Here is a 288,358-nt window from a genome sequence, read left to right on the forward strand (position 1 = left end):
AGAGCAAGTGTTACCCAAGGCAATCCTGCAGGTGGAGTGTGTGTGTATGTGGGTCCAGTCGCAGCCACTGTTTTCACTGAGGCTGCAGTTTCAATTCTGTGACTCTAAGAATATATGCACCCAAGAATGTAACTTGCTTTTAGTCACCTGGATCCCTCAACAGGCTGGGGTAGTGGTTCTCAATCTTGGCTGCATAGTGGAATCACCTGGAGGTCTTTAAGACACAGACAGGTGCTTCGGTCCTACTCCCAGAGGTTCAGCTTAATGGGTCTAGGGTTTGGCTAGGCCTTGTGAGTTCAAAAAAAACTCCTCAGGTGATTCTAATGTGCAACAATGACCCTCTTCATATATCAGGGCTGAGCATCATCACCCAGCAGGCCATTGGGAGGTTTGTTCTTACTCCTAACTCAGATGAATCAGGTGTTTTTGCCAATGGGCTTCAGCCCCGGGCAAGTTCACTATGGATTCAGTGTGACCAAAGAAATGACAGTAGAATGTTCTTGGGGTGAAAGGGTTATACCCAACTTTATTTCCATGGAGGTAGGTCAGTCACTAGAATCTTGTTCACTCAGAATGAGTCTGCATGCAGCAAGCCAGTCTCTGCCTCTGGGCCTCTGCCTGCACAGCCATCCCAATCTCTGTCTTTGGCACTGCCACCACTCCAGCCTCTGCTCTGCTCTCCTGCAGCCTTGCAGCCGTGCCATGATGTCACCCAGAGCACTGAGCAGGGCTCTTGATAGAGAGTCAATAATGACATATTGCCCTCACGTGTGTAGTGAGCTAGTCAACCAGGGTCAGGGGAGAATCCTGGCCACAGGAACCTTCATTTTATCCACAGAGGGTACTCAGTCTAGGGAGCTCACTCCACAAGAGTCTTACGTATGCCTCCAAGAGTGCTGACTTCTGCTCTCAAAGGACAAGACCTCACATCTGCAGAGAATGAGCAGAGGGGATGCCCATCACTCCAGGTAGTTAATACTTGGATGATTACTTTTTCTAATTTAAAGGCAGTAGTTCTGGATTTTGGGGGTGGGGGAGAGGTGGTGTTAATTTGCTAGGATTCCTGGAACCAAGTACCACAAATTCAGTGGCTTAAACAACAGAAATGTATTGTCTCACACTTCTAGTGGCGAGAGCCAAGAGACTGAGGTGCTGGCAAGGCCAAGCTCCTCCTGAAGGCACAAAGGTTCTCCTCCAGGCCCTCTCCTACCTTCCTGGAGGCCCCTGGCTGGTGGCAGCACAGCTCCAGACTCACATGGCATTCTCCCTGTGAGTGTGTAAGCAAATTTCTTTGCATAAGGACCCTTGATACTGGATTAAGGCCCACCCTAATAACTGCATTTTAACTTGACTACCTTTGCAAAGAGGTTACTCCCAAATAAAGTCACATTCTGAGGTACTGGGAGTTAGGATTTCAACATAGGAATTTTGGGAGGAGACCATTCAACCCATAACCTGACAGGAGTCACAGTTCCTAAGTAGATGACGCTGTTTATCTTCCTCAGATGGACCACAAAACCCCACAGTGGGATGTGGTCAAAGTGGCTGGCATCCAGCCTAGTCTCCAGTGGGGAGGCATCACCTGGTCAGCAAAGGAAATCCACATGACGAGGCTAATTCACAGGCTATTTCTTGTTGATAAATCAGTACCTTGTTTGAATGTTATAAGCAAAGAGATTTTTTAAAAATCATCTTTAGGTTAGGCAAAGTGAGAACTTTTAAAAGGAGTTAACAAGTGCCTCCCTCATAGGAAAAAGATCCCAGCAAAGCCCTAAATAGCTGTGGGTTAGGAATGCTTTAAAGGATCCTTCCATTTGAAAGATAGTTGGACTAGAGGGACTCACCGGTTTATATCATCTTGTGCTTTTTGTATTTTTTGTTTTGTGTTTCCTGCAAAGAGGTTGGTTATTCAGAGGCTCACCTTCTGCTTTTGGGGCACAGCCCTGAACCAGGCACTGTGCGCAAAGTAAGACTGCTTGGGACCTGGCTCTATGTGCAGCGAGAATGTGAAAGCCTAAAGATGCTGCAGCTCTGTTGGAATCCATTCCTATTTTTACTGCACAAATGTCTTCAATGGAGAGAAAACAGGTCCAGAATCTTTGACAATAGCAAGATTCTGATGGCAAACTTGGGTGCCCTGCAGGATGGCTCACGCCATGACACTGCTGGGGAATATTTAACCTGGTATCCATAACGGCAGTGGAGGCCTCACAGTTTACTCTGCCGTCAAACCTTGCCCTCCCCAGAGAAGGAAAAGGGAAATATCACTTCTGTGACAACTCTAGCTTTCCAGCAAGAAAAATAAAAAATCCCACATAAATATCAAATGCACTGAATCTGACCACACAAACGGAGTGGACACAGTAAATACAAATCTATTTCTCTTAGTTTCCAGAATAATTAATTATTGGAAGCAATCATCCATCTTTCTAGCCCCTGTAGCATTATAAACTTTCCCTGGATTGTATACAGAGTTCTAAAGCCAAAATTCTGCTAGAAAATGTAAGGGGAAATAAAAAATATAATCAAATCAGATATACATTTTTCCATATGTACATAAAATTGCTAACATTTTTTTCTTATAAAGTATATGCTCACGGTAGAGAATTTTAAAAATGCAGGAAAATATAATGAGCAAGTATCATTAATAATGTCATCTAGTATTTTCTTCAGGTTCTACAGTATTTATATATAAAATAGTGTTGGTATCATACTGTATACAGATTTTTGTTTTAATTTCCACTTAATGTATGGTGATACTTTCTCTGGGTCATTAAATATTATTAAGCATTTTCTGTCATGTTAGATACCATATTTTATTTAGACATTCCCCTGGTTTGAGGCATATAGGTGTCTATTTTTATTTTAAATAATGCTTCAGAAAACCTTTTCAGTAAAAGACTTTTTGCCTAAAATGGTGATAATTTGTGAGGATAAATTCACAGTAGTGGAATGACACAGTCAAAAAGTTTAAACCTTTTTAGTGTTCTCAATATTCCAAGACTACTTTCCAGAAAGTTTATAATGATTTATAGATGCCCTGAGACTATCAGTGGCATGTACCTTCACTAAATAAAGCATTACTGTTTTAGAAACGCTGTTTTTAAAAATCATATCTTAAGTGATCAACCAATAATTGTAGGAATGTGTCATACCACAGATGGGGAGGTTTATTTCCAATTTCTTTGAAACTGGCAGAAAAGGCAATACTGGGATAGATTATTGAGAGAGTCTGAATTGTCTACAGCCTTAAAGATTCACTTCACTGAAAAGATTATTAGAGTTATCTGTCCTGGACAGTTTAGACATTCAACTTTCCTCAGTGTGGGGGTACAAATCATTTGATTTCTTCCAACTATTTTCTTTTTAGGAATAGATTTTACAATAATTTTGATTGAATTAAAGACTTTCTCAGAAAGGCCATTCTGTTTTCATTTGTTAAGGCATTTCATCTTTAACTCAATTTTAAGGATGCTATGGGATGAGCCAGGAACAAAGAAATTTGATCCTCAATACCATATTCCATCGATTGTGTAAGGCACACATTTTTCATATTTAAATGTCCTTGAAATTGGGGTGCGTAACAGACACTGTCAGCGCTCTCAGATTCTGGTACCACTCTCACGAACCTCAGCTCTGTGTGCTTTCACTGCCAACATCTGGCACCTGTATCTTTTTTTGGAGGGCTGCAGGAAAGAACCCACTTTGCCTACACAGAGCTGTAAGTACCTGGAAGTTTACATCTCCCTCCCAGGCCTCCCACACCGAGCCAATGACTGATGGTCCAGGGGTATAAGCACTGCCAGTCCCCTGTGCCATGACCTGGACAGCTGAGGACAGACATACATCATCTCCGGGGCTCCCCTGTGGGACTGAGCCAAAGTGCCCTCCCCGGCCTGCCCCCCACGGGCTTCACGTGACATCACACCCTACCCTTGTGTGGGTTTTTTCCACTTCCCTTTGTGTTGGTCCTATTTCTCTATTTCCCTACTGTTTTTTCCCTAATTCACATGAGTGCTCATCAGGGGAACGGAACATACTACAAGACGCGTCTCACCAGCAGTGATGTTCTGCGGCAGCTCCGGGCCAGGTGACCATGACAGCTGTCTGTGTGTGCCTGCATGAACTTGGGTGTTTTTCCCATGGCATGAATGGACTGTTATTCCTTTACTTTCCACTGAATAAAGCATTTATGGACTATTTGAAGATGGAATATGCATCCTGATTGTTGTCTAAAAATCTTCTGTTAAATCCTGTCGAAAAGATAAAAAAACTGCCAGCCTGAAAACTGCAGGACAGATGACAAACACTTGGGGAGAAAACTCCCAGAGACCGAGGTGGAGCCCTCCTTGAAGAAGGGCCTTCTCATTTTGATGGCAGAGAGGACGCTAGTGTGAAAAATGTGGTAATTCTGATTCAAAAAAGAGATTCAGAAGAGTTCCATTCTGAATCTACGTAAGTTTTGGAAATATCACAATTTATTTGCATTTCACTTTATATATACATACAATAAGAATCTATGTTCAAACAGTTCTTAGATTTACATAAGACAAAAGTTCAAAGTACTATGTAACATTTTAAATGATTTTTTTCATTTTTTATGATACATAAAATAATGGTGAGTCTTATAATTGATGGGGTCTTAAATTTGGTGAAATACTAATCTGAAACTCAAAGAAACAGAAGAAATATAATCAATGAACAGCCTTAGCAACATTGAGGAAATTAAGAAAAACTTCATAGACATCTCACCTATGATTTGTAGGAGTTCCACTGGTGAGTGGTCTTACCCTTGAAGTTTTGTAGACTTCAGTCTACTAAAACTTTATTATTCCTCCAGAGTGTGCACACCACACACACACACATATATACACACACACACACACACACACACACACATGTACATATATAGTGTGTGTGTGTGTGTGTGTGCACACGCATCCTATTTCCTTAAGATTTTCCTTGTATTGAGCACTTACCATTCAGAGAAGAATCAATGCATTTAATTTGGTTCCAGATTGTCTATTTTATTTTTTGTGGTGATCACAAAATGACATATAACCTATGTGATCATCACACGAATATTAAAAGCTGGTATTAGATTAAGTGCATGGATCACATTAGATAAATGCACAGTATATACTCAGTATATAGAAATACGGTTTGCCTACAAATATCTTTCCATATTCCATTTCAGGGAAATACCTGAAATGTCTATATGCCAGGGCAACTTTATTATCCACCCAATTTGTTTTGTCTTGCTGTTTTTCCTTCCCATATTTTGCTGATGAAAGATAAATTTGTCTATTGTGAAACAGCAACAGTTCAAGCAATTCCGGTGGGTTTCATTATCGATGGGATAATTTCTGCACTTTCAGAGAACTGTGGCAAAACACAGCTCCCTTGTGCCCATCAATTCTTCAGCAACATGATTCATTAACCTAGAGGAGCCAAAGTTTGGTTGCCTTGAAATGCAGTAACTTTGTATTTTGCTTTTAGGCTTTATCTACCCTTCCGTACCAATATCATTCTGTTGTCTTTTTTCACAACCTTGGGCAAATCAACAATGTTCGAGCAGTGCTTTACAATCCTTCCACTGTAATCATACTGTGAGTTTTATGGTCAGATTTACTCAGGATACACCTCCTTCTTCAGCAAATCCATTATATTGTTCCAATGTTAGTAGAACTGGTTAGTGTAGACATGCTTAGTTAAACTCCTATCTCATTTTCTTTTTTCATTTTGTCTTTCTCTGCCAGAAACAAGAAACAGCTAAAAGAGTTTTTGCAAACAATGATTCACTTTTAAAATTTGTTCGGTAAACATCCAGTGACTATTACTGTGCCATGTCTTGTGTGAGGGATAAAAATAATATGTGGATTCTGACTTAAATGGCTCAAATCTAGTAGGAGAGACACACATCTCCCTTTCCCATCCAAATTAATTGCAAATATACTATGATAGAGGCTTTATTAAAAGGTTTGCTGTGTTAGAATAGGGTAGGATTTTAGAGTGTCACTCCTCCCAACTAACCTTACCCTCTGGGGTTCTAGACAAAGGCACCCCAATGCAAACAACTACGAAACTACCTGAGCCACCTTTCTATTTTCCCATTTGCCTCCCAACCTGATTCACTCACCTGGCTGATGTTGAATGGTACAGCCACAGTGAAAGACTAGTTGGTTTTTACCAGAGTTCTGGTTTTTGTTACTGCATGGGGAGAGAAAGCACAAAGAGAGAGGGTAGGGCCATATCTCAAGCCTGAAAGATTCAGTAACTCACATTAGATAAAAGTAAATTAGTAAATAAATGTAGTAACACAATGCATGTCTGGACAAACAGGTCAGCAACTCCTCTTGGTGTAGAAGTTCTTGCTCTACCGCTCCTGAATGGGCAGAAGAGCTGGCCACGTATGGGAGAACGCAGAGGGGGCAGCTGCAGAGGGCCACTGCTGGGTGTGGGGAAGGCAGCATGTGCCAAGGTCTTCACAGAAGAGGTAAACTGAGAGTGCTATCTCGAAGGGTATGGGAAGGAATCCAATGAGGGAATGAGGCAGAAGGTGCCCAGTCACAGAGCAGTCTATTTGAATGGCTGTGCAGACTGGAGAGAAAGAGGAAGGGGTCTGATAATGGCGTGTGCTACGGACCAACTGATGAGCAGCAAGGGGGGCAACAGACTCAAATTTGTTTCAGAAAGAGAATTCTGATAGTCTAGGTATGTAGACTGATGGGTAAAGGTATGGGAGAGAGGTGGGAAGGTACCACTACATTGCAATTATCCAGGTAATAAAGGAGCTCCTTCCATAAGGAAGAAACATCAGGGGTAGGGATTACGTGATCTTCACCAACACTAATCTCAGTCAGTTTGCAGTTCTCTCTATCCTCTGGAATCACTGCTAACCTATGGGAGGCTTACCTGGTGCCCAGGCACTCTGGGTTTGGATGGTCTGATGTCATTGTCCAAACTGGGTCCACTAAGAGGCCATGTGGATTGAATGGAAACTCCTTACATAGGTCCAGTGCGTCTTCCTGTCACTCCTGTGATCCTTTTAGGTTCACAGAAATCAATGTGACCGCCCGACCTGGGCCACACTTGTCTGGAGAGAGCCCACTGAAGCTGTCCGAGGCGTCATCTGTCCAGGCACACAATGCGATCACTTCCACCCTAGCGCATTGTGAAGAATGGGTCTCCCCTGTTCTCCAAACTAACAGATATAATTGGGGTTTTGCTGCTTCTGGGAAAGTGGCCCAGGATGTGGGGCCCGGGCACTTCCCTTGAGTCCCACCAACACTTCTGTTTTTATTTCCCTCCCACACCAGGGGAATTATTTCCTAGATAGACAGCAGGAAAGCCTTGCTCTTCTGCATCATACATGTTCTCCGATCTCTGATCTGCACCATGAATCTTTTCTAGTTTCCTAAGGAGCCAGACTTTTGAAACTCAAGAAAAGCATGTGTTCCAGTGCTTTCTGATGTCACATCCCTTTCTCAAAACACTACAGATCAAAAGTCCTTGAAATTCAAATATGGGATTAAGAAGGAGAAGAAAGACTAAATGGAAAAACACTTTGGTTAATTTCAGTTGAATGCCTTTGCATAAAAAATAAATCATGTGGCAGCTAGGATCATGTCTGCTCTGCACTGTGACCTTAGTACTTAGCGAAGTGTCTGGGAGCTAGTAGCACTGGGTTAAGTATTTAAGTAAATAAATGAATACAAGGGCATGAGAATTAAACTGGGGCCTAAATCTTAGTTATGTGCAGCACACTACATATTCAATTTAACAAGTATGTATTGAACACCTACCATGTGACAGGCACTACGCCAGATCCTCCTCAGTGGCGAACAAGCAGATAAACCCCACCCTCACAGAGCTTACTCCCAATATTAAGGCAGACAATAAACAGATAATTAAAAACTGACAAATAATGTAAAAGGAGTGAACAAGGTAAAGTGATAGAGAATAATTAGGTGATGGAGGAATGGGAATGGGGGTGTCAGAGCTATTAATCTGATCATACTTTCCCTCAGACCACCCCTGCCCCTGAGAGTAAAACCAAACTTAAAAAACAAATTAGCAAAAGTAGTATTGATTCAATGTAAAAAGTCATATGAAGAAAGCAAACAATTCCATTTAATATTTACATAATCATCATGCAGGCACAATGACATTACATGTGGACAGCTGTGGTTAAAACATCTTAGTTTTCTTCTAATGTTAGGCATATTTTATTTAAACTTCTTTCCACCTTCTCAAACTTTACAGGTGATAGTGTGTATAAGTTGTTTGGGTAGTTCAGTTCTTTTTGTTCTATGTATTGTAAAACTCAAGTTTGCTGACCCTTGAAAAAGTTGCATTTCGCTTAGCAGGGAAAATAAAAATGCCCATTTCCCTCTAGAAAAAAGATAATATTTTCTAATTTTGCAAACAGTTTACGAAAGTATCATTTGACTCTATTTTCACAGCTGCTTAGCATTTGTTATGAGAGGCCCTTCATACAATATGTTCCTTGGCTTTCATTTTTAGTCAAAGGGTGCCACTGATAGTATTTTGGAGTTATTGAAATTTAATAAGTAAAAAAGGGTCTCTCCTCAGGGGTTCTTACTAAACAACCCCTTAACCTCTTTCTCCTTTAAGAAAAAAATTAAGGTTTTTGAAAAAAAAGAAAGGAGAAAGGTTTTAGATTATGAGCTTCTTGATTTGGGAATCAGAATTATTCACCATGGCAACTTGAAGACCTTGCATCTTGTCTGGCATTTAGCAGGTAGTCAGGGAATGGTTTCTGAGTTAACCGATCTGGGAAGAATCAGGGTATTACTATCATTCTTAGACAGGAAAACTGAGGCTTAAAGAACTTGCAGGTGCATTTGTACATGCTGTGCTTTGCCTTTATCAAGGGTTCTCACCCAGGACACATCATTGAAAAGTTGGTCCTCACCACCATTATATATAAAGTAGGAGAGGTCAGTATTTTCAAGTAAAAAGATGAGAGTAATGATGTATTCAACATATGGCAAGTCAGTCTTTGCAGTCTTTGCTGCTAAGGGACAACTAAAACCTAATGATGAAGAAACTCAGGACCTTTGACGATGATGGAAAGAGGATTAGTCTTCTAAGAACAAAAACAGAAAAGAGTTATTGGCAATCTATGAACTAAAAAAAAATCCTGTAATATGTATGAAAAAAAGCTCCCATACAGTATTGATGGTAGTGTAAAATGGTCCTGTTTTTGAGAATTTATGAATATCTACCCAAATTAAAATGTACGAACCCTTGACTTGGGTATTTTTACTTACAAATGTATTCCCACTGTAGACATATTGGCAGAAGAGTGCACAGACACGAAGAAAAAGATTTAATGGACACACAGAATGTTCACTGCAACATTGTTAGTAAGAGAAGCCAACTTAAAACAGCCTACATGTTCATCAATAGATTGCTGGCTACAGAAATTAGTAGTTATCAGGATAGTGACATATTATGCAGACATTTGAAATATGACATTAATCTATGTATTGACATGAAAAAAATGACCACAATACTTAAGTCAAAAGAAAGCTGCTTAACATATGACTTGCTTTAAGGAAAAATACTCATCAAAGTATAGTGGTGGCTGCCTCTGGAAAGTCAGATCGGCTATTTTCTTTTTTACTTCACTCAGTTCTATATGACATTTTTAAATTGAAGCAGGTTATTTTTAAAATTCAGAAATCAAAGAGAAGCCGTTCAGTTCTGGCCACCTGAGAAGCTTTTTGCTTTTTAACCAACGGCAAGCAACATCCAGGAAATGGTCAGCTACTTCTTCTCTACATCACCACAGTGCCTAGCACCATGCTTGGCATGTTGTTGGTGCTCAGTAAATATTCTGAGAATAAATGAGTAAGGATGACTACACCTGGTCACTCTTTATAACCCTGAAATCTGAGTCAGTGGATCAACAGAAGACTTAATAGTGATCATATCAATAGGATTGATTTTACATTAAAGAAAGACTAGTTATATAAGTGTCAACTCATCAAAAATTTATCTTATGGTTCTGTTTGCATTGGATAAGGATTCTTAATGAGTCCCCACCATATGTTTCTTAGAGCCCCCCTTGGGGCATTTATCTGTTGGGTTAGAGGTCACAGAAGAATAAAGAGGAAGGACCTCAGACAGCACTCACACGGTCCAGCCAACTGGGACGCTGAACCTTCAGCAACGTTCCCATGGAGTTCAGATTGAGGGCTCAGTCTTCCTGAACACTTCATGGGACAGTGCTCCCTTGTCCTGAGGCATTCGTTCCTGATGAGATCAACTACCAGCAAGTTCCTTATCGCCCTGAACTGGGATCTGCCTCTTTGTAAAACTGACCCACAGACCCCTGTTCTGCCCACCATGTCACACGCAACCGATCTAAGCAGCTCTCTGCACAGGGGTTTCAGACAATGGACTTCACGACCCCACCTTCCACACATGGGTGCTGTGAGACCCAGCCACTAGCATGTGAACTCTTAGGATCTTAGTTTACTCATCCATAAAATGGTGACAATTGATGATCCTTCCACCATATTATAAGGAGCTCCAGGTTAGCACAAGCTGTGCTGGGGGCTGCTTTAATGGGCTCCAGGCCTCAATATTGTTTCAAGCAGGGCAGCAATATTTAAAAATATCTGTTACATATATTGGGATTCTGCATGAGAATTCAATTGAAAAATGAATCTTTTTCATCAACAGATGTTTGAAAATCACTAAATCAGGTGATCCTCAAGATTCTGAGTTCCTTTTTCCTATTTGTATTTCAGGAGTGGGGAGGGAGGGCAAGAGGGAAGGGAGGGAGGTGGAGGAGGAGGGGTGGTTAGAGCCGTGGTGGTGGGGAGGAGAAGAGGGCAGAGTGACAGTGACTTTTCAGTGTTGTCAGGCATGGTTTGGGACTAGGGCATTCTGATTAATCAGCGATTCTTTCTAAGTATACTACCTAACAATATAGTAATATTTGATTGGAATAAATCCCTTTTTATTATTCAGTTGGTAACTAATGTCCAGGACATTTAAAAAGACTTCCTTCCCAGTCCACCCCCAGTTCCCAGTCCCAGGTTTAAATAGTTAAACTAAGAGAAAATCTTTAGCTCTCCAAGTCAATGGCTCCTTCCTTCCAGAAACTATCAAGCAGCATTCTTACAACAAAATACAGTCAAAAGTATCATAAGTTTGGAGGGGACATCAGTGACAATGAAGTCAGTCTTGAACTCACAGCAGGAGAATTCAAGGATGTTTCTTTTGATAGAAAATAAGGTTCCACATGTCCCTCTTCATCACCTCCCCTCAAATGCTCCCTCTGTCAAGAGCAATCTAAGTAGGGTATATGCGTGATAGCCAGCCCCATGACTTCAGAAAAATGTGAGCTGTTGAAAAAGAGGCCTGTTAAAAAAACATCACCCAGTCCTGCCTGTCCTTAGTGAGTGTTTGGGGGTGAAGAACTGGGGAGAGCCTACAGCGGAACGGTAGGGTTATGCGGGGACCATGTTTGACCGGAGAGCGCACCTCCTGAAGGGCTGTGGACCCAGGAGTGCATAGCTGCAGAACTCAGCCTCAGCAGCAGATCTGCGGCCCTGTGTGTGGGGCTGGATCTCCCTCTGCAGGGACAGCAACGTGCGGGGGAAAGGGGCCTGGACATAGAAGCAGAAGACTTAGGTGTGAGTCTCAGCTCCAGGACAAGATGCTTTATTTCTCTTTAGTGCTATTTCCCTAACTGAAAAGTAAGAATAAAAATACCTGCTGGCTCTGCCTCACAGGCATGTTGCATGGTTTAAGTAAAAACAGTGTCTGAAAAGCATTTTGTGTATCAGAAAGCCCCATAAGGATGTAAGCTATATGCAGTAGTCTGAGATGGTTTACTAAATGTGATTCTTAAAAAACCCAAAAAAACTTGCTCAAGTCCTTTTCTAAGTTTAAAATATAAAACACTGAATTCTCAAATAAATGAAGTATTTCACTATGTCCACATAATTTTCCAAAGTCTTAATTATAAAAACTATTGTATCTGATACATAGTTATTTGATATAAAGAACTATATAGTAAAATTACAAGGATCTAATTATATGTGAAAAATTATACATATTATAAAATCTAATTATATATGATTTAAAAATATGACTAGATTATTCTTAAAGTACTACTACAGTGGCAACTGATCTTGTAAATGTGTACAGTTATATCAAAAAGTTTTACAAAATAGCCTAAATAAAGAGTCTCCGTTTCACAATTTCAGTAAGTAGTGTGTGTGTTTTACTCTCATTTTAGACTGCTTAGTTTCAGACCATCCATGCAGACTGAGATCACAGAAGACCACAGAGTTCAGCTTCCAACAGAAAACCATTAGCTCTTCTGGTCGGGAAGTTCTCTGGAGTAATCCTCTTCATTCTCCTCCGAGCAAGACAGGTTCAGTGCACTCATCACAGGATGGATCCAGGATGTGGTCTGTGTTACATGACTTGAGAAGAACAAGGAATTCAATTATAATCTGAAAGGTTGTCCTAACCGTCCATGCAAGTACTGATCCTAGTGACAATGCTTCCACCCTAGTGTGGTCCCTGTGAGAAGCAGCAGTTGGAACTGGATCCAATAGTTCAAAAACATCTTAGATATGCCTTAAGGTTCAACAAAACCTTTTTCTTTCTTTTTTGGCGAAAAGGAATGTAGGGGAACATGTCATCTTTGACTCCCACTTTACCTTAACCTGACATTTCAGCCAGTCAGCAAGTCCTGTGATTGTCTTGCTGTAATGTCTCTGGAATGTTTTCCTTTCTCTCTTTTTCCAATGCTATAAGCTGGGTCACTGGAAGAGTGCACGTCTCTGCCTCTGTTCTAGTTGTTTGCTAATTCATTCTTCACTCCAGCCAACAGGGCTTTCTAATGGCAACTCACACACTGTTGCTCACCTGCTGAAAACTCAGTGCCAACCAATGCCTTCTGGATCAAATACATACCATAGTACAAAACATCTTGTTTTTTACCTGCCTCAACAATACTTTCTCCTCTGCTACAGTCTTCTCTCTCCCATCTTATCTAGCTAACTGATAAAAATTCTAAACAACCAAATCTCCCTCAAGATTCCTCCAATCTGTGCCATTGGTCTTATCTCTTATTACACTATATATTATAAATGCTTGTCTACTTTTAGGCCTTCTTACTGCATATGAAGCACCCTGAGGGCAGGGACTATGCTTTTAACCTCTGAATTCATGGTGCCCAATGTGTTTTCAGAACAAATGATTAGGCATTTGAGGGAAGAACACAGCAGAGATAAGCAAGTATATACAAAAGGATGTTTGGGGAGCGATGAAGCAACACAGCGAAGACTGAATGCCCCTGTCTGGTGGATGGTGTTCCTCAGACCTAGTGCACAACTTCAGCTGCATGAATCTCCTGAATCAACCACTATCTGCCCAGCTCTTGAGTGCGGCACAGACAGCTTCTGGAATTTGGTTGATTTGTTTCTTCTCCTTGGTCACTCTTTCTAGCCCTGTTTACCCCATGGCTCTTCTCCATTCTAGGTCAATCTCCACTACCCCACCCACCCACGCTCAGCCTCGAAGCAGCACCAAGTCTTGGATCAAGTCTGTCTGAGGACTGGCACTCAGGAGAATCAAATAAGATTGTGGATATCAAAGTATCTCTTGTAGTACAGAATAACACTTCCAAAATGTGTTACAAAGGTTTTTAATAAATGTTATATGAAGAAGAGAACTCTATGGTCAAATAAATTTGAGATACACTACATAAAACGTAGTTAGGTAGACTTCTTTACTGTAGTATTTCCGAGACTTAAATATACTATTGGGTCTTATGACTCTCCAAGAGATGTAGTATTACTCAAACTAACACGTCCCTGTTAACAGACATGGGGCTAGGGTTCCACAGAACACAATTTGGGAACTATTACAGAAATGCACTTCTGTTATTGGTTGTTGATGACAATAACTGAAAATGTTGGACTTAATACAAATGGTCAGTTTCATTGTCATTTCTGGATTTGGTTTATTTTCAATCTCATACTCCAAATTCTATCCACATTCCACAATACGGATTGATCAAGTCCTCAGTTTAAATATTTAAAATACCTATTTTCATGGAAGAACACGGTTTCACAATGGGGTGCAAGAGTTCAACAGTCAAGGTGAAGGAGGCACGACCCAGACATCTTCATGATTATAAAACCTCAGAGTGTGTGGTTAAGTGCTACAAAGGATCATTATTCTCTTGATGGTAATCCACATTACTATTATCTCTTTAAAATGGTTTAATGGAATTTCTTATTATGGAGGCTAAACTTACTAAACCATTTGACTCTACACAGGTTAACTTCATTTTCAGGTCTTTATAAAGCTGGAGCCTGCCTAAATTGAAAGTGGTTTTAAAGAAATACTAATGCGTGTAGCGGAAGAGGGCCAGGATGCCACTGCAAGGTGAAATGAGGACGCGTCATCCTGTGCAAAGTACCTGTTAAAATCAAAAGGCAGATGCTTGAAGAGACGGTTATGCTAATTTAAAAATCTCAGTATATTTAATGTTCATCAGCACATTTATAATATGTTAGCCCAAAAAGTGTCTTTAACTTAAACTAGTATAAATTGCCCCTTCCCTATAATGTCCCCTAACTGGGGAGGTGGGAAAGAAGAAAGACAAGAAAAATCACCTTAGAAATAAGTTTGGATGCACACTTTCCTATTTGACTTTTTAAAAAACAATGTTCTCATGCTTGAAATATTATAAATGCCCATTTATGGACATTCCATTATGTTGATAATTTAAAATAAGCAAAGCAAAATGTCCAAGAAAAAAATGTAGTTATAGACCCTGAACAATGAATATTAGAAAGTTCCACCAGAAAGTCATCCTTGCCAGTAACCTTCATTAATTACTTTTAAATCAACAAATCAACATCTGATCTTTCTCCTTAATCCAAAGTAATACCATAAAATATTAATTGAGTAATCTTATGATCACAATATACTTCTCTGTGCATGTTTATAAAACACACACCTGAGCACCAAACATGCAATTATAACAGCTACTTGCTAGAAAAAAATAAGCAACAGAGGGATAGTGTCCTATGCCTCGAGTACACATTTCACACCTGGGCCTTTTGTAAAAACATCCAGAACCAATGCTTCTAAAACTCACGCAATGCATGTAGAGCAGATATTCAAAAAATGATCAGGACTGGTTTTTCTTTTTTGATAATTAGAATTTTCTGATTATTGCAAGAAAAAGTTGGAATTCTTCCTATGATGCTGGAATGGGGCCATTTGTGTGTATACCACTCAATTTTATGTCCTAGTGAGCATTGTAACTAAGAGCTTTGACATAATCGGTAGGATGAGATAATCCCACATTTACTGGCTTGGAGAACATTCTAGTATTAGGAATATTTCCTCTCTGATTTGTGTGTTTGGTAATTCAACTGAGAAGGGAGAATAAATCAGCCTTGTTGACTCTGTTTAATTAATAAAGACCCCATGGTTCATAAAGTGAGATGCTGCTACTTAGTATGAAAAATTTAGAAGTCTGGAAAATAAATGAGGCTGACTATGCAATATGAAAATCTTCCATCTGAACATACAGTATCTCCGGCAAATGTTCCTGCAGAGAGTGGGTCTGACCTGATTTGGAGAGCAATCAACAGCAGTTCAGATATATTTGAAAAGCTAAAAAGCATAATACCACTTGCTTCTGAATGATTACCAAACTGTTGTTAGAAAACAGCAATATTCGACCTGGAAGGATGACAGTGTTTTATTTTTTCTTTTATAATAATAGTAAATTGAAAGACATATTTTAGAGCTTATTAAGAAAAAAAAAATAAGAGAACATGTTTTATTTTATTGGCAAAGAATCCAAGTGAATTATTTAAATCCTATTATAATCACCCTCCTTATGTTTCTTACCTTTTAATGCAAAATGCTTTCTTTCAAAGTAAAATTTAGGGCAGCTTGAAGAGAAGTGGTTTAAACACAAAAGGTATGCTAGTTTAGTAGAAATTCATTCTTACAACAGTCTATGATGATGAAAGAGGTTCTTCTGTTAGTCTTCCATTGTAAATGGCACTATTTATATATCATTGTGAATACACAAGACTGCATGTATTATTTTATTATGTTTAAGATAAAGCTGCAGAATAATGAACCAACATAATTAACTTCCAATGTCTTTTTTTGGTGGGGGGATAATCTTTATGTGCATGATACTCATATGAACCAGAGAATAAAGACAAATAAGTAAATGTATGTTAATTCAATCTGTTTCTGGCACCAGTAATTTTGAAATACTGGAAAATTTTACAATTGGCCATAAACTGCAAGTAGTAATGACATAAAACATTTATACTTAGAAAATAATCTCGACTGAAAACAAAAGGTAAGAACAGAAAGTGAATTGTGTCAATAAAATTACAACAAAGCTACCACATCCCGTGGAGGCAGCAGGTAATCTCTTCAGACAATCTTTTCAGTCATCAATGAGATGAGAACAGATTAGTAATATAAAGTAACTATTGCAAAACATGTTTAAGAGAAAATTACAAGGAGTTTGTTCCCACTGATATATAGAGTTCCCTCTTACATAACTTTGGAACTATACCCTTAAAAAAATTTTTCTCATTAATGAATTTTATTAACTATCACTTCAAGCATTTTATAATTAGGCATTTGGAAATCCAGTGAGGCTCTGATCACATATTAGCAGGATCCCACCCAAATCTTTGTAGTCTTCAAGACGAATTCTATTTTTATTATATATTGATGGCACTTTCTGTAAAAACTGCATCAGGTATCTTTAGAAATTAAAAAATTCTAATTAATTAAAAAATCTTTAGGTCTCAGATATTTCATTATATATATTACAAGAATCTAAAGCCACAGTAATATATTACTTGTGCATTATATTGGAAAAAATTGTTGTCACTAAACTTGTAAAAAGATGAACACTGAAAAATAATTCCTGAGAAAAAGAACAATATGAATTATATTTAAAAAATAATATATGTAAGTTTAGATTGCTGTCAGTTATTGTACAGAATTGTGTAAAACATCCTAGATCCAAAGCTGATATATTTTTAAAGGAAGTAAATGGTTTTACATTCATAGATTACAGCCTTGGATAACTCTTAAAAGTTGATGATGTTTTGGTCATGACAGAATAAAAAAATACAGAAGACCTCAAAGAACATTCACTACTGACACTAGTACCTATATACTTAACTATTAGATCCTAATAAAAAAATTATATAGAATTTTACAGTTGGTGTATTAGTGTATTCTCATATACTCCTTGGGTGTGCCCACCAAAATCTGTGTTCTGCATTCTATACTGTCACCAGGAGGCAGCTGCCCAGGCAGAGACTACGTTTCCCAGCTACCCTAACATCCTTATGTGAGCATGTGACTAGTTCCCACCAATGGAAGGTGAGAAAACTGATATTTAGCTCTTGTGGGCCAAGAGTTTTAAGAAAGCTGGAGTGCCTTCTCTCCTCTTACTCTTCACCCACTAACCGAATCAGAGGATTCTGAGGCAGAACCATGAGCTAGAAGGAGCTGTGGTACCAAAATCACCACCCAAAGAAAAGCAAAGCTACCCATCAGCCAGGAATCTGCATTGACTGGTATGTGAGCGTTAAGCCACTGAAAGGTGGCAATTGGTCATAGCAGCTAGTGTCCCTCTAAATCATCATCAAGCAGGAAGAATGTATTTTAAGATGAAGCTACTAGTACTTTCTCAGTAAATACATGTATAACTTTTATAAACCAAAGAGTTTATCTTTCTACAATAAAGAAAACAGGCAATAAATATATATTTCATTACTTTTAAATACATCAATAATCAAAATCCCAGAATATTAATAGAAACTAAATTTAACTAGAAAAAAAGTTGCAAGACCATTGCCAAATTAAATTCCCATTTATGAGTAGAAGTACATGAAATACAGAACTACTTTAATTTTAATGTTCTTATTAAAGTAGTAAGAATTATAACACAAGTCATAAGGCTTTCACTTAATGTATCCAATAAGTTTAATAAACATCTGACTAGATGCATTTTCTTGATTACCAAATTTGAAATCTTAAAAAAACTAAAATTATTTGAAACACAAAATTTTGACTAATTATATACTATGCCAATATTATTTTTCTTCCAAAGTTAAACTGACTACACTAAAAATATAAAAACAGGAATATACAAAATACATTAGAGAAGAACATCCTAAAATCACAAAGCTGGAAGGGACTTTGAGAGGGTCCTTTTGAGACTCTAGTCTAAAGTCTTGAGGTTGTTTTATCAGTATTACTGACTCCATAGTATTTGCTTGTAAGTGCTAAAGTCACTTGAGAGTGAGCGCTATAAAGCAGAATACATTCTTCTTGCTTGGAGGTTCTAGGATGGATTAAAGACCACCCATAAAGGGTTCTTCAGCTTTACAAGATGAAATAATTAAAGATGGGTTAAATGATCAATTCAATGTTCCCAGAATATACGTCTAAAGCATTTTTGAAACACTTGCCACAAAATTCTTATTTTTACTAAGTATGAATAAAAAATACTGTGTGAAACCTGCTTCCCCAGCAGTCTTAGATTTTTCACACTGTGTGGCAATCAATTCTTAGCATATCTATCTTTGCTCACTAGGCTGTTAGCTTCTAGGGGGCAGGGAAGTGTCCTACTCATCTTTACAGCCTCAGTGTCAGCATCACAGAAAGCAGGGGTCAATAAAGTTTGATGCACAGATCCAGTAAACATTCCACTGATAAAATACCATTGTTGTATCACAGAGTAAAAAATGCTCAAAAGTGGTAGATCAGCCTCTTTATAACTGAGGATCAGATAAAACATTCTTCAGATGTGATAATGCAGTGGATTTGCCCTAAATGATTCAGAAATATGTGTATCAAAATTCAACTTTACCGGGAAAAAAATAGGTTTTTTAAATAGCCTTAAAAAGTCACCAGATAACCGGGACACCTAGTCCTCTTACACAATATTCTCATATCCAAGTAACTTGAAAAAGCCTATTCATGCACTTGGCGGTAGCTAATGACTCAATTACTGTGATACTTAAAACAATTTTGACTAGAGTTTATTTGCTAAATATCTAGACTTAAATGTAAACGTAAGTTATAATTATTTACATCAAACAAATACTATTGTTAGCTAGACCAACCTTGGGTTAACTATTAGAGTATAAAATGCTGCCAAAGACAAATAAACATGATGTGAGTGGTTTGGCTAAGAGTTCGCCCTTCCATCATTCCCTCATCTTTACAGAGGTGATTTTATCATACTAGAATTTTCAGCCTCTAAAATGATTCAAAATGCAGACAAAGTCATGTTTCTAGGCATCTGATGCCTAACAAAAGGATGGGGATTTTTATAGCAGAATCTGGTTAATACTGAGGCTAAGTAACAAAACCCAGGGACGATCCAAGAAAACAGAGCTGTCCATATCCAAGGTCATTCATTCATTTAATATGGATGTTCAGGTATATGGCAGCTGGAGACTTTACATCAGATAAGCATTTTGTAATTTAAAATGCTCTTTGACACCGATTTCATAATTTGCTTTTCATACAAATCTCATGTGTCTTACTTTTCTCTACAATCCTTACAATTGAGGAAACTAAGCTAAAACAGTTCAAGTAACCAGTCCAAGGTCACACTGTAGCAGTGCTAGGGAATAGATGCAGACCAGGGTCACTATTCTTTCATACAGACTATGCAGACCTGGTTGTGAAATTCCAAACTGCCCATCTACTAACAGGGTTACCTGTGTGACTTGGGGAAAGTTACTTACACTCTGAGCCTCAGTTTCCTACTCTAGAAAACATACATAATACCTGCTTCAACAGTGTTAAGAGATAACATATCTAAGTCCCCTAGTTCTATGCCTAATACATTCTAGGTCCATCATAACCATTACCCTCTCCCCTCCACCTCTAATTTCCTATGTTACTTTTCTATTGGCACAGTAACAAATTACCACAAATGTATTGGCTTAAAGCAACACAAATTTACTGGCTTACAGTTCTGTAGCACATGGGTCTCACTGGGCTAAAATCAAGGTGTTGGCAAGGCTACACTCCTTTCTGGAGGCTCTAGATAGAGTCCATTTCTGTGCTTTTCCAGTTTTTGAAGGCCACCTACATTCTGTTACTTGTGGTCTCCATCCTGAAAGTCAGCAACGCAGTATATCTCTGACCGTACTTCATTGTCATATCTCTTTCCCTCCTTCCACCTCTTCCTTCCATTGCTAAGGACTTGTGATTAGATTGGACTCACCCAGATAATCTCCCTATTTTAACATGAGCTGGTCAGCAATCAGCAACCTTAATTCCACCTAAACTGGCAACATTTATGCCCCTTTGTAATCTAAGATATTCCAAGATTCTGGAGATTAGCACATGGACATCGCTGGGAACCACTGCTCCGCTTAGTACACTCCTCTTCCCCGCAGGTGCTTCTTCCATTTAACGTATAGGGCCTAGGGAAAAGGCATTGCTTTGATTAGTTCTTAGAATATACCTAAAACTTGGTAAATTTATAGGAAGAAAGACTATATGCTACATTGAAATGGAAATTACTGGATAAAGAAAAACAAGGTGCTAGAGATCTTATGGAAAGTAATTTAAGGGAGAAGCAACTGATATGGACTGAATGGTGCTCCCTCCCCCACCAATACATACGTTGAAGCCCTGACCCCCAAATGTTGCCAGATGTGGAGACAGGGCCTTTGGGTGGGGTAATGAGGGTTAGATGAGATCTTGGAGGGCAGTTTCTTGGTCCTTCTAAGAAGAGGAAGAGACATCAGAGATCCCTCTCTCCATGTACACATGGAGCAGAGGCCATGTGAGGACACAGTGGGAAGGTGCATGTCTACACCCCAGGGAGAGGGGCCTCACCAGAAACCAATCCTGACAGCACCTTCATTTTGGACTTCTGGCCTCTGGAACTGCAAGAAAGTAAATTACCATTGTTTAGGCCACCCAGTCAGTGGTATTTTGTTATGGCAGCCTGAGTAGATTAATACAGAATCAAATTTTAAAGGCTAAGTGTTTGACAAAAATTTTAGTATTAATAAATTTAAATAAAGCATCTGGAGGAAGAGAGAATTCCACACCTGGCAAAAAAGTATAACCCCAAAAAGACGACTGATTTCCAAATTACCTGATGCAATCTAGAGGATTTAATTATATTATCCCAATTAAGTGCTAAAAAACATGCTTCATGCCTCAGTAATACTTGTCACTGGTTAAGTAGGGCAAAAAAGAGTTTCATGTTGGCTGTTTAGCTCTGGATGTTTTATTCATTTCAGTGGGTTTTGCCATTCTGAATAACCTAAGCCAGCTGGCTGGCCTTTGCTTTAAATGACAGTTGCTCATACAGCACTTCATATGTTACACCCCTTCGTAGATATTTATAGACAATCCACAGCAAGTCGTCTCAGGCTCCTGAGCAAAGCAACCTCACGGCTCCTGTCACAGGGCTGTTGGCTGGCCAAAGAGTGGCATAAATGTAGGTTTTAGCTACCGGTTTCTATTTGCAGCTGTGCAAATGTTATCGTTTAAAACTCCTCCACTGGCAAATAGCGATACTATAAATTAAGGGAAGGGATGGGGAACTAACATCTGTTATGTACTCACCATGTGCCAGTATTTTGCCAGGGACTTTACACCCCTTACTTTAGTCAATTCTTAATCCTGGGATATTAAACTACTATCCTTGTTTTTGAATGAGAAATGGGGGTATAGACAATTGGAATAATGCCAATTATACCAATGTTACAACTAAAAGTAGTAAACATTTGAATCCAGGTCTATCTGATATGAGAGCCCTTATTTTTTCTCACCAATTGCTCCCCCAAATTGCTAATGACAGTATTCACTCATTTGACAAATATTTAATTATCCCGGAACATACAGGGCCCTGTACTAGCTGCCGGACTTTCTAAACCAGTCATCACATAGATGGTTACATTCAAACTAGTGGTTTCAATATCTTGCAGTATATTCATAGATAAGAGGTGATAGGGAACAAAATATTTAAAATGTCTGTATTTCCTCCTTCAAGTGGTCTTTTGATTTCTTCATTATAATCTTAATAAGAATGAAACAGTCAGGATTCTCATACATGCAAAGCCGAGTGAGAGGCCTACGTGCGTTTTCCTTACCTGGGCTGAAGTCAGGTGCACAGAAACTGCCCTGAACCCTCACTGAGTGACCCTTACACTTAGAGCAGTCTGTCAGTGGGTATTTCTTAAATTATCCAAAATGAATCAAAGCAGCCAAATTAATGAGTTCTTTAGAGGGAGGGCTCCTGACCGTGTCCACTAAAATGGATAATCTGCCAAGGATTTAGGAAAAGTCAAATGCAGTGGCTCTTTATTTCCACTCTAGAAACCCTCCCATCCTCTTCACTCTCTGCCTCTCCAATATTCCTATTTTTAATTACAGCAGAATTACCCCAAATGGGCTCTACTCACAAAATAAAGTTAGGGGGGGTAAGCAAACATAAACTTCAATTTTCTCTTTTGTGTTTTCTATGTTTCATTTATTTTATGAATGACATGACACAATGTAACTTAAGACTTTAACTAATATAGTAGGCTAACAATGGTAAGTTTTATTCACATAGATTATTATCTACATTCTTTCCCATGTTGGAAAACCTAATAGACTGTCTTACCCTAAGTTCAGCAATCATTTAGGGTCATTAATGGACTCTGACTGGAGAGAAAAGAGAGAAACCATGCCTACTGGAAATCAGTTATCCCTTAGAATCATAAAGGCAAAGCTCTTAAATACTGAGTATCTCGTATGAACTTTGGGGGGGGGGTTATCAATGTTATTCCAACCTACTATTTGCACTATTAATGTTCATCCTGGCATACTTCCTGTGTTAGCAATATGCTTTGGAAGAAGATCGCAAAGACGTGGTACATGTCCTACACTCCTTGGTCCCCCAGTACCCAGAGCAGATGTCTCTAATGGATCAAGGCACACATAAGTGAGATAGAATATTGCTTTGGAATTCTTTGCTAAAGAGCACTTGAGACAGTGAGTTGAAATCTATTTACCGTCCCTGTTCTAGATGGAAATTTGGTTTATTCAGAAACTATGCACTTCTTAGGTTCTACAGATAGGTATTTGTAATGTTGTAAGCATATTGTTTCCTATGCAATGGAGAACAGGTTTTACAACATGAGAAGTGCTAGCTCACACTTTAGGATCTGATATAAAGGCACATCAACGCAAACAGATACATGGAGAATTATAAGCCAAGTTTAAGTAACTTTTAAAAACATGACTATACCTACTTGAAAAATAAACAGTACAATGTTGGAAGCAAGTATCAAATATTGAGATTTTTGTATTATTATATATACATATGTACAGATTACATGTACCTATGCTTTGTATACATTACATTCTGGAACAGCACTGTGGTAGGCACCCTCTAAGGCAGCTCCCATGACCCCACCTTCTGGCATTCACACTCTTGTGTGGTTGCCTCCTACACGGTACCAGGGTTGGTCTGGCCCACCGACAGCATGTGGTAGATGTGAGGGCATGTCACTCACTTCTGAGGCAGGTCATAAATGGCGCTGCAGCTTTGTCTTGCTCTCACCCTCCCTCTTGTCCCTTGCTTTGGGGGAAGCCAGCCGCCGTGTTGTGGGCAGCCCTGCGGGTCCACATTGGGGGGAGACACTGAAGCCTCCTGCCAATAGCCATGTTGAGCTTGGAACAAATCTTCCAGCCCTGCTAAGCCACCCTCAGTTCCCAGCTTTGGCTAATAGCTTCACTTATGGTTTCCATGAGAAACCCAGAGAGAGAGCAGAATGATCCTGCAAAACCATACCTGGATCCTGTACCCTCTGAAACTGGGTGAGAAACTAAATGTTTATTGTTTTAAGCTACAAAAATTGGGAGAAATTTATTTAGCAATAGAGATTTAATACAACCATGATCATCAGTAACACTGAATCTCAATCCTTCAACAGAAAAATAAACAAATATGATGAAAGCAATGTAGCAGTAATGCTAATTTGTAGTATTTAAATTCATTTTTACTATCAAACATAACTCTCAGAATAACTTTCTTGAATTATATAGCATATATATAAAGTATAAGAACTTTTAAAGTGGAATCTTACCAAAAGATTACTATAAATCTGTAATAGGGTACAATTTCAAAGGGAAGATAAGAAGTCAGGTGGAAAAATGGTCAAGTTAATCTGATAATTTATTTAGAGCACCATCAAGAAAACTGACATTTTGTCATTAAATTTAAGAATGCTGCAACCCTCTCTAAGGAGAAAATCAGTTTTCCTTGAATGCACTGAGATAGATATGTAGGCATATAGAGAGTGAGTGAGGAAGTGAGGAAGCCCTGTCTATATGCACATATGTATGCACATACTGGTATACACACATACATATGTACGGACATATACATTGTTACTTCTGTGAAATGGCTTTGGCCAGTAGAACACAGTGGTTTCTTATCCGTCCACTACATCTCTGAGTACTGCTAAGGATTTTAGTCAACACTTCCATTAAGTTTGTTTATACCATGTAAAATGCTTTCTTCTCTGCATTAGAACTTCAGTGATGACCATGAAGTATTAATAGGTATGCAGTGAGCATGTGGATGGACAAGAATATTCAATGGACTATATTCGTCAGGGCATTCTTGGGACAGCACTGACAGTTATTCCTTTGCCTGAGGCTTAGCTTCCATCAGATGTAACAATTCAATTTCTGGGAAGACAGTGACACATGTCAATTTCAGGGAAGATATTATATGTATACAGATCATCATCTCCTCCAGTGTTCTGGGAGGGTGGTTTCAACCACTGCTCTTAAGGAAAGGTGAGAGAGGCGATGATTTGAGTTCACTACTTCTTATTTCTTGCCTCCAAAGTACATTAACCTGGTAGATGAGCCACTTGTACCTAAAAAGCTAAGGCTATTCAGGCTCAGAATTTTGAGGATGGAAATCAGAGTTTTAGGAAAGTTTTCCTAAATAGGTTTAGGAAAGACATAAGATGCTTGCTTATGCAGACATTGCTTATCTGGCAACATTACCTATTTGAAGGCAGCTCAGAGCCAGGAAGTAGGCTCCAACAAAAAGTTAGAGTGAGGGAGGGCTAACCTTTACTGAAAGAGTCTACTTTGGGTTAGGTGCTATGTGAGGCTTTTTATTTACATAAGCTCATTCATTCTGGATAAGAACCCTCTGAAGTGTTAATATTCTTTTCATTCTGTAAATGTGGAAATAAAGTCCAGAGAAGTTAAGTAAACATGCCCAAGCTCATTCCGCTATTCTGCAGGACACTAGCATTTGAACACAAGTTTCTCCGAGCCCAAAGCCCAGGCTCTTCTTTCCCCTATACCAGATGGTTTTCTTGTCATCGAATCCACCTTATGTACCTCTTTTCCATACAGTTTCTCCAACTCTAATGGTGAGACAATGAAACCCACCACTGTCCTTTGGGGAACACATCTATCTTATCACCTCTCTTCTGCTTTTCTTATGAGTCAAGATGAAGGTCAGGGAAGAGAATTGGTGGGTTTCTCAAACACCCTCCAAGGGATATCTTCCTGCACTGGAGTGAATGGTAGTATCTCTTTCTATTCCTTCCTCAGGGACTGAGTTAGATCTCAGGGCATAAGAGGGCTTGTTCACTCTCCCTTTCTTCTCCTTGGATGCTATTTTCCCTTGTGGTAGGACCCTGGCACACGGCTACTGTTCTAGTCTGCAAGGGACGGTGGCTCAAGCCAGCTGGATACCAGGCAATGGGACACACTCACTACTTGGCTGGCCATCTCTGGCTCCCTCCTCTTCCTTGGTAGTTGGTGACTGTGCCCTTCATATTCTTTTCTTTTACAGCACTTGCCAGGCCCTGATGCTCAGCTTTGGGTCAGGATGTATTGACAGATGGCTAAGGCTAAGCTTTGGTAAAAAAATTCCCCACAGTGTCCAGACTCATTTATTGACAGTTTTCAAAGGCCTTTGAATTCAGAACCCCAGTTAATGAATGCTAGTTTGCCTTCCTTCAATCGCATTTCATTTGGAGAGTTTCTAGAAGATGGGCATGGGTGGAGGCAGGATGCAGCTCACCACTGTTATGACGCCATCCTCGTAACACATGCCTGTGAGGCTGTGGAGCACCAGCTAGAGCTCAGTAAGTGCTCATTTCCCTCCCCTCGTATCTTTTTCCTTATTCATTACAAAGTTAATATAAGAAAGAAAGCCAATGTAAATCTGAATGTGGTTTTTCATTTCCCTGCCAGACCTCTAGTATAGTGATTCAAATTTTTCAGGAACTAAACAGAGTTAGCCCAGCATATCAGAGTGCAGCTTCCCTTCCAGAAGAGCTATGATTCTGGAGGTGAATAGTATGTTGCTAAATGTAACCTCTGCATGGAATTTCTGAGTCTGCTTTCCAAAAGCCCATTTCTCCTCTGTTATAAAGTACATCTTGGTTTTATTAACTGTTTTTTGCTAGAGGCCACAATAAAAAAATATAACATGAAAACACTTTACCAAGTTTATCCCTAGTTTTTCCTTAATTCTTTTCAAATATGAAGCTTTTGAATTCTCAATATTTTTAATAGTCATATGATTTTTCACTACTTTTTCACCATTATGGTTTCTCCATATTGTAAATTAATGATGAGTATTTATTGGGTATCTATTGTCTTCCAAGTTCTATGCTAGGTGCTTTATGTTCAATGCCTCTATAAAGTAGGCAGTATTTCCCTACTGCAAGAGCAAGAGCAAGACAGGAAACTGTAAAGTCATAGAGGCTGGGAGTCCAACTCTGGATATTTCTTTGGAAAATACTTGTACATTTGAGAGGACAGCAATGATGTATCTTCCCTCTTCCTTCCCAAATACATACCAAGAATAATTTGCTAAGAAGGGCATACAACAGAGTCTTGTGGGAGCTTAAGAGCTTACTGTGATTCCCCTTTGTATTCTCATTACTCTCTCTGACCTGCTTTGTCTATTAGGCCTATCAGACTGCTTTGTCCAGGGTAAAGCTAACCAGTCCAGCAGCTAGAAAATGTATTCCTGTTGAAGTTTTGCACAGATAGGTCTTTATCAGTAACAGTCTAGTGCAGGAGAAAGAATCCTGGAGTGAATCGAAGAAGGAATCAAATCAAAAGAAGATCTGATTCTGTTCTGGCTTGGTAATTTACTAGCTGTGGATTTTTTGACAGTTGCTCTAGGCTCCAATTTTATTTATCTATCAAACAGGGAAAATAAGGTACACATGCCTCAAAGGGGGTTCTGAGAATCCACTGAGATAAGGTTTGTTCATATGCTGCCTCATTTGTCTTTTGAGTTATTTATTGTCTTTCTCTCCTTCCTATTGCATGACTTTCATGGAATCAGAGAACTAGTCTGTATCTCCAAGGCATGCAGCCTTGCCTGGTACACTGCAAATGCTTAAAAAGTATTTGCAGAATGAATGAACTATGTATATTGTAAAGTATTTTAAAATGCTCTTATTAGTATTATTAAGAAGTTTTAAGACAAAGTAGATTTTTTTCTCTACTTTGTCATTAAGTTTTCATAATTATTAACACTAAGCCAGGAGTGAATTTAGGCATCTAATATTTAAGTACAAATGATGATCCTGTTTCAATTTTTTTGATATTTACTTGAAATAATTACAGGATTTTTTTTCTCTGAAAGATATCTGGTATTAGCATTCAAATCCTATGAAATGAAATGGTGAGACTTCATTTCTTGTTACTAATTTTTGTAACCTTCAAGAGGGTTTCTTGGTTTTGCTGATTATTCTGCAACTTCCAGGTTCTCTCCAGATGTGAAGAAAATTGCTTACTTGGTAGAGATGCTCGCACTTACTTGATGAAGTACTTGATTCCATCTGCTGTGTAAGCTTCCTCCCACCCGTAAGGTAGACCTAGAGTGAAAGGAAACCAAAAATACATTTAATAAGATGATAAAGATAACTTTATTTCCTGGATACAAACCTCCCACATCTTCACAATTATTTGAGTACATTTCTTGAACAAAATAAATTTTCTAGAAAGGAGGACTTAAGCCAATTCAGATGAGCTTTCATACTCAGCACCTTTAGAACACAATAAACAAGTCTGGGACAGTTAACAATCTGCTTTAGTTGCATTAACTGTATTCTGACTCGTCATTTACATGTGGTGAGCATTTTTGTCAGCAGGATTCAAGCAAAAATTTTTTTGTGCAGGCAGTGGTGGTTTTTGCCTAGAGGCAGAAGGATGGACAAGATGGTCCCTGCCTGTCTATTCTGGCTCGAATTTTCTTTAATTGGCTCCCTTTACATCCTACCACACAGCTCCACAGGGAATCGGTACATGAAAGACAGATCAGCAAGGGTTTGAAAGTAGCTTTTGGACAAGTTAAAATGCCTTATGAATTTGAAAGTTTATTAGCGAAACGATTTACAACAGATCGGTTTTTTTATTTTGTTAATTAAGAATTTTGTGCACTAAACATAAGTGGCTGAACAATTTGCTAAACTTAGCTTCCACATCTGTAATTAGATTGAGAATAGTCAGTTAGCTATGAGATGCAGACTGAAGTAAGCAAGCAATTATTCGTCCAAACAAAACAAGTTTGATTTCTGTAAATGAGTACTTTTTTGTCCTCATGATACCAAGACAACAGGCCCACATTGAGGCAGCCACATTCTCTTAGATTTTACTTACGGGTGGTACCTCTTTAGAACACAGTGGTTTCTATCTCTCCACACATCTCTGAGTACTGCTAAGGATTTCAATCCACCTTTTGGATCAGTACTTTGATCCTAATTTATCATGGATATAAGATGGATATAAGATACACTGATGGGTATCAGATGCATTACACACTAAAGAACAGACTCCATGGCTCAGGTAGCCTACTTCTTTGGAAAGTAACTGAACTATTACAACAAACCATTGACTTCCATACCCACAAGTTTCAACATGAGGCAGAGCAAAAATGCAGGAACAGTAACTATTTGAATGAAATAATACCTTACTCTATCACCATTAGCCTCTTTGAGAATATTCTCTGAGAACAGCTCTAAGGATGCTGTTTTTATGACTCAGAAAAACAAAACAAGCTTGATTTTATATTTATTTCCAGACTTTTAACACAAGTTGTATAAAATAAGACCTTGGCCAAAAATTCTGTAACTATTTCCTTTGTAAATTAACACTAGCCATGTAGGAGTTTCCTTTCTCTTAATGAATAAATGCACCTATTATTAGTAGAAAATAAGCACTTCTGGGACCTCAGCATAAGCAAATGACTGCTTCTTAAAAGCCCCTGAAGTGACGTTATATCCATCTCCTCTGGTGTCCAGCACACGCCCAGTCAGACAGGCCATGATAAAATGCTGCTGCTGCACCAGTTCAAGCAGAGTTATTTTCTTTCTTTACACTTTCTGTGTCTATTACACATCACTTTATTCATCACTGACAAGTCCCTTACCTGCAGAGAAGAATCTGATGACTACATAAGAACCTTGCTTTCATGCCAAAAATGCTTAGAAATACCATTTCTGATCAATAAGGCAAAGACAGCTAAAAACTAAGTAGAAGTCATTCCAATGTGACAAAGGTTTTGGCCTACATGACTTGTTTGTCAATCCAACAGTTATATTCATGCTTCTAATTTTTTAAGTCACAGATTTCTTTTATGGGAAAAAGTATACTTTAAAGATGTATACTTTAAAAAAATATACATTTTAGTATCTTTTAATCTACAGGATCATTTGAAAATTGAGACTGACATTGGGATACCCATACTCTCTATGCCAATAGAAAAGGATTTCTGACCTGATTATTTTTCTTACAATTATTAAACAAGGACTGTAACTACATAACAGACTTAATAAAGGTACTAGTTCATACTCATTTAAGTAAAAATGGTTGTTCAGTGACTGTAGCCATAAAGATATTCTTGTATATTAAATAATATGTATAAGCTTATTTTAGGATAAATTCTCTGTTCTGAGAAAATAAGAATTTCTTTTTAGAAGACTGACAGTTTCTTATTTTTCATGCAGTTAATAGAATCTGTAAAAAAACAGACTTGGAGGCTAAATTGATAGTAACTATCTCTCAGTGATACTTCAGTAACAGAAAACACAATCAATGTCCAATCATAAACTGAAAAACAAAATATATATTTAAACCAAATAGCTTACTTTATACTAAAAGAGTACTTTTGATTTCCACAAGTTTATATGATTACAATGGACTGAGATTCCCATGAGTAAAGGATTTCATTTCTTCACAATGAGTAACTTGGGTATCATTACAACATTATCTAAATATTTTTCAATAACCATTACTGTTTCAAAGCATTGAAAATTTCTCTACATTCCCCATTTCTTGATATTTGCAAATATATAATGTTTCTATTTTTCCATTTCTCTTCATATTTATTTTAAAACTTTACAGCTTGAATTGCTTCTGATTGGGAGTGGTTTGTCTATGAACCTTCACAGAACATTTTCTTCCTTAGGGCTCATCTGGTTCTAATCAGCCACTTCACGGTGATGACTCCAGACCTTCAGAAGTATCTCGCCAAAGCAACAGTATTATACACAGTCAACTTATGATACTGGCTGTCACCTAAAATTCAACATAGCCCAAACTGAACTCATCACATTTCCATACAAAATAGTTCCCTTCCCATTTCCCAGTCTATTTAAATACGAAGATTCTCTTCGTCATTTTGGCCCCTTCTTTAAACGTCTCTGATCATTTATTATATGTTCAGCATTTTTCTTGGTGCTGGATATGCAATGATAAACAAATAAACATGAACCTTGATCTTATGGAGCCTTTATAAAATAATCATAAATAAAGACATCATTCAAAATAGGAATATATTCTATGAAGTAAAGTGTTGAATGCACTATGAAAGAGTAACTTGTAGTGCAAAGGCCAAACTCCCTAATACATAAACAGCTACAAATTAGTAAGAAAATGGCCAATGACAGGAGTCTGTGGAACATTCAGATCACAGGAAATAAAATGCACTTAAGCATATGGAAGTATCCTTAACTTCATGCTTAATAAGAGAAATACAAATTAAACTATTATGAGATGTCATGCTCATGTTAGCAAAAATTAAAAAGTAGTTTACTGTGTTTAGGATGTAAAGAGGCGGTCATTCTCATACAGAGGGAAGTACAGACTGATAACATTTATGGAGAGAAACTTGTCAATATTTATCTAAAAATTTAAATGCTAATAATGACAGCTGACTTTTATTGAGTGGATATATGTTAGGCACTGTTCTAAGCACTATACATGCACCACCTATCTTATGCTTCATAATTCTACCTCTTAAGAGAGGTACTGTCATTATCCTCATATTACAAATGAGGGAGTGGAGGCACTTGCCCAAGGTCATATGGCTGGCAGGTGTTAGAGCCCAGACTCTTAGCCGCTACGCTGAACTGTCTCCATGTACAATTTCATCCAGCAATTCTTCCAGGAATTTTCCTGCAGGTATGCTTTATGTATTAGATGATTAATCGTAAAAGCAACATATTGGAAATAATCTAAATAACCACCACTTGGGATTGAGTGAAGATGATATATCCAGATAGTGGGATGTTGTTGAGCTATGAAAAAGAGTAAGGTCATTTATGTACCAGTTTGGATTAAGGGGCTGTAAGATACAAGAGGGATCCCTGGAAGAGCTGGAGTTGTCCAGGTCCACACGGGGGGGGGAAGAGCACTGTAGGCTGAGTGAACAGCATGTACAAAGGCTCTGAGATGGGAAAGAGCTGGGCACATTTGAGGACCTGAGAGATTACTGTTCCCAGAGCATGGTGAATGAAGGAGGGGGAGAGTGATTTAGGATTTGGCTGTAGAGACAGGCAAATATGACTATGCAGGGTTTTGCAGGCCATGTTTAAATTGTTTGAAAGTTTCTTAAAAAGGAAGCAGAAGATCTGCTTCTGTTTAAGATGAAGAAAACTTCAAGAGAATGTTGCTCCCACCATATGTGGGGAAAAGCTGCACAACCTAAAAAAAAATTTTTTTTTTTAGTTCTTCAGAGACTAAGTTCCTCACCTGAGCTGACCCTCTGGAGAACTGAATTCCAAAGGGTGACAAGCCCCTCGCCTCGAGGGAAGATGGGGCTCATGTCTTTCTCTCTTGGCAGTGTACAGGAAGAGGAGGTGTTGCCATCGAAGTGGGCAAGAAGAAAACAAGTAAAATTTCAACAAATCTGTAAAGCCTGATTATGTGCTGGCATGACGGTTTAGATCCTTGGGAGCCTTAGATACAAGGAGTCTGCTCTCTCCAAACAGCTCCTTCCTCACAAGAATGACCGCGGGTGGGCAGGAGACCTGAGACAGCCTCTGGCTAGTGCAAGCTCATGCAGGATCTGCAAAGTTTCAAGGGTAGCACAGGCGTACCATCCATGCTCTGGGCCCTGCCTGAGTACAAGCTGGTGATCGGAGAGACAGGCATAAAACCTGCAGACGCCCTGGGGCCCTCCTTTGATGTGAAGTAAGAGCCAGCTTCTGCTGGGGGAGAAGCAAGGACCTCTGGAGGAGCTGGAGAGGACTCTCAGTGCCATGAAGAAAAAGCCATTTGTTCCTGGGAAAGGGCGAGAAATTACTACACCACCAGTCCCTGCCCTGACTTCAGGAAAATAATGTTTGTCCTGGCGGGTTTGCAGTATGAAAATCTGATGTGGTTGCCCTGCTCTGACACTAAGTCGCTGGATTCTCAAATCCAGAATCCTGCACTGATACAAAGCAGAGTTTGACTTCCACAAGCAGAGGCAGGAAGCTCACTTGAGCACTGAGTAGGAGGTAGGGTTGCCACCGAGGAGGGTCAGGAAAGCTGAGAAAGTCCCACCCTGAGATGCAGCCACAGGGCCTGACTAAACCAGAGACCAAAGTAGGAAAACCAAGAGCCTCTTACCCACCTGCACTTCCTACATCCACCACTAACCTTGCATGGAGTAAAAAGTGACAGCCGCTTACTTCTGGGGGAAGACGAGAGCAGACATCATTGATGCAGGTATTCAGAGCCTGCTGCCAGCTGAGTCTGGAGCAGAAATACTGAGGAAAAGCCCCTAGCACTCCAGACCTCACAAGAGAACAGCAGATGACTGGAGGAATTTCAAGTCGGTGGTTAACTCAGCATAACTCTAGAAACAAAATGCAAATCCAGCTTGCCTACAAACGAGAGTGAATAACCCCCTCACACACTGACAGAGAAGGGACAGGCCCATTTCTGGGTTTAAATAATATTTATCTCAATGCCTATAGTTTTGTACATTCAATGTCTGGCATTCAATCAAAATTATGAGACACCTAGAAAAGAGATAAAAAAAAAAAGATACATTGTCAAAAGATAAAAACACCAACAGAACCAGATCCAGAGATAGAAAAAATATTGGACTTTAAAATAATTATGATTATACATTAAACAATCTAGTCAATTATGGGTGCAACTGCAGCAATGCTCATTACTTGTGTTTATCATGCAGAAGGTGGGCGAGTGGGCTTGGCAGGGCCTGGAGTCTTGTTAAATGATGTGATGAAAGGACAGTCACGTGAACTGAGGGGATATGCAAGGATGATTAGAACAACAGATACCAGACTTTATGCTGAATGAGAAGACAAGTAAAAGCAACAGTTGAGGCTGAGGGTAGAGAAAATAGACAGGTGATCTAATTGAGGACAATAGACCATAGTGAGCAGGGAGGAAGTAGTAGGGAGTTTGAACCACTATCTGTTGATGCCCAGGTGCATGGGGAGTGGAAAAAAATGGTAAGGTAGAAAAAAGATAGGCACTGAATAAAGGGAAATGAAAAGTAAAGGTGTTGAGTTCATATGGACCATAGAAGGAGTTGGGATGGGGAGAAATCTGGACAATGAAAATTCTAAGAATAAAACAAAGACAATACCATCACTCTCAGCTCAAACAGAGCCAAATTTATTTTAAAAACACTAGTGTAATTGTTATGAAAACTCAAAATACATTGGATTCACTAAAGAATATGACATTATATGGCGGAATTTGCAAGTTGGAAAGTCTGAATCTATGTGACATTCTCAATTACAAGTTGAATAACCATGGGAAAGTAATAACCTCATGGAGTCTCAACTTTCTCTTCTATACCTTAATGATAATAGCAGTAATCTTGCCTAGTTTATAGGGTTATCATGAGATCTCATTAGATAATATAAACTATATAATAATATATAGAAGGGGACCATTATTATTCATAGTAATGAAAATAACACCTCATTCTTCATAGCTATGCTTCTAGAGTAATTTGGATGCTTAACATAGGAAAAGTATTTAAATTACCTACAGGGGACATCGCCATTAAGGTGTAGATATACTTTTTACTGTCCTCTCCTCAATACAGAAATTATACGGTTGCTATATCACTCACGCTAACATTCAGCAAAAGAACAACAGAAACCATTGGCACATTATGACCCTCACTGAGTAGTGTGATGGTAAATGTTTAACAACCAGCTTTTGGAGGAGGAAGCCCTAGTTTGCAGCATTTGCTGATTTCTTTGGTGTAAATACTCCTATCATGACCGATTTCAAGCTACTAATGTAATGTCATTGACTATAGAGTTGGGAAGAAATGTGCAGTAGTTTAACATGATATGATATTCTCAGATTCAACAGGTATAAATAACCTCAAAAACAAAAATAATAGTAAAATACAGGAAAACCATTAGGAAATGGTAAGTGTTGAATATTTATTTTTATTTTAATATAACTTAATTTTTGGTTTAAAGATTTTAATTTTTAATAATAATTATGTTGGACAATCTGCTCACAAAATTCTTGCAAGCCAGTATGGGCTAGCTCCAATATAACCACTGTAGAACCCATTTCTTAACTCCTTGTACCTAATAGAAAGTTCCCCAAAATCAAAGGCTCAAAATACTGTTTTATCCAAAAGGTGATTCCATGAAACTGCTATCAGCCTTTTGTAATATGGAAAATCACTGCCTTAAGAATAAAGCATAAACTTATCAAATGTGTACATGGAGCTTCTATGTACCTGATATTCCTCTGGGTATTTCACAAATATTACCACATTGTATCCTTGCAATAGCCATTTGTGATAGGTGCTATTAACCTCATTTTACAGAGGAAACTGAGGGATAAAGAAGTTTAAGTAAGTGGCGCATTGTCACACTGCTAACAAAGGGAGGTCACAATCTGACCCAAGCAATCTGGCACTACTGCCTATGCCTTTAACCATTGCCACGCTGCTTCCAGATAACTAACTCCCACGTACATTGCCAAGAATCAGTATTTTTAAATGGTCAAACAATACTTTCGCCTAACTTTTTGAAGAACGCCAAAAAGAAAACAAAACTCCCACATCTCAAGCTCTGCATTATTTCCCAGAGAAATGCTCTTTTGAAAGGAACTGAAAATAATCTTTTAGGCTCACAAAGCAGTCTATTTTAGAGACATTTTATGTTAGATTTATGATTATACAAGTTAATTTGTAGGTCTGAACTGCGGTGCCAATTTTAAAAGAACTACAGCTAATTTTCCTATGAAAAAGGAATCTATTATACTGAGAGAAGGTTGTAACCTATAAATAGCCAAATAGTGCAGTATTTTAAATATAAAATCATTCCTAGTTTCTTAAAAGAATTATAGATTTCCTGAACTGCGCTTTAAACACTCCTAAAAATTAGATTTGTATAAATGCTGTATTAACAGACATAATTTTAGACCTGCGACTCGATTTTTTTTACATGGTTACATACGTCATCATTTGAACAAGAATACAAAAATGCAAGTGACATTTATAATGTATGACTATTTACATGTTTTTATATTTGTATTTCTCAAATTCAGAAGTTAAATGTTAACTAGATATGTAATTTCTCATTAGAAGTCACTCACTGAGCAAGTTAAAAGCTGTAATATTGGAACAATACAGTAAAAATTTAGAGGTTTTTGGTGGTTCACAGTCCTCTTTTTCTTGTCACTATTTTTGGGCAAATGAAACTAGACTAATACACACTTCAGAGGAGGGAAAAAGCTCACTTTCTACATTCCTCTTCCCAATGGATGCAAAATTCACTATTTTCACAGTTGGAATTCTTTTACTCCTTGTGATAATCATGGGGTCATTTCCTTGAACTCTGATGTCCACACATTCGAAAAGCCAGCTGAAATATTCCTTCGTCCACTACCGTCATCTCATGACCCAGCTTGAAGATGAGAATGTAGAATTTCACTGGCAGTTGTCTCTGGGCACTTATACAATGCTGGGGAAATGATCTGGTTTGAGTTCGTTTTGCTTAAAACCAGTAACATACAAAAGACCTCATTCTGTGCACCAATATTAGTACTAAATTCCCATTAAAATACTACTAATAAATTCAGCATAAAACTTGCTGAAATTTTCCTCACAACAATGTGAGATCTCTGCATAATCGGTATACAGAGATTGTGTGTGTGTGTATGTGTGTGTGTATAGGGTTCCTAATTCTTGTGTGCAAAGATAAATAAGATTTCTTTAAAGTACTGCTATTACTACAATAATAAATATATTAAGGGGTCAGTGGCTACTGAATATGAACTAATGGGAAAAAAAGTGAATTATAAGGAAAAAAAGTGAATCACACCTTCTCTTTTCTACTTCATTCAGGAAAGCTGAAAACTTCAGAGGTGCTAAAGTTGCTGTCAAGCAAGCTTGACTTCTACTGGTTAAGAGCTGGGTAGTCCAAAATGGACATTACTATTTTCCTATAACCAACAGGTTATCTGAGTGTAAGAGGTAGACAGACTTGATCTAAGAAACAGGAACAGCAGCTCATTAACTAGGTCAAAATGTTGAGAAATATATCTCTTAAGATGATTTCATGAATATCTCTACAGAATGTTATTGGCTTTCTCAACCATATTAATAAAAGTATCCCATACCAGAATACCAGAATTCTAAAAATTAAGTATTCTGTAAGCAAGCTTTCAAGCAAACATACCATTCATGGTTGCATTCGTTTTCTATGCTTGCGTGACATACTACCACAAACTCAGCAGCTTAAGACAACATCCATTTATTAGCTCACAGTCTGTAGGTTGGAAGTCGCATGGGAAGACTGGGTTCTCTACTCAGGGCATCAGGGCTGAAATCAAGGCGTCAGCTGGGATGAGTTTTCATTTTGAGGTTCTGGGGAAAAATTTCCAAATTCACTTTCATTCTTGGCAAAATTCAGTGCCTTGCAGCTGTGGGACTGAAGTCCCAGTTTTCTTGTTGAAGTTTAGTCAGGGGCTGCTCTCAGCACTTAGAAGTAGCTGGCATTCCTTGCTATGTGACCCCCTCCATTTTCAAGTTGGCAAGAATCTTTTTCATGTTTCCATCTTCAAGCTAACTAGTAGAATCTTTTTTATGTTTCTAATCTGATTTTTCTAGACTCAGATTTAAAGGGTTCATGTGATTAAGTCAGGCCTACCAGGATAACTCCTGGTCTTAAGGTCAACTAATTAAATGTACAAAATCTCTTCACAGCGCACCTAAATTAGTTTTTGGTTGAACAACTGGTAGAAAGTGTGTGTATGTCAGTGGCCAGGAATTTGGGGGGGCTGTCTCAGAATTCTGCTTACCACCATGCTCTTATTATTTATTTCATATAATGTCTAAATCAGAAGTGGGACACTTTTTTCCCCCAGGAAGAGAAATGTCACTGACAAAACGGTATCCAAGTTCACATATAGATAAAAAGAACATCATAACTGATTTCAGTTTTCTCCCAAAGGAGATGTATAAAATATCAAAGTAATCTACATTTAAATCAGTCACAAGATTATAAACTTTCCCCCCAATAAATCCACAAACCTAAAAACTGTTTTGTCTTACATTCTGTGGTCAGGGAGAGAAAGCAATAAATGAAGAGAAAGGTAAAGAAAAAGGGAAGGAAGCAAGCAAGGGAATGCAAGGAAGGAAACCAAGAGTCTAGATGGTAGGAAAAGATGATAAAATGAGATTTAAAAAATGCATACTGCTCCTAACAAAACTGGCTATGAAATCTTACAGTTGTGTATATAGTTGTAGACCATTACAAAAAAAAAAAAAAAGAGGAGGAGCGAGAAACATAAAAGGAAGGGATTATGGTAAATTAAATTCAGGCACGGTAAAGTTGATCAGGTGAAGTGGGTTTGGAAATGGCAGGCTTGAACTTCCAGATCCTCTCTCAGTCTGACTTGGAATCTCATCAAGCTACCTGTGGCATAGCTTGTCAAAATCTCCCTCACGTTCTTCAGCATGGTAATCTCTGAACATTAGCAGCAGTGCCTCTGGCTCCTTACCTGGCTAGGCCCTGGATCTGCAGAAACCTCACTCAACACTTCCTCTACTCACATTTGTTGAGTGCTTACTCTCAAAGGCCTGGTAGAATCTGGAGTGCCTCACACACACACACTGGGTGCTCAAGAAATATTTGTTGACTGACTGCAAAAATCTGCCTCCCATGAAGGCTGAAGGCTGATAGTTCAGTAAATCCTGCACATGTGTGAAATGCTATTGTTGTTATAAGGTCTTTGTACTCACCAGGGGAACTTTCTCACAAATGTTTGCACAACTGTTATTTGTGGATTTTGACAACAGGGTAGTGGAGGACCATCAGATAAACAATTTCAGAAATGCTGTCACAGACCGATGAAATAAAATTAAGATCACTGATGTTTCCCACCCTGAAGATAAATAATGCAATCTAAACATCCCTAGCTCCTAATCATGTAGCCTTTTGCTGTTAGCATCCCTGTCTTTAAATTAAAAAAAAAAATTGTGCTTACCTGGAAATCTGTTTAGGATCCCACATTATTTTCAAGACAAATTTGAGCAAATCATAAAGACAAAGCTTCTTTTGGATATTTGCCTTTAAGATTTGTTTAAATTTTTATTAAATTCATTTTAAAAATATTTAAAGCAGAGCAGTAAAAACACCCCAGCAGAGTCATGGAAAATTTTTCAAATAATAATGCAATGGGATAAACTCAATATTGATTATATTAAATACTTAAACAAAATAAAAGTGATTTGAATTTTTCTTTTTCTCCTCTGCAAAGAATATTTTCACAATATAGTTGATAACCACTTAAAACAAAATAATAAAAAATTTTCATAGCATGGCATTCAAGACTCTTTCAAAAAACATATCCACAGAAAGACACTACTTGAATGCTTGAATGTTCATATTAGCTTTCATATGGCCCCAACATAAAAGCAATTCAAATGTCCATCAATTGGTGACTGGATAAATAAACTGTGGAATACCAATCCCCACTATGGGTACAACTGACACACACAGAACCATGGATGAATCTTAAAAGCACTAAACTAAGTGGGAGATGATACATACTTAATGTTTAATACTAAATTTTAGGAAAAGCAAAACTATAGAAAAAAAAAGATTAGTGGCTGCCTGGGACCAGGGGTGATGGAGAGGACTGATTACACAGGGACACATGACAAAGTCCTGGAGTAATGGAAATGTTCCAGAACATGACTATGGTGCTGTTGCACAACTGTATACATTTGTTAAAACTCAATGAATTGTACACTTATATTTTATTGTATGTAAAATGTATCTCTTAATTTAAAAGAGCAAAGTCTTTCAAAGCAGCAGTATGAACAACTCCATAAAAAAAAAAAGACACTTTGAAATTTGGCTCTAATCTTTCAGAATGAAGAATATTTCATCTTCATGTCCAATTAATCCCACTTATAGTCTAGCCCTTGAGCTATTTCTTAGAACATACTATTGACTTCTTTCCTCCTATGCTTCTTTGATAATGTTCTATCTGGAATGTTCATCACTTTGGAATATGGTCATTTAATAACCACTTTCAAATTAATTTTGAAGATCATATTCATGTACCAGAGTCTCTTTGTCCAGCTGTAGGCAGGTATATAACTTAGAGATTTTTTTCAGCTGGGAAGCCTATCCAAATATTTTTCCTTTGATATCAAGTAAAATTTACATACATTGAGATTCATAAATCTTAAATGTGCATGCACCAAATTTTGACAAATGCTTATACCTGTCAAAACCCTATCAAGATACAGAACATTCCCAATTCCTCAGGAAAGATCCCTTTCTGGTTGAGACCTATCACCATTCCCCCAGAGGCTACCACTGTTCAATTTTTAAAAATATAATTTTTACTTTTAGAGTCTCCTTTAGTTTTAAAACTGAATTCTATTTCTCTGCTTAGATATATCTTTTCATTCATTGAGTATTTTCCTTTACTTCATTGTGCATAGTTACAAAAATACCTTAAAGTCTTTGTTCCAACATCTAGGTGTTTTGGGAGTTGGCCTCTACTTATTGCTTTTTCTCTTGAGAATGGTCACATTTTCCTGTCTCTTTTTATACTGAGTAAATTTGGTTTATATTCTGGAAATTTTGAATGTTACACTGTAGAAAATTATGGATTCTGTTATACTCTGAAGAGGTGTTATTTTTGTTTTAGCAGTAAATTTACTTGGCTGGACCCAAGCTATAAGCTCTATCTCTTGGGCAGTGGCTCAAATCTCAGTTCATGTTTGCCCCTCATTTGGCTGTGCTGTTGAAATCTTCCCTGTGCTTATGTAGTTCAGTGAGCCAGAGACTTGAGTCATGGTTATACATGGAATTTGGGGGTCCATGTATCTGCTGTCTCCTCTCTAGCCTTCCCATCCCTCACTTTCCCATAGTGGTTGCCCCAAACATCATTTTCTAGTTCCACAGACCATAAAGACTATAGGCTATTGTCCCATGGTTCCTGCTAGGGCTTGGAGTAGGGTGATGCAAACAAGGTTTCCAGGGTGCAAAATTTAAGGAGGTGCTGACAATATGGCTTGTGCAAGTGCTGATTCGGCACTCAAGAAGGAGAATCTCCTTCAGAGCGCAGCACCTAGGCTGCTTCACTTGCTTCACCCTAGTCTCAGCCCTGGGTCCTGTCCTCAGACTAAAAGTGGAACAAGAAATTTATCCTATGTTGGTTTCTTCTTCCAAGTTTTGACTAATCTCTGGAATCTCTGTGATATAATTTACTTTCCAGAGGCTTCTGGTAGTTGTTTATTGTATTTCCAGGGTTCATAACTGGGTTCTGCAGGGTGGTTAGTCTGCCAGAAGTTTATTCAGCCATAGTGGAAGTGGGACTCTCAGAATCATAGGTTTTTTGAGTGGACAGAGGTGTTAGGAATCCTCTATTAAATGGTCTGATGTTACAGATTGGAGATTAACACCAAAATAGGTCAAAAAGTTTTGTCGATATTATTCAGCCATAAGAAAAAAACAAATCCTACCATTTGCAACAACATGGATGGAGCTAGAGGGTATTATGCCCAGAGAAATAAGCCAGGCAGAGAAAGACAAATACCAAATGATTTCACTCATATGTGGAGTATAAGAACAAAGAAAAACTGAAGGAACAAAACAGCAGCAGAATCACAGAACCCAAGAATGGACTAACAGTTACCAAAGGGAAAGGGACTGGGAAGAATGGGAGGGAAGGAAGGGACAAGGATGGGGAAAAAGAAAGGGGGTATTATGATTAGTATGTATAATGTGGGGGGGGGGGTGCATGGGGAGGGCTGTGCAACACAGAGAAGGCAAGTAGTGATTCTACAACATCTTACTATGCTGATGGACAGTGACTGTAATGGTGTTTGTTGGGGGGACTTGATTAAGGGGGGAGCCTAGTAAACATAATGTTCTTCATGTAATTGTAGATGAATGATAACAAAAAAAAAAGCTTTGTCATAGAATCAATTATAGGGAAAGACAGTAATATAACTTCTAATTTACTGATTATCCACTATGCCATTCTGTAATAACAAAGGAAAGAGCTTCTGTGCAGAATATAAATGTACTCAGATATCTCTTTCAAATGTAGGTATAGATTAACTCACAATTATTAATTACTGCCTGATTAACAGTTTGCTATTGTTATGGAATAAATGTTTGTGTCCCCACAAAATTCATATGCTGAAGTCGAGGTTCCAGTGAGGCTGTATTTGGAGATGGGGGCATCTAAGAAAGCAACAGAGGTTAAATGAGGCTATAAGGGCAGGGCTCTGATCTGACAGAACTACTTCTAAGAGTAGACACCACAGAGAACCTCTTTCCCCTTCTTCCCACCCAATGGGTGCACAAAGAAGAGTTCATGCGAGCACACAGAGAGACGGTGGCTGATAACATGCCAAGAGAAGAGGCCTCAAAATGAAACCTATCTTGCTGGTACTGAATTTTTGGACTTCCCAGGCTCCAGAACTGAGAAATAAAATGCGTTGTTTAAATCACCCAATATGTGATATTTTGCTATGTTTGCCCAAGCTAACTAATATAACTATAAAAACAGATTCAAATTTTGCACACTGGTATTTCAGATTACTTGACAGAATTACTTCAGCTTGACTACAGAAATTCATACTCTTCTTTAAATTTCATACTCTTCTTGAACTCAGAAAAATAAAATCTGCCATTCAGTATAATAAAAATAAAGTTGTTTTGAGCTACATCCAGCACTTTGAGTAAATCTGTTGTAAGGCTGGAGGGCAAACTGTGTTTCTAAAACAATTTCACTCTTTTATTTTTTCTATCTATTATTATTTAAAGCTTACATATATAAAAATATTAGTAAAATCAAAGTCTAGTCTGCAAATGTCTTCAAGAGCCATATCTTTCAAAATAGCATGTAAACAGGTGCCATGTAAAAGTAAGTCCTGAACCCACACACCTTATTTGCAGACTCAGCTTCCTGATCCACCATGGACCTCATCTACTCTTCTTTCAATTTCCACACTTCCTAACCTAACCTCACAGCCTGCCCAGTCATTTGAATCTCCATCTTACCCCTCAGATTCCCCATATAAAACTATTACTTAAATCTCTTCTCATGGTATTATGGGACCTCACGTACCTTTTAACCTAAACACCTTTAATAATATATGTCCACAGTGCCTGGGCCCAGGTTCTTCTTATTGTATCTTTAGGTTGACCCACAACAGCGAGTAGTAATTAATCATTATAAAATAAAAGGTGTTTAGTTAATACAAATAAGGAAGCACCAAGTACAGTTAGGAACATACTATCTACTACAATTTCAAGTCATATTTCTCTTTTTATGCTGTTGTTTGATCTCTTTCTCTCTCTCCTATGTTTACTGCTGTTGTAATCAATTGGTTTGTTCTATTTACAATAGGTCGCCATATTTCATTTCTATACTCCAACTCTCTTTTATCCTTTCTCTCCATCTGGGAGCACTTAATAAAGATCATCTGTATCATAAGAGGCTACTAAATATGAGAATTATCTCTCATCTGACCAGTGATGATAATTTCTGGTAATTCAGGATAAAAACACATGCAATTACAGTCCATTTCTGTTTCTACAGTGATTCTTGAACATGAGTTTGAACTGCATGGATTTTTATACCCAGATTTTTTTCAATAAATTAATTGGAAATATTTTTGGGAGATTGTGACAATTCCAAAAAACATTTTCTTTTCTTTAGCTTACTTTAGTGTAAGGATACAACACAGAATACATATAACATAGAGAACATGTATTAATCGACTGTTTTATGTTATCAGTAAGGCTTCCAGTCAACAGTTGGCTATAGTTAAGTTTTTGGGTAGTCAGAAGTTACATGTAGATTTTTTTTTATTATGTTAGCAGTTGGTACTTCTAACCTGTGCCTTGTTCAAGGGTCCACTGTACATGCTGACTTGATCTGACTGATGTAGACAACGTTCCAAGTAAGTTAGGTGCCAACTCTCCCCTTGACCTTATACTGTCATATTCCACTTTAGTAAGGCCCCTAATGATTTCTTTTCCTCTTCATTGGATTATTTTAATAAATTACTGAACAAAAAGAAAAGCTTCTATGGATCCTGACAAAATAAGTACTTTGGAAGGAGGTTATCAAACTACTCTGTGGGAATTGGGGGTTTTCCAGATAAGTTGGGACTTGAGTTTTGGTAAACTTTTTTCCTTCAAGTTGTACGCCTGTCTTAGTTAATAATAACAAAAAAGAAGAGGGGTAACAAAGAAATACAAGGAATATAAACTCACATAAATTTGAATAAAACAAAGGAGGAATTAGTGAAATCTCTGAGATATTCCAATTAAAAAAATTTAGTTTCTTACTTGCAAGTACACCTTGATTTGTGATAATGATCTTTAAGGAAATTTAAGGATGATATTTAATGGTTGAAAAAAATGCTTGTAACTAAAAACTTCGTTAAATAAGTGCTTCAAAAATGCTTAGAAGTTTCTTCTTTTTTTAAAGCAATCCCTTTCTAATTTTAATATTTTAATTTGCTTAGGAAATCACACATAACTAAATCAAAGTACAAGTAGCTGCATGGAGTAAAATCTATCTTCATTTCTAAATACAGCCATTCCTAAAATAAATAAATAAATAAATAAATACAATGTTCCAACTATTCTCAACTTTTTGCTTTTCTCAGTATAGTCCATGTCTCTTCACTCATCGGTGGTGCACTTGGTGAGGATTAACTCTGCCTAGAGTTAGTAACTCTTCTCTGCCTTGTAAACTTATCCAGAACCAGCCTAAATGCTGTCTCCTGTGTGCATCTCCCCTGATTTCCTTGGCAGAATTTATCTTTCCCTTCCCTTCGGTACTTCTGGGGTTTGTACCAGTTTCTATCATGGCACTTACCACTCATGTAAAACATGAGTTCCTTGAGGGCAATACCATGTTTTATTTATCTTTGTATTGCTTTCTGGTACACAGTATAGTCTTTGATGTACCATAAATATTCAACAATGGTTTCTTAAGAATTCACATCCCAAGAACACTTACATTCAGATTTTTTTAAGAAAAGCAATATTGCCTGGAGAGACTTAGAAAAAATGTGGCATATTAGTTAGAGATGCTTTCAGGTGAAAGTGACAGACTACCCATTAGCTGGGCAAACAAACATGAGTTTACTTCTAAGAGTTTACTTTAAGGGGTAAGTAGATTTTTAAGTTTACTTTTAAGGCTCAGCAATAACTTCAAAGTCCCAGGTTCGTTCTGTCTTTCTACTCTAGCATCCTTCCTGTATAGGCCGTTCATTCTCACAGTTTTTACCCTGGGACTGCAGGAAGGCCTCTAAAGTTCTAGGCATCATATCCACACTGAAGGCAGGAATAAAGGAAAAAGATGTATGCCAGCTCCATCTGTCCTTATCTGTTAATTAAAAGGTTCCCCAGAAGTTCCTAAGCAGACTTTCCTTTGTATCTCATTGGCCAGAACTGGGTTTGTAGTTACCCCTGGATGCAGGAGGTTGTGAAAGCAATTGTCTGCCATTACAGTTTCTAATGTGACAGACCTGGTAGGGCAAACACTGAGTTTGCAATAGATGACAAAAAGATAAACCAAATGACAGAAAACAGGAGAGTGGATTAAAGTTAATTAAGAATATTAAGGTACCAGGTTTTTCAGAACGAGTGTGCTTGAGGCCTTGGGGACCCTAGGGTATCAGCACAATTGAGTATACAGTTGGTATTACCAAGATATTTTCTCACAACTGTGGTTGCTTATAATGGCATAAATAATGAGATATTTGTTTCAATCTTGCATCTCATAATCCTTTCAGTGGTTTCAAATTATCACAGTTTTCCTTTACCTCACATTCACCCCAACTTCCTTTTAGTTCCATGCTACCATTCAAATTTTCTCAAAGTCAAATCTTAACTGTTTCATTCTCTATAAGCACTTTGCTGATTTTAAAGCAATTTCCCTCATTATTATTCTCAGCTATTGGCACTTTGTACCATTCATAAAATACTTAGTATCTTAACTTCACATTATGATAATTCGCACAAATATTTTATCCCTCTCCTCTCATAGAATAGCTTCTTGAGGGTACTGAGTCTTCCACCAACATACCTGGTTTCAAAAATAAGATTTTCTGAATTGAATATTTAATTCATTTCCTTTCATTGCTTACTCAGACTCTTAGTGTGTGAAGGAAGGAAATGGAGGGAAGACTAACATGTATAAAAAGAGGACCACTGCTAGCCTATGGTGATATATAAAAACAAGATAGTAAGTTTCCATTCTGGGTTGAAAATGGTCCTCCCTCTGTGTGTAAAGGCTAGAAAATAGTGCCTCCTCTGGGCTGATACAACTCGAAGTGCATAGAGCTTGCAAGGCTAGTGGTCCTTCTGTAAAAATTATAAAAAGGCCCTCCTTCCTCTAGAAAATGTGGTCCTATACCAGAACATCCACTTGGTTGTATTTCAGGCCCCAAGACCTTTGCTTACTGCACAAAATGCTCACTGCTCTGCAGCAGCCATATACATTTCAGTAGTTTCATTTTCAGCCAAAATATCAACAAGTCTTCTGTGATTTTTTTCTAGGCCCTTTAGTGATGGGAAACACAGGACTTCACATTTTTTGGATGAGTCTATTTGTCCAAGGTTCTTGTTCATAACTGAGCTAAAATTTGTCTCCCTGTTGTTTCTATCTAATGGTTAATGACTTAAGTTCTGATGCTATATATAATAATCATGTCTCAAAGCATTGTACTGACATTGAAGCTGCCTCCTAAGCAACATACAAGTAGTAGAATGGCATGTAGCTATTTATAAGTAGGGACCACAAATACTGTATTTGGTTATCAGATTGGTGTGTACATGCAAAAATCAGAATTTAAAATTCAATCAAACCTACTTTATGAATCTAATGTATAAACTCAGGGAATTTTAAATTTCATTTCTATGATCCCCTTAGATCGCTGTCTTCTATTATACTCTATTTTATGACCTCTTCACTTTAATCTCTTGCCATCTACACTACTGACAACCTATTAAATATAGATTTTAATTTGAAAATATTACTGCTGATAAAAAAATCAAATGCTTGCAGCAAAGTTTAGAGAACAGTAAGAACTGATATTTAAATGTAGCAGTACTAAAAATTATTCTTTCTCACTTCCTCTAAAATTTGGAAAAGTCTGAAATTAATTGAAAAGATAATCTGAGAAATCAGGGGAATAAACTCTTAATTTATAATATTTCTCTCTTATAAACTATGCCTTAATAACCTTAACTGTGGTTATGTATTAAGAAAAAAGTGAGATTATAATGATGGTTTGATTTGATGAGTGATCAAAAACATTCTTAAAAGTTCAGTATGATTAAAGAAATACAAAGGCTAGGTACAGAAACACAATGCATATATTTAGAAAATTCAAAATATTCAAAGACTCATTTTCCTTGTTTGAGGAATTGGTACTAAATTTCAAAACCATGAAAGGAATAAAATGATAGTGTAAGATTCCATTTCTTCAATGATAATTAATACATTTTGGTAATGAACATAGGCTGATTTAAAGTTCATTTCTGATCGCTTGAGATCTGGTAGAACTGGATACAAAGATATTTGGCTACAGAAGATAAGCCATCAGTTAAGGTATCACATATATATGGATATATTTTTATTTTACATACTTACATTTGTATATTTTATCTTAAACTAAAACATATATATTCATTTGCCAATCTTTATTAGGTCAAAGTCTTTTCTTTGTTGATTAGTCCTCTGATTAGGGTTCTGTTCTGTGCTTTTTGCAGAAACCACACTCAAAATGCATAAGCTATCATTCCCAGTTTCAGTTTCTTTAAAGTGAATTGAGAATTAAGAACAGTTATGAAATAATCTAAGAGCCAAATTCTTCTAGACTTTCATAATTTCCCCTCAACTTTTTACAGTTGACTCCCTTACATCTAATCAATAGCGTTATTACTTTATCAAATCTCTCTAAAGCATTCAGCTTAGTTTCTGTAAAAACAAGTTTTTCTTCCCACATTCATATTTCATTGAATTACAAATTATACCATAAACTTATAATAGCAAGTACAACTGGCATTAAATGTTTTGGAAACAAACACAAGCAACTCTGACACACATTTAAACCAACAGCAGTTTAAGTTGACGGCAGTTCTGGAGAGAGGCCTGTGAGAGGAGCAGACATGATCTGTGCACACTGGTATGTCTTACAGAAAGACTGGAGTGAGCTGATTAACCTGTTTAAGCCAGTTTCTGCTTTTTGGAGGAAGTGGTTTAAAAAGAAAGAAAAAATATACATACTATTAATAACTATGGAGTATTTTATAGTTTATTGAGAATTATTTTAAAATTTTTTACTGTCTTCCAGGACAATTACTTAACTATTCAAAAGCATATGCTTTTAAAACCAGTCAGTTTTCCCAGTTTTCCACAATACTGCACTTGCCTTATTTTCCTCCTATCTTTCTGACCACTCCTTTTTAGTCTCATTTCTTCCTTCTCTATAGACGTAAATGTTCCTATGATTCAGTCTTGGATCCCCTTCTTTTCTCTACTTATATCCTTATCCCAGGTGATCTCATGATATTCAGAGCTTTAAACACTATATGTGCTGATGACTCTCAAATTTGGCCAGCCCAGCCCTTTCTCCTGACTCCAGACAGTATAAGCAACTTCCTAGTAACATCTCCACTTGGCTATTTCACAGGCAAATAATATTTTTATTTCTCAAAAGCTGACACTCCTCCCAGTTTTCCCCACCTCACTAAATGTATCTATTCTGGCCTCCTTTCATTACTTGGAGTTGGCAGCTATTTGCCTCAGCCTAGAATGCTCTTTCGTTAGCCCATTACATGGCTGGCTCCTAGTCATCTTTGAAGTCTGAACTCACAGCTCACTATGCACACAGACCTTGTCCTCCCTCCATTTCTATCAGAGCCACATGTGTACTACATCCACGTAGCATTTTCTCAGTTTGAAATTATATATTTATTATTTTTTCTGTTTATTATTTGTTTTCCCCAAGTAAACCATAAGCTCTATGAGAGTAGGTACCATGTTTTATCCATCCCTGTCTATGTGAAAAAATGCCTGACATATAACTGGTCTTCGAAAATGTTTCCTGAAATAACAAATAACACTTTACTCTTGTTCTTTAGAACACTTACACAATTTGTGAGAACATAATTAAACTTACAAAATGTTCAATTACTCCCCACCAAGTGTATGGGAAGGCCATGTCTGTTTTTATTCTCCAGCTCAATACACATAGTCTGACACTTAGTAGGTAATCCATCAATATTTGTTGAAGAAAGGAAGAGAAGAAAGGAAGGAACAGAAGATATAATAATATAGGAGACACAGTAATACTCAGACTATGGTAACAATTCAAACACAAGCTAAGAACATTTAATCGTCAGTTGTATTGCCCACATAATGTGAACATCTGTATCTTTGAGAACAGTCAGATGAGTTCGTTATTTCATTCACAAATATTTAATGTTATTTAGATACAGCTAAAATTATCATATTTTTTTCTATTAGTGCAGTCAATTTGGATAGACCTAAGTTTCTTTAAGATACATAGTTCTTAAGTGCTCCTGGACTATGTGGTCAAGGCCAGAGTGTTGAGAAGCCTTGACTGCATGATGCATGTTCAGTGAAGTAACATGGAATTAGTCCAATTTCCTATGTAATGTTATAACATAATGATCACTTAAGATATTTGGTCATCATCAAAATCTGGATGGGCTACAAAGGGAAGATTTCACAACTAGTCTTTTTTATATTAAGGGCTGAGCCAAGAGGAAAGGATTTGGGACAGCTGTAATCTGATGTATCACTTGATATATGAGGGAACTGAATAGCTCTTTTCCAGAGCATAAATAGTCATTAAAAAAAAAAGGGACTGAGATTATAACAGCAGATTGTAATAACAGCAAAGATGCCTTAAAGAGAGTAGATAAAAAATTGTTTAGTACATTACCAAATTAAAGAGTCATGGTTTCTGCTTACCAAGAGCTCTGAGATTACATCAAACATAGAAATAAAAGCTTTCTTTATGTCTACAAAGAATATATTATTAAGGAAAAAAATAACCTAAGAGTGAATTTTTAAATATTCACCTCCTGAGAAATTTCCCTCTAGAAATATTCTTAATTACACTTGCATTATAATAGCATTGTGTACTTGTTTTTCATTTAATAAAAAGTTTTGATTAAAAATGTTGCCCAGTGTCTCTAGGTAGCTGACTCATATTTTATTATTAGGTAAGTGTGCAGAGAGGGAATATACTGGTTTTGTCCAGGAAATACTAGAGAGATTTGAAATCTAGGTCACATAACAGAGCACTGCTACAGCACAAAGGCCCAGTGTTTTGTTTTGGGGTTTTTTTTTTTGCCTTCCACCCAAGAAAACCATGTTTAAACAAAAGTTAACAATTAACTGCCCTGTAATTACATTTGGTTAACTTATGTGATACTTACCTATAACCATAATTCTTTCTTTCGACCTCTCCACAGTCTTAACATGTTACCTTCATACTCAAGGAAGTTTATATTCAATGTGTACTAAGAGTAACCACTAGACAGAAAGACAGATAGTAAAATTTGTGCTTCTGTAGAATCTTCTATCTGGACACCTCAAAACTGTTTTAAATACCAATGAAGTCTCTGCAGTACCATCAGGCAGTGGAGTTAGGGTAGGCAAACTTGGCCTGTGAGACGGCCAGCAACTACCAAACAGAAAGGAAAGTGTCCTGCTGTCCTGGCGTTCCAGCAGATATGCTGGCCTTCATGGCTTTCTGATTGTAATACTATGGTAAACACATATCTGTGTGCTAGATTTAGGCACTAATGGCCTTTGGAAATAACATAAACACCACAAAATATTTTGACTATAAAACATTTAAGCTATATCCTCAAATGCAAATATATCCTACAGCAATATTTGGAGTACATTTATCAAGTCTTTGGTAAATGGCAGAATCTCCCTTGAGTATTTAAGAAAATATGTTTATAAATGTGTATGTTTGTGGGTAAAACTGCAACATTTCCAGAATCTCTTGCCTGCCCTTAGTGCATCTCCATATCAACAGGTGTTTCCAAGGGGTGGAGAGAAGTGGCCCATCTCCATATTGGTAGGTAACTACACGGGGGAGTGAGGGCATATCTTGACTGGAGAGGTTGGGTGGGGCCAACCTCTCTTTTGCAGCCAGGTCTCGAGAGACAGGGGCAAGCAGAAGTGAATGACTGCTTGTGAGCAATAAATGGGTTTCTCCCACTTTATTTCTCTCTTTGGCTGATTTCAGTTTCAAAGGTATTTTGCCCTGGTATTTGCCCCCTTCCTCCTCCTTAGTTAAAATGTTCCATTAAGCTTTTTAGTTTTTGAGACACAAAGTAGCTCAGACATTTAGTTTAAATATAAATAACCAAACAAGGCACTATTTCCTGCAGTTTACCTTTACACCTGTATTGGATACCAAAACTAAGGTAGGGGACCCAAACTGCACTAAACTAAACTATCTGTAACAATTCAGAAAAGAATTGAAGAAGTCGTGCGCTGTCATTTCCCACCATAGTTAAATGCAGCACATGAATCATTTCTGATTTGTCAAATTTAGTTCAGATTTGACTCCTGAATTGTAAATTTAATAGTCTTAGGTGCTAGAAGATGACATCTCTAGATCCTAATAACATTCTCTTTATTTAGGTCTGCTTCTCTTTAAAATTGCTTTAGAACTCTGAAATTCAGATTCACTCCTGGCAGAACTCTGTTGAGGAGTTACTATTGTAAACTGTGATTAGGCTAGAGATTCAAATATTCTACTAAATAGCATATTTTTAAAATAACTGTGTCATTGCATTTCATTAAAGAGAAAACAAACAAACAATGGTTTCTACTCCTAAGAATAAAAAAGAGAGTGTTGTTAAAAATTCAGAAAGCACATCAACAAAATTTGCTCTTCTATTTGAGAAGAAATATGTAAGTAGTGACTCAAAGAAAATTTGAGATGATGAGGTGGAGCACCATAAGCAGCCATCCAAATGTGACCTTCCTTTTCATCAACTCCTAACAGATGAAAACACACAGAGAGCTATGAAACTGATAGCCCTATTGGATTAAGAACATTCAAGCTTTTTGTTTTTTAAATCTCTAAGAAATCATATTACATATTGATAAATTTTTTCTTATCTTCAGATTAGAAAAAGAGCTGGATGATTTAAGAACTATGTTCAATATAATATATTTGTATTTTTAAAAAGGGCCAATGTGTTTCCTAAGGAAGTCTTTGAAGGTTGATTTACTGCAAGATACTTAGAAAAACCTGCAGCAGTCTGTTTCCTTAAGTTAATGTCAACTCACCATCTTCTCAAGCAATAATACAATAGCAAAAACCCTCCAACCTAAAGCATATATAACAATGCATTTCACAGAACCTAGTCAACACCTTTTCAATAAAGACAGATCCCCCTGTGGATAACAACCCAAGTTACAGTAGTAGGACAGAGCAAAGATGTGTTCAATAAAGGCTAAGGTTGACAAAAACCTTACTCACAAACGAAGGATATTATAGATACTTCAACTATTTTTTTCTGAGCCCCAAATCAGAAAGGGTAATTGAAACGGTGCCAAAACACTCAAAATCATGGTTGGCTCTGGGAAATACAACTCTAGTTGTCATACCCAAAGGACCCATTGCGTTTGATGGGGAAGACTCAGGGCTTTGTTTTGTTTTCAATGAGGAGGCCATGAGAAAGGTGTCGTATCTTTTATGGCCATGTTTTGCCTTGATGCTATTTGACCAATTATTTTAACCAAGTGGCTAACAAGGCCATTTTTCCTAATCTCCCCTTTCTTTAAGGATACTTAAATTCTAATCATTTCCTGAGGTAAACAAAAGAAGAAACTGCTTTCCCTTGGGTTCTCTATTACTTATATAGTTCACATTTTGCCTAGTCTCAGAAACATTTCTGTCACAGTAGTCTGCACACAGCACACACAGTAATGTGGTGCCCTACGGGACATATTACTGTTAACAGCCCATCCAGCCATTTGATTATTACTGTATTGTTAATGGCTTTTTAGGATAATAACTCTGATACAATCAAATGCTTTAATTAGTTTACTATCCTTCTTTATTTCAGAACACAGCCAGGCCACATTTGACTTAAAAGGGAAGGCACAGTGCAATGCAACTTTCAGGCCCTGACAGACAAGTATAATTCTAAACTGGGTTCCTCAGTTTCCCATCCTAGCTCAGTCTCCAGGAAGAAAGGTGGCTCCTGGCCTAGACGTTATTTGTAAGCAATACTTGCATATCAAGACAAATGACGCAAGTACAGAACATCAGAATGACAGATAAAATGACCAAAGGTCTGAGCTCTCCAAGGAGTGCCAATGGAGAGGAAAACAGAACAAGTAAGACTGGAAAGGTGGAAAGACTGTGGGATCAACTATGTTTGTAGACCAGACATTAGAACAAATAAGTTTCTAAAAGAATTAGCTTTCCTACATGTTACAGGTGAGGAGACTGAAGAACAGAGAGGTTATGAAATTCATCAAGATCTTGTTGTTTATAAGAGGCAGAGATGGGATTTGAACTCAGGCTATCTGGTTCTCAAGCCCATGCTGTTGTCCACTATACTCCTTCTCCCACTATATAAAAATAACACAAAAGTGTTAGAAGTTGAAAAATGCTGAAATAAAGGACTGAACATAACTAGGCCAAACTGTAAATAATGACTGTCCCTTGGTGATGGATTATGAATATTCTTTCCTGTTTATTCATTCTTTTCAGATCTTTTCAAAATTACAAAAATAAAGTTTAACACATTTTTATGTCAGCAGACAATAAAATAAAAATATTGCTGGCCTAACTAACATTTTCCCTCTTAGCACTTCTCAATTTAGAAAAACTATGCACACACTTAAATGACACTCTGTTGACAGCTATCAGAGCACACTGCATCCCTCACTAGAAAGTCACAGAAACCTGTGCACAAGCAGGAATTTGTTCAAATTAAGGAACTTCTAATATATGTTGGAGGGTCGACGTAGGGTCAGTTCAATTTCCTATACCTTTTTTCCTTAGTCTAATACCTTTTAAACTAGTTACATAACTGATATTTATAAAATGATCAAGAGGTCCTAAGAGATGTTGAAATGCCTTATGAATCACCGAAGAAAGATGAAACTGACATTCAAGACAGTGTTGGCGTAAAATGTATTTCTGCCCTCACCAATATACTGAAGCTTCTCTCTTAAAGGTCACAAATGCTTACAATCACAGTCAGTCTATTTCTCACATGTTGTCCTCTTGTTATCAGCATTTAGCACTCTTAACACACCCTCCTCGAAATTCTGTTTTCCCTGTGCTTCTTTTTTTTACCTCTCGATAATCTACTCTTCATTCCTACTCCTATCATCCTGACTGCTTCCCATGCAGCCCCTGTTCCTCCTCTGAGCTGTTCCCAAAGGACTCTTTCTTCTTTTCCTGTTATATCCCTTCTCTGCAAAATTAGTGCTTCAATGTTGGAACTACAAGAGTAATCCCCTAAACCACACCTCCAATACTGACTACTCTCCCAATCTCCCGCTACATGTCCATCAGCATTTCTAAGGTCTAATACAGAACTCATCTTTCTTCTCTCTTAAGTCTGTCTTTCCTTTGGAGTTACTTGTGACTTTTAATGATTCTATCACCCTCCTATAATAACCCAGGTTTGAAAATTCAGAGTCATTTTTACTTGTCTTCCTTGTTTCTTTATTCAATTGTTGTTTAGTTCTATAAGTGCTATTAGAAAAACAAAAGTTAAGGAATCATGAGTTACTGGTAGTAATAATGGGGCCTAGTATTTTAGATACAGTGACCAGGAAAATCCTCTTTCAAAAGATGGCATTAGAGCTGAATGAAGTACAAGAGTGAGTCTTGTGAAGATCTAGGGAAGACTGTTCCAGGGAGGTGGAACACTGAGTGCAAAGGTACTGGGGTGGAAATGAGTTTGGCATGTTTGAAGAATGATAAAAAGACCAATGTGGCTATTATAGGATAAGCAGGGGAGGGGTGGTAGACAATGGGATCAGACAGCTAATCAGGGCCATAAATGAAGGACCTCGTAAGCTATGGTAAGTAGTTGGGATCTTACTCTAAGTGAGATGGGAAGTTACTGGAGAGTTTTGACTTGGGCAGTGATGTGGTCTGATTTATTTATTAAAAATCAAAGCCTGTAGGGGAGAAGTAAATAGCAATTGTTAAAATTTTACAGATTAGCCACACTTTTAGGCAATATACATAGCCACTAAGCCATTTTATAAAAATGAAGGTTTCAGTTCAACAGGTAATTTCCTAATTCATAAATAATGATATTATGAATTGAAATACTTTCATTTCCTCCAATTAAAACAATTCCATGTTTCTGAAGCAGACAGTAAAAGCAATGGAGCATATATTTTTGCCTATTTTATGCTAATGTTATGTAAATGAAACCAAATCTTTTGGGCATTTTGTCATCAGAAATGTCCAACAAGGCAATCAGGGATGAATTAACAAAAGTAGTCATAAAATATCCATAAATTGCAAGTAATGAGGTTTGATGTACCAGGCATTCATTCAGTGTACCAAACAGGAATAAATAATCCTAAAATTACATTTCACTAGAGGTCTACAAAAAGTAAGCTAAAAATAAAATAAAAGATAAAGCCATTTCAATTATTGTCAGGTTACAAAAGGTTTGCACTTTTATGTGATGTGAAGAAAGAGAAAGGAGACATAACAAATGAGTCCATTATGTCAATATCATTTGGAATCAGATAATTAAGTATTTGGCATCAACCAACACTGAATATGTCTCATAAAACTAAACACAACTCCATTTAAGAAGATGACTGAGAAGAAAAAAAGAATCATGGAATAATCGGTATCGATATTAGGTTTTTAAGGTTCCTTTTATTTGTAAAAAGCAATTCACTCAGTTCTGTACTCTCAGGGTCTATTCATTTGCTTCCTAAGACACAAGTAAATATGCTCGCCTTTTCATTCCCAAAAGTCCAAGAAGGAAAAGAACCACAGTAGGAAAGGGTGGCTTTCTTCTTTCTTATTGGATTTATCGGTCAAGTAACTTTATAAGAAATTCACTCATCAAACAGTCACTGAGCATCAACTGAGTGTCAAGCACTGCCATAGGTACTGGGAATGTTAAGCTGAGTGAGACTTCACATGGTGAGGAGGGACAACTGCTTCTCTTAGGAAGATTCATGACAGCATTTTTAACATAATAGCAGCTATCTGCTTCTGGAGGCTGATGTCTTAATTAACCTGGTAAAGGAGTATCCTTCTGTTTCCACCAAACTTGCTCTGATTGGATAGAAAAGAATCAAAGAGGTGGGGGAGACAGAAAAGAGGCATCTAATGGGATTTGTGAAGGTTGACTCAAAGTTCTAAGAATGTAATTTGTATCTCTTCCTCTAGTAGATGAGAATTTTTTATTCCAGGGAAAAGTTTGCCACCTTGAAGGTTTATTTTCTTAACTGGGAAGACAGAAGCAAATGGCAGCAGTTCATGGTATTTTCTATTGCTGTGTAATGAACTACCACACACTTGGCAGCTTAAAATAACACATACATATATACTTTATTATCTCACAGTTTCTATGGGTCAGGAGTCTGGGAAGGGCTTAGAGTGTCCTCTGCAAGGCAGCATTCTATTGGTTACAAGTAGATCACAGGTCCTGCACATAATCCAGAGGAGGGGACCACACATGGATATGAGTATCAGGAAGCAGAGATCACGGGGACCACCCCAAGCGTGTCTCCCACATTATTTAGACTTTTCCCCTTTATATTAATTTAACATTCTAAATCTTTCTCTTATTACTGTTTCAAATAATAGTTCTTCTCAAATTTAAATTTTTCAAAAGCTTAAGCTAATCCTGGCTTTAACATTCCTGCCACTATTCATAAGAGATCTTGTTAGTTCCAAGTTGCGTCTTTGCCCAGCTTTTGTATATTTGTTTAAACACATAAACTCATCAAAGAGCTCTGTGAAGCTTCCCTTGATTCATTTGTATATCTCTTCTTTTTCTTTCTTACTGAGACTGTAAGTAAATGTATGCAGTAGAGTTAATCTTTTAGGATTTCTTACCCCACAAGCCACATTCCCATCTATGGCCTCAACATGAAAACATACCCTTTCTATCCAAGTTTAAAAGTGAAACAAAAAATATGGCTTTCACGGAATCTGTGGTATATGTGCAGATATATACATAATTAAGCATCACATCCTCTTTAGATGATTTTGATAGAATGACAATTCTACCAGATGCTACAGCAGTTGAAGTGCTTCCCTATTCAGCAGCTTAGCATGCACTAGTTTATGGTCTACTTTATGAAAGCACTATTCCTGTTCTTTTTCTGCCTGGGTTCTCTGAGATCCACTCTTACAGATTTACTTGGTTTCTTTCTTGTTTCATCTCTAATACTCCTTATGGCACATCACTCTCACTCATGGTCATGGCTTTCTATACAGGAAACTGCCAACAGTCTCACTTCTCTTTTATCAGATCTGTTGCTGTGAAAACAGGTGTGATCATTCGTGAAAATATTTGGTCAGAAAGTCGCAGCTGTTGGTGTGTGGCACCTAACCAGGGTATGTATGACAGAGAACAGTTAATTCTGTTCTTCTTCACATCTCACCAACTTCAGGTGTAAGCTTCAGCTGCTTGCTTTCAATGACAGAGACACCCTCAACATTAGCAGAATCTGATCTCAGCATCTGATGCATAGGTACCCAACAAACATTTGTGGAAAGAATTGACTATTTGACATCAGTTCATACATACAAGTGGGTATTTCTGTATGTTAGATTCATGCATATGAATGGGTATTGATTTTTGTATAATAAATTCCTAGATGTAAAACTGAAGGGTCAGAAAAATGTACATTTTAGACTCCTAGAAACACAACAGATTGCTCTTCAAAAGAGCTGAACTGAGTAATATCTGCCAACAGTGTATGAATGTGCTGGTTTCCTCACATATTTACTAACATTATAGATTGACAGTCACTGTTAATATATGGCCCCTGGTGAACAAAATTGGTGCTCATTATTTTAAGTTCACTCCTAAGCAAATGATATTAAAACATACATACTAAAGATTCATATGTTTTAAATATATTCATTAAATAGATACTAATCACAATTATAAAATACAGTGAATACCTATTATGTGCCAGATACTTTTCTAGGTGTTCCCTAATTTGTGAAAAGGATATTTAAGATCTCTGTTCTCAAGGAACTCATATTTTAACAGAGGAGACAGACAATGAATAAAAAAACAAACAAACAAAAATAGTGTGAAATCCTGTGAAGAGAATAACAGGAGAGTGAAATAAGGTATCTGGAGGTAGAGAGAAGGTCAATGTTAGGAGCTTAGGAAAGGTCATTCTGAAGTCAGTTAGGCTGAGGACTGGATGCTCGACAAACTGGACCTCTCCATCCACACTGTCCTGTTTTTCTCAAACATGCCAGGCACTCTTCTGCCTCAGGGCCTTTGTACTTATCTGGAACATTCTTCTACCAGCTATATATGTGGTTTAGTCTTTCTTGTATCGGTGAAATGCCTGTGAAAATCTAGTTTAAGGGTTTGCAGTAAACTGGTGGCTATTTGCACACATTCCTGGGCAATTTTAGTATTTCCATATTCAGTACAAGTTCAGCAAGGCCATATCATTTGCTATGGAATTCGAAGCTCAGCAAGGCCATAGATAAGACTGTAAGAATTACAGAGAGCCATTGACATTGCCAGTTAGACATACACTTTTTTATTGTTCCAAACTTTATATCCATGAAATAAATTTGAGTTGAAGCTGGTTTTTTTTATTGCTGCTTTAAAGAGTGAAATGTTACCCTGCAGTTGTTTTCAGGAGTGTTAGCACATGGTTTCCTACATGTTCTCAGTGGAGTAATTTAATAATGATAGATGATATACAGCTATGTTAATTTCAGAACTCTTTCAACACCTAAGATTTTCAGCTTTCCAAAAAAACAGAAACAAAAACAAAAAGGAGGGGGACAGTGAATAGTTTATCATACCAGACTAGGTTACAAGGACAAAATACCCCTTTTACACAATGACAATGAAGATGATATTTATGATAATGATGATATATACTGAGTACCTACCAGATGTGAGCCACTTTGTAAACATTATCTTTAATCAGCTACATCATCTTTAATCCTCAAAATAACCCTTCTGAGTTGCTGGTCTCCCCCTTTTCATAAAGAAAATGAGACTCAGAGAGATTACAGAACAGCAAAAGCACATATCTATTATGAAGGAGAGCTGGAATTCAAGCTTTGAATTCCAGTAGGTTGCTTATTATACTAGTCTGCCTTACTCCCAGTAAAAATGAATCCATCTTTTTGATAAAGATACAATTTAAGGTGCAAACAACTAATTTTTTTGTGAAAACTAAAGGCAATTTCACTAACACCACTTCATTTTATTCTTTAGTGCTCATTCTTTCCATTTTATAAATGAAGCAAAAGTGAGGTTGAGGACTTCACATAAGCTTTAAAAGGTCTTGTCCAGGAAGCAGGTTTTCTCACTCCCAATGTACTCTCTCTATCCTACTTTGATTTTAACTTTTGTTAGCATTTCAGGGTTATTATTTAAAAAATGAGAAATGCCAATAGCAATGTATATTTCCAAGACCTAACCATTTTTAAATCTAACTGGTAAAGTTGGTTGGTTAAGTTCATAAAGTCACATATCTTTGAAAAATATTAAGATTCAGTTCTTGATTCTATATCTTTAGTTTTAAGATCTTTGTCTAGGCACATTTATTATTCCTTCTATATGCATTGTTTTGTAAATGGTTCCAAAAACAGCTTTTATTTCTTACTTTAAGGTTTCCATGATGCTTAAAAATTCTTTTATCTTTAAAAGATGTTTTAAATTTCAGAATTAACACTCACTCTAAAAAAAAAAAAATCAAACAATACAGAGGTTTCTAATGAAAAAACAGGTATTCTCTCCCCTGACCTCCTGAATAAACCAGTGCTATCAATCAGTTAGGTATCCTTTCTAGATCTTAATGGATATTATTAAAGCTCCATGAACCAATGCAATGTTTTTTATTCTGAAAATTTATAAATCATGAAAATTAGTCAAATGAGGTAAAGTTTGGTTAATGATTCTAATTAAAATAAAAAATTAACTCTAAAACATAATCTTATATTTACATATTGCTTTACACTTCATGAAGCACTTTCTTATTAGGTTCACTTAATTCCTGAAAAAACCTTATGAAAATTGTATCTCCACTTTACAGATAGGAAGCTAAGACTCTGAGAGGTCATTGTATGTTATCAAGTCCAAGATACCATTGAGTAACAGACACCCTGCCACTTATATATTCCAAAAAGAAAAAAAATTGCCAACTCAATTGTGACATAATGACTTAACTATACCTCTGTGAGACCCATAGAACTTAATATTAGAACACCTGACTTAGAGCCTGGTACTGTCCTTTCCCAGCATGTGACTTAAGCCAATCATTTAAGTTCACTGAGTTTTGATCGTTTCCTATTTTTTAAATCAGAAATAATCATGCCTATCTCACAGGGCTGCTGTGAGGACATACTGATGTAAAATTGTACTTTTAGACTGTAAAACTGAGAAAAATTTTAAAGCCTTCTATATCAATGATACTATTTTGAAATATGTTATCTGTAATAATAATATTAATATTTTGTTGAAGGCAGGGACTTCTGGATCTAAATTGAACAGTTTTATCATATTTAATAATTAATTCTTAGAGCTGTTATTGCACACAACTGCTACTGCTGTGTCTTTTCTAAGATGAGTTAATACTTTGTCCTCATATGAACTCTGGAGAACACCTATTTCATTAACCAAAAAGAATGCGTACAGTTTGGATGAGGACATTTTCAGGCCTTGAGGGAAAATATTTCTTTCTTGCATCATTTACATTTTGCTTGTCTAGTTACAGGAATGAAACATGAACTAGACTTTAGACATTGTATTACAGCTGATTCTAACTGTGAAAGGGATTGCAGTTTCATTTTTTGGACAAGATAATTTAATATGCTTTACCATCAATGCCTTCTGTAATTTTTGAAGTAGTCCTTGTATTTTTCTGACTTTGGGGTGGAAATAATTTTGTGTTATAGTCTGTAACCATGTTAGTACTATTGTATATTGGCTTTTACTTGATTAAATCCTAGATATGGTACATCCTGCAATCCCCTTGATGACTATACTCCGGCCTTATGGGAGAAATTAAGTCTTCTTGTCTAGCCATGCCTTCAAAACTTATGGCTGTTGGCAGTATATATGATTTAAGTATATACCTGAAATATTTTCCTGGAAATGATCTTCTAAGAAAACGCATATCATATGATAACTGTGGGACTGAGTCACACTAGATATTTGTTTGTGAATACTAAATACTGGAAACAGGGTGGCTCTTTGATTTTTATGACTGATAAACTGTATTATGTTTGCTTCCTATGTAACAACAGAGAATTGTAGATGGTTACTACAGATTTGATATTATTAAGTAATTTTAGCACTTCAATTCTCAGGAATTTAATAAAAAAGGCAAATACCCAATAGTTAATTAATGTGCAGATGGAGCAATAGGGGAACATGAGGTAGTTTAAGGTCCAAGATGATGACAAAAAAAGTACTTAGTGTTTCTGGACTTTTCAATTACTCATTGGCCCAGTATGCACATGAATATGAAGTTTAAACATTAACTACTGAATTTCAGGTGGTCCAAAATGTTATATGCACTGATCTTATCTTGAAAACACATCTTTGTTCCTTGCTACTCCAAACCTAGCCCAAGCTACTACCATCTCCATGTCAACCACTGCAATAGCCAACTAGTCTTTCTGATTTCTTCACTCTTGGTACTCTTAATAGGCCAGTTTTAACCAAATGCTTGAATGCTCTTTTAAAATGTAGATCTGATCATTTTTCATCTCTTGCTTCAAACCATCAATGGCTCTCATGACACTCAAAAGAAAAAAAAATCCAAACTCCTTAGTATGGTGTTAGTATGGTGTTCCAAGCCCTATACAATCTTGGTCCTTTCTACATCTCTACCCTTATTTCATGCAACTCTTATGCTTGCTCATACGTATCAGATACCTAGACTCTTTTCTGTCCCTCAAATATGTCCAAGATTGCTTCTGACTCACGGCTTTGTAGTTGGCCTGAAAAACTCTTCCCATAGATTTTTTTTTTTTCTGGCTGGATCTTAGTTCAAATGTCACCTCTTCAAGGAGGGGTAGCATTCCCACTTACACATTTTCTGGTTTTATTATATGCATAAAATGCTCTGGAATTATTTACTTATTTGCTAACTTGTCTGTCCATCTCTACTCTTACAATTGGCTGAAGCAACTTGACAGGAAGGGATTTGTTTATGGTGGTATCTCAGTGCTTAGGTCAGGGTCTGGCCCACTGTAGATGCTCAATAAATAGCTTATGAAGAGACAAAGTAATGAATCTAAATACTTTTTCTTAAGTGACATGTTTTTATCACCATTTCTTTCTGGAAATAAAATTGTACCGGGAAAGAAAGTACATATTTTTCTTGAAGCTAACAATAATTCGCTCATTTAAAATGACATTAAATAACCCAAGTATAGTTTCTTTTCCAGAAATCACCCAAGATTAGATTTGATATGTTTTCTTAATGGAACATCACTGAGGTGACCTACTTTCAATTTGAAATAACGCAAGAGAATATATGAGTTTACCATTTTCCTTGAATAGTAAGACACCACGAATATTTACAATGGTTATTATCTGGCTCTGAATAATCAAGTTACTAGAGAACAGGTCTGCCTTACAAAAACAGGTGAAATTGTCTCAAATGGCATCAGAATCACATAAACTACTCTCTTATGCTTGGAATATTTTCCCCAATTCTGTAAGATATAGAAAGAGCATGATTACTTTATGGAGAAGGAAATAACGTGGTGCCCATTCTCAATCGCACAGATGATTTTGCCAAAGACATATGGCTTTTCCTTTGATAAGTTCATATTAGATAATAAAAATACGCTCGGGGGAAATAAGAAAAGCAATGATGATAGTTTGAGACTGAGAGTAAATATAGTGAGAGATGCTATATCAAGTATGAGTTTGGATCTAAAAGAAAAATTATGAAGTCCTTCAAATGTCATAGAACTGTTTCCTCTTTTCTCATAAAACCTTTTCCTGTCTGCCTAAGTAATTTCTAATTAGCTTCTGTATAGAAAGACAAAAAACAGCTATTACTGACAATCTAATTTTACAAGTTAAAATATTGCTAATTTCAGATAGGAACACCTGAAATGATGCAGGAAGCTCACACAAATATATGTAATCAGATGGTATTGCTTGGTAGAGGAACAGCTCATCTTTATTTTCAATTGGTTGAATAAATATTACATAATTGTTCAACCAATTTGTAAGAATTGAACCTCCATATTTCTATTATAAGAAATGCTGTGATGAAAACACTTAGATATATATTGTAATGTGGCCTCTGATTACTGTCTTTCCAAAGATACCAACAGGTGGAATTACTAAGATAAACTTCACGACCATTAAAATGTATTTTTTTTTTTTTTTTTTTTTTTGAGAGGGCATCTCTCATATTTATTGATCAAATGGTTGTTAACAACAATAAAATTCAGTATAGGGGGGTCAACGCTCAATGTACAATCATTAATCCATCTCAAGCCTAATTCTCGTCAGTCTCCAATCTTCTGAAGCATAACGAACAAGTTCTTACATGGTGAACGAATTCTTACAGAGTGAATAAATTCTTACATGGTGAACAGTACAAGGGCATTCATCACAGAAACTTTCGGTTTTGATCATGCAATATGACCTATAAACCATCAGGTCAAATATGAATATTCATTTGATTTTTGTACTTGATTTATATGTTGATCCCACATTTCTCCTATTCTTATTATTATTTTTATTTTTAATAAAATGCTGAAGTGGTAGGTAGATGCAAGATAAAGGTAGAAAACATAGTTTAGTGCTGTAAGAAGGCAAATGTAGATGATCAGATGATCAGGTGTGTGCCTATGGACTAAGTATTAATCCAGGCTAGACAAGGGCAGCAAGACATCCACGGATGCAGAAGATTTCTCTCAAAGCAGGGGGGGTGAGGTTCTGAGCCTCACCTCTGTTGATCCCCAAATTCTCACCTGATGGCCCCCCTGCGACTGTGCCTGTCTTAGGTTGTTCCTCCCTTGAGGAATCTTACCCGTCTCTGGCTAACCAGTCATCTTCCGGGGCCATACAGGGAAATGTAAAGTTGGTAAGTGAGAGAGAAGCCATATTGTTTGCAAAGGTTAGCTTTTTACTTCTTTGCAGATTTATGCCCTGTGGCTTCTATGCCCAGCACTTGTCTCGAGGTATCTTTACCACCTGGAGGAATTATGATACTCGGTAAATTCGATATGAGGCACGAATTCTATTTAAGGTTTGTAATTAGGAAGGAAGAAGAAAAGCTATAGATGTAGCATATGAAGGAAACTTGGGAGGATTGATTATTTCTTTGACATATCTTCTTGTATAGTACCTTAAGTATGTATAGGTTTTAAACTACTAACTAATTTGCACACACATATTAACATAATAGGAATACGGTGACATAAACAAAGCAAATCTATAATTACCAGCCATCTCCAGTGAAGCCAAGAAAACCATTTAGGCACCCTAGGCATTTGTGAAAATTTATCTATAATATGATGGATATTTTCCAACTGTACTTGAACCATCAGACAAATTAAAGCAGCCCATTTCTGGGATCTGTTCACATCCCATATGTTCTTTTAACCATAGATAGTCTATAGTCATGAGATTTTGGGGTGCTACAACTTGCACCCCTCCCAACTCCTGGTTGAGTTCCAACAGTACAGATCCAGTCAAATTCGTTGTCTCACTGTATGCACATGCCAGCCTAGACATCTCCCTCCTCCTTCTTATGGCAAGTCCAGGAGACGGTGGGCTGGATGCAGCCACAACCGCAGCATCGTCCGGATCCCTGGGGAGGCTTTTTGATGATCATCCCCCGGCACGAGTCCTCCAGAGAGTGCTGATGCCGGAAGCTCCTCCTCATATCATATCTTATTTCATTTTCTGGGTATCCAAGCTAGGCCTTGATCTTCTGCGTAGAAACAAACAGACCCTTTGCCCACACTTTGACATGCCCTCTATACCACTGTGCAGAACTCATTGGAGGTCAGCACACAGTAACTGCTTTTTTTTTTTTTTTTTTTAATTAAGAGAAAGGAATATTATCAGAAAAGAGTACCTCCATAGCTGATCATCTGACACCCTTTAAGTGATCAACATTAAGGATATTTAAAGCATGCGTTGATCTTTGATTTACCAATAGTTTTATCCTGTTAACGAGTAATCCCCTTTTCTTTCTTTCTTTCTTTCTTTTTTTTTTTTTTTTAAATTTTTAATCTACCCTTACATGAAGAATACTATGTTTACTATGCTCTCCCCTATATCAGGTCCCCCCTAACAACCCCATTACGGTTACTGTCCATCAGCTTAGCAAAATGTGGTAGAGTCACTACTTGTCCTCTCTGTGTTGTGCAGCCCACCCTCCCCTTTCTCCCTCCCCCCCATGCATGCTAATCTTAATACCCCCCTTCTTCTTCCCCCCCCTTATCCCTCCCTGCCCACCCATCCTCCCCAGTTCCTTTCCCTTTGGTACCTGTTAGTCCATTTTTGGGTTCTGTAATTCTGCTGCTGTTTTGTTCCTTCAGTTTTTCCTTTGTTCCTATACTCCTCAGATGAGTGAAATCATTTGGTATTTCTCTTTCTCCGCTTGGCTTATTTCACTGAGCATAATACTCTCCAGCTCCATCCATGTTGCTGCAAATGGTTGGATTTTTCCACTTCTTATGGCTGAGTAGTATTCCATTGTGTATATGTACCACATCTTCTTTATCCATTCATCTACAGATGGACATTTAGGTTGCTTCCAATTCTTGGCTATTGTAAATAGTGCTGCAATAAACATAGGAGTGCATCTGTCTTTCTCAAACTTGATTGCTGCGTTCTTAGGGTAAATTCCTAGGAGTGGAATTCCTGGGTCAAATGGTAGGTCTGTTTTGAGCATTTTGATGCACCTCCATACTGCTTTCCACAATGGTTGAACTAATTTACATACCCACCAGCAGTGTAGGAGGGTTCCCCTTTCTCCACAGCCTCGCCAACATTTGTTGTTGTTTGTCTTTTGGATGGCAGCTATCCTTACTGGTGTGAGGTGATACCTCATTGTAGTTTTAATTTGCATTTCTCTGATAATTAGCGATGTGGAGCATCTTTTCATGTGTCTCTTGGCCATCTGTATTTCTTTTTTGGAGAACTGTCTGTTCAGTTCCTCTGCCCATTTTTTAATTGGGTTATTTGTTTTTTGTTTGTTGAGGCGTGTGAGCTCTTTATATATTCTGGACGTCAAGCCTTTATCAGATCTGTCATTTTCAAATATATTCTCCCATACTGTAGGGTTCCTTTTTGTTCTATTGATGGTGTCTTTCGCTGTACAGAAGCTTTTCAGCTTAATGTAGTCCCACTTGCTCATTTTTGCTGTTGTTTTCCTTGCCCGGGGAGATATGTTCAAGAAGAGATCACTCATGTTTATGTCTAAGAGGTTTTTGCCTATGTTTTTTTCCAAGAGTTTAATGGTTTCGTGACTTACATTCAGGTCTTTGATCCATTTTGAGTTTACCTTTGTATATGGGGTTAGACAATGGTCCAGTTTCATTCTCCTACATGTAGCTGTCCAGTTTTGCCAGCACCATCTGTTGAAGAGACTGTCATTTTGCCATTGTATGTCCATGGCTCCTTTATCAAATATTAATTGACCATATATGTTTGGGTTAATTTCTGGGGTCTCTAATCTGTTCCACTGGTCTGTGGCTCTGTTCTTGTGCCAGTACCAAATTGTCTTGATTACTATGGCTTTGTAGTAGAGCTTGAAGTTGGGGAGTGAGATCCCCCCTACTTTATTCTTCTTTTTCAGGATTGCTTTGGCTATTCGGGGTCTTTGGTGTTTCCATATGAATTTTTGAATTATTTGTTCCAATTCATTGAAGAATGTTGCTGGTAATTTGAGAGGGATTGCATCAAATTTGTATATTGCTTTCGGCAGGATGGCCATTTTGACGATATTAATTCTTCCTAGCCATGAGCATGGGATGAGTTTCCATTTATTAGTGTCCCCTTTAATTTCTCTTAAGAGTGACTTGTAGTTTTCAGAGTATAAGTCTTTCACTTCCTTGGTTAGGTTTATTCCTAGGTATTTTATTCTTTTTGATGCAATGGTGAATGGAATTGTTTTCCTGATTTCTCTTTCTATTGATTCGTTGTTAGTGTATAGGAAAGCTACAGATTTCTGTGTGTTGATTTTGTATCCTGCAACTTTGCTGTATTCCGATATCAGTTCTAGTAGTTTTGGAGTGGAGTCTTTAGGGTTTTTTATGTACAGTATCATATCATCTGCAAATAGTGACAGTTTAACTTCTTCTTTACCAATCTGGATTCCTTGTATTTCTTTGTTTTGTCTGATTGCCGTGGCTAGGACCTCCAGTACTATGTTAAATAACAGTGGGGAGAGTGGGCATCCCTGTCTGGTTCCCGATCTCAGTGGAAATGCTTTCAGCTTCTCGCTGTTCAGTATAATGCTGGCTGTGGGTTTATCATAGATGGCCTTTATTATGTTGAGGTACTTGCCCTCTATTCCCATTTTGCTGAGAGTTTTTATCATGAATGGATGTTGAATTTTGTCAAATGCTTTTTCAGCATCTATGGAGATGATCATGTGGTTTTTGTCTTTCTTTTTGTTGATGTGGTGGATGATGTTGATGGATTTTCGAATGTTGTACCATCCTTGCATCCCTGGGATGAACCCCACTTGGTCATGGTGTATGATCCTTTTGATATACTGTTGAATTCTGTTTGCTAATATTTTATTGAGTATTTTTGCATCTACGTTCATCAGGGATATTGGTCTGTAATTTTCTTTTTTGGTGGGGTCTTTTCCTGGTTTTGGTATTAGGGTGATGTTGGCTTCATAGAATGAGTTTGGGAGTATTCCCTCTTCTTCTATTTTGTGGAACACTTTAAGGAGAATGGGTATTATGTCTTCTCTGTGTGTCTGATAAAATTCCGAGGTAAATCCGTCCGGCCCCGGGGTTTTGTTCTTGGGTAGTTTTTTGATTACTGTTTCAATTTCTTTGCTTGTAATTGGTTTGTTTAACTTTTGTGTTTCTTCCTTGGTCAGTCTTGGGAGGTTGTATTTTTCTAGGAAGTTGTCCATTTCTTCTAGGTTTTCCAGCTTGTTGGCATATAGGTTTTCATAGTAGTCTTTAATAATTCTTTGTATTTCTGTGGAGTCTGTCGTGATTTTTCCATTCTCATTTCTGATTATGTTGATTTGTGTTGACTCTCTTTTTCTCTTAATAAGTTGGGCTAGAGGCTTATCTATTTTGTTTATTTTCTCAAAGAACCAGCTCTTGGTTTCGTTGATTTTTGCTATTGTTTTATTCTTCTCAATTTTGTTTATTTCTTCTCTGATCTTTATTATGTCCCTCCTTCTGCTGACTTTAGGCCTCATTTGTTCTTCTTTTTCCAGTTTTAATAATTGTGATGTTAGACTATTCATTTGGGATTGTTCTTCCTTCTTCAAGTGTGCCTGGATTGCTATATACTTTCCTCTTAAGACTGCTTTCGCTGCATCCCACAGAAGTTGGGGCTTAGTGTTGTTGTTGTCATTTGTTTCTATATATTCCTTGATCTCTATTTTGATTTGTTCATTGATCCATTGATTATTTAGTAGCATGTTGTTAAGCCTCCATGTGTTTGTGAGCCTTTTTGTTTTCTTTGTAGAATTTATTTCTACTTTCATACCTTTGTGGTCTGAAAAATTGGTTGGTAGAATTTCAATATTGTGGAATTTACTGAGGCTCTTTTTGTGAGCTAGTATGTGGTCTATTCTGGAGAATGTTCCATGTGCACTTGAGAAGAATGTATATCCTGTTGCTTTTGGATGTAAAGTTCTATAGATGTCTATTAGGTCCATCTGTTCTAGTGTGTTGTTCAGTGCCTGTGTGTCTTTACTTATTTTCTGCCCGGTGGATCTATCCTTTGGGGTGAGTGGTGTGTTGAAGTCTCCTACAATGAATGCATTGCAGTCTATTTCCCTCTTTAGTTCTGTTAGTATTTGCTTCACATATGCTGGTGCTCCTGTATTGGGTGCATATATATTTAGAATGGTTATATCCTCTTGTTGGACTAAGCCCTTTATCATTATGTAGTGGCCTTCTTTATCTCTTGTTACTTTCTTTGTTTTGAAGTCTATTTTGTCTGATATTAGTACTGCAACCCCTGCTTTCTTCTCACTGTTGTTTGCCTGAAATATGTTTTTCCATCCCTTGACTTTTAGTCTATGCTTATCTTTGGGTTTAAGGTGAGTTTCTTGTAAGCAGCATATAGATGGGTCTTGCTTTTTTATCCATTCTATTACTCTATGTCTTTTGATTGGTGCATTAAGTCCATTTACATTTAGGGTGACTATTGAAAGATATGTACTTATTGCCATTGCAGGCTTTAGATTCGTGGTTACCAAAGGTTCAAGGTTAGCTTCTTTAGTATCTTACTGCCTAACTTAGCTCGCTTATTGAGCTGTTATATACACTGTCTGGAGAGTCTTTTCTTCTCTCCCTTCTTATTCCTCCTCCTCCATTCTTCATATGTTGTGTGTTTTGTTCTGTGCTCTTTTTAGGGGTGCTCCCATCTAGAGCAGTCCCTGTAGGATGCCCTGTAGAGGTGGTTTGTGGGAAGCAAATTCCCTCAGCTTTTGCTTGTCTGGGAATTGTTTGATCCCACCATCATATTTAAATGATAGTCGTGCTGGATACAGTATCCTTGGTTCAAGGCCCTTCTGTTTCATTGCATTAAGTATATCATGCCATTCTCTTCTGGCCTGTAGGGTTTCTGTTGAGAAGTCTGATGTTAGCCTGATTGGTTTTCCTTTATAGGTGACCTTTTTCTCTCTAGCTGCCTTTAAAACTCTTTCCTTGTCCTTGATCCTTGCCATTTTAATTATTATGTGTCTTGGTGTTGTCCTCCTTGGATCCTTTCTGTTGGGGGTTCTGTATAATTCCATGGTCTGTTCGATTATTTCCTCCCCCAGTTTGGGGAAGTTTTCAGCAATTATTTCTTCAAAGATACTTTCTATCCCTTTTCCTCTTTCTTCCTCTTCTGGTATCCCTATAATACGAATGTTTTTCCTTTTGTATTGGTCACATATTTCTCTTAGTGTTGTTTCATTCCTGGAGATCCTTTTATCTCTCTCTCTGTCAGCTTCTATACGTTCCTGTTCTCTGGCTTCTATTCCTTCAATGGCCTCTTGCATCTTATCCATTCTGCTTATAAATCCTTCCAGGGATTGTTTCACTTCTGTGATCTCTTTCCTGACATCTGTGATCTCCTTCCGGACTTCATCCCACTGCTCTTGCATTTTTCTCTGCATCTCATCCCACTGCTCTTGCATTTTTCTCTGCATCTCATCCCATTGCTCTTGCATTTTTTTCTGCATCTCTGTCAGCATGTTCATGATTTTTATTTTGAATTCTTTTTCAGGAGGACTAGTTAGGTCTGTCTCCTTCTCAGGTGTTGTCTCTGTGATCTTTGTCTGCCTGTAGTTTTGCCTTTTCATGGTGATAGAGATAGTTTGCAGAGCTGGTACAAGTGACCGCTGGAAGAGCTTCCCTTCTTGTTGGTTTGTAGCCTTTTCCTGGGAGAATAGCGACCTCTAGTGGCTTGTGCTGGGCAGCTGTGCGCAGACAGGGCTTCTGCTTCCTGCCCAGTTGCTTTGGGGTTTATCTCCGCTGTTGCTGTGGGCTTGGCCTGGCTGGGGCTGTTCCTCCAAAATGGTGGAGCCCCGTTGGAGGGGGAGCAGCCAGGAGACTATTTATCTCCGCAAGGGGCCTCTGTGCTCCCTGCTGCCCAGGGGGTTAGAGTGCCCAGAGATCCCCAGATTCCCTGCTTCTGGTCTAAGTGACCTGTCCTGCCCCTTTAAGATTTCCAAAAAGCACTCTCCAAACCAAAACAACAACAGCAACAATGAGAGAGGGAACAGAAAGAAAGAGAAAAAAAAAAAGGAAAAAAAAAGGAAAAAACAAGCGATTTTTTTTTTTTTTTTTTTTTTGTCCTCAGGTGCCGGTCCCAGGCACCCGCTCACTGGTCCTGCTGCCCTGTCTCCCTAGCACCAGGGTCCCTGTCCTTTCAAGGCTTCCAAAAAGCACCCACCCACCAGTCCCGCAGGGAAGGAACGCTCAATATTCTTTGTCCTCAGGCACTGGTCCCACGCACCCGCTCACCAGTCCCGCCGCCCTGCCTCCCTAGCACCGGGGTCCCTGTCCCTTCAAGGCTTCCAAAAAGCACTCGGCAAAAAGAGAGGAAAAAAAGGGGAAAAACGCGCGATTTCTTCCGTCCTCAGGTGCTGGTCTCAGGCACCCACCCACCGGTCCCACAGGGAAAAATGCGGGATATTCTTTGTCCTCAGGTGCCGGTCCCAGGCACCCGCTCACCAGTCCCGCCGCCCTGCCTCCCTAGCACCGGGGTCCCTGTCCCTTTTAGGCTTCCAAAAAGCACTCGCAGAAAAGAGAAAAAAAAAAGGGGAAAAACGCGCGATTTCCTGTCCTCAAGTGCCGGTCTCAGGCACCCGCCCACCGGTCCCGCAGGGAAAAACGGGGGATATTCTTTGTCCTCAGGCGCCGGTCCCAGCCACCCGCTCACCAGTCCCGCCACCGTGCCTCCCTAGCACTGGGGTCCCCGTCCCTTCAAGGCTTCCAAAAAGCGCTCGCCCAAAAGAGAAAAAAAAAAAAGGGGAAAAACGCGCGACCTCCTCCGTCCTCAGGCACCGGTCTCAGGCACCCGCCCCCAGGTCTCGCAGGGAGAAACGCGGGATATTCTTTGTCCTCCGGCGCCGTTCCCAGGCACCTCCTCACCGGTCCCGCCACCCTGCCTCCCCAGCAACGGGGGCCCGTCCCTCTAAGGCTTCCAAAAAGCACTCGCCAAAAAAAAAACCGCTCCGGTTTCTCTCCACCCGCCGGGAGCCGGGGGGAGGGGCGCTCGGGTCCCGCCGGGCTGGGGCTTGTATCTTACCCCCTTCACAAGGCGCTGGGTTCTTGCAGGTGTGGATGTGGTCTGGATGTTGTCCTGTGTCCTGTGGTCTCTATTTTAGGAAGATTTTTCTTTGTTATATTTTCATAGCTCTATGTGTTTTTGGGAGGAGATTTCCACTGCTCTACTCACGCCGCCATCTTGGCTCCGCCCCCTCTAAAATGTATTTTTAACTTTCAAAAAAATATAAATAGATATTCTAAAAGCTCTTGATATATACTACAAAATTGATTCCCAAGAATGTTGTGCCAAGTTATATTACCACCTGTAGTGGATAAGAATATTTACTTTCAACCTTTGTAGCAGGCCCAGATGGCTCTTAAATTAGAGAGATTTTTTAAAATGCCTAATATATGAGTAATTTAAGAAGAGAAAGTGTATTCTCTTCAGAAGATTCCTGCTTGTTTCCTTTGCTCGGTCCTCATTTGGGTCTTTCAGGTATAGAAACCTTTGTTCAGCTGCTCATCTCAATCTTGAAGCTTAAAACTTCACTTATCATTATAGGTTTACACTCTGTTTTTAGAGCAGGGAGATGTTCCCTTCCTGGTTTTCATCTTTTAAACATACAAATACAATTTAAAATATCATTTCTTAGTGTAGGAGCAGAATGGGGAGATTTTTGGCATGAAACCACTCTATCATCTTGGCCAAAAGTCTATTCTCAATCTTGAAAGCTATATTTTCTTGCTTTAATACTGTGGGCTTTTTCATAATCATACATTGGTACATTATGTATATAGATGTTTATAAAAGCTTGAAAGAAAAGCATGTGTGTATGTATACATATATAATAAATTTCTCTTTATAAAAGCCTGAATGTAGGTAAAGAGTGCTTAAACTGAACTGGTTTTTGACCTTTGAAAGGATATGTGGATCCCTGGTTACCCTGACATTCATCCAAGTTATTGTTGGAGCCACGTTCTCAAAAGTCAGGCTGGGAACTGGCCAGTGTGCATTTGCCTTGTAAGAATAATAATGCAGGGGTGTGAGGGAGCAAGAGGCAAGCTGGGACCAGAGGCGGCCGTGCAGAGCAATGCGGCTTTTGGTGCAGAAGCCACTCTGCTGGGATCCCTTTATTTACATTTAAAGCTTCCTCTATGCCCCAGTGTGTGCCAGATTTAAAGTATGTCTATGCTGCCTAAAGGACCAAGCCCCAGTTGGCCCTCTGCTCGACACAGAATCTGAGGATTTCAAAAATGCCTTTGACTCACCAAGATAAAAAATAGAAAGATTCCATCTACCCTGTAGCCAGTCTTTGACTTTATTCATTACCCCTTCAAATTAGACTGCATTAAGAGGTACCCTCCTGTTAATAATCACTACTGTTATTCAGCAGATTTGGCCCTTGGTGCATTTCTGCTATGTGGTCCTATGTGCCCTATATCAAAAAGTTTTTGGGATCTGCCTGCAACTGCTAGTCCTTTTGAAGATTTTTACTCTATTTTATATTCTACTTATCATTATCATAGGAATTTTAAAGGAAGGTAGATGCTTGTGCTTATGCTGCCAATTTACCTTGAAGTCAGTAGGTTCTTTTTTTATTAACCACCTCCGATGGGATATTTGACCAGATATGGCTTTATTATACATTTTAAAAATAGAACTGCCTCTTTCTGCTTTTGTTATAGAATTATTTTGTCAATCTAGATGTCAATCAAAGATTATGGTTCAAAACAAGTAGTTATTTCAAATAGAGTACACTAAAGCATTATAATATCCACCAATAAATATCAATGGAGATAATAAAAGCACCTCAAGGAGGTTCAAAACTGATGAGAAATGTCTATTCTGTCCACATACTTTTTCAATGGAATTAATGCAACAGACCAAAGTTTCCTTACTGTTAGCAAAAAACAAACTGAAAATAAACAACTGATAAGATGTTGATTCAGACATTTAGCCACAGTTTCCTGTGATGATTACATTCTAACTTAAAATCAATAACATGCAATGTTATACATTAAGCAAAGTTCTCATCTACCATGTACTCTCAAATGTATTAAAACTGAAAGCTTTAGAAAATAATTTTTATCTGTTTCAAGATTATACCTTTTCTGCTGTTTAAAACCAGCAAAATAGTTTCTATGTTGTCTTTTTATTGAAAGGATCCACATATCCTTTCAAAGGTCAAGAGAAAAAGTACATTTAAATTAATTACTTTAAATGATAATAATACTGCAGTACCATCATTAGCAACAGTAGCAGTAATGTTCATTTATGGAACACCTTATACTACTGGTGCTCTGTTAGCCACTTTACATGTGTCTCATTTAATCCTCCAATCCTGTCCCTTCAGATACCATGATCTCTACTTTTTTTAGGAGGAAACAGGCCCAGAGGTTAAGTCATTTGCCCACAAAGTCAGATGACTAACTGGAGTGCTCTCCGGGACACCTCTGGAATGCCAGAGACTGAGGAACATGGTTTACACAGATTCACACTGCTATTCCAGGCTGCCACTATTGTTTACATACCACTCCATTGCTAGAGGTATTCTGATGAGGGTTGGTTGCCCATATTTGTTATGCTGTAGAAACCATTCATGTTCTCTATGTTTCTGCATCAGGATTCTTAAGTTGGGGATCATAAACATACTTAAAATGGAGGCAAAATGTACTTTACTGCATATTTCTGGGAAGAAGGCTTTCACCAGATTTCAGTGGAATCCACCACTCAAAAAAGGTTCAGAATTGTCTTCCAGGTGTTCCTTGGAGGTTGGTTTTAGGCTGGAAGACCTAAGAAATCTTACTCTCATTTCCAAGGAAATCCCATAGTATATCATCCTAGAGTGTACTTATATTAAGAAGAAAGTAGAGGCAATTACCCAAGAGATATTTTTCAATTTTAACTTGAAATGACTAGATGGCCTTGGCAAAAGAAATGAGGTGGAGGCTCAGGTGGCTGAATTATCTGCCTCATGGTAGTAACTTTCTGCTTTTCATTACATGTAGAAAAAACTACAGCTTAAAGAGAAAGAAAAATGAGCTGAGTACCTGGATTATCAAACTTAAAAGATATGTCTTATAAAATTATAAAAGTACTAGGAAAGTATGTCAACATTAGCAATTATATTTCTAAATAAAAAAGACATGTAATGGGGTATGTGGTGGGAACTTGATAATGGGGGGAATCTAGTAACCACAATATTGCTCATGTAAGTGTATATTAATGATACCAAAACATAAACAAACAAACAAACAAATAAATAAATAAAAAGACATTATAGAAACTATTTCGCTGGTTTTAAACAGCAGAATAGGTATAATCTTGAAACAGATAAAAAGTGCAGATGGAATTTCTCACTTTTCTTCCAAAGAAGTTCTGCTGAGTTTCAAATATTTTCTTTGAATAATCATGTTTGACAAATATGAAGGTTAATGTTAGCAAGGTAATTAAAATTCATGATGGCAGTGCCCACTGGGCTATATCTGTGCAGGTGTTTCCCTCCTCTATTCCCACTCTAACTTAAAAATGTCTGATACATAAAATTTTGAACTTATACATAATACGTTAGGAGTGATTATTTTCACCTCTCCTAAAAACCACAGATTTTTTTAACATAAAGAGTTCTTGTAGGGCTTTTGAAATATAATTTGGATTTTAGAAATAAAATAGGTTGTGAAAAAGTTTTAAAAAAACTCACTGCAGAAATTGAGCAGATATTATTAGAGGAATGGTTTCCAGTCCTCCATAACATTGTCCTTAAGTCAAAATATCTAAGGGGCCTTTGGATATTACCGGATACAAAGACAAACCATTTACTACTCAGGACTTCACCACAAACTTACTATTTTAATACTTAGTTACCACAGAATTTTGTCTTTCTCTCTATATAATTAATATTTATATATATTTGATATCTGGTCCTCAGCATAGGGGAGATTAACAGTGGCAAAGCAGAGGGATAGCAGAATGTTAGAGGCCAGCACAAAGATAACCAGCAGACAGAGTGACATCAAGGAAAGAGACAGAAAAATAAACAATTAAAAAGCAGGCAAAGTACCTGGAGTAGGAGGAGGGAGGGAGGGAAATGTCCAATCACTGAAGTTTTCCCTACGCATCTCCCTGTCGGCTGGGATGTTGGAAGTTACTGAGATAGTTGCTCTGCTTCTCTTTTTAGCTTGGTGCTGATGCTGGGGGTGTCCAGTGACAGATCATGCAGTTCCTTAACAGAGGTATTCTCTTGGCCTAAGCTTAGAGTAAATGCCTGAGGCAGCAGCTCTGATGAGTAGGGAACTGGATGGCTTTTTAAATGATTACCCTGCTAACTGTCCCACGTCTGTCCCTAGTTTTTTCCCCTGCGTGGGATCCTGGAGATTTTTCCATAGTTCTACTTAAATCACGGATTCAGCAGTTTTGTCTTTCACCTTTATTGTGTTTTAGGATCTTTTGTTTAGTTGGGCTGGACATTCAATCTTATTCCATTTGTTGTATATTAAAAAATTCTTCATTGTAGATTCTACCCTTCCCAGTTTCCAGCGATGAGGATTTATTTTTATATTTACCTTTTCATTTCTAATAGACTGGATGGAAGTACGTGTAAAGACGTGTCTTAATTAGCTATCTTTTGCTGGAAGCCATTTGGAGGTTTTTAAATAAAGCAAGTGTTTTCCCCCTACAGTTAGTGCATTAAGATTTTTATCAATTAGCTATCAATTTTACTGTAGGCAAAAACCAATACATTTAATAAAACTAAACTGTCAAACTTAAAATTTTCCTCTTTTGTTTCATTGAATTTTTTTTAAGTAAAAACATGCAGAAAACTTACAATCTATATCAAGTATGGCACGAACAGATTTAACAAGCTCCTTAGATTCAAGTGCCAGTGCCGCTGTACGTCCGTTCCTTCCCAGCCGTGTGAGGGAAGTCTGCGAAGCTAACACAGCTCTTCTTTCGCTATAAGGGCAATACAATAAGGATACATATTACACAGTAAATAAGATCTATCTTTGCTAAATCCAAATCCTTATTAGTTATAAATGTGTACAAAAATATTTCCATACTGTATTCTTATAGCCATAAACGAAGTAATTCACACAAACAAGTATTTCTGTTTTCAATTCTTTATTATATAATAAATAGGCATATTTTAAAAATTAGGTTGACCTCATATATACAGAGGAAGGAATAGAAGGTGGCCCACCTTCTAAATCATTTGTTGGGCTTATTTAGTGAGTGTTTGTATTATGCTAAAATGATGTGACCTTTTATTTAGTTTTATAAAAATTGAAAGTAAGCACTTCAACATAAACTTATTAAACAGGTATTTACTATTAATTCTAGTAACAGTACATATAAACTCAATATACGTATTTATTCCTGAAATTCTCCCTCAAACCTTTCCATTTGTTGTCACTAAAACAACGTAGAACTTTGATGTCACTTTTTAAAAATGCAATGTCACCTAAAATGAATGTATCCTGATATAATTAAAAATGCAAGATTTTACTACAAAAAGTCATTATGCTAAAACTTCTACTTGAAAAGCAACAATTTTAAACTCATGACAAAATCATCATTACTTATAATCCATCTTCTTAAGCATGATGGTATTAGTGCACAAGGAAAAACTAAAGCATCAATTCTAAAATTCAAATAGAGTCTTTATTCTGTGTTGAATGACCAAGGCTTATATCTGTTACAGAAGATACAATATATTCAAAAGACTAAACCAAATTTTAGTAGTGTTTAACTTTCCAGACATAGTGAAAAGTTGCTTAATACTGCTTTTTAAAGTTACCTTTTTATCATGAACCAGTTTAAGGCAAGGGTAAACTCTGGCTTTTAAATGGTCATTTTTAACCTTCATTTTTAAAACCAAAACTTTTGAATTATTATTTAAGGTCACAATGAGACCCTGGTGGGGGGTCGGGGTGGGGGTGGGGCACACCTAACTGATACAGAGGGAATCTGATTGCTGAGTAGTTTAACATCCTTACTGAAAATAATTATCATGGAATTCACATAGTTATCTTACATCAAAAGTAACATGGGTAACAATGAAAAGATTGTCAGATTCCTTCATTAAAATAAACAAAACAGTACATTAAAATGAGTTTAAAAGTCCTACTATATATATTCTTCTAAATTAAAAAATGCTATGTGGAAACCTAAAATATAATAACACAATGAATTATCTTCACTTATAAACTGCTGTTTTCATAGTAAAGGGTAGAGTTTTCCTAAGTTTCTACAAGTGTACATTGCTAGAAGTCATTGCTAGTGGCAGCTATTATAAGATGAGGAAAAAAATTGTTTTGAAAATGTATAAACAGGAAACTTTGTTTATGTCTTTCATCACATCAAAATGCCCATAGACTTGCAGTTTGAAATACATAAATCTTATTAATGTGTTTGTAGCTCCTAATAAGAAACTTTAAATCAAGAAACAAACTCTGAATAGTAACAAAGTTAAGGTGCATTCTCCAAATACATTTCTTTTATTTCTGCCTACTGAATGTTGAATGAAAGAAACGGAGTGCATGAACATGTTATATAAAACTCTGTTTGCCATTATACTTGATTTGCTGGGTTGAGTCTGACCTCGCACAGTGCACCTGTGATTAGTATAGGAGTTTTTATTCATACACAGGGTGTGTAGAGAATTTGGAGTTAATCTCATCTTTACAGAATTCCTAACTAAAACAAGATAGGTGATTTCTACCTCACTTCAGAGTACTAAGTTTCAACAACTAGCTAAATACTTCTAGGAATTTTTTTGCAGAAATGGGGTCAAAAATAACTTGTCCTTGTATCTTTTCCTATAAGACATTAAAGAATAACATCCAGTAGTAATTATGTAGCATCTTAAGGCTATTTAAGAGATTTTAGTAGTTTAGTAAATTACCACGTGAAAAATGTAATCAGTGGCACTACTCCGCAGAAATATTCTTACCTTAAATTTGATAAAGGGGCAGAATTATCAGAAAATACTTCTTGAATAGCCTAGAGACAAACAAGATAGAAAGGAAATACGTAAGTTTGATAGTTTTAAAATGTTTTTTCTTGCTTAACAAATTTCTTGCTTTTTTTTTTGCTTAATTTATAAACTCCCCTCCCAAATTTATTAAAAAGGTGGGAAAATGGAGGGAAAATCAATTACACTAACATGCAATTCTACCCAGAAACATAATAGCTATAGGAACATTTCTTTACAGGGTAAATATTTATCAAATAATGTTGTATAATACCAAGAATTTTAGCAACGTGTTCATTAAAACATAGCATGTATTTGTGATCATGTTACTCTGTCTCCATTATTTCTCTAAATAATCTGTGTTTGCTAGTCTTTTCATTATCTAGGTAATTTTAAATCTGACTGTAAGTCAGCATTGCTATTTTGAACCCAGAGAATGTTTCACTAGCCACCAAACACTTTCACTTTTAGCTAGTAGTCAGTCATCTACACATTTCTTAAAATGGATATAGAGTAATGTAACAGGAACATTTACCTCTACAAAATGAAGAAGTTTTTCAGTGGATGCTTCAAAAGTTTTTCTTGCCATCTCTGATTTTCGTAATTGGCAGTCAAGTACTGTGATTCTCTTTCTTAACTCCTGAAAACTTTCCTGGAGAGAAATATCAAGAGGAACATCTTAGGCATTTCTTTGATTTTTACATTACTGGATTCTATTTTCAGGTTTTATTAACTCATATCCAACATTAACATATCATTTATTTTCCCTCTTATTACACATATCTTCTGATTTGGGGAGACACTTAACTAATTGTATAGTTAAAAGTTAAACTGCACAGGGATGTTGCAAATTTTATGAGGTAAGATGCATATGACTTTACTGATTCTTATAATGAATACTTTAAATTAGTTCATGTTATTTTTTGACAATATGCCTCACTAGATGCTAACAGAAACCCCTACCAGTGTAGCACACCAGAAGTTCTGACAATATACACATATATTTAATGTAATATAATCCAATATAAAGCTAAACTGGCAGGAGAGTAAAGGAATTCCATGAAGACAAGCAACAGCAAAGCCAGTGAACCTACTTGTAAGAGCATACTGCACTAAAATTTTCTCTGAGGGTATATGCTGATTCCTGGTGGCCTACAGTTTGGGGTTTCATCAGGAACAAATGACAAATAGGAGGACTTCAATGGGTGAATTAGGAAGAAAGAAACCTCACAGAAGTAAACAGGATTTTAATTTAGGATCTGGTGAATGTTAAAAAAAGTCTCCCCTGAATACTTTCTAAATACAAGCCCTCACTCATGCAGGTTTGAGTTCAGTACTAAACTACCTGTGTGGCCTGTGAATTCATATGCTGAAAATTTAAATTGGTCCCAGGCTGGCAGAAGCGAACATAAGACTTATGTGGAGGGATATTTTTAAAACTCAGATCTTAAAGAATTCCTACATATAATATGTCAAAAGAACAAAACCTCAAGAAATAGGCTACCATGAATGAAAATCAGCTGAAGGAACCAAATTACAGGATCGACAGCAGATATTGGAGTGATCAGATACACAAAATAATGTTTCATATGTTTTAAAAATTAAGAAGGAATTTAAAGCATAATATAGGGATAAGAATTACCAAAATAGATCCAAAGGACATTAAAAAAATTGACCTTAAAAATAAAATGTAGTCATTATTAAATTAGTAACTCAGTTTATGGACTTAATGTTCAATTAGATACAGTTGAAAAGAGAATAGGTGAACTGGAAGACAGAGGTAATGAAACACTTCATAATGGAGCAGAAAGATAAAAATCAAAGTATGAAATGAGAAGAGGTAAGAATAAAATAACCAAAAGAAGATCTAGTATACATTCAATCTGAATTACACATGAGAGATTAGAGAGAATGCAAGAGAAACAGCTCAGAATAACAATTTAGGGTTTTTCAGAAAAGGCAAAAGATGCTGTTCCTCAGATTAGGAAACTCAGAGAATCTTAAGCAATATAAATAAAATAAGCAACACATGACTCATCACAGACAAACTGCTGAGCATAGATGATAAAAAGGTCTTAAAATAATCTAGAAAGAAACAACAGATTGTAAAGAAATGGTAGACTGACAGCTGATATCAAAGCCACAGAATAAAAACACTGGAAGAAATTAAATGCCAATTTAACATTTTAAATGTAGCGAAATATATTTCAGGAGCAAGAATTCAATAAAAAAGTTTTCAAACAAAAATAGAGTCTATTATCTATAGATCCTCATTGAATGAATTTCTAAAAAATGTACTTGGGGAAAAGAGAAATAATTTTGGCAAGAAGGTCTGAGATGCAAGAAAAAATGTTGAACATAGGAAATGGTACACATTGGGGTCTATTTAAACAAAGGTTGACTGTACTAAATAAATTGGATGAGTGTCTAATTTATGGTGTTAAATGTCAAGAAAGAACTGAAATACTGACAAAAATAGAAGTTAAGTAGGAAGGGATGATTGGATTTATGTTTTAAAGTGCTTATAATGTTAGAAGAAGGGTAAATCTAGAGTTTAGTTTTGTTAAAGTTAAAATAAATGTTAAAATTTCTATGATAATCACTAAAAATTAAGAGTATATAACTTCTAAACCAGTGAAGGAAATAAATGTAATGGTAATGGGGGAACACAGGAGAAATCTGAACTAATCAAATAAAAAAAGAGGCAAGAAATGAAGAACAGAAAACACAGGAAAAACAAAATTTACAAAATAAGGTAGTAACATAGCCTAATGCATTAGAAAATAAAAGAATGTAAATGGAAAAATCTTTCCAATTAAAGGTAAAAAATTACTAATATGGGAAAAAATTCAGCTGCATGTTGTTTACCATATAGAGAAATAAAACATAAAGATACTAAAAAGTTGGAAATTAGAAGATGAAAAAAATAGGCAAATACCAAAAGAAAGCTATTGTACTTTTTAAAATATTAATCAAAAATAAGCAGTAAGGGGAGAAGACTGCTAGATTGAGTTACATTTCATTAAGGATGATGACATAATTCTAAGTTTGTATGCTGCTAACAACATTACTCCAAAATACATAAAGAAAATTATAAAAAAAAAGAAACCCCAAAGGAGATTTAACACATTTCTCTGACAAAGAAATTAATGTGACTAGGGAGGAATTGAACCCCACAATTAATGACCTTCATTTAGTGACTATATAAAAACAATACACCAAACAACTGAAGAATTATTTTCAAGTTCACTTTGAACATTTGTAAATACTGGCCATACATCAGCTATGAAGCAACCACCAACAAACTGTGTAGTTGTTATCCTACAGACTAGATTCTCTGGTCAAAATGCAATGAACTTTTCTGTGCTTCAGTGATGTTCATAAATAAAGACTCAATCATAAGTATGTAAATTCTTCCCAAATTAATCTATATATTTAATATATTTTCCATAAAAATCCCAATAGTTTTTTTTCCTCTTTGGTAGAATTTATAAGCTGAGTCTAAAATATGTGTAATAAATCAAAGGGTCATGTAGCCAACATGCTTTTAAAGAAAAAGAACTATGCAGGGTGATTAGAAATCAAGACTAAAAGATATAGTTAGTAGTCATAAGAATATACAAATAACACCAATGAAAGAGAATAGGGAGCTGTCAAAAAGATCTATGCACATGAGATCTTGATATAGGACAGCTGATTTTATAGATCAATTAGGAAAAGAGAGACTTTTGAATAAATGGTGCTGGCATAGTTGGTTATTCATTTAGAATAAAGAAAGAATAAAATGGATCTTCATCCCATACAATGCCACAAATCCAATGACAGAAGTTCAAAACTTCAAAACTTTTAGAGGCAAATATAAAAGAATATCTTTGGGAATGGAAAGACCTCTAAAAAGACACATGAGGGAAAAGATTGATAAGTAAGAACATGAAAAGTAAGAACATCTGTTCATTTCACCACTGGGTGAAAGGCAAGCCAAAAATTCAGGAGATTTTAATAACATACAACTTAATATAGGATTATTATTCAGAGCATATGAATAATCACTACATATCAGTATGAAAAAGACAAATAATCCAATGGGAAAGTAGTTAAAAGACATGAAGATGCATTTCACAGAGAAACATATATGCCTAACAAATACATAAATATATGTTTAACTGGCTATCTGGGGCAGAAGCAAAATCCTGGTTTATAGTGTTTGAGGGTGTAAGTAACACAACCATGGTTGATTTCAGGCTATCAACCAGATGTTATTGAAAATGGAGTAGAGAAAAGATGTAGACAATCAGCCAGCTATTCTGAGCACATCAATGCATCAAAGTCATTAGTAATCAGGGAAATTCAAATGAAACCACAATGGGATACACTTATCACACCTACAAGATTGATATATAAAAGTAAAAGTAGGAGAAAACAACGTATCACAAGGGTGTGGGGTAAACTATAATTTTCATTCACTACAAGTGGGAGTAAAAATTAGTTCAAACACTTTTAAACACAATTAGGTATTACCTAGTAAAGTTGATCAATGATCACTATTCAACCAAGCAACTCTACACCAAGAGATAAGCCCAAGAAAAACTGTTACACATGTGGAGCAGAATGAATCCACAAAAATGTTTTTAGCAACATTTTTCATAATGGAAGAAAACAGAAACAATTGGACTGTTGTTCAAATACAGAATGACAAATGCACTGTAGTATTTCCATTCAAGGGGTATACAAAAAAGCAATGAGAAGACAGGAACTAGCTATAAACTTCAAAGAGATGAATTACAAAACAAACCGTTGAGTGAAAAAAGCAAGTTGAAATAGTATAAGTAGGATATTTCTATTCATATGAAGTTGGTAAACAGGCAAAACTAAACAACATATGGGTAAGGGATACATACATAGGTGGTAAAATTATCTAGAAAATGGTTAACACTAAGTCCAGGAAAGTGGTTACTTCTGAGACAAAGGAAGAGAATACAATTGCAGAGGGACATTGTGGGTCTTCAAAGGTAATGGCAATGTTTTATTTCTTAAAAAAATAAGTAAGCAAATTTGGAAATACTTTAAAACTTATTGTGAAAAATAAAAACATTGTTACAAAAAGAGTGTCTTAAAAATGAATATTTGAATCTGAATCTTGTAACATCTCCGTCAATGTCTCCTCAAGCAATCTCAACCAGTTAGAAAAAAAGTTTCCTTCTGTTTTTCTACTGGCATTGTGTTTGGAAAATGTTGAGGTGCCCATGTTTAACATCTTTTTGGGGAAAAAAGAAAAGATTGTTTTCAGAGATAGGTTAATGGCTTAATTTTGGACTTTCCTTGTTAAGAGGAAAAGCATGAGAGACCCATTGTGCTAAAAAAAAGAGAACTAAGTTATATTATCAGACAACTTAGGACAGAAATGTTTTTCAGCTAAGAGATGGAAGGGAAAATTGCAAATAACCTAAGCTTTAGAAAAAAATTGAACTCCTTGAATATTATATTATTTAGAAACAAAGTATTTTTAAAGACTTGATCACCCCTTCAAAAGTAAATATATTATTAAGAAGTACTTTAAATATTTCGGTAATTCCCAGAATGTTTTCAGAATCATGTTAAACTTACTCAAGTGAAATAAGCATGTATCTATTATTTCAGAATGTAAATACTGGGTCAAAAATAATAAATATAAGTAATATTCCTAAACAGTGCTGCTTTCTTAAGTAATATGATTCCCCTTGGCCTTGTGGTTTCATTAAAGAATGATAGGAACATCAGCTTTCTTTTGGAATTGGTTTAAATGGATAGATGTGAAATATATTAGTAACTCTTAAATGCCAACCAAAGAAAATTTCAGATTTTCTTCTGTATTTTGCTTTTGTAAAACTGGTTTTATTTCCACTTGGCATATTTAAACTATTTAACTCTTTTATACTTACACAGACATAAATTGCTCAAATTTATGTTTTATTCTTTCAAAGTTGATTGGATTAGAGATATAAACACCTATTATGTTTATAATGAACTCTATAAAGTTATAAAATATCTATTTTGATTTAATTTTCTACCTTACTGCAGTAAAGTAAAAATGTATGTCTACTGTAGTTTTTGAAGACCATTCAATGAATATAGTATATATGTTATGTTAAAAAACACATAACAAAAAAAATTCACATAAAAAAAGTTCACGTTGCCTTCTGAAAAGCATTCAGTATTTTGCTATGGAAATTGGAGCCTATTAAATTCAAACTCAGTTTTTTTCTATTAATTATATTGGGTCTTGGGCAAAAGTTACTTAAGTTTCACACTTCCTTGAGTGCTCTAATCAAAGAGAAAAAAAAATGATCCTTAGGCTCTCCTCCTTCTCCCACTCTCACAGGACAAATTAGCAAATTTAGGAATAAAAGGAGAAAACCGATGTAATCCATTAAATGTTAAATAGTTCCAGGACTTAATGCTGGAGCTGTACAATGTTGACCATTGACCCAAATAAATTTGGGGTACATGCTTTTCCACCCCAAAGCTATCTGGATAAAGGGAGGCTCAGTCTTCACATTACCCCCATCATGACATATCATCCTATCACTGAATAACAGAAGACAAACACTGACCTAGTTTAGAAGTGCAGATGAAAAGAAAATGAAAACAGGATACATGACAACGGCAAGGAAACCATGGTAACTAGAGAGAGGACTGTTTTGCTTACTTTATTTTGGTCAGAATAATCAGCAAGCTGAGCCTTTAGCTCTGTAATCTCGGCCTCTAACAGACGGATCACTTCTTCATAGTCCATTTCCATTCCATGTGCCTGTCTCTGTGCAGCTTCAGCAAGATGAATCCGACTTCTCAGGGCTCTCGTTTCTTCAACTACGGCTTTGGCTTCCTAAAGATTTCAAAATTAATGTAATTGAAAAAAGGCCATGTAAAAAACAGTTCAGTGGTTTAAACAAAATTTCTCCTCCTTCTGGAAGTTATAATTCCAAAATTTAATCAATATACCTGTGTTCCTCAAATCACAATTGGAAAATAAACATTCATGTCATTTTAATATGTAAAGTAGTGACCTGATCTTATTTTTCCTTTGTAGATTTCTTGGATAACTGTCAGTATGGAACCTCCACCTTCACATACCCAGCACAACATTTTGAAAATAAGAGAAGTAGAAGATAATTTAAAGTGGAAAACAGAATAAGAATTGGTTCAAAAGGTTAAAAGAGTAGGCTTCCACAAAACTTGAGTAGGTGGTAGGGCTCATGTTCTAGGAAGGTTCTGGCAGCTTCATCAGATACTGCTGAGAGATTTATAGTGTTGTGGGCTTCCCTGTGGTCCAAGCTCCAGGAGCCAAAGTTTACTCCTAGACATCAATCTAACTGCTACTTCTCCCTTTTGATTTAAGCCAAAAGGTAGAATTCAGAAGCAAAATATATTGCCATTTCTACAGGATGTAATGCTCACATTTGTGAAGTAATTCAGGTGATTCATGTGTCTTCTCTCATTCAACCTTTAAGAATAACACTGAGAGAAAGGCATTATGAAAAACCAGTTTACACATTATCAGAGGCACAGCTAAGTTACACAACCTATCTGAGGACACATAGTATAGTAGTGCCAGAATTCAAACCCAGGTCTGCCTGACTCCAACATTAGTGCTCTTCTCACCATTTCACTCTGCTGCTAGATGACAAAACAATACAAAACAAAACAACAATGTATTATACTAGCTATACTCTCCACCTTAGTAAGAGGATGGGGCGACCAAAACCACTTGCTCTCTCAAAATGTGCCTTGGTGCTGGGTCAACTACAGTCCCCCAGAACACCAATATAATTGAACATGGCAGTTATTGTACTATAAACCATTTCTTTTTCTTTACTTGATGCAGAAATCTCTTTTCTCTGTAATGGAACTTTCTGCTCCAATTGCCATGGCTAATATTCAACTATGGCTATTTTAATTTTCTCAGAGTTATTATAAGATACTTGTTTTTGTCTGAGCCTAAATATAGTTGAAGTGAAGGGAAAGTTAAGAATATGGACATATTTTTAAGGGTCAATTTCTCATTCACACATTCAATAACTATTTATTAAGTACTTATTATGTGTTGGGTTCTGTTTTGGGAACTGAGGATAGAGCATCTAACAAAATAGACAAAATGTCTTCCCTCATGTTCCCCGGAATTTGCACTCCAGTTTGGGGAGACAGACAGCACATTAGAGATTATCAGTGAGGAGCTCTTACTCAGAAATCTGCAGGAAGGACGGAGCTATGAAGATTTCCCAAGGAGGAGCTTTCTGGGCAGAAGGAAATTTGCACAAGGTCCCTGAGATGGCATTGCCCTTGCATCTTCAGAGAACAGCAAGGGAGCCAGTGTGGCAGAAGTGGAGGGTGAGAGGGGACAGGTAGAAGGGAGTAGTAGTACATGAAGGCAAAGTGGTGACAGGAGTGAGGGGCAGGGATGGGGCTGGGGCGGACTGGCAGATCATAAGAGGCTTTGTAGTAAGGACTTTGGTTTTACTCGAGGTGAGACAGGAAGTGACTGGAGGGTTTTAAGCAGAGAAGTGATGTGATCTGTCTTAAATTTTAAGTAGAGTACTTTTGCTGCTATGTTGAGAGTAAACTGTAGAGTGTGGGCAAACATGCAGTAGGAAAAAGTAGGAAGGGGACAGACATAAAGTAATAGAAGCTTGAACAAGGGTGATATTGATGGAGATGGTGTGAAGTGTTCAGATTTTAAATATAGTTTGGAAGTAGAGTTAACGAGACTTCAACATCATTAACATTTAACTAGCTGCTCCTGCATCCAGACAATCATATTATGTGGTAAAAAACACAAAGGGGATAAAAGATACCTTCCTTTTCTGGCTCAGCTGAGAACATTAGGTGTGACTTACATAAGTGGAAGAAGAGAGCAGGGCATGTTAGACAAATAGAACAACGTGAACAAAGGAAGAGAGGTAAGAAGGAAGGTGGTACATTTGAGAAACGGCACTAGATGAATTTTGAGTTTGAGAAACTTCCTATAGGGAAGCAATGGGTAAAAAAAGTTATGGAGAAGAAGAGAAAGGGCTAAACTCTGGTACATATGGCATGATAGGCAAAGGAACTCATATTTGGGGAAGTCTGGAAGCTTTCTGGGCAGAAATTGATGAGAACACAGTGCTTTAGAAAGCTAAATCTGGTAGAAGGTGCAGGATGGAGCAATGTGACCAACGAATTGCCTACTCACCCCTTAATTCAAAGAACATTTTTTCCTCATTTTTAAAAGCAATTGTCTTATAACAAAAGGGTACTTTTACAAAGAAATATCTGGGAAAATAAAAGGACCTCTACCTAGCCACATCAGTCATTTCAGCTCAGGTGATCAAGAACCATCAGTGTCACAGCTTGATCAACTTCACATCAGACTGTTGCTATGCACACAGGAGGCAAAACTTTACTATTTTAAGTAATTAAATTTAACCACTTTAAGTGTTTAAATTAGCTCAGCTAATCCACATACTGCTGTGTGAGATATGTCCATTAGCATCCTCGCTTAACAGGGAGGAAACTGAAGCACAGAAAGGTTAAATAACTTGCTCAGAATCACAAATCTAGTAAGTGGCTGACCTAGGATTTGAACCTCAGCAGTCTGGTTACAAAGTTGATGCTCCTGGCTACTATTCCATACTGCTTCTCCAACTACAGAAGCTGTTTTTTAAAAAATGACTTGTAAATAACAATATCATCAGAGTTCAGCCCTGCAAGAGTTTAGGATGTGGCCATTACAATACACCAAAACACTTTCAAGACTGTTCCACTGTTCCCAATTTTCCATTCAATCAAGCTAGAAAAAAATATATTGCCACTGAAATGAAAGAGGAGGGGCAGAGAATTCTCCATAGCTGCAATGAAGAATAACTAATTTGATGATATGTCTCCTTCACACTAACTTCATGCAGCTTTTATTCCTCTATAAAAACAGCACTTTTATTTTTGTTCAAAGAATCCTAGTTAATTAAATGAAGAATCTGGATGGAATTTATCTAGCCATAATAGTGCACTGATGGTAATACAGTGTGAAATGCAGTTGGGTGGTAAAAGATGCAGAGGTTTTGATGCTGAATAAATTCATGCTATTTCTTTTGTAAATGTATAACTGTCAGGTTGGCAAATGTGACCCCTTAGCAAAGTTCTAGCCCAATTCCCACTGAATGGTTGTTTAAAAGATTAGTACATTGAAATGATGACTCTTAGAGGAAGCAGTAAAGAAAAGATAGCAGCAGTGTTCTGTATTTAGTAATACAGGATCACGTAAGTCCATTTTTTTTTCTCCTAGGTATCCTCTAATAATAAATAACTGTAAAGCCTTCTATGTCAGTAACAAGTGAGCCAGAATTTTCCCAGAACTTCACCATAAGACTGAAATCCCATCAGGGTAAATGCTGCAGCCAGTTCACTGATTTACTTTGTTATTAGGTAGAAATTAATCCAGCTTTAGGAAGCTAGAATATAAAGGAGAAACTAGGATGTAATTGTATATCAGAAAAGTTGACATAAGCATTATGCTTTTTAATAGTAAGCAGTATAAGCAAATGTAGTAGAAAAGAGCCCTGAATCATGAAGTCAAGTATTTCACAACATTTTTTTAGTGACATTGAGGAAATATCTTCAACACATACTGTCCCATTATAAAATGAGGTCTTTTCACCTCACAACCCCAAATCTTCAGGGAAGGTCAGATCAAATTTTTCTTTGAAAATATAATTCACACTAACAAGAATTTTTATTGGCTACAAATACTTTGAATTTAACTATGTGATTGTGTTTAGACAAAGGGTATTATAAACTCACACGGAGTGCAAAATAAGCTCAGACAAAAGACAGTATTTTGTGTTTTGTCATGTACAGCATTTTCTCCCCACAAGACAGCATGATATAGAATAAAAATCCTTGTGTTAGGTGAGCCATATACGGGCCAGAATCTTAGATTTGTGATTTTTCATTTTCTGTCTGTGTAATTCTCTAAGACTCAGTTTGTTCCTTTGTACACTGGGAAATAACACCTACTTTATATAAGATCAAAACAACTCTTAGGGGGTTAAAGGAACTATCGTTAAAGGAATTACAGTTCTTGCTACAGTTATTCCATTTCTCTTTACTGCTTCTGAAAAATGTACATAACCACCTGTGATCAGAGAGCTAGATTAGATGATTTATTAAGGGCTTTCCCGAGGCACTCAATTAGTAATACTAGTTACTGAACTTCAGAGAAGTTGTTGGGAAACGTATTGTGTACATGTAATTTTTAAATGTTAGCAACAATTATATAAAACCTTTTCTTCTCTAGTTATGAGTTGCAAGGGCTCCCTGAAGTAGAAGGAAGAGGCACTAATAGCAGTTGCACGTCTATAATTAGGCTAGCACGTCCTCATCACTAACCTTACAAGTTCTGTAATTTTTAAGCTAATCAGTAAATCTTTCAAAATGTCAATGGCTGACGGGAGAAAAGGAGACTGCAGAGAGATGTATGTTTTAGTGTAATGTAACTTAGGCTACCAAGCCCAAAAGAATACTTCTCTTATCATTTTCCGACGTGCACTCATTGAAAACCCTTCTTGATCCCATTACTGTTTGTAAAAAAGATTAAGGATTACTGCAGGAAGAAGGCTGTTGAAAGAAAAGTGATTAAAAGCAGGTTATACCTAGTTTCCTTAACTTACATATTGGATTTATGAAAATATGTATAATATTCTTAATGGGTGATTTCAAAGTAATTTGCAGATATTCATCAATAAATCTAAAACTCATACCTTAAACATGGAAGTGCTTAGGGAAGAAAATGAATTCACAAAACTTTACATACATCTCTGCTATGTGCTCTTTCCTCCCTTTCCTTACTCCTTCTCCAGGCATGTATCTAGCCCACTACTTGACCTCCATACCTAACCAGTTATTAAGCACTGCAGTGTCTTCATTTATGATATATTTGCAGTCATTCCATAATTTTCATTCTTACCACCTCATTACTGATTTATGTCTTTATCATGTCATGGTTAAGTACTATGAAAATCCTCTAAGTGATCACCCCACCTGCTGTGTTCTTCACTATAATGTACTCTGCATTTTTCTGAAGGATTGATTTTACTAAAATATTGCCTAGGTAACAAACCTGAGGTAACCTTAGGTAACAAACTTAAAACAACCTGGTAACAAACCTAAGGTAACCAGGTACAATATTGCTTAGGTAACAAACCTAAGTATATGGTACATGATGAAACACATCCTCAATCTCCATATAAAAGGCTCTCCACTATTGTTCTAAATCAATCTTTGCAGTGCTAGCACATTCAACTCTCTTCCATGATTACCATATCCAAATACATTAACTTACCAAATTTCCCAGACTAAACTCTCCCATATCCAAGAAGCTTTTCAGCATATTATTCCTTCCACACTTCTCTTCTTTTCCCTTCATCCAGTTCCCACCTATCCTTCAAAATTCACTTCAGATTTAACCTTTTCTAATCTCTCCAGACCAGTTCAGTTTACAATGATTTTCTCTCTTTTATCTGTTATATCTTTTATAATATCTGTTGTCTTTAATTAATCATAGACTATCTTAAACTGTCTTTAATATGTTAATATTTTACTTCCTAACTTTATAAAGTCATAGGGTCTTGACTGCCCAAATTAGAACACAAGTTGTCTGAGAATAAGACCTTATCTATTATGAAACAAATGCTCACTTACCATAAATATGAGAGATAACTGAGTTAAAAATCAGTGAAAATGACTATTTTGTTCTTCATATATAATAATCACCTTAGAGAACTTTATTAGGTATAAGCTTTCATAGGAAAATTCTTCATAAAAGGTTTTAATTTTGTGGGAATATTAGAACTATATTCCTTTTAAATAGTTGCAGTAACAACCATAAAACATGCTATGAAAAACACCACATAATGAAAAACAAATTATTTCATTATATTCTCTTTATATATAAATTAAACAACAATCGCTTTATAGTATTTATCAAGCAAACGAAATCATACCAGAACTAAGTGGAATGAAGAAAATACCAAGGTTGAAAAGGACAGTTACTCTTTATTGTGTTTGACAATTTTGTTCTTTGATTTTTCATTAAACAGATTAAAAAATTTAAATATTTAAAAATTGTGCACACTAGTTTATATTTCCTTAAAAATCACAATTTTCCATCATAAGTTAATATAATACATGCTCTTTCAAGGACTACATAATCTTGAAGGCCCTTTCCAACCCCACTCACATCCCTGATTCTATTTTTGTTGTGACACTTCTTTGTAAAGTGTGTAAAAATAATAGATACATGTAAAATCCAAGAAATAAGGATTTTTCTTTAGTTTGTATGAAAAAGCAAAACCCTCACATTGCAAAGGAAGATTTGGTTAAGCTTTTTGGAGGAAAAGCAGGTCAATCAAATTATAATTAGCTCTAATTAACCCTCCCAAGAGCTGTCAACTTTTTTACCTGCAGCTGCCTCATTCTCTAAAAGGTGCAAAATTGAGTTCTGACTCTGAACATCAAAGAAAATCAAAGAAACAATTTTCAATCTTGTTTATAAACAGAAGTCCCTAATCAAAGACAGATACACAAGTCCATTTTATCTGATAAATTTTACCATGTGAACTTGTTTACAATATAAAGTTAGTTAAAACACAGTTTTGACAATATATTTAACCCTGAATGTGTATTTTCTGGCTGAGTGAAGGTTGGCATAAAAGAAAAAAATTTTTTCCCACATCTCTAATTATGGTTACAAATGTACCAAAAGGGAATATTTATAGTATTGGGAATTTCCTTTCATAATCAGAATTTAAACCTTGTTCAGCAAAACTTAGCACAGCTCAAAGGCTACTTTTTCAGTTATTAAACATTTAAACTTTGAAGTTTGGAATTTAAGGAAGATCTGGCTTCAAAACTGAAATGTATTCCTTTCAAATATAATTTTAAGATTTTAATTCAATTGGAATTAGATATATAAAACTTTGTTTTGGAGGAAACTGACTAACAGTTCTAAATATGAATCTAGATATAATAAGCTCTAAATTATAAATAAAATTCTTAAGTTGCTTTGGAAGGAAAAAAAAAATCAGTGAGAACTAGTAAGCAAATTCTGAAAACAGCAAGAACAACAAGAAAGAATGAAACAAGGTGGGACACCGGCCCAAGGATTAAGGCCTATATAGAGTTAGAAGGGTTGGTTCTGAACAAAGAATTAGATACAACATCCATTCACTCAATAAATATTTACTAACAAAGCAATTGGAAAGATCGGATAGTCCTAAACAGACCCTAGATTAAACAGGAATTCAACCTATGGGAATGGAGATACCATGAAACAATGAATAGTTGCAACAACAAACTATTTGGGGGAAAAAAGTAAAGTGTAGCCCCTCATCTCATACCATACAACACAAAGTAATTTCTTAGGTGGGTTAAATGAAGGCAGACATAGGGGGAAGACTAGGTTAATATGCATGAGAAATCTGGCAAGGAATGGACTTTTCAAAAGTTATGAAAAAGAAAAAAATCACAAAGAAAAAGATTTGACAACACAAAAACACCTGTGTTTAAAAACTTCGGAAAAATTAGAAAGGTAATTTGTATATAGGAGAAAATATTTATGAAAGATTTCATAGAAGTAGGGTTAATAATTACAATGTAAAGGGAGCTTATAAAATGAATTGGGGAAAAGAGAAAAATAGTTCTTGATTAAGAATACAAAAGAAGTGAAAAGGAAAAAGCTCAGGTAGGAAAGGGATTTAGATAACATAAAGGGCATATGGCCAGGAGTGAGTGACACTTAAAGTCAGTTTCATACCAGGAAACATGCTGCCTTCAATACTGAAGAAACATGATGGAATTCACAATCTAATTCAGAACCCATGGTCATCCATGATCTTTGGTATCTTACATGGTAACACAGAATCAAACTACAGTATTTTTCAAAGAAGGTAATTTATTTATGTAGGGTTAGGTATGACTAGAGAAGTCTTGTTTTTAATTCTAAAACAGTTTGTGAATAAATTACTTAACACAATGTCATGAGTCCCATATTGAAGTAAAAGTACTGAAAGTGTTTCTTACATAGTAAACTGCCAAGATAAGAATTTTATAGTATCAGCTGCCTTATCACTACTTCCTCCTTGGGTAAAATTTACTAGTTTGTCAGCCAAATTAATATATATTGCTCTAACACTAAGGAACATAAAATGTTTGGCATCTTGTAAAAAATGTTTAAAATACTCCCTGAAAGGTGCTCTCTTAGCAATTGACCGATTGAATTTTAGAGATCTGTACTTGTTTGTTTTTAGTTACATAAGGAAAATTATAGGGGGTAATGTGTACTTTGGTATACAAACATCCCTCTGACAACTGTTCTGAAATGCTTTCCAAGAAGTGATGGTTTTACCCTATTTCTCTTTCTCTTGTTGGACTGAGAGCTCCTTGTAAATAATGACTAGATTTCACAGCCCATCCATAAAAAATGAGATTTAATAAATGTTTTTAAAGTTCCCTTGCCAAGTCTCCTTTATAAGTTACTAGAGGTATGTGTGAAACAGTTGATGAAAGAGTGCTGAATGTGGTCCCCGATAGCCAGAAAATTAGAGGCTCACAGCAGGGAACCCAGAACCCTAACATCATTTCTAACTAAGCCAACCAACTACAGAAAATACTGTAGTCAAATGAACTGGAAGATTTCTGTAAAGAGTAAGATCACTTCCAAATTCCTCCAACATGAAATTCCCATGATTTTAATTAATCTTACACAATTAAAATGGGTTGTGTAATAGCAACAGGATAAAATTTCTCCAGGAATTTTTTAAATGGTCAGAATTTTTCTACATTAAAAAGAAACAACTATTTGGAAATGGGGATTCTGAAATAGACATCTCTGTTTGCCAATGCTTGCTTAGAATGTTACATTCACCTCCAGTGAGTCACTGGATATGGCTGGTGTGTGTGCAGACAGGAACGCCAAGTGGGCTGTCCTTGTGCTCCTTTGCCAAGCAAGCTGTCTTTAACTTGGGCAGTTTCTTGGGCAAACTCTAATGTTGGAGAATACAAGGTCAATTTTTGATTCACAAAAAGGGAATTAATGTTGAAAAATAATTAAATCCAACCAAGTTTGTTCAGTAAGTTTCTCCACTCAGATTTCTGTCTGTAATTATCAGAGCTTTATAACTTATTTTCTCAGTTTTTTTTTCTTTTTGGCTTTTAAAAAATCACTGAAAGATAATTATAGATTACAGGGTTGTAAGAAATAATACAGAGAGGTTCCCTGTACTTATCATGAAGCCTTCTGCAACAGTTGTATCTTTTGTTACCACAGAATATCACAACTAGGAAGCTTCATTGGTAAAATCCACCAACCTTAATAAGAGTTCACCAGTTGTATATGCAATAGGCAATAAAAATGAAGACACTGTAGATATAAGCAAAATCTAGACAGGTCCCAAGGGAATTATGCTGAGTGAAAAAAGCCAATCTTCAAAAGTGACATACTGTATGATAACATTTATATAACATTCTTGAAATGACAGATTTATAGAGATGGAGACTAGATTAGTGGTTGCCAGGCATTAGGGCAAAGGAAGTGGTTGGCTGCCAGGTACTAGGGAGCTGGAAGGAGGTGACTATGGCTTTAAAGGGTAGCATGAAGGATCCTTGTAAAGAGGGTTTTGAACAGAAAATCAAACTTGATAATTTGGGGTCACAAGTAACCATCTGAAATGGAAACATAGAAACATTTTACTTCAATCCCCTTTTACGATAAACTAACAAGTCAAATATATGTACTTTTCCTTCTTTTTCCCTCTAAGGAGACTGGCATGTTAGAATATCTGCTAGTGCTGGAGTGAAATAATGTAAGAAGTTCAGATCACTAAAAACGAATAAAAAAGGGCATGGGAATTCATACCAATTCTAAGAATTACAGGCTTTACTGTTTTTTTAAGAAATACACAACCTCTAAAAGTGTGAAAATGTGAAAACTTCTTTAGTAATAACCCAACAGTGTTCATTTTAGAGATATATTTGAAGTAAAAGTACTGAAACATCGGTCACATGTCGGGTGCACCACCTGTAAATAAGTTCATGTTCAACCTCAATGGTCCACAGAGAATCCTGTGCCAATTTCACCTTGTATTTCTGCCTCAGGACTTCTTCTCTCCTCAAGCATTCAGCCCAGCCTTTGCACAGGTGAGGCCAACTACAACGGGGCTTATGTGAACCTGGAGAAGTTGCCAAATGAACAATTTTCCACATTTCTTTAGAGCAAAGACTGGTTCAGACAAGATAAATATTTTGGCTTTGGACTGTTCACCAATTCTTTGCTGCCTTAGGTCATAACACTATCCTGAAAGAAACTTGAAAACAACTTAAGTATATGAGTAGGTTTTAGAAAGTTGTTGATCAAAGGAAGTTGCTAGAAGAATGGCCCATGCCTGTTAAAAGTTGTTAGAACTTGAAGGAAAAATAAGAAGAAGTAAAATTTCATGGGAAATTATGCTCATGATTTTAGACAGTAAGGCTGGGTTATTCTGTAAGGCATGACAACATCAAAAATACTTAGATTTTAGAGAACAGTACAGCCAGTTCTTGACAAAACAGTTAAGTGTTCTGGTAGCTATCCTTGGTTGGAAAAGACAACGTACCTGAATCTTCCAGTAAAAAGGATCCATTCACATCTTGTTCTTTCCTTTTTACTTATTTCTTTTCTTCCTTTCCCTTCCTTTTCCCCATTCTCCCCTTTTCTTTCTCTTTTAGTTGTTCATTGTTTTTTGGGGGGAGAGTTACTACACTCAACGAAGGCAAATTAATTTCTGTAATTTAAGATAGCTAATGTACCTTCAAAAGGGAAGATTATTCTGTTTTTACAATCAGGTCACTATCTCATAATAATTCAATTAAAAGTTTGTAAGTGAGTGAACAAAGGATATCAAATTGTGCTGTCTTCTTCTTCTGGAAGCAACTGGTAACTATCATTGTAAAACAAATTGAAAAGCAATCTAGTAGTGTTTAAATAATTAGATTACCTAAGTATTTAAAGGATTTATATGATGTAATTTTTAGTACTGAACTGATTTCATGTCAAGATTTTCAAAAGAATACTAACAAAAGGAAAGAAACTTTGCCAAATTTCATACAACTCAAAATTTCTGGTTTTTAAAAGTTTTTAAGAGAAACGTTATATACACTCTGTATTTATAATTTTAAAAAACTCTTGCTAATTAAAACAAAATTAATCCTTGGAAGAATTTAAGTATGTTCACCAGAGCACAGGAACTCTTTCATTAACAATTAGTCAGTATCACTAAAATCCTCTTAAACAATAGTATCATTCTACATACATAAGAGAAGCTGAATGGTAGGCATGGTCAATATACTTAAAAATGGACAGTTTTAGGGTTGATTTTGGATAGCATATATTTTACTGCAAGTGTGTGTTTCTGAAATGAATCACTATGCTAGTATGTATGCATGTGTTTTTATACACAAACTTATACATATTATTTAATTTTTTTTGCTAATATTGGAAAATATACATTAAATAATACTATGAATTAAAACATCTTTACTCTCAATTTCATTTATCCTATTTTGTTATTTGTATCATTACAGCCTCTCAATCATCAAATTACAAAGCCTTGACTTCTCTATTACTGTACACTCTATCCTTGTTAAGTCTGGCTGACTTTACTTTCATAGTATCTTTTACACAGACCATGCAATTACTCAATCCTTATTAAATCCTCATTGCTTATTATTTGGAGAAGTGCTTCTCAAATTCTAAGGTGTATAGAATCACCTGAGGATTTGTTAAATAAAGATTCTGGTTCTGTCAGTCTGGGACGGTGACTGAGACTGTTCATTTCTAAGTTTCAAGTGTTACTGATACTGATGGCTCTGGACCACTTTTTGAGCAGCAAAGAAGTGGAGTTCTATATCTCCACTGTCCATTGTGGTAGCCATTAGCCATGTGTGGCTTAAAAATATAGTTGAGTACTTAAATGTATGGTTAGTTAACTGGAGAACTGAATTTTTAACTTAATCTAATTTTAATTAGTTTGTACTTCAATTTAAGAACTTGTAAATATTTTTCCATCCTACAAATTTTTTTGTTTCAGTGGAACTCTATTTCACTTTAATCACTGCATCATTTAAGATACTCTCTAAAAGAAAGTATATTGCAGATTATATGATGAATCCAATTGCAATTTACAAAGCTGTTGTAAAAAAATATAGAACATAAAAAGTGAACAATATTAGGACACATGTTTGCAAACTGCATGGTGAATCTGTTAAGTTTTCTCTTAACAGTCAATTAAGATAATGTAATTAGAAGTAAATGTTCAATATTTGTAACTTTGGTCAGCTATAAAATGGCTTAGATTTTTGCACAACAGAGTAAACCCATTTTAGATTGAGAAGGTAATTTCAGTTATGATAAAAGGCTAGAAGAGATACTTCACAAAAAAAGAAAGATTTTCCATTAAGCCACAAAACAAATGTCTATAGATTATAAGAACTTTCTAACAATATCAGTGATCAACTGACTGAAAATTTGAAAAACTGTAAGTATCTTTCTTCAGCTTTAGGTAACCCATGTGATAAAGAAGACACTATCTAATTCATACTTCAGACATGTATTATCTTAAAGAACTCCAATATTTCCAATGGAAATTTAGTGTACCAAACATTACATGCTATATGTATAAAGTAATACTGGACTTCAAAGATACAGTATGAATAAAGAATGTAAAAATATCTCAATAGATTTTTAATATTACTGCAAGTTAAAATGATCATAATTTAGATATATTAGGCTAAATAAAATACATTTAAAATAATTTAACCTGTTCCTTCTTACTTTTTAAAAAACACAACTGCTAGAAAATTAATACTACATAGGTGGCTTTCATTATATTTCTATTGGACAGTGTTGGTCCAGACTATTACAAAAGTCTCTTATCTAATCTTCAGTGATTTCCAAAACCACTATAAGAGATTAATCTTAAAATATAGACAGTCTTCATTCATCCCTTCATCACCAAATGTTTATTGAGTACCTACTCTGTGTCAGTTATTAATATTATATTAGTAATATAAATCAGAGAACAAATTAAAGATAGCTGTCCTCATGAAGCTTACCCTCTAGTTGGGAGATATAAAGGTAAAAATACAAGTATGTAACATACAAGAAAGCAATCAGTAATATCAAAAAACTTGTCACACACAGTGAGGGTTGGTATGGTATTGGGGTGATGATGGTACAAGAAGGGGAGGAGGAGGGGTACAGTAGTCGTAAGAGGTGGGGTCATCAAAGAGGAATGTGTGGGGATGGGGGAATATGACTGCTAATCAAGTAGGCTCTCATAGGCTTTACCATTTACTTGTAGGCTACCACTCATAGGACTTGGGCTTTTACTCTGAGTGAAGTTTTACAAGAATGTTTCTGGCTGCTGTGTTCAGATTAGATGGTATGGGGGTGAAGCAAGGATAAAAGCAGAATGATCTGGTAGGAAGCTTAATTACAACACAGGTAGATGATGGTCACTTAGACCACTGATGGAAGTGGTGAAAAGTGGTAAAATTATGCAGTTTTTTAAAAGTATGGCCAACAAATTAGATATGAGACATGAAGAAAGAGGGGTCAGAGCACAAATGGAGCTCGTTAATTTTTTTCCCTTGTCAAATATCTTCAGTGGCAGTACACTGTCTAAAGTCTTAGATTGTTATCCATGCGCCTAAATGCTTCGGTCCCAACATTCCCATCTAAATGTCATTTCCTAACACTTTCATCCGCCCATGGTTCCCTCAGGTGCCTTGGCTTTTAATAATGAGAATGATGATGATAATGATAAAGGAATACAAAAAAATATTTATTATTTTTTAGGAATCTACTACATTCTTGACAGTTTTAAGTTCTTAAACTCTCAAGTCCTATGAACAAATTATAAGACCAATATTATCATATTTTTAGACATGAAGACACAAAAATTAACAAATAATAAATAGTGATGTTAGTGTACAAAAGATGGCCCATTTTGACTCTAAAGACAAGACTTTTTCTTTGATACCATGATTTTGATGCTGTGTTCTCTGCCTGGAATGCTCTCCCCTTTTATGTCTGGCTTAGTTCATGTGTTACCTTCTCTATTAAAAGTCTCCTTATTCTTTTGCCAGAATTAGGTGTTTCTCCTCTAAATCAAATGGTTAAAACAAATAATTTCCACCTTTTTTTCAGCACCTAATATTTCTTCTATTGTTTATAATAATGATGATAATAGTTAATATTTGTTGACTGCTTACAATGTGCTATGTACATTTGTACCATGTGTGTTTCCTAGTACTTACAACGCTAACACTCTTGTCAGGGATGCTATTATCAAATTCCTTTCATACGTGAGGAAACAAAGGCTTAGAAAGGTGAAGTAGTGTGCCCAAGGTCAAAAGCAAGCAGGAACAGGGTATAAACCTACACAGTCTAACAATAAAGCCCATTATATACTATATATTGTTTATGTCAAGTCACCATTGATAATACAAGATTTTCCTGTTCTTTTTTATATCCCATTTCTTCCTACTGAATCTTATTAAATTCTGACACCGATTAGTCTTAGAATATTTATTCATACAGCTCTGACCTTCCTTAGTAACAGAAACTAACACATTCAGAGAAATAAATACAGGAGGGCCTCATGTGGGAAATGAAGGTATTGCTAGAAAAAGAAAGCAAAACTGTTATTTTTCTTTAGGTTCACGTTTTAACCTGCCCTTAAAATACTTATTTTGTCAAGTATACTTGATATTCTAAAGCTTAAAGTCCCAAGCATTTAGAAGAAAATTTTAATTAAATGTAGGAAGAAACCACACACTGTAATTTATTCTACAAGCAAAAACTGATGTATAGATGTCTACTTCCACTATGTAAAGAAACTCTAAAAGAAAAAAGGCCTGCCATATATACTGATGCAGATATTGAAGATACGGAATTAAAAGAACTAAAAAGGCATATCAACCAAAGTACAAAAATACTTAATAAAATGGGGACCCCAAATTGGCCAAAAATAGAAAACTTTTAAACACTTTTTACTTGGAAATAATTTCAAATGTACAGAATTGTAAGAATACAAGCAGGACAAAGATCATCCTCATGCCCCTCACGCCCAGATTTACCTAATTATCCAGATTCAGCCTTTTGCCAACGTGTTCATGAGTGCAAAACAAAGTATTCTTCTAAGCCAATGATATTTATAAATTGTTGGATTTATAAGGCAGTTAGATTTTGCATATTCTCAATCTCTCTCACAAGTATGCACACACATATACACACACATAGGCACATATATAAAACACACACACATATGTAAATATACACACATACTATGTTTTTCTTAGCCTTCTGAGGCTAAGTTGTGTATATCATGGCTCTTTACTCCTAAAAACTTCAGTATTTCATAAGTATAAGGATATTCTCTTACATTACCATAGTACACTTATCAAATTTAGGAAACTGATTTAATACTTTAATCTTTCATCTGTATTCGAATTTTGTCAACTGACTCAATAATATCCTTTACAGCATTTTCCCCATTCTAGTGTACCTGTCTAGGCTATTTTATTTAGTTTTCATGTCTCTTTAGCTTATTTTAATCTGTAACAGTTTACTGCCTTTCTTCCTTTTTTTATTTAATGGTATTAACATTTTTGAAGAACACAACCCCTTCTTTCCACATCCCCCCAATTGCACACACTGCAAATACTTTCTACTTCTTTATATTAAGGCATCATTGATATACAATCTTATAAAGGTTTCACACAAGCAACAATGTGGTTACTACATTCACCCATATTATCAACACTCCCCCCACAGCACACTGCAGTCACTGTCCATCAGTGTATTAAGATGGTATAGAATCACTACTTGTCTTCTCTGTGCTATACTGTCTTCCCCATGACCCCCTTACATTATACGTGCTGATCATTGTGCCCCTTAATCCCCTTCTCCCTCCCTCCCCACTGCCCCTCCCTACTCCCTTTCCTGTGTACCTACTAGTTCCTTCTTAGAGACTGAGTCTGTTGCTGGTTTGTTCCTTCAGTTTTGCTTTGTTGCTACACTCTAAAAATGAGTGAAATCATTTGGTACTTGTCTTTCTCCACCTGGTTAATTTCACTGAGCATAGTACTCTCCAGCTCCATCCATGTTGTGGCAAATGGTAGGATTTGTTTTCTTCTTATGGCTGAATAATATTCCATTGTGTATATGGACCACATCTTCTTTATCCATTCATCTACTGATGGACACTTGGGTTGCTTCCATTTCTTGGCTATTGTAAATAGTGCTGCAATAAACATAGGGGTGCATATGTCTTTTTGAATATGGGATCTTGTTTTCTTGAGGTGCATTCCTAGGAATGGAATTCCTGGGTCAAATGGTATTTCTATTTTTAGTTTTTTGAGGAACCTCCATATTGCTTTCCACAATGGTTGAACTGATTTACATTTCCACTAGCAGTGTAGGAGGGTATCCTTTTCTTCACATCCTCACCAGCATTTGTTGTTCCTTGTCTTTTTGATGTTGGCCATCCTAACTGGTGTGAGGTGATCTCTCACTGTGGTTCTAATTTGCATTTCCCTGATTATTAGTGATGTGGAGCATCTTTTCATGAGCTTGTTGGCCATCTGAATTTCTTCTTTGGAGAACTGTCTGTTCAGATCCTCTGCCAATTTTTAAATCAGGTTATTTACTTTTTGGGGGTTAAAGCATGTGAATTCTTTATAGGTTTTTGATGTTAACCCCTTATCAGACATGTTGTTTATGAAAATATATTCTTCCACACTGTAGGATGCCTTTTTGTTCTACTGATGGTGTCATTTGCTGTACAGAAGCTTTTTAGATTGATGTAGTCCCATTTGTTCATTTTTTGCTTTGTTTCCTTTGCCCGAGGAGATGTGTTCAGGAAAAATTGGCTCATGTTTATATTCAAGAGATTTTTGCCTATGTTTTCCTTAAGAGTTTTATGGTTTAATTACTTACATTCAGGTCTATTTCAAGTCTACTTTTGTGTATGGAGTTAGATAGTAATTCAGTTTCAATCTCTTGCATGTAGCTGCCCAGTTTTGTCAACACCTGTTGTTGAAGAGGCTGTCATTTCCCCACTGTATATCCATGGCTCCTTTACTGTATATTAATTGACCATATATGCTTGGGTTTATATCTAGGTTCTCTAGTCTGTTCCATTGATCTATGGGTCTGTTCTTACACCAGTACCAAATTGTCTTCATTACTGTGGCTTTGTAGTAGAGCTTGAAGTCAGGGAGCATAATCCCCACAGATTTATTCTTCTTTCTCAGGATTGCTTTGGCTATTCAGGGTCTTTTGTGCTTACATATGAATTTTAGAACTATTTGCTCTAGTTTGTTGAAGAATGTTGTTGGTATTTTGATAGGGATAGCACTGAATCTGTAGATTGCTTTAGGTAGGATGGCCATTTTGACAATATCAGCATCTATGGAGATGGATCATGTGATTTTTGTTCTTTTTGTTGGTGTGGTGGATGATGCTCATAGATTTTTAAGTATTGTACCATCCTTGTATCACTGGAATGAATCCCACTTGATCATGATGGATGATCTTTTTGATGTATTTTTGAATTCAGTTTGCTAAGACTTTGTTGAGTATTTTTGCGTCTATGCTCATCTGGGATATTGTTCTGTAATTTTCTTTTTTTGTGGTGTCTTTGCCTGGTTTGGTATTTAGAGTGATGCTGGCCTTATAGAATGAGTTTGGAAGCATTCCCTCCTTTTTTGCTATTGGAAAACTTTAAGGAGGATGGGTATTAGATTTTCACTAAATGTTTGATAAATTTCAGTGGTGAGGCAATCTAATCTGTCTAGGACTTTTGTTCTTAGGTAGTTTTTTGATTACCAATTCAATTTCATTGCTGGTAATTGGTCTGTTCAGATTTTCTGTTTCTTCCTGTGTCAGCCTTGGAAGTTTGTATTTTTCTAGAAAGTTGTCCATTTCTTCTAGGTTATCCAGTTTGTTAACATATCATTTTTCATAATATTCTCTCATAAATTCTTCGTGTTTCTGTGGTGTCTTTAGTGATTTTTCCTGTCTCATTTCTGTTTCTGTTTATGTGTGTAGACTTTTTTTTCTGATAAGTCTGACTAGGGGTTTATCTATTTTGTTTTTTTTCTTGAAGAACCAACTCTTGCTTTCATTAATTCTTTCTATTGTTTTATTCTTCTCAATTTTATTTCTGCTTTGATCTTTATTATGTCTCTCCTTCTACTGACTTTGGGCCTCATTTGTTCTTCTTTTCCTAGTTTCATTAATTGTCAGTTTAGACATTTCATATAGGATTGTTCTTCTTTCTTGAGGTAGGCCTGTATTGCAATATACTTTCCTCTTAGCACAGCCTTCACTGCATCTCAGATTTTGCAGTGTTGAGATATTTTTGTCATTTGTCTCCATATATTGCTTCATCTGTTTTTTATTTGGTTATTTTTCCATTGATTATTTAGGAGCATGTTGTGAAGCCTCCATGTATTTGTGTGCTTTTTCATTTATGTAATTTATTTCTAGGTTCATACCTTTGTGGTCTGAGAAGCTGGCTGGTACAATTACAATCTTTTTTAATTTACTGAGGCTTTTTATTGGCCTAGTATATGATCTATTCTAGAAAATGTTCCATGTGCACTTAAGAAGAATGTGTATCCTTCTGCTTTTGGATGGAGTGTTTTGTAGATGTCTGTTAGGTCCAAATGCACTGTTCAGTGCCTTTGTCTCCTTACTTATTTTCAGTCTGGTTGATCTGTCCTTCAGAGTGAGTGGTGTGTTGAAGTCTCCCAGAATGAATGCATTGCATTATATTTCCTCTTTTAATTCTGTTAGTATTTGTTTCACATATGTAGGTGCTCCTGTGTTGGGTGCATAGATATTTATAATGGTTATATCCTCTTGTTGGATTGACCTCTTTATCATTATGTAATGTCCTTGTTTGTCTCTTGTGACTTTATTTGTTTTGAAGTCTATTTTGTCTGATACAAGTACTGCAACGCCTGCTTTTTTCCTCCCTATTAGCTGCATGAGATTATCTTTTTCCATCCTTCACTTTTAGTCTGTGTATGTCTTTGGGTTTGAAGTGAGTCTCTTGTAAGCAGCAAATAGATGGATCTTGTTTTTTTATCCACTCAATGACTCTATGTCTTGATTGGTGCACTCAGACCATTTATATTTAGGGTGATTACCAATAGGTATGTACTTATCGCCACTGCAGGCTTTAGATTCATGGTTACCAAAGCTTCAAGGATAATTTCCTTAGTCTAATTTAACTCACTCAGTATGCTATTACCAACACAATCTAAAGGTTCTTTTTTTTTTTTTTTTTGCTTCTGTTTCTTACTCCTCCATTCTTTATATGTTAGGTGTCATATTCTGTACTCTTCATCTATCCCTTGACTGACTTTGGGGGTAGTTGATTTGATTTTGCATCTGCTTAGTAATTAATTGTTCTATTTTCTTTGCCGTGGTTTTATTTCCTCTGGTGACAGTATTTAGCCTTAGGAACACTTTCATGTATAGCAGTCCCTCCAAAATACAGTGTAGAGATGGTTTGTGGGAGGTAAATTCTCTCAGCTTTTGCTTATCTGGAAATTATTTAATCCCTCCTTCAAATTTAAATGATAACCTTGCCAGATAGAGAGTATTCTTGGTTCAAGGCCCTTCTGTTTCATTTCATTAAATATATCATGCCACTCCCTTCTGGCCTGTAAGGTTTCTGTTGAGAAGTCTGATGATAGCCTGATGGGTTTTCCTTTGTATGTTATCTTCTTTATCTCTCTGGCTGCTTTTAATTCTCTGTCCTTATCCTTGATCTTTGCCATTTTAATTATTATATGCCTTGGTGTTGTCTTCCTTGGGTCCCTTGTGTTGGGAGATCTGTGCACTTCCATGGCCTGATAGATTATCTCCTTCCCCAGAATGGGGAAGTTTTCAGCAATTACCTCCTCAAAGACATTTTCTACCCCTTTTCTCTGTCTTCTTCTTCTGGTACTCTAATAGTGTGAATATTGTTCTGTTTTGTATTGGTCACACAGTTCTCTCAACATTCTTTCATTCCTAGAGATCCTTTTTTCTCTCTATGCCTCAGCTTCTTTGTATTCCTGTTCTCTAATTTCTATTCCATTTACCATCTCCTCTACTACATCTAATCTGCTTTTAAATCCCTCCATTGTATGTTTCATTTCAGATAACGTAATCCTTAATGATTGAACATCAGTCCTAAATTCTTCCCTGAGTTCGTGAATATATTTCTATACCTCCATGAGCATGTTTATGATTTTTATTTTGACGTCTCTTTCAGGAAGATTGATGAGTTCAGTTTCACTTGACGCTTTTTCTGGTGTTTGTGGAATTTTGGTTTGAATCAGTTTCCTTTGATGTTTCATATTTGTATGTGGCTCTGTCTAGTGCTCAGAAGCTCTGCTCTCTGGAGCGATATTGGAGGTCACAGGGGAGTAGTGCTGGTGCCTGGCAGGAAGAAAGTTCTATTTCCTGCTTCCCAGCTGCTGTGTCTGACTCCACTGCCAGAACCAGTAAGCTGAGTGCACCGGTGTAAGCCTCTATGCTTTGCATTTGCAGCTGCTGTAGGCAGGGCCTCCGTCTGGCGGGCCTGATGCCAGGGCAGGGGCTGCTGGTTGTGAGCTGGTGCTGGCCAGTAAGAAGTCACAGCAGGCTGCATATCAGTGGTGCCGGGCCTCAGAGATGTGTAGCCATCTGGGGGGATGGAGTGCCTGAAGCTCCTGAAAGTTCCCAATATGCTGAGCAGTGTGTGCCTGGACAACTTTATCCACTTTTCCTTTCTCCTGAGCAGCAAGCTCTTACCCTTTTAGTAGCCCTCTTGATGTTAGGAAGCCTCTCAGACTGCCCGCCTTTCTTTTGTCCCAGACCAGCTGGATGTGGATCCCTGTTTTCCACAAGCAGCTGGAATCCCAGTCTCTCCACATATTCTGCCTGTCTCAGCTTTCTAACCCTACTCATCTTCAGAGCACTATGCAATGTAAATTTATGCTCCCAGAGCAGATCTCCAGGGCTGTGTGTTCAGCAGTCCTAGGCTTCTACCCCCTCCCCTCTCCGTTTCTCTTCTTCCCACCCTTGAGCTGGGGTGGGGGAAAGGCTTGGGTCGTGCCAGATCACAGCTGTGGTACGTTACCCTGTTCCATGAGGTATGTTCTTTTCTCCAATTGTATGCAGTCTGGTGCAGCCTTCTTTCCTGCTGCTCTTTCAGGATTAGTTGTATTAACTAGATTTTCATATAATACGTGGTTTTCGGAGGAGGCCTCTGCTCACCTCTCATGCTATCATCTGTAATCTCCAGAATCTCTATACACTCTTTTTTAAAAATACCTCATATTTTGGGTTTGCCTGATGCTTCCTTATGTCTAGACTCAGGATACACATTCTCAGTCAGAATACTACATAGTGAATGCTGTGTCCTTGGCAAGTACCATGTTTGGAGTCACACAATGTTCTTGTGTTCTTCATAAATGATATCAATTTTTAGCACTCACAAGATAGTGTCTGATTTCACCATTGTATGATTATTTTCCCTAGCAATTATTTAGTAGTTTGTAGAGACTACTTTAAAACTACATAAACATGTAAATATTTTGCTCTTCAAAGAAATTTCCCCCTAGATTTAGCATCTGATGATTCTAACCTGATTCAGTCTATAAGAAAAGAGACACAAAATGCTTACTTCCCAAACCTGGCAGCTTCTCCACAGTTAGCAGTCATCACTCAACAGTCTAATAAGTAAGAGTCCTCCTTTCTCCCTATTAATTAATTAATCTATTTGCTCATGTTATGAATTAATGAATTACTATTTTAATGGCTTATAATTCACTACTGTATTTAATTATTGTGGTGCTAATATTCTTCTAGATTTGGCCATTATGAGCCCCTCCAAGATTGTTCCTTGTGACATGCCCCTATTATTTTGAGTACTTCCTTATTTTCTGGCAAATTGAGATGTTCCAAGTTTATCTTTTATTACCCTCCTGCATCCCTAAAATCAGTCATTTCTCTAAGGACTTGGGTTCCTTAGAGTGGTGTGGAATGGTATCTGGGCACTTATATATGCTACATGCTCATTGCTGTTAGGGTGCATGCTTTTCAGCTCTTTCAGGTGACAGAGCTAGGGAAGTATATATACATTTGTTTGCATATACACATATATATTTTAGAAATCATACATTCACAATGATACTTCCAAGTCTATCCCACAGGACTTCTTGACTTTATTCTGTCTTGTATGTCTATGTTTTTTCACTGAAATTCTGGCACTCAACAATAAGCAATACATTTGCTAACACTATATGTAAAATGACATATATAATACATCTAAAATTCAGTTGCTATACCCATACCACTAAAACAAAAAAATATGCTAAAAAGAGTTTAGGATTTGTTTGTAACTGTTTTCCAAATCAACCCCATCCTGTCAAACATTGTACATAAATACTGCACTCTTAAGTTTCTTGAATGGTTATTATTTTCCTTTATGTGTATATGATACTCATTTGAAATACAAATGGATTCATGCTTCAATTTGCTTGTAGTTTTAAGTTCATTTTCCCTTCCTTATCTTTACTGATTTCTTTACATATTTTTGAATGTGTAGAATATTAACATGCACCCAAAAGTAAAAATTATGGAAGAAGGTATTCTCAGAGAGGTGTCACTCCCTCTTGCATTTTATTTGCACTCTGTCTACAAGCTGTAGAAAATTAATTTCACTGCTGCTGGGTAGTTTATCCTCCCTTTGGTTTCTTTTGTATAAATAAACATATTATTTTAAATTCTTTTATAAAAGACAGCACTGTACTTTTTTTTATTTGATAATATTTCCTGGAAATCACTCCAGATTATTTAAGGGAGACCTTCCTTATACTTCCCTGCTGTAGCATAACATTTTTTGTATGGATGGACCATAGTTTCTTCAATCAATGCCTCTGCATAGAGATTAAGGTGGTTTGCAATATTTTCTAATTATAAATAAGACAACAATGGATACCATACATATGTATGTATTTTAACATTATTCGAGCCATATCTAAATTCCCAGATGTGAGACTGCCAGGTTGAAAAGTAAATGATACATAGATTTGTTAGTATTGCCAAATTCTCCTTCACAGTGGTATTCCAATTTGCATTCACACCAGTGATGTTTGAGAATGCCTGTGCCTCACCAACAGCGTACTGTTAAGCTTTTGAAGTTTTGCTAATCTGATGGGTGAAAGATGGTATTAGCATAGTTTAAAGAAAAAAAAGTTTGTTGAGGCAGAATTTACATATAGTAAAATTTAATAATTTTACACACAAACTTTGATAAGTTTGCTTAATCCAAGGTCATAAAAGTTTCTTCAAGAATGTAATCATTTTACTTCTTTGTTTAGATCCATTATCCACTCAGAGTTAGTTCGAGTATGATATGAGGTGGAGGTTGAGATTCATTTTTTTCTTACACAAATATTCCCATGTTCTAGCACTTATTTTTTTGTGTGTGTTCCTTTTGCTTTCTAAAAAAAATTCTTTCGGTACTTAGGAAGGCTTGTATTTTCATTCTGTAGGTTAGCTTTGTATTACTACTTTTGGCAGTTCCTGAAACTCCCTCTAGTTTTACCTTCTCTTTAACTATGTCAGTTTTAAATGATATTCATTAACTACTACACTTTACTTATACAACAGGATGATCATATTCTCCACTTTTTAAAAATACTTTATCCTCTTATTTTAAAAGTAAATTGCATCTTTTGATTTTTGTCAGACATGTAGTGTTTACATATATATATATATATATGTGTGTGTATATATATATATATATATATATATATATATATAATTTTTTTACCTGTGAACTCATTCTCATTTTAGTCTCAGCTATAAAGAAAACATATGAAATGCTTATTCTTTGGAAACTCTTGATAAAATTATTCCAGAAATTTTTTTAGCTGGATGACACTCATCCTTTCCTAGATTCCTCAATAATACTACATGTGTATAGTATTTTCTTAATACTGACACATTCCAAACTGTTTTCCTATGGCCTTGATATCTGAAAGTCAGCTTGGCCATATACAATATTTTTGGTTTACATTTCTTTTAGCTTCTTGAAATGTTGTTTCACTATTGCCTTACTTTGCATGTTGTGTTAAGAAGGCTGATGCTAGTCTACTTTTACTGCCTTTGTATATTATTTGATCTTTCCACTTGAAGGCACTGTGCATTTTTTTTCTCAATCTTTAAAGTCTAATAGCTTTAGTGTTGGATATGTCCTAGAGCTAATCATTCCAGGTCAAATTTCCTTATTCCCAATAACACATTCATGTCTTCTTTTATTTCTGGAAAGTTTTCTTGGATTACAAATTCTAAATATAAACAGCAATAGCTGTTTGGTTTTACTTCTTCAAGAAACTCTGTTGCTTCTTTATTTCACTCATTTTCTTGGTTATTTTTCTGGTCTTCAATGCCTTTTCATTTGGCTATATTCTTTCTTGGGCAACTTGTAATTTAGTTTTCATTTCTCATATGAGTTTGTCTTTTCCTTCTATTTCTTTCCCGAATTTTATCCACTCTCATTGTACTTCTTCCTATTGTTTATCAATTTCTATTCTTAATTGCTTTTTATTTCTTATTTGAAGCATTTTTTCTTAGCACCAATTTGAGACTACTGAATTGAGTTTGAACTATTGTGTTAACAGTTTTCTTCAGCTTTGTGGGTGGACTGTTTTGGAGAATCTTCAGCAGAAGGAATGCTTTAATTCATAGTATCTGACTTTTACAGTTGTTTTGTAACAATGGAACAATGTTTATCCCATTCTTTTTTCTTTTATAGGAAGCCTTCTTAGTTCAATGGCGCCCTCTTCTGTGCAGTTTCTTTCATGAAACATGTTGATGGTCTTGTGGGTAGATGGAGAGGTCTCTTAGGTCTTACTCATTTCTAATTTCTGGAGGATCCTTAATTTTCCCCTTGTACTTTCTTCTTTCCCTTCATTGTCTAGTTTCCAAGGGCACCACTCCATCTCTATTTACTTGATTCTTCCCCAGAAGAAATAATTCTCCAAGGCTGACACTTCCGGTTGCACACCCTTTGTCAAGTCCTAGAACCACCAAATCCTGACCTATATTCAGTATTTTGGCATCAACTGTTGCATTTTTTTCTTTCCGGAGGTGACTTTATTTGTAGTTCATTTAATTGGTTTGTTTTTCCTTATTCTTTTTCAGAGTCATTTAAGGCTTACCTCCTCTGCTTTTTGTATCCCACGTTTCAGCAGCAGACAAGCTGCAGGAATTTGATGGAATTCTTCATGCTATTTATATGTACTTTGAAGGTTATGGTGTTTTCTGCCACATATTGAAGGTATGGGTCTCCTGTATGGTTTTACTTGCTCTCTTTGTCAATTTTATGTTTTCTGGGGGGATAATGTTGGGGAGAAACATTGAAACATTGAAAATCAGGTGACTGTACTGAGTTCTACCAATGTTCTCTTCATTTCCTACTCTTACTAATATTTGTTTGTTATTTCTATATCTATTTCATGATAATTCCTTTGCATTTGTTTTGCTGTAAGTTACCTAAAATTCCTTGAAGAATAATGCAGAGTGAAAATAAATGTTTACTTTTCATTATAAAATAAAAGTAAAAAATGTTCTGTCTTGAACTCTTTTCTTGTTTCATTGTTTTTTTTAACAGAATGAGGTATAACAGAATAAAAGTAAAGGGAAAAAGAAAAGAAAAAGGAAAAAGAATGAAAGGCAATGAAATTGATCATTTCAGTCTGTAGTCATCTGTTTTTGAAAGCGATTTCTTTGAGCAATAGTAGCAGGACTTCAGCACAGGTACTGCCTCTGAAAGTGACTGCTTTTAAGATCTATGATATTTTATACTATATTATTCACATCTGTAAGCACTGGGATATTATACAACATCACTGTTTTAGAATTATACCTTACATGTTTACGTATATACACAAAACTCATGTATGCAATACATCACTTACTTGTTTCACATTCTGGAGTTCTTCTGTCAATTGTTTCCTTTGCCTTTCTGATTCAAGTAATTTTTCCTATATTTAAAAACCACTATATTAATAACTTGTTATAAAGGTATCAATGAGTGTCACTTTTAGGGCTTTATTTCAAAGTTTATAATTCCCCAAGTGTCTAACTGCTATAATCTGAAAATGTAGTTCCTAGTCATTGTTCTGGCTTTATAGATACAATTTAAAAGTAATTAGTTATTTACAGTATAACTGTGACTTAACTGTACTTTGTTACTTTAACTAGCCATTTGTAAAATCTCAAAATCTGAGGACCAAAATAAGTTAATTGGGATCTAAATGTGTAAACATTAACTATGTTTTAGGCAACAGCTATCATTGCCAAATAGCATCATTATTATAGCTTAGAAGGTCTGTTCCTCTACTGAAGAGGACATACGAAACAAGGTTAGCTATTATTTTCCTTATTTAGTTAATTCTTGGAAGATTATCCATAAAATGAAAATATAACTGGTATAACTAAAATATGGAGTAATAGTTATTAAGGCAGAATAATATTACACATGCATATCAATTATCTTTGAACTTAAAATTACGCATATATCCCGAAAAGTTCAATTTTGCTAAATATATCATAAAAAAATCCACATTTTATTGATCAAATTAGAAATACTAGGAGTTATTTAAGAACTATTTTACTATAAACTAGAGCAGAGGAATTGCTTGAAGATTAAACTGAGTGGTAAATATTCATGGCAACATTGCAATGTTTATAAGAGGCAATCTGCTTTCTGGGATATTTCAACTCATTCTTGTCTGAGAAATGAAATGAAGGTATATGAAGATGAATATAACATAGCAGAGTCTAATGAATCTGCCACAGACCAGGTGCCAAGAAATTGCTGGCTTCCATACTTTTATGGTCTGGCAAGTTACCTGCACTCTCTGTGTCCTAGTTCTTGCATCTGTAAATGGAAGAAGCTTTCAGTCAGCTTTGCAAAGCAGTGGCAACTTCAACTCTGCAGAAAGGCTTTAACTTAAGTAAAGCTCACAGCACTCTTAAAAATCATTCTTGCAAAATAAAAATTAGTCATTGCAATCAAATTATCTTGGTTTCATTTTTATCTGTACCTCAAATCAGACATGAAGAATAGAGATATAGCAGGATAATGGGAAGCAATGAGAGAACATCTACACTTTCTATGAACTTCATTTAACAACCTTATTTTTGTGTGTGTATATATTCAAGTAAAAAATCTGAAAGTACAAATGTTATCTCAAATGAAATATTTATTGCTTTATACATTCCTTTGTATAGCTAAACAACTGGTTCTCAGCATTAGATAGTTTTATAGGTAAAGGAAATTATATGTTATATCTTGGATTTCTGATTTTGTCACATTAGGACATGCTCAATTACATTTCATAAACCTTAAATGTGAATGCTGACTTACTGACTAGCTCCTCAGAGTAGCCTTATCTAAATTTTACATGAATACATTTTTAAATTAAAATTCTAGCAATTAACAGATATTCAAATAAAAAAATGAATTTATCATTGCATTTAATAATGATAAATATTAAGGAAATGACAAAGATCTGAAAGTCTCTGAAAATTCTGAAGAACCAAAGATTTAACCATTTATGAAGAGATGAATTTTATAAAATTGCTCTTACTAAGATAACCAATATTGGGGATGTTTTCTCAGAGAATAGGAAGAAACTACTGTCAACTTATCTTTAAAATTAAATTTTATTTCTCTTCTTAACTCTTAATTGTTATACTAAGAAATGTGTAAAGGTAATGGTTTCAAAGTTGTAAAAGGAGGTATATAAAATATTTCTTTAGCTATGGAATACTCGTATATATTTAGAAAGAACATGAGTTGGTAAGACCTTTTGAAAGGGAATTTGGTAACATACATAAAATTTATGTGTCCCTACCTTTTGATAAAGCAATTCCACTTTCAGGAATTTATTCAATTTGTACTTTTATAATTGTAGAGTTGCCCAAAGATGTATCTACAAAGCTATTTATGATGGGATTATTTTTAATAACAAAAAATTGGAAATAGCCTAAATATTCATTAATACGGAACTGGCTAAGTAACCTACACTAAGAAAAATTTGGTAGATCTGTACATATTAACCTGGAAAGTAGCCCAGGGTAAATGCTAAGAAAAACAAAAAAAAGAGGACAAGTTGTAAAAAAGGTTACAATGTATGAAGCAATTATGTAAAAGTTAAAATACAACTTTTTAAAAAAATATATGGCTATACAGAGAAAGTCTCTGAAAAGATAAATAAGATATGTTTAACAATGGTTTCCTCTAGAGGTTGGAATTTAAAAACTAAGGTAAGAAATTTTTTTTTTGGTGTAAATACTTTGCTCTAATAAAAATTAAATTAATATTTAATTATTTCTCTTTAAGAATTTTACTTATTTCAGAAGATAATTAAAGGTACTTTAAAATACATTCTTATGGTGTATTAATAGTAAATCAAGTGGTCATGTTGCTTATCTTGAAGATTTGGAAAATATAATGGGTTCTGTAAAAATAAGGGTAATTTAAATTTAATATTTTACTAAAAACAGAATGAAAATTTATTAAGAGAATTAAAATCTTAAAGTATATTTGGGACATACTGTGTTTTTTCTTCCCTTAAATCATCTTGTCTTAATTCCAAATTATGTTAATAAAACAAGATGTCTAAAGAATGCCGATGAACATGGGAGAAATGTATTTCCTAATGAACATTGGAGGATCCTAAGTTGCCATGGGTTTCTTTATGGGCTCCTCATCCAGTCTCTGTTGGATCCTCATCCTTGCCACCAGCGTGAGGAAAAAACAGTGGTGAGAAGTAGCCAGATGAGAAGGTACGAGCAAAAACTGCTGTTAATACTGCTTACATGGATATTGTGAAACAAAAAGAGTAAGTATGTGAGCTAAATAATGAACTCTCTAAAGGCCTACTGAAGAAACAAATATGGTATCAGTATTATATCAACAGTAACATCAAATATTTGATATTTACTTGTTCAACAGGCCTGTAGAGAATTGATATTTACTTCTAATATTTGATGTTTATTTCTAATAATAGACACCAATATCATATCAATATTAACATTAAATATTTGACATTTATTTCTTAAAAATATAATAGATCATTTTCTTTGTTTTATTATTTTCTAAACAAAATGTGAGGAAGCTAAATTGGAGATTTACCTTAAGTGTATTCACTTCTTCCAAGGCATCATGTCTTTCACGCTTAAGTCTTTCCTTTTCATCTGCTTCTAAGGAATCACAGGGAAGATGCTGTCAACATTAAAACATAAGAGAAAAGTTATGCATTAGATGCTAATTATAAGAACTAACGTAAAAGGCCTTTCTGATGAGTTTTCAGGTTTTGCATTCCAATAACAAAATTCAGTTTCTTACTTTGGAGTCATTTTATTTGATAAAAGAAAGTATTAAAGTAATCTGGGGTAACTTCATTTATTTACATTCTTGTTGCTTATAATGGAATTTAAGAGGTTATAAGATATACAGACTTTCTTGTCATCTTTATGATTATTTTAATAATATGATTATTTTAATAATAAAAAACTTTGTTTTTTGTTTAAAAAACAAAGACTGTGTTTATAATGTCAAAAAGATTTTATAAGTTTCCAATTTAAACTATTCCCCAAAGACATCCACTCCAAGTACATGGTAGTGACTAAGGCTGACAAGAGGCAGGACATTGTTAACTGAGGTAGTTTATGTGAACCCAGTAAAGTATATTTATCAATTATGTGTCTTGTTTTAATCAAATGAAGTGTAATGTAACAGTCAAACAGCTTGAAGATTCCTGCACAGAAACTGTGGATTTAAGATATTAATAATTCATACACAGGTAATGACAAAACATGGCACAGATGACAATTTCTTTCCTAGTATGATCTCTGACAGTTAATACAAAATGAAAAACAATGACAATCTAATCAGAGATAAAAATCCAAGTTGAATTATAGTCATCTACAGGGAGATTATAACAGAACTAAAAAAAAAACAATAGAAAATATAATTTAAAGGATTAAGTGGAGAAAGTGACAGCTATGTAAGACGGCAGGGCCCTTTGGATAGGAGAGGTGAATGCAGTAAAAAACAATAAAAATAATATGAATAGCTTATTAGGAATTTACTATGTGCAGACACATTTAGAAGGATTACCTTTATTCCATTTATATTCTTACTATAACCTTATCTCCATATTACAAAAGATGAAACAGGCTCAAAAGGTTACTAACTTGCCTAAGGTTTTGTAGTTTATAAATGGCTATTTCAATATTCCCATGAAGGTCTGATATTAGTCTGTGATTTTTACTAACCACCCAAGAAAAATCATGGTGGAATGGATATGATAAACTCAGATTTGCTTTGTAAATCCTAGAATAACATAAGTAGGAGTCATTCCTCAAGTTTTAAGAGAAATATCTTCCTTAAACACTACTGGCTCCTTTTGGCCTGACAGTTTCTCCTGGGTATCTAGAGCCACTGTCCATAATTTACATGATCTCATATTTCATTTTTTTTAAAGTACTGTTAATATACAATCTTATGTTCATTTCAAATATACGCCACAGTGCACATTTGTGCTTACATTGTGTTTGTGAATTATTGTGTCCCTTTATCCCCTTCCCCTTCCCCACCAAACCTACCCTAACCTCTCACTCTTGGTAACCACTAGTCACTTTTCAGTCTCTATGAGTCTACTACTGTTTTGTTCCTTCTGTTTTGTACTATTTTTATATTCCACAAATAAGTGAAATCAGATGGTATTTGTCTTTCTCTACTAGGCTTATTTCACTGAGTATAATACTCTCAAATCCATCCATGATATTGCAAATGGAAGGATTTTTCTTTTTATGGCTGAATAATATTCCATTGTGTGTATGTACTACATTTTCCTTACCCATTCATCTATTGATGGACACTTAAGTTGCTTCCATATCTTGGCTATTGAAAATAATGCGGCAATAAACATAGTGGTGCATGTAGTTTTTCAAGCCAGGGATTTTGTTTTCTTCCAGTAAATTCCTAAGAGTGGAATTACTAGGTCAAATAGTATTTCTATTTTTATTTTCTTGAGGAACCTAAATACTGCTCTCCATGGTGGCTGCACCAATTTGAATTCCCACCAACAGTGTAGAAAAGTTCCTACTTCTCCACATATTCACCATTATTTGAGGTTTCTTGTCTTCTTGGTAATGGCCATTCTAACTGGTGTGAGGTGATATCTCATTGTGCTTTTAATTTTCATTTTCCTGGTGATTAGTGATGAGAAGCATCTTTTCATGTGCTTGTTGGCCATCTGTATTTCTTTGGAGAAGTGCCTGTTCAGGTCTGCTGCCCATTTTTTAATCAGGTTATTTGTTTTTTGGTTGTTGAGGCATGAGTTCTTTATTTTGGATATTAACCTCTTATCAGATGAGTCATTTATGAATATATTCCCCCAGCATGTAGGATGCCTTTTTGTTCTGTTGGTGTCTTTTGCAGAACAGCAGCTTGTCAGTTTGATGTAGTCCCACTTGTTTATTTTATTAGTTTCCCTTGCCTAAGGAGATGTATCCAGGAAAAAAGTTGCTCGTGCTTATATTCAAGAGATTTTTGCCTATGTATTCTTCTATGAGTTTTATGGTTTCATGACTTACATTCAGGTCTTTGATCCATTTTGAGTTTACTTCTGTGTATGGAGTTAGACAGTAATCCAGTTTCATTCTGTTACATGTAGCTGTCCAGTTTTGCCACCACCAGCTGTTAGAAGCTGTCATTTTCCCCATTGCATATTCACAGCTCCTTCATCGTATATTGATTGACCATATATGCATGGGTTTATATGTAGGCTCTCTATTCTGTTCCATTTATCTGTGCATCTGTTCTTGTGCCAGTACCAAATTGTTTTGATTACTGTACCTTTGTAGTAGAGCTTGAAGTCAGGCAGCATAATCCCCCCAGCTTTGTTTTTTACTTTCTCAGGATTGCTTTGGCTATTTGGGGTCCTTTTTGCTTCCAAATTAAATATTTGTTCTAGTTCATTGAAAAATGCTGTTGGTATTTTGATAGGGATTGCACTGAATCTGTAAATAACTTTGGGCAAGGTAACCACTTTGACAATATTAATTCTTCCTATCCATAAGCATGGGATAGATTTCCATTTATTGGTATCTTCTTTAATTTCTCTCATAAGTGTCTTGTAGTTTACAGAGTATAGGTCTTTCACCTCCTTGGTTAGGTTTATTCCTAGGTATTTTATTCTTTTTGATGCAACTATACATGAAGTTGTTTTTCTGATATCTCTTTCTGTTAGCTCGTTGTTAGTATATAGGAATGTGACAGATTTCTGTGTATTAATTTTGTATCCTGCAACTTTGCTGAATTCAGTTATTAGTTCTAGTAGCTTTTGGTGGACTCTCTAGGATTTTCTATGTATAACATCATGTCATCTGCAAATAGTGACAGTTTAACTTCTTCCTTACCAATTTGGATGCCTTTTATCTCTTTATCTTGTCTGATTGCTGTGGCTGGGACCTCCAGTACTGTGTTGAATAAAAGTGGCTAAGAGTGGGCATCCTTGCCTTGTTCCCAATCTTAGAGGAAAAGCTTTCAGCTTTTTGCCATTAAATACCATGTTGGCTATGGGTTTGTCATATATGGCCTTTATTATGTTGAGGTGTGCACCTCTGCACCCATTCTGCTGAGTTTTTATCATGAATGGATGCTGAATTTTATCAAATGTTTTTTCAGCATCTATTGAGACAATCATGTGGTTTTTCTCTTTCTTTTAATGTGGTGTATGATATTTATTGATTTACAGATATTGTACCATCCTTGCATCCCTGGAATAAATCCCATTTGGTCAGGTTGGATAATCTTTTTGATGTATTTTGGATTTAGTTTGTAAATATTTTGTTGAGGATTTTTGCATCTATGTTCATCAGGGATATTGGTGTGTAGTTTTTTTTATGGTGTCTTTGGTTTTGGTATTAGAGTGATGCTGGCCTCATAGAATGAGTTTGGAAGTATTCCCTTCTCTTCTACTTTTAGGAATACTTTAAAAAGGATGAGTATTAGCTCTTTAAGTGTTTGGTAGAATTCAGATGTTAAGTAATCTGGACATAGATTTTGTTTTTGATTAACAATTATATTTCGTTTCTGGTAATTGGTCTGTTCAGATTTGCTGTTTTCTCCTGGGTCAATTTTGGAAGGTTGTATTTTTGTAGGAAGTTGTCCAATTTATTGGCATATAATTTTTCATAATATTCTCTAATAATTCTTTGTATTTCCATAGTATCTCTTGTGATTATTCCTTCTTCAATTCTGATTCTGTTTACATGTGTACATTCTCTTTCTTTTCTTGATAGGTCTGGCTAGGGGCTTATCTATTTTATTTTCTCAAAGAACCAGCTCCTGGTTTCATTGATTTTTTTTCCTATTGTTTTTATTCTTCTCTATTTAAATCTGCTCTGATCTTCATTAGGTCCTTTCTTCTACTGACTTTTGGCTTCATTTGTTCTTCTTTTTCTAGTTACTTTAATTATGTTTTTAGACTGTTTATTTGGGATTGTTCTTGTTTCTTGAGGTAAGCCTGTATTGCTATGTACTTTCCTCTTAAAACTGCTTTTACCACCTCCCGATGATTTTGGGCTATTGAGTTTTTGTTTTCACTTGTCTCCATGTACTGCTTGATTTTTGTTTTAATTTGCTCATTGATCTATTGATTATTTAGAAGCATGCTGTTTAGTCTCCATGTGTTTGTAGGCTTTTTTGTTTGGTGTAATTTATTTCTAGTTTCATACAATTGTGGTCTGAGAAAATGTCTGATACAATTTCAATCTTTTTGAATTAACTGGGGCTCTTCCTGTGGCCTAGTATGTGACCTATTGTGGATAATGTTCCATGTGTACTTGAGAAAAATATGTATCCTTATGCTTTCGGGTGGTGTTCTGTAGATATCTGTTAAGTCCATATGATCTAATGTATAGTTCAGTGCCTGTTTTCTTATTTATTTTCTGCCTGCTTGATCTATTGATGTGAGTGGTGTGCTAAGGTCTCCTAAAATGAACGTGCTGCAATGTTTCCCCCCTTAATTGTCAGTATTTGTGTTATATATTTAGGTGCTCCTATGTTGGGTGCATAGATATTTATAATAGTTATATCCTCTTGTTGGGACTGATACCTTTATCATTATGTAATATCCTTTGTCTTATTACTTTCTTTGATTTGAAATTTATTTTCTCTGATATAAGTACTGCTACTACTGCCTTCTTTTCCCTATTATTTGCATGGAATATCTTTTTCCATCCCTTTACTTTAAGTCTGTTTATGTCTTTGGGTCTGAAATGAGCCTTTTGTAGGCAGCACATAGATGGGTCATTTCCTTATCCATTCTGCCTCTGTCTTTTGATTGGTGCATTCAGTCCATTTATGTTTAAGGTGATTATTGAAAGATATGTACTTACTGCCATTACTTCATCATTTTCTGGATGTTTTTTTTCTATAGCTCTTTTCTGTTCCTTTCTTCCTTATATTCTCTTGTTATTGATGGTATTCTTTAGTGTTGTAATTAGATTTCTCTTTTTTGAAATTAATTAATTTGTGTGTGTTTGTGTGCATTTATTTTAGGCTTTAGTTTTATGGTTACCAAAAGTTTAAGAATAGCTTCCTTACTATATAATAGTCTATCTTGTATTGCTGAGTACTCTATTTCAAACACAATCTAAAGGTACTTTTTCCCTTTTCTTCCTTCCCCACATTTTTTGTATTAGATGTCATAATCTGCACTTTTTGTGTACCCCTTGACTGATTGTTTGTGTATTGATTTTGCTTCTTTTTTTTTTTTGTTTTAATTTTGTACTTGCTTGGTGATTAGTTGGTGTACTATCTTTACTGTGGGTTTATTTTCACTGGTGGAAGCTATTTAATGTTAGGGTCATTTCCATCTACAGCAGTCCCTGTAACATTCCCTGTAATACTGACTTACTAATGGAAAATTCCTTCAACTCTGATTTATCTGGAAATTGTTTAATACTTCTTTCAAATTTAAATGATAAACTTGCTAGGTAGAGGATTCTTGGTTGAGGTCCTTCTGTTTCAGTACATTAAATATATCATGTCACTTGCCTCTGGCCTGTAGAGTTTCTGCTGATAGCCTGATGGGATTTCCTTTATAAGTAATCTTTTTTCTCTCTCTGGCTGCTTTCAGCCCTCTGTCTTTAGCCTTGATCTTTGCCATTTTAATTATTGTATGTTTTGGTGTTGTCTTCCTGGGCTCCTTTTGTTAAGGGATCTTTGTGCTTCCATGACCTGAATGTCTATTTCCTTCCCTAGATTAGGGAAGCTTTCAACAATTATTTTCTTAAAGAGACTTTCTATCCCTTTGTCTTTCCCTTCTCCTTCTGGTACCCCTATTATGTGAATATTGTTTCATCTGGATTGGTCATATAGCTCTCTCATTCTTTCATTCCTAGAGATCCTTTTTTTTCTCTGTTTCTCAGCTTCTTTATTTTCCTATTCTCTAATTTCTATTCATTTCAGTCTCCTCTACCTGAATTAATCTGCTCTGAATCCCCTCTATTGTATGTTTCATTTCAGAGACTATATTTTTCAGCTCTTGAGTGGCTCTTTTTCAGCTTTTCTCTTTGTTGAAGTCCTCCCTGAGATCGTGAACTTTTCTGTAAATCCGTGAGCATGTTTATGACTTTTATTTTGAAATCCTTATCAAGAAGATTGGTGATTGCCATCTCATTTAGCCCTCTTTCTGGAGTTCTGTCTTAGTTTTGTTTGGATCATATTCCTCTGCCTACTCACTTTGTCAGGGTCTCTGTGTTTCTTCCTTTGTACTAGATGGCTCTGCTATGCTTTCTGGCTTATAGAGTAATAGATTTATGAAGAAGGTGTCCTATGGTGCTCAGGAGCTCTAAATTCTTTACCTTCTAGTGCCAGGTTCTATTTTGCAGGTGCCCCACCTGTTGGCATGCAGGGAGCAGGGCATCTTTCTGTCTATGCTGGCAGTTTGCTTCAGCTGCTGCCTTTGTGATCAGCTTAGGAGTCTCTGTTGGGCTCACTCTGGGTGAGGCCACAGCAATGGTGGGGCTGCAGGGATAGTGGGGTTGGTGGGCTAATATGCGGCTCTACCTGGGCCAGACACATAGCACTTGGTTTGGACAATCACATGGAGGAAGGAGCTCTTAGGGCATGCTCCTGCAGTTACCTCCACATTGGGCTGAAATGGAGCCAAGGAAGCTGAGAGGCTCTCCCTCTGCCTGTTGCTGACACTGTTGCTGGGCCTAGTTAGTTGGCTCCTGGCAATGGGCACAGGGAGGAGCTTGGGGCTGCATTGCCAGCAAGGGGGATGGAGCATCTGGGACTCCTGAGAGTTCCCAATCTCTTAGGCCAAGGAAGGGCTGAGGAGGTAATGTCACCTTCCCTTTCTTCTGAGCAAAGAGTTCCATCCAACCCTCACCCCTCTGGTACCCCTCCCACTGCTGCTGCCTCTGCTTTGGGTCTCAGGACTGGCAGAGCATGCCTACCCACCACACTGACTGGAGTCTCAGCTTCCCAGAGTGTTTCACCTGCAGCTGGTGACCAATCCTGCTAATTACCCCAGTGTAATGTGGGCTGTGCTCCTGGAGCAGACCTCCAGGGCCAAGTGTGCAGAGGTCCGGGGCTCCACTCCCTCCCTGCTCTGTTTCTCTTTCTCCCTCTGGTAGGCTGGGGTGGGAGGAGGGCTTGGGTCCTGCTCCATCTTGGCTCTGCCACTTTACCCTTTTCTGTGTGGTTTTTGTCTTCTTCCTCAGGTGTATGTGGCATGTTCTGCAGTTGTATTTGGTGTATTTTCCTCTTCTTTGTGTTTTTTGGAGGTTTCTGCCTTGCCTTCCTACTCTGCCACCTTTTTCCAGAACTCATGCTCTTTATCTGTCTCTGTTATTCTACTCATTAGTAGGTATTCAACACACAACAATAGAATTCATCCTTATACTGTTTTAGACTAGTTTTTGTTAATACATTTTCAAATGTAACTATAATTCCCAAAGTGTGTTCCAAAGATGTTAACTAGTTTGTGCACAAGTAAAATTGGGTGATGGTGATTGTAGTAGTAGTCCTTGTGGTCAGGTAAGTTTGAGAATTGTATGATTTTGAAAAAAAGTAACTTTCTTTCCTAAAGGGCTTCCAACAGCCTTGATGTGTGAATTAGCATTCTGAACACCCCAAAAGGAAACATAATAACTTGTTGCAGTTTTTCAATTATTTTACCACACTATACCTCCTCACAACTGTTGCCTTTATTTATTTTGTTGCATCTCATGGGACTAAAGTCTGCAAAGCACATTCTGGGAAATACTGCTACTCATCATTCATTTTGTTATCCTAACAAGTGAAATAAACAATTCAAATTTAAATGATATCTAGAGAAAGAGCTCTAATAATTTACTTTGAGAAAATATGGGTTGGGATTTTAGGGATGTGATCATAAACTTTTGAGCTTAAAACATGTAGTAAATCAGGCTTAAAAGAACCCATGATACCATTGTGGAAGGCAAAACACTAGAATACTCATAGAACAACCACGACTTAAAAAAAATAAAGTGTTATAATGCTACTGCTATTTTAGGCTAAGCAGCAAAAACTGATAGCCAGAGAACTGGCCAGAGATGTTACTTGTGAATTCTTTGAAAAGCCTCTTTATGCTTGGTGACTTTTTAAAAGAGTTCAAATATGCTTCAACTAAGCAAGCAGCAAATAAAAAGAATTGTTGCTTTTTAACTTCGATGATTCCAGATAGGTATCTGTTTTCTAATCTACCTCCAACTCAGGACTTCATACTTCTTCCTTTCTTAGATTCCACATTTCTTTCCTGTCTGGTTCTCCCCATATCATTTGAGATCCTAAGGCCCCTAGATCTCTGTAATACCTGGTAAATTACAATGTAAATCATTTCCCCTTTGCTTTTTCAAGTCTCCTACAGAGATACCAAGAGACACTGTAGGCAGTTATTGGACTGTGCTGACTAGGTCTGATCTAAACCCCCCTTTCACTGTGGCTCCACTATCCTAAATTTTTAGCCACTATTCCACTTGCCACATTCCCAACCTCAATTCATCTTAAACAGAAAAACCAACAACCTCTATGTCACTCTAACTCTATTAACAAAGCCTTCCATTAGGAACCCATTCAATTATGTCTTTTCCTTAAAATTTCTGTGTTCCCTTATTTTCTCTTTCCATTTCTCCTGCTCACTCCTCTTAACTGCTTATATTTTGCTTCACACATTTCCTCCCATCCCCACATTTCAAAAATAATACTTGCAATGTTACCAATAAATTGCTATTTGACAAAATAAATGTCCTCTCCATCAACTTTCTTAAGCTCTTTGTTACATGTAACACTGCTTAAGGCATTTGTTCTTGAAACTTCCTTTTCCATAGTTTTTGATATACCACTATCTCATCTACCCTTCAGAATATTTAGGCTGTTTCTAATGATTTAATTTCATTTCAACTCCTTAAATGGGGAAAGGGAAGTTTCCTCAAAGTTTGTCTCTTTCTCCCTTCTTCTGTACAAGTACTGAACAATCAGTGTTAAGCTTCAACTACCATCCCCCCAACATTCTCAAATCCCTCTCCCGGTGTCCAATTCCTTCCTTCTAGTGGCCTTTTGTTATTCATAGCTGTCAGCATCTTGAATTTACTCTAAAACATTACCCGACATTTTCATCTCCACCTTTCTTATTTCCCTTCTATTAATGGTACCATCATATTATTAATCATCCTAATCAAAACTCTGAAGTTACCTTTATTTAATTTTCCCTTGGTTCTTACATCCAAATGCAAGACTTTTGTATGATATACTTGTTTTTTTAATAAATATCATAGATCTGTCTTTCCATTCCTTTCCATTCTCTTCCCATTCATAGTAACTTAATTCTTTTATTATTCTCTATTTGGAATCTTTTCCTTTGTCCCCTTATCTAGACTACCTACTGGTTTCATTCCCTTCCAAGATAACCAAAATTATTATATGATTACTATTTCTAAAATATTACTATGATTATGTCATTATTCTCACTGATGGCTCTTCACTGACTACTAGTAAAGTACAGACTTCTAAGTTTAACATTTATCCTTTCAGTCCTAACTTCCTTCACTGAACTGCATGTACCCAATTACATTTTAAAAAATAGATTACTCTTTCCTTACCATATATTTTTTGTTCATGCAAATACTCTCATCACTCTCTGTTCATCTCTTGAGCAGATAAAATCCTATTTATCACTCAAAATTCAGTCCAATGCCAGCTCTGCTATGAATCTCCTCTGAATAGTCTAAGTTCTATTATTACTATGGCTTTATCAAGAAATATATATTTTAACTATAGTTATTTGTGTACATGATTTTCCTTACACTATACCCTAAGTTTCTTGAGGGACAGGCTCAAGGTTTATTTATTTGAGTAACATGTGCCAGAGTACCTAACACAATTTCATGCACATTGTAGTTATTCAATATATATTTAATGTTTTACAGATGAGTATCTAATAAAGTTGCTATAAAGTATTTACTGCTACACATAGAGAGAAATACTATTTCTATCATGACCCAGTATAAGTCGCTCATGATATGGTACTCATACCACATATTGTTCACTTTGATATTTTCCATTCTATTCTATTTCACTTGTTAAAATGCTGGTGGCAATCCACTAAATCCATTCAGCAAGAACACAAATTGTGAAAAGTTTACAATTAGGGAATTTACAGTGTTCTTAATGTGATTTTAAGACAGTCCATTTAGGATACTTGATTAGTGTGGTAAACCCATCATATTATAATGGACTATAGTCTGCTGTTGCTAAATTTGGAATTCCACTAAATGCAGGCTCCAACCTTGCTCTTCCTGTGTGTAACCTTGTGCCAGCAGCAGGTGTAGCACTGTATGAATTTTTAATAAAGCAATGATGATTAGAATCACAGTAAGATAATTATATTTTTGGTTCTACATGCCATATTATTCCCAAACAAGAATTTTTTGTCAACTAAACAAAAGTAGAACTGCCTTATATTGACTCATCAATTCTTTATTCTTAAAAGACAACATCTCAAGAAATCTTGAATTAGATAAAATGATGAAAAAAAATAAACTAGTTATAAAAGAGTACATATTGTATGATTCTATTTATTATGATGTTAAGAATAGGGAAAAGTAACCTATACGATATAGTCAGAATAGTGGCTTCACTATAAAGGTGGGAGTGGCAGCTGACTAGGAAGTTGGCACAAAGGAGCCTTTAGAGTGGTGATTACACATGAGATGCTGGTAGAAATTCATTTAGTTACATACTTGAGATTTTTGTACTTTACTATGTGTTCATCTTGCTTCATCAAAAATATTTTTAAAAGATAAGGAAAACACAAGCCAAAAAAAGGGAAATATATGAGGAAAAAAAACACAGTCCCTATAGATGAATTATAAAACTGACTCTTGTTTGTGAAGAAATTGAGAAGAAACAAAGATGGTTGAGGGGTAACCACAGTGGAATCCCCCACCTCCATGAATAGTCAGCATCTTCAGCCACAGATCAATTAATATGCTTCAGATGAGGAACAGACTGTTTTTTAAGCACTCAGTTGCTCCAAATTGGGATTTATACCACACAATAATGAGATTTCTCTATTTGTTCCTTATGGGCTGCTTGACAAGCGGTAACTTTTGTAGTATTTTTCAAACTGTGGTATATGACCCACTAATGAACTGTAAGACCAAATATTTAATGAAATAGAGTTCAGTATTAAATAAGAATGTGATGATGTAGAAAAGATAAGTAATGATTTGAGAATTTTGTGTCAATTATATATGTGAGTGTGGTAAAATAAAATGTATGCTTATTATGGATTTAAGTGGAAAAAAAAGGAAGCCAATATTTACAGGGATATCTTCTGTGTGTTGACAAGCAGAATACAGCAAGAGAAATCTTATAAACTGTAAGTTATAATGTCTATTGCACAACATTTTGATCTGAAGTCACAAGCAGGAAATTATTGACATGTAGAAGACCTTGCACAATTATCATTGCACTTTGCTTTTGCTATCAAAATATCACAGACTAAACACATTCACACCTGTCCTAAAATCTTATTGGTAAGAAGGAAGTAAATTTCTAATTTGGAATACGAATATTTCTTTGTGGTAGCTAAGAAAGCTTTGCATATACTCATTCATACAAAACACTCTGAACTCCCCACTTCACTTATGTTGTAAGCCACCTTTCCTCTTCCTCATCAAAAGTCGATATGGTAGCTTTGAAAGCTGTTTGGCAGGAAAAAAGCAATGCTCTGTGATGCAGTCAACATTAGGTAGATAAATATGTAACACCTGAGAGGGGAAAAAGATGGTGGCAAGAGAAATGAGGCAGAAACTTCCTCCCAAAACCACACATAATATGAAAATACAGGAAATATAATTAATCCTGAAAGAGAAACCAGAAAGAAAGACTGCAACAAATGGCTTACATCTGAGGAAAAGAGAAGGCCTCATGGACAGGGTAAAGTAGCAAAGCTGCCATCTGGCAGGACACAAGCCCTCCCCCAACCAAGCTCACAGGCAGAAGGAAGAAAAACGTAGTGGGAAGGGAGTGGAAGCCCAGGACTACTAAACACCCACCTCTGGATATCTCCTCCGGGAGCAAAAACCCACATTCCCATGGTGCTCTGAAGATTAGAGGGGTTGGAAAGCAAAGACAGGCAGAACACTCAGAGAGACTGAGATTCCAGTCACTTGTGGAGAACAGGTACTCATAACTGACTGTTCTGGGATGAAAGAAAGGTGGGTGCTTTGAAAGACTTCCCAACAGCGAGAGGGCTGTGACAGGGGCATGGATTACACAGAGCTTGCTGCTCAGGAGAAGGAACAGGTGGACAAAATCTACCAGGCAAAAATCAGCCCAGCAGTTTAAGAACTTTTAGGAGTCTCAGGCGCCCCATCCCCTTGACAGGCAATGCAGTGCTGAGGCCTCCCACTGCGATATGCAGACTGCTGCTCCTTCCTCCCAGATGGCACCAGTTCTTGAATCTGCAGCCCCTGCCATTGCACCAGGCCTGCAGAAGGGAAGCCCTACCTATGGAAGCTACAGGGGCTTAATGTAGCAGATGCTTCCTGCATGCTTGGCCCACTGGCCCTGGCAGTGGAGGCAGGCACTACAGCTGGGAAGCAGGAAAGAGCTCTTTCTTTCCAGCAGGCAATAGCACAGCTACCTGTGACCCCTGGCATCGCTCCAGGTGCTGGGCAGCTTGAGTGTAGAGCTTCAGAGCAATAGAGGGTGCTGCCTACACAAAGTTATTATTCTATAGTAACCATTAGAAATACAAAATGACAAAAGAAACTGGTACAAATCAAAATCCCAAAAACACCAGAAAGAGGGCTCAATGAAACTAAAATCACCAATCTTCTTGATAAAGATTTCAAAATAAAAATCATAAACATGCTCACAGAGCTATAGAAAATATTCAGGATATCAGGGATGACCTCAAGAAGGAGACAGAAATTTTGAAAAACATATCTGAAATGAAACATACAATGGGGGGATTTAAAAGCAGATCAGAAGACATAGAGGAGAAGGTAAATGAAATAGAAAATAGAGAACAGGAATACAAAGAAGCTGAGAGACACAGAGAAAAAAGATCTCTAGGAATGTCAATATTAGATAGATAAATACATAACACCTGAGAACTAGAAAAGTGTTACCAATCAAAAAGGAACAATATTCACATTATAGGGGCACCAGAAGAAGAAGAGAGAGAAAAAGGGATAGAAAGTCTCTTTGAGGAAATACTTGCTGAAAACTTCCCCAGTCTGGGGAAGGAAATAGTCTCTCAAGCCATGGAAGTGAACTGATCTCAGAACATAAGGGACCCAAGGAAGACAACACCAAGACATATAATAATTAAAATGGCAAATATCAAGGACAAGGGCAGAGCATTAAAAGCAGCCATAGAGAGAAAAAATATCATTTACACAGGAAAAATTATCAGGCTATCACCAGACTTCTCAGCAGAAACCTTACAAGCCAGAAGGGAGTGGTATATTTAATGCAATGAAACAGAAGGGCCTCAAACCAAGAATACTCTACCCAGCAATATTATCATTTAAATTTGAAGGAGGGATTAAACAATTACCAGATAAGCAAAAGTTGAGGGAATTTACTGCCACAAACAGTCTTGACAGTGTATTTTAAAAGGACTGCTCTAGATGGAAGTGCATCTAAGGCTAAATAGCTATCACCAGGGAAAATAAAACTGTAGTAAAGGAAGCAGACCAATTAATTACTAAGCAAATGCAAAATTAAATAGTCAAGGGATATACAAAGAGTACAGAATATGGCACCTAACATATAAAAGAGTGCAGAAGGAAGAAAAACAAGGGAGAAAAATAGAAAGAACCTTTAGCTTCTGTTTGTATTAGCATAAAAAGAGAGTTGAGTTAGACTGCAGTTAGTAAAAAAGGTGACCTTGATAATTTGGTAATCACAAATCTAAAGCCTGCAATGGCAATAAGTACATATCTTTTGATAATCACCCTAAATTTAAATGGGCCGCATGCACCACTCAAAAGACACAGTGTGGCAGGATGTATGAAAACACAAGACACATCTATATGTTGCCTACAACAGACTCATTTCAAACCAAAGACATACACAAACTAAAAGTGAAGGGATGGAAAAAGATATTTCATGCAAATAATAGGGGAAAAAGGCAGGAGTTCCAGTAATCATATCAGACAAAATAGACTTCAAAACAAAGTAAAAAGAGACAAAGAAGGACATTATGTAATGATAAAGGGGTCAATTCAACAAGAGGATATAACCATTATAAATATCTATGGCCCCAACACAGGAGCACCTACATATGTGAAACAAACACTAACAGAATTAAAGAGGGAATATAATACAATGCATTCATTTTAGGAGACTTCAACACACCACTCCCTCCAAAGGACAGATCAACCAGATGGAAAATAAGTAATGAGACAGAGGCACTGAACAACACATTAGAACAAATGGACCTAGTAGACATCTACAGAACACTCCACCCAAAAGCAGCAGGATACACAATCTTCTCAAGTGCATATGGAACATTTACCAGAAGAGATCACATACTAGGGCACAAAAAGAGCATCAGTAAATTCAGAGGGATTGAAATTGTACCAACTAGCTTCTCAGACCACAAAGGTACAAAACTAGAAATAAAATATGTAAAGAAAACAAAAAAGCCCACAAACACTTGGAGGCTTAACAACATGCTCCTAAATAATCAATGGATCAGTGACCAATTTAAAACGCAAACCAAGCAATATATGGAGACAAATGAAAACAACAACTCAACACTCCAAGTTCAGTGGGATGCAGTGAGGGCAGTTCTAAGAGGAAAGTATATAGCAATACAGGCTTATCTCAAGAAAGACCAACAAACCCAAATGAACAGTCTAAACTCACAATTAATGAAACTAGATAAAGAAGAACAAATGAGGCCCAAAGTCAGTAGAAGGAGGAACATAATAAAGATGATGGCATAAATAAATAAAATTGAGAAGAATAAAACAATAGAAAGAATCAATGAAACCAGGAGCTGGTTCTTTGAGGAAATAAACAAAATAGATAAATCCCTAGCCAACTAATCAAGAAAAAAAGAGTCTACACACATAAACAGAATCAGAAATGAGAAAGGAAAAATCACTACAGACACCACAGAAATACAAAGAATTATTAGAGAATACTATGAAAAATTATATGCTAACAAAGTGGATAACCTAGAAGAGATGGATAACTTTGTAGAAAAACATAACCTTCCATGACTGATCCAGGAAGAAACATAAAATATGAACAGATCAATTACCAGCAATGAAATCAAACTGGTCATCAAAAAACTACTTAAGAAAAAATTCCTGGTCCAAATCGTTTCACTGCTGAATTTTAACAAATATTTAGAGAAGACCTAATACCCATGCTCCTTAAAGTTTTCAAAAAAAGTAGTAGAGGAGGGAATACTTCCAAATTCATTCTATGAAGTCAGCATCACTCTAAAACCAATACTAGGCAAAGACACCACAAAAAAAGAAAACTACAGAACAATATCCCAGATGAGCATAGAGGCAAAAATACTCAACAAAATATTAGCAAACCGAATTCAAAAATACATCAAAAAGATCATTCCTCATGATCAAGTGGGATTTATTCCAGGGATGCAAGAATGGTACAATACTCAAAAATCTATGAACATCATCCACTACACCCAACAAAAAGGACAAAAATCACATGATCATCTCCATAGATGCTGAAAAAGCATTTGACAAAATTCAACAACTATTGATGATAAAAACTCTCAATGAAATGGGTATTGAGGGCAAGTACCTCCACATAACAAAGGCCATAAATAACAAACCCATAGTCAACATCAGACTTAACAGTGAAAAGCTGAGAGCTTTTCATCTAAAATGGGGAACAAGACAAGGATGCCCACTCTCACCACTTTTATTCAACATAGTTCTAGAGGTCCTAGCCACAGTAATCCAATGACACAAAGAAATAAAAGGCATCCAGATTGGTAAAGAAGAAGTTAAAGTGTCACTGTTTGCAGATGACATGATATTGCACATAAAAAACCCAAAAGAATCCACTTTAAAACTATTAGAATAACTGAATTTAGCAAAGCTGTAGGATACAAAATTAATACACAGAAATCTGTTGCATTTCTATACACTAACGATGAACTAGCAGAAAGAGAAATCAGGGAAACATTTCCATTCACAAGTGGATCAAAAGAATAAAATACCTAGGAATAAACCTAACCAAGGAGGTATAAGACCCTAAAAACTATAAGACACTCAGGAGAGAAATTAAAGAAGACACCAATAAATAGAAATACATCCCCTGCTCATAGATAGGGAGAATTAATATTGTCAAAATGGCCATCCTGTCTAAAGCAATCTACAGATTCAATGCAAAACCTATCAAAATACCAACAGCATTCTTCAACATACGAGAACAAATAGTTCTAAAATTCCTATGGAGCCACAGAAGACCCAGAATAGCCAAAGTAATCCTGAGAGGGAAGAATAAAACTGGGGGATTTCACTCCCCAACTTCAAGCTCTACTATAAAGCCACAGCAATTAAAACAATTTGGTACTGGCACAAGAACAGGCCCACAGGTCAATGGAATAGAATAGAGAGCCCAGATATAAACCCACACACATACAGCCAATTAATATATGATAAAGGAGCCATGGACATACAATAGAAAAATGACAGCCTCTTCAACAACAGGTATTGGCAAAACTGGACAGCTACATGGAAGAGAAATGAAACTGGATTATTGTCTAACTCCAAATACAAAAGTAAACTTGAAATGGATCAAAGACCTGAATGTAAGTCATGAAATCATAAAACTCTGAGAAGAAAATAGCCAAACTCTCTTGAATATAAACACAGGCAACTTTTTCTGGAACACATCTCCTCGGGCAAGGGAAATAAAAGCAAAAATGAACAAATGGGACTACATCAAACTAAAAAGCTTCTGTACTGCAAAGGACACCATCATCAAAACAAAAGACATCCTATTGTATGGGAGAATATATTGGTAAATGACATACCCGACAAGAGGTTAACTTCCAAAATATATAAAGAACTCAATGCTTCAACATCTAAAAAAGCAAATAGCCCAATTCAAAAATAGGCATAGAATCTGAACAGACTTCTCCAAAGAAGAAATTCAGATGGCCAACAGGCACATGAAAAGATGCTCCACATCACTAATCATCAGGGAAATGCAAATTAAAACCTCAATGAGATATCGCTTCATACCAGTTAGGATGGCCAACATCCAAAAGAAACAACAAATGCTGGCAAGGATGTGGAGAAAGGGGAACCCTCCTACACTGTTGGTGAGATGTAAATTAGTTCAATCGTTGTGGAAGGCAATATGGAGGTTCCTCCAGAAACTAAAAATAGAAATACCATTTGACCCAGGAATTCCACTCCTAGGCATTTACCCAAAGAAAACAAAGTCCTTGACTCAAAAAGACATATGCACCCCTACATTTATTGCAGCACTATGTACAATAGCCAAGATATGAAAGCAACCTAAGTGTCCACCAGTAGATGAATGGATAAAGAAGATGTGGTATGTATACACACATGGAATATTATTCAGCCATAAGAAGAAAACAAATTCTACCATTTGCAACAACATGGATGAAGCTGGAGGGAATTATGCTCAGTGAAATAAGCCAGGTGGAGAACGAGAAGTCCCAAATGATTTCACTCATTTGTGGAGTATAACAATAAAGCAAAACTGAAGGAACAAAACAGCAGCGGAATCACAGAACCCAAGAAGAGATTAGCGGTTACCAAAAGGGAAGGGAGTGGGTACAGTCAGCGGGGAAGGAGAAGAGAATTAAGGGGTATTATGATTAACACACATAATGTAGGGGCATCACCAGGAAGGCAGTATAGCACAGAGAAGACAAGTAGTGACTATAGCATCTTACTATTCTGATGTACAGTGACTGCAATGGTGTGTATTTGTGGGGGACTTGATAATATGGGTGTCTTAGAACTTCAGTTAAAAGACATGGAATTAAAAGACATGGAGGAAACTTAAATGAGTAGAGAGATTAATAGGCAGATCATAGAGGATTTTTAGGGAAGTAAAACTATTCTATGTGATACCATAATGATCAATATGTTATTATACATTTGTGTGAACCTACATAGAGTGTACAACACCAAGAATGAACCATGACATAAACCATGGACTTTAGTTGATGATGGTGTGTCAATATAGGTTTATCAATTGTAATAAATATACCACTCTGGTGAGAAAAGATGTTGAAAATGCAGAAGGCTGTATATATGGGCTAGCAGAGCGTATGGGAAATATCTGTACCTTCCCTTCAATTTTGCTGTGAACATTAAATGGCTGTAGGGAAATAAAGTCTTTAAAAAAAAAGACACTATTTATTATAATGGAAAAAAAAAGTATAAGGTAATTAGAGATAAGTCTAACAAAAATTAATAAAGCTTCTTTGTGGAAAAAAACATTATCAAATGTATCATATGCTATTCAAAAAGACATAAATATATAAGAAACCAAACATGTTCACAGATTTAAATTTATAAAGATGTTGATTCTACCCCATATAATCTATAAATTCAACACAGCAAGATTTTTGCTGGAACTTATATGAGCAAGAGCAAAAATTAGCCAAAGCAATATTTAAAAAGAAGAACAAGGTAGGAGAATGTGTCTTATCAAATATCAAGAGTTACAAGTCAATAATGATTCAAAACCTGAAAGAAAATCCATGTTAATCTTACTAAGTATTAATTCCTCGATGAAGGGAAAATTTTCTATAAGAACATACACCAACAAAATTACTTAAGAAAAGGACAAAAACTGGGATAAAATAACTTTAGATACATTAAAGAGTAGGAAATGTCTCCTATCCTGAAAGATCTAGGCCCAAATCACTTGTTATATAACATATTTTTAAACTTTAAAGAAACAGATAAAGTTTCTTTTATTTAAACTGTTCTAGAAAAATAGAAATGATGTAAAATTTATTTATTAAATAAGATAATGTTAGCTACTTTTAAGAAATTAAAAATGTAAAGTAGCTCAGATATCATGGAAGTTTATTTGTTGCTTACATTTGTGGATCCTATTGAACAGTACTCAGAAAAAGTAAAAATTTTTGAGACAAAAATGAAATGAATTTCAAATGCTTACCTAGAAAATTCAAGAGAAATAGCTGAAAAACAGCTGGAGAAAGGGAGTTCAATAAAATGGCATCACACAAAATATTCAAAAATTACTCTTTACTAATCAACAATCAAGAGGTACAATGATAAAAAAATCACATTTCCAAAAGTGTCAAAAACTTTTGCATATCTATTCAGACCTAACAAGAAATCATCAAGACATATATGAAGAAGATATAATTTCTCTTTCCAAAACATCAACAAAGACCTAAATGGAGAAATAAACCATGTTCTTTTCTGCCAAATCATTCTGTAAGTTCAATGCAATTCCTATTTTAAAAAAAAGTCCCAATGGAATTTTTATTTCCATGGCAAAATGATCTAAAAATCATGCAGAAAATCAAAACCAGTTAAAAAAAAATTAAGGACTTAGTTCATCAAATAAAAAGAACCTAGAGTGCTCCCAGAATAATTAAAATAATATACTGGCAGAGAGAAATGGTTCAATGGAACAGAGTGATAGGTCTAGAAACAGATCTTTGTATCTAGAAAGAAATTTAGTGTATGATGTAGTCTGCATTTCAAATTAGTGGTAAAAGTGAAGAAGGATGATTATTAAATAAATGACTATAGAATAAGGACAAGTGGTTATCCACTTGGGGCCCTAACCAATGCATAGACACTTTTAAATTTTGAGTGAATTAAATATATAAACTATATATAATACACACTGAAAGATCTCCCTTAGTAATATATCAAAAATCCATAATGAAGAAGGACTGAAAGATTTGACAATATAAATGGCAAAGTTATGTAGAGCAAATGACTTAGGAAGTTAACAGACTTCACAATTTCATTTTAAAATAAAGCACAAAACAAGTAAATTCAATCTATGCTGTTAAAGGGCAGAAGAGTAGTTACCTTGATTGAGGGTTGGGGGTAAGGGACAGCACCTGTAACTGGGTGTAAGAGCACTGGGGTAATTTCTTTAATGTGTTTCTTGATCTGGATGATGATTACAGGAGGATGGTTCAGAATGTAAACTTTCAGAGGGTATAATATACACTTACGAGTAACTTTCTGTGGTAGATTTAGGGATGGGAGAAGCATGAGAGGAGAGTGAGAGGAGAAAACAGAAGAGATCAAGATGAAATTTTACTTTTGATTTTAAATTACTCTGTAACTTATATATTTATTCAAGAAGCATGTGTAATTTGCATGCTTTATTTAAAAAAGTGAAAAAAGTCTACATGAATGACACATAACATGTTAAGACTTATGATATAGGTACAACCAGCACAATTGTATAGAGCATACTCTACCTGTGATTCTAATATGCTGGAAATTTCACGTGCACCAACATTTACTTCATCCAACTTCAAACAAAACAAGTTTCTGGCAACCTGGACAAAATCTAAAATGGAATACATTTCAGTAAGAACATTTAAGCATTTAACCTCATCTAAATAAATCTTTATCTTTTTCTATATGAAGTTGAAGCCATATGCTATAACTAATGATTCAAATTTAACTTACTTAAATAAATTACCTTGAAATGGTATTATGAAGTGACAGGTAAATATAAGTTCAAAAAGAAGTTAAGAAATAAACTGGTTCTAACTTATTTTAGTTAATTCTGCTGAAGTTAATAAATCAGTTAAGGTAATGATAAAGCAAACAAATACCATAGGCGTATCTATTTCTCTAACTCTTTTATCATGAGAAGAACTTTGTCTGAAACATATGATACTATTATTATATGATTTACAGCTTTTCTAGCTGGAAGAAATTAAGAAAAACTAAGGTTTAATAATACTAATTAGCAGCAGTTACTGTTTATGTAACAGCCTCTTTATGCCAGGCATGGTAATTAGCAATTTCACCCTCACAACAATTTTCTGAGATAGGTCCTCTTATCCTATCCATTTTAGAGGTTGCAGCTCAAACACAGTAACCATTTTAAATATGTGAAAACCACTTAGCAAATGAGTAGCAGAGCAGGATTCCATTAAGGTCTGACTCTAAAGCATATTCTCTTAACAACTGTTAAGACTACCTGTTGCAGTCCCAGCAAACCATAAACTTCTTCAGGTATGAATTTTAGTTATACATGTAATTCTGTTTTCAGTTCTCATTATTTTGGGGTAATTTTCAAGAGGAAAGGGGAGCAAGTATGTCTTTTTTTCATCACTTCAAAACCAAAAAGTGAATTTCCTTTTGTAGCAATGTATTTTTAAAATAATACAACACTGCATCAACTGTATAGAGCATACTCTACCTGTGATTCTAATATGCTGGAAATTTAAATTTTTTAAAAATTAAACACTTAATGCTGCCAAGGATACCAAAAAATGTTATATTCAAACATTACTAGTGGTAGGACAGATACATACATAAAATGTCCCTAGAAAACAATTTATTAATACGTATCAAATGTTCAAACCTCTTGTGGGGACTTACCCTAAGAAAAATAAGAAAAAAAGCTATGATGTTATATATAGATTTATTCATAATATCAGTTACTGAGAAGCCACAAAATTCCTAAAAGTGGAAAGGTTTAATATTGTAGTACATCAACTAAGTATGTCAGCATTATGCAACATTTAATAGTAATTATAGAGCATCATAAAAATACTTATTGTATCTTTATTACCTAAAGAAAAATTAGAATTTCACAGTGTAATTAGGACTTCTATTTTTTGTACTGTTTCTTTTGTTATTACTGAAACAATGCCTGTGCCAAAAAACTTTAAAAAAGAATATGATAGAATAATATTTCAGAGCTGAAAGATTCTAAGAAAGTTCTTTCTGCTGACCAAGTCAGGCCAATAATTCAAGTGGAGTTTTTAGGCTACTGACTAAGGAACTTGAAATAAATGTGGTTTTATTTTTCTCTCTCTCCTTCTAAAGAAGAGGCATTTTTAGTGAAAGCAGGTCTCATAAACTTCGACCACATTTCTGTGATGATACCACCTGATAAACCTTTCATACCTCCAAAAGACACTGTCCCCTTTGCGTCTGCTTGCACTTGCTGTCTCAGGGTTTGGTACTGTTCCTTCGTGGGCTGAATACCAAGATAATTTAAGGCCTGGAAGAGAAAGGACTCATATGAAGCAATTCTTCAAATCTGCAAAGAATAAAACTTTTCATTACAACTTTATGTTACTATATAGTGAAAATAATGAATATCGGGAGCACTGACCAGAATTAGATACCTACAGAAAGTCTGCTATTTAGGGATTAATTTTCTATGAAATAACAGCTTTCTGATTCCATCACCATGTCAGACTTTTTTTTTTTTTTTTTTAAGCAAGGCTAGCTCCTTGGCTGATGCCAAATTCATAAGCATAGCGCTAAAATTAAGACTCAAATGATTTCTTAGTTTAAGATATGTGATACGGCAGGAGAAAAATAACAAGGAAATTCTATTAAATCAGATTTAACATTAATTTCTGTAAGTGCAACATAAAACATAGATACTTTGTTATCTTGTATTTGAGACCAAAACTAAAGTTAATAGGAATTGGGTTAAATACAAAACTTTCCCATTTTTGGCTTGTTTATGGGCAGGCTTACACAAATAGTAAAGTTAAAAGCTTTCTCTATAACCCACTTCTCTCTACCTTCTTCTTTTAGTACCCATTGCCGATTAAAAATTGAGAGTCTGCTAGTTGTATTCCAGTTGTAATCTAATAGATTCTTTTGTTTTTTTATATCAGAACCATAATTTTTAGCTAGAAACATTGTCATCCAGTTAGAAGATATCTCCCAGTCCCTTTTGCAGCTTGATGAGGCCATGTGACTACAAATTGGCCAAGGAGATACAGAGGTAAAGTACTGTAGGGTACTTGCAGAAAGTTTTTCAAGAGTAGGGGTAGTTAGTTCTTGTCCCTTTTCCTTCTTTCTTTGGGAGAAAGAATAAAAGAAAAGAAAGACAGAACAAGAAAGGAAAAGGAAAGAGAAGAGAAAAGTACAGGAAAAAAAAGGAAAGGATAATTTTTCTTCTGTTCAGGCATTCATCATTTCATTCAACAAGTTATTTCTTTAGTGCTTACTATTTGTCAAATGCAAACTATGCAAAAAGACACAGCAAACAAGATATAGCTATGGGCTGTAGGTGAAGAGTACCAGGTAAATAAATGTAACTAGAGTGATATGTAATTAACAGAAGTGTAAACAGGATGTATATGGCAAAAACAAACTGGTTAATGTATAAGGTGGCTGGGCACAGTGAGAGGAGACAGGAGGAAGAGGGGACATCAGGAAAGACGCCTTCAAAAATGATTCCAGTGCTTAACCTAGCATTATTTGCCGACCCTGTCCACGCAGTCATAAATATTTGCTTTGCATAACATGGAATAGTAATTCTTATCTTTTGGTGTTCTTGTCCTTCAGTCATGTGTTCCAAATGTAAAAGAGAAAAGGAAAGGGAATAATACAAAGAACACCCAATTATTCATACTTACTGATTATTTGCTTGAAATTTATATGTAGATTTAAGAATAAACATTATAGACCTGGTTGAGACCGTCCTCTACTGTTTCTTATCAGTAACCACTATCTTAAGGTTGGTACATCCTTCTTGTCCATAATTTAGTGCATTGCTACATATAAGCCCTAATAATATGTACTTGAGTGCATTTAAAAATTTTACATGAAAAATATAATACAAATGGATAACTACACATTGTTTTTATTTTTACTTCAATGTTATGATTTTACACTTGCTCAATATTGTTACCTGCAAAACTAGTTAACTTATTTTAATTTTATATGGTATCCCACTGTATGAATATAACTTATTATAATTTCCTGATGGGCTTTTATAATTGCTCAAATCTGTTTTTATTACAAAACATTATATGGTCTCCTTGTGTAGACGTGTAAAAATTTCTCTATAGTATATCCCTAGAAGAGGAAATGCTGAGTCATAGGGTATATATAATGTCAACTTTATTAGATATTGTAAAATTAAAACTGGTGATACTAATTTATGCACACCACTAGTATATAAGCACTTCTGTTTTTCTATATTCTTAACAGCATTTGCTGTTTTCACACTTTAATATTTGTCAATATGCTGGATAGGAAATAGAATGTCATTTGTTAATTTGGATTCCCCTAATTACAAGTGAAATTAAGCTTCTTTATTAGCAATGTTTTCGACTCATAAATTATTTATCAATATGTCTTAAATTTTCATACACAGAGTTAGGAAATATTTTTTGTTAGTGATTCCTAACTTGGTGGCATTCTCCCAACTGTGAAAACTAAAAATGTCTCTAAGACATTGCCAAACGCCCTCTGAGGCAAAACTCCCCACACTGCCATCCTTGAGAACCACTGCTCTAGAGACAGACACTCTTAACAGTTTGGTGTATTAATGTTTTAGGTTTTTTCCTAAGAATATAGCTCCTATATGTTAAATATATATATACACATATATACATAAATGTATATATATATATATGCAAAAGGTATGCAATTTTGCAAAAAGTAAATCACTATAGAGTTCTATGTTTTTAAAAAATTACCAATATATCACAGCTTTCTGTTCTGAACATTTTACGTTATATGCATTATTAAACTGTACATTAAAGCGTAGCATTTAAGCATATTACTACAGGTTTTGAATGTAACAAAACATTACAAAAGACCTTTTGAACTTCTCCCCAGAGTCCCAAATATTTTATTATATTTGATATATAACAACATATATGAACATATATGTGTGGTATGTAGGAACGTATGTGTACATATATATATATATATAGACAAGACAGTAACATAAAGCATCTATGAATCCACTTAAGAATTATAAAACTGCCAATACTGTTGAATTAATGTCCTACTCTACTACAGGTAACCACTACTAATAAACTGTTATCCCCATACTATTAATTTTAAAATGGTTATTCACATATATTTATGTATCTCTAGCAACTTATTTTGTTTTGCTTCTTTTTAGCTTCATAAAAATGTGGTATTTAGTCTTCTGAAACCTGCTATTTTTACTCTACAGGATCGGTTTTATCATTGACACATGCTATCATAGGCTATTGCAACAGTAACACATAAATATTTGATTAGATGACTATGCCACAATTTATTCATCCACCTTCCTGTAGATGGACATTGGGGTTTTCTGCCTACTAGCAATGCAGCAATAAACATTCTTATACTGTATAAACACGGGTAAAAATTTCTTTAGTGTATATAACTTCTTTACATATTTTGGATGCTAGCATTTTATATGTAATATGTATTGCAAACATTTTCTCTTGGTTTTTGGCAAAATTTTATATTTTAAATATTCTTTTTATGAAGTTGCTTATAGAGAGTTCCCAGACATGTTTTTATATCATAACTTCATATTTTCATAAATACATATAATATTTTAAAAATATTTTTGTTTTAATTTTTGTATAAATGGTACCATAATACACCATTTACCAAAAAAATCAATGTTTTTTCATTTTATTAATAACAGATTTCTTGAGATATAATTCACAGAAAGTTCACCATTTAGTGTACAGTCAAATTGCTTCACAAATGTGTACATCAGTCACTGCAAATTCTAGAAAATTTTCATCACTCCAAAAAGAAACCCCCACACCCTTAGCAGTCACTTGCTACTTCCCTATCTCCTGGTCCCAGGCAACCACTAATATCATATTTTCTGTTTCTATGGTTTTGCCTATTGTGGCATTTCACATAAACAATCATACCATTTGCAACTGTGTCTGGCTTCTTTCATTGAGCTTTAAATTACAAGCTTTATTATCTATGTTGGAGCACGTATTAGAACTTTATTCCTTTTACAGCCCAATAATAGTCCATTGTATGTATATACTATATTTTGTTTATCTTTAAGAAGGGTAAAGGTTCTGACTAACTTTAGACTAATTAAGCTAAACATGCATGTTCAAATTTTAAGGTGATGACTGAAAAAAAGCAAGAGAGACATAACTTCTAAATCCACTGGGGAAAATATGAAATGCAAAAACAGCCAACCAAATAATGAAACATAATCAAACCAAAGAATACAATAAAAAAGAAGTGTTAAAAAGAACAAAGAAAAAAATTTTTAAATAAGATGGTAGAAATAAATATACATTATAATAAGATAGTGTAAAGTCTGTGGAGCAATGGGAACTCTTATAAAAGATTAGTGGGAATGATAATTGGTAAAACTCTTTAGAAAACAAATCACCAATCCAACAATTATTTCCTGAGCTTATGCTATGAGCCAAGAATTTTTCTAGGAGCTGGATTTTTCTAGAGGAAGTGAGAATTTTACAAATACCCCAGTGGACAATACCCAAGAAAAGTTGAAAGGTAATACACAAACTCATTGGCCACATGATATCTTAATAAATTAAAATTTAGAAAGCATATAAATGATAAAGTTAAAATTCAGAATAGAGTTACCCCTTGGGGAGAGGGAGAGGGAGAGGAATATATGATCAAGAAGAAATATACATGCAATACTGAAGGTTTTCTTTCCCAGCTGGGTGGTAGGTACATGTGTGTTTTATTATACTTTAAACTGTACATATGCAATATAATCATTCTATATATGGCTGATATTTTTATATAAAGAAGTAAAAAAAATTTGCAAAAGTAATGAAAATAGAACTCCTATCACAGTACTCAATATATGGTGACTCTTATTATATTAAGTAATAATTGCAAAATGTAATTAACTACAATGCAAATTGATCTAGAGCTAAAATTAGTAATAAGTGAAAGTTTTGTTGAGAGTAAAATTTACCCAAGATGAATACAGCATGTCAGTAAGTTTATAAATTTAAATTGGAAATAATTTATTTTTGATCAAAAAGTATGGTCCAAAAATTTCTTGAATAACTAGTGCCATCTTTTAACTTTAAACAAAAATGCAAATTTGTTAATTGGCCAATAAATGTCCTTAACTTTTTCTGATGTCTGAAGGATGAATTTAAAAAATGTCACTTCTTTGTAATATTAGTCATATGCTTCCTAACCTAACACAAAAAACACCTCATTAACTATAATCAGACATTGGGTATGCCATTGCTTACTACAACTTTCTTCAAATGTTACAGAAATGGCAAGAGGTAAAGTAAATATCAGTGAAATGGCATCTGTATCCCAAAGCATCTTTATCAGGTACAAAAATATAAGTAGTGTTGAAGTGTAATAATTCATCTGTAAGCCAATTAATAAGTTGTATTCTTATATGCTATGTTTACCATGCCTACTTCTAAGTTTAATGTTAGGATCAAATGAGATCCACAGTATTCATAAAAACACTTTAAAAAATATTATCATTAAAAATAACAATGGTGAAATTATTTAAAATATGTATTATTAAATCATTCTCAGAGTATTCATGAAAAGAGGCAATCCATTTCTCAGACAAGGAATTAATATATATCTAGTTCAGTGTTACAAATCACTTTACAGTATATCCTGATAAAAAATTTTAGACTGGTAAAAAGGGAATTTCATGAAGACAATGTCATACATACATATGTCTTGACAGGTAATTCCTTCATCAAATTCTAACCTCTTTCTCTTTCTTAAAATTTGTTCTGAGTAGGCTAATTACTTAATAACCACATAGTTGATCAGCACCTCTTCCTTGTGAAATTTTATTATAACACTAATTTTCTAGATGTTATATGTAACATATTTATAGAATATAAAGAAAAAAACTGCATTTTAAATACTTAAGACATTGTTCTTATCTATTACTGAATAATGAATATCTTCAATATGTAATGGATAATAAAATCGTATCTGTCTACAAAAGTACCAACTAAAGTAGAAGGACCTATTTCAAAATGAATTGATACAGATATTTTATATTAAAATGTAACTATCCAAAAAAATCAGAGTAGCTTAGGAAATATTTGGGTAAATAGAAACTCATTTGGATTTAGAAAAAAATATTTATTAAGTGAAATACAGTTTCAAACTGAAAACAAAGAATGTTCTACTGTCACTAAATATATTTTGAATAAAAGCAAAGAACTGAATCTACACAGAAAGTGGATTTAATGAGATGTAATAATTTATCATAATTTATTCCATGTTTACTTGGATTCTACAGGTAAAACATCATATTTGTCTTATTCCCATATGGGAGGAAACTGATTAATTTGATGTCAATTTAGTTACAAAAGGTTTTAGTTATCTTTTGTACTACTGAACCACCATGAACTGTCCAACTCAAACACAGATTAAATAATTTAAACCTGTCATTCATTTAATTGCAAATAAGTAAGTAATGGCTCCAGTTCTCTATCCCTTAAAAGAATAAAAATATTTCCTTGTTATTTTATGGAAGCGAAATGGAAATTTTAGATAGTTACCAATTCCAGTTTCTCTGCCTTAAGGCGAACAGAAGAATTTAGGGAAATCTTCTTTCCTCGTATTCCATAATTACCAGTCCAGGCAGGGGTAATATCTAAGAGACAACAGAGTACACATTAATTGCAAACTTAATTGGAATAGAACTTTTCATTTGACAAGATGTGTTCTGGGCTCCTGCTGTTCAAAAATAATTCTGGCTAACTAGTTGGCAGTTCTCACTTCTGTTTTCATGATTTTTCTTTAAATCTAAAATGTATTACATAGGTCCTCTTCACTTCAGCCCTAAAATGTGACATAAAAAGAGTGGCCAAGTATGCATTAAGTCCCACGGAAATATTAATTTAAAAGACACACATACATCCTACCACTACCCTGTCATCACAATGCCTGACTAATTGTAAAAGGAAAAGTCTTGGCTTTCTTCCAAAGTAAGTAAGATCATATGAGAAATTCAAAAAGATCATAGTCTTTCTTTGACTGGCAAAAGTGGTTTTGTTATGTGAGTTCTGGAGATACTATGGAAAAAGTCACAAATGCAAACTGTTTCAAGTTTGCACATGAAGTATAATATAGCTTCAGAACTTCTTGAACTAAAAATCCTGTATCTTACTTTACATAAGGGCTATATTTCAAGTAGCATCAAGGGACTTTCAAGAGTTGTGTCTCACACACTTGTCACCCATTCTCTAACACCACCTCAATTTTACCATCGTTATTTAGATAAGCTTTTGTCCTTGTTGCATGAGTAAGAAACCAGGTGCTCACAATGGGCTAGAGCTTGAAAAAATTACTTGTTTTAATATGCTGAAGTTTGTAAAACAAATTCCTATAATTCATGTCAATCCTTATATCTAAACTGTCACCATTCTAAATACACTTTTAAATGATATTTTACTAGTTCTACATAGAAACAAGAGGAAGATAAAAATCTTTTTAAAATGTCACATCTTTATGCAGTGTTTTAATTTTTTTCTTTTTTCTCAGAGCATCTGTCTCTAAGTACAAAATGATTTGCATTCTCTTTCTTAAGAACATAAGAAGCGCATATGAAAATAAATAGTGTTCCTCTAAACCTTTAACACATCCTTAACATTCTATGTAAAATCTTGAATATAGCTTATAGGTGTCAAGATGATAAAAAAAATGGTACTGACTTTTAGCTTCAAATGGAATCAAACCTTGAGAAAGACTGATTTTAGTATAATAGAATTTTTACAATTCTAGTAAGAGCAACAAAGTTTCTTGTTATTTTGATACCTCATCATTGGCTATGGGAAAAAATAATATATACAAGATACATTTTTTTTTCTGTTAGAGAAATTCTGTGCCAAACCTAAAGTGTAGCATGAAAGATCGGTGTTAAGTAGAGTGATATGGGAGACCAAACAGCAGAAAAGTCAAACTTTATTTTTCATTTTTAAGGTCTGGACTTGTGAGGCTTGGCAATGTTTCAGCATGGTGCCTGACATACCATTAAAGTACACTAACACAGGTGCACACAGGCTAACATAATTATGGTCTCAGATTAGGACTAACTCTGAGGGTGAATTACTCAATTCAAGTGTAAGTATATGGAAGGGCTGGAGACGGGATGAGAGCAAAAGAGAGCAGAAAGAGACAGGGAGGGACAGGAAAACACACCACCAACAAAAGGGCACATTAGGTAGAAAGATAGACACGAGCAGCTGGAAATTGGAAGATGAGGTTCAGAGAAAGCCCCCTACTGGTAACATTCAAAGAAAAAGCCACCCAAACTCTGGCCAGGTAGGGGGTCCCATGTGAAGACAACAATGGTTTTGCAGGGAGATAACTTCCTCCGCAACCAGATCGCAAAGGACAGGACTAAAAACTGCCCAAATCACACCTTAGCATGGGGAAAGGACATGCTCCCTGAGAGGGATGACTATACAGAAGGAGCTGTAAATCAAGTAACCCCACCTTGCCAGTCAGAGGTGCCTCCCTGCCAGGAAGTAACATAAAGGCCTCCCACCTTAAAGTTCAGGGACCTTTGTCTACCTTAACTCTGGCCTGCTCCTCCCCTAGAGCATATTCAAATAAAACTTTCACTCTGCTTCACTATTGGGTCTCTACCTTTTAATTCTTTGCTGCAGCAGGAACAAGAACCAAGGAAAACAAACTCAACCAGTAACATTCTCACTTATGTTTTCCTACATCTAAGCATAAAAAGTTGCTCTGTGTAACAGTGGAAATAACAGATCAGCTCTTATGCCTACTTTTAGCCAAGCAGTACACTAAGACTTTGCATATAAAAGCTCATTAATTTTTACAATAACCACACTGACATAAGTGTTATTATCTGCATTCCAAAGATGAAGAAACCAAGGCACATGAAGATAAAGAAATTAGCCCCAGATCACACAGACAGTAGGTGACCATGTCAGGATTCTAATATCTTGTGACTCCTGAAGCCAATGTTCTTAAATGTGTTAATATCTTTCATCATCAATTTTTTCCTTTGCAAAGTAGGAAGAAAAAAACAGACCACCTTACAGGAATTGTAAAGGTAAAAAAAGAAAATCATGGACAACTACTAGGAAACTATAAAGTACTATTAATATTAAAACATAGAGACACTGTATTTAAACAGGAGACAATGTAAAATTATACTGATCCCCCATTTAACAATACGCTTAACAAGATCTCACATTCTTCCAGTCAACCTTCCCCTACACCTTTTGCTCTGAGTCAAAATCTTAGGAGGACCTGTGCATAAATCCAGTATGCTTTGGTGTATTAGAGTAGCTTGGCCCGAAAAGCCACTCAAAGAGAGCTTTCCTCATTTGTTAGCTACATCCCTCAATTCCAGCCTCATGTTTTTTTATCTGCTCCTTCCTGGGGAACTGAGACTTTTCAAAGTATAGCTTATTGTTCTCTTGGATCTTCCTTTACTCTTCTTGGGAGATGAAAGGGAATGTTTTATAAAGGAAAGGATCATTTGGTTAACACCATGAACCCTCCATGGACATCTTTCCCCATCACTACTTTGTTTCAGTTACGAAAGCCTTAGTGCAGTAGAATTAAGTCTTGTGCTATAGTGAAGTTAAATAGTAGTATTTATTCATGCAATAATTCTTAACTGATTTCCTTAGGAATGTCTTTACTATGCTTTTAGCTCACAGGCTCATGTATTATTCAGCTTATGGCAATAAGTAAACAACTATGGATTCCAAAATAAGATATTTATGTAAAAAATAGTTTTAAAGAACAAATTCAAGTATTATGTAGATTTAAAAACTCTAACTAGTTTTACACTTTGGAATGATTTTGAGATAGAAACTGGGGCAGATCTGTCTCATTAAGCTTATTTTTGTTGAGGTTAATATTAAAACTCATTTATGTTTTTGAATAAATAACTAGCTGAAAGAGTCCACATGTGATGGTTAAGGATCTAATTTTGGAACAGCCTGTAATTAAGTATTTAGACAAATTACAATATGAGTTTCCTAGAGATAATTTAGCATTGATTTTGCTTTCTTACCCCCAGAAACAATTGGCATGCTACATTTATGTGGAAGAAAATGGGACTAAGTCAGTGTGACTTCTACCCTAGAAAAATGTTCCATTATAATAGCATTTTAATATTTACTTTACAGATAGCCTACTCACTCAAATGTATTTTTCATTAAATTATTTTTCCATTTCAAAATCTAGCATTGCTTCTTAAGGACATTGATGTAGATTTTTACCTCAGTTTACTCATTACTTCAAGATCCCTTGGCTTTAATCAGACCTGCCTCCTGGGGTCGCCTGACATGAAGCTTATCCTTAGTTCTGTGCTTTTGCTCATGGTGCTTCCCTTCCTTATGATGATGATCTCCTACCTTCATCCATCAGTTGATGCTTAGCACTTCCTTTAAGGTCTGGACAATGTCTGAATTTTGCACTAGTTTTTGGGGTGGAAAGAGGATGCAAAATTGAATTCAAAGATAAAAGTTTCCACTTTTGCTCTAAAAACATGCCCTGGAATATTATCTGAGCTATACTGTAGTCTGCAGTTTCTGTAATATTAATAACAGTAACAGCAAAATTTACTGAGCAAAACATACTACATACCAATTACAATGTGAAGTGCTGACATGCATGATCTTACTTAATACTCATTATAACTCCATGAGGCAACTATTTCAAGGTTATATTGCTAATAAGTTGGGCGCAAAAATTTGAATTTTTAAGTTTGCATTCAGAGTCTGCTGATTAACTACTGTGCCTTCCCTACACCACCTTCAGGCCACTTACATCAGTTGACCACTGAATAACATGGATTTGAACCACACAGTCCACTTATATGTGGGGTTTTTTCAATAAGTATACTGCAAAATTTTTTGGAGATTTGTGACAATTCTGAAATAATATTTTCTTTTCTCTAGCTTACTTTATTGAAATAATACATTATATCATATGAATAATATACAAAATATGTATTAATTGACTGTTTATGTTAGTGATAAGGCTTCTGGTTAGCAGTTGGCTGTATTAAGTAGTTAGGTTTTTAGGGAGTCAAGTTACATGCAGGTTTCCAACCACTGGCACCTCTAACACCATGGTGTTTAAGGGTAACCCATATTTCTTTCCTTAGACTACTTTGCTCATGTCTTTCCACTATTTGAGCAAATGTGTTATTCATCCACAAGATGGTATGCTCATTAGACTACTGAAACCACCTATACCCCTGCTCTAGTTATCGCAGAACACTGCAGGCAGAAGTCATTCAATAAAGGAAGCAGAGACACACAGACCAAACATATATATGGTTGCTAACCTGAATAATGAAGATTCTTTGTTTCCATATTTGATTTTATAACATATCAAGTTATCTCATCAAAAATACCTAATTCCTCCATAATTCTTACTAAACTATGTTTTCTGCACACATGACATATTGGCGAATGGTTACTGAGTAAGTAAAAGGCTAAAAGAGGCATTTAGTTCAATTACTTTAAAAAATAAAAAGATGTTATGTAAATGTCTCCTCAGTATTGTTTGCTTCTTTCACTTATTTTTTTTTCCTCACATGGGTTCCCAGTTTAAAATAAAAACAATATATCAAGAATGGAAATTAATTACGTAAAGGGAATAATAACTAAAAAGTTTCTGAGTCAACAAATCCCACTAAGTAAAAAGGCATATAATTTATGGCTGAAGATTGCTTATAACCCACAGGGAAATACTTGTTAAGTATGGTAGTTATGCTGAATGTTTGTATCCTCCCCAAAATTCATATGTTGAAATCCTAACCCAAATGATGATGGTGTTGCAGGTGGTGGGGCCCTGAGGAGGTGCTCAGGTCATGAGGGTGGAGCGCTCATCAGTGGGTCAGTGTCCTTCTCAGAGTCCCCACAGTCCTCCCTAGCCCCTTCCACCGTGCGAGGACATAATGAGAAGTCTGCAACCAGAAGAAGGCTCTCAGTCCTGGACTTCCAGCCTCCAGAACTGTGGGAAATGTTTACAAGCTACTCAGGCTGTACTGTTTTGTTACAGTAGTCCGAAAGGACGAAGAAACTAAGTATACTAACTCTGCCTTATTTTGTAATTCAGATCTAGATAATGCTATTAAAAATTAAAATATACATGTAACAAATTGCACTATAATTTAGAATATACAATTAAATTTTCTTTAAGTACAATTTTTTGATTGCTGTCTCTAACTTTTGGAAAGAATAAATAGGAGGGATTTGCTCAATATTTGAGTCAAAAGACACTTGACAAGCTTCGTAAAAATCCCTTTTTATGGGTAGCTTACAAAATTAATCCTCTATTGTTTTAAAAAGTCAATTAATCATTTCATGGTAATTAAGAATCAATAATACTAAATTCACAATTCTGGTGTTCTAACTATATAATCTCTTCTTAAAAAACAAAAATATTTATTTTCTTAAGCTAAGCTCCCTTCTATAGTTTTTCCAAAAGATGAATTTACTATACCTCACCAGTATTTCACTAAAAGGACAAGGCAATCTAATCTTCATTTATAGAAGAGTTTCCATTATTTGGTTTCAACAGTTTTTTGATTATTACAGCTTCATAGACACTGTTATAATAATGCATCTTTTAAAATTCAATCCTTTGTTCAAGAAAATTTCCAGTTAAGTCATAATCTAACAGTGACCACTGTACAATACTTTCATTTTGTTTCTTTTATTCACTGAAGGAAAAAAAGGCATAACGCACCCTTCTTTAAAGTCTATTTAGTCACATTATGTACTCCTCAGTGACAAAGAGAAATTGAAAAAAAGTAACAGGAAAGAGGGAAATAAATGTGCATTTACCTGCATTAGACATATCTGTAGCGCTGTTGTCCAAAGAAGCAACTGGAGTCTGCTCTGTTTTCTTGTATCCAGTTTTTATCTATGAAAGAAAACAAGGAACTTGAAATGTCATTTTCTAAGGTAGGTCAAAGACCAGACTAGAAGCTCATGTTAACACAGAAAGAATGCTTAAAGAGACTATAGTCCCCAAAATACAAAACCTTAAAATTTTGCTATATTCATCTTCAAACAAAGCAATTCAGAATTAAAATTTCAGCTCTGCTATGTCCCAGGACAAGAAAATATAAGGCCATGCACCTTATTTTGAAAAAGAATCATAACTTTAAATGAAAAAGTATAAGAGGTTGACAGAAATCTTATACTCTGTATCTGATTAGCAGGGATCTGAAACTGAAGTTACCTTTGATGAATTTTATGCAACAGACTGAAAGCCTCCCTGAGTTTCCTATTTTGTTTTACAGTAACATAGATTTAAAGAGTATTGCTCTATTTTGTAACTTTGATTTGTTAGGGCAATGTTGCAATTAGTGCAATTTATTGTATCAGTTTTGGTATACAAACACCCTTTCTGTGTTTCTACTAGGGTGAACTACAGTCTAGTGAGGGAACACTGTCCACCTACCCTGGATGATTAGGATTAGCCTCACTGTGTAGGAAAGAAGCTAAAAAACAAAAAGGAAATTTGCCCATCTTTAGTCAAGCAGAAAACAGAAATGATGATGAATTAAACCATTTCAGATTGTCTGAAAATATATGACATTCCTAACATAGTTCTGAGAAAAATCAAGTCATATCTTTGTGATGCCATTCCAATCATGATTTCCCAAAGGACACACTGGCTTGAAGTTATAATTATTGAAAATACAATATAAAAATCTTACAAAGAAGAAAAGAAAAGACCTTTCAAGGAAGTGCCAATTTGTTAACAAACTGTATTACCAAAATTGTGATCTTATGTGTATGTGTGTGTGTGTGTGTGTGTGTGTATTTCTAACAAACATAAAAACATATAGGGGGTTTATGGATTGTACAAATAAACAGAAATTTAAGATTACCTGATTTATCTTAACAGAAGGTAAAACAGTTTCTGTAGTTCTGGGAGTGGATGAGGTCCTTGGAATTAGTACTTCCGAGGGAGAAGAAAGAAAACTAAATGTTGAGGTTTGAGGTCCACATTCTCCCGAAGCTTGTAAAAAGGATGGACATGGTGGATTTTCTGGATGATTGCTATCAGATTTTTGTCTTATGAATGCTATCTCCCAAGCAGATTCTAACCTAGCATTACAAAGAAATTACTTAATGGATATATTATGGATATAGTACAATTGAATTTTAAGATAATGTTTCAAATATTATCAAAAGATTCTTCTTTTAGGGTCTAAAGTACTTAAGACATCTTACATTATTATTTTTAAGAAGACAGTAAATGATTCGTTCTACCCTGTGAGCAGGATAGTTACCTCAGCTTGGCTCTGGTAACTATGCGTTTTGCTTCTTCAAATGATACACCAATCATAGATTCCTTGTTTATCGAGACCAGCTGATCCCCTGGCTTCAAACGTCCATCCTGACAAAAACAGGGACATTTATAATGTTTTAAAAACATACTGAGGATGTTTTTTAAAAAATATTACAATTTGTTGCAATTAAAGGAAAGAAAGTTTTAGTGAAGAATATCTTAAAGAAAGAAAATCTGTAATATTTGAAGATACACACTGGTACACCAGAAAAAGAGACCTATTTTAAAAGCTTGAAAGATACAGCTTTGACTCTGTGATTAAGTAGGCCAGATAACCTAGGACATTTCAGAATACAAGACCAATTCAGTTCAGTTCTGAGCATTTTTGTCTTTCATACTGTTAAAGATTTTAAACCATTAAGATTTATTCCACAGTAACGATTTTTAAAAATTAAGTCAAGGATCTTGATTATATTGATCCTACTCATATCTGATGTTATGATCAAACTTCATCCTTCCTGGATCTGCTGTCCTTCCTGTGACTCAGCCTGGTTGGTTGCACACATAGCTTTAGCCACGATCTACAAAAAATACCATTTTTTTCAGCCTTTGCTCAGTCATGGCTCTGCCAATAACTAGCCTGAGTAACACATCAAGCACAACGTTTAACGTATTTTTTAGGAAAGTTTCTCAGTCTTCTTTCCGTTAATTCAAACCGGAAAAGAAGAATGCACTCTCTATATTTTCAATTCCCAAGACACTTCTCAATTTATCATTTGTACAAAGATAGAACATATTATTTCTATAACTAGTGAAACATAAATGGTTAAAAAGCTGTATTTTCACTCTTATGGCATTAAGGTAAATTCCAACAATTCATGGAAGTATCTTTTTTCAAAGTCTTATCTACCTTTAAGATAAATCTCTTGGAAACTTATCTTTGATCTGAACTGTATTATATATAATACTGATTTATGGTTACTTTATTGATAAATAACAATAGTTATTTTTGTTTTTTAAAAAGACATCTAGTATTATTTATTACACTGAATATTGAAATACATAGGAAAGCAAATATAAAATATCAAAGAATTTTATGGGAACATGTTATCTCAAATACTGTGTAAAACATAATCTAAATATATGATGACCCTATGACCTTTCTGATTTATAAGTATTATTTAAAAATTAAACCAAAAAGTGATTTCATTCTAAAATATGTAAAATTTGGAAACTGATTTGGATTTTATAAATATGTGAATAATATAACTAGTAAAGTCAAAGAACATAACATACAACTGTTATATTCATAAGTGATTTTTTTTTCCATTTGATAAATGTCTGGGGAATAAAACACAACATAATGTTGGAAAAGACCAAGAAATATGGAGAAAGTATCTACCATATGGATTCTATAGTAAAATGAAAGAGCTGAGTTTGTAAGATTTTGTAAATAGTTCTGTATTGCCTGGGTCCAAATCTTACAACAGAGTTTGGTTACATATGCATTTAGATCAATTATCCCCCAGACTCTACTTAGACACTACTTATATTAACTTGCAGTTTAATATGTTAAATTTTAGCTTGAGGTCAGTTATTCACTCTAGGTAAGGTTAAGGTGAAACAGTTAACAAATAAGAAAAACAACCTTTTGCCAAAGGCAAAAAGATAAAGCTAATAAAAGTTAAAGAAGAATAAATACAATTCTAGAGTGCTTATTTCTGGAAGGGAGTGTTGGAAATGTAATGTGGAAAGCCCACAGGAAGCCTCAATAGTACTTAAATTTTCTTTTTCAAGAGTAAACTCTTAAGTAGACTTGTAGGTGTTTATTTTATTCTCGTGCTTCATAAGTTAGATACATGTTCAAATACCCTTTTTTATGTGTCAAATATTACATTATGAAAAAGAAAAGGAATTCTCCATCCCCCAAATAAAAAGGAAGCTCATGACATTTGCCCCAAGAATGTGCCCAATTAGCTGAATTATATTTTGGTTCTATACTCCAAAACTGGTATTGGAAGTAGGGGTCAATAGAGAAATTTTTTATCTAATTTTAAAGTTAATTAACTAATAAATAGAATTAAATAAATGTCATTGTTAAATCCAGCTCTAGACCATTTGGAATCCACAAAATCATTCATTAGAATCAGTTTAATATGGTATATTTTATCTGAAACTTAATGACTATACTACCATTGACTTGTATCCCAAAGTCTGTCAATAATTTAGGGTGAAAAAAGGGGAAATGAAGAAAGCCCTGCTTTATTGGTATAAAGCATTTAAATGACTCCAACTAGGAAAGAAAGGTTCCTTCAAAATTGGAGTAGTAGACATTAAATTAGTCTATTTTGTGTTAATGTAAATGTTCTTGGTATTAACAGTTCCTTCCTTTTATTAAACTTCCTTGAAAAGAGAAATTATACAATGATGACTATAAGTCAAATGGCAGCTCAACTGTCTTTCATTAGAGCAGGAGCCTGTATAGGCAGTGAACTGGAGTGGAAAGAGCATGAGATATGGCAACCAGATAGACCTGAATTCAAAACTGAGTTCTCAACTTGCTAGCTAGATGTTCACAAACAATGAGTGGGAAGACAGAGGAGGGGATGGGTGAGGTGCACCGTCTCACCCACAAAGAACACAGAGCTAAATTCTAAGTGTTTAAAGCAGCTCCTGTAGCATGTATCTTGCAGAAACCACTATTGGTTGTCAGGGTTGCAGGAAAAAAGGCTACAGAAAATAGAGGTGGCTATTTTCTGGGTTTAGGCTGATTTATAATCAATCTCCCACACTCTCCTTTCAGACTGTCGGGTATTAGCAGTACAGAGGAAAAATGCTCCCATGAAAGCAATCTAATATATCTTATATTAAAGTAGCATTTTCTAGCAGGACAAGAGTCAGAGAAGAGAGGAAGAATAATTCCTTCTGACTGAGGCTTCCAGTGTTTGTATACTTTTTCTAAAAAGTACTCACAGCAGTGTTGTTTTTTTTTTCCTTGCCTCTTACAATAAGATCTTAGCTGATCATGTGAATTTTTGAACCTGTTTAAAAGTCAGAACCTGCAAACTAAAACAAAGCTATTTCTGTAAAAGTCTGGCATTCAAAACCAGTGAATTCTGCCCCAGCTGGATAAATGTATATGTGAAGACACTAACTTCAAGGATATGCTGAGGCCTCTTCCACACAGTCTAGATTGTGATTCAGCAGTTACTAAGCAACTATACAATACGACAAGCCAGGTGCCAAAAAGCACTTTCACAGACCTACCTTCAAAGTCTACATTTTTTCACATTGACCTTTATAAAGATGTTGACATAATAATGTATTCCTGACCACTTAAACACTCCTGTTAAAAACTATCAGTACTACTCATGTCAGATTATACTATTACATAGTTTTCTAAATAACGCTACCATATTATCAGAAACCAACTATACCACCTGACTCTGAAAAGCTCCGACAAACCTTCAGATTCCTCTCCCATACTTTCATAAACTGTCAATTTATTTTATTACCGACCATTAATGTGAATTTAGGCAAGTTGTTTAATCTCAATGAGATTTCATTTTCTTAGCTATGAAATAGGGATGAATACTTATCATACAAGGTTACTGTAATAATTAAATAACATACATAAAATCCTAGAACATTGTAGGTGTTAAATAAAGGTGAGTTGACCCAGAATCCCATGTCTGTTATGGGAAATCTTCACACTGATAACAAATTTAAGCTGTTATTCTTCAAATTAAGGAACTCTGATGGCTGCCCACAGGTAGTAAAGTTGAAACTCCTTGACTTCCCAAACCCAGGACAAGAAACTAGCTGCAACCTACTTTTTCTGGCCTATATCCACCTTCCTTTCTCAGCATATAAAGTCTTCATTCTATTCTTAGAAAATGTTCTTCAACTCAGCTATAATCTTTCAAATCTTAACGCTTTTACACATAATAATTCCTGTCTAGAATGCCGCCACCAACCCAGCCACTTCTGTCTCAAGAACTCTCACTTAAACTTCACAGACAAACTCAGACATTATCTCTGATCTAAGTTTTCCCCAACTCCCTAGATATATTTAGTTGACCCTCTCTCTTTGCTCCTGAAGCACTTTTACTTTTCTGTTATTACTGCACTTACTTCATACTGTCTTTATTTGTTCACATAACATTTTTCTCCCGTTAGAGCATATTAATTCAGCTTCCAAACCAGCAGCTCTGATTCTTCGGTTGCCAGAACCATGTTTCTTCATGGTTGTTTCCCAGCATAGGTCTATAATATACTAATAAAGCCCAAGAAGCACTCTGAGGAAGTTAAGAAGGTTCTGACAGAAGTAATAATGGCAAAGGAGAAAAAAGAGTGACATTGCAAAGCGAGCTCCGTGGTCTGCCACTCCTTTAGATCCACCAAGGGTAATGGGTTCTTTACAGCCTTGGTCTCAGTCCCACTGATACATTCAACATATTCTGAAAACAGACTTCCTCTGAAAGTTACTATGCCTTACTTCAATCCTTTGTGAACAATGACTAACAATTAGTATCTTTATCTGTGTAATCTTTCTCTTTATTATAGGGTTTGACAAAAGGTCCTGAATATTCAAATCTGAGGTAATACTGGTTGTACAACACATGATTATTTTATGTAGCAGTAAGAGAAAAAAAATGCTGTTAATCATGCTGTGACACTGATTGTAAGACCCATCTCATATATCTTGTATGTGTGTGCTTTAGTATGTGAGTTTTAGAATCAGCTAAATGCTGCATCAGGTTTGAAAAAAAACTTCTGATTCCTACCTGCTTTCTTTACATTATTAACACAAAAACAAACAAAACATGAAAATTTCAAAGTAGTGTTCAGAATCTGACACAAAGAGGTACGTTGGTGTAGAGTCCAGACAGTGGCAGTGGAATGGTAAACAGATCAGTAATTTTCAGAATGTGACAGAATGACTGAGGGATTACTCATTCATACATTTATTCATTAATATTAATTGAGCAATTAGTATGTGTCAGGCACCACACTTGTGACTAAAGATAACACTGAGAATAATATCAGATACTTGCACTTAGAAAACATACTGTCTGTGGTTCAGGCAGAATTGATAAAACAATCACAGATATCAGTATATGATTACAAACTAAGACAGGTGATATAAAGGAAAGGATGAAGATCTATGAGCACATTTAAGAAAAAAAAGAAAACCTGATGTAGCCTGAAGGGAACAGGGACAACATCCCTGAGGATGTGGTCTTTGAATTGCTGTCTGGAAGTAATGTTGGTGGTGGCAGCTGGTACTCCCAGGCAGAGGGAACAGCATGAGATGAGAAAGAACTTCCAAGAACTGGAAGAATGCCACTCTGGATGCATAAAGATAGAAAGCCAGAGAAGTAGAGGGCTGAAGTCACTTTACACAGAGCCTTGCAGGCAGCTAAGTATTAGTAATATAGGTAGGAAGGGAAATAGGCATGGCCTTAAGACAAAGCTATTTTGAAAACTCTGACTAAAAACTAATGGTATTTTAAGCTAAGGTGATAGCAGTGGAAATCAAGAAGACTTTTGGGCTCCAGAGATATTTAGAGAGTAAAAAAAAAATCAACAGAGATGCTAATGAATTGGATATAGGTGTTAGGAGAAAGGAAGTAGTTAGGTTGCTGTTGGGTTATCTGACTTTGTGCAACTGGAAGGTGTCATTTACTAAAACTTGGAACACTGAAAGAAGCTCTGTTTGGGAACTGATGGGCAGATGAGGGTGAGGTGTGACAATCAGGAGACCTGAGCCTCAGATTCGTGGGTTGGGTGCCTTAAAAAGAACCAAATGGAAATGCTGATCAAGCAATTAGATATGCAGGTATGAAGCTCAAAGGAATATTTCAGCCAGAAAATGGTCTAAGGTTGAAAGGTGTGGACTCGAGACTGATACGGGACTGGCTGACGGGATGAAAGGCATCTTGGAGCTCTCAACATTTCTCTATTTGCTCCCACCTATAGGCTGCTCTAGCACTTAGAGCTGGGAGAATCTTCTTTCCCCCTCGAACTGGACAAATGTGTTAAGATGTTCCAAGTTTGAACTCTGAATATATTTTTTTTTGGTTACTAAACAAACACTGTATTTCATATATGCCAGGAAGAAAACATTTGTGTGCATGGGGGTGGGATCTGGTAGCTAACCATGATTAATTAAAGAAGATTAGAGTTCTAATAGCCTCCTAACATAGGAAGTTTGGGAATATAAATGGAATATAATCCATCTGTAAGCCTGAGATTGTTAATATTGTGAGTTCTGAAATGATATAATATTTTAAAAAATTAGATCAGGTAAAAGCATTCAGGTATTTAAAAAATATTTACACTTCCTCAGTTCAACAACTTAATAATGTTAACTTTATGAGCCTGTGCTTCCTACTGTACATCAACTATAAAGAAATTTTGTGCATATCAGAAATTTATTAACATGCCTAACATTATTCAGAACACAGTAAATGCTATTAATAAAAATATCTTAAAATAAATTAGCATAATTTGTATTTGCAGAGTAAATATGCATATAACAGTATCCTGAGGAAGTATACAGAAATAAATGTAAGCACTGCAAACCTACTTATTCTTCTCTGTCTACACCTTATTTTGTTTTGACTGTTGTCTCTCAGACTTGACCAGATATTATCAAAGAACATTAATAACTCTGTGCTGCTCTCTAGTGGTAAATACGGAATACGGCCCCATTAAATGGTCTTGCTTTTAAATACCCTTTCAATTGAATTCTAAAAAAATCATGAAAAAGTATATATTAGAGGTATAATTTCTTAGTTTGCTATTACTGACAGTAGATGAAGAGTCACTCAGAACTATTTCTATTAATTAATTACTTTAACTACAAATATTTTTCATGGGTAAAAAAGCATAAATTGATGCTTACTTTAAAAGCAAATTCTTATCACTTATTAGGCAGCATCATTTATTATTTTAGTATATCAGGTGCAGTCTAAAAAAAATCTTAGCCATACTGAATGAACATACGCATACACCCCTCAACTTTAAAATTAAAGTAGTACTAAACATCTCAATTCTCACAAGGAAAATTTCATTTTTTGCTTGATTTTGTTTAAATTTAGCATATAAGTATACTCTTAGTTGGTTAATCAACAGTCAAAATTTATGTCATTATAAAATTAATAGCAAAATTTATATCATTATGATATCCTAAACTTACTGTAGAATACTTACAGTTTGGTAAGTGTATTTGGAAGATACCTTATTATCTCAACAAGCCTGAAACAACTGATATCATTTCTATTGCTTTGGAAGTTATTGGTGAAACTGATTTATCTCCTAACAAGACAAAAAAAAACCCAGCTGAAGAGATAAACTGTTTGCTAAACAAGTATTTGGCATGGGAGTCAGGGTAAGGGTTGGTCTATTTACTCAAACAAAAACAATTAGAACAAAAACAACAATAATATGGGCAATGATAAGAGGATTCTTTCTCATGCTTTATAGCTTAATATTAATAAAATATTTTATTAAATTTTTTATCCCATCTCTCTCCAAAAAGGACTGGAAGCAATTTTCAACAAAAGCCATATAGAATCATGTTAGTAAAACAGAAATAGCAAGTGAAATTCCAGAGAAATGAGAATGCAAATATAGTAACCAGTTTGTTAATCAAGTTGGTTTCCTGCTTCAAGTGGGGTCAGAGCTTCTGAGCAACCAGAGCAAAAAGGAACTCATGATTACCTATTTCTTACAGGAAGAAGAGAGTAAGGGTTTCTAATTACTAAAAAAAGATTTTCTCATCTTAATTCCAAGTCTAATTTCTCATGTGGGAACTAATGAATGATGCAATTAACTAACTCAACAAGAATTTTTGCAAATTCAAAAAGGAGGAGCAGATTTTATTTGCTGAGTTTTTTGTTTTGTTTTGCATTTAGAAGAGGCTAATGAATGTAGTTCAAGTTTAAGTGATCATCTTTATCCAAACTCATAGCAGTGGATAGATCTGTGTTCAAATATAATTTCACACAACCAGACTTAGGATAATAAGTTAAACAGCATGTAATTAAAAATACACATAACCTTTAGTTAGAACCTAAAGTCTGTTTTCATATTTATTTCTTATTCATTTGTTAGGTTAAAGCTCCTTGAGGGTAAAGGCCCATCTTCTAGTCCTTCCAGTCTCTTTCACTGAGAAATGGTCACAGCAGACACTCAGTTAACACTAAAAATTTACTGATGAAGTGGGAAAACAAACCTCATCACCAATGCTTTCATTTTTTTGGTGAGGTTATTTTTATTCTCATTTTTACCTTATAACAGTCTCCGCCAGGAACAACTTCCTGAATATATACCAAGGGACCTTCACTCCGGTTAATGCCTCCTATGATCTTCAGACCAAGGCCTGTTTCCTTGGTAACAGTAATCATCTGAAAGGCAGGATCCCTAAGATAAAGTAAATTAGCACTCACAGGTTAGCTGAGAGATCTAAACCTTTTTCTTTAAACTACTTGTTAAATAAAATTCTTAGATCTAGGTAACTCAGTACATACTAGCAACTACATTTTTAAAAGTATGATGATACAAAAGTAATCAAATGGATTTTGTTATCTATATTTTAAATTTTGTCTATAAAACAAACAAACCATAAAAGAAATTATAGCAATAATGCTTATTTCTTTGGAGTAGAACAAAGAAAAATACTTGAAAAATATTATTATTATTTTTTTAAAATTTTTTATTAAGGTATGATTGATATATACTCTTATGAAGGTTTTTCATGAAAAAACAATGTGGTTACAACATTTACCCATATTATCAAGTCCCCACCCATACCCCAATGCAGTCACTGTCCATCAGTGTAGCAAGTTGCCAGAGGTCCACTATGTCCCTTCTCTGTGCTACACTGTTCTCCCCGTGATCCCCCACACCATGTGTACTAAACATAATACCCCTCAGTCCCCTTCTCCCTCCCTCCCCACCCTCCCTCCCACACCCCTCCCCTTTGGGAACCACTAGTTCATTCTTGGAGCCTCTGAGTCTGCTGTCATTTTGTTCCTTCAGTTTTGCTTCATTTTTATACTCCACAAATGAGGGAAATCATTTGGTATTTGTCTTTCTCCACCTGGCTTGTTTCACTGAGCATAATGTCCTCCAGCTCCAACCATGTTGTTACAAATGGTAGGATTTGTTTCTTTCTTATGGCTGAATAGTATTCCATTGTATATATGTACCACATCTTCTTTACCCATTCATCTACTGATGGACACTTAGCTTGCTTCCATACCTTGGCTATTGTAAAAAGTGCTGCAATGAACATAGGGGTGCATATGTCTTTTTGAATCTAAGAAGTTGTATTCTTTGGGTATATTCCAAGAAGTGGGATTCCGGGTTCAAATGGTATTTCTATTTTTAGTTTTTTGAGGAACCTCCATATTGCTTTCCACAATGGTTGAACTAGCTTACATTCCCACCAGCAGTGTAGGAGAGTTCCCCTTTCTCCGCATCCTCACCAACATTTGTTGTTCTTAGTCTTTTCGATGCTGGCCATCCTTACTGGTGTGAGGTGATATCTCATTGTGGTTTTAATTTGCATTTCCCTGATGATTAGTTATGTGGAGCATCTTTTCATGTGTCTGTTGGCCATCTGAATTTCTTCTTTGGAGATCCGTCTCTTCATATCCTCTGCCCATTTGTTAACTGGGTTATTTGCTTTTTGGGTGTTGAGGTGTGTAAGTTCTTTATATATTTTGGATGTTCACCCCTTGTCAGATATGTCATTTACAAATATATTCTCCCATACTGTAGGATGACTTTGTGTTTTGTTGATGATGTCCTTTCCTGTATAAAAACTTTTTAGTTTGATGTAGTCCCATGAGTTCATTTTTACTTTTGTTTCCCTTTCTCGAGGAGATGGGTTCAGGAAGAATATTCTCATGCTTATATTCAGGAGATGTTTGCCTATGTCGTCTTCTAAGAGTTTTATGTTTTCATGACTTACATTCAAGTCTTTAATCCATTTCGAGTTTACTTTTGTGTATGGGGTTAAACAATAATCCAGTTTCATTCTCTTGAATGTAACTGTCCAGTTTTGCCAACACCAGCTGTTGAAGAGGCTATCATTTCCCCATTGTATGTCCATGGCTCCTTTATCATACATTAATTGACCATATATGGTTGGGTTTATATCAGGGCTCTCTAGTCTGTTCCATTGGTTTATGGGTCTGTTCTTGTGCCAGTACCAAATTGTCTTGATTACTGTGGCTTTGTAGTAGAGTTTGAAGTTGGGGAGCATAACTCCCCCTGCTTTATTCTTCTTTCTCAGGATTGCTTTGGCTATTCGAGGTCTTTTGTGGTTCCATATGAATTTTAGGATGATTTTCTCTAGTTCGTTGAAGAACGCTGTTGGTATTTTGATAGGAATTGCATTGAATTTATAGATTGCTTTAGGCAGGATGGCCATTTTGACAATATTAATTCTTCCTATCCATGAGCATGGGATGTGTTTCCATTTATTGGTATCTTCTTTGATTTCTCTCATGAGTGTCTTATAGTTTTCAGAGTATAGGTCTTTCACTTCCTTGGTTAGGTTTACTCCTAGGTATTTTATTCTTTTTGATGCAGTTGTGAATGGAATTATTTCCTAATTTCTCTCTCTGCTAGTTCATTGTTAGTGTATAGGAATGCAACAGATTTCTGTGTATTAATTTTGTATCCTGCAACTTTGCTGAACTCAGATATTAGATCTAGTAGTTTTGGAGTGGATTCTTTAGGGTTTTTTATGTACAATATCACGTCATCTGCAAACAGGGACAGTTTAACTTCTTCCTTGCCAATCTGGATGCCTTTTATTTCTTTGTGTTGTCTGATTGCCATGGCTAGGACCTCTAGTACTATGCTGAATAGAAGTGGGGAGAGTGGGCATCCTTGTCTTGTTCCCAATCTTAAAGGAAAAGCTTTCAGCTTCTTGCTGTTAAGTATAATGTTGGCTGTGGGTTTGTCATATATGGCCTTTATTATGTTGAGGTACTTGCCCTCTATACCCATTTTGTTGAGAGTTTTTATGACGAATGGATGTTGAATTTTGTCAAATGCTTTTTCAGCATCTATGGAGATGATTATGTGGTTTTTGTCCTTCTTTTTGTTGATGTGGTAGATGATGTTGATGAATTTTCTAATGTACTATTCTTGCATCCCTGGCATAAATCCAACTTGATCATGATGGATTATCTTTTTGATGTATTTTTGAATTCAGTTTGCTAATATTCTGTTGAGTATTTTTGCATCTATGTTCATCAGGGATATTGGTCTGTAATTTTCTTTTTTTGTGGTGTCTTTGCCTGGTTTTGGTATTAGAGTGATGCTGGCCTCATAGAATGAGTTTGGAAGAATTCCCTCCTCTTCTATTTTTGAAAAACTTTAAGGAGAGTGGGTATTAGGTCGTCACTAAATGTTTGATAAAATTCAGCAGTGAAGTCATCTGGTACAGGAGTTTTGCTCATAGGTAGGTTTTTGATTACCAGTTCAATTTCATTGCTGGTAATTGGTCTGTTCAGATTTTCTGTTTCTTCCTTGGTCAGCCTTGGAAGGTTGTATTTTTCTAGAAAGTTGTCCATTTCCTCTAGGTTATCCAGTTTATTAGCATTTAATTTTTCATAGTATTCTCTAATAATTCTTTGTATTTCTGTGGTGTCCACAGTGCTTTTTCCTTTCTCATTTCTGATTCTGTTTATGTGTGCAGACTGAGGCTCTTTTTGTGGTCTAGTGTATGATCTATTCTTGAAAATGTTCCATGTGCACTTGAGAAGAATGTGTATTCTCTTGCTTTGGGTGTAGAGTTCTGTAGATGTCTGTTAGGTCCATCTGTTCTGTTGTGTTGTTCAGTGCCTCTGTCTCCTTATTTATCTTCTGTCTGGTTGATCTGTCCTTCAGAGTGAGTGGAGTGTTGAAGTCTCCTAGAATGAATGCATTGCATTCTATTTCCCCTTTTAATTCTGTTAGTATTTGTTTCACATATGTGGGTGCTCCTGTGTTGGGAGCATAGATATTTATAATGGTTATATCTTCTTGTTGGATTGACCCCTTTATCATTATGTAATATCCTTCTTTGTCTCTTGCTACTTTCTGTGTTTTGAAATCTATTTTGTCTGATACTAGTACTGCAACACCTACTTTTTTCTCTCTGTTAGTTGCATGAAATATCTTTTTCCATCCCTTCACTTTAAGTCTGTGTATGTCTTTAGGTTTAAAGCGAGTCTCTTGCAGGCAGCATATAGAAGGGTCTTGTTTTTTTTTATCCATTCAGTGATTCTATGTCTTTTGATTGGTGCATTCAGTCCATTTACATTTAGGGTGATTATCGATAGGTATGTACTTATTGCCATTTCAGGCTTTAGATTAGTGGTTACCAAAGGTTCCAGATTACTTTCCTTACTATCTAAGAGTCTAACTTAACTCACTTAGTATGCTGTTACAAACACAATCTAAAGGTTCTTTTCTATTTCTCCTCCTTTTTCTTCCTCCTTCATTCTTTATATATTAGGTATCATATTCTGCATTCTTTGTGTATCCCTTGATTGACTTTGGGGATAGTTAATTTAATTTTGTATTTGCTCAGTAATTAGCTGTTCTACTTTCTTAACTGTGGTTTTATTTTCTCTGGTGACACCTATTAAACCTTAGGAACACTTCCATCTATAGCAGTCCCTCCAAAACAGGCTGTAGAGATGGTTTGTGGGAGGTAAACTCTCTCAGCTTTTGCTTATCTGGAAATTGTTTAATCCCTCCTTCAAATTTAAATGATACTCTTGCTGGATAAAGTAATCTTGGATCCAGGCCCTTCTGCTTCTTTGCATTAAATACAACATGCCACTCCCTTCTGGTCTGTGAGGTTTCTGCTGAGAAGTCTGATGTTAGCCTGATGGGCTTTCCTTTGTATGTGATCTTATTTCTGTCTCTGGCTCCTTTTAACAGTCTGTCCTTATCCTTGATCTTTTCCATTTTACTTACTATGTGTCTTGGTGTTATCTTCCTTGGGTCCCTTGTGTTGGGAGATCTGTGGATCTCCATGGCCTGGGAGACTATCTCCTTCCCCAGACTGGGGAAGTTTTCAGCAACTACCTCCTCAAAGACACTTTCTATCCCTTTCTCTTTCTCTTCTTCTTCTGGTATCCCTATAATGCGAATATTGTTCCGTTTGGATTGGTCACACAGTTCTCTCAATATTCTTTCATTCTTGGAGATCCTTTCTTCTCTCTGTGCCTCAGCTTCTTTGTATTCCTCTTCTCTAGTTTCTATTTCATTTATCGTTTCCTCCACTGTATCCAACCTGCTTTTAATACCCTCCGTTGTGCTCTTCAGCGATTGGATCTCTGACCTGATTTCATTCCTGAGTTCTTGGATATCTTTCCGTACCTCCACTAGTGTGTTGGTGATTTTTATTTTGAACTCCCTTTCAGGAAGACTCATAGGTACATGTCATTTAAATCTTTCTCTGGGGTTATATTAATTTTACTCTGGACCAGGTTCCTTTGGCATTTCATATTTGTATATGGCGCCCTCTCGTGTTAATGAGTTGGGTAAATGATTTTAGAAGAAATGTTTGCTGCTACTTAAAGCAAAATATGACCTCCATATCAATCTCAAAAGTTTATCCTTTTAACTTAGAAAGTTTCTTCCTAGTTTAACACACTTGCTCCATCTGTAATTTCTGCCAGACATTACAGACATTAGAAAATAAGGAACAGTCAAAAATATTCTGCAAGAGATACTCCCCCAATTTGCATTTATGAACACTATAATTTGTCTAAGCAGAGACTTTTACTGGTCAAAGAAAACTTAAACAAAGCCTGAAATAAGGCTTAGGGCTGCCTGCTTACCTATGATGTATTCAGTATTGTGCTAAGCAATATACATACATTATGCCATTCAATTTAATATTTACAAAATCCTTAAGATTATTACCATAATTTTTCTAAAAGAGCCAACATCTGGGAAGGTTAATTTGGTAGGCTAAGGTTATGAATTTGGAGAACAATGTGAGCCCAGCCTGTCCTATTCCAGAGGGAAAATGTGGTATAGAATCTGCTTTGTTGGTGTCTTAAAGCCATTGCTGAATATAGGGCTTCCAGCTGTCTTCACACATATCAAAAAACTGAACCTGCTATTTAAAAAGTTACTTCATATTTCACATGTGACTATAGCTTTTAGAAGAAGCTTTCCTAACTTCTGCTGTAGGAATTCTAACTTTAAGAAAACTTATTCAAAAGTTAAATCATAAAAAAAGAATGAAATTGAAATATAAAAAAACTTACAAAACTCCCTGTTTTTAAATATTTTGCTCTTTATATAGCACATCTTTTAGGATTGCATTACACTGAATTCAGCTCTAGTGTTGGATGGCCTTCTGGTTACTAGGGCAACAGTCAATTAGCAAGAAAAAGAGGCAGAAAGGACTGGGTCCAAAATTGTTCTACTGTCATAGATTTCAGAAGCTCAACCCATTCTTGTTGAAATACTAAGTTGCCAGGGCATAAATGAGTGAAGCCTGAAATGAGAGGTGAAAAAGAGGGAACTAAGATACCTCACTGTACCTCCACTAACCTCTAAACCCTCTAAATGTGAATTTCCTTCAAACGGTGAATTTCCTTCAAACATAATCTCCCACATATACTACTGTTTCATATTCCCTAAGTAGTTGGACAAAATTGTGCTTTTCTAGAGTGTAAAACTGTTTGCCAGCAAGGGACAGAGCTCTGTGCATGGAGCTCTTTGCAAACCACACAGACTGGGCCTGTGCCCACTAGAGACTGGAGCTTTCTAGTGCTGCCAGGAGGAGGCATCAAAGAAAGACATCAAGTTTAACTGGCTTGACACCCCTCTCCAGGGAAGACCTATGAGTGTGAGCCAAAGGACTGGTGTGCACTTGGTTACTGTGTAAGCAAGAATGTCTAATGTACAGAGCAACTTTGCACAGACTAAATAATAACATTATGGAAAAAACTATACAGCAAATATGTGTAGTTATATGTATGTGTATTTGTTTATGCAAAAAAAAGCACTGAAAAAGAACCAAGACTAAAAATAGTTATCTACAGGAGGAGTGAGGGCACAGAGTGAAAGGCAGAATGGAGGCAAGACTTCTCTGAATATACCTAATTATATGCATGTTACATGTTTGCAAAAATGGTCACCAATTCTTCCCAACCCTGTATGCAAACACCTTGGAATATGACTTTACTGTTCCTTCCTTTAAAAAGTAAATTCAGTATTTCTACGGATTGAATTTGGATTTGGCATTTAAACTGCTTCAACTAATAGCACACCAGCAAATGTGAGATAAGTAAACATTTGAAAAACACTTGGTTTTTTTGCTGGGACTCATTCCACCACCATGTGAAAAAACCTGAGCTAGCCTCTTGGAAGATGAGACACCAGGTCAAGAGACTGGGCATCCAGCCTTCCCATATGAGGCCCCAGAACATGTGAATGAGGCCATCCTACATTATCTTGTGCAGACCAGAATTACCCAGCCAACAAGAATAAATGCTTGTTGTTTTTAAGGCTCTTAGGAATGGTTTGTTACTCAGCAAAAGTTAATCTTACATTATGTTACTTCTACAGTTGAAGTATATTTTAGATATTCAAAAAGTTGTGTCACTCCTTTTAAAAAAAGCAATCTATATAAATAATTGTAAAACAAAAGGCAGAATATAGTCCTACACTAATTTACATGAAAGGCAATTATTGATCAACTTTCTCATTACTGCTATTTTAGACCACAGTTAGCTGTATAAAATTTTCAACCAAAAGTTCATTAATATTCTATGTATTTCAAACTGTGATAGTTCAAAACACATTGAATTTAATTTAAAAATTACTTTTCGAGTAGACCAGATGATACCACAGCAGATGTATTTTTATTCATGGTTTCACCTCAGTAGCCCTGGACTTAACAATTGTGTGAATGAAGATCTTAATGAAGAGTCTAGAAATTCTTCTTTTCCTAAGAATAGAGAAGTAGAAAATAAATTGTTATGTCTTGAAAGTCAAATTTGATTTTAACTTTGCATCAAAAAAGTACATACACTTGGCATGTAAACAATATGTGCCTGTATATAGACATTAAGTGTATTTTATATGTATGGGACTATGGCAGATTGGCCATTGCTGATAATGTCTGAGAAATGTACACACAGTTCTCTCTAAACAGAGAGATACAGCTATAAGAAAACATCTATATCATCATCATTAACTACATCTGTATAAAATCTGCATTTTTCTGGAAGTGAAGAATACAGTTAAGTTTTAGCTAACTATTATAGCTTCCATATTAGTATGCTTAAAAACCACATACTAAAGGACTGTAGAACATGTCTCTTTGAGTACACAGCTAAGAAGCTTATAGTCAGAATGTCTACAAAATTATATAAGACATTGTTGAAGAAAACAGAAATTCCTATCGTCTCACCAACTGTCTGGAGGGATTTCGGCAGATCTTGTATCACTCTTACTCTTATTACTCCATGAACTTGAAATACTTTCCTATGAAAAGACAAAAATATGTATGTGACTTTAATGTCTCATATAGCTCCACTGTGAAAATTATAGAGAATGGTGATATTTCATTTAATTTAAAAAACTGTATTTGAACAGAGGTTTACCATCACTGCAAAAGAAATATGAAGGACAAAAACTTCATTTAGCACAATCAGTCCTTATATTAGAGAACTGAGTAGCTAGACTCAGAAATTGTGCGCTTTTCCCACACAAATGAGAAATAGTCAGAGATTGTTTAACCAGCTAGAACTCAGGCTCCAGAGCCTAGAGCATGGACCCTGATATCAGACAGACCTGGGTTCCAATTCAAGCTTCTGGGCTTCCCCAAGCCTTGGTTTATTCATAGGTACAATAGCCACCTTGATTACAGTGATGGTTTTACAAATGGGTATACATGTTGAAACTTACCACATTGTCTCACTATAAATATTTGCTGTTTGTTATAAATCAATTACACCTTAATAAATTAATTAATTTGATCAATTAATCAAAGTTAAATTTTTTGAGAATCTGATTTTCAGTTAAAAATGGCAGCCTTACCTTGGCATATATCTTCTTTCCCTTCAAAGAGCACAATAATATAAGAGCAAAGGCTTACAAACACTATAAACTCATAAGGTTTAAGAATAAATGGAAAAAGAGCTATCAGATGAAAATTTTCAACAAGTTTCTAAAGGACAAAAAAATAAGATGGTGGGTGATAAATGACAAAGGAGGACTGAAGGAGCTGAAAGCTAGGGAAAGGTTCTGAGACACCAAGTCTGAGCATGCAATAGAAAATGGTAATACGCGTATGGTATACTGGGGTGAACACAGGTGGCATGCTGCACCTCTGAGAAACTGAGGGGAAAATCAGTAACTGAGCACTCTAGTAACCCATTCATGGCAAAATTCTGGCCTTGGGGAGGCAGATGCAGAAAGAACTTATCTTGTAGAATCCCAGAAAGGTTGAGGACTTAGAAACCCAAAATTCTAGAGAGAGCAAAACTGAGGCAGAGAACTAAAACCAAAGGGATTATCCCCTCTCTTCTCCAACCATTATGTGGAAGAATCACAGATTCTTCTGTAAGTAATTTGAATGGACCCTGAAGAAAGTGCCAATGACCTTCTGGGAGCCTGACATAGAGTTGTATCACTTGCCTAGGTGTTAAAAACCTGCCTCAACTTTCACAGTCTCTATCGTAGGAAGCAACCGGAACAGTGGGAGCCTGCAGATCAAAAGTAGCAAAGAAACGAAGCCATCAAGCCACTGGGAGCAAAGTCCAATGCCACGAAGCAAGAAGGTTACTCCTTACCTCATGGGAAAAGAAGGGGACTTGCAGAGGACTTTACAATCTTAGGGCTTTGACTGAATAACGACCCAAAGACAAGAGCCACTACAGTTGACCACAGGACTGATGTAGCCATGAAAGAGTTCAATTCTAAAAACCCAGTTTTCATATGTTCACTACAGATTGTTTTAATATTACATGCATGAGGCATAGTCTCAAACCTCAAGGGAGAAAGTTTTGATGTAACAGTAATAGTAACTACCATTTATTGGCACCATGTGTCACACACTGTGCTAAGTGTTTTAAATGCATTTATCTTATTTAATATGAAAAAATGCATTAGCCATAACTAAAAAAAAAGCTGAGTTCAAAAGGCAGTACTGCTATATGCTAGCCATATAGCCTTAGAAAAGTATCCGAACCTCTTCAAGTTTCTTCATATAAATAGTAACCCTAGCTCAGAGGGTTGCAGTGGGGATTAATGGAGATGTGAATAACTGAGCAGTCTTGCCAGGGGTTATCACAGTGACTAAGATTCCCATCTAGTGCTGATTTGTCCTAATTGGGCACAGAGTCCAAGTCTAATTGATGTGTCACTGTTAAATTCTACAACAGATTCCATATACTGTCATACTTAAGACACTTAAAAATATTTCTATTTTATGTATTAAAATGAAACTTAAGTGTTTAATTCCATTCATCTAACATGCCTGACAGTATCTTAAGTGCTGGAGATGAGATTAAAAGGCAAAGTCTGGCCCCTGAGACAGTCAAATAACCAGACATCAGGAGGGTGCTAAGTGCTGTGTAAGTAGTGTGCACGGGGTGCTATGGGAGCATGGCGGAAGGCCACCTAACCCAGAACAGAGGTGTCATCATTAAATACCAGTTCAGCCAGGAACCGTATTATGTGACTTGTCCACAGCCACAAGGCTAAATAGTCATAATGTGGAATTTGAGTCAAGTTCTGTCCAGCTCCAAACCCAAGTATTTCTAGTACAGCATGCTGGGAAATTAATTTACATGGAAAAGCTTCATTCTCTAAAAGTGTAAGATGAGGAGTGTCAACAGTATCAATATGCTGTCTCTCTTTTATGGTGATGATCCTGTTGATTAACCTTTTTTTACAGTAACAGAAATGGGTTTATTCTTATACACCCAAACAGCAGGCTTTTTTTTTTTTTTTAAAAAAAAAGCTTGATTCCTTCTCCTTCCTTTATAGACTCTAGCAAGGTCTTCAACCAACAGGGCTAGTAATGTTACAAACCCACCCCTGCCCCCACAACTTCACATTATTAGTGAATGACACAGAAGAAAAACATCCTATTCTATTACAAAAAATTTGCCAATTCAAGGAAAATACATTGTTTTTCTAGTTTGGTGACTCATAAGAGGGAAAAGGTTAGTTCAGCAAAACCAAGACAAAGTGAAACACTGGGGAAAACTTTTATTACAAGATGACACTATTTCAGAAAACTTAAATTAGAGCTTTATTTTGATATATAAATCTCTTTACTTATGCCTTTATTAAAAGTTTTGATTCCATATAATTAGAAATCTCATCAGAAAAAACAATCTGCCCATGTGATGTCTGAATAACCAACTTTATAATTTATATTCTCAGAGAGATGACATTCAATACTTACTAAACCTAACTCTTTTTATTGGATCATTAAAAATAGAAAAAATGAAAGGGAGAGGGATGAAAACATTTGAAAAAGGATGATAAATATTAATGTGATAAAACTAAAAAACCATAATGCCATGTAAAATAATCTTGTCTTTTAGTTTTAAAAAAATAGTTAATACATTCAGTGGGGATATATATATAAATTATATCTATCCTATCCATCTCCACACAACTTCCATACACGTAGGTAACTACTGCTTTAGTTTCTTGTGAATCCTTTCAGTTCCTTTATGCACAAATAAGTATAAATAAATATTGATCCTTGACTTTTGTTTTGACTAAGACAGTAACTACAATCAGGCACAAAGTATCCAGCTATTCACACTGTACAACGTACAATCAAATCATGAGTCAAATGCATTCTGACACGAGCTGGTCCTCTGGAGTATGCAGTAGTCCTGCATATTATAAGCGTTGTTGTGTAACCTGTTGGGTTTTTTAACTTAATCAGTAGCTTGGAATTCTTTCCATATTTTTAGAGCATCCTGACTATTTTTAATTTTTCACAGCTGCATGGTATTTCACTTTATGGTTGGACCACATTGATTTATGGCCTTATCAATAGATATTTACATTATTTCACATTTTTGCTATTATAAACATGCTAGATGAAAGCTTTATACACAGGTCACATCACATGTGTGCAAATTCTTCTGTACGATAAATTCACAAAAATAGGTCAGAGTTTATACACAGTTGCTATTTTTATAGAAATTGCCAAACTGCCCTTGATCAGGCTTGTACTAATTTATCATCCTGTTAATAGTGCCAGATACTCCAAATTCCCACCAACATGGTGTTTAACAATACTTTTGGATTTTTAAAGTCTTGTTGATGAAAATAGTATCTTAAGGTAGTCTGAGTGACGCTGAACATTTTTTTAATGCTTTAAGAATCATTCAGCATCTCCTTTATGTGACCTGTGTATTTATATCTTCTGCCAAGTTTTCCATTAATTGTTGGATTTTTCCTGTCTAATTTCTAGTTCTTAAATCTTAGGAGATTATCCTTCCACCTGCACTAAGAATTACAAATATACTTAGCTCCTTATGGTCTTAGCTGTAGATTTTGTTGTTGTTTTATGAAAGTTTATGGTTAAATTGATCAATCTTTCATTTTTTGGGTTTTAAGTCAAATGAAAGCCCTTGCCTACTCCAAAGTTATAAAGAACTCTCTTATATATTCTTCTAGTGCTTTTGTGGTTTCATTTAAATCTTTTATCCACTTGGAGTCTATCCAACAGTATAACATACAGATCCAATTCTTACCTGTTTCTCCCAAAAGTTCATTCAGTTGTCTCAGTCACACTTAATACCTAGTTCATCTTTTCCTACTGATTTGAGATGCAACCTTTATCATACACCAAATGTCATGAGTATCTGCACCTCCTTCTATACTTTTTATTTTGGCCCATTGGTTAGCCTATTTATTCATTTACCAACACTTCATCAATGATGAAGACTTTATGGTTTTGTATCTGGTAAGACTAATCCCCCCTCATTGCTGTTTTGTTACCAATTTCCCTCATTATTTTTAGATGTTTATTTTTACACATTAACTTCAAAATCTCATCTTGTTTAAAAACAAAACAAAATAATGCTAACTGTTGAATTTACAAACTAATTGGGGAACTATAGGTATCTATCTTCATGATGCTGAATCTCTTATCCAAAAACTTGGTTTACCTTTCCATTTGTTCAAGTCTTCTTTAGTTATCTTTTACAGTGTTTTAAAGTTGTTTTCATATGGGTCTTGTACACTTCTTATTTAATTAATTCCTAGGCATTTTTAACTCTCTCTCTTTTTTTTTTTTTTTGGTCAATTTAATGCTTTTAGAACATCTGTCATTTTGTAAATGTCAAAAACTGTTTTGGGGAAGCCTTAAGAATATCTTCTTAAGAAATTAATTTATCTTCTAGAAAGTAATTTCCCTCCCACCCTAAATTCTACTATAAGATTAAATGTCTTTACTTTAAAAGGCATAATTTATGTTTTCGAGTTTAGTTGAACATTTGTAACTGCAGTATGTTGGTTTATCCAACTGTATCCTATTTAACACTTCAACACATATACATGCACACATATCTTACAATTAATTAGAAGACGTATTGAGCTATCAGTGTAATACCCTAGATGCCTCTAAAGATCCATCAGATTATCTTGTTCAATTCAGAATCTTTAGTTCCTTACTGAGTGTGACAGTTTATGCTTACGTTTTTAGGGAGGGAACAGAAGGAAAGAAAGTTGCTCAAGGGGCTTTTTCATAGGAGAGAACACTCACCCTCAGGCCTTCCAAATGCCTAAAGGAGAGATCTAATTTTTTTTCAAGTTCACATACTGTATAAAATAACTAGGTTTCAGATAAAGCCACAATGACATTGAGGATACTCTGTGATGTTATGTTCAAGCAAGAAGATTTAACTTATGTCAGAACTATCTAAAAAAGATAGCTAAGTATGGCTAGCAGTACTTATAAAATATTCAAGTGAAAGTATAGTACATTGAACAAATAATTATGAACAATAAGAAAAAGTATTAGAAAAAGTGAAAGAACAAAAACATTTTAATGAGAGCATTTGAGGAGACAGGATATCAGTAATGGTGGAAAATCCAAATTCAGGGTTTGTCTATAAAAGCCAGGACACTAGGTCCCTTTAACATCCTATCAGTGACAAAAAGTGATCTAGCAAGTACATAAAAATATTGATTAATTTGCGAATGCCATCACAGAATAGTTAATAATGACAAAACATCAGAAACCACCTAAATATGCAACTGGTAACTGGTTAAGTAATTTACAATATATCCACATATAGGAATACTATTTAGTCATCAAAAACGATCATGTAAGTCCATTCCTTTCTATTTGTTGATTTGGAAAGAAGTCCCCAGTATATTAGCAGGTGAAAAGCAATAGCAGAATAAAAATAAAATGTATATAATAATTTTATCTTTTAAAATTATATTTATGTAACAACATATACTAAAATGTAAACAATAATAACCAACAGTTGGAATTACTGTTATTTTTATTTACTGTTGTTTTCTTCTTTACTTTCTGAATGTTCCACAATGAGGATATTTACTTTGATTTATTATTTTAATAATGAAAGAAAAATATCAAATTAGTTATCAGGTTTGAGTGTTATTTTCTTGCATTTAAGTATTTAAAATTAGTTATGTCTGCTTTAATGTCATTTTCCCTTTATGTCATTCTCTTATGTCCATTTGCTAAGTAAGCTATTTTGCAAATATTTTTGCAAGTTGAAAGAAAAAACAACCTAAATCTAGTGTTTATCAAAGAAAACTGGTAAATAATTTCTTATGACCACTCCTTCATAAGCAATTTGACAAGCAGTAAAGATAAATATAATACACTTTTCTTCTGCAATAATTTTAAAAGAAATACAATTTATAGCAAAGAAACTAACAGTACAAACAGTACGTAATGTTAATTGCTTCTGAAATTAACCATCTATAATCTGTTTAAAAACAAACACTTTGAAATTCTCCTTGACACTGATTTGATATTTAGAAATGCATCGCACTGGGAAGAGCACTAGTCTAGAAGTCAAGATATCCAAGCCTGTGATCCATTTCTTACCTACTAGCCATGTGACTTTGAGCAGCCACTAATTACTCTGCTCCCCAGTTTTTCATGCACAGAATGTTAAGATCATTCATAAAATGATAAAGGTTCCTTTTTGGCTCTATTAATAAAAAATTCCGTTCTAGGCTCACTAAACTGTAAGTCCCACAATGCATCTTAAGGGGAGGATTTTTTTTTTATAATGCCCATGTACCTCTAAGATCAGTCTGTTCATGAATGGGACGGCGTAGCCAGCAATCACATCATTTGGAAGGGACTTAGAGGGGAGGGAAAAAAGTACATGTATAGTGAAATTTTACATGAAGGTCATTTCAAGAGAGGAGGGGGTTATGATGGTGTTTGTCTACCTAGTAGAAAATATGTCTGGATTCTGTGACTGAGGAGCTGGAAATGCCTACTATTTACAGATTTGCTGGAGCCAATATTAAAACTGTAAATATTTCTTGTTGTTAAGTTAAACCTATAGATTGGTTTTATACTTGAAGAGACAAAAAAATAATAATAGTGTTTAGAAACTCTGCCAAACTTTATACATTTTTATGAGGGAGGAGATTCAAGATTCCCTTAGTTATTTACAAAATCCTAGGGTGCTGTAATCAGGATGACTCCCTTCCCTGGGCTAGACTTTACTTAATTGATCTTTTCAAAGTGACATGAAAGTTTCAGGAAATCAAAATATAAAAGATGAATCAAAGGCTTATTTTACCATCTCCTTTACTCTGTACCCAAAGGCAATATTCCCACTGCTTTTCAGTATTTTTCTTTCAAGAATCTAAGCAGTTCAGGAGTGTCGCTCGCTCATTTGTCTTGCGGGGGTGGGGGCTGGAAGCATAACATCTGCTTGTAACACACAGCCCAGTCCTAGAGGAAACACCAGGAAACTGCCTCAAGAGTCCTAGTCTCCTTGAAACATGAGATCTTCATCAGAGCAACAGGGCATTTCTCTTTAAGTTTTCTTACACTACCAGACTGCCTTCTGCCTGCTTTCATTCATGCACTCATCCACCAAACATTTACTCGCTACAATTATGTGCGGGCATTATGCTAAATGCTTGTGACATTAGAGCGAACAAGCCAACGTCCTTGTCTTATGGTATTTACATCCTAGTGTTGAGAAAGAAACAATAAAAAAGCAAACATCAACATGAACTAGATTTCAGATACTCAAAGGTGAAATGATCAAATATGACTGGACAGAGGGGGGTTAATTTAGATCAAGTAGTGGAATTCCACAGCTAATATCCAAATAATAGGTCAGACAGGAGAAAAAGATGAGAGACAAAGAATTCCAGGCAGAGAATAGGTTTCATGCCAGCAAAACAAATTTGGGCTGTTTACAGAACAGGATGAAGCGTGGTAAATGGGGAAAGAGAGACAGGAGACGCACAGGGTTAAGTCTTATGGACCATGTAAGGAGTTTGGAGTTTCAGTTGATCTTACTTCATATATACTGACTATTCTCAGACCTGAATTCGCCTTTTGCCTTGTCTCTTACCTTTCACCTCCTGAGCCTAGACTCTGCTTTTGCATTTTCACTGCTTTCTGCCTTTGTCTTTAACCCCGCTGTTTCCAGATAGGCTGACACTGCTTTAGCTTGAATTATGTCAAAATGTCAGTCACTTTGGGACTTTCTATATCTAACATTTTCTCTACCTATCTCTTATATGTAAGCAACGGGCCCTTTTAAGAGCAAGGCCTTGTGCAACTGCACAGGTCACATACCTATGAAGCTGGCCCTGATCTTGATATACATTACCTGAAAAAAAATAAATGCTTTCTTTGGATAAATGATTTCTGTTTTTATTTCATCTTATCTGTCAATCACATAAACTTACTCAAGATCTTTTAGCACCTCAAACATGCTGGCTTAAAGGAAGCTGTCAGGAAATAAGAAACTAAGATACCAAGACTTACTAAGGCAACTTCCTAACATTACTGTGCACTATTGTAAAACAGTGATTACCCAGCTTATCAAACTACTGTTCATTTGTTTTTATTATTTATTCAAATATATTACTCTTCCTCTTTCAGGTACAAGGAAAGTATTGAAATAAATAGCTGTCAAATAAATAGCTGTTTGTACTGTTGGAATAATTGTTAGTTATTTCACATTGCTAAATTGATTCAGTAGTTTTATTAGGCAAACAAGAAACACAGTTTAGTGACTAACATTAAGGTATAAGTTGTAATTTCCTTAGTTTATATTATGCATTAAAAATACTAAAAAATGAAAAATGAGAAGAATAAAACAACAGAAAGAATTAATAAAACTAAGAGCTGGTTCTTTGAGAAAATAAACAAAATAGATAAACCCCTAACCAGACTTAACAAGAAAAAAAGAGAGTCTACATACATAAACAGAATCAGAAATGTGAAAGGAAAAACCACTACGGATACCACAGAAATACAAAGATTTATTAGAGAATACTATGAAAAATTATCTGCTTGCAAACTGGAGAACCTAGAAGAAATGGACAACTTTCTTGGAAAATAAAACTTTCCAAGACTGACCAAGGAAGAAACAGAAAATCTGAACAGACCAACTACCAGAAATGAAATTCAATCAGTAATCAAAAAACTATCCAAGAACAAAACCCCCATATCAGATGGCTTCACTGCTGAATTTTATCACATATTTAGAGAAGACATAATACCTATTCTCCTTAAAGTTTTCCAAAAAATAGAAGAGGAGAGAATACTTCCAAACTCATTTTGTGAAACCAGCATCACTCTAAGAGCAAAACCAGGAAAAGACACGACAAAAAAAGAAAATTACAGACCAATATCTCTGAGGTACATATATGCAAAAATACTCAATAAAATATTAGCAAACTGAATGTAAAAATACATCAAGAGGATCATACATCATGATCAAGTGGGATTCATCCCAGGGATGTAAGGATGGTACAACATTCGAAAATCCATCAACATCACCCACCACATTAACAAAAAGAAGGACAAAAACCACATGATCATCTCCATAGATGCTGAAAAAGCATTTGACAAAATTCAACATCCATTCATCATAAAAACTCTCAACAAAATGGGTATAGAGGGCAAGCACCTCAACATAATAAAGGCCATATATGACAAACCCACAGCCAACATCATACTTAACAGTTAAAAGCAGAGAGCTCTTCCTCTAAGATTGGGAACAAGACAAGGATGCCCACTCTCCCCACTTTTATTCAAGATAGTACTAGAGGTCCTAGCCATGGCAATCAGATAACACAAAGAAATAAAAGGCATTCAGATTGGTAAGGAAGAAGTTAAACTATCATTGTTTGTAGATGACATGATACTGTACATAAAAAAATCTGAAAGAATCCACTCCAAAACTGTTAGATCTAATATCTGAATTCAGTAAAGTTACACAATACAAAATTAATACACAGAAATTTGTTGCATTCCTATACACTAATGATTAACTAGCAGAAAGAGAAATCAGGAAATAAATTCCATTCACAATTGCATCAAAAAGAATAAAATACCTAGGAATAAACCTAACCAAGGAAGTGAAAGACCTATACCCTGAAAACTACAAGGCACTACTGAAATTAAAGAGGACACTAATAAATGGAAATACATCCCATGTTCTTGGGTAGAAAGAATTAATATTGTCAAAATGGCCATCCTGCCTAAAGCAATCTACAGATTCAATGCAATCCCTATCAAAATACCAACAGCATTCTTCAAGGAACTAGAACAAATAGTTCTAAAATTCATATGGAACCACAAAAGACCTAAATAGCCAAAGCAATCCTGAGAAGGAAGAATAAAGTGAGGGGGGATTATGCTCCCCAACTTCAAGCTCTACTACAAAGTCACAGTAATCAAGACAATTTGGTATTGGCACAAGAACAGACTCATAGATCAATGTATCAGAATAGAGAGCCCACATATAAATCCACACATATATGGTCAATTAATAAAGGGCAAGGGGCCATGGACATCAATAGGGAAATGACAGCCTCTTCTACAGCTGGTGGGGGCAAAACTGGACAGCTACATGTAAGAGAATGAAACTTCTGTCTAACTCCATACACAAAAGTAAACTCAAAATGGATTAAAGACCTGAATGTAAGTCATGAAACCATAAAAGTCTTAGAAATACATACAGGCAAAAATCTCCTGGACATAAACATGAGCAACTTCTTCATGAACGTATCTCCCTGGGCAAGGGAAACAAAAGAAAAAATGAACAAGTGGGACTATATCAAACTAAAAAGCTTCTGCACAGCAAAGGACACCATCAGTAGAACAAAAAGACATCCTACAGTATGGGAGAATATATTCATAAATGACATATCCGATAAGGGGTTGACATCCCAATTATATAAAGAGCTCATGCACCTCAACAAGCAAAAAGCAAATAATCCAATTAAAAAATGGGCAGAGGAGCTGAACAGACACTTCTCCAAAGAAGAAATTCCGATGGCCAACAGGCACATGAAAAGATGCTCCACATCACTAATCATCAGAGAAATGCAAATTAAAACCACAATGAGATATCACCTCACACCAGTAAGGATCGCTACCATCCAAGACAAACAACAACAAATGTTGGCAAGGTTGTGGAGAAAGGGTAACCCTCCTACACTGTTGGTGGGAATGCAAATTAGTTCAACCATTGTGGAAAGCAGTATGGAGGTTCCTCAAAATGCTCAAAATAGACTTACCATTTGACCCAGGAATTCCACTTCTAGGAATTTACCCTAAGAATGCAGCATCCCAGTTTGAAAAAGACAGATGCACCCCTATGTTTATTGCAGCACTGTTTACAATAGCCAAGAAATGGAAGCAACCTAAGTGTCCATCAGTAGATGAATGGATAAAGAAGATGTGGTACATATACACAATGGAATATTATTCAGCCATAAGAAGAAAACAAATCCTACCATTTGCAACAATATGGATGGAGCTAGAGGGTATTATGCTCAGTGAAATAAGCCAGGCAGGGAAAGACAAGTACCAAATGATTTCACTCATCTGTGGATTATAACAACAAAGCAAAAACTGAAGGAACAAAACAACAGCAGAGGACAGAACCCAAGAATGGACTAACAGTTACCCAAGGGAAAGGGACTGAGGAGGGTGGGTGGGAAGGGAAGGATAAGGGGATTAAAGGTCATTATGATTAGCACACATAATATAGGGGGGGCATGAGGAAGGAAGCATAGCCCAAAGACAAGTAGTGACTCTATAGCATCTTATATGCTGATGGATAGTGACTATAATGGGGTATGTGTTGGGGACTTGAAAATAGGGGGGAATGTCTAACTGCAATGTTGCTCATGTGAAATCTGAGCATAGGATTGTATATCAATGATACCTTAATACAAAAAACAAAAACTAAAAACTGTGATTACAAACCAAATTTTGTAAATACATCTTTATAATCAATCCTATGTCTTCAGAAAGTCTGAAAACCAATAATGAAATAATAGTTGTGACTATCAAAATGGTTTTTTCTTTTCTTTCCATTTTTTCCTTCTTTTTCCATCTTCACCCATTTGCTCACATCCTACCCCTAAAGTGGTTTGTATGAAAAATAACAACCTATTTTACCTACAATGTAAAATTGGACATGATCATAGCTCACTAGAAAGACTTCACAAGGTTTAATTATTTACTGCCTAAGTATGGTATTAGAAATTGAAGGTGCCAAGTCTGAAATGTCAGTCCAGTCCCACATATTTTAAGTTTGCAATCAATACCTGCAGAACAGGGTTATACTAGCCTTGCCCTGAGGTGCTCCTAATTCATTCATAGTAGAATCCATTATTTAGCATTAGTTATCATATGATTTATGCAATATCACAAGCACACTCAGACTCATAAGAATTGTAGCCAAAACCACTTTATTGTTATCAAGATTACTGTACCTTGGAAAGGAATAATTTCACTTGCAATTACCAAACAGAACAAAATAGAGTCCAAGACAAAGACACTATTACTGACATATTTTTACTGCCACCTGTTGCTACACAGAAAAGTTGCCTGGAGAAAAAGAATGGTGGAAGGGAATATATTGTTGTTTCAGTAACGTTAGCGTTTGCATGGGGTTTATGGGGAGATGATGTTGTAAGAAATTGAAAATATAACAAGTCTTGTCTTGAAAAAGCTGACAATCTAGCATAAGAACAGAGGTAGATACAGATGAAAGAGACTTTCAAATATTTTCATAAGCCAATAAAAATAAATTTGCTTAATCATGAAATCTTGAAATCTTTGTGCCAGGGTAGAAAAGAATCAGAGATACTTGGATTTTATTTGCTCTGCAATTTTCTGGCCCAGTGACCACAAGTTAATCAGCTACTCACTCGAGGTGACCGCCATCACTCACCTGAAATTCTGCAATTGCTTCCTAACTGTTCCACTTCCACTTTTGCGCGACCCCCAGTCCACTCTCCACCACATAGTCAATGTCTTTTTTTAAATGTGAATCAAATCACATCACTTGTATGCTTCCAACTCTCCAATAAGCTACCTATTACTTTTCAACATGGCTTCAAAGGCTCTGTATTATCTGTCCCCTGTACATCTGCTCTGACCACATTTCCTACCATTTTCCTCCCTGCTTACTATAGTAGAACACACTGGCTTCCTTTTTTTGTTCTACAAGGCCATCTACCTCTTTTTTGCCTCTTGGCCTTTGCATGGCTTCAAATTGTCTTGTATAGGTGGTCATCATTCAGACTAAGCTCAAATGTCACATCTTCAGACTTTACTACCACTCCTCACGCTCAATTACACTATCCTGTTCCATTGTCTTCACTGTATCTGAAATTCCCTTACTTATGTATCTGTTCCTTGGTTATTATCTCCTGATTGCCTCAGCAGAAAGTACACTCCGTAACAGAAGTTATCTTGTGTGACTGTGATGCAGCCCAAGGAGGATGAACACAGTAGGGGTCTGGCTCACAGTAGGAGTGCAGTAAGTCAATGCTGAATGATTTAAAGTTATTTAACGTCTCAGACCCTCAAGCTCCTCATCCATAAAGTGGGGTTAATTATGCCTGCTCTTTATTCGAAACAGTCCAATGTTCACTAAATTTTTCTATGCCTCAGGCACTGTGAAAATCACTTTACACGCATATTCTCATTTACTATTATGATTCCCAGTTTACAAGTAAGTCCACCAAGTCTTAGTGAGGTCAAATAACTGGCCTGAGGAGGAACCGGGTATGACTCCAAACCTGCATAACCTCAGAATGTGAGCTCTTCAGCACTTCTACAGCGATCCTAGAAAGATACTCCCTTTCACAAAATGGGCTATATCGTTTGCACCCCTCAGATCCTAGATTGTCCTGTGGGACAACTGCAGAAAGATATTACATTCCCTACGGCTTTTTTTCCCCCGCTATAAATATGCCCATTTCTTTGAATCCTTGCTTAAATGATCCTCATATCCTCATCATTTTCTTCTGAACAAACTTCAGTTTGACAACGTCTCTCCCCCTCAGAACCGGTAACTTTAACTGGACAGGTTGTTAAGGGGTACCGGGGCAGTGGAAGCCGATTCGCAGGGTCTACGAAAATTCGACGTGTAAGTGTTTGAGCGGGCTTTGTTAACACGGGCAGGCTTCCTGCGAGAGGTGATCCCTGAGCCCACTTCTAGGGCAGTAAGGGGCAGCTGGGGCCGTTAGGTCGAGACAAAGAGTGGTGGAGTTTAGGAATATCAGGCAGACAAACCCAAAGGATAATGTGCTTGCACGCGTCGGAGAATAAGGAGTTTTCCTAAAAGTTAGATAGAAGGAAAACGCAAGCTTACCCGTAATCTGGCAACCCGGCCTCCGTAGCCCGAGTGCAAGAGCGGCCACCCGAGGAGCCTGGTAGCCAAGGCAGCGGCGGGCACAACCCAGACATCGCGAGACACTCCAAGGCTCGCGAGATCGGGCATCGGCCCTGACCAGCGGGCGTCTTCTCCGGGCGTATGGGAGGGTTTTGGCGTCCGGGATGGCGGTACGTTGCTCTCTGTGGCTGGCGCGGGAGTCACCCTGGGTCTCTAACCAGGGTCGCGGAGAGGGGAGAACCGTGTCCCCGACCGGGAAGAAGTGGGACACGAGGTGGTGAGAGGGGAGTAAGGCGGCTCGGGACATGGAGGCGCCCAAGCCCGGCCCGGGAGCTGGCGGGGCTGCCGCCGCGGCGGCCGAAGAGCACGAACCCTTTCACGCGCGCGCAGGAGGAGGACTGGCGGCGGCGGAACAAGACGGTCCTCACGTACGTGGCCGCGGCCGCCGTGGGCATGCTGGGGGCGTCCTACGCCGCCGTGCCCCTTTACCGGCTCTACTGCCAGGTAGGGGCCGCAGCTGCCCCTGGACGCGCCGTCTTGGGGGGTCGGAGGTGCAGGACAGACCCGTCTCCACGGTGTCCTGTTGGAGTGATGGCTCAGTGATCGGCCAGAGGGGAAACAGGCCTAAGGCGACTTGTCAAGGTCACCGGAGGAACTAGTGGCAGAGCAACGAGTAGAACCCAACCCTATTCTCTAGTGATCATACTTAAAGCAGCCACACTACACGGTGGAAGTAGCTCATCGCAGGCCCGCCGACTGCACTCAAGTGCCCAGCAACCTGCCTTACCCTCCTGCTTGCTCACACACGTGTCCCCTTTTAAAATGTAATTTATGTCAACACATTTATTCTGTGAACCACATATGATTTATTTGCAAAGGTTAACCCTGGAGATGGGAGCGCCTGTTACTTGTGCTTACGCTGGGAATAACTTTTTATCCATTCATGGAGGCGTGAATTAGGTCTTGGAGGCTTTACTCTCCTGTTAATATATAACAGTACTTGCTTACCTTGGGCGTCCTTTTAGACCAGAAACTATACTGCAGTTCTCAAAGTGTGGTCCCCAGGTTCTGGAATTTGAGTCTTAAGTTCTTGGGTCCAACTCCAGAATTACTGAATCAGAAACTCGGGGACGGGACCCCACAGTCTATTTTAGTAAGTCTCTTAGCTGATTTTGATGCAAATTAATGTTTGAGATACAAACCTCACCTATTTCATATATATTCTCCTTAGTTCTTAAGTAGTAGTTTGCTACTTTGGCTGGACTTTAGGATCACTGGTGGAACTTCTTAAGTAAATAAGCCAGGGCTCCCCTCCCCACGAGGTTCTGATTATGAAGTCTGAATAAGGGCCAGAGATTTCTGTTTAAAAAACATGCCGCAGGTTAGAGCTGCACATTGGAAAGTGATAGTGGTTCCCAGACTTTGTTGTAAATGGAATTATCTGCAGAGCTTTAAAAAAGCCTAGTACCCAGGTCACATCCCAAACCGTTTAAATCAAAGTGTCTTGGAATTGGAATCTGGCATTAGTAATTTTTTAAAGGCCTTTCAGGTGATTCCACTGTGCAGCAAAGTTTAGGAATCACTGGTTAATTGCTCTTTTTGCTCTTTCTTGCCACTGTTGTTAATGAATGGCTTACTTCCCCTGTCCTTACGGAGATTATCTTCAATAATGACTAAACAGCATTAGTCAAAAGACCTTTTATTTTCAGTCTCCTAATATCTGCCTGGATGTGGGAAAGTGCAATAGCTTGATTTCTGGAGGATGAGTGCAGAATGTGAATTAGTTTTTATCAGAGGCTATCCCAGACCAAGCATGAGTCCCCAGACTGCCAGCTGGTTGAATCATAAGCAGAACCGAATCTAAAATATCAAGTATAGATCTTCACAAACTACTGGGGGAGAAGGGTCGATTTTATTTTTCAGGGAATATTAATATCTGAAGACATTTTTGATTGTCCCAACCTGGGAGGTGAGCATGGAGGGTGTAAGCCACAGGGCATAAATCTGCAAAGAAGTAAAAAGCTAACCTTTTCAAACAATATGGCCTCTCTCTCACTTACCAACTTTACATTTCCCTGTATGGCCCCGGAAGATGACTGGTTAGCCAGACGGGTAAGATTCCTCAAGGGAGGAACAACCTAAGACAGGCACAGTCGCAGGGGGGCCATCAGGTGAGAAATTGGGAATCAACAGAGGTGAGGCTTAGAACCTCACCCCCCGTTTTGAGAGAAATCTGCATCCGTGGATGTTTTGTTGCCCTTGTCTAGCTTGGCAACACCTGATCATCTACATTTGCCCTCTTACAGCACTAAATTATGTTTTCTACCTTTATCTTGCATCTACCTACCACTTCAGCATTTTATTAAAAATAATAATAATAATAAAGGGAGAAATGTGGGATCCACATATAAATCAAGTATAAAAACCAAACGAATATTCATATTTGACCTGATTGTTTATAGTTCATAATGCGTGATCAAAACAAAGTTTCTGTGATGACTGCCCTTGTACTGTTCACCATGTAAGAATTTGTTCGTTATGCTTCAGAAGATTGGAGACTGACGAAAATTAGGCTTGGGGTGGATTAATGATTGTGCTTTGAGCACTGACTCCCCTATACAGAATTTTATTGTTAACAACCATTTGATAAATAAATATGAGAGATGCCCTCTCAAAAAAAAAAAAAAAGTGGGCAGAGGCTCAGGTTGCTCCTACACACCCACCACTGCCCAAGCCCCACCCAAACAAACTATTACCCAACCCAAAATAATGCAAGTCATTAGAGCCAAGGTTGAGAAACCCTGCTCCAGACTCACGTGCATGACAGTATTTTGTGCATGTGTGTGCGCAAGTGCAGAGCAGGAAAGTAAAGACAATTGTTGTGTAATTCTATACATAAACCAAGTTGAATATTAAATCGTGACCTTTTTCAAAAGAGCATCTCTTTAACTTTTGGAATCACAGAAGTGATTATTATAAACTATTTAATAAAGTGACCACATTTTATGAGTATAGGAAGTGGAGTCCAAAGAAAATTATTTATTTAGTTCTTGGAGTTAGTGACAGAACTAGACTAGAACCCTGGACATATACTCAGTACCCTTTTCTATTCTTAATTTCCCTAATCAAAATTTACAAAGTTGAAGAATTTGTATTCAAAAACTACCTGCCAGAAAGAATACATTAAATAATCTTCTTTCAAATGACTCAAATTCTTCAGGAAATGTGTTATACCTTAAAATTTAAACATATAGCCCTCTTGGCCAGAACATACTTATCTATTAAACAAGAATAAAGGCTTGCCTTCTGAAGCATCTTTTAGGATTGTAATTCTATAATGTTGAATGACACTTGGGTGAAGTTAGTTTATTTGTGTAACAAGTGGAAACTAGTATTACTATATTTTGTTGGGAGTCTTTCCCTAGTCTCAAATTTGGTATTTTTTTCCTAGTATAGTAACAGATTAATTACCTGGAGACCAGAATTCTGGCAACCCTCAAGCATCAGAAGAATGATGACCCTGAAGTAAGGAATTTTTTTAAAACATCTCTGATGATAAGGAGATAATTAATGGCAATGAAGATAGGCAAGACTTGTCAGACCCAAATTGTCTCAATGATTTATGATTAGTTGATACAGTGGCCAAAGGGATCAGGTTCTCTGATTGATACTTATAAAAACTGTACTACATGAAGAAGTGTAAGAAAAATATTACAAAAACATTTACCAACATGGGAAAATACTTAAGATGCTTCAGAAAAGCAGAGTATGGAAATGAAACTACAAACTAGTCTGTACTATAGAAGTTATAATATGGAAAAAGACCATACAGGAATGTGGAACTAAAGAGATTCATTGAAATGTCAGGGTTATGGGTAATTTCTATTAATGAATAATAGTTGATATAAAGCACAAGCAATAAAGGAAAGTAGGTTTAACAAGAAGTTATGCTAAAAATTCTGAGTGTATTATCAGTGAAGAGTCTTTTTCCCAAATGACTCATTTTGACTATGCCAGATAACCAAGTGATTATTGAAAAGATATGAATGGTTAACAAGTATGGGCCTTTGATACCCTAACAAGTGGTCCAACTATATACATTCATAGAAAACGGTCAGTGAAAGTATATAAACTTGGCTTCTACTAGATTCTCAAAGTTGTTTCAGATAAAAATTGTTATCTAATAAATACATCAGCAGCACCTAACAATTTTAACATATTATACTTTAATATCTTTTTTTAGACTACTGGACTTGGAGGATCAGCAGTAGCAGGTCATTCATCAGACCAGATTGAAAACATGGTGCCTGTTAAGGATCGCATCATTAAAGTCACCTTCAATGCAGATGTGCACGCAAGTCTCCAGTGGAACTTCAGACCTCAGCAAACAGAAATATATGTAAGTGACTAAATTAGTTATTAAGTTATTCTTTTTATCACTTAAATGGTTTCACAATTTAGGAGTTATCTAAACTTAGTTTCAAAATACTGACAGACTTCCAATATTGCAGTTCTCTTTTTCTCAGACTACTTTTTGATGGTGCCCATTACCTAATGTAAGTGTAAACTACACAGCTCTAAAATAAAAGTCAGTTTGGAACAATGGAAAATATCACCTGTCTTTATTAGACTCATATGAAGAGTTCACTAAGTTCTTTGGTCACTGATCTTGAGAGTAGGAGCAGCTGTCATGCTATGTAGTTGACGTTTCTTCAGGTACAGATGGTAAGAGGAAAAAAGCTGAAATTCATTGGTTACAGTGATTTTGATTTACATCAGAAATATCCCTGTCCCTTCAAAAAAAAATTGAGAATCTTTTAATCATACTAAATAGTCATGTGCTACTTCAGAAAGAGTATATCTTAAAGGTTTCCTAGAGGTTTTAACTGAAATTATCCCATGAACAGAGGCACAGCCAAAAAAGCTTAACTATAACCCTTATTGGAAAATCCTTACAAATATTAGTGTTTCCCCAGGTTAGTGAACTAGGACTGAATCTCTTCAGTGATTGAGGGTTTTATAGGTCATGATTTTGAATATTAATTACAATCACATAGTAGCATACAAGGTATTAGTGGCTGAACTGGTACAAGTGACAGTATCCTTTAGAAACTAATTTTTTTAAAGCTTTGTAATTTTTTTCAGCGGTTATTCTCTCAAAGTATTAGTGCTTTTTGCTTACATAATTCTATTCAGTTAGAGTTTTACTCTGGTTGTAAGGCCAAGTTTAATATCAGTAACCTTTTAAAAAGAATCTGTAGTCAGTAATGACATTCAGGTATAAGTGTTGAGAAGTTAGACTAGGGTTGTAATAGGCATGGCTTGTCCTTGGACACATTTTAAGTAACTTAATTTGCAGATTATTGCTTGAAGACTTCAGATATATGAGAGGACAATCCATAACTGATTATATGAGTAGAGCACTGGTACTTCATGGACACAGACACATGCAAGTAAAATCTGACAATCAAATATTCAGGGTACTAGTCACATTTATTTTGCTGACCCTTAACATTCATTTAGATTAGGCATTATGGTCAGATGGATAGGGAAAATACAGCTAGTGAGGAAATTAGGAGCTGTGTGAGATTTGAAGTACTGATAATATATATTTTCCTTAAAACAGGTAGTACCAGGAGAGACTGCTCTGGCGTTTTATAAAGCTAAGAATCCTACTGACAAACCAGTAATTGGAATTTCTACATACAATGTTGTACCGTTTGAAGCTGGACAGTATTTCAATAAAATACAGGTACAATTAAATGCAAATGTTCTAGAATATAATAAAAGTACATAAAACCGTTCAGTACTAAATTTACTGCAGTGTTTTAGTAGGTACTAGTTTCTGAAAATTCATGTCTTCTCAACTTCAAACTTTTTCTTTGTAACAGCTATGCAAAGGTTGAGGCAAACAAAATGAGTATCTGCTTTTAAGATTAGAAGAATTAATTTGTTGGTTTTCAATCTTTAAAGCAAAACTCAATCTGGGATGAAAAGATGCTGTTACTCTATCACAAAACTTAAAGATTATATTTAACAGTATGTTTATGAAAGCCAAGAAATGAACCATTATGTTCTATGTAGAACAGAAATAACAAATACCTTTCTATAACTTCTAGTGCTTCTGTTTTGAAGAACAAAGGCTTAATCCACAAGAGGAAGTAGATATGCCAGTGTTTTTCTACATTGATCCTGAATTTGCAGAAGATCCAAGAATGGTGAATGTTGATCTCATCACACTTTCTTATACTTTTTTTGAAGCGAAGGAGGGGTACAAGTTACCAGTTCCAGGCTATAATTGAAGTTAGCAGCTATGTCTTGCTTCATATTTGTGATTTTTGAAAAATCATGTATCTTACCTTCTCAGAAGAGAACTATTTACAACAACATGAAGCCTTCTGTTTTAAATATTATGTAATGATTTTTTTTCCAAACTAATTTACCCTACTTAAAATTTAGAGAACAGGTTCAGGTTTTTATTCTAAGGAATCCACATGCCTGGATTTAAAATGTCTGACTGTTCAAACCATAGATTTATTAGTAGTATTAAAAGAAATAGTCTCTTAGATATGTTGGTATGGGCTCAATGGTTCAGCATAATTCATTGTCTCCCCTAATTATTAGCCCTTCATACTTGCAGTGAATTTCTTTTTAGTGTGTCTAGGGTTATTTGTTTTAGCTCTAGATCATAACTTATGACCATTTTTATTATTATTTCTGAAGTAGTTGGTTACTACTTTCTTTGTGAACATTTTAAAAGCTCAAAATGGAAGAGGAACACCTGAGTTCTAGCTTGCCCAAAGATTATGTTCTGATTTCAAACTTGATTGTATTTTTCCTTTAAGAGCTAGGGCGATTTTACTGAAGAGTTAATTGCTTTGAAATTTGAGTATCATGAGAAGGAAATAAAGTGCATAACTATGCTCACTTAGGCTTCTAGCATTTTGTGTGATAGTTCCAAGTCCCTAAATGTTAAAAAGTGCAATTGTGACGATTAATTGATATTACAAGTTCTTCTGTGAACAAACTGTAAAAGATGTTATCAGATTGTTTCAATGGTAATTTATTTGTCATTGTAATTTATGACATAAACAAATGCACAATTTATTCTGAATGTTTCCCAGTAGTCTCTGTTCCAAAGAAATACTAAATTTCAGTAAAATGGGGGAAAAGGAACATTTAGTATTATAAAGAATCATATTTAAAGGTAAGTCCAGAGACCTCTTCAGGGTACCTGAAATATAATTAAACTACAATCATCAAGGCCTTTACAATTCATAATTCTAAACAAGAGTATTATTTATAAAGAAGTATAGGCTGACATTTACATTTAAATGAAGGCACTCAGTCTTTTTCCTGCATAATAGACTTTCTCACATTTCATGCTTAGATCTATTCAGAATTATTATGTAATGAAACAATCTTGATCTACTCTTACCACAGCTGTGTGATGACCTTTTCTAAATGTAGGAAGCATGTTTTAATTATACTGGTTGACCTTAGTATAGTGAGTTTTTCTTCTGCTGAAGTTTTAAGTGAATATATGTTACAACCAAGTACTTCTGAGATCAAGCTTGAGCTGTTGTCAGGAACCACAGATGTTACTCAGGAATTATTACTCTTCTGTTAAACCTCATTATTGCAGAGGAGAAATGTTCCACCATGGCTTTGATGTGCTGGTAGGTCTTCTGGGCCTCAAAGCTGATTCTTTTAGAGAGTTGGCACCCTAATGCTGGTCATCCACTTTCACCTAGAATAAAAAATAGACCGACAACCTCCATCCTTTCCTTTCTTTTTCCTATTCCTTGATAACTAGAGAGTTACAGAAAGGAGGGAATGTACTACTTAAATGGGGAGGGTCTGAGGGGAATAAGGATGGTTACAAGTTACTGGTAGCTCTGCATCATTATAAATAAAGCAAAATGACTAGCACAGCAGATGGGAAGAATGTAGACCTATCTGGACTAACAAGGAACAAGTTCTAGCAGTTCCAGTTAACAGGTATTAACTGATAAAAGGCAAATGTATGATTTCAGTACTAGAACATTTCCATTGATCAATCTGTTTTTGTCAGCATTAATGTTTCTATACCATAAACCAATTTCTGCATTCCCAAGTCATTGTTTTTAGCTAGCAAGGTCACAAAGAATGTAGTGACCAATAGTTTGTGACAATTGGAGTGATTCAAAGGAACATGTGTAATATTTAACTCCTCCAAGTGTCAGAAACTCCGACTGCCCTCATGAAATGAAAATACTAAATACAGAAAGTGATAATTACAACGAAATCATGTAGAATGTGGAATATAAGTGTTGTAAGTTCAAGTCTTTACCTCAACAGTCACTGACTTTGAGCTCCTTTGTGGTGATGAGCGTCAATTTCTTCATAAACAGCTCTGAAACAAGCCATCATGGCAGACAGGTTATCTATCAGTTACGTCTCAACTAAAAATCTGGTGCATTTTAGAATGTATTCAGGCTGCGTCAGTGAATAAACAAAGATCTCTGCCCTTAAGCTTATAGTATAGCTTCCTTACAGCCTACTGCTGCAATTCCCATGCATTTTATAAATATATGTCTTATATATCCATTTCACTGGTAATTTAATGAAAAATATGGCTCTAATTTGGATAGGTTGCTTTCTGCTTTAAAAAATATTGTTCCTGGTTTCAAAACATTTCGAAAAATACTATAACATTTACTCTTATTTAACCTATGTTATTATAGTCCATACTCCTGAGTCACATTTAGCTTATGACACATCTTTCTACTGCATATATAGAAATTTTTCTATGATACCGTTCATTCATTTCCTTATGTGTGTCTCACACATATCTGTAGTTAGAAAATATCTATACCTACAAATACAACACTCTTACACACAAAGTAGCAAAATGTGACTGAGGAAAAAAATCTCATAAAAATCATAGTATTGTGAAGCTATGATCACCAACTTCTTGAGACCCCAGCATAGTCCGGAAATTTTAATGATTTTAAGTTTTGTGTTTCTTTCCACAAAACTACTTCAACTTCCTTTACTCTTCCTTCAGATTTCTGCTCTGCCTCTTCTCACTCTCAGGCAGAAATCTTACTTCTTAGTAAATGAAATAGCTTGATACGGAAACTTGCTCATCTTCCCAGCAAGGCATCTTCAAGTCTACACCATTATCTACTTCTGGAATCCTGTCTACCCCTGGTTTCCCAAACATTTTATTCATTTAGTTACTTCCTTTCCTGAATCTTCAGCCTCTCGCTCTTTCTACTAGATCATACCTCTCTTCTTTGAGAGATGTTCAAGTATCTCCCATTGTATAAAACAATACAGTCCTTAATCACACTTAGTCTACTTAGAATGATCAGCTCAGTAATGTTCTGCCAAACCACTTCCATCATCCTTCACGTTTAAGTGTGCAGTGTCATCTGCACTTACTGTCTGTACTTTATCCCTTCTTAATGCACTGAAATTTGACTTGCGTCCCCATCAACCTACAAAATGACTTTCACTAAAATCACCAATGACTTCCTGTTCCTTAATCCATTAACTGATTTTCAGTCCTTATCTTACTCTTCCTCTCAGCATTGTTTATCAGTTTGTATTCCCTTCTTTTTGTCTCCAAATCACAATTTCCACATCTGGTAATAGGTTCCCTTTTCCTCTCTGCTCTTGCCTTTGGCTTTTCCATTTCCTTGAAAGTATCCAAACTCATTCTTCTTGGGGTCTTTGTACAAGTTGCTCCCTGGGCCTGTAAGAGTGATTTCCAAACATGTCACTAGACTAACAATTGTAGGTCTCAACCTTAATGTCACTTCCTCAAGCTTTCTCTAACTGTCACTTAAATTACTTCATCTTGTTACAAATTTTCAAGTCACCAAATTATTTCATATCATTAACACAAATTGTAAAAAACCATGTCTGCCTGATACTATTTCTGTCTCCACCCTAGATTTAACCTCCATGAAGACAAGGAGCATGTCTCTTGTTCAGCATTATAAATTAAGCACTCACAAGTCATTATACCTGGCACACAGTCAATGTTCAGGCCATTTATCAAATGAACCATGTCTGTATATATATATCTTCATAAATATTCTACTCTGTGTACTGCTAAGAGCAGAAATTTTTAACCTGGGGTTCATGAACAATCAGTGAGGTGAAAATCCCAGAACTTTTTATGTAAGAGTTGTGCTTTTCCTTAGAGAAATATTCTCTGGATTTCATGTAACTTGGAAAGGAACTGAGACACCCAGACACCCCACCCCTCCAGAAAGAATCACAGTGGCAGAGAATTCCAAAGGTTCACCGCTCCAGCTTTTCAACTCTCTCTCTTCCATTTAATACCTGTTGCACTGTTGTGTCTACTTAAAATGATCTCCCAATTAAATGGAATATAATAAACTTTCCTGCTTCATATTCAGACACAGAAACTGATTAAGAAAACATTCCATTTCTAGACAGAATACCTAGTTGAGCTCATTTCTAACTCCTTAAGCCACTAATGTATTCAGTAACATTTTAATCAAGCAGAATGACCTAGGGAAATTTCACAATCCTAAATTAGGAAAAAATACTTAATGAGTTCCTAAGTCTATTGATATTTAGTCATAAATTATCCCAACATGGATCACTACACATTGGTGACAAAACCAGGGGTCAAAACCTCAAAACCCAGGGAGCCAAGTGAGGGCCTGGTGGACTATCTTAAATAGGCAGCTCTCCTTATCCCTAACCTACTGCCAGCATGTAAAAAGGCAGGCCTGGCATTGCTGTTGTATCAAAAGAATCCAGAGGGCCAGATAGTTTTTGAAATATCCCAGTTTTTAACTTTTGGCAATTAATTTTTAAATACATAGTTTAAATTCCACATAAGTCAAAACAAAGCTGCAAGCAATATACAGGCTGCCATTTCTGAACGATGATTTCCATAAACCTGCATTAATCATTTTTAACACTGTTGGCATAACCATCAGTCAAAGCAAAGTATCTTAAGACTCTAATGAGCCTTTACCATCCTATAAACATACATACTTGACCGAATGAAATCATAAAATGATGGTGTTTTAAGGATTTCAAGTTAAAAGTAAATTTTACACTAATTTTATTACCATTTTAAACACATTGTTGACATGTAGTGAAGACTAAAAACAAGTTCTTAAAGAATTTGGGGGGGATTAGAACAGTGAACCTATCAATGTGGTGTTATTTAATGTCACCAACCAGTGAATAATGCCCTTCTCAAGCTGGGGAGAACCTGACTTTCTGCCAAGGCAGCTAGAAGGAAACCATTAATGCACATGATGGTTCCATTTATTTCTTAATGTGCAACCCCAGCATTTTTATTTTTTAGTCACAAGGCCGAGAATGATAAGACCATTAAGAGCCACAACCTCCATAAAACCTCATAAGTCATTTTAATAAGGTCATCAATTTTTGCCAAGACCTAAACAAAGTTAAATGTATAACGAAGCCCCGTTGGCTCTACTACCGAAGGGAATGAAGACAAAAAATAAATTAATCATTTTGTAAATGACTTACTCTGTACTGACAGCAGGAGCTAAGGGATCAAACTCCATTACCTCGTAGTAATTGGGTGGCTGGAGATCATTCTTTGTCAATGCTTTAGGCCAAAAAAAAAAAAAGACCAGTAAACACACATTGAGCTTTGTGAGAACATACGCACAATTAATATTCTCTTTATGATTTAGACTTCAAACAATTCTCTAACAAACACTGACAACCAGAAACAAATAAACTTGCATTTCAGTGCTACTCCCCAGTGCAACAGATCTATATATAATGGATTTCCCAGCTTCATCTGAAGGTTCATTTGCCTCAGTGCTCAAAACAAAATTCAGCACAACACAATCTCTTAATTTCAGTGATAATAGTATCTGTCCTGAATTTGACGCTTAAAATGCATGGAGCTTAAAAATGCAAATGAACTCCCCTAATATTCCCTTCTCAATGTATCTTTCAATTACCAATACATTTCTGGCAGACTCACATATTCACCTACGGGTCCTTATTTGGTACAAATAAAGTCTCGAGTACCTGGATGGTTGCTGGGCAAGGATGGCAGCTTCTGGTGTGATGGTGTTGCTGGAACGGCCTGTAGACTGATGGGCTGTAGTAATACTGAATTTGAATGTTCCAGAAACTGAAGAAAGCATAGTGCATGTTCAAGTAAACATGCTACATTAAGCTCTTCTTTTTTATAATTTAGATTCCTAGGCTTCCATGTAGCACTATTCCAAAAAACATACTCTCAACTGCTATACTTTCAAGAATTAGTAATGATGAACTATTACTTTAGTATTTTAGGTAATAATTACAAAATTCACCGCTTTTCTGTCTGGTTTCATTCCCACTGCACCTCATTTTCCATGTGAAATGTAAAATGTTTTAAAAAGTTCACTTAAAAAGAAAAAAGTGGAACTGTATCTCTTGGGCCAGATTCTATTGTTTCATACTGAATATAAAATTTCAGCCTCAAACGGAAAAAAAAAATTTTAACCCAATAGAAAGGTATAAGGTGACATTATCAAATCAGGATCAATAGGATAAAGACTGAAGTCTTAATTAGAGATACCTCTTTTCCTAAATTTCCTCTTTCATTTCACAAATATGTCCTAGGCACCTACTAGATGCCAGGCACAATAAATAAAAAGAGGCCAAATTCTCACCCTTATGAAACAATTAACCAATGCAAATAGATGTCAGAGCAAGTGCCGTAAGAAAAAAGCTGGGTAACAGGAAGGACAGAGGCTGGGGCATGTGGGGTGGATATTGCTCTCACCATTGGGACATTTGAGCAGAGCCTGACTCTGAAGTGGCCCATGAGATTATCTGAGGGGACACAGGCCAAATGCTCTGACGTAGGAGGGGCCGGTGTGGTTGTAGCAGAGTGAGCCAACAGAGAGGAGTGAGGTTGAAGGTGTAATAGGAGGAGTCAGATCAACATGTCAGGCTTTTGCAGACTAAAATGGAGTGAGGAAGAAAATTACAGGTGGTTTAGAGCAGATGAATAGCATAATATGACTTTACTTTCGAAAAAAGATTGCTCCAAAGTTTTTGACCTGAGTAAATGAAATAGTGTAGTAGTCATTTACTGAGGTGGGGAAGACTGCAGGAAAAGCAGGTGAGGGGCTGGGGCTGGGAAGAAAAGAGGAAATGTTACGTGGAAGATGGATATTTGAGTTCGACATTTAGAGGGGTATGGGCTAGAGATACCAATTGTAAGTTGTTAGAATTTGATGGTATTTCAAGACAGGAGACCAAAATACCTTGGAAAAATGAACAGATAGAGAAGTCTGAAGCCTGGGCCCTGGGGTCTCTTACACTGAAAGGCCAGTAGAGGAGGAGGAGTCAGCAAAAGAGATGGAGAAGTAGATGTGAGGCAAGGAAAGAACAAAAATGGTGTCTGAAAGCCCCAAGTGATCAGCTTTGTCACTTGCTGCTGGTGAATCAGGTGAGATAAGGACTGAAAAATGCAGTACGAGACTTGGTAATACGGAGGCCACTGGTGACCTTGAAAAGAGCTACGCCAGTAGTGTGGGATGAGAGCCTGTCTGAGGTCTGTCAAAGAGGGTGGGAGGAAAGAAGAGACAGCTGATAAAAACAACACTGAAGCAATTTTGATTCTTAATCATCTTTCTAACAGAAGTGTGACTCCAACTGTCTATCTTAAGAGATTTAAAAAAAGATAGGGAAAAGTCCTAACAAGGGTTCTAGCAACATGGGATAAAGAAATGTTGAGCAGAACATGAGAATTAATGATCAGGAGCTAGTTCCTGTTTAGCCATCATAAACTGCTGACTAGATGCACTGTCAAAGAAGGGTTTCATTACTTACATTCTCATATGTATGACCTGAGGCAAGGTTTTGGCCGGTCCTTGGGGCAAACCTAGGATAGTGTGATAACACAGCATGATTACCCTACAGTGAGAACGCAAATGCAAAAAGTAAGATGACTCTCCTGGTCTAAAAACAAAACCTAAAAAGTATCTGCACGCTGCACACAAGTATTAATTTTATGTAACACCTGCTATCTGGTTTCAATGCCCACCAGATCATGATGTCCACATAACAAAGAATAAAGATAAAGCACTGTCCCTTGGCAGTAGTAGCCCTGAGGTCCTGGCATGTGCCTAGGACACTAGTAAGAACAGAGCCTTCAGCCTTTCCATCAGAGCAGCTACCACTCCATTTTTTGAAGCAGAACAGAGGATAGGAAGGAAGTGGGGAGGGCTCTGGTTCTGGTGAGACAGAACATACACACTTCAACCTCTCTCTCCCACTGAATCCTACTATAAAACCTGGACAGAATGGATGCGACAAATAATTGAGGACTAAAAAGTAAATAGTTACAGGCTGACTGGGAAAGAAGACCAGAATTTAACTATCACTGAATCCTATTGGTAAATTATTACCATGTTTTTGCCCCTCTGATATTTAACCTAAATGCAATGCAGTTTAAAACCCAAAAATGGGCAGTGAGGACAGACACAGCAACAGAAGAAGCCCTCTCATTCTCACTCAAGGAGCAGGAAAGGGAAATCCTAATACTCAGAAAGGGTGTGGAGATCACTCAGCCCCCTCACCCCTGATGTTTTTTTCTCTTCTCTGTTCTGTAACACCCCAAGCTCTAGACAATCCTGTGGGGGCTGCAGTGACAGCAGAGTCAATGGGCCTGCAGGAGAACTGTCTTCTCCAACAGGTGCATCTGTGACCCCAAGAGGATGGGGCAAACTTCCATGTGTCTTTTTTCCTTTCTGTCCTTCTACTTGGCTCCAGACAAAAGCCCAGTTGACAAAATTTGTGGCATAGTAGAGTAACTAAAGCTCCAGCTTTCTGCCTGGAGAACTGAAAGGGGAAATCTTAAGAAAGCAAAGTACCAGAGAAATCACGAAGAGGGAGGAATTCGGGCTGACAACTTCAAAGTCGTTTATGAGATCCAAGGCTAACCCCCTGATATGTGTATTCATGGATCTGATCCCAGTCAGGATGCCAAAAATGCTGAGAACAACACACTACCTGCCATCCAGACCTCAGACTAACCCCTGGATGGTACATGTGTGAGAAAGATCTGAAGAACACTGCAAAGCTTTGAAAATATAAGTATGTTGGGATCACAGTACACAGAAGGCAGGCTGAAACTGCAGCATGAACTTAAAGAGGTTGTTAGCCTTCTAAAATAAGAATATCAACATTCCTGACAGGATTTAAATAAAAGAAAGTGTCTCACAGTATTAAAAGCATCCAAGATAGAATCCAAAATTATCAGGCATATGAAGTCAGGAAAATTTCAACTTTTAAGTGAAAAGACAACAGACATTGATATCAAAAGGACATAGATGTTGAAATTATCTGAGATTTTAAAGCAGCTATTAAACAAATGCTTCAAGAGGCAACTGCAAACACTCTTGGAAAAAATGTAAAAATAGAAAGTCTCAGCCAGGAAACACAAAGTATAAAGAGGAGCCAAAAGGTCATTTTAGAATTAAAAAATGCAATAGTCAGTGAACTTGAACACAGATTAATAGAAATTATCCAACCTAAAAAAAGGGGGGGATGGGTAGAAGAGTGAAAAAAGTACCAAGAAGAACTCTGAGAGATTTATAAGTCAATGACAACAAGTCTAATATTTGTGTCATCAAAAGTCCCAGAAGGACAACAGAAACTGTAGTGCTGAAAAAATATTTGAATAAAGGCTGAGAACCTCACAAATCCGAGGAAAGACATAAAACCACAGATTCAACAAGTTCAGTGTAGTGGGTTAAACAGTGGTCTCCCGCAAAAGTATGTCCTTGCCCTAATTTCTTGGACCTGTGAATATTATCTTATTTGGTAAAAGGGTTTTTTCAGATGTAATTAAGTTAAGGATCTTGAGATGAAGATGGCATCCAGTATTATTCAAGCGAGCCTTAAATCCAGTAATAAGTGGCCTTACAAAGCAGAGAGAGATTTGAGACACACAGAGAAGCCAACCTGAAGGTGGAAACAGAAAGTGGAGCAATGTGACCCAAGCCAAGGAAACCAGCGAATGCCAGTCACCAGCATCTGGAAGAGGCAAAGAACGGCTTCTCCCCTAAGAGTTTTGGAGGGAGTATGGGCCTGCTTTCAGACCTCCAGCCTCCAGAACTGTAAGAAAATTAATTCCTGTGGTCTTAAACCACCCAGTCTGTGGTAATTTTTTATGGCAGCCACAGGAAATTAATACACTCAGTAAACCCAAAACAGAATAAACCAAAAGAAATCCATGCCCAGAGACATCATAATCAAACTGTTCAAAATTAGAAAAAAAATTCTTGAAAGCGTAACCAGAGAAAACAACACATTTTTGGTAGGGGAACAATTCTTTGAATGAATGCAGATTTCTCATTAGAAATCATTTAGGCCAGAAGAAAGTGGAGCAATGTTTAAAAACTGCTGAAAGAAAAGAACTGTCAACTCCCAATTCTATATCCAGTGAAACTATCCTTCAAGATAAAGACTCTCACATGAAGTAAAATTTAAAGAGATTTTCACTGGAGTCAGACCTCCTCTAAAAGAATTGCTAAAGGAAATTCTTCAGAAAGAGGGGAAATTATACAGAAAAAAATAAGAGCAACAGAAATGGTAAATATTGGGTAAATAAATTATTCTACTCTTTCTACTCTTCTTGACTTATTTAAAATACATTTAAAGGTTGCAAGCAAAAATTGTAACACTGTTCATATTTTTTTCCCAAAGCATACAGAGGTAATATATACAATAACTGAAGGGAGGATCTATAAGTTCTCTACATTTCTCTTCAAGTGTTTACTGGTTCTAAGTAGATGAAAAAAGTATGTATACTGCAATCCCTAAAGCAACCAGTCCACACTTTCCATAACATAAACTACATAAGATTACAGATAAACTCACAATATATAAAATGGAATACTAAAAATATTCAAATAAGACAAAAGACTGCAGGAATGAGGAAACAGAAAAAAAATTACATAATGGTAAACCTAAAGCCAAACATATAATGACATTAAAAATAAATGGTCTAAACACACCAATTAAAGACAAATTATATTACATAAAAATGTGACTCAACTATATACTATCTACAAGAAACTCACTTAAAATATTTTGATAGAGTTCAAAGTAAAAAGATGGAAGAAGATGTATCATGCAAACACCAATCAAAAGCTATAGCCAGAATGGCTACATAAATATCAAAGTAGATATCAGGGCAAAGAAAATTTTAAGAGACAAAGAGGAACACTTCATAAAGAAGAATCAATTCACGAAGAAGACCTAACAATCCTGCATGCAGATATGCTTAGTAACAGCTTCAAAATACATGAAGCAAACACCAATTTTACACAGCCTTTTCTATAAATATTATATGCTGTATGGTTCTTACATGAATAACATAATTCAGAAATTGGGTACATAAGTGTTTAAATACAACACTAGGCAACCCGCCAAAATCTAAATCTATTCATATAAAAACAATTTGTTTTTATATCCTGCATTTGTTTTTATATCAAGATATGCCAACATGTTGAGTGAAAAACAAGGTTTAGAAAAGTATGTATAGCATGCTGCATTTTATTTAATAAAGGGAAAAAATCATATTCATATTTACCTCAAGACACTTGGAAAAGATAAATAAGAAACTAACAAAGTGGTTCCCTGGGTGGGAGCAGGGTCTGACACAAGAGGGGGGGAAACGGGGAGGACAGGAGTGGGGATGAGATCAAGTACTGTTCCTTGTATATCTTTTTATATTTTGACCCCTGAATCATGGAAATGCATTGCCTATTACTTAAAACATACACATTTAAAAGGAAAAAAATATAGGCTTTGGTGTAAAGCAAATTCAGCTTGTTTATTTTTTGCTCTATCTACTCTATCCTGTCTCTTCTTGACCACCATGTGCTTATTTATGTAAACAGGCAAATATTATATTTTCCACTTTCTTACACAAATTCAAAATAGTATACACATATTACTTTGCACCTTTTTTCACTTAACAATAAATATATTGGTTATTATCCCTCACATAGAGAGCCTAATTTTCTTCACCACCAGTATACTAATACATCATGTAGATATTTATTTAACCAGTCCCCAACTGATGAGTAATGGAGTTGTTCCCAGTTATTAGCTATTGCTCAACTGATGTAAAGAATAATCTTGTAAATACCTCATTTTGTGGAGTATAAATTTCTAACAATGAGACTGCAGGCTCAAAAGTAAATGCATTTATAATTTTAAGAGATTGCCACTTGCCCCTTGTAAGAATTGCATGATTTTGCGATACTGTCTTTCCACAGCCAATAAAGCATATAAGCATTCAGACTTTTGCTAATCTGTGAGATTACAAACAGTTTTATTGTAGTATAATTTATATTTCTGTAACTATTAAGTAAGGTTGAGCATCACTGAATATGTTTATGGGTTGTTTCTATTTCTTTTATGGTGAACTATCAGTTCATCAGACATGCTACTTAAAAGTTACATGAACTTAGGCAAATTCTGTTCCCTAAGTGTCAGACTTTTCTCCTATAAAATGGGAATAATGATAATAACAGCAGTCACCCAAGAATCTTTGTGAAGATTAAATGGAATAAAGACAAACAACAAAGTGCCTGGCATATAAATGTGTTCTGTAATTGCATGGCCATTACTCTTTTTGACCCTCATTTCTCTTCCCTCTTGTCATTCTATTTCACTTGTCTTCCCCCCTACCTCCTTTACCACTGAAAAATAACAGAAACAGATCATTTATTGAACACTTATTACCCACTCCAATATTAAAGGTACCTAAAGCATCTCACAGAATCTGTAAGAATCCTGAAGAGTATCTTTAGCAGAAAGACGAAGGCTTGCGCTGGTAAATTTCTCATCCGAGGTCACACAGCTGGCAGGGAGTAGTGCTGAGCTTCTAACTCAGGACTGTCCAGTTCCTAAGTCTCTACTTTTTCCATTCATGCTTTCTTAAATATGAGTAATAAGAATGAAATGGTATTAGTTCTAGAGTATTACTGACATACTTACAGGGGTGTTTCTGTATTTTCCAAGGCTAGCAAGTCTGGATAAAGACTGGGCTTCAAGTTGTCTGTCACATCAGGACTAGGAGAGCTGAAATCTAGAACACAAAATGGACTTGTTTGGTTTTAAAACACTTTGTCAGTTAGTTGTTTTGTTGAATTTTCTACAGTAAAAAACAAAAAGAGATTAAGATTCCTATCACCATAAAATCATGGGATTTTCTCAAACAGAAATTAAAAACACCATTGATAGTAACTGCAAAGAGAGGAATTCCCTGCCATGGATGATGTTGTAAAGGTAACAAAAGTATTGTACTGGGTTTTCTAGAATCCAAAGCCAATCCACAGTGGCAGGAATTTTGTAAGTCTTGTTCTGCCAAGCACAAAAGTAAAATGCTATGGTATATACAAAGCATTTTACCCTTACCTCCCCAAACTCTTAATTTCCCATAATCCTAGGTGAGACACCCCAAAGTGGGAATGTCTCAAAGGTTGAGTGGCTAGGTGGTGGCAAAACTGGGGGACTCCTAATTCAAAAGCCTGCACTTTTCTCTCTACATGTCACCACCATGTGGATCAGACCTCATAATTTCTGACTTTATCTGCATCAAATAATCTCTTACCTGATGCAATAGCATAACAGAGGAACCCAAAGATAATAATAATGTGTGTGTTCAAAGTAGATTTAAGTATTGGTCTTGGAACTGAACAACCTCTATAAAGCAGGCCAGGTAAATTCTATGAGATTCTAAGCCTGTGCGATGAGTTTCAAGGACCTACTCTGCTACGTGCCATTCTGTACTGGGTTTGACCTAAACATTTGCCAAGAATTAATTACATCTCCTGATAGTTTTCTGATATTCAAACTGACTTCAGTCCTTCTCAAGTTGCATGTAATCATGAAACCAAGATGAAATGTTTCAATCAGGTTCTTCTGCTGGTCTGAAAAGACCCATCTGCTTATTTACTTAAGTCTGAAAGCTGAGCATTCACGGTGTTGAGTTCTCCCAGAGAGGCCCGACTCATGGGAGGGCTGGGACTTATGTCAAGGAGTTCACAGGATGGGGCAGAAGGTTCACTGGTCCTCTGGACACAAAACAAACAAAAACACAACTTAGAAACAAATGTGTCAGGTAGCATATTATGGCTTTCTCCCAAAACTTTCCCCAGAGAAAGGAAGAGCTAATCTGGATGCATCTTGAGACAGAATTTCCATTCAACAGGCAACACTAGTCCTAATCCCATCTCACCACCCCCATAGGTCCCTGCCTAACCAGAGATTTTCTTATGACCTCTTAGGACTAATGTGGTATCATCAAGTTATTAAGGCAAATACTCCACACTACCAAACCACTCCACGTTAATCAATGTCTTTTTTTTGAGACTTGATTCAAGTAAACTTGCTCCTTATTGAATAATTCATAAAATGTTCAATTGTTTACTTTATAACATTTCTATACACTTACATTGGCATCTTCTCTCTGGTTATTTTGCTCTAAAATCCTTTGTTGGTTACGAGCAAACCTGTTTGAATTAGCAAAATGCAAGAATTTAAAAGAAACAGACATGAAGATGCTATAATATTTAACAATTTAATACATAAATATTTAGGACAAAGACAAGCAGCCTCATCCCCACTCCATTCCCAATTAAGTACTTTACTTTTTTTCTAGTTTATAGAGGTAATATGCCTTTAGAGAAAACTGAGAAAATGGACAAGTATTAAAAATATTAGTAATTCCATCCTCAGAAATAGTCCCTAGTGACATTATGATTTATTTCCTTCCAGTACTTTTTCTGTAAGTTAACCTATTTTAAACAGGAGAAATTGTACTTTATATAATCCTATATCCTAATTCAATTATGTTATGACCATTTTCTGAGTTATTCAGAAATTAAATTTTTGGTGGCTATGTATTTTACTTTATGAAGGTATCCCAAATTTAACTTAATTATTCCTATTCTCAAATATTTCAGTTGTTTCCAATTTTGCCATTACAAATTAATTTTCCCATTACAAATAAATAGTCCCTAAAAATTCAAATACACTTGACATATTTTCACTGTTGATGTTCATTTTTACAAGACATTTGATACCTACTAAAAATATTACCTTTACCAATTTAATTTTATATTACTTATACTCTGGGGATAAAGGAGGAGCAGTTAAATACATAAAATAAGAGAACAGGTTTGAAAGAATAGTGAAATTGAAGGCAGAAGTGTCAAGTGTCAGCATTACTATTGAGTAGCTACATGACCATGGAAATGACTTCCTGATCCTCGGTTTTTAAGAGAATAACAACATTTGAACCACTTCCTCAGAAAGTCATATTCAGGGGCAAGATATATATGGATGGATGGATGGATGGATGGATGGATAGAGGTGGATGATAGGAAAATGCTTTGCAAACTAAAAGTTGTGTTAGAGACAGAGTATTACTGTTATAACATATTGACTCCATGAACCTAAACACTTTGAAAGCTTACACTAAATTGGAACATGCACTTAGGTTTAAGGATTTTTCCCTTTCTAAAACACGTGTTTTTTCTTCCGTCTACTTATGGCATTGAGTTCTTGTATGCTAGTTATGTGCTAGGTATGAACAACCTTCACAAATCAAGTCTTGAATTACAAATTTTCATTTCCTAATTTACACAACTAGTCCCTGGATGTAACGAGTATAGACTTGAGGATGTTGTAATACAGTGAATGTATTTTTCATGTGGGATGGATGTAAATTTTTGGGAAACGGCACGCTGAGAGGCAAAACGATGTTCCCAGCCCCCAGCCTCCACCCAAGATAACCACATCCTAATTGATGGAACAGTGAATATGTTAGGTTAGATGACAAACGGGATGAAGGTTGCTAGTGAACTGATTTTAATAGGGAGATTATCCTGTACTATACAGATGAGCCTGCTGTAATCACAGAGGGAGATTTAAATGTGGAAAAGGGCAGCAGAAGAGGAAGCGAGAGTGATAACGATGTGAGGCTTTGAAGAACAGAGGAAAGAAGTCATGAGCCAAGGGGCAGCTTCTAGAAGCTGAAAAAGTTAAGGAAACAGATTCTCCTCTAGAGCCTCCAAATAGGAACGCAGCCCCACCAATACCTTGATGCTACCCAGTGAGACCCATTTCGGACTCTTAGGAATTGTAAGGTAGTAAGCTTTATGTTCTTTAAGGCCACTAAGTTCGCAGTACTTCATTATGGCAGCAAGGGAAAACTAATACACCAAATCATTATTTTTTCAAGAGGCAAGAATACCTTTCTGCAGTTACTTTTGGCCCAACATGGTTCCAAGTCAAAGCAGAGTGAGCTGTTCACAGAAGTAATCCAACCCCGATACCTAGGCCCCACACACATTCCCCCTAGGAGGAAGCTTTTAGGCAGTGGCTTTCTGGTTTGTAATAGGATTCTCCAAAACGACAACCAGGAGGCAGCACTCACTCTCTTGAAAACCATGTGGTTTTCCTTAGATACTTTTCCACTTACAAAGACTTACACTGCAGAAAGCAAAGGGCAAGGGCTGTGGCTCTGTTCAGTGCTGGGAACACTGATCACTGGGCTCACATCCTCAACGGAAGCCCTGCTGCCTCTTCCTGTGAGCGGCTGCTGTCACCGGCACCGGTAGGTGACAAATATGCGGTAGTGAAGGAAATAATGTGTCATTTCATAGCTATTGGTTTTATTTCACTGATTCTCTTGGTTTGTTTCATGAACAGTGGGAAAAAAAATCTAGTAGAAAATTATAAGGCTCAGTGGCATATGAATGGGAAGGAGGAGGACAAAAAATTAACACTCAATGAGGGTCAATGTGCCCTCCACTAGGTGCTTTTATATACATTTTAACATTCAGTCCCCAAAAACAAAACAAAACCCCTCCAAATAGGTACTATTATCCTTTTTAATAGGGGAAGAAAACCTAAGGCTTAGAAAAGTTAAACAACTTGTCTGAAATCATCAGCAAGATTGAACCCAAGTCCGTTCACATCTTTCCCTATGTCACAGTGGTCTCATTCTTCAGCTGGCTGGAAATATAGCCACTGTACAATTACACGTTCCTAGTAATTCTCAACAGAAACGGTGCCCCTATGGGGTCTAGAAATGCCAGTTTAACTAGCAGAAACACTGCTGGAATTTCGTAAAGTAGGGGCTATAAAAGGGAAAACTGTCCCACCCAAAATGCCAACATTACTCCTATTGAGATACAAGGATATATAGAAAGTGTGGGGATTTCAGAGCTGCAGAATTTCTATGATAAAAAGGCCTATGAATAGGTTTGGAAAGAGATCAGATCTGCCTGAAGCTATGTTTTTTCCCTCAATTCCCTCATAATAGACCTTCAGCACCTTGTTTTACGCAATATTTTAAAAGCACTGAAATAATGTCACGTCTATAAAACAACTAAATTGTCAACTCAGATTGATTTAACTTTTTATTTGGAAACTTTCAAACCTACAGAAAAGTAAAGAGACTAATATAATGAACACCCACCCATGTACTCATCAGCCAAACTTAATTAACTGTATCTTTTGTCACATTTGCTTTACCTATCTTTTGCTGAAATGTTTTAAATAAATTATAGACTTGATATTTCATCCCTTAATACTTTAGAAGGCATTCTCTAAGAATAAAAGCAACATAACCACCTACTTAACCATTCTATTACCCCCTGTAAGTCCTTAATAGTAACTAATATCCATCCATCCATATTCAAATTTCCCCCCAATAGCATTTAAATGCTTTTCAATGTTGGTGTGGTCAAAGTAGGATCCAGTTAGAGCCCGTAAGGACATGTGATTGTAGTTTTTTTTCTTAATTTTAAATGTTTTACCTTTTGACTTCCTTCACATATTTTCCCCACCCCACACCCTGCTTGGCAACCACTAATCTATGAGCTTGGGTTTTTTAGATTCCACATGAAGCTATGTATGTTTTTGTACAGCACTTCAAGACTGAGGAAGAAGCCACCAGCCAGTGTCAGCCTGAGGGAGCAAGCTCCCTCCCTGGGTCTGTCCTGCTTCCCCGCAGCGTCACAAACCGCTCAGGCCCTTGCTCTGCTACTTGTCTAATCAGCCCCCCTCATCCTGGAGCTCTCAGCTTAAATGGCACTTCCTCGTAGGAACCTTACCTTTATTTTCCCAACCTGGATTAAATCAGGCTGTTACTCTCACCAAACAGACCTCCTATATTTATTTCAATTTCCAAGTGTGTATATTTATTTATATGATTTAAGGTAGTTTCTTTTACTATAGGCTCAACTATTACAACAAATTATAAGACTATCATTTTGATAAATAAATGCATTAGAAACAACCTAGATGCCTAATAGTAAGTGAACTGTGAAACATGTAGCATTATGCAGCTATTAAAAATACTGGTTTATCAAAAGCTTTTTAAAAAAAACAAAGGATACACAAATACTTCTACACAGTGAATAAAATCAAAGGAGAAACATAAATATATGTACGTGATCACAACAAAGTTTAAGAGAACTGAAACGTTAATGACAAAATTATGACTATATAAAATTTTTGCCTTTGTGCTTTTCTGAATGGAGAATTTTTAAAATCATGTTCACAGACAAAATTTCTTCACTGGCTGCTTTGGTTTTGTATAAACCATTTTCTCCCTAAAATATATCCTCCCCTCTTCTACTTACCATTCCATGTCCTTCTCCATCTCCAACTTAGGGTAAACCTAACTTTTACTAAGATGTTTTGTTTATACCATTCATCCCTGAGAGCCTATGGTGTGCTCAGTACAGACAGTATAAGGTGAGGAAGATCCGGGCCCTGCCTACAGGCTGGGTGTTTACACTCCCCGAGAATACTCCCAGCCAGCACTCCTCAGGCATTCTTACAAAGCCATTCCATAAGCTTCCAGGACAGTACAGATTCCTGATCAGCCTTGTCCTGACCTTGTTTTCAATCTTCCTGACTGCTCGACCTTGAAGGCACTCCAGTAAGAATGCTGGGTAACTGGTGGTGAAAAACAGACTTGGAGGAGGATGGGAGAGGGTGCACCACCTGCTCACCTCTCACATCCAAGGATTGCATTATTCAAATCCTCGTTCGCTTGAATTAGCTCAATGGTTACATCTTCATTCTCCACCACCACGAGCAGGTCCATGATCCTCTCCTGCATCTCCTGACCTGTCCTATAAAGTTTCTGTCAAAGAAAGGAGAGAGATTTCTTCTTCCATGCTAAGAATGTCTATAACGACAACTCATTTGCCTATCTGTATACACCTGTGATGGCCTCCACCCTGAGTCACCTATGGGAGATTACCACAGTATTTAACTATGGACAGCTCATCCTTTTTATTGAAAGGCAATGAGTTATAAAATGACTCTATTTTCCTTTAAAAATTGAAATAGGTATCATAAGGTCTCTATGGTACAAGGCGTGTAATGCTAGACTAGAAATTAGGAGTAGTGTATGGGAATTCTAGAGGTACTGCTTATTAGCTCTACCAGGTTAGGGGGAAAAAAACACTTGTTTTATAAATCTCAGTTTTCTCATTTGATAAGTGAAAATGATACTACTTGCTACATCTACCTCAAGGGGTGACATAAAAATCAAATGAGATGTGCATAATGAGGAACTCTATAACTATAAAGCATTACATAAAACATTAAATGCTATGTCACTATTAATGAGAGTGGAGGAAAGAAGTAGTTACAATACATTTACAGCAGCTTAAATTTTCTATTCTGTTTTACTTAAACAAATGTTTAAAGTTCACAGTTGCATCATCACAGTTCAAGGTAAACTGAACCAGGACTGAAAACCAGTCGTGGATACTATCCTAATTTGACCTAGAGTCACTGTGTTCAGCCATGACTCCATTACCTGAACTGGCTTTTTCTCAAAAGCATCAGAGGCACCTAAAGCAGACTTCCTGATTCAGAATCTCCAGGGCTGAAGGTCTGGGAATTTACATTTTTAACAAGCATCCTGAAGTGTTTCTTACACATAGTGACATTTGAAAACTACTGCCTTGCTACAGACTTCCTCCTGGGCAAACCTCCACTAAGCCTGGAGCCTAACACCGACACTAGTATTTCTTCAAAACCACCTGGGTTAGAACTTGTAAATGTAATAGTACATTAAAATAAGGCTGAAGCACAGGCACATTCCCCTTTCAAAATGAAAGCAGCAGAGCTTGCTAAATCATCACACTATTACACTACTTGATTTCTTCCCCTCAAGAAACAATGATCCGCTGAAACACATACACCTCACGAAATCATTTAGAGTCTCAAACAGTCTATTCCAAGACTGACAGGAAATCTCTAAATAAATAAATCAAACCATTAATAGCCAGCATTGGGACTCAGAGGTAAAAGCCACTACCTTCCACAGGTTTGTAACAAAAATATTTAGAAGACAAAAGGAAATAAAAATCGGGGAAAAGGTGAGACGGATGATAGACTCTGGGTTTTATACCTACAATGTACAGCCGGAAAAACAGTCCTATTTGCTAATAACTTGGCCACTATCAGCAGGTGTTGACCAACTTTTTTCTTAAAGGTTTAGATGGTATTAAATATTTTCTGCTTTGTGGACTGTATATTCTGTCAAAACTGCCTGACTCTGCCAAGTAACATGAAAACCACCATAGATGATATGTAAACAAATAGGTGTGGCCATATCTTAATAAAGAAAAGGCAGGTAGTGGGCTAAATTTGGCTCACATATGGCCTCCTGGTAAGTGCAGAAAGAACACACTTTAGACTTTGTAAACCAAAGGCCTTTCCCATACACAAACCTGACATGGGGGTTAGTTAAATTTTAGCCTCAGTTTTTTATTTTTTTTCATCTATAAAGCAAGGATAATAACAACCATCTTGTAGGGTTGTTTTAAAAATAGGAAAGTGTCGGTGAAACCCCATGGCGTCTGGCACACAGTGAGAAGTCAATAAATGTATTACGGTTGTCTAAGGAGATATCACTAGAAGCTTAACAAGGAAACTAATGTAATTTTGTAATACCTGAACCATTACTCAGGACACAGTACTACACAAAGGGAAGACCTAAGAACCACATTTAATATAACCTCCATGATAAATGAGACTTTCCCTTTGTCTTGCATTAGTGAGTGCACAGAAACTACTTTTCTTGCTCGCTGGCAGCCTTGCTACAGCAATGTCCAGACCAAGCTGACACAATGGCTGTTTGATGCCCATGACCAAAGTGTAGAAATTAATTTGAAGTGAATTTGCAGCCAACATCAATAGCTCCCAGCCACATGAAGACCCTTCCTTGCCCTCTCAAGGGACAGATGGAATGGAAACATAAAAGGAACACCACTCTCTCAGCTGGTTTGCAAAGCAGAATATGAAAAACCTCTTCAAAAGCCAGCCCACTCTGATCTCTGCAATTGATGTTTGTCTCAGAGGAGGGCCAAACCACCTGGCAAGAGTATAGATCAAGCACCACGGACCAAATGGATGGGTCAGGAGTTCCCCACTGCAGGCACTTGCAGAGCTGTGGATGTGGGGAGCTGGGGGAGAGTCAAAACACAGAGTAACAGCTGCGGGTGCATATGTCTATCACAGAGCCCCTGGAATCACCTCCCTTTATACCATATCAAAGAAAACACAGGCTTCTAAGTTAAAATGATTTTAACAATCAATTCAAAGTCTTTGAAGCAAAACAAAAAGGAGCTCCTTCTGCGCTTCCTTTCCTGACATCCAGATGGTTCCTGCTTCCCAGAGCGCTCAGGAATTAAGGAAGGAGATCCCTCTGCACTTTCAGCTCAACTGCAATCCCCCCATTCACTAACACAGAGCAACTCAATAAAAAGAAAAATAAAAGTGCCGGAACATCTCCCTGGAAAAAAAAGAAGAAATGTGTTTGCTGAGAGCCTTCTCTGGAAATAATATCTGGTTGGCAATACTTCTATTATCAGCCCATAACATATTTTCTCTCTCCCAGTACTCCCCACCCAGACTGCAAGAGCCTCAGAGAACATCTTATCTGCTCAAAATAAAAATGCCCCCACCCTAAAACCAAACATTTCTCAGCATAACTTGTTCATAGTCTTTTTCCTTATACAGGCCTCCACTGAGTGAATGACAAATTGTCAAGATAATCCTCATGATCACGAACCCATCAGAACCCTTCTGACACCTTTTCTCAACTAAATATTGTCAATATTTCATTTTCCTGAAAGCCTTTGTCTGCAGAAACTCCTTAGCTCTTCTTTTTCATTCTTCGACACAGAGCATTGATCTACTTAGTTCAACAGACATTTAATAAACTCATTTGGTGTATAAAGCATACACTCTAAATATGCATGGCTACATGGATTTAGGAGGATAAGTCTTGGTTACTGCCTCCAAGTTGCTTCCAATCTAGTAGACCTAATCCACACCCACATCTAGCTATCTATACTAGAAAGTCAATTCTGGGTTTAAAGTAAAAAACAAGCTGGTAATCGATCGTATGTAGGCTCAGGAGAACAAGGTTCTCACTCCAGCTCCACCACTTGCCACTGTGTGGGTAACTCACACCCTTTCTGAATATACAGGCTCCTGTGTAAAGGAAGGGAGAGGGTCTCAGTGACAGGGAAAGTCCCTTCTACTCAATGCCGCACAAGTTCCTGAATGGTAAAGACAGAGTGTTCAGGGAAGAATGACTGTATTCTACTCTCAGGTTTTTGTGTTTTTTTTCCTAACTGGTTATAAATGACTTTCAGAGGATGAAATTTTAGATTCACATGATTTTAAATTTCTCTACTAAGTTGCAGTAAGGGTTTCTCTTCTTGTACTTTCAAAATCAGAGCTTGCTTTATCCTACAGAAGATGGAAACATTCCCTTCTTTCACTGTTCTATGGGGGCTGGGCAAAAACAAGATAAGAAAGACTCAAATTTATGGTAAAGGGGAAGTCAGCCATTCACGGAAAGAGCAAAGTGGTCCAAAGCCAAGCGCACGATGACAAGAGAGCAAATGCAAGAACATGAGCGGCAACATCTCATTCCTGTGATAACAGCAGGCCCTCTTAACTCATCACAGCACTTGTTTGACCGGTTGCAGCCTCAGAATCTTTGTACTTCATTCTGGGAAACTAAAAAATACAGTTTCCTCTCCTAAGGAAGTTCAAAGTTCACCAAGAACAGGAGCCCCATTAATGAGCAGGGCAGAATCTAACTAGTCAGTGTGGACTAGAGGAGCAGACAAGGAATTCCAAGGAAGTACACTGGATTTCAGATGGAAGCAGAAAACGGGCACCAAAGAAACAGAACAGCTGGCTAGGAGTAGGTAAGTGCCAACAGACCAAACAGGAAGACATTCTAAGAATAGAATGGTTTTAATATTAACAAACTGTGTAATAAGACTGTGCTCACTAGTAAAACATATGCACAAGAAGAGTCAAGGAATTTTTGAGCAGAGACTTTTCCTGTGTGCTGGGTGCCTTTCATTTGTCCTGGAGATCTATTGTCCACACTCTGCCCTGCTCTGTGCCCTGGGTCTGGCCTGTCGGGAACACATCTCCAGGTCCCCTGCCCTCTTGCCTCTAACTGGGTTCAGCCAACAGGATGCATTGGCAGGACATGGGAGGCAGGGAGGGGGGTGAGGTCTGGGTATTTTTTTCTCTCCATTCCTTACACCAAAGGCACTGCTACCCTCCAGCCTGCTTCTCTATGATTCTTTGAGTTCTGGCAGAAGTCCCCTCTTGCCTATTTATGCCTAGGGAATGTAGTTAATAGTACAGAGTAGTGAACTAGCTCTGGTGGTGTCCCTGAACTTTGCAGGATCTGGCCAAATAAAGAGTACATTGCTTAAACTCTCTTCAAATTACTCAAATTGAGTATGCCATCTATGTGGCTGACAATCCCTACCTAGAGCAACCAAAATAGTATGATGCCAACACAGGGACAGACAAACAGCTCAAACAAAATAGCCTCTGGAAAGACATCCTTGTATTAGAATACAGTGTGATAAAGGAGTGTTTGAAATTAATGGAGGAGGTATGAACTGTTAGTAAATGTTTTTTGGACAACTGTCTCATTGGAAAAAATAAATGAAGGTAAAAATCTCTCATGCCAAGGATAAAGATCTTAATTTCAAGCCACATAAAACCTAGGGTAAGATCCATTCATTTATTAGAAATACTTTTATTGAGTGATTGTATCATGCCTGGCGCTGCCCTGGGAGCCAAACCTGAGCAGTAAATAAGACAGTCCTGTGGCGCTTCCATCCTAGTAGCCAAAGACAGATGAACGAATATGCAAAATATGTGTCAGAGGGCTATGTGAAGAATGAAAGGGTGACAGCGGAAAGTGGCTGACAAAAGTCTAAAGTCTGAAGACTCGGGAGTCTGAGTCAACCTCTCAGAAGAGGTAACAAACTAGGATTGGAATGGTGAGGTAATGCTGAAGACATTAGAGGACAGGAGAAGCGTGAGAGTCAAGGATGAAACAGCTCCCTGGCAAGAATGAACTCAGTGTGTCTAAGGAACAGGAAGGCGGCCGGTGTGAAGTGAAGAGTGTGTGCACTGAAGGTCTGGCAGGCAGGAGCTGGTCAGAAAGGGCTCTGTGGCCAGAATCAGGCTGGGTTTTATTCTAAGTGTAGTGGGAAACCACTAGAGGGCTCCAAGCAAGGAACAATGACCTGGTTTACTTTTGAAAAAAAAGCTATACAGAGATGCTCAAGAGCATTACTCACTAGGGAAATACAAATCAAAACCACAATGATACCACTTCACACCTACTAGGTGGCTATTAAAAAAAAAGACAAGCGTTGGCAAGGAAGTGGAGAAACTGGGACTCTTGCACCTTGTTGGTGGGAATATAAAATGGTATAAGCCACTGTGGAAAGCAGTTTGACAGTTCCTTAAAAAGTTATGCATAGAGTCAGAATTACTATATGACCCAGCCATTTTACTCCTAGGTATATAACAAAATGGAGTATCAAACAAAAATTTGTACATGAATGTTCAACAGAAGCATGATTAAAAATAACCACAAAGTAGAAACAACACAAATGTCTATCAACTAATGAATGCATAAATAGAATGCACTATGTCCTTACAGGGAATATTATCAGGCCTTAAAAGGAATGGAACAATATATGCTACAGCATGGATGAACCTTTAAAACATTGTAAAAGAATAAAATAAAAGAAGCCAAACACAAAGGCCACATATTCAATGATTACATTTAAGGGAAGTACCCAGAATAGGGAGACCCAGAGAAACAGAAAGCAGACAGGTGGCTGCCTGTGACTGGACCTAGACTGCTTAATGGTTATGGGGCTTCCTTTTGGGGCGGTGGACATGTTTTGGAACTAAATAGGGGAAATGGTGACATTGTGAATATACTAACTGCCATTAAATTGTATACTTTAAAATAGTTAATTTGTTACATGAATTTTACCTTAACTTAAAAAAAAACTATATAGCTTTTGGTTTCCTGCATAGCACAATACTCAATATCCTGAAAACTGATATCTAAATATAATGCATATAAAAATATTTTAACATGCATGCCTAAACTTCCAGGAAAGCATGAGAAATTCTTGAAGGCTGAAAAAACAAATAGGATCCAAAGATATGAGAGACAATAAAGGCACAAAGGCTGGAGAGGCACCCATCTGTCAACTTCCAAAAACCCCGAGAGGCAGAAAACAAAGCCTGGGGCCTGAAAAAGATGGGCAGATATATCAAAGACCCCCCATATACAGCTGGGACACCTAAATGGCCACAGCCTGTATGTAAAAGAAGAAAAATATATTTTGGTCTCTGCTCCTGGTTTCTGACAAAGAGCTCCTAAATCCCTTGGAATTTCCTGGGTGATAGGGGCATCTTTTGTTCTAATGAGGCAACTTGTGGCTTGGCTCCGGGATGGGGGTTAGGCACCAGAAAGAGCAAGGCATGACGGGAAGCTTGGAGCTCCCAGTCCCACCCTCCATCCTCCAGGAGGGAAGAGGGGATAGAGATGATGGAGCTAATGATTGATCAAGCCTCTGTGATGAAGCCTCCATAAAAACCCATGAACTATGGGGTTTTGGGAGCTTCTGGGTTAGTGAGCGCACCCTGTCCTGGGAGGGTAGTATATCCCAGCTCCGTGGGTACAGAAGCTCCTGCATTTGGAAAACCTCTGGACCTCACCCTGTGTATCTCTTCACCTGGGCTATTCATCTGTATTCTCTGTAATATCCTATATAAGCAGTAAATTTAAGTGTTCTCCTGAGCTCTATGAACCATTCTGGCAAATTATTAAACCCAAAGAGGGGGTTGTGGGACCCTCCAGTTTATAACCGGTTGGCCAGTTGCATATGGGGGACGCAGACTTGCAACAGGTGTCTGAAGTGAGGCAGTCTTACGGGACAGGGACCTGGTGCTAACTCAGGGTAGTTTGTGTCAGCATGGAATTGAGCTGTAGGACACCCGGCTGACATTGAAGAGTTAGCTGGTGTGGGGGAAAAAACCCAAGCCTTTGGTGTCAGAAGCACTGGATGTGAGTAGCAGAAAAAAACCAAGTTTCCCTTTCCCTGTTTAAATCAGTAAATTGGAGAAAAAGCTCAGCCCACAAAGGAAAATGACAAAGAAAGTGACATCTCAGCCTCAGCTTTTGAGGGGGAAAAGGAAAATAAGTACTTTTCCTGAGAACTCTAACAGCTTTACTGCATCATCTCTAAGGATGAGACTCCTGCCTTCATTTAAAAATCCGAGCGAGCACTGATCTTTCTTCTTCCAACTGCTGAGGTTCCAGGTTGTCTTGGAAACCACCACTTATGCCAGTCCTTTTCCTCTGGCTCTACCACCTCATGGGAAGTTTCCTGCTCCTGAAGTTAGCTGCTAGGACAGACAGAGCTTTCTCATCTCCATGTGAATGCCCAAGGCCCGTCGTTCTTACTCTGATTTTGAGGTTAGTAAGGGTGGCTTCTGGGAAAGTCACATTGGAAGGGCGCCTTTTGCCTCGGTGAGGCTACTTTTACTTCCAATCCTTAGCTGGTCTGATCCCACCTACCTTATCAGACCCTGAAGATTCTCTTCTGGTCTCCTGATGGTCTGTCTAGGCTCTCCTGAAATCCTTGGAGTTTATTCTTATTAACTCAGTAGGGTCAGAATAGTCTAATGTGAGAGAAGAAACCCTCATCCAGTTGATATCAGTTGTAAACAGAGAGAGTTTTCTTTTATGAGGTAATTTAGATTACAAGAAAACACTCAAATACCATTAAAAGAATTTAAGAATGCCACTCTCCACACCAGGTATCTATGTGTAACTAAGGAAAAGCATAGAAAGAAAAATAAAGTTACACATTCAATAGGTCCCATAAACAAGTTGGTCTCATGCCAAAACCCATTCAACCTGAACTGGTCATGAGTCGTATTCTAATGTTGATTGATAACCCGAGTCTCCTTACTATTCAAGGCAGCACACCGCTCAAACTCTGGCATCAGAACTATAGCCCACAAATTAGCATTATCCTTGCAAACTCAACCAAACATCTGCAGCCAAAGACTGACACAAAAAAGCATTTCAGTGTATAAACCAGATTCACATAGGTAAGTGGAATGTTTCAGTGGACATTTTTACTTAAGGAGTGTTTGCCACAGATGGATGAAAAAAGTAAGAGAGAAGTTGTAAATCATTTCACTTTAAGGCTCTGAAAGGCCCAGGAAGACCATGTGGAACTAGAAATATTGCTATGGCCATTTTTGAAAACTTATTTGCCACATACTCTCTTATTATCTTGATATTAATTTTTAAATTTTACTTTGATACTGTCTCACTGGACATAAGGTCCTTGAGGACTAAGACAATCTCCCCACTTCCATATTCTTTACCACACTGTAGTTACAATATTTGTTGAATGGATGGACAGGCAACTCTTATATATTTAAAACAATTAGAGACTAATAAGAGATTATAAAGGACCAAATCTATAAGTGATTAAATGATGTTAAATTACTTATTATAAGAGGGTGAGAATCACATTCTAAGGTACTGTCCTATTTCTGATTAAGTCATTCTTGAAGCTTCCTGTTAAATTTAGAATCAACTGACGATGTGGGAGGATGAAACAGACAATATTAAGGTGCCTTCATCTCCAAGGCTCTGACTTTAGAGTGTAACTTTAAGAGATGCTGAGACTGACTGTCCCTGAAATCAAGCTGTACCTGCAGAAGCTCTATGTCTTCATGATTTTCAGACCCAGGAATATTCTCCATCAGTATGGTAGACATCACTTTCACATTCATTTTCACCATATCCAATTCACTGTGCAATTTTCCAATCTGTAGAGAACAATATAATCACCAGTGTGAACTATAAAGAATAGCTACCTTGTTTCCCGCTCCCAGGAGACATCTGTTGGAAGACAAAAGCTTTTGTAGTATCTCACATTTTCAAATTTATATAAATAGATAGACAATTACTTTATAAATGTACAACCCGTCACCTTCTAAAGAGACTGGAGATCTTTTGTGATAAATCCAAAAATATGCTCTAGGAAAGTTAAAAATGAAGGGGAAAAGAGATTATAAACAATATGGAGAAGGGAAAAGGTGACTCTGCCAGGAACCTGGACAAACGGCAAATGTTAGTCTGGGTGTCTTGGAAACCAATGGGGAAAAAAAACGAAGTTTTTCAGTTCTTATGCTATTAGACAGGGATCAAGAAACAACCACTCTTTTCTTTAGGATTAAATTCTAAGAGGAATTAATCACATGGATTTTTATATAATACTTAGTAATAAAAGCACAAATCTTAAATGACAATTCCTTTATAGCAAGACAGAAATGAAGTTCATATAGCAATTGCTCATTTGGACCTTTGATAAACAGATATAGGCAAGCAAGTAAATGTAATATGGTTAGCTAAATTAATGCTAGTTATAAGGCCACAACTTACTGAGCTCTCTGAGACGGTGTAGGGACAGTCCTATCAGGAACACCAGCAACTGACTGGTTGATAAAGATCCATTCCACAGCCCAGCCTCCACAAAGACACAAAAGCCACTAGCCAAGCACAGGTGATAAGAGCTCGGGCTCCAGAATCAGCAAGGATCCAAGGGACTAATTCCACTTAAAATAGAACTATGCTAAGTCACATAATATTATGAAGCTTCAGTTCCCTCTGCTATAAAATGAACACAGTGAAGCACCTCTACCTCATAACATTGTTAAGATATACAAACAGTTGTATATGAAGTGCTTAGGATTTAGAAAAAGTCATCAATAAATAAAATTGCTGCTATTGTTACCTGTTCTGGGACCAATGTAATAGTAGAGTTCTTAGGAACAATTACAGGAGGAAGAGCTGGTGCAGTAGGGACAGTTGTTGGACTCGATGAGATCTCAACAGTCTATCAACAGGAAATATGGAAATAATATTATTTGAGTTAACACAGCCACCCCAAGCCCAGTTCTTCCAGTCACGTGACTCAATCACTTCTCTTAACCGAAGTCCTGGGTAGAGGTTGTTAGTTCTGGGTAGAGGAAATCATCACATGTGCAACCTGCCCAGCATTTTGAGAAGTGTGCTAAGCAAATGGTGGGCCCATAATAAATATTCAATGAAAGGTGGCTATTCTCGACTGAATTAAAACTGAATAAAATGCTCTTAGTTTATTCCAAGAGTCTATAAAAAAAACTGCCATGTGTGATCATTGCTGCCCTCTCTTTGGGTTTTTAAAAACAAATGTTAAGTCATTTTGGATCAAGTCTTTTTAAAACACAGCTGGCAAGGCCTCTCCTTCTCCACCAGTGAATACCAATGAGTCAATGCCTCATTTCCAAATGGGGGTGGAAGGCCCAGAGTACAGGGCTCTAGGCCAGTGCTTCTTGGCATTAAGAAGTCACCTGGCATTTTTTTTCCCCAATATGAAAAGTTTGATTTATTCAAGGATGGAGTATGACTAACAAGCACCCAGATTATACCCATTACACCCCAAATTACATTTTGAGTAGCAAGGTCCTAGGCCACTACTATACTGTACCTTGGAAGAAAGAAAAAAAGGGGTATGGTGGGCAGGCTCATGAAGAGTTAAAAAGCTGGGGCAGGGGGTAGTGGCCAGGAGCAGCCCACCCAAGTAGAAGAGTTAGCCCTCAAGACAAAGCCTCCACAAAGGTTGGACTTCTGGTATACACCTGAATTGCCCAGTCTACCAACGGAGGGCTCATCATCTACAGAAGAGGAGAACTACTCTTTCTTCGTATGGTAACTACACAAAGTTAAGAGCTGAATTATGATCGGTACTCAGAGTACAAGAAGTTCAAAACCTTGAAAATTACTTGCAAACTTGAGAAATGCTCCTATAGGCACAGTATTAATAAACAACAAGTTTATTATACCACTACCTATGGTAGAGACCCTTGCCTATCTAGCACCATTCTTAATTTTGGAAACTTTCTACTCCTCTACTCCATCTGAATAACTTCCATTTGGAGCACCATGTTCTTAACAGGACCTCAGTTTATTTGTTCAGAAATGGAAAACTGACCCAGGTTGGTTCAATCAGTTCATTCTCCAGGGTTTATGGACTGAGAATATGAAAAAGCTAAAGCTATACCATGAAAACTGAGCAGCTATGTTATCTACTATGTGGGAAAAGCTAATTTGCAATGAGAGAGGAATACAGCTGTTGATCAAAGACAAGCAGACACCAAGGCATTTGAGTGTTTGCTTCTCTGCTCGAAGGATCCAGCTACCACCAACCTTCTTGAGGCTTGGTTAGTCTGTGAGATATTGCAATATCCTTATAATCAATTCATCTTTTGCTTAAGTTGGATGGAGCTAGGGTTCTCCCTTCCAGTGAGAAAAGACCCACAGAATATACTCTCTTACTCTACATCAGTCAGAGAAAGGCTTCCTACCTCTTGTCTTCCTGTTTCAGGCTCTGCGTCTGAGGGAGGAAACTGAACACCTTTCTTAAGAAGGTCCAGGTACACTTCTTTCACCTCACTTACATCCACACCTGGGAAACCCTGTGACCAAGTCTGAATTCAAGAGATGGTTCCAGAGTTAAAACAGCATCAAAAACAAAACACAGTTCTTAAGCTGGTGACCAAAAATGAGAGAGGACAATTATGTACCTTGCTCAGAAAGAGAAAGCTACTTTTGAATGTCACAGACAAAATGTACATTTTCAGAGACTAGAATGATACAAGATACTTTTAATCAATTCCCATGCCTCAACATTTCAATGAAACCCTAGAATAGATACGATTTTATTGCTGTGCTGAACCCAGAATAGATTCTAAAGTAACATCCATAGCTCGTTTACGAAATAACTTTGAAAGCAGTTATCTATTCCAGAACATAGTTTCCATATTTGCTAAATGAATGTGTACACATCACTGTATTTCCTACCTGACATGAATAACATAGCAGCTGAGAGAAAAGTAGGAAAATAAGATTATAAATTCTTCAGAAAAAGAGCACCACTCAATGCTAAGAAGTTACTGTTACATGGAAAATAAAAAAGTTAAACGCTTCTGGCTCAATTCTGTTTGTAAAGGGTCACTAAGCCAAAGGGGAGACACATAATTAAAACTGTAATCTTAGAAGTTTACCATTCCATAAGGCATACAATGGGGCTTACCTTAATGAAACTCAAGATCCTATTCTGAACGTCTAATGGCAAGGTATATCTGGGATTCAGCAGCTTGACTAGACTATCCTTAACAAATTCCTTCTTCACAATCAGAGATTGGAAACTTGGACCACAGTTCTGCATGCACATGTCAATAAGCTAAATTAGAGAGAAAAATGAAACATTATATCTGCCTGGCAAAACTACCCCTTAAATATAAAGTAAAAATTGCTAAGCAATGATTTCCAGGAGTACTCTATTTAACAGAACTTAGTGTCTACAAAAACAGATGACAAATTGTTAGATGTGGGAATGTGAGGAAGTAGAAGGCATACTATAACTGATTAGAGGGAGTCAGGAGACAAGCATAGGAGCATTCGTAACAACACAAGGTAAATGCTAAAGTGAACCCCAAAGGCTGAACAGAAAGTACAAACAAAAAAAATGGGCTTTAGACAGGGTGACATTTTGTCCCAGTTTTTCCTTGGAAGTCCTGGTATACTCCTGTTGTCCCAGCTTTTTTAATGAGGATACTGCCTTCTACTCTGAAAAATGTCCTAGTCTGGATGATGAATTAGTTATCCTAGCTATAGACCTTTACAGACAGATGAGATAATATAGGGCCAGGTGGTCTGAAGACTTTGGAAAAGGCTAGTCCTAGACTAGGCTCTGGAAAATAGCTAAGAAAAATACAAATGAGTATAGAGCTATATTCTAGATAGGTAAATGGTATTAAAAATATGTGTACAGGTAACAAAGCATAGGAGTTGTAAGGAAGAAAATTCAAGTAGAGATGTCTAGCTGAGAGCTGTTCATGCACAGCAACAGTTCAGAAGACAGGCCAAAAGTGAGGTATCAAGGCTGCCTTTATAAGCAGAGAAGAGGAATGGCTGGAACAATGGGGTTTACTTGTTAGGCCGAAGAAAATAAAGTCAACCTAATAGCGACAAAAAGAAACCGAAGCATGAAGAGAACATAATACTGGTTAAGTCCAGAGAGGACAGTTTCCAAGGAGGATGATTTGTCAAACCATTAAGAATATGGACTGAGAAAAAACTTAAGTTTGTTGACTAGTGAAGTCATTAGTCACACTAGAAAGTAACACATTTTCAGTAAAGCAACATGAGCAGAACTCAAACTAAGAAAGAATAAGCTGGTATTAAAGAACTGCCTGAAGACAGGCATAGTGTAGAAGAGAAGCCCTAAAATTGACTTTACACCATGCTCTGTATCATGTTACTTTAATATCAATAGAGAAAGAAGGTATGAAAGCTGTAGCTTTAGGTGCAATGTGGCTAAGAAGGCAATCAGAAAGTGCAGAAGCTGAGTGCATGGCTATGTGAAACACAGGGAAAATATTTAAGGCAAAGGAAAATAAAATCAAAATACAAAGCACACTCAGATGAACCTATTTTAATGCAAGTTGTTTAGAGAAACATAAGTCAAAAAGTTGAGTAACAAATGACTTTTTGCTTGATACATTACAGTAAGTTTTTATTATTATCCTGAGTTTTTATTAGGTGAAATGCTGAGAGGAAAAGTGCCTCTAGTTCAATGGGGTTTTACAGAAATATTTCAGCCAACCAGTTACGCAGTTTTAAGCAAGATAGCTTCCAAGTCTCACTTTCCCTAATAGTAAAATGAATAGTGCATTTCCTGCTAAATATTCCACAAACCAATGTATCTTTGGAGTGCTAAGATTATATGATAACAAGTCACATTCCCAGGAGAGTCCCTGTACAACATCAAAGACAACATGAAATTCTGAGAATGTTAACATCTGGAGATCATGTCCTTTTTGTTTTTCCATTGGAATCTATAATTTCAGGACTAGTTACTTGTACATCACCTCTTCCAGAATGTCACCGGTAACTCTTTCACCTCCCAGCCCACTTAGATAAGCAATAAAACCTATTGTGACAAATTGGAAAAAATAAATATGCGGCCTTTACACATTTTGAAATTTGGTGCAATTTATGTATTCAGATTGTGTTCAGACAACCTACCTTTGGAAAAAGGACAACCAAAAACTTTAATCTGAGGTGAGATCAGAATCTAGATGCCTAGGGACCAAGAGAGACTAAAGAATGTGACAGCTTCAGGCTTTACTGATTTCCTTTGATGCCTGACTGGGCAAAGCACTTTTCCTTACTAAGTAAGCCTCAGTCTCCTTACCTGCAAAATGAGCATACTAACTCCCTCTAGAGACTTCTTATAAGGTTTATATGAAATATATTAATGTAGATGGAGAGCCTGACACACAGCAGGACACTAACAAATAGCAACTATTTTGATCATCTTCGTCCATGAATAATTTCCTGTGTCGATTAGCTGATAGAAGCATTCTTTTCAGAAAGGCTGGAAGAGAAAGAGCTACTTGGTAGTTTTATGTCTCACACAGTAAATTTCGAAACCAGGTACTTAAACCAGGCTTTGGGGCCATCCAGAGCTGAAGACCACCCCAGGGTGCGGCCACCCTAGGGAACAAGCTCATTCTACGCCAAAGCTCCTGGAGGAATAAACACATTTTACATTCATTCTGAAGCCCCCCCATGGTTTACCACCTGGGAAGGCTCCACAAAGGACTATTAACTGATTGATTCCTGGGAACCTGTTCAACCACTTTCCATTTGACAATAATAGTATCTTGCTGGGACTTCCCACAATTGACTCATTCAAAAGGCTAGCCTCTTGTATAAAGCCTGGTAACAAAATGCTTAAAAAAACACAAAAAACTACTGGCTTCTAGAAAAAACTGGTAGGAAATCACAGCCTAGTCAAATTCCATCAAAGACCTAATCAAGGATAACAAGTCCATGGAGAACCCAAGTGACAGATAATACAAAGAACATTCACAATAGACTTTGACAGGCTCTCATCACTTCATAGTAATAAAATGTGTCATATATAGAGACTTGTTCTTAAAGAGTTTATTGGTAAACACATAACTGCCTTTGACAGACATTGGATGATTCTTTCTATGACTAATTTCCCTCACAACTGTCGGGCTCAAATAAATATTAACATCAGTTCTGAGGCCTTAAACATAACTCAGCAGTGCAGTGAGTGTGTTTACGTCTGAGGTGAGGTGACTCGGCCATTAAATATATGACTTGGGGAGAATGGCATGTAGCTATCAAGAGTCAAAGGTCCATTTAAAGAACATGCAAGAAATAGGCACCTTAATGAACTCTGACCCTAACAATGAGGGCTATTCTGGTGCCCAACCTATAACTCTCACGCTTACATTGGCACAAGTGTTAGATTTGCTTGTTCTCGTGTGCTACTGTGGAAATTGTGAGGTGGACAATGTAGTTATTCGAGGTGGAGCAAGTAAAAGTAACGGGAACAGGTGGCTAGCTGGCAGGAAGGCCAGAGACGTCAAACTACATGCAGGGAAGACAGAGCGGGAACCCACAGAGAACGGGGGGGCCAGAAGAGATGACACTCTGGAATAACCTGACTTCCCCAGGGAAGGGTCCTGGTTCATCCTCAGAGGGAAGGAACTCTGATGAAGGAGGACATGGAGACAGATGTGAAGGGAACCATAGAAATATGCAGCAGGCTGGGTACAACAGGAAAAAGAGACAAATGCAGTACAGAATAAACAACTATAAGAAAGAGAAATAACACCACAGGTTGAAATAGAAAAGGTGGCATTAAATTCATCTTCTGCTCGTGTCTTCCTCAGTCAAGTCTCCTAAACTTCAGCCACCTTGAAATATCCTAGGAGCCACTTCATTTGAGGGCACGGCAGGCAACGTATCTTTCTACAGTACATTCCATCGGCCCTTGAGCCTTCCCGTTTACCAGGAGGGTGGAATGGGGGCTGAAGGACACTTAATCATTAATTAACTCAGTTGACACCTGATACACTGATATCCTGGGTGTTACACCATGTGCCAAGGAGCTGAAGGCACAAATAAAGCACAGTAGCCCATTCTTTCAAGGGGCTTGATTTGTTCTGAGAAGCAACACCACATGGAGTAAGGGCATGGAAATTAGAAGCCGAGAACTGGGTTGAAAACAAGCCTATGCCACTTAAATCTTAGGGGGGAAAAATCACTTAACCTTAGTCTCAGTTTTTTCATCTGTGAAATGGTTGTATAACTACTTTGTGGGGTTGTTCAGAGAACCAACCAAGTGCCAGGCAAAGATGTATTTCTACATGACCAAACGTTCTGCAATTTCTACTGGAGTGCCTTACTCCTCTCCCAGAGTTCCCTCCCTTCTGTGACCTCCCTGACGCGGCTCCTATTCCCCTATTAGGAACAAAGGAGTGGTCATTTAAAAAAGGGTGAAGAAGGAAAATGCCTCTAAAACTGCATTCAGATCCTTGACTGAAGGGCTTTTTCAATAACAGCATCACTAAGATTGTTCAACTCATTTTATATCTTCTTACTCAGTTAACTCTCCAAGTAACCAAAATGGAAGAAGTTTTCCTCCCCATGGACCTAGAAGACACAGGCTATGCTCAGCTCTGTCAAGTAGCCTCTTAATAAGCACTCCAAAGCCCCTAAGAGCAATGCGATGTGGCTGATTAATGCCATAGCCATGTGGCCTGCGGTGGGCTGGGTAAACAAAGGCATGCAGGAGAAATCAGAAAGCCACAGCTCAGTTACAGGCAGCAGGCAGGGCTTGCAAAACATAAAAAGGGCAGCTCACCAGAGTGACTGAAGAGGTCGTGTGGCCAAGGATGGGGGGAAAAGGGAACACGTCAAAAAAGTGTCCGCACCCAAGTCACAGACAATAAGGCCCACAGGAGAACTGCTTAAATCACCAAAGAACATTCTCCAGTTATACCAAACAGAACTTGGATGGAACTTAATTATATGCCAGCACCTGAGAATTTCACAAAGGTATTTGAGGGAGGTACAAACCTAAATGGGAGGCATTTTTCAAGACTTCAGTTCCCCCATGTGTACCACATATACAAATTCCTTGTATCTACAAGTCTTCCATCTCCAGGAAAAAGTGACTTTCCAGAACATTCTCTTTCCACAAAATTAAACACTATTACAATTGACAAAGTTCTCTCATTTCTGCAATTCTCATTAAACAGTTTTAGTTCATACTGTAAACAGCTTTTGCTAACCTACTGATTATCAGAATTTTTTTTTTTAATCCAAAACTAAAACTGTGACTGTAGCTTGGAAATCCTAGAGTCTTCATTATAACAGAGTACTTACTGACAAGGTAAGTTGGATTTCTTTTTGATTGTAGTTTTTGGAAATCCTTTTCTTCAAAGCTTTTACTGCATCTTTTGGCCTATGGCAATAAATACAGTGAAATCATCAATTTAAGTATTGCTGAAAAACTGAGTCTCTGAAAAGCAATTTGCATTGTGGAAAGAGAAATGGCTAAGGAGGAGACCAAGGCCTTGGCTCTCCTGGGCAGATCACTTAACTTTTCACACCTATTTCCTCATACATGGAGGCAGACAAAACTACCCACTTCCTTGTGAGAATTAAAATATCTATAGAAGAGAATTACCTAGAAAACACTGCACATGAAATGTACGCATATCTATATCCATCAACACACAGAACCAGTTTATAGGAAATGTCACTCCCAAAACAGAGAGGGCTATTCATTTATAGACTGTAGTATTTCCACAGCGCCCTACAGGCAAGGGGATGTAGGAGGGATTACTACTACTGAGGTCAGCTTCTGATATGCTCCAATTTTATATGACAAAGGGAAGAACTATGTGTAAGTAGAGGGTCAAAATTTACTTTGAGATGGTCAAAAGGTACAAGCTCCCAGTTATAAGATAAATAGGCCATGGGGATATATTGTACAATATGATGACTACAGTTTTAACATTACCATATGGCATTTTCAAAGTCACTAGGAGAGTAAATCCTAAAAGTTCTTGTTACAAGGGAAAAAAAAGTTCGTAACTATATGAGGTGATGGACGTTAACTAACCTTATTGTGGTAATTATTTTGCAATATATAAATATCAAGTCATTATGCTGTACATCTTATACATCAGCATAAACAACAAAAAAGATACAAATGCTGTTTATTACCTTCCACAACTGTTGTTTTGCATGGGTACAATTTCTATTATATGATAATGGAATTATATAATATCACATAGGTGTATATAGAATTGTAACTAATATAAATCATATAGATATCTATATTTCTGGGAAAAAAATCCTACATAATATCTAAGGTTAAACTCTTGGAAAAGCTTAGAGTAAAGATATTGTTTTAAAAGGAAATAAATTACTTTGATATTTCCTTTTTGTATTATCAATGAAGGAAAGTTCACAGAGGGACCAAATATGGTAAACAAGATTATAGGGAAAACATAAAACACTTTAACATACTAATCATAAGAATTTTCCACTGATAGGGTTAATAATTAAGTGTAATGTTTTCTTTAACATAAGTAAACTAAATCTCTTTCGCTATGAAAATTAACAGAATCATATCCCTTATCAAAACCTGAAATTCAGACTACATTCACAAAAGGTGGCCTTCTTAATGATTTTAAAACTTCAATTCTCTAAAATTTAAAAAAAAATAAAACAAAAACTAGCACATCATTTAAGAGCACAGCACGAACATGGATGAGTTGGCATTCGGAAGAAAACTGTCTTGTGACAGGGAGAGAAAAAAAGGATGGCTAGATAATTTCCTGATTAATAATGATAGTTGCCCAGAGACAGGTCACAATCAGGAGTCCACTAGCTTCTTGATAATGTTGTTCAGTTACAGTAACAAAAAGTACAGGCAATCAGAGCAGGGGAAATTTTGAAAGAGGGAAACAATCTCTCTTTAAAGACCAAGGAATTTGAGCCTCACAGAGACAACATTTGAAACTACTAAGGAAAAGGCAAAGAGAAGAAAAATTATAATGGATTCTCAGATATTCTACAAGCTGAAACAAGCAGCTGTCCTAATATTTCAACCTGACATGTCTTCAAAAGGCAGCAAGTGCCTAAGGGGTGATGAAAAGTTTCAACAAGAAAACCACCGAGTTTGCAAGAGAAAATGTACTTCAGTTCTGATCCTTCTTAACCAAAAGCAAATGCATGAACCACACACTGTACTCACCCATCATGGGCAGTGTTAATTATGTCACAGATGTGCATGAACTGGCCCCAATCTTCAGTCTGAACTCCAGCAAATGTAACCTTTTCTGCAAAGAAAAAGCTGTTGTGTTGGGGCTGAGCTACAACAGAATAAAAATTACGTTCTTTCTGAAATAATCTGCTTGGGGTTCACTAGCAAGTACCATTAAGTTTGTATTACCAAAGGGCAAGGAGATTTTTTTTTTCCTGAACAATTTCCAGTAATTCAGGAATCAGTCAGAACCCCTGCTCAGAGTGCTGTTGCAAGAGTAATGAATGACTTATTAATAAAGACTGCAGGCACAGCACCCGGTCACAGAGCCAGGACAGGCCAGCTAAATCTCCATCTGCCTGCCTGCCTTTCAGAGGACAGGAACCTTTTCACTGGCCACCTGCAAGATGAACTGTGTAAAGATAAGTATTTTATTATATGCAATTTCATTTAACCCAGTGTTAGAGATGAAAAAACAGGAATTCAGGTAAGTTAAGGAAATCATCCAAAGCTACACAGCCCATACAAGGTGAACTAGCATTCAAATCTAAGTTGTTGGACATCACTTTTTGTTTGTTTTTAAACATCATTTATTCTCCTTGGTGGGGGGTGGGCCTGGGAGACGATTAGAAAAAAAGATCTAAACTACTGAAATTGTCCATGCCCTTCAGCAGTAGAGCAAGGTCACTCCCAGCACCTGTACCAACCCAAACTGCATCTAGACGACTTGAATGCTCTTCTATCCAGAACCCCACTATTAAACAGTCAGATATTTTTCCCTCTCCAGACATCCTCCTAAGGAATACAAAATGCCATCTGGGAAGGGTAATAGAACACTCAACCTGAGTGAGTTAACATCTTTCCTACAATGACGAACATCCCTCAGCAAGAAAACATCACGTTCTACTGGGAAAGAAAAGAAAATTAAAAAGGATAATGAAGGGAAAGAATAAGGGTTTGGCTGGGGGAACCCCAAAGCTTAGCCTGCTTCCCATCTAGAAAAATAGCTAATTTAATTTGGCATTCAATGGACAAAGCTGACCAGCCTTGTGCTGTTCAGGCACACACTGTTGTCCTTCTGCCAAATTCTATGCTCTTTCTGCTGCCTTCCCACCTTCCTAGAAAACTCCTATTCAACCTTCAAAAGCCACAGCTGAGTTAATTTCTCCGTTTCATAAGTTTTGGGTATTTTCACATTTTTTTCTTGTGTTGGCAACGCTACATTTTAACTACTACAAAATTGTGTTTGTCTTCCCCACAAGACTGTGTTACCTGACAGCTGAGACCATATCTTATCTTTGCCTCAGCCAGTTCAGGCATATAGTTGGCAGTCAGTAAATGTTTACAGCATGACAGACCAAACTGGCCTATGAAGATGCAGTCTGAATTCATTTCTGCTCAGGGTTCATGTCAATATCCAATAGGGATATAACCAGCAACCATTTAGAAAGCATTTCCACCTCAGTGATACTCTCACCCTTAAAGAGGTGGGAACTAAGGTTCAGGTTGAGTGGTGCATTCCTTGTCACACTGCAGTTAATGGAGCTGCAAGCAAAACTGCAAACGTGAGCCTTCCTCCTATAACTACCAGGTTCTCCTGATTTCCCCACCCCACTAACATGATCATGCTTTGCTTGGTATCTATATGCACGGTTGCCACACCCTGTTCCCAAGGGAGGCATCAGGGAGAAGAAGGAGAATGCACCTGGTTGCTCGCAAAACAGTCCAGGCACCGGCTTGCCTTTCCGTGTACATTATTCAGAGTAGAGCCACAGGAGAGAGGGATGAGTTAGGCAGGCACCTGTGTGGTCCTTAGTGGCCTGAAGAAGCATCTGTGGCCCCATGGTATCCATGTTCCCTCTACCTTCATTCTAGTGCTGAACATTTCCATTCCCTTTGTTTACCCAGAAAAAGTAACTCAGGTTTGCAAGGGCCTGGCGACTGGGAGAACTGGTTGGAAGAGACCTGCCTCTCGCAGTGCGGACACATCACAACCTCCTTGAGCGTTCTCTGCCTCCTCTGTAAGAGGACAAAACCGTACTGTGCCCTTGAGTGGGCGCACTTTGTGAGTAACCTGCCCCTGGCCAAGAAGCTGACGCTTTCTGCTTGCAGAGGCCCCCAAACGCCACACCTGAATCCCGTACGTGGTTCACCTGTTGGGGTCCACTACCAACCCCCCAGGAGGCATCAAAAGGCAGGAGATTTGGAGGAGGGGTTCTAGGGGGAGTGGGGCAGACAGAAACGCCTCAAAGGAAACGGGTGGGGCGCGGGTGCCCCGGGAAAGTTGCCGGGGGAGGGGAAGAATTTCCTCAAACTTGGGCCAACTCGGCCCTCTGCAGGCCGAGAATGGAGTCAAGGGGGAAGGTCTCCGGGCGTCTCTCCCCGCGCCTCTTTACCTATGAGGTGGCCCACGGAGGTCGCATAGGGGTCCCGGTGGCTCTTCCCAAACGCCATGGTGGCCCCAGGAAATCCGCTTCCACCGCTCTCCAGCTCCGACTCCACCCGCTCGGGGCGCCTGGCTCCTCCTCTCCGCCCGAGCGCTTCCCGGGCTCTCGCCGAGGCTGCGCGTCCTGCCCTGCCGCTGCGGGGCGCCGGGCAGCCGGCGTGGGGCGCGGGGGCGGGGACGCTGGGCGCCCGCGCACCTGCCACGGGCCTCGCGGGACGCGCGTGGGGGCGGCGCTCTCCGCGCAGGTGGGAGAGGCGGGCGGCGGCGCAGCGGGGAGCTCGCGGGAGGAGCGCGGGTTCGGGGCCCAGGTGGGCTTTTCGCGCCGGCCGAGCTTACTGGTCCTGGGGCCACAGCCCGGAATTAGACACCCAGGCTTTGATCCTGCTACTTGGGCAAAACGCTGCTCTTCTCTGAGCCCTTTTGCTTCCCTTGGTAAAGAAGGATATATGGAGTGAACAACACAAATCTCAGGATGATTGTGAGAAAGAAGAAAACCGATTAAGTCAGTGGTTTGCACCCATAGAATAAATATTTAACCACTGAATGAATCAAGTAATTAGAAATTTTTCCCTCGCACCCCTCCCTTGTCCCAGAGATCCGAGACGAAGGCGTGTCCCTTGGCCTTCAAACCTGCAGGTGATGAATAGGAGGAGGAACGGGCTTCGAGTTAGGGATCTCCCCAGGGGCCAGCGTCCTTTGTCTTGCCCCTACTTCCAGAGGGACCACAGGGCGCCGCCAAGCAAGCTCTCGGTTCCTACCCCAGCCGCCTGCGAGCTGGGTTTTCCAGCGACGCTGAGAGAAAGAAAGGGGTTTTCCTTCTGTTCAGGCAGACAGCGTGTTTGGCCTTGGGACTGCTTTGGAATGTAAATCCGAACTTGAGCACTCCAACCCCCTTTCCAGCTGTCCTTTGAGAAGCAGAATTTTTCCTTTTCCTGTGCATTCAGTTAGCGTCTGGTGAGCGATTTTAGCAATCACCCGCGATGCAGTCTCCAGTCTCTGCTAGAGAATGGGGTTTCTCCAGGTGACTGCAGTTAGCCATAAAATGGGCGCCCTGTGTCTGCCGATCTTGGTCAGCTTGGGCCAGTTCTACAAGGCCTTCTTTGGCCCTGTAAATAGTGCCTAGAGAGATCAGAGGGCGTTTAGTCTGGCTTAATACTTAGGTTTGTATAGTTTAAAATAGAAGTCAAAACCAATTGCAGTGAGCTCTAAGGAGGTTTTTTTGGCTCTAGTTCTGTTATTTCTAATTTTTCTTGACTTAAATGAACTAATTACTGGAATTCTAAAATATAGAATTTTTATTGTGATGGCATTTCTCATAATGGGGTTGGTCCTACCTATAACTAGTATTCTCCACCTGCTTATTCAGACCATGCTATTTTATGAACTTCCTTAGTCATCACTACAGCCTCTGTTGACACTGTTGAAAACCTCCTTTGTGACATTACCAACCTAATCTCTATTCCATGTTAGAGATTCTAGCAAAATATTTTGCCTTCTCTGAACTCCACAATCTAGCAACCTTAAAGAGAAAGTCAATTTTAGCTTAGGCTGCTATTGGTGTCAATGGACTTCCACTGGGAAATGAGAACTAGAAAGGAATCGACATCTGGACAGATTTTTTTTTACCTAACTCTGCTATTTATGTGTGTGGTTGTTTTGTTTTTTTATATTCTTGTTTGACAGAATTGAATCACTAAGAACAGGAGAAAATGGCACCAGGAAGCATGTTCAGAACGTTAGGACTGGATACACAGAATCAGGTGGATGAGTACTACCTGTGTTCGAGCTCAGCTATGCCCGCGGAGGAGCTTTCTCTTCCCACCTGCCCATGAGGGTATATCCTTTTCCTTCTATTCTCTGCGACTTTCTCCGTGATCACCCTACTCTCCAGGGCTGAAAATCAACTCAGTCAGTGTTAACATGGTCCAGGAGCAAAATAGAATTCATCACCAAGTTAAGGTCAGAGAAGAACCAGAATCCCAGAAAGACACAAAGGTATATACCGGTTACCAGGAACAAAATCTCACCACAATTTCAATTCCAAGAATTTACTTAGCATTATTTATATGTACGTCATAATGCTAGGTAGGAGCAAAGAAAATAATCTTTATTTAAAATACACTGAGTGCCCCAAACTGAAATCCATGTTAATGTAGTCTTCATAATTCTGGAGGTAGGTAGCATTCACCTCATTTTTACAAACATAATCTGTTAGAAGAAATTAAGAGATTAAGAAAAATAAAGCTAATTAATAGCTTGGCTAGAGTTTGAATCCTAGCTGCCTGGTTCTAAAAGCCCATATTATTGCCAATTGGTGAATCTCTCATTAGCATGATGCCTCATTTTTTAAAAGGATCTGTTTGATTCAAAGTGAACATCACAAAGAAGATAGGAACAAGGGCAGTCATATACTTTGCTGGCACAGGGTCCTGCTTTCTTCCTGTTCTTGTTCAATAACAAGTATTTTCTGTAGTAGAATTATATGTTAGGTATGCTCTGAATACATCACATGCATTATCTCATTTAATCCCATAATAACTCTGTAAAACCAGTCCCATTATGACTCTTTCTTACAGATTAGAAAAACCCAAATAAGTATTTTTTCCCACAGTCACCTTGCTAGTGAAGGACTGATTCCTGAAGCTGTGACTTTAACCTACATACTATGCTACCTCTCATGGTTAGAGCCCTAGATGGTAGGTCATACACTTAACTAGTTCACATAGTCCTTTTAATTCCCTGGTATGGCCAGTGAAAATACCAGATGGCTCCTGGCATCTGACCATGGATTACAGAGAACTCAGTATAGCCATATTCCCTCTGCATGCTGCTGTCCCCTGTATAACAGCCCTTATGGACACCCTAAGTCATGAACTAGGGACATATCATTATGTTGTGGACCTTGCTAATGCCTTGTTTTTCATTGATATAGCACAGAAAAGTCAGAACAGTTTGCCTTCACATGGGAAAGATGGCAATGGACTTTCACTGTCCTTCTACAAGGATACCTTCACAGCCCCACCATCAGTCATGGACTTGTAGCCCAGGACTTGGCTACATGGGAGAAACTGCCAACGGTGCAGCTGTACCATTATATTGATGATGTCATGTTCACATCTGATTCTCTTGAAGATCTAGAAGGTGCAGCACCTAGATTGCTGCAACATCTACAGGAGAAAGGATGGACTGTGAACAGCACCAAGGTTCGGGGACCTGGTTTGTCAGTCAAATTCTTGGGGGTCGTCTGGTTGGATAAAACTAAAGTTATTTGTTTAGAAGCAGTGATAGATAAAGTCCAGGCTTTTCCTACCCCTATAACCATGGCACTATTGCAAGAGTTCTTGGGTCTGTTAGGCTACTAGAGAGAGTTTACCCTGCACTTGGCCCTAATTCTGAAGCCCTTATACCATTTGGTATAAAGGGGTGTCAGGTGGGATTGGGATGAAACATGTGCATCTGCTTTTACTGCTGCAAAATGGACAGTCAAGGCCGTGCAGGCCTTGAGTGTGATAGACCCATCAAGGCCCTGTGAGCTGGATGTTCATGTGACCAAAAATGGTTATAGATGGGGCCTCTGGCAGTGGCTTGAATGCACTCATCAACCTATTGGATTCTGGTCACAACTCTGGAAAGGAGCAGAGGTACAGCACACCTTAATAGAGAAACAATTGTCTGCCGTGTACCACACCTTGCTGGCTATGGAGCCCATCACTGGAAAGGCCCCAGTAACGGTAATAACCACCTATCCTGGGGTGGGTACAAGACTGGACCCAAAAGCTGTGGAGTGGCGTGGCATAGACGCCTACACTGGCCAAGTGGGGCACACACCTATAGCAGTGTGGTGCCATCTCTACCAGCCCCTTGAGTGAAGAACTCCAATGCTTACTGGGGTCAATGACATATACCAGTGAAAGACAGGAAGAATTTGCTTTACAGCCATTACAGCCTTATCAGGAGGGAAGAGCTCCTATATCCAAAGTGGCATAGCACACAGATAGCTCCAGCTACGAGGAGTCCCCGAAGTGGAGGGAAATCGCTTTGCATCCTAAGACTCAGATAATATGGATGGAAGATGGTGAGAGGAAGAGCAGTCAATGGGCAGAGTTGTAGGCAGCATGGCTTGCCATGACCCAGGAGCCCTCACCCCTAGTTGTTTGCACTAGTTGTCAGTCAGCTATGGACAGTGCTACAGCATTTGAATGAAAAGCCCCAGAAAGGGGCATGGAGCCCCATAGACATGCTAATGCACACTGTTGCGTCCGTATACAATTGCAAATACAAACCAACATGTAATTATTGAAGCTGGGGTTTGGCCACCAGAATAATATCTTGCTACCAGCACCAACTGCAATAAACTCTGGAGACGGTTCAGTGGACATGACCTTGGATGTTTCAACTCATGGACCACCAATGGCTGGCCCTCCTGGCATCTTGGGGCAAGGTCTGGAGGCTGGCCTTCTGTATATTCCTGGGGTAATGGCAGAGTGGCCCCAAAAGATCATGATGGTGTACCCTAAAAAGCCAGAAGGTAAGAGCATCTTACCAGGGAGTTTGTTTTATCATTATGTCCAGTGCATGCACCTCCAGTAGCACTATATATAGACCCCTCAGAAACCCCACAGGGTTGAGGGGTAAAGGTATGGTACACTAGACCTCAACAGGACCCCCTTCCTGCCATGGTCCTATCACAGGACCACTCTCTTGCATGCATCCTCCCGGAAGGTCAACATTTGCCTATGTTGGTATCACTAAAACATGTATCATTGCCCTTAAGGTTAATCTCCGCTAATGTCTGTGTGAATTGGGCACACACCCCAGCAAATGCTGCTGCTTGCTGGATGAACATGGACTCATCTGAGTTTGGGAGCTGGTTTGAGGATTAACGTAATTCTGTTATCTGTATCATAATTTTTGTTGTTATTTGTATAGTGTTGTAACCTCTGTTCTTATTGTGGAATTTGGTTACAATGTTCCAGCTTCTTGCACAGGGACCGTTGCAGAAGATTGAGGGCATATAGATTGTGAGGCAAGAATCCTGGAGGGGTGGAGAGAAAAATGGAAGTTCCATGGTGAGGATTCTCCCCTGACCCAGTCTATTTGCCCACTGCATATGTGCAATGCTCACAGGTGCAGGCTCGCACACGTGTCAGCAATGACTTATTATTGACTCTATATAAAAAGCTCCACCCAGTGCTGCAGGGCTGAAAGGGGACCAAGAAGCCGGGTGGCAGAGACCAGCTTGCTGCATGCAGACTTGCCCCGAGTATGTAATTAGATGATGCATTTAAAATACCTAAAATGGTGTTGGGCATATGATAAAGCTCAGTAAATATAAACTAGTTATCATTTTCTCCTTCTAGCCTTTCCGGTGGCCTGAAATTTTCACTATTAGCAGCCACTGAGGCTTGGCAGTATCTTCCTAAGGGCCGGTCTTTAAACATGCAGGTGTTACCTGTTTGGGAAAAGAAAGTCCTATTAGCACCCACTTGCATTATGCCAGGCACAGATGCAGTTTTTATTAGGATATTATGCATAATGTTTAATGCATTGAACAATTTACTTTAAAAAATGTCTGTGGGAATGGGGCTCTGAAAAACAGGAGAGACTCAGAGCTGTGATTTCAGGCTGGCGTTGGGAAAGGGCAGGGCCAGAGGGATGCTACGGGGAGATTCGTTCCCTTAGGGGAGCCTTGCAAGAAGGGGTGAACAGCAAGGGAGATGAGACATTTAATTTAGATGTCAGATTTGGTTCAAATCCCATTCACTAACTTACCTTTGGCTGGCAAATCATTCTATCAGAACCTGTAAGCAAAATTAATTAACAAAGATATATTTTTCTTCCCTTCCAGGATCCAACTCTACTGACTCAAAGACTCAGAAACGTCAATGCGTCAACCTGTGTTCCAGCACTGCGTGATCCTTTGCACCATCAAGAGCACTGATGACGCAACATTTCTTAGCGTGTTCCCCTATTGTCTGAACATTTTCTCCTGAGTGGTCACATCCATTTTGCAAGTTTTGATGGTGGTGCTTTCTTAATCTTACCAGAAAGTATCAATAGAAGGTTTTTCAGACAAGAAGCAGGACTTATTTTCCTTTCCCAAATGCTCCTTAAATAGAAGGGGTTGCAGTTGTCTCTTGAGCCGACAGCATTAACAGATTGCACGTGCCCAAGCAATCACAATTAGAACCACATCTCTGCTGCCACCTGGTGACAAATTATAACACAACACAGGTTGTAAAATGCTTTGAAAATGTTAAAAATATGAAATAAAAAAGAAAATATCTTAGAATTGTTGAAATTCCCTAGTAAGTACTTCATAGATATTTGCTCAATGAATGAATATATGAATGGAAGTGGTATTACTGCTATGTAAGGCCACTAAAACCTACAATAAATCACCCATGAAAGAAATCCATTGTATTAAGGAATTATTTCATCTGCCTTTACACTCTGGAATCAGTAATGAATTCTTGATGATGATTCTAATTCAACCCAGAGTAGGTTTTTAAACTGTGAAAGTGCTTTTTTCACTTACAATTTTACTTATCATTCATTTTATCTTAGAAGTGGACTGCAATGTACTTTAAATTACCTGCTTTTAAAAAGATAAGAGTATTACTCACATTTTTAGTAGAAGTGCCCTGGATTTCTTGTGGATGCAGAATAGGAAGCATTTTATTTTATACAGGTGATTCTTTTTAACCATGAGAGGGCAGCCTTGTTTAACTTATCGAATTCTCCCAAAGGCCTTCCTGGGCTTTTGGCATTCTGGCAGAATGATTCACCGCAGGGGGAGGAGGGCTCCAGGAACCCCCCCGTCAATTGTGTTTTTCAGGGTGTTTTGCTACTAAAAGCTAGCTGCTCTGCAGGGAAGCACACTGATGCCACTCACTGTTTTTCTTTCTTGGGGTCTCACACTGGCAGTTAAACCTGTTATAGCAGTGAAAATTGGTATTTACTTAGAAGGCAGATTGGGGTCTAGGGAAGGTGGTGGTTTGGGAGGACTGACTTTGGTATCAGGAATTAGGTGGTGCAGAAGGGATGGATTAATAAAAGCCATGTCAGGGATTTGAACCTCTAGATGATAAATATATATGTGTAGTTGTGCAATCTTGGAAATAAAGTTAGTGGCCACCTCAAAGTGGCTATGCCATTAAGAAAGGTGTGAGGTTGAAGGTGGGTCTAGCAAAGGAAGTATGTCATGATCAATTAGCATAGATGGTCAAGGAGATGAGAGGATCAAGCCTTATATTTTACATCCTTATTAGATCATTTATTCAGTTGTTCATTCCTCAGCACACATTTTTTATTTGCATCACACAGAGGCACAATAGGAACTTCTCAGCTAATGAGAGAAACTGTCTAGTAAGTGATCATTTCAATTCTAATTGGTGAATAAATTCATGGACACAACATCATGGATGCACAGAGTGGGAACTAACTTTGCATGGAGGATTGGGGAGCATAGGGTTGGAGCCAGGTCTGTTAGTATAGGCCTGAGTACTAGGAAGGGAAGTGAGCTCCAGTAAGTTAGAAGCTCACAGACTCTGCACCAGACTTGGTTATTGGGAAAACTTGAAGTGCTTTTCCATCTCTATAAGGTTGATAAGTTATGCAGTTTCACTCAATTTCCTTTACAGGTAAAGATCCTTCTTTATCAGCTTTGCAAACTGAGTTTGGAAACATTCACCTGTTTGTCTACAAACACATAAGGGGGCCCCCAAATGTGTCAGTCACTGTGCAAGTAATCAGTGCAATGTGAAGGAGGTAAAATCCAGTCTCTATACTCCAAGTGCTCATGATCAAGTGGGGAAGAACTCATCACTTAGTGGGCAAAGTTAATTTATCTGTGCAGATGGACAGAAAATTCACTTTTTATCAAGTCCTTGAATCTAATGATAAGTCTTTCCTCATTGGCCTCATATGAAGAAAGGATCAGGGTGAGCTTCAGAATGGCTGGGATGGAAGTGGTAGAAACCATAGTACTTCATATTAGTCTTAGCACTCATCATGAGGTGAATGCCTAACCAAGTTCCTTACAAAAATATAGTGAAATAACTTCATTGAATAAAAATGCTTTTCAAATCATGTAGTTTTTACATATTTCTATATCAGGGCATCCCAACATGTTTGGAGATACATTCCGATTCATGGAGGAAAAAAAGAGTTATTAAAGAGATAATATGGGGCAAATGTCTCTTTTAAGTGAATTAATGTATGCAGCATTCACAACGAAATCATCTGTATACATTTGGGTGTATGTGTATTTATTCAGCCTGTGGTGCGCATACCTACCCAAGGACATCTTAAGGTAATTTTGAGCATCCCTGAAACCGTTAGCCTCAGAGTGAATACCTGCTATGCTCCTGAGCCATTCCTGAGAAAACCCACTTAGAGGCCCTTTCAGAGTACTTCCTTGCTTTGAACACTTGGCAGTGTCCTAAATCAGGGGTCAACAGATAGTAAATATTTCAGGCTTTGCAGGCAACTGCCTGGCCTTGTAGTGTGAGCGCAGCCATGGACAATGCATAGAATCAACAGATGAAAACCAGGTGGCAGGCCAGATTTGGCCCACAGGCCATACTTTGCAGATCCCTGTTCTGTCATTTGACTCAACCATTTTTGCTGACTGGACTAGGAAAGGGCCCCTGACAAAAGGGTAGCTGTCACAATGTGATGAGCAGCCTTGGGAGGGACCTGGTCTGACGCCTTTGTACTAATCAGTGTTTGTCAGATAGATAGATGATAGATAGATGATAGATAGATAGATAGATAGATAGATAGATAGATAGATAGATAGCACGTGCAACTATTAGTAGGATCAGTTGCAGAATCCAAGAGTAGTCAGAAGGTATCACTAAAACCAAAAGACAGACAAATGATTCCCAAATAGATGGTAGGATAGTTGGTTAACAATGTCAGTAGGAGTATCTGCGAAGATTACCATTGGTAGGGATTGTCAAACTTCTGATGCTGAATTCCTAAAATCCATAACAGATCTTGGGACTTGCATGTCATGAAAACAAATCTTAGTTTTGACACTGTATTCCAGCTTTAGTCTAGCCATTGCCAGGTTCCTGCAGGATTTCTGTTTTTTATTCCCATGTGTAGCCTCGCAGCCGATTTCCTGTTGCTAGAGGTAACTACAGTGAACCTCTATTTTTGGTAACTTGAAAGACCCTAGCTAACACTCTCCTCTGCCTATAGGCTGGGAACCACAGTTGTCTATCAATATTCATCACCAAATATTGGCTATGTTAGGAGACTTATCTGTTAATCATTCATTTTATACTTTTTGTCTAGTCTTTGAATGGATTGAGTAAGTCTAAATAAAACTTCCCTTGAAAACACACAGATATATTCTCAGGGGGCAAGTGGGGGGACATATTTGACAAGGAACAAGCATAAATGTACCCCCCCTCCTGGCCCTTCAGAGCTGCTCAGTGAGGCATTAGGGCTCCATATGGTGAAAACTGTTCCATGACAAGCCTAGTTTATTCCAATTGTTGCTTTATTGGGGATCTTGGGGAAACGTTTTCATATTTCTCACCTGAGCGCAGCAAAGGATTTTGGGCTGCCTGGGAACAGGTGTAATGGAAGGTTACATTATTAATCAATATGCTTTTATGTCCGGTTATTCCTGGCCAGAGATGAGTCCTTCACATAGCTCTCGACAGCGCCTGGAATTTAATTCAACCCTTGTCATCTCTGACAGTGTCTTATGGTCCCTTTCTCTGGCTGCTAATATTAAAAAAGCAGATTTTGGAAGAATTTTTTGTCCTTTTCTTCACAGTATGGGAAAGGAGGTACAATTCTGCAGTTATTCAGCATAGAAAGATATATTATTTTTGAAGGGGTGAATTCTCAGATTGTTAATATATCTCCTTTCACAGCTGTGCTGAGGTTATTTTATTTCTCTGATTCATTCTTACTATTAAGAAAAAGTTTAGCCAATTGCCAAACACTGCATAAAACATGGCATCCTGCTTTTGGAAACTTTCTTATAGATCTGAGAGTACGTGGAAATTATTAATATGAATTCCTTAGCTATTCCCTCTTGAAAGTATTCTGTTAAGAACCAGACCACATTAATAACATATCTGAGATTTGCAGACTTGCCATGTACTAGACACTAAAGCACAGAATTCTGATAACTTGCCCAGAGTTTTGAAGTACATAGCAGATACATTTGATTCCAGTGTATGTAACCACTGCACTGCCCTGCTTTCCCAGCACTATGTTTAGGAGCTCAGGCTCCAGAAAACTTAAAAAGAACTCTCCACATACAGAACTTGAAGATCTGAAGAAGAAAATCCGGGTGTGAGCCATGAGATATTTCATACCTCTAAATTTCCATTTTTTTTTCTGTAAGCAAGAGAAATAGGCTCTCCTGAATTGTATTTAAGTAACAAGTCAGTCAATGCAATGTATTGACGCCCACCGCTTGGTGGCCTTCTATTAGGCATCTGCACAATGAGGCTACAGATCAGAATAAGGCAGTTCGGCAACCAGCTGATGCAGAGATGGACAGAGGCCTGCGGTATATCCTTGTTTTACATGAAACTTATCTTTTCTTTATAGAAAGCTATGATCCATGCTGCTCACATGGCTGTTTCCTGTCCTAATTAATTTTTGAGCTCTCTGTTGGATTTTAATTACAGACTTATTAATTCTTGGGAAGGGTTGATAGATGTGGTAGGTCGGTCATAGCAAATTAATAGGCAGGTGCTGGGTTAGGAAGTCCTGAAGATTCTTGAGTAATTGACTCACAGACAAGTTGCTCCTTGGAAGTAGAAAGCACAACCCAAAAGGTCTTTAGTGACCCGGAGTAGCATTTTTAGAAGGAAAGAAATTGAGGCTGGAAACGCAGATCCCAGAGTGGACTCGTGCTTTCTGCTGGGGTGGGAAGGATGAGCTGGAGGTTCTATGAAGAGACAGGATGGGGTTGGTATTGGGCTGGGTCACCTGAAAGACTTGAGCAGGAGTCCTTAGGGTAACAGAAACACAATGGAGGCAAAGGAGAGTAAAGAGGCACTTCATTTTTAGCAGGATTTGTCCTCAAACCTCAATACAAAACTCTGGAGAGAGCTAAACTATACAGAGATCCCTTTTTGCCTTAGTTAAGAGCCTAGAACCAAGCTGGGAAAATGGCCAAAAATTGTTTTTCCCTTAAGTCCAATTCCAATTCTGGAACTTTGTTCCCCTGATGAGAGAAAAAGCCATGCCAAGAGAGCTACAGTGCAAAAAAGTCCCTTTGCCCCATGTAAAGAGGTTCTTTCCCTGGCATTGTCCTGGCCTCACCCTAGGCAAGGGGACCTCAGAGGTGACAGCACTGGTGAGCTTCTTCCCATTTGGAAGCAGCCCTGGCTGCACCTGGTGTCTGAGAGAAATCTACAGAAAGGGGAGAAAGATTGGACTAATAAGGTAACATTTTAACACTTTTTAAAACTCTACCTCTAAACTATAGCCTGCAGTCCAAGTCCCAGCCAGCACCCTGCCCCTTGAAGATGGCAGGTGTTCCCCCTCATGCTGTCTCATCCTTGGGAAGGAGTAAAGTGAAGATCAGGGAGAAGGGAGGAGCCTTGAGTTGCCTGTCAATGTCTGTCTCCATAGGGAAATCAAACCATCCAAGCGCTATGTCTATAAGCAGGGTTCCTGTCAACAAAAGCATCCTCTTGTGAATGAATTTGAATTACATAAAAAGGGATTTAGAGCATTCAAGAAGTTTCTAATCACTAAAGTGGTGAGATTGTAGTAAACAAAGATAATGGAAAATCTCTTTAACACCTGAAAGGTAATTAAACAAACGCAGTAACTAGTTTTTTAATATGCCCCCTACCCTTTCAACATAATTCTTACCAATATTTTAAGACCCCCTGAACAGAATGAGGTATCCCTTATGCTAACCTCTAGCATACACGTGCATATTTGCATGTTTATTGTGATATCTATTCATGGGCAGAGATTATAGTCTCTTCTATTAAATATTAGTTGCATTTCTTAAATAAACGTGTTATTTTTAAAAGTGTAACCAAAACAACTGTTAATGGAATAAAATGGATTATTTTTCCTGAAAATTTCCAATAATATGGGTGTTTTTATAGTGAAGTATGTCATTGTAACCTCAAATATCACTGAGCAGATCCAGCATTTAATTTTCTCAAGTAAAATGGCTTCTTTCCCTTTCACCACCAGCATACTCACTAGCAGAGCATCTCTTATACTCTTTGCGACTTGTATCCGTTGTTACAGCAAGACAAAGCTCAGGGTATCTCAAACATCATAGCTGCAATAGGTTAGCAAAAGCATTTTACCATACCATGTGGATGACAGATATTTTTTTCTCCCTACTGGCACTGTGAGTTCTGGGCCATCCCTTTATACAGAGTATCATCCTTGCAGTGCAAATACTGTTCCATAATTTTTCAATTTTATTTAGCCAAATAATGTTATGAAAACATAAACTGTAAGAGAACTGTCTGTATCAGAATTGTGCCTTCCACAATTGGCTGAACATCAAAATTACCTGGAGATCTTGTACCCACTGCAGCTTCTTACCTGCACATCAGATCAACAGACTCAGAATCTCTGGGGGTGGGGTCTGAAAATCAACATTTTCAAGAGGCTTCCACCAGGAATCTGATGTACAGCTGGATTTGGAAACCACAGTATAAAATTACCTCTTGTAATTTTCTCAAGTCTCTCATTGTTTAGAAATTCTTCAGATGGAAAAATAATCTCCCTCCACCATTCCATTAACCTTTTTGCTAATAATAGCTGCCTACTAATAACTATGGAAGGAACACAATCTATTATCATTCCTTCATTTTGGGGAGGAAATAAACTCAATGAGAGACATCCTTTAAAGAAATGATATGTAATTTTCTCTGAAGTGATCATACAAGGAATAAATATTTCCTAATTAGCACTGGAATAAAGGTAGCTAAGTTAAGTTGGCCAAAGGTTTGATGAGGTGATGGAAATGTAAGTATCACAGTAAAGGTTTGCACATAATAGGTTATGACATGCTTAATAAATATATTCCCTTCATTTTAGATTTCCATTTTTCTCCTATTCTACCCCAACCCCCACTTCTTTGCAGGTATCCAACCCTTCTATTGTCCATAAATATGGAGAACAAAAATATAAAGGCATTTAAAAAGTCAGAGATTATGTAATATTAGCTGTTATTCTCTGGCATATAATTGGAGCTAAATATACTTCCAGTTTTGCTGCTTCACTGACCATTCTCTTTATAATTAGTCTCTACCTTTAAATAAAACAGTCCCAAACCTGTTTTTCTTGAAGATTAGCAACACTTCAGAGAAAAATCACTTTTTTCTTTTTGATCCCCAAACACCATACCTTTGCTGTCGAGTTATCACACACTTATTTCAGTTACCTAACTGTGCTTTCATTTTTCCATTTTGATTACTTTTTGTGTATCACAGTAACTTACCCATCATAGGTGCTCAGGAAATGTTATTCTGCTCTATGCATTTATCACAATTGTAATTGGTTAGATTTATGGTATTATTTTCTTCTTGCTCGCCTGCTCTGCTGTATGGTAAAGCTGTCTGAGGCAGGAGCTATTTTACACTGTGTCCAGAATGTACAAATCTGCCTCAGTCTCAACTGGCCTTCCAATTTGTTCCCATTTCTCTGTCCCTCTTCACATAAGGAGTTGTTATATAAGGAGTTGTTACATTTGCTTTCTCTACTTCCTCACCTCAATTTCTCTCCTTAATCCATTCTAAGTGGTTCCTTTCCTATCACTGCATGGCAACTTCTGTCATCAAGGTCACCAATGATTGAGGACGGTCCCTGGGTCACTTCTTTGTCTTGTTTTGTTGATCCCTCGGCAGCAGTCAAAACAGCTGACCCTCTGTTTGAAGCATTCTGTCCACTTGATTCCATGGGACCATGAACTTAGTTTCTTAGTTTCCTCCTATCTCTCAGATTCCCCTTTTTTTTTTTGACAGCCCCCACCCCTGTCTCAGGTCTGTAAAGTTTAGATGCCCCAGGCCTCTGTTCTAAACTCTTTTTTCTTATCTATCTACAGACTCTCTCTGGGTGATCTCATCCAATTCCATGGGCTTACATATAATCAATGTACAGATGGCTTCAAAAACATATCTTTGGTACCTTATGTTGGAACTCCAGTGTCTTGCCAATTGGTATCAGCCCCAGGCAAGTTCACTATGGATTCAGTGTGACCAAAGAAATGACAGTAGAACATTCTTGGGGTGAACGAGTTATATCCAACTTTATTTCCACGGTGGCAGGTCAATCATTAAATTCTCATTCACTCAGAGCGAGTCTGCATGCAGCAAGCTGGTCTCTGCCTCTGGGCCTCTCTGCCCACACAGCCATCCTCTGGGCCTCTGTCCTTGGTGCTGCCACCACTCTAGCCTCTGTTCTGCTCTCCCGGAGCCTTGCAGTAATGCTACCGTGTTGCCCAGAGCACTGCGCAGGGCTCTTTATATAGTCAATAACAAAAGTATTGTCCACATGTGTAGTGAGCTAGCCAACCAGGGCCAGGTGAGAATCCTGGCCACAGGAACCTTCATTTTATTCACATCCAGACTCTTCTATCAAACTGCCTAATTGACACAGCCACATAGATGTCTATTAGCCATCTCAAACATAACATGGTCAGAAGGTGACTCTTAATTTCTACCCCAAATATACTCCTCCCATCTTCTTTATCTCAACCAGCGACATCACAATCTATTTCACTGCTTGGACCCAAACCCAGGCATTATCCTTGATTTATTACATTCTTTCACCTCGCCAGAACAGGAAGTCCTGTGGATCTCTAAAACATATCCTAAATCTATCCACTTTTCTCCATCTCCACCCTTGCAACCCTGATCTAAGATACCCTGACTTACACTTTAAAAAGCCTTCTAACTTATTGTTCTGCTTGAACTCTTGCATCTCTGTATTTGACTCTCTGCAAAGCTGCAGGAAGTGATCTTTAAAAACACAAACCTGATGGTGTCACAAATCCTCTCTCCACAGCTTAAAATCATTGGTTTTGACCTATACTTTGGACTAAAATCTAAGTTACCTATCCCCATCTGTAAAACTCTATACCCATGGCTCTTAAGCTTGAGCATCGCGGTCACCTGGGAGGCTCTATTAAGCCCTACGATGTTGCGCCTCTCCCCCGACCTAGAGTGCAGGAAGAGAATTTGCATTTCTAACAAGTTCCCCAATGGCACTGACGCTGCTGGTTTGGGGACCACACTTTGCAAACCATTACTCCATACACTGTGGTCCCTGCTTACCTCTCTGACCTAACTCTTACTGTCTTCTCTCCTTCTATGCTCCTCCTACCCTGGGCTCTCTTTCCCCCATTAGAACTTCCATAGTAACTGTCTAAGTTTCTCATTTAAATGTAAGCAGAATGCGTAGCACTTAATAAGTGTACCATAAATATTTGTGAAGGAGTGAATTGTCGTTTCTCATAGTACATGTCACATTATCTTCAACACTTTAGTTGGTCTATCTTCCTTATAGAGTATAAAATCCTTGAGGATGGGAATGTATCTCTTTATCTGCATATTGACAAGCGCAATGTCTGTCATTTAGTAGGTACTCAACTCAGTAATTGTTGGCTGAATTGTTTTTCCTTCCCAGAGTTGGGAAGGAACGTCTGCCATGACCTGGTGGCTTCTGGGAGTGTTCTGACCTGTTCAGGTCTGAGCATAGTTAACCAGTACTGTACGGGTGTGATATGTTGAGGCTGGTTCATGCTGGTTCACAAGAGCCAATTGCTAAATTTTCAGGACTTTCGTAATCTGGTTGTTGTCCTGTTGGTAGCTTGAAATCAGCCGTGTTAGGAGTATTTATACCATGTAAGTCAGCAGACACTACAAATCAAGTATTTTGTTTATTTGCTTTGCCAGAGGCCAGTTGTTCCATTGTTGTCTGAATTATCAATGTAGTTTTTTTCCTGCCTAGTTTTCAATCCCAAATTTTTTTCATAATAGACCCTGAATGTATGATTGGTCTAATGCCTTAAGAAATGAATATTTGATACAAGTTGACCCCTGATCCCTATCAGAGTTGTTTCTTAGGATTTTCGAAGGGGACTGGGAGATTAAGGTTCCTGTTCTCCTGGTAATAAAGTTGTGATGATTAGAACTAGGACTGTTTCTTAAGGCTGCTGTACCTTTGCCTTCCATATGGTTTGGTTATATTAAGCCAATAGATTTCACATCCCCCAACAAACCTCCCACTCCCTGGCCTTTTTAAAAAAAACTTAAAGTTGTTTGGATGGGTTTTGGTCCTCATACTGACTCAGTCACCAATTGATGTAGGACTTGAGACAAGTCGATGGACTTCCCTGGGCCTTGATATTTTCACCTGTACAATGAAGTTTGGCCTTAACCCTTCTTTACAGTGCCTCATGACTCAGTAAGTCAATAATCCTAACTGAGTAGACAGGGCATGGACATGTGAAGAGATATAAGAATGCTTACAAAGTAATTTATCAGCAAGTACACACATGTGTAGGTAGTATATATTAAGCGTTTAGGTGGCTTAACTAAATGAGTGACCCCATTTGGGTGGGCCTACTCAGGAAAGATACTGACGTCTTGACTGAGGTGTCCTATGCCAATGAACTGCTTACAATAAATAATTTAAAAAGAAATATTTATCACATGAAACTTAACTGTATGCATTGAAGCCTCCACAATAGGTGAACAGATGAGGCAAAATTTTTCTTGGTATCTGCTAGTGCCATACACTTTCACATTCATTATTTCACTTAATTCAAGAGAAAGTAACTTGCTAAAGGTCACCCAGCTAGCAAGTAGCAGAATGGAGATTCAAATGCAAATCTTCTGATTCTAAGTTTAGCATTCCTGCTGCTGTACTACTAGTACCTACCTTCCACTTGACCTCATTGGTTGTTGCATGCAAAAACTTTGATTCTGGACCTCAAAGAAACTGGCCAACTGGCTGTTCATCTTCCCCAACCTGCAGTTTGCATAATGCTTTTACATTAAATAAGGAAAAAAAGAGCAACATTTCTTGTAATTGCATCTCCATTATTTTGTTTGTTGCTGATATTCCAGAAGCTGGCGGTGCTGTTTCCACTGATTGCTTGTGTATCAGTGGGGACAAATAACCTCAATAACCTCAATACACTTTGGCTTGCTTGAGCAGCTTCTTGTTCTTTCAATTCCTACCACACCCAGCCGTTTCTTCCAACAGCAATTTTTTTTTACTGTGAAGCATTCTTCTCTATTTTGAAAATTCCTTACGGGTGGGGGAGAAGACATTATCACTAAGTTTCTTTGTAATATTTTTCTCCCTTCCATCTTGTTAGTCTTTACCACATACCCACTCTGCTTTGGCCACTGGAGTATTTCTTTGAGTTGCTCCTAATAGATGAATGCATGGTGCTTTATTAAGATGGATGGCTGTGTCATCCTAGTGCCATGTTAAGCATCAGCTGCTCTGGAGGACAGCTGCAGTTTTTCCCTTGATAGGAGTCCCTTCTTGAGCTCTCTGCAAAAATTAAATGATGAGGCCATTCTGCCAATACCTGAAGTTCCTTCCTGTATTCTCCTTCATGAGTCCTCTATGGGAAATACTCCATACAATCAAATGAAAATAAACTGAGAGAGAAGCATATCTATCAAGTGCCAGGCCAGACATCCTCCGTCTCAGAAAGCTCTGACAATGTGAAGTTATACTCTTTCTGAGTCAGAGGCAACTGCTGAGTTTCAGATTGCACACAGCAAGCCAGAATCATCTTGTAGATGACAGCCTTCCTGAGAGTGCATTTGCCACACTTGTTCAGTAGGCTCACCTTTGAAAGCATGATTCGTCTCTCAGTACTGCTCATTAGAGAGTGTGCTACATACAGGCCAAAGGCAATGGGTCTTGAATACAGGTTGAAATTATCCTTAAAATTAAAATTATATAAAGGGGGTTCCTACTAATTACAGTATTTTGTTCATTTTGACAAAGCAAAGATGTAACCAGTGGAGTCCATTAGGTTCAGGTATCTGTGTTTTTTAATCCTTAAGGGAAGTATATAGTTTGGGGCTTTTTGAGGACCACAGAAGACTAGCTAAGAATGATGAACTTCAAAGTGTATAATGGAAAACATACATTCTGCTTAACATATATTCTTTTATGAATGAGGAATTTTTGAGTTTCAGAAGCTCATGGTTGATTGTTTTTAAAAAATACAAAAGCATATGTTAGTAAATTCAGGTAGCAATTTTATTTTTGCTATTGAATAAGTGATAGTTTGTGATTTCCTACATGTGACAATTCTTTTTGGAATCCAGATTGTACAAAACAATTTTCTATTACCGAACTTTAAAGGTAAATGAAATAGGCATTTCGTACATATTCTTTCATTGAAATCAGGTAGATTGAGGTATAATTTGCATATAGTAAAATTCACCCTTCTTTGGTATACAGGTCTATGTATTTTGACAGATATATACAGTTGTGTAACCACTATCACAATCAAGACATACAGATTCTCCATCACTCTAAAACTTCCGTCATGCCCCTTTGTAGTCAATCTTCTCCCTCCTCTCACCCTGTTACCAAACTTGGTAACTACTGATATGTTTCTTTCACATTAGTGTTGCTTTTTCCAAATTTTCATATAAATGGAATCTACAGCATGAACCTTTTAAATCTGGTCTCTTTCACTTAGCATAAAGCTTTTGAGCTTCATCCGTGTGGTAGCATTTATCAATAGTTTGTTACTTTTTATTGCTAAGTAATATTCCATTGTATGGATATACCACACATTGTTTATTCACTCCCAAGGTGATAGACTTTCACCCAACTGCTGCCCCAGTTTTTGGCTATTACATATAAAACTTCTATGAACATTCATGAAGAAGTCTTTGTGGGGACAATATATTTATGTTTTCACTTTTCTCAGGTGATACCTAGAAGTGGAATGGTTGGGTCCTGTGGTAAGCACATATTTAGCTTTTAAAGAAATTGCCAAAATGCTTTTCAAAGTGGTGGATCATTTTACATTCTATTAGCAGTTTATGAGACTTCCAGTTGCTCTACATCCTCACTAACACAAGATATGCTCAGTCTTTTTAATTTAACAAGTGTGTGGTAATATCTCATTGTAGTTTTAATTTGCATTTCCCAAACAAGTAATGATGTTATTAGTTATTAGTGGGTATTCAATAAATCACAAGATATTGAGTATCTTTTCATGTGCCTACCTGTCATCTTTATACAGCAGGCACCCCTCCCCCCTTATCTCTGATTTTGCTTTCTGCCATTTCAGTTACTCAAGGTCAACTCTGGTCTGGAAACAGATGATGCTTCTGATGTATTGTTAGAAAGTCAAGAGCAGCCTAAGGTTATGTCACAGTGCCTGTGTCATTCTCCTCACTTTATCTCATCACATAAGCATTTGATCATCTCACATCATCATTGTAAGAAGAGTGAGTACAGTACAATAAGATATTTTGAGAGAAAGAGACCACATTCAATGTAACTTTTATTACAGTATATTGATATAGTTCTTTTTTAATCATAGTTATTGCTGTTAATCTCTTACTGTGCCTAATTTATAAATTAACCTTTATCATAAGTATATATGTATAGGGAAAAACAGTATGAACAGGGTTTGAGACTATCCTGCCCAGGATACACTGGGCATCTTGGAATATATCCCATGTGGATAAGGAGCCTGGGACTAATGTATCTTCTTTGAATCCATTATTAATTGGATTGTTTTTTATTATTGAATTATAAGAGTTTTCTATATATTCTGGATATAAGTCCATTACCTAATATATGTGTTACAAATATTCTCCCCCCAGTTTGTGGCTTTTCATTTTCTGAGCAGTAAAAAAGAAGTTTTTAATTTTGATGAATCAGTTTTTTCTTTTATCATTTTTTTCTTTGATAGTTTATGCTTTTTGTGCCTAGCTAAGAAATCTTTTCCTAACTTTTTTTTATAAGGATGATAATTCTTTACAAAACCTGGAAAAAAGTTCTTCTTGGCTTCAAATTTTTCCTGAAATGTACATCTGTGCAAATGTCTTCAGGATAAGTCTCTCTTATATATAAAATAAATTTTTCTAACTGAATTATCTTAGTTCGCAGTGTTCTTTTCCTTGAGAGAATTTGTTTCTAGAGCCATCTTTAGATATTTTTATTGTTATGCATGTGATCTGTCATTAAGTACTAAGGTATGCATATAGTTCTGTCTGATCAATACCATGGGCATATTTTCTGTTGTAATAAGTTATTTGATGGATGTTCTTTGGCCTATATTGCTTATTTTATTACTTATCTATAACTACATTACTTTATAGTTGAATGACATCTCAAAAATTACAGCCATTTTCTTTTTTTTATTTTATGGGAAAAGCTGTATGTCCTGAAGTATTGATTTAATTAAGGAAAATAGTAAAACTTCATTGTTAGTAATAATTGTCATTGTGTTATTGACTATATTCTTGTTTTTCTGCTACAGTGTTGCAGTCTTTCCTTACGGGTTCATTTTTCACATGGTATATTTCACAAAATAATTCATAATCAAACAGAGCTCTTCACAGAAACAAATCACAAATAACAGAATTTGAGACTTACCTCATTGGGCATAACACTCTATGCTCATCTCAGTACTTAATCTTATTACTATTATGTCAGTCAAGAATATCCATAGTTTTTTGACAAAGAAATATTCATTTTTGATTTATTTTCTGTCCTAGCAGGTACTTCCTCAGTTGTATCACCAGTAAAGTCTTTGGCGTCTGTGTTAGGTTTCTCTGTGTTTAGGTCTATTTCTTATGTTAGACTATAAATTTCTTGAGGACAAAGACTATGCTTTATTCACCTTTATATTCCCGATACTCAGCATAGGACCTTCACATAGGCACTGGAGATATGAAGGTATGTATAAAATTGATATCTGCATTGGTGCAAAACTAACACAATATTAACTTCCTGCATTCCTTTGTTCTCCTGGAAATAGAATGCAGTGGTTCTTGGAAATCAAAAGCTGTGTTTTGGAATCAGATGGATTTGGGTTCAAACCCCAACTCTGTTATATCTTGGCTATGCCACCTTGGAAAAAACACATTGTGTACATCAATTTTCTCATTTACAAAATGGAGGTAATGACACTCTACTTCAGGCTGTTTTGAGGGTTAAGTGAAATGGGTCACACAAAGTACGTAGCACAGAGCATTCAAGACATGGAAGCACCTATTAGTGATAGCCATCAAAATGTATTTCTGTGTGTTCACATGATTATGATATTTAGTCTTACAGAACTTTAGGATATGAGTTTTACAGGCCACTATCAAATTATAATATCTGCTTTGGAGTAAATTTGGCTTTTTGAATCTTCTGAACCATCCAGACTTCTCCCCACCTGTCTGGAATTTCACTCTCAGTATCTCTGACCCTATTGCACCTTTTGATGTTTGCTTCCCTTGAATTTTCCTTATAGTGTGTTACAGCTGAGCTTCATATCAACTCTAAGGATTATGACTTTCCAGGTGAAAAGCTCACACAGTGGGTACCTATGTTTTCTATATTCTACTCACAAATATATGACTGTTACCTGGTTTCTGCTTCTCTCAGAGGGGGGTGGACTCACTACCAAATACTGGAAAGGGGTTATAATTATTTTTAGTGTTTGTAAACATAATCGTGCAATTTAAAAATACTTTAAAGTATTATCTGCCTACATGCATATGCATGTAGGATGCTCTAGCTGAATGCATATGATACCTTTCATGCACTCACTTACTCCTCTGTTTTTCCATTTAAACATTTCTTAAGTGCCTACTATATGCTGGATACTGAGCTCAGTCCCAGAAATTCTTAGTAGTATATAAAATTGCTTTCTACAAGTGTTTTAAATCATAAATTCTGCATAGTTCAGCTAGAAAGTCTGTATTTTCTGAAAAAGAATAACACAACCAGTAACATTTTTAAATGTAAATAACTGAAAGGGCATGGAGTACATTTCAAGATTAAAAAATCAATCTCTGGAGAGAGAGAGAGAGATTTAAACTAGCTTCATGGGCATGCAATAGTTACCATTCAGCCAGACTCCCAGAATGCCCCCTACCCCTTCCAATTTCACATCCTCTAACCCCCCGTGGATATTAAGACATTGTTTCTGTGCCATCAATTTTCAGATTTCTTGTGAACTGAAGAATTCAAGCATGGCAGAGACAATCTTCCCAAGAACAGCTTGTTACTTAAAATTTATACAGAGTGTGTTCATTCTGACCCTTAGTTTGGCTCAAAGGAACTATATACAGATCTTCTTCCATCTGATAATTTAACACAAGAAAGGCAAGATTCCTGGAATCATCTGGGCAATCCATATGGATCTTTGTTGTTACAGTAAGATGTCTTTTACACAGAACGGTCACATTATTTTGGCCTCAAGTGATGAAATTTTGCCCCATTTCCCCTCCTTTTTTCATTTTGTACCCCTTACCCTGCCTCCTTCCTCTTTGAAAGTTCCTATACTTATAAAACACACACACCTTGGGTCTTCAATTCTCCCATTTTCCTGGAGTTTCTTAGGCTATATTTCCATTAGTTTGGCTTTGCTTCCTTGAAGCAGGCTAATTGATTTGCCTATATCCAGATCTATACATTATGTATTAGTAAACCAGAAATCACACACAAATGGCAGGACTCAGCAAGAAATATCAACACAGATTAGCTCTAGCTGATCAAATAATAACCACAAGCCAGCTCTACTTTCTGCTTAATGAGTCTCAAGAGGGAAATCATGGGAATCTTTTCTTTTTTTTGAATGGCTTCCCCTCTCTTGTACTCTTAATAAAACATTTATACCCTGGGCATCCTGAGGTAAAATTTAGTCCTAGTCAGTAACAGTCATTACAGCATTAAACATTAAAGGGGAGAAATGTGATGAGGCTGTCAGAGTTCAGGGAATAATGGAGGGAGAGCTAAACTGGTATTAAAGCACTAATTAAGCACTTTCTGAGAAAAATGTGGAATTCAGGGAAAACCAGAAAGAGCTAGGTAGTTGACAGGTTGGTTCTGAGAAGAAAGGTGATGGGGAGAGGGATGGAGCTAAGGGGAAGCAGGTAGATGAAAGGAAATCAGAGAAGATAGAGATCTGGATGCTAAAGTTTCCAACTAATGTTTCGGGAGTGGATATATCTTATAGGACTGCCAGTTACACTGAGACCCTACAGGGTGGAGATTAACACTACAGATAAGGGATTTAGAAAGGACCAATCAGGGGAGAAAGAAACTTAAATGAAAACCAGGGAATGTGGATCAAGCGAAAGAGAGCATGAAGAAGCATATACAAGTAAATGCATTGTTAATCCAGGACAAATTGTCAGATCCCACCTTTTAATTTCCTGTCCTTGCATGGAGTATTTAAATGTCAACTGGTAGATGCATTAATTATACTCTTGGCTTTGGTCTCTTTGACGCCTTCTGCTTCTTTAATTCTCCTGTCTCTGACCTCCTAGTCTAGGATGCATGGTGGTAAGTACTTAGTCTTAGGCACCATGCAGAGTTCAAATCCCATCTCTGCCACATAATGAGCTATGTCACCTCATACAAGTTCATTCACCCCTTCAGGCCTCAACCCTTTTGTCTGTAAAGTGGAGAAAATAATTCCTATCTTGTAGAAGTATTATGAGGATTAAATGGTATGAGGTATGTAAAACCCTTATTACAGGGTCTGACATTGGTGAATATATGATGTTATTAACCTGGCATCCTACTAAGAATCTGACAACCCATAACCTAGATTTGTGTCTTATAGGAACCATTAATTTGTTGATTTCTTTTTAGGAAGGGTCATTATTGGCAGGTTCCCTGGAGGTTCCTATTCCAGCATCTTGGCACTCTCCAAGGTAAGAGTTCTTTATCATTTCAAGGGTTCCACCATGGAGTGCCCTTTAGCTTTCTTAGTCATCCCAACTTTTGGGTTGTCGGTATGATGTGATTTATAATAAGAAATACATATTTGGTCTTTGACCCTGTTTCCAGCACAGAGATCCTAAAAACCTTGGAATTTCCAAAGTGATGAAAACTATAAGATGTCTTTTGTTGTGCTAATGAATAGACTTTGGATCTCATCTAAAGATGGGGGCTGTTTGCCGGGAGAACAAACCACTTGATCAGAGGGTTGAGATTTTCAGTACCCGCCCACCAACTTCCAGGCTGGGGAGAGGGCCTGGAGGTTGAATCAACTGCCAATTATTTAATCAATCACAACTATGTAATGAAGCTTCCATAAAAAAACCCAAAAAGGACAGAGTTGAGAGCGCTTCCAGTTGGTGAACGTGTAGAGATCTGGAGAGAGTGGTGTACTTGGTCAGATCATGGAAGCTTCATAACTTTTCCATACTTTGCGCTATGCACCATTTCCATCTGGCTGTTCCTGAGATATATCCTTTTATGCTAAACTGGTGATCTAGTAAGTAAAATCTTTCTCTGAGTTCTGTGGGCTGCTCTAGCAAATTAATCCAACCCAAGGAAGGGGTTGTGGGGACCTCTGATCTATAGCCAGTTTGTCGGAAGTACAAGTGATAATCCGGACTTATGACTGGTCTCTGAAGTGGGGCAGGCAGACAGTCTTGATGGACTAAGCCTATAACCTGTGGGATCCTGACACTATTCCCAAGTAGAAAATGTCAGAATTGAGTTGAATTGTATGGTACCCAGCTGGTGTTACAGCACTGTTTGTTGGGGTGGGGTACCCCAGCCAACAGTGGGATTGAGAACAGAACCTTTAGTTTCTTAGCCTTCCATTGATCGTATTAAAAGATCCAAACTCCCTTCAGAATATCACCTAAGCAGATTCCCAGTATTTCTTCTCCACCATTCAATGATTCCTCTATAATTCAGGGATTATTTTAGGTATTATTCACATCATGCTGCAAGACCACAAATTAACTCGAGAGCTAGTGAAAAAATTGTGACATTACCTATTTTTACACTATAACTGTTAAGGTCCAACATAGTTTTTCTGGAAATTATACATTTAGCTAAGTATTTTCACATCAAGTGAGATGTGGGATAATGAACTTTGAATTTAGTACAAACAGCATATTTAAAAAAACTAAGCACCATTTAATATTCTTAGGTACAGGTCATAAGAAATGATGTTTCTGCTATTTTTTTTTCTCCCTTTAGTATCTCTGCATAAGAGAAACCAGGATCTGTAAACACAAACACCAAGGAACTCACTTTATAACAAATAGTTGATTGCAACAACTCTGATCTAGGAAAAATAACTGACTTTTACTGGCATACAGTTTGCTTTGCCTGAGGAGATTTGATTTTTCAATATGATCCTTTTCTTGGGCAAATCTTCTTTTATGAAAGTATTTTTTACTGGTGGGGTTGTCAACTCCTGCCTTGCTCCTTCTGCCCTTGTTTCTCTTTCATTGCAAATTGAAAATATCCTACTCTAAACGTTTCATATCTAGTGCCCATCTAGTTCATTCAGGTGGAGGCCAGACATGCCCCAAGAATGATGAGGACCACAGGCCAAGCTTGAGCCTACCTTCTGAGCAGAGATTCCATTGACTGGGCTTCTAAATCTTATTGGTCATGGTAGAGAGGTCAATGGCAGTATTGCCATATTGTCCTCACCATTATGACTCTAAATTTTCCATTTTGTAAAATGGGAGAAGCTACATTTGTTCCAATATCATCATTACTTTGAAATGAGTTGTGGGAAGGTCAGAGAATGAAAGATGACATCAGGTATGTAAGATCTGAATATATAATAATGTAAGGATAGCTATATAAGGTAAATGCCTTTTTAATTGTTTCTTTCAAGAGTTCCTTTTCATTTACAAACCAACATAGTATTGCCCCAATAATATGTGTAGTCAGCACATTGCAGGGATATGAACTAGAGGGAAGGTTTATTGCTAAAGCAGTTTTTTGGGCCTGAATTATTAACCCCAGATAATGGCCAATGCTTCCATTAGGTTGAGTCCATGCTCAGGCACTCATGGCTATCGGGTGACAGACATTGATTTGAGATAGGTAATGGTACCAGTTGCTTCCTTAGGATTTTTTGTACTCTGTAACTCTTTGATACTGTTTTTGTTTAGGTTGAGAAGTTGGGTATAGGCATTTGGGTTTAATCACTTTCCTCTTGAGAAAATAAGCCAGATTCTTTAAGTGAAATAGGTGGGTAGGGGCAAATACAAAAGTTGTGTAGATAAAGGCATTCTTTACAGAATGGGGTGGGATAAAGGAGCAAACTTTTTTCATTGTTGTTTATTACTTCTGTCAAGTGCCTTCCATTCATTACCTCATTTGCCACTCAAGCAAAGCTGAAAACATTTGGGCATTTTATCAATGAAAAAATAGGAGCTCAGAGAAATTACACAAGTTCAGGAAGATTCTTTTCTAATTGGTAAAGGTAAGATTTGTGCCACATCTGTCAAGCTCTACAGCACATGCTGTTTCTGTTGAAACCTGCTATATGTGGCAGATGTTGAAATAAAAGTGGAAATAAAGTGCAATGGGTGATAGGACCTGAAGTTGTAAATGCCCACTGGGAATCTGGGACAACTTCCTGAAGAGAAATGTAGTAAAGTCTTAAAGGATGGGTAGGACTGTAAGAGAAAGAGAGAAGGGCTGGGGAGAAGTGGGAGAGGTAGATTGTACACTGCAAAATGAGTGACTAAATGAAGTGGAGGAAAATGAGTTGTTCAAAAATGGCAGAAAATTCAGTGTGTGACTCAAATATATGCTGTAGAGAATCAAAAAGAGCATTCAATGAATGATAAGACTGAAAAGGTGGGTGGAGCGCTTTCATTCCCCAGTGCAGTGTGTGATTGAATTACAAGTGGCTTACATGTAAGTGATGTGAGTTCAGAGGAGGGAAAAGCAATGTAAGCATTTGCTCCTGGAGTCATTTTTATGGTGGAAATTCTATGCTGACAGTGCCTCTCCCTGGCTCTGTCTCCCCAAGTGGTCTTTGAAAACACAGACCCTGGATCTGTGTGCAGCAGAGTCCTAAGCAAGTCAGCTAGTGGATCAAGAAAAATTCTGTAATTCCTCAAACCCAGGGTTATCTGCTTGCTCAGCCAGCATCACTGCCAGAGACCCTGGAGAAGTCTGAAAGGGCTTACCCATTCATAATCTTATCAGGCAAAGCAGCTCAGAGGCTGTTTGTGAGGAAGACAAGAGAGCAGACCTCAAAAGAGGAGGAAATGACAGAGTAAAGAAAAAAAGTGCATATGTATATATTTGTGTCCATATACGTAAGTGTCTATGTCTTTGTGTGTGTATATATATGTATATACACACCCATGTGTATATATATACACACACATATATGTACACATATACATTCATCTATATATATCTATATCATCTCTCTATACGTATCTATATATTTGTATCTACATCTATCTTCTTGGCTGAGCTCGTATAGCTAGGTATCTCTGTTAAGGAAAGGGATTCTTTAATAAAAGAACATCGACATCAAGATGCAGGTGGGTAATTTCCTCACTCAAGCAAGGCTGTTTTCAAAGAACAAAATATATACTCTCAAATGAGTTTGCAGGGTTAAAGTCTAAGCACATAGGCAGAGGTCTGCATTGGGGGGTTCCAAACAAGGCTAAGTAAGCAAGCAGCCAGTTTGGCAGACAGGTATTTGACTCCTGGCCCAGAAGGAGGGAAGCAGTCACAGCACACAGCACGCAGGAATAGGTTATTATTATATTATCTGATGGAAAGTTCTAGAGGTTCTCTTTAAGCTATCCATGTGCCCATGTGGCAGCAGGATAATGCAGAAAGTGGACAGACTTAGTAATCAGATCTAGGTTAAATTAATTCATTTATTAGCACATATTTATTACGTACTTATTATTTGCCAAGCCCTGTGTTATAAGCTGAGGATAGACTAGAAAGCAAGAAAAAAATGTCTCTCCTGCATGAAGTTTACATTACCTTGTGATCTATAGATTCCCTGTCATTCATGCAACACCATTCACGGAAAACCTTCTCCTGAGTGGTTTACCACAGGACTTGGCAATGCTGTGGTCTGCAGTCCAAATCTGGCCTTACAACCATATTTTCATAGCTCAAGAGCTGATAAGGGGTTTTAGATTTGTAAATGGTCAGGGAAAAAAAATCAAAAGAAAACTATTTTGTGACATGTGAAAATGATATGAAATTCAAATTTTATTGTTCATAAATAAAGTTTTATTGGAACACAGCCATGCCTATTTGCTTACATATCTTCAGTACCTGCTTTCACCTTACAGTAGCAGAGTTGAGTAGTTGTGACAGAACCCAACAGGTCCATAGGGTCTAAAATATTTACTATGTGGCCTTTTACAGACCCCTGCTCTTAAGTCTCTGCACTTCCTCACGTTCTCCTCCCAGGACACTCTAATCAGGCTTCTGTCTCTAGCCTTCCACTGTGACTGTTCTCATCAAGCAAAACAGTTATTTTCTAGGTTGCTGGTTCCAGGGATTTCTTGTCCTTGATCTTTCAACAGCGTTGTACCCGGTTGGCATCTCTCTGCTTGTAACACCTTTTCCTCTTGGCTCCCTGGGCAATCTTCTCATTTCTTCTTACCTTACTCCCTCATTCTCAGGAAGGCTGAAGGTCTAGAACAGCCCACTGTACTTGCATAGCTTGTACTTGCCTCCCCCGAGGCAGTCTCATGTTAGAACCCCCCCTCCTGGAGCTATGCCTATGTCTGCACACATCCATCTTTAGGCTTGTTCCTCACAAGCTCTAGCATCCCCTTGCTATCAGCTGTATGAAGAGGGGAATGTCTGTGCCTTTTAGGATCACTGTATCCTGTGGCTTGGCGACTACACCCAGATCTCTACTCCCTGTCCTGCTCAGGGTCATCTGGTCTAGAGGAGAGTTATAGAGCAGAAAGTTAGGTAGTTGTCCCACTACACCATGATTGTCCACCAGCTGAGTTAGGCCATGTGTGATTGTTAAGTGAGTGAATGACATCATAACATGGGCATTATGTTGATGCATATATGGTGTTTCCTAGGCAAGGTGAACCAGAATAATAGAATTATAACCTTCAGTAGGAAAGGAAAAGATATCGGAGGCACAGAAGAAGCTTTTTTGGCCCTGCATGAAGACAGAGAAGCATCAGCATCTACATGGGTGTCGCTCCCCAGAGTGGGGCTTGCCCAGCCTTGGGCAGATTGCTCTTCCTTCCATGTGCAGACCTGGGGTCTCGTTCCACCTGCATCGTCCCAGGCCTGTAAGCAGCATCTCCACGTCTAAACTGGAGGGTATTCGAAATCCCTGGGGCAGCCCTGGCTCTGCTGAGCTGCCTTGTTTGGGTTCTCCTAATCATCTCCTTACGTTCCCGTTACTGTTATCAATGGTGCTGAGTCACAAAATTACATGTGTCTTGAATATGTTGCCCTAACACATATTCTGCATAAGCTTTGTTATTTTTAAGTTGAATTTTGCAAACCTTGAGGTTGTTCAGGAATGTCATGTTACATCACAGTAATGCCTGTACTGTGCGCAGGGCAGGTTTTGCTGATGGTATGAAACTAGAGTTTGGGTCTTGAGGTCTAAATGAAGCTGCTTAGGCACCCATTTGAGACCCTTCGCACAAGCTGGTATATCAATTAAATGACATATTAATTTATTAATCTACCTCTTAAAATAGTTGGGGAGTGCTAGTGCCTCTGAATCTGAGTACCTTAGGTTGATAAATATGAGTGCTTTCACTGGCATTGCTGACAGGGAGACTCTATGTGCCCGTGGCCCAGTGCCTCCCTCGGAGGCCCAGGGTGCAGTAGATTTTGAACCCCAGGTACTCCCTTGGAATCTTCTAAGTGAGCAGCAGCCTCCTCTGTTTGCCTGTGGGATTGTCCCTGATTATGTTCTCAAGTCGGAGCCCTTGGGATTAGCTGGGTGCTTTGTCCTTTATTCGGTTGCCCTCTCTGGGAACAATCAGGTCATTCTGAGCTTTATTGTTTTCCTGTTTGGGTTGGTTCTTTAATTTAGGAGGATTTCCTGGAGTTACTACCTGCCTCATCTCCTCTTGTCTTTCTTAGCAGGAGTCCTTCCTTCCTGCACAGCACCTGTGAAAGAGCTGCTGTCACGGGGCCACCGAGCACAGCAAATGGGTTAGAACCCCTTTGAATCTGGCATAGGATGACTCCCATTGCTATTCCATCATGCAGAGAACTGAAGATTCTCTGTGAAATGTTACTCTGAAAACGCATTCACTGCATTTCAGTCACTCATGGACACACGGTAATTAAGTGGTGCAAAGCGGGGGAGGGGGGGACTGATGATTGGTGGGGCTTGAGGGAGAGAGGGAAGAAGATAGTGCCCTCATCTCAAGGCCCAGAGACTTATCTCAAGTGATGCTATCAAGTGTGAGGCTTAACTCTGTTTATTGTAGAAGAATCCTTAAAGGATCATTAAAAAAATTTAACACGTTTAAAAGTATAGGTTGAGTTCTCCCCCAAGAGCCATTGCATTAATTGCCAGTGTTACTACAAGCTAGAATCATAATCCTTTTCTTAGAGTACAGAGCATGCCTCAACCAAAGTGTTTCCTTATGTACTAAGAAGGAATAATTTTTAGAAACAATAAATCTGAAATATCTCCAAGGATGCTGTTGACATAATTCTCTTCTTCAGATAATGGGATTCCAAACAAGATTTGTTTATACTAGTATTATCATTCAGAGTTTTTCCAAAGCTTTCATTAACCGTTTTTTAAATTGTCAGATATTAATTAGTAATTCCTCCTACTGGAGGGACACAGTTTTTCCAAAGGGGGCTACCTGGAATGGGGAAATAACAATCATACTAATGGTCCTGGTACCTCCAACTAAAAATAAGATGAGAGGGAGATGATAGGGATTTGTCTCAATTAGGAAGAAACACAGACATCATGGTGCATCATTATCAGGGGTGTTCTATGTTGAGAACATTGCAGGGAGTATGTTTTTCAGGGTCTTATCTTTCCCTTCCTCCCAATAACTTCCTTGACATTTTCAAGGACCCCCAAATCCCTATCACTTCAAGAACTGTTAAAAACTTTTAAAATATGGCATGCTAGATACCAGGCATTCCATGACATGCCTCCCCCAATGCCCCTCTCCAGAACCCACTGCATCCTCACCTGCGTTTTATGCCCAAGCCTTACAGAACTCTCATGATTCAGTAAACAAGGTATACTTTTTTTTTTTTTTTTTTTTTTGAGAGGGCATCTCTCATATTTATTGATCAAATGGTTGTTAACAACAATAAAATTCAGTATAGGGGGGTCAATGCTCAATGTACAATCATTAATCCATCTCAAGCCTAATTCTCGTCAGTCTCCAATCTTCTGAAGCATAACGAACAAGTTCTTACATGGTGAACGAATTCTTACAGAGTGAATAAATTCTTACATGGTGAACAGTACAAGGGCAGTCATCACAGAAACTTTCGGTTTTGATCATGCAATATGACCTATAAACCATCAGGTCAAATATGAATATTCATTTGATTTTTGTACTTGATTTATATGTTGATCCCACATTTCTCCTATTATTATTATTATTTTTATTTTTAATAAAATGCTGAAGTGGTAGGTAGATGCAAGATAAAGGTAGAAAACATAGTTTAGTGCTGTAAGAAGGCAAATGTAGATGATCAGATGATCAGGTGTGTGCCTATGGACTAAGTATTAATCCAGGCTAGACAAGGGCAGCAAAACATCCACGGATGCAGAAGATTTCTCTCAAAGCAGGGGGGGTGAGGTTCTGAGCCTCACCTCTGTTGATCCCCAAATTCTCACCTGATGGCCCCCCTGCGACTGTGCCTGTCTTAGGTTGTTCCTCCCTTGAGGAATCTTACCCGTCTCTGGCTAACCAGTCATCTTCCGGGGCCATACAGGGAAATGTAAAGTTGGTAAGTGAGAGAGAAGCCATATTGTTTGCAAAGGTTAGCTTTTTACTTCTTTGCAGATTTATGCCCTGTGGCTTCTATGCCCAGCACTTGTCTCGAGGTATCTTTACCACCTGGAGGAATTATGATACTCGGTAAATTCGATATGAGGCACGAATTCTATTTAAAGTTTGTAATTAGGAAGGAAGAAGAAAAGCTATAGATGTAGCATATGAAGGAAACTTGGGAGGATTGATTATTTCTTTGACATATCTTCTTGTATAGTACCTTAAGTATGTATAGGTTTTAAACTACTAACTAATTTGCACACACATATTGACATAATAGGAATACGGTGACATAAACAAAGCAAATCTATAATTACCAGCCATCTCCAGTGAAGCCAAGAAAACCATTTAGGCACCCTAGGCATTTGTGAAAATTTATCTATGATATGATGGATATTTTCCAACTGTACTTGAACCATCAGACAAATTAAAGCAGCCCATTTCTGGGATCTGTTCACATCCCATATGTTCTTTTAACCATAGATAGTCTATAGTCATGAGATTTTGGGGTGCTACAACTTGCACCCCTCCCAACTCCTGGTTGAGTTCCAACAGTACAGATCCAGTCAAATTCGTTGTCTCACTGTATGCACATGCCAGCCTAGACATCTCCCTCCTCCTTCTCATGGCAAGTCCAGGAGATGGTGGGCTGGATGCAGCCACAACCGCAGCATCGTCCGGATCCCTGTGGAGGCTTTTTGATGATCATCCCCCGGCACGAGTCCTCCAGAGAGTGCTGATGCCGGAAGCTCCTCCTCATATCGTATCTTAGTTCATTTTCTGGGTATCCAAGCTAGGCCTTGATCTTCTGCGTAGAAACAAACAGACCCTTTGCCCACACTTTGACATGCCCTCTATACCACTGTGCAGAACTCATTGGAGGTCAGCACACAGTAACTGCTTTTTTTTTTTTTTTTTAATTAAGAGAAAGGAATATTATTAGAAAAGAGTACCTCCATAGCTGATCATCTGACACCCTTTAAGTGATCAACATTAAGGATATTTAAAGCATGCGTTGATCTTTGATTTACCAATAGTTTTATCCTGTTAAGGAGTAATCCCCCTTTTCTTTCTTTCTTTCTTTTTTTTTTTTTTTTAAATTTTTAATCTACACTTACCTGAAGAATACTATGTTTACTATGCTCTCCCCTATATCAGGTCCCCCCTAACAACCACATTACGGTTACTGTCCATCAGCTTAGCAAAATGTTGTAGAGTCACTACTTGTCCTCTCTGTGTTGTGCAGCCCACCCTCCCCTTTCTCCCTCCCCCCCATGCATGCTAATCTTAATACCCCCCTTCTTCTTCCCCCCCCTTATCCCTCCCTGCCCACCCATCCTCCCCAGTTCCTTTCCCTTTGGTACCTGTTAGTCCATTTTTGGGTTCTGTAATTCTGCTGCTGTTTTGTTCCTTCAGTTTTTCCTTTGTTCCTATACTCCTCAGATGAGTGAAATCATTTGGTATTTCTCTTTCTCCGCTTGGCTTATTTCACTGAGCATAATACTCTCCAGCTCCATCCATGTTGCTGCAAATGGTTGGATTTTTCCACTTCTTATGGCTGAGTAGTATTCCATTGTGTATATGTACCACATCTTCTTTATCCATTCATCTACAGATGGACATTTAGGTTGCTTCCAATTCTTGGCTATTGTAAATAGTGCTGCGATAAACATAGGAGTGCATCTGTCTTTCTCAAACTTGATTGCTGCGTTCTTAGGGTAAATTCCTAGGAGTGGAATTCCTGGGTCAAATGGTAGGTCTGTTTTGAGCATTTTGATGCACCTCCATACTGCTTTCCACAATGGTTGAACTAATTTACATTCCCACCAGCAGTGTAGGAGGGTTCCCCTTTCTCCACAGCCTCGCCAACATTTGTTGTTGTTTGTCTTTTGGATGGCAGCTATCCTTACTGGTGTGAGGTGATACCTCATTGTAGTTTTAATTTGCATTTCTCTGATAATTAGCGATGTGGAGCATCTTTTCATGTGTCTCTTGGCCATCTGTATTTCTTTTTTGGAGAACTGTCTGTTCAGTTCCTCTGCCCATTTTTTAATTGGGTTATTTGTTTTTTGTTTGTTGAGGCGTGTGAGCTCTTTATATATTCTGGACGTCAAGCCTTTATCAGATCTGTCATTTTCAAATATATTCTCCCATACTGTAGGGTTCCTTTTTGTTCTATTGATGGTGTCTTTCGCTGTACAGAAGCTTTTCAGCTTAATGTAGTCCCACTTGCTCATTTTTGCTGTTGTTTTCCTTGCCCGGGGAGATATGTTCAAGAAGAGATCACTCATGTTTATGTCTAAGAGGTTTTTGCCTATGTTTTTTTCCAAGAGTTTAATGGTTTCGTGACTTACATTCAGGTCTTTGATCCATTTTGAGTTTACCTTTGTATATGGGGTTAGACAATGGTCCAGTTTCATTCTCCTACATGTAGCTGTCCAGTTTTGCCAGCACCATCTGTTGAAGAGACTGTCATTTTGCCATTGTATGTCCATGGCTCCTTTATCAAATATTAATTGACCATATATGTTTGGGTTAATTTCTGGGGTCTCTAATCTGTTCCACTGGTCTGTGGCTCTGTTCTTGTGCCAGTACCAAATTGTCTTGATTACTATGGCTTTGTAGTAGAGCTTGAAGTTGGGGAGTGAGATCCCCCCTACTTTATTCTTCTTTTTCAGGATTGCTTTGGCTATTCGGGGTCTTTGGTGTTTCCATATGAATTTTTGAATTATTTGTTCCAATTCATTGAAGAATGTTGCTGGTAATTTGAGAGGGATTGCATCAAATTTGTATATTGCTTTTGGCAGGATGGCCATTTTGACGATATTAATTCTTCCTAGCCATGAGCATGGGATGAGTTTCCATTTATTAGTGTCCCCTTTAATTTCTCTTAAGAGTGACTTGTAGTTTTCAGAGTATAAGTCTTTCACTTCCTTGGTTAGGTTTATTCCTAGGTATTTTATTCTTTTTGATGCAATGGTGAATGGAATTGTTTTCCTGATTTCTCTTTCTATTGATTCGTTGTTAGTGTATAGGAAAGCTACAGATTTCTGTGTGTTGATTTTGTATCCTGCAACTTTGCTGTATTCCGATATCAGTTCTAGTAGTTTTGGAGTGGAGTCTTTAGGGTTTTTTATGTACAGTATCATATCATCTGCAAATAGTGACAGTTTAACTTCTTCTTTACCAATCTGGATTCCTTGTATTTCTTTGTTTTGTCTGATTGCCGTGGCTAGGACCTCCAGTACTATGTTAAATAACAGTGGGGAGAGTGGGCATCCCTGTCTGGTTCCCGATCTCAGTGGAAATGCTTTCAGCTTCTCGCTGTTCAGTATAATGCTGGCTGTGGGTTTATCATATATGGCCTTTATTATGTTGAGGTACTTGCCCTCTATTCCCATTTTGCTGAGAGTTTTTATCATGAATGGATGTTGAATTTTGTCAAATGCTTTTTCAGCATCTATGGAGATGATCATGTGGTTTTTGTCTTTCTTTTTGTTGATGTGGTGGATGATGTTGATGGATTTTCGAATGTTGTACCATCCTTGCATCCCTGGGATGAACCCCACTTGGTCATGGTGTATGATCCTTTTGATATACTGTTGAATTCTGTTTGCTAATATTTTATTGAGTATTTTTGCATCTACGTTCATCAGGGATATTGGTCTGTAATTTTCTTTTTTGGTGGGGTCTTTGCCTGGTTTTGGTATTAGGGTGATGTTGGCTTCATAGAATGAGTTTGGGAGTATTCCCTCTTCTTCTATTTTGTGGAACACTTTAAGGAGAATGGGTATTATGTCTTCTCTGTGTGTCTGATAAAATTCCGAGGTAAATCCGTCCGGCCCCGGGGTTTTGTTCTTGGGTAGTTTTTTGATTACTGTTTCAATTTCTTTGCTTGTAATTGGTTTGTTTAACTTTTGTGTTTCTTCCTTGGTCAGTCTTGGGAGGTTGTATTTTTCTAGGAAGTTGTCCATTTCTTCTAGGTTTTCCAGCTTGTTGGCATATAGGTTTTCATAGTAGTCTTTAATAATTCTTTGTATTTCTGTGGAGTCTGTCGTGATTTTTCCATTCTCATTTCTGATTATGTTGATTTGTGTTGACTCTCTTTTTCTCTTAATAAGTTGGGCTAGAGGCTTATCTATTTTGTTTATTTTCTCAAAGAACCAGCTCTTGGTTTCGTTGATTTTTGCTATTGTTTTATTCTTCTCAATTTTGTTTATTTCTTCTCTGATCTTTATTATGTCCCTCCTTCTGCTGACTTTAGGCCTCATTTGTTCTTCTTTTTCCAGTTTTAATAATTGTGATGTTAGACTATTCATTTGGGATTGTTCTTCCTTCTTCAAGTGTGCCTGGATTGCTATATACTTTCCTCTTAAGACTGCTTTCGCTGCATCCCACAGAAGTTGGGGCTTAGTGTTGTTGTTGTCATTTGTTTCTATATATTCCTTGATCTCTATTTTGATTTGTTCATTGATCCATTGATTATTTAGTAGCATGTTGTTAAGCCTCCATGTGTTTGTGAGCCTTTTTGTTTTCTTTGTAGAATTTATTTCTACTTTCATACCTTTGTGGTCTGAAAAATTGGTTGGTAGAATTTCAATATTGTGGAATTTACTGAGGCTCTTTTTGTGAGCTAGTATGTGGTCTATTCTAGAGAATGTTCCATGTGCACTTGAGAAGAATGTATATCCTGTTGCTTTTGGATGTAAAGTTCTATAGATGTCTATTAGGTCCATCTGTTCTAGTGTGTTGTTCAGTGCCTGTGTGTCTTTACTTATTTTCTGCCCGGTGGATCTATCCTTTGGGGTGAGTGGTGTGTTGAAGTCTCCTACAATGAATGCATTGCAGTCTATTTCCCTCTTTAGTTCTGTTAGTATTTGCTTCACATATGCTGGTGCTCCTGTATTGGGTGCATATATATTTAGAATGGTTATATCCTCTTGTTGGACTAAGCCCTTTATCATTATGTAGTGGCCTTCTTTATCTCTTGTTACTTTCTTTGTTTTGAAGTCTATTTTGTCTGATATTAGTACTGCAACCCCTGCTTTCTTCTCACTGTTGTTTGCCTGAAATATGTTTTTCCATCCCTTGACTTTTAGTCTATGCTTATCTTTGGGTTTAAGGTGAGTTTCTTGTAAGCAGCATATAGATGGGTCTTGCTTTTTTATCCATTCTATTACTCTATGTCTTTTGATTGGTGCATTAAGTCCATTTACATTTAGGGTGACTATTGAAAGATATGTACTTATTGCCATTGCAGGCTTTAGATTCGTGGTTACCAAAGGTTCAAGGTTAGCTTCTTTAGTATCTTACTGCCTAACTTAGCTCGCTTATTGAGCTGTTATATACACTGTCTGGAGAGTCTTTTCTTCTCTCCCTTCTTATTCCTCCTCCTCCCTTCTTCATATGTTGTGTGTTTTGTTCTGTGCTCTTTTTAGGGGTGCTCCCATCTAGAGCAGTCCCTGTAGGATGCCCTGTAGAGGTGGTTTGTGGGAAGCAAATTCCCTCAGCTTTTGCTTGTCTGGGAATTGTTTGATCCCACCATCATATTTAAATGATAGTCGTGCTGGATACAGTATCCTTGGTTCAAGGCCCTTCTGTTTCATTGCATTAAGTATATCATGCCATTCTCTTCTGGCCTGTAGGGTTTCTGTTGAGAAGTCTGATGTTAGCCTGATTGGTTTTCCTTTATAGGTGACCTTTTTCTCTCTAGCTGCCTTTAAAACTCTTTCCTTGTCCTTGATCCTTGCCATTTTAATTATTATGTGTCTTGGTGTTGTCCTCCTTGGATCCTTTCTGTTGGGGGTTCTGTATAATTCCATGGTCTGTTCGATTATTTCCTCCCCCAGTTTGGGGAAGTTTTCAGCAATTATTTCTTCAAAGACCCTTTCTATCCCTTTTCCTCTTTCTTCCTCTTCTGGTATCCCTATAATACGAATGTTTTTCCTTTTGTATTGGTCACATATTTCTCTTAGTGTTGTTTCATTCCTGGAGATCCTTTTATCTCTCTCTATGTCAGCTTCTATACGTTCCTGTTCTCTGGCTTCTATTCCTTCAATGGCCTCTTGCATCTTATCCATTCTGCTTATAAATCCTTCCAGGGATTGTTTCACTTCTGTGATCTCTTTCCTGACATCTGTGATCTCCTTCCGGACTTCATCCCACTGCTCTTGCATTTTTCTCTGCATCTCATCCCACTGCTCTTGCATTTTTCTCTGCATCTCATCCCATTGCTCTTGCATTTTTTTCTGCATCTCTGTCAGCATGTTCATGATTTTTATTTTGAATTCTTTTTCAGGAGGACTAGTTAGGTCTGTCTCCTTCTCAGGTGTTGTCTCTGTGATCTTTGTCTGCCTGTAGTTTTGCCTTTTCATGGTGATAGAGATAGTCTGCAGAGCTGGTACAAGTGACCGCTCGAAGAGCTTCCCTTCTTGTTGGTTTGTAGCCTTTTCCTGGGAGAATAGCGACCTCTAGTGGCTTGTGCTGGGCAGCTGTGCGCAGACAGGGCTTCTGCTTCCTGCCCAGTTGCTTTGGGGTTTATCTCCTCTGTTGCTGTGGGCTTGGCCTGGCTGGGGCTGTTCCTCCAAAATGGTGGAGCCCCGTTAGAGGGGGAGCAGCCAGGAGACTATTTATCTCCGTAAGGGGCCTCTGTGCTCCCTGCTGCCCAGGGGGTTAGAGTGCCCAGAGATCCCCAGATTCCCTGCTTCTGGTCTAAGTGACCTGTCCTGCCCCTTTAAGATTTCCAAAAAGCACTCTCCAAACCAAAACAACAACAGCAACAATGAGAGAGGGAACAGAAAGGAAAAAAAAAAGAAAAAACACGCGATTTTTTTTTTTTTTTTCCTCAGGTGCCGGTCCCAGGCACCCGCGCACTGGTCCTGCTGCCCTGTCTCCCTAGCACCAGGGTCCCTGTCCTTTCAAGGCTTCCAAAAAGCACCCACCCACCGGTCCCGCAGGGAAGGAACGCTCAATATTCTTTGTCGTCAGGCACTGGTCCCACGCACCCGCTCACCAGTCCTGCCGCCCTGCCTCCCTAGCACCGGGGTCCCTGTCCCTTCAAGGCTTCCAAAAAGCACTTGGCAAAAAGAGAGAAAAAAAAGGGGAAAAACGCGCGATTTCTTCCGTCCTCAAGTGCCGGTCTCAGGCACCCACCCACCGGTCCCACAGGGAAAAATGCGGGATATTCTTTGTCCTCAGGTGCCGGTCCCAGGCACCCGCTCACCAGTCCCGCCGCCCTGCCTCCCTAGCACCGGGGTCCCTTTCCCTTTTAGGCTTCCAAAAAGCACTCGCAGAAAAGAGAAAAAAAAAAAAGGGGAAAAACGCGCGATTTCCTCTGTCCTCAAGTGCCGGTCTCAGGCACCCGCCCACCGGTCCCGCAGGGAAAAACGGGGGATATTCTTTGTCCTCAGGCGCCGGTCCCAGCCACCCGCTCACCAGTCCCGCCACCGTGCCTCCCTAGCACTGGGGTCCCCGTCCCTTCAAGGCTTCCAAAAAGCGCTTGCCATAAAGAGAAAAAAAAAAAAAAGGGGAAAAACGCGCGACCTCCTCCGTCCTCAGGCACCGGTCTCAGGCACCCGCCCCCAGGTCTCGCAGGGAGAAACGCGGGATATTCTTTGTCCTCCGGCGCTGTTCCCAGGCACCTCCTCACCGGTCCCACCACCCTGCCTCCCCAGCAACGGGGGCCCGTCCCTCTAAGGCTTCCAAAAAGCGCTCGCCAAAAAAAAAAACTGCTCCGGTTTCTCTCCACCCGCCGGGAGCCGGGGGGAGGGGCGCTCGGGTCCCGCCGGGCTGGGGCTTGTATCTTACCCCCTTCACAAGGCGCTGGGTTCTTGCAGGTGTGGATGTGGTCTGGATGTTGTCCTGTGTCCTGTGGTCTCTATTTTAGGAAGATTTTTCTTTGTTATATTTTCATAGCTCTATGTGTTTTTGGGAGGAGATTTCCACTGCTCTACTCACGCCGCCATCTTGGCTCCCGCCCAAGGTATACTTTTAATGTCTGCGGTTTTGAACATGCCCCTGGCTTTTTCCTGGAGTGCCCTTTAACCTCTTGCCTGTCTGGAAAATTCCTTCTTGATGCTCAAGCTTCAATTCAACTCTTACCTTTGCAGTGAAGCCTTTTCCCATGTTCCCTCTCCATTCTCCTTCTCCTGCCATGAAACTATTGTTTCCTTCTTTGCCTTACTTACCCCAAGACCTTATAAACATGATATTATAGAAATTAGTGAGCGCTATGGCACATATTCCTGTACCTGCTTTTCTTCTTTACTGGACTGTGTTGGTTCTTCAGGGCAGGGCCATGTTTAATTACATTTTCTTCATGCCTAGGATAATATCTAGCATACAGCAGGCACTTTGAAAATAGAAAATACATGCTGATTAAGGAATTAAAATAATTGTATCAAATGACATGTATTTACTGAACTGCTCTATTTCCTGTACTGTGCTGGTGCTATGGGGAATACAAAAGAGGCAATTATTTCTCTATTCTTACGGACTTTACGGTTGAACCTGAAGACAAGGTTGACATACTTGAAACAATTAGACACTGTTTGCCAAAGAGTATGCTGCAGAACACTAATTGTGGGAAAGCTACATCAGAAAGGGCTCTGTGGTCAATGAAATTTGAAATGTTGCATAGTGTATCTCCCTTTAGAGATTTCAATGTACTTACACACACTAAATGCTCTGAGAACTCTTGTGATAACAAAAGCCCATGTAAATTCCAAATCTCATGTGAGCCTTTGTGTGTGTGTGGCGGGGTAACACCTATTAACATCCTGTGATTCTGAGGAATACAACTGATTTACAGAATAGAAATTAAGTGTTAAACTTCATGGATACTATGTGCAAAGTAGTGCAAAGAAAGAGACAACATTGTGGGTTTGCATAGATAGGAAAATTTCCTAGTATGAGTCCAGCTTTGAGAAATGAATGAAATTTTATGATCTGGATGCTTTATGTTGCTTTTCTTTTTCTGGTTCAAATAGTGAAAATAGTTGCCCTCACCATTACCCAGGCAAGGTTGGGTGACTTCTCTTGCTAGCAGCATGGAGACCTACTATGTGCCAGTGTACCACATGCTCTATTTCCACTATTTCACTGTAACTCTGGAACTTGGTGGCATTATAAACTCTATTTCACAGATGAGAACCCTTTGGGTAGAAAGTGAAGGTGACCTTCCTGTAGTCACAAAGCTAGTAAGTGGCAGAACTGGGAATCAAAATCAGGTCTGATACCCAAACCCATACATTTAACCATTAGTCTAATGTATCGTACTGCATCCCGAAGAAGACTGGGACATTCCCAGAGAAATAGCAACATGAAAAAGTCTAGAGGCTACAAGTATTTCCTTCTTTTGCTTAAGAGAGTTTGATGGTTAATTTTTTTTGTAGTTTTTTTTTAATTTAAAAATTTTTAATTTTCCATTTTTAATTTTTTAAAATTTTGTTATTATTAATCTACAATTACATGAAGAATATTATGTTTACTAGGCTCTCCCCTACCCCAAGTCCCCCCCACAAACCCCATTACAGTCACTGTCCAACAGCATAGTAAGATGTTGTAGAATCACTACTTGTCTTCTCTGTGTTGCACAGCCCTCCCCTTTCCCCCACCCCCCACATTATACATGCAAATCATAATACCCCCTTTCTTCTTCCCCGCCCATATCCCTCCCTACCCTCCCATTCTCCCCAGTCTTTTTCCCTTTGGTAACTGTTAGTCCATTCCTGGGTTCTGTGATCCTGCTGCTGTTTTGTTCCTTCAGTTTTTCTTTTGTTCTTATACTCCACATATGAGTGAAATCATTTGGTATTTGTCTTTCTCCGCTTGGCTTATTTCTCTGAGCATAATACCCTCTAGCTCCATCCATGTTGTTGCAAATGGTAGGATTTGTTTTCTTCTTATGGCTGAATAATATTACATTGTGTATATGTACCACATCTTCTTTATCCATTCATCTACTGATGAACACTTAAGTGGTTTCCATTTCTTGGCTATTGTAAATAGTGCAGCGATAAACATAGGGGTGCATCTGTCTTTTTCAAACTGGAGTGCTGCATCCTTAGGGTAAATTCCTAGAAGTGGAATTCCTGGGTCAAATGGTAAGTCTATTTTGAGCATTTTGAGGAACCTCCATATTGCTTTCCACAATGGTTGAGCTAATTTACATTCCCACCAGCAGTGTAGGAGGGCTCCCCTTTCTCCACAACCTCGCCAACATTTGTTGCTGTTTGCCTTATGGATGGTAGCCATCCTTACCTGTGTGAGGTGATATCTCATTGTGGTTTTAATTTGCATTTCTCTGATAAGTAACAATGTGGAGCATCTTTTCATGTGTCTGTGGCCATCTGAATTTCTTCTTTGGAGAACTGTCTGTTCAGCTCCTCTGCCCACTTTTTTTTTTTTTTCTGAGAGGGCATCTCTCATATTTACTGATCATATGGTTGTTAACAACAATAAAATTCTGTATAGGGGACTCAATGCACAATCATTAATCAACCCCAAGCCTAATTCTCAACAGTCTCCAATCTTCTGAAGCATAACAAACAAGTTCTTACATGGTGAACAAGTTCTTACATAGTGAATAAGTTCTTACATGGTGAACAGTGCAAGGGCAGTCATCACAGAAACTTTTGGTTTTGATCACGCATCATGAACTATAAACAATCAGGTCAAATATGATTATTTATTTGATTTTTATACTTGATTTATATGTGAATCCCACATTTCTCCCTTATTATTATTATTATTATTATTTTTTTAATAAAATGCTGAAGTGGTGGGTAGATGCAAGATAAAGGTAGAAAACATAATTTAGTGCTGTAAGAGGGCAAATGTAGATGATCAGGTCTGTGCCTATAGACTAAGTATTAATCTGAGCTAGACAAGTCCTCTGCCCATTTTTTAATTGGATTATTTGCTTTTTGTTTGTTGAGGTGCATGAGCTCTTTATATATTTTGGATGTCAAGCCTTTATCAGATCTGATATTTATGAATATATTCTCCCATACTGTAGGGTACCTTTTTGTTCTTTTGATGGTGTCCTTTGCTGTACAGAAGCTTTTCAGCTTGATATAGTCCCACTTGTTCATTTTTGCTTTTGTTTTCCTTGCCTGGGGAGATATATTCATGAAGAAGTCACTCATGTTTATGTCCAAGAGATTTTTGCCTATGTTCTTTTCTAAGAGTTTTATAGTTTCATGACTTACATTCAGGTCTTTAATCCATTTTGAATTTACTTTTGTGTATGGAGTTAGACAGTGATCCAGTTTCATTCTCTTACATGTAGCTGTCCAGTTTTGCCAGCACCATCTGTTGAAGAGACTGTCATTTCCCCATTGTATGTCCATGGCTCCTTTATCGAATATTAATTGACCATATATGTTTGGGTTAATGTCTGATCTGTTCCACTGGTCTGTGGCTCTGTTCTTATGCCAGTACCAAATTGTCTTGATTACTATGGCTTTGTAGTAGAGCTTGAAGTTGGGAGTGAGATCCCCCCCACTTTATTCTTCTTTCTCAGGATTGTTTTGGCTATTCGGAGTCTTTGGTGTTTCCATATGAATTTTTGAACTATTTTTTCCAGTTCGCTGAAAAATGTTGTTGGTAATTTGATAGGGATTGCATCAAATCTGTATATTGCCTTGGGCAGGATGGCCATTTTGACAATATTAATTCTTCCTAGCCAAGAGCATGGGATAAGTTTCCATTTGTTAGTGTCCTCTTTCATTTCTCTTAAGAGTGTCTTACAGTTTTCAGGGTATAGATCTTTCACTTTTTGGTTAGGTTTATTCCTAGATATTTTATTCTTTTTGATGCAATTGTGAATGGAATTGTTTTCCTGATTTCTCTTTCTGTTGGCTCATTGTTAGTATATAGGAAAGCCACAGATTTCTGTGTGTTAATTTTGTATCCTGCAACTTTACTGTATTCCGATATCAGCTCTAGTAGTTTTGGAGTGGAGTCTTTAGGGTTTTTTATGTAAAATATCATGTCATCTGCAAATAGTGACAGTTTAACTTATTCTTTACCAATCTGGATTCCTTGTATATGTTTGTTTTGTCTAATTGCCATGGCTAGGACCTCCAGTACTATGTTAAATAACAGTGGGGAGAGTGGGCATCTCTGTCTTGTTCATGATCTCAGAGGAAAAGCTTTCAGCTTCTCGCTGTTCAGTATGATGTTGGCTGTGGGTTTATCATATATGGCCTTTATTATGTTGAGGTACTTGCCCTCTATTCCCATTTTGCTGAGAGTTTTTATCATGAATGGATGTTGAATTTTGTTGAATGCTTTTTCTGCATCTATGGAGATGATCATGTGGTTTTTGTCTTTCTTTTTGTTGATGTGGTGGATGATGTTGATGGATTTTCGAATGTTGTACCATCCTTGCATCTCTGGGATGAATCCCACTTGGTCTTGGTGTATGATCCTTCTGATATATTTTTGAATTCGGTTTGCTAATATTTTATTGAGTATTTTTGCATCTATGTTCATCAGGGATATTGGTCTGTAATTTTCTTTTTTGGTGGGGTCTTTGCCTGGTTTTGGTATTAGGGTGATGTTGGCTTCATAGAATGAGTTTGGGAGTATTCTGTCCTCTTCTATTTTTTGGAAAACTTTAAGGAGAATGGATATTATATCTTCTCTGTATGTCTGATAAAATTCCGAGGTAAATCCATCTGGCCCGGGTGTTTTTTTCTTGGGTAGTTTTTTGATTACCACTTCAATTTCTTTGCTGGTAATTGGTTTGCTTAGATTTTGTGTTTCTTCCTTGGTCAGTTTTGGAAGGTTGTATTTTTCTAGGAAGTTGTCCATTTCTTCTAGGTTTTCCAGCTTCTTAGCATATAGGTTTTCATAGTAGTCTCTAATAATTCTTTGTATTTCTGTTGGGTCCATCGTGATGTTTCCTTTTCTCATTTCTGATTCTGTTGATGTGTGTTGATTCTCTTTTTCTCTTAATAAGTCTGGTTAGAGGCTTATCTATTTTGTTTGTTTTCTCAAGGAAGCAGCTCTTGATTTCATTGATTTTTTCTATTGTTTTATTCTTCTCAATTTTGTTTATTTCTTCTCTGATCTGTATCATGTCCCTTCTTCTGTTGACTTCAGGCCTCATTTGTTCTTCTTTTTCCAATTTTGATAATTGTGACATTAGACTATTCATTTGGGTTTGTTCTTCCTTCTTTAAATATGCCTAGATTGCTATATACTTTCCTCTTAAGACTGCTTTCGCTGCGTCCCACAGAAGTTGGGGCTTTGTGTTGTTGTTGTCATTTATTTTCATATATTGCTGGATCTCCATTTTAATTTGGTCATTGATCCATTGACTATTTAGAAGCATGTTGTTAAGCCTCCATGTGTTTGTGAGCCTTTTTGCTTTCTTGGTACAATTTATTTCTAGTTTTATACCTTTGTGGTCTGAAAAGTTGGTTGGTAGGATTTCAATCTTTTTGAATTTACTGAGGCTTTTTTTGTGGCCTAGTATGTGGTTTATTCTGGAGAATGTCCCATGTGCACTTGAGAAGAATGTGTATCCTGTTGCTTTTGGGTGTAGAGTTCTCTAGATGTCTATTAGGTCCATCTGTTCTAGTGTGTTTTTCAGTCCCTCTGTGTCCTTACTTATTTTCTGTCTGGTGGATCTGTCCTTTGGAGTGAATGGTGTGTTGAAGTCTCCTAAAATGAATGCATTGCAGTCTATTTCCTCCTTTAGTTCTGCTGGTATTTATTTCACATATGCTGCTGCTCCTGTGTTGGGTGCATATATATTTATAGTGGTTATATCCTCTTGTTGGACTTAGCCCTTTATCATTATGTAATGTCCTTCTTTATCTCTTGTTACTTTCTTTGTTTTGAAGTCTATTTTGTCTGATACTAGTACTGCAACACCTACTTTTTTCTCCCTATTGTTTGCATGAAATATCTTTTTCCATTCCTTGACTTTTAGTCTGTGCATGTCTTTGGGTTTGAGGTGAGTCTCTTGTAAGCAGCATATAGATGGGTCTTGTTTTTTTATCCATTCAGTGATTCTATGTCTTCTGATTGGTGCATTCAGTCCATTTACATTTAGGGTGATTATCGATAGGTATGTACTTATTGCCATTTCAGGCTTTAGATTAGTGGTTACCAAAGGTTCCAGATTACTTTCCTTACTATCTAAGAGTATAACTTAACTCACTTAGTATGCTGTTACAAACACAATCTAAAGGTTCTTTTCTATTTCTCCTCCTTTTTCTTCCTCCTTCATTCTTTATATATTAGGTATCAAATTCTGTACTTTTTGTCTATCCCTTGATTGACTTTGGGGATAGTCAATTTAATTTTGCATTTGCCTTGTAATCAGCTGCTCCACCCTCGCTACCATGATTTTACTTCCTCTGGTGACAGCTATCCAACCCTAGGAACACTTCCATCTATAGCAGTCCCTCCAAAATAGACTGCAGAGATGGTTTGTGGGAGGTAAACTCTCTCAGCTTTTGCTTGTCTGGAAATTGTTTAATCCCTCCTTCAAATTTAAATGATAATCTTGCCTGATAAAGCAATCTTGGTTCCAGGCCCTTCTGCTTCCTGGCATTTAATACATCATGCCACTCCCTTCTGGCCTGTAAGGTTTCTGCTGAGAAGTCTGATGTTTTTCCTTTGTATGTGATCTTATTTCTGTTTCTGGCTGCTTTTAAAAGTCTGTCCTTATCCTTGATCTTTCCCATTTTAATTACTATGTGTCTTGGTGTTGTCTTTCTTGGTTCCCTTGTGTTGGGAGATCTGTGGATCTCCATGGCCTGAGAGACAATCTCCTTCCCCAGATTGGGGAAGTTTTCAGCAACTACCTCCTCAAAGATACTTTCTATTCCTTCTCTCTTCTTCTTCTGGTATCCCTATAATGCGAATATTGTTCTGCTTGGATTGGTCACACAGTTCTCTCAATATTCTTTCATTTTTAGAGATCCTTTTTTCTCTCTGTGCCTCAGCTTCTTTGTATTCCTCTTCTCTAGTTTCTATTTCATTTATTGTCTCCTCCACCGTATCCAACCTGCTTGTAATACCCTCCATCGTGTTCTTTAACGATTGGATCTCTGACCTGAACTCATTCCTGAGTTCTTGAATGTCTTTCTGTACCTCCGTTAGGATGTTGATGATTTTTATTTTGAATTCCCTTTCAGGAAGAGTCACGAGGTCCATATCATTTAAATCGTTCTCGGGAGTTGTATTAACAATTTTACTCTGGACAAGGTTCCTTTGGTGTTTCATATTTGTATATGGCGCCCTCTAGCATCCAGAAGCTCTATTTTGGAGCTGCTCAGCCCCTGAAGCAATGTTGGGGGTTTCACGGGAGCAGTACTGGTGCCTGGGGGTAGGAAAGAGCTGTTCCCCGCCTTCTGGTGCTGTGCCTGTCTCCACTGCCTGAGCCAGTGGGCCAGTTACACAGGTATAAGTTTTTGTCCCAGAGCAGCCGTATATGGATCCCTGCTTTCCACAAGCAGCCGGAATCCCAGTCTCCCCAGGAACTCTGCCTGTATTAACTTTCCAACCCAGTAGTCATGCAAGTCTCATGACAGCACCATGAAATGTAGGTTTGTGCTCCCAGAGAAGATCTCTGAAGCTAGGTATTCAGCAGTCCCAAGCCTCCCTGCTCCATTTGTCTTCCTCCCGCTGGTGAGCTGGGGTGGAGGAGGGGCTCGGGTCCCGTGGAGCCACAGCTCTGGTACGTTACCCTGTTTGCTGAGGTCTGCTCTTTTCTCCAGGTGTGTGCAGTCTGATGCCGTCCTCTTTCCTGTTGCTCTCAGAATTAGTTGCACCAATTAAATTTTCTAATTGTATCCAGTTTTAGGAGGAAGCCTCTGTCTCTCCTCTCATGCTGCCATCTTTCAGAAGTGTTGATGGTTAATTTTATGTGTCATCTTGGCTGGGCCATAGTGCCTAGATATTTTGTCATGTTTCTGTGAGGGTGTTTTTAGATGACACTTACATATAAATGGTTGGACTTGGAGTAAATCAGATTGCTCTCTATAATGTGGGTGGGACTCACCCAATCAGCTGAAGACCTGAATAGAACAAAAGATGGACCTCCCCTGAGCAACAGGTAATTCTGCCAGCATACAGTCTTTAGACATGAACTGCAATATTGGCTCTTCCTGGGTGTAAGATTGCTGGTCTACTCTATAGAGTCTGACTTGCCCACTTTCATAATTGCATGTCAATTGCTTAAAAAATTACACCCAGACACACCTCCTACTGATTCTGTTTCTCTGGAAAGCCCTAATACAGTGAGTAAAGGAAAACCATATAAATACCCTCTGGCATTGCAGGTCCCATTCTCGGAGATACTGGCCCAAAGGAGAGAGCAGGCTCTATTTCCTTCAGTGGATAGATCGATAGCTAATGTAGCTCTTGAGGCCAGGATTTACCATCCTATGTACTGAGCCATCCTCTGGCCCAATACAGCAGCCAGAAAGCAGTTTTCCACATCTTGAGCATCAGATGGTGTCATCTACCTTCCCTGAAATTCTGCTTTTTTAAATTAGTGGTGTTTTATTGATTCACTTGCGGTGTATGACAGGAATGTCATGAATATCATTCACCATGGGTATGTAATTAACTAGCATTTCTAAGCCAAGGCTTGATGGTCACAGCGGTTTCTAATTTTGACTCTTCCTCTCCTAACAATGTGACTCTGGGCAAGTTTGGACATCTCTGGTTTCAGTGTTCTCACATGTAAAATGAGGATAATAACAGAATCTATCCCACAGGGTTCTGTGAAGATTTATTGAAACAATACATGTAAGGTACCCTAAAACTGGCACATGCTAATCACTCAAATGCCAGTGATTATAATGAAAATTGTTATTTTATCTTATCAGGAATTGCTTTACCACCCATGCTAAGCAGTCTGTTCAAATCTCTTTGATTTACTGAACTTATACCTTCATTAATACAATATTCTATTTGAACTTGACTTGGTAGCAGTCTATATACCTTTATTTACATTCAGTATTTTAGTTGCTGAACATATGTGTGTAGTATGATCCCTGCTTCCATGAGGCTTGGAATCTTTACTAACCCAGAAAGAATCAACTCCTATGACTCCTGAGTTTCTAAGGAGCCTAGATTTTAGTTTCTACAGCTCCTAAGTCCTCTTATTTTGATAAAGATCTACATTATTGCTCAAGCCCAAAATTGAGGAATTTGCCTTGATTTCTCCCTTTTCTTTATACCTTATATCTAATCCACTAGTAAAAATCTCATTAGTCTCATCTCTTGTATATATGTCTGAATCTGTTTCTTTGCATCACCACTGCTGACAACTGTGGAATTTAAGCTTCAATAAAAACTATATGCTTCCTCAAAGTGTCCATCAACAGATGAATGGATAAAAAGATGTGGTACATATACACAATGGAATATTATTCAGCCATAAAAAGAAAAGAAATACTGCCATTTGCAACAATATGGATGGATCTAGAGGGTATGATGCTCAGTGAAATAAATCAGGCAGAGAAACACAAATATTGTATGATTTCACTTCTTTGTGGAATATAAAAACAAAGCAAAACAGAAGGAACAAAACAGCAGTGGATTCATAGACAGTGAGAAGTGACTAGTGGCTACCAAGAAGGAGGGGTTGGGATAGGTGTGGGGTCAGAGGAAGGGGTATAAAGGGGTACAATAATTCGCAATCACAGTATAAGTTGATCATGGGGACTGTTGAACCACTATGATGTACATCTGAAACTAATGTAAGATTGTATATCAATGATACTTTAATAAAAAAGAAAACAAAACAAAACACCCTATATGTTTCCTTTTGCTCAGCCTAATTGAAAAGGGAACAGGTAGAACAAAGAATCCTGCACTGAAAGCAGATGCTATGGAAATTTTGTTTATATAGATGACATGCTGTTCATGAAAGGCTTTCCTTTGATTTGACAAGAAACTGAAACTCAACAGAAGCTTTGATTATCAATTAATCAAGCTGAAGGTAGGTTCCAGTAAAACTAAACTTAACTATGCTTTGCCTCCCTGTCCCAAGTAGTAGACTTCCACTTCTGAGATTTTCTTTCATCTCTTATAGAGACCAATTTTACTGTCAAATTCTTTTGAGTTTGCCTTTAAGCACTTGCATTGTGACCTTTGATCTCTCTTCTTAAAAATGTGGGTGAAATCATGAAATATTGAAATGGTATTGATTCCTAAAATGCATGCATGCTTTTTCTTACGTTGCAAATGACATCACAATGTACTTTTCTCTCACTATTTGCTTCCTTTCTCTTTTCTCCCATGCATACATGTTATATCCAGAATTTTCTTAGTAGGGAGAAAGTAGTCTAATTTATTTCTTTCAGCATCTATTAGTTTTGGAATAAAGGATTGATTATGATGATCTTGATCCAAAGCCGATGTGGCTTATTTTTCCCAAACACCCTAGTCTCTGTCTCCTCCGTTATGCATATGGATTATGCTGTTGCCACCTAAGCAGTGTCTCTGACCCATTCTTGATCCACCATTACCCAATTTTCATCCTAATTTATAATAAAAATATCTGAGTGATATTTTTAAAACTAGATAATGCTAACTTCAGATGAAAACTCAAAAACTGCCTACTAGCTCCAGTGGGTTTTGGCCCTCCCATCCCTCTGACTCAGCCACTAGACTCCATCCATACTGGCTTTCAGTTCTTGGATGATCTCAAGCTCACCTGTACCTTAGGCTTTTGAACCCTGGTTTGTTTTATATTTGCCCCTTTCCATCATTCATGTCTCATCTCATAAGTCACCTCCTCAGAGAGGGCTTCCTTGACTATCTACCTAGAGTGTGCCCACCTCCATGCTCACTCCTATCACTTCACCCTGTTTTGTTTCCATCATAGCATTTACCTCAATCTGAAATCAGCTAGTTTATTTATTTGACTTTACAGTATATTCTTTCTGGCTTCCCCATAAGATTATAAGCGTTTGAGGGCCGTGACCTTGTTTGTTTGGTTTGCCACTGTATCCTGAGCACCTAGCATAGTCCCCAGAACAGAGCAGCTGCTCAGTAAACATTTATAGAGTGAATAATTAGCTACCTAGACATGTTTCCTAATTGCAGTCCTGTCAAAAACATATGTGTGCCTGTTGATTGGAGAGTTTGGTCAAATTACAGGTTCATATGAATATATCAAAACAAATGATGCCTGCTACTGCTTGGGTGCTCATATTTCCATGGAATGGGTTAAATTAGTCATAAGCCTGGGCTTTCATGATGTATAAACCTATATGTTGGTGAATAAGTCTAGCAGCCTCTTTTCTTGGACATCATGAGAAATACAAGAATGATGGCAGGGCCCATTAGGCATGCCACTGAATGAAGCCCGTAGAAGTGTAAGCACTGAAAATCAAGGACGTTCTCACTTCCTACCCCTCCCTCTTTTACCAGTCACATCAAAAGTCTTCCTGAAATACTCTTCAGCACAATCGATCCTTCGGGGCATGGACCTTTCTAGTCCAGGAGAACAAAGGCAACAAATGACAGATTCAATCTAGTGGCTATTCCCAGTGTAGCTGGAATTTAATTTCAATAAAGCAGATGACTTCTTGGGGAGGGTGAGCTGAGCTACTAATTCCTGGGACGGAGAAGAGGAGGTTAAATGTGGGACTGTCAATCTGAGCAATGCCCTTGCAAGATGGATGATACCATCTTCCCTTTTCAATAGCCTTCCTGGCATCTAATTTGCATGAGTTGTGAGATAACACTCAGCTCTGTCTCATTTGCAAATCTGAAAATATAAGGGACAGACACTGAGGCTTCCAACGGTAAATCCAGAAAAGTGCAGCAAGGTTAATTCTTTTCATTTAGAGGCAGAAATGATGTGCTGGTCACCTCCTGGGTGAAAAAGAGGAGGACCTGTGAAATTATAGGGATATCTACTTAAGTAAATACTGTTATAGCCCCCGAAATAAAGCAGCCAGGGAAAGAAATTTACTGTCTACAGATTGAGGGTGTTTGCAGACTGTCCCTTAGTGAATGAATAAAATTCTTATCAAGCAAAAGAGCAATCAGTAGGATTGACAGCCATGTCCTCATGTTATTTTAGGAACAGGTACCAAATAAATTTTTTTTTTTAAATTTCCTGTTCCTTGTTTGAACAACTAGATCTGTGGCATTCATTGCCTCAAGTTATAGGGAACAAAAAGAAAGCCAAGAAAAACTTCAGTTTTTACAAAAGAACAATAGAGATGGGAAAATAGAGTCAGAGCCAGCAATCAGGTCAGGAGAACAGTCAGGGATTCCATAGGTTGGGAGGTAGAAATAAGTCTGAGTAGAAGAAGCAGGGCAATGCAAGCTTAGGTATAATAGGTCCCTGAAAAAACAGGAATGAGGAGCTTTTTCCACCTTGACTATTCTCTCAAGCTCATTTGGGTGGGGGAGGGTAATAAAAAATGACACGTATATCTGAAGATTCTGTGTGCTTCTTCCAGAATAGAACCTCAGTGAGGTGGCAAAACCCCAGAGAGGGAATGGTGGTGACCTTGAGCAGATGGAGCCTTGGAGGGCACACAGAGTTCCACAACCCCGCATGTCACTGGAGCAGCAGACTGATGCCATGTGTCTGGGAATACAGAGGTAGCTGAGGCTCAGACAGTCTCATGAATTTCCTGCAACTCTGCAAGGGATAGAGTCACTTGAATTATTCCCTTGCAAAGAGAAAGACACTGATGTAGGAGAGGGAAAGCTGAATCCCAGGAGGCTCGGTGAAGAGTGAGAGCCACTCAGAGTGACCCACGGGACTGGCCACCAAAGACCAGAGGGGAGTGAGGCACCCTTGGAGGGACAGACAGTGACATAGAGACTTGGTGTAGCAGAGGAGGTGGTGCCTCTGTTGTGTCCCCTCTGGGCCTGTCACTGCAGTGCTTGTCTTTCAACTCCTAAAGGGCTTTCCCTGGGGGCTGGAGCCTGTTAGGCTTCCGTGCCAGGCAAGCCAGCAGTATTGGAGAATTAGTGTCACTCCAACTCCCTGCAGTCACTCCTCAACCAGTAGATTAATAGGAGCTGGTATACAAATACCCAAACTCTCTTGTGCTCAAAGGAGTGTGTTCTTCATTGACCGTTAGAATTCCCCACCAGGAAGGTCAATACATACAGAGGCTGCCTTCCCTCCCCTCCCCTACCATGTTTCCTGGGACTGGCTCCAAACAGACTGTGTGTACATGGGTCTTTCTCTTAAGATCTGTTCCTACGGGAATCCAAACATAGACAATCAGATCTGTCATGTGTATATCCCACTGCACCCAACCAAGCCCTCACACCATGTAATTTACTTGGACCTTGGCACAATTTGGGTAAAGAAGAAGCAACTCTAAAATAACCAAGATTAAGTTTTCATCACCTGATTGAATGATTACTGGAAGTAGAGTTTTAGTTCAGTTATAGAAAAACAAAGAAGGTTACATATGTCTGCCTGCACACGAGTGTGGGCCAGAGATTCCTACATATCCATTTATGGACTCACTTGTTCACAAAATTTATCTGTCTATTCAGAAAGGGAGACTGACATTCTGTCAGCTTCTGCTCTATTCCCTGCCTTTGTCTCCTCAGGTTTGCCCATGAGGACATGTACTGAAAAGCTCCTGAACATGCGCCTGTGTCTTCCACAATTCCTGGAAACCTTATCAGAGCCAATCCAGAAGTAAACTAGAAACACTCCATCATCTCCCCACCTGGAATAGCTAACCGTATATAGCAACACCTGGATGCCTACATAACCTTTGAGTTGCTATATATTCATTCTAGAGTTTTTCATTCCTGGTGCACCCCTCCACCCCTTGCTGCCTTGGTGCTTACTCTGCTTTCTGTTGCAGAAAAAAATACATTTATAATATTAAATGATTTTTTTCTGGCATTTTATTATCTCTCTTGGCTGATTCAGTCATGCTGTACACTAAAGTTCTTAAGGTAGCCCCCAAAGGAGTTGAGAATGAGTGAGGATTAGTTACTTCCTACGTCTGACTGCTAGGTTTTCAGGAAAGCAACTCTCAGGTCAAATTCTGCTACACACACAGAAATTTGTAAGAGAATCTCTTTTTGGAGGAGGCATGAAATAGTTTATACAATCCACTCTGTAAGCTCCATTAAGCCTCTACTCACTGTGTTTTTGAGTGTTCTGTCCATCGCTTGTAGGATGCAGATGACCTTGTTCCAGAGTCAGGATTCTGTTACCTCATAGTCAGCAAAAACCAACTGGAAGTCCCCTCAATGAGGCTTCATAGAAGATCATTTAGGATCAACCACAGAGGCCCCTAAAGGAAAAAGCCAGAAGCCTGTTTGGAGTCTTCTACCCTGTTCTTGTAAGAATAGCGCATGTCTCTAAAATGTTTTAGCCACCCCACGTATCTAAATACGTTCAATTTTCCCAAAGAGCTTTCCCTATCTACCATTCTTCATGCTATTTTACATGCTACACATTTCATCAATAAAATTTCATTTCTGCTATTTTCTGTGCCACAAACTTCAAGTGTTGATTGAGATATTCATAATAGAACTGCTTGTGGTAATTGCCTGTGGACTGTGGCTTTTCTAATATGATACCAGCTGACCACCTTCATTCACATGCACAGGTTTTTCTTTGCTTTATTTTCATCAGGGCAGGGAAGTATTAGCAGAGAGCATAGGAAAAAAATGTACTTCTTCATGCCTTTGGTGCTTCCTAATGCAGGGCTAAGAGTCATGGAAAGGGTGCTTTTCATATCGGAATGTTCGAGAGAAAGCTGCTCCAAGTATCAAGGCTTCTCCTCCTCCCCAGCAGAGAAAGGATTCTTCGGGTCTTGGGGAGGAGAACCCGTCAGGGAAAGGGGACGTGATGAGAAGTTTGCTGGGGCTGAATTTTAGGAGCCCACCTAAAGGGATGATTAGTGCACTTATATTTCACAGACTCTACTAGGGTAAGGAGTGTTACCCCAGTGACCGGAGCCCATCCGTGGTGTGGGTGGTCATGCAATCTCCCTTCCAGTGCCCGTTGGGCATCACCTATGCCCAGTGCCTATGCTAGATTTCCTTCTTGTCTTGGGAGCACTTCTCTTCGCCAGTCATGAGCCCATGACCTACTGGCCACTCAGCAGGAAGACACTTTTTGTGCTTGGATACTGCTCTGTCCTGTCCAACTTACTCTATGTGAACAACCTGTCACCCTTCTCCATCTCATAAGACCCCAAGGCTTGTGTAAGCCACAGAGAAAGGCAGGATTCCAGAGGAGGAAGGATCCCTGATACCTGTCATAGCAGTAATGATGAGAAAAGGTATGTCCCCTTACCTGTGCTAGTGTGGAGTGCGGTGGAAACAGCTCGAATTCTTTCTGAAGCAAGAAGGTGGTAAACTACCCCATCCTGACCTAGGGTGACAGGTTTAATTCTCTGAATTGGACACATATGAGTTTAATTAATTGCTGGAAATGAACCTCACATAGCTCCAGCCTGCGGAAAATGTGCTGTAGACAACTTAGCTTCCTTTGTTTGGGCGAAGTTTTCCTAGGGTCATAATGACCAGGTTTTGGGTTGATCTTGCCTAACTTGTCCTTCACTGTTGAGCTCCACATTTTGGCCTATTCTTTGCTGACTCTTTGTGTGAATTTATTATGACATAGATAAAGCTTTAACTTTTCAAGAAGTTTTACCTCTTTTCCTCAAATAAAATTTACTTAGCATACACATTTAGTGCAGATAAATAGCACAGGTTTAGCTGCATATAAGAAGAAAGCTTATCTTAGGATAAAAAATAGTTTTTCTAAGCATTCATCTGTGGGGAGAAGACATAGTTCTGAACGCAGCCCAAAGGAAAAGGGTGAAGAAAGAGCTGTTTGTTCAGTTTTGGGGTTTAAAAGACCATGTAGGCAACTCAACAACAAAAATCCCCAAAGAACTCAACTAATAAATAGGCAAAGGACTTGAATAGACATTTCTCCAAAGAAGACATACAAGTGGCCAATAAGCACATGGAAAGATGTTCAACACCACCAATCATTAGGGAAATAGAAATCAAAACTGCAGTGAGATACCACCTCATACCCATTAGGATAGCTAGTATTAAAAACCCCATAAAATAACAAGTATTTGTGAGGATGTGAAGAAATCAGAACTCTTGTGCACTATTGGTGGGCATGAAAAGTGGTGTGTCCACTGTGAAAAACAGCATGGTAGTTCTTAAAGAAGACTAAATGTAGCATTATATGATATCATAACTCTGGGTATGGACACAAAAGAACAGAAAAGATACTGAAGACATATTGTGTGCCTATGTTTACAGCATCATTTCCTAGAATATCCAAAAGTCAGAAACAACACAAGTGTCCATTGATAGATGAATGGACAAAGAAAATGCGGTATACATAGATACGTATACAATGAATATTATCAAGCCTTAAAAAGGAAAATTCTGGACACATGCTCTACCCACATGAATGAACTTTGAGGACGTTATGCTAAGTGAAATAAGCCAATCATAAACAGTCAAATATTGTACAATTCCATTTACATGAGGTACCTCCAGTAGTTAAATTCAGAGATAGAATATAGAATAGTCATTGCTAGGGGCCAGAGGTAGGGGGCTGTGGGGAATTATTATTGAATAAGTAGAGTTTTAGTTTTTCAGAATGAAAAGAGTTCTAGTGATGGATTATGGTGATGGTCGCACAACAATGTGGATGTACTTAACACTACTGAACTATGTACTTAAAAATGGTTAGGACAGTTAATTTTACATTATGTGCATTTCACAGCAATTTAAAATAAAGACCATGTAAAGAGGAGGCTGTAGAATTTTGTATATTTTCTAATCCAGCTCATTAGGATAATAAAATAGAAAGGTATTTGAATCTGTAATCCAAGTGAAGAGGGAAAGATGGGGAATTTTTATGAAGGAGTCTATGAATTATATATTTCACAGAAACTAGACAGGAGAAAATAGTCTGTGGGATAACATAATTAATGTTGAAACCTCAGTGGCTTATTCTGAGAGAAAAGTTTACCAATGAATTTATTTACCAAGTAATCACCAATTGGTACCATTAACTTTCCAATTAATTACAAAAATGATCAATTAATTAATTTACCCATGAATTTACCTATTACTTTAGATGCTCACCGTGAGTGTGCAGAGGGCTTTTTCCACATAGTCACTCAGGGACCCAGGCTGATGAAGGCTGCACCTCCTTATGTTGATGCTTTCCCATCATGGCTTCCAGGCTTGCTGAAGGAGGGCAGAATGCAAGAAGACAATATGGGATATTTTTAAGTGTTATGCTTAGAGTAATATACGTTTGTTCCACCTAAACTATATTGGCCAGAATCCATAGATGTAGTCTAACTTGTAACTGCAGGTTACAAGATATTCCTCCTGTATATCCAGGAAGAGGAAAGTTAAATGAAAGTTGGTAAAAGTGTAGAATTGTTTTTGCCCCAGGGAATTTTTCTTAAGACCAGAAATGAATAGATATATCTAACCATTAGTTATATACTCATAAAAAGTCAAATCTATAGTGAAGCTATAATTATCACTCCACTTTTAGCATTCCGATGTTTAATTCCAGTATCTGGTAATCTATATATTTCCTCTTTCTAAAAATGACTTGAGAGGGCCTCCACTAAGGCAAGAGGAGAAAAATACAATGTAAATAATGGAGAAGTTACAAAAATGTTAGTTTTGCACTTCCTGGATGTTATGGTGGAAAATCTCAATGATGTCATTTTCTAATAAATAGGCCAGTTCTGTTTATTAGGGGACATAATATTTTTCTTACACTGGTTTTGATGTTCATATGTTTTATATAATAGGCATTGTATAATATACAAGATAGTTCTTTCAAAATTCTGAGAGATGGCAAATTTTTGGTCCTTTGAATAAGAAGACATAATGTTAAATTCATCTGTAAAGGCATTTTACAGGGAAGTAATATAATAATCCTTGCACATAGCTTTTCTGGCTATTTGATTTGATTCCGGGATAGAGCTCAGAGATTGAAGGAAATGAATATTTAGCAGGTCTCTTAGCCTCTCTAAAATATCAGTTATCTCAGTGAAAGTTTGGACATTATATGGATAAGAAAATAATAGGAAGTGAAGATCAAGGTCTACTTTCTTAAGTATAAATATTCTGTGTTATTGACTGAAAGAGATCCATATACTTACGATAGAAATGCACAAGTGGAAGAGTTAACATTTTGATAGAAAATTAAGGAACATGATTTACATTTTTATCCTAAGTATAAATTTTAAAGTACAGGGTTTAGAACACAGCCTTTTAAACCTTTTTAAACATTGTTTAAGTTCTGAATTGACTGTAACAAGAGCCCATTCCTGTGTGATCTATTTTTCACAGAGGTGATCTGACAAAGGGTTGGAAGAATCATTTAGAGTCCATGACCTGTT

At 37.2% G+C, this 288,358-nt stretch overlaps 3 protein-coding genes and 1 long non-coding RNA gene across 14 annotated transcripts; 2 read left to right on the plus strand and 2 right to left on the minus strand.

Moving 5' to 3' along the window:
* Positions 1 to 8,111: 8,111 nt before the first annotated feature.
* Positions 8,112 to 183,006, minus strand: STXBP4 (syntaxin binding protein 4). Of its 8 annotated transcripts, none has more exons than XM_073235411.1 (19): positions 182,878 to 183,001; positions 168,444 to 168,517; positions 167,909 to 167,978; positions 160,288 to 160,420; positions 151,992 to 152,098; positions 151,587 to 151,806; positions 150,532 to 150,610; positions 144,244 to 144,338; positions 137,876 to 137,972; positions 136,207 to 136,298; positions 115,320 to 115,409; positions 112,093 to 112,158; positions 85,703 to 85,879; positions 79,553 to 79,669; positions 78,997 to 79,046; positions 76,870 to 76,997; positions 27,911 to 27,968; positions 20,932 to 20,981; positions 8,112 to 12,473 (listed from the first exon to the last, which is right to left on the minus strand). In XM_073235411.1, exons 1-19 carry the CDS (start codon positions 182,970 to 182,972, stop codon positions 12,466 to 12,468), a joined length of 1,806 nt encoding a protein of 601 aa, XP_073091512.1. In that variant the 5' UTR covers positions 182,973 to 183,001; the 3' UTR covers positions 8,112 to 12,465. The 8 variants fall into 8 exon arrangements, 7 of the variants coding, with proteins under 7 accessions (XP_073091512.1, XP_073091511.1, XP_073091516.1 ...); XM_073235409.1 differs by lacking the exon at positions 167,909 to 167,978 and adding an exon at positions 20,716 to 20,817 and having other exon boundaries at positions 12,371 to 12,473; positions 182,878 to 183,006; XM_073235412.1 differs by lacking the exon at positions 182,878 to 183,001 and adding an exon at positions 20,716 to 20,817 and having other exon boundaries at positions 12,371 to 12,473; positions 167,854 to 167,978.
* Positions 183,007 to 183,039: 33 nt separating this feature from the next.
* On the plus strand, positions 183,040 to 190,005 carry COX11 (cytochrome c oxidase copper chaperone COX11). Its single transcript, XM_073235420.1, has 4 exons — positions 183,040 to 183,402; positions 187,142 to 187,297; positions 188,525 to 188,650; positions 189,018 to 190,005. The coding sequence occupies exons 1-4, from the start codon at positions 183,040 to 183,042 to the stop codon at positions 189,198 to 189,200; spliced, it is 828 nt and encodes a 275-aa protein (XP_073091521.1). The 3' UTR covers positions 189,201 to 190,005.
* On the minus strand, positions 189,946 to 230,134 carry TOM1L1 (target of myb1 like 1 membrane trafficking protein). 4 transcript variants are annotated; one of them, XM_073235418.1, is made up of 16 exons: positions 229,958 to 230,134; positions 227,553 to 227,637; positions 225,671 to 225,749; positions 220,491 to 220,640; positions 219,763 to 219,885; positions 218,151 to 218,252; positions 217,066 to 217,182; positions 207,966 to 208,099; positions 203,390 to 203,447; positions 202,892 to 203,009; positions 201,931 to 202,021; positions 196,747 to 196,798; positions 194,947 to 195,019; positions 194,431 to 194,512; positions 191,231 to 191,293; positions 189,946 to 190,648 (listed from the first exon to the last, which is right to left on the minus strand). In XM_073235418.1, exons 1-15 carry the CDS (start codon positions 230,013 to 230,015, stop codon positions 191,239 to 191,241), a joined length of 1,377 nt encoding a protein of 458 aa, XP_073091519.1. In that variant the 5' UTR covers positions 230,016 to 230,134; the 3' UTR covers positions 189,946 to 190,648; positions 191,231 to 191,238. The 4 variants fall into 4 exon arrangements, 3 of the variants coding, with proteins under 3 accessions (XP_073091519.1, XP_073091518.1, XP_073091520.1); XM_073235417.1 differs by having other exon boundaries at positions 194,947 to 195,052; positions 229,958 to 230,131; XR_012130688.1 differs by lacking the exon at positions 196,747 to 196,798 and having other exon boundaries at positions 194,947 to 195,052.
* Positions 229,269 to 236,401, plus strand: LOC118968506 (uncharacterized). The gene is made up of 4 exons (XR_005056239.2): positions 229,269 to 229,701; positions 231,691 to 231,841; positions 232,940 to 234,535; positions 235,856 to 236,401. It is a non-coding gene; the product is annotated as an uncharacterized lncRNA (long non-coding RNA).
* The last annotated feature ends 51,957 nt before the right edge of the window (positions 236,402 to 288,358 follow it).

This window comes from Manis javanica, chromosome 4 (genome assembly GCF_040802235.1).
Source record: "Manis javanica isolate MJ-LG chromosome 4, MJ_LKY, whole genome shotgun sequence".
Classification (NCBI taxonomy): Eukaryota; Metazoa; Chordata; class Mammalia; order Pholidota; family Manidae; genus Manis; species Manis javanica.

Excerpts from the sequence above, each read along its gene's own strand:
- STXBP4 (XM_073235409.1), bottom strand. The coding sequence starts at position 183,006 with ATGCCCGATCTCGCGAGCCTTGGAGTGTCTCGCGATGTCTGGGTTGTG. Across the intron at positions 85,880-112,092 it reads AACTCCAGAATGTGAAACAA|GAAGCCAAAGCCGTAGTTGA; the intron begins GTAAGTGATGTA and ends TGAAATCTTTAG. Across the intron at positions 20,982-27,910 it reads GGAATCAAGTACTTCATCAA|TTCCAGAGGCCAGAAGTCCA; the intron begins GTAAGTGCGAGC and ends ACTTTCTTGCAG.
- COX11 (XM_073235420.1), top strand. The coding sequence starts at position 183,040 with ATGGGAGGGTTTTGGCGTCCGGGATGGCGGTACGTTGCTCTCTGTGGC. Across the intron at positions 187,298-188,524 it reads CTCAGCAAACAGAAATATAT|GTAGTACCAGGAGAGACTGC; the intron begins GTAAGTGACTAA and ends TCCTTAAAACAG. Across the intron at positions 188,651-189,017 it reads AGTATTTCAATAAAATACAG|TGCTTCTGTTTTGAAGAACA; the intron begins GTACAATTAAAT and ends TATAACTTCTAG.
- TOM1L1 (XM_073235417.1), bottom strand. The coding sequence starts at position 230,015 with ATGGCGTTTGGGAAGAGCCACCGGGACCCCTATGCGACCTCCGTGGGC. Across the intron at positions 217,183-218,150 it reads TTACATTGGTCCCAGAACAG|ATTGGAAAATTGCACAGTGA; the intron begins GTAACAATAGCA and ends TGTTCTCTACAG. Across the intron at positions 208,100-217,065 it reads AAGACATAGAGCTTCTGCAG|AAACTTTATAGGACAGGTCA; the intron begins GTACAGCTTGAT and ends TTTCTTTGACAG.